This window comes from Leopardus geoffroyi, chromosome C1 (assembly GCF_018350155.1).
Source record: "Leopardus geoffroyi isolate Oge1 chromosome C1, O.geoffroyi_Oge1_pat1.0, whole genome shotgun sequence".
Lineage (NCBI taxonomy): Eukaryota > Metazoa > Chordata > Mammalia > Carnivora > Felidae > Leopardus > Leopardus geoffroyi.
Window position 1 is genome coordinate 39,945,320 of NC_059328.1, and position 288,358 is coordinate 40,233,677.

The 288,358-nt window shown below is 42.4% G+C and overlaps 1 protein-coding gene, 2 long non-coding RNA genes and 1 pseudogene across 10 annotated transcripts; 2 read left to right on the forward strand and 2 right to left on the reverse strand.

The window, feature by feature from the left end:
• The first annotated feature begins 942 nt into the window (after window positions 1–942).
• Window positions 943–149,293, forward strand: ELAVL4 (ELAV like RNA binding protein 4). Of its 7 annotated transcripts, none has more exons than XM_045477313.1 (7): window positions 943–1,060; window positions 96,441–96,681; window positions 123,258–123,361; window positions 139,390–139,543; window positions 141,221–141,446; window positions 143,071–143,109; window positions 146,300–149,293. In XM_045477313.1, the coding sequence occupies exons 1-7, from the start codon at window positions 1,043–1,045 to the stop codon at window positions 146,667–146,669; spliced, it is 1,152 nt and encodes a 383-aa protein (XP_045333269.1). In that variant the 5' UTR covers window positions 943–1,042; the 3' UTR covers window positions 146,670–149,293. The 7 variants fall into 7 exon arrangements, with proteins under 7 accessions (XP_045333269.1, XP_045333266.1, XP_045333264.1 ...); XM_045477310.1 differs by lacking the exon at window positions 943–1,060 and adding an exon at window positions 54,969–55,087; XM_045477308.1 differs by lacking the exon at window positions 943–1,060 and adding an exon at window positions 55,446–55,577.
• LOC123597860 lies at window positions 114,371–114,800 on the forward strand (annotated as a pseudogene).
• On the reverse strand, window positions 139,502–225,897 carry LOC123597861. Of its 2 annotated transcripts, XR_006712291.1 has the most exons (5): window positions 225,809–225,897; window positions 217,848–217,941; window positions 214,661–214,756; window positions 151,685–151,846; window positions 139,502–139,598 (listed from the first exon to the last, which is right to left on the reverse strand). It is a non-coding gene; the product is annotated as an uncharacterized LOC123597861 (long non-coding RNA). The 2 variants fall into 2 exon arrangements; XR_006712290.1 differs by lacking the exons at window positions 139,502–139,598; window positions 151,685–151,846 and adding an exon at window positions 213,835–213,944.
• A 6,825-nt stretch (window positions 225,898–232,722) lies between these two features.
• On the reverse strand, window positions 232,723–241,797 carry LOC123599976. The gene is made up of 4 exons (XR_006713393.1): window positions 241,659–241,797; window positions 234,186–234,352; window positions 232,877–233,049; window positions 232,723–232,774 (listed from the first exon to the last, which is right to left on the reverse strand). It is a non-coding gene; the product is annotated as an uncharacterized LOC123599976 (long non-coding RNA).
• Window positions 241,798–288,358: the final 46,561 nt, after the last annotated feature.

Genomic DNA, 288,358 nt, shown 5'->3' on the forward strand with positions numbered 1-288,358 from the left:
ACTTATGTTCGAGAGAGAGACAGAGTGTGAGTGGGGGAGGAGCAGAGAGCGAGGGAGACACAGAATCTGAAGCAGGCTCCAGGCTCTGAGTTGTCAGCACAGAGCCGGAAGAGGGGTTTGAATTCATGAACCATGAGATCATGACCTGAGCCCAGGTCGGAAGCTCAACCGACTAAGCCACCCAGGTGCCCCCCACCCACATTTTTAATTATCATCACATTACCCAGCATGGAACTAACTTTGTATATTATTCAAACCTCTGGCGTGGTTTAGCAGGCCAGGCAGTAAACTGAAGGGCTCTCCCAAATCAGGCCAGCAAACAGTTTAACCTTAAATTATCATTAACACATTTATTTTAAATTGTAGAGCATTAAAGTGTTGGCCATTTTGCTTGGGGTTTAGTGATGTCATTGTCTCCATTTCTCACTTCTCTTTGGACATAACTTGGACAGGAGTCAACTAGCTAAACATGGCTTGAGGGACCAACTTAAAGCGCCCACACTGCCTGCGGAGACAGGCCATTTTCCTAGTGTGCCTTCCCACAAAGGGTAAGATTTATCCTAAGGATTCCAAAGTGGGCAAGTTTGTAAACTCTCAAGGCTCAGCACAGCGTTTTGCCAATAACATTGGTCCAAATGGTGTTGGTAGACATGAACGGCAAAGCAGCTACCACGCTTAAAATTTAAGAACAGGCAGCAGTATTGGAGGAAAGGGAGTTTTATTCATTCACCTTTTCCAGCATAGATTCCAGGCCAAGCGCCAGGACCACAAAGGGAGCCTGCCTCACAGGGGCCAGTCCTCCGTCTCTCGCGCGGGGCGCCCCCTGGAGGCGACGGTGGGGTGGCGGCAGCGACGGCGGCGGGGGTGGCGAAGCGGCCGCGCAGCGCTGGGCGGGCGAGCGAGCGAGCTAGCGAGCGCTGTGCGACTCCGCGGACGTACCCCCGCGCGCTGCGCGCCGCGCCCCGCGCCCCGCGCCCCGCGCCCCGCTCGCCGTGTCGCGCCCAGCAGCTGCCGCCTCCTGCCGGACCGCACCGCCAGGAAGATGCGCCTCAAGAATCAGGTAGCCGCGCCTCTGATCGGCCCCGCGCCCCCGACGCCCCGCCCACCCGCTGTCACGGGAGCCGGCGGCCACGCGGCCACGTGGCCGGGACTCGGCTGCCCCCGGCGCCCAGTCCCGCCGCCCCGATTCCCACGGAGGGAGTGGGAGCCCTTGCAGTTGGGAATCGCGCCGCGTGCCTTTGGTCGGAGGACTCCTGGAGACCCCTCCCTCGCCCATCTGGCAGCTCTGTACCCGCTGGGCTCCAGGTCACTCCCCCGCTGGCCTCCCGAGACTCCCCTGGCCTCTGGGGAGATAACCGAAAGTTGGGTGGGCGCGCGCCTTCTCTCCCGCAACTGCGGGCAGTGCCCGCGCGGAGAAGCCGCCGCCCTGCGCCACTCCCCTCTGCGCCTTTCGAGAGCTGTCCTCGGAGTGGTTTTGCTGAACTAGCTGGTGGCGCCAAAAAGTCCGGGCGGCTTCGAGCGAGCAAGGCCCCAGGGTGCTGGGCGAGCGGGCATGGATCCTCCGGGGGCCTGTCTCTCTGTGTGACTCCCGTTAATTGTTGAGAAGCTGCACTCTCCAATGGTTTCCCCCCATTACTGGCAGCTGTGGACCAGGGCTTGGGATATTTCTGGATGAGATTGAGAGGGCGCTTCTGTTTCACTAAGCACTGCTCTCGTTTAGCGGAGGAAAAAGAAGGCTCAGGTGTTGGCTAGGGGCTATCAGTGTTTTCTGATTGTTGTTTTCTCTTTGGGCTGGGGGTTGTCAAACGTTGGGGATTCAGTAAACACACGTCCTGAGGTCTTTAATTTACGGGAGACGAATTCGTTTCTAAAAGGAAGAGAACCTCCCTTCCCCCAACATATCTTAAGGGATTTAGGTAGACTACAGGGAAACCAAGGGTAAGGACTTCTAGGAAACACCTCCAGGTTTGGGGAAAAGTGAGTCTTATTGATCCCCAAGGTGTTAGCTGGTATCGTTCAACGGTGGTAATTCTCATAAAATCTTCCTCTTGGGGATTCAAATACTGCCTCCATAACGCAGTTTGGCAGGAGCCTTGTGGGATCCTGAAAGCCTATCTGTGCCCTTTACCTAACTGCTTTATTTTATTTTATTTTTTAAAATGTGTATTTATTTTTCGAGAGAGAGAGAAGCTCAAGCAGGCTTAGCTCTGTCAGTGCAGAGCCTGGGGGGGGGGGGGGAGGGGCTCAGTCCCCTGAACCTCAAGATCATGACTTCAGCCAAAATCAAGAGTCTCATCAAGATGCTCATTGGACTGAGCCACCCAGGCACCCCTAGCTGCTTTATTTTAGTAGTACCCCTTAAAGAGGCTGCCTCCCTTTTTGTCTTGCATTTGTGTGCCTAGTTTTTTATATTTTATAACACTTGCAAATTGACACTGAATAAGTTTTAACCTCAGTCATTTCAGAATAAGTTTGATGTTTTAAAGTTTTGAATGGAACTTCATTCATGAGGGAAGTAGTCTGTGTGAAGTGTTTTGTAAATGTGAGTGGGTAGAATTTTAAACTGAATAAAATCAGTGTAATGAAGAATCAAAAGGTTCAATCCAGATGTTTGCCTCCACGAATCCATAAAAAAATGACAGTGCAGTGCTGCACGCTGCCTTTCCTTGTGGTCCTTGGGTAAAGTGGGCTGTGGCACTGTGGTTGACTAAGAGCAAGTGGATGGTTGAATTCCTTCCATTCATTTTCTAAAGCACTAACCATTCTTTGGGACTGATGGAGTTGTGACCCACCCACCTATATAGAGGATTTTCCCCCTCTCCCAACTACTTTAGAAATAGGTGAGGGATTTACAAGCAGGTTTTCAGTTAAAGAATTTGCAAGTAATCCTCTTTAGTTATCATTAGTATTAGACCCTGAAGCCTTTGCTTGCTTGTTAAGATGAGGTACTTGGATGTGGTGAGGCTGTGTTGTAGAGCTGGTGGCCTCACTAATTCCACTATGTAGTGTGTGTTTTGAATTAACAGAGAACACCTTAGCATTTGTGTAGAGGCAATATAGTTTAACATAAGGGATTCTAATTCAGATGTTCTTGGTTCAGGTCTCATCTCACCACTCAGTAGTTATCTGACCTTGCATAATTAATTTATTGGTCCTACCATCCCTCCCTTTTTATTCCCAGTAGATCAACGGGGATAATACCAACCTTCAACAGGGAATTAAATAGAATACTATATAAGTACTGTGCCTGGCATTAGGCACTCAGCAAATACTCCTATTGTTCACTATCATTAAGCAATAGCTATTACCATCACTATTACTATATCTACTTAAAAATACCTACCTACCTATGGTTGGATAGAGAGGTTGACTGCAAAGGGCAGGAGGGAACTGTCTGGGGTGATTAAAATATCCTATATTTTGATTGGGGTGTTGATTAGAAGGGTGTATCCATTTGTCAAAACTCATCAAAACTGAACCCTTAAGATCTGTGCATTTGGTTGTATGTGCATTACATCTCAATAAAGTTAATTAAGAAAATTAATCTCCCAATATGTTAAGTATATATCTTTATGGAGGTGGTAGCTGACATACCAACCTAATTCTGCTTAATCTAGTGATTCATTTCCAGAGGCCTCTCTGCATATGAGCATATGTTCTTCATAAGTTTATGTTGGGTCATAGAAGGCACTCTCATTTTTCAGGTTGTTGCCAGGACTGATGGTCTATGGAGAAGAATGATTGTGTGGTTTGTGCTGAGATGCTACTTAATTTGAAACTTACATATAGCATTAGTTTTTACTAAATAGCTTTTTAAAATCAGATTAAAATGTTTTATTTGATCCAGTAGTGCTTGTTTGCATAATATATCCATCAAGTAGACACAGTTCCTGAAAGGCCAGAGTCATTTTCTATCCCTTTTCTTGTTTTCAGTAAATTCTTTGTATTTTTCATACTTAAGTGAGATACCTAACATGTTTTTAGCACAGCACCAGGCATGTAGTAAATGCTAATATATGCTAGATGTTATTATTAAAACTGATAGATTCATATTCATCTTTTTTGGAGGTCAGAAATCAACATTATGTATATTTTAATGTCAATTCACTATAAAGATGTGAAAAACAGGTGTTTTCCTGAAGCCTCTCTCCTTGGCTAGAAGATGGTTGTCTTTTTATCTTCACATGGTCTTTTCTCTGTGTGTGTATGTGCCCTAATCACATCTTCTTATAAAAACACTACTCGTATTTGAATTAGGGCTCACTCGTATGACTTCATTTTACCTTAACTACTACCTCTTTAAAGGCTTTATCTCCAAATAATCATATTCTGAGGTGGTAGGTGTTTAGGACTTTAACATATGAATTCTGGGAGGTTATAGGTCAGCCCACAACACATGGTATCTAGTAAAAAGCTGTGTTGGTTCTTTCAAAATAGCTCAACAATAGAATATGAAACAAGTCAGATTTTGATTCTTGTTTTAGAACAGTTCAATTTTGATCTAAATGGTGTAGTTCCCTACTGCAGTGAGAAACCCAAACATATCCATCACATACACACACACCTTTTACATGTAAGGCCAATTACAACTGAGGCAGAGTTAGGGTCATTGTCTAAGCTGAGTATTCCATGCATGGGTCCACTAAAAATCATGTCCTTCATTGATTGGGAAAGATAGCTATACAGCAGCGTCCTAATCTTTCTGCCTTTTTAGCACTTTGGATAACGGAGGTAGAAGGTTTGGCTCTCTGGAAAGAAACCACTTACTCCTCTGATACCTTTATACTTAGTGCTGTCTTTTGAGCTCTTGTTTGACTTTCCAGGTATCTCTCCAACAAAATAATTATACTAATACCTTTATACATATTTTGTACATATTCAAACCATGAATTTATGGACCCAAATTTACTGCACAAACAACCTTTGTTCCTTAAATCAAAGCCTAGAGATAGTTTACTCAGAGGTACCTAAATTGCCCACTTCATGGTTTATTCCCCTTACCAGTTTGAGGTTCATCTTGGCTCTTCATGTTCACGCATCAGGATATGATATTTTATCTAAAGAAAAAAAAACTAAACTTATGTTGTGCAGAAATGGCTCTCAAATGCATTCTGTGTGTTACTATCAGTTTGTGCTAATTTGCACAGCCTCTGAACAAACTGGCAAAGTGGCTAGTGTTGATGTTGCAGCTGCTGCAGTGTTCCCAGTTGCTTTAAGAATTTTTACATTTTATTTGTATAATGATAGAGTTTACAGTTATCCACAGCGTGTTAATTACAAACACTTATTATCTTTTATAGTACCAGCTTTATTCTTGATCTTACATTTCTTTTAATAGAAATGTTGCAGCTTTTATATTTAATTATAATGGGGATTAATCATCACTTGTATCAGTTTTTACCTACAAGCAAAAACTTGGAACAAATCATAGTTGAGGTGAGGCTATTAGACTTAGAATGCAATGCCAACAAAACTTTCTTTTTTTGACTTTAAAAATTTCCATTAAGAAAAAAATTGCTAATATCACTGAGCCTCATTTCACATGACTGATCGGATAATTGACTGACTCATCCATTCGGTGAATGTTTGTTGAGTGTCCAGTGTGGGCAAGGCTCAGTTGTAGGTGCTTGGGATAATGCAGTGAACAAAATTCAAATATCCCTGTCAATAAGGGTGCAAGGAGAGATAGACATTAAAAGTAGCCATAATAAGCAAGTACATTATATAGCATGTTAGAAGGTTATAAGTGCTCTGGGCTTGGAGGAAGTACAGTAGGATAAAGGAGATGAGGAGCTTGGGTGGGGGATTGCAATCTTGAATAGAGCAGGCCTCATTGAGAAGGTGATATCTGAACAAACTTGATGGCAGTAAAGAAGTTAGCCATATGTCTCCCTGGAGAATAAGCAGAGGGAATAGCCAGAGGAGAGGCCCTAAGGCAGGAGTGTACCTAGAAGGCTTCAAGGAACAGCAAGAAAGTCACTCTAGGCTAGAGAGGAGTGAACAAGAAGGAAAAAAAAGATTATAAATTGAATTATAATGTTTGTATGCTGAATAAATTTTGTCATGGTTCATCATACACTGCTAAGTAGATAGATGTTTAACCTATATACTACGCACATTGTAGGGGCTCTGCAAATGCTTCCTGAATGTTTCTTTAACAAATGTATTGGTGCTTTTAAGAACTGGTTCTGAACCACAATAGAAAATGGAATCACTTCTAGAATTGTTGCTGATTCTGGCGCCAGCAAAAGTTAGAATTGGAGCTGGGAAAGGAGAAGGGCAGGAAACTGACATGGAGATGCTGATGTGCAGATGACTGAGTCTTGCCTTACTGTTGTCACACTGACCTCACTAGGGAATCAATTTTTCACTTCGACTTAAACATTTGGTACTGAAAAATTCCTTTTCAATTTGGTTTGTGTCCTCATGACTTAAAATTTTAAGCAGAAAGTAAAAATTCCAGTGTAGGGGATACTTTTGATTGGAAAGCTTGAGATGTGTCAACCTCAGGATTCCCACACCATAGCATTTTCTTGTTTACTTCTTATTGGATGGATCCCATAATTATCATATTTGTTTACTTTATTTACAGTTTATGAAGCATTTTTTTACATATTTGTCCCTCACAACAAATCTATGTGAAGGTGGAGTGAGTGTCTTCCATTTGCTCTCTAGATCTACTCTCTACCCTTTTCCCCATCCTTTCTGTGGCTTTGGAGGCTGCCTTTCATAGATTGCATCAGTGAGGTCCATTGTCCTTTTGCTTTGGGAAGGATTCAGCCAGTGGTGTACTAGCAGGATATCTGAGGGCAGAAAGAAATTGAGTTCCAGTGCTAGGCTATTGGTTAATAGTGATGTGTGAAGGCCACAACTCCTACCATCCTACAACTGTAGCTTTCTCTCTGGATTTTCTAAGGTCTAAGGGATGGCAAAGGGTCTCCACTTCTGCCAGCCTGGGGTGCTTCATCTCCCTTGATGAATTCTCTTCATTAAACCCTGCCTAATTTTACGCTTTGAGTGTGCCCTCCATTTCCTGTCTGGGACCCTGACTGAGGCACAGCTTTAAAGATGACAACCTAGAGAAGTTGGGTGACTTGTCAATGAGAGAAATCTGGTAAATGATGGAATAGGGACTTGAATCCTATTTTTGTGACTCAGAGGCACAATTAATTTTAAATATACCACAGAGGAATATATTCCAGCTGGTGGATACTATTGAAAAGCCTTTCTACTTTGGTCTCTGGTTAAAAGTATATTATATGGGATATTATTTATTGGTATTTCCTTAAATGTGGAAAGGCTTTTGTAAAGAATAGGGCTCTTTAGAAAGAAATATTATTCACTTTCTTGCCCCCAGACAAAATCCTTAACATATCATATCTTCGTAAGAAAAGCATGGAGACAACATCAGGAAGCAATTAGACTGTTTGCTTTTGGTTATTCAGGGTGATGAAAAATAAGGACAATGTGAATAATCTGTGATTTTCCTTTTTCATCTCTCTCCTGGTCTACCATGAAGTCCTCTTTACACATTGTCTTACCTTCCTGTCTCCTCCCCTCCAACTGTTCCCCAGCACCAAACATTGTCTCTAAGTTGTAGATCTCAACTTAGAGATCATTTCCCTGTCCCCCACTCTCCACAGGATAAAGCCCAAGCTGTTGGTTTGTCATTCTCCATCTATCCTTACCTTTATATTTAACCTCATGCCCCTTCATTTTCTCCAATTCAAATCCTCCACTTGCTACAATATTAAATCATTTGCAGTTGACCAAACAAAGATGCTTCATATTTGCTTTTGCTTATTTGTATTTCTTGTTCTCTCTGCCTACAAAATCAACTACCCTTGCCCTGAGCCCCAGTATCTGTCAGGAGAACCACTTACCCATCAGAGTTCTGTTGGAAATCATCACGTGAAACGTTGTGGCCCCTGCAGGCAGAATTGCCACACTTGAGGAAAGAAGCCAAACTCCTTGAGGACAGAAATGGATTAAAAAAATTTTTAATGTTTATTTTTCAAAGAGAGAGAGAGAGAAAGCACAAACTGGGGAGGGGCAGAGAGAGAGGGAGACACAGAGCTCGACACGGGCTTGAACCCACAAACTGTGAGATCATGACCTGAACTGAAGTCAGACGCTTAACTGACTGAGCCACCCAGGTACCCCAAGGACAGAAATGGATTTTATTCATCACTCTTATCTCCTGAGTTCTGGGGCCCTCTACTTAGTGGACCCTTTACTGAGTTCTGGGACCCTCTACTTAGTGGACAATCAACAAATATTTATTCAGCAAATGACTTAGTATAAGGCTCTTCAACCAAAACCTTTATAAGAAAAGTTTTGAAGTTGTTTTTACTGATTTGAATTAAAATGTTGGGGCACCTAGGTGGCTCAGTCAGTTGAGCGGCTGACTTCAGCTCGGGTCATGATCTCGCAGTCCGTGGGTTCGAGCCCCGCATCAGGCTCCGTGCTGACAGCTCGGAGCCTGGGCCTGTTTCGGATTCTGCATTTCCTTCTCTCTGACCCTCTCCCATTCATGCTTTGTTTCTGTCTCAAAAATGAATAAAAATTTTAAAAAAAATGTCAGAAAGATGGGGTGAGGGTGGTAGCAAGAAAAAGATAAAAAGCAAAAATTCGGGGTTGTCATCAACTAGAGTTTCTAATTAGGGAGTCCATGCCATGGAGTCATGTTTTTGCTGCTAGAAGGCTGAGTAGGACTCTGTACAACTCTGGCCTCTTACTCAATGTATAGACACCTGTGGTTGACCTGTATTAGCTTGCTCTGCTGCTATTATAGAAGGGATTTTTCTTTTATTTTTTCCCCCTGAAGATGAGTTGGCCATCTTTTCCCTACATCTCTGATATTAAAGATCTTTTAGTTCTCACAGCATGAATTTCTCAACAAAGGGTCATCTGGGAAGCAGCAGTTTTGAGGATCTTACTCAGGTCATTGGAGCTAGTGTTCCTGAAAGTGCCTGGTGCATAACTGTAATAATAGAAGTCAGATCCCAAGTTTGTATTACAAGTGAGTGTTTTGTACTACAAACTCTCCCTGTCCACTCATACTATCACTTGTTGAGGGGAAAATGATACTAACTGTAATACTATACTGTAATTTGAAGTCAAATTACTATGTTGTTTGGAGACATAGGGCAGAAGAAAAAATTTTAGTATACATGGGACACTTTTACTGTGTGTTGAAATAGTATTTCTCTCTCCTCTGAAGATGTGATCTATTCTTCTCAGGTGTATATTATGCAAGGTTATAATATTTTTATACTAAAATAATTTCAAAATACAAGTGGTATCAAACATTTTTACCAAATTAAAGTAAGTTTGAATTATTTTTTCTGATTTTTGAAATGGAAGAATCACACTCTACAAGGGAGAAGTGATCGAAGTAAACAAAAATTCAGTGATCTGTCCTCTAGTTACAAAATGTTGTCATATGGCATCACAATGGACCTGCTTTTCTGCTTTTCTAGATAAGTTCTAGATCAGTTTTTTGCTTATCTGCTTTTCTAGGTAAGTTCTGTTCAGTGGGACATTCTCTGATTCATAAGACAGAAGAGACGTAATAAAGTTGCCAAACCAAATTGGGATAACCTGTACTGTAAAGACTGTCATAATAGTCTTTTTTTTCCTATGGAAAATTGGACATATGTGGGATGGAGAGATATTCAGCATGGATGAGGACAGGATAGGACCTATAAGAAGAAAAAGCAAACCATAAAAAATTAAGGTGAGAAATGTTTGTGAGTAGCAGTGTTATTACCTTATGTTTGTAGAGAATTCTGTCACTTTTCTCTTACATTTTCTGCATAAAAAGAGTAGTATAACGGCTCCGGGGTGGCTCAGTTAGTTGAGCATCTGACTCTTGATTTCAGCTCAGGTTATATGATCTCTTGGTTCATGAGATGGAGCCCCTCATTGGGTTCTACACTGACAGAGTGGAGCCTGTGTGGGATTCCCTCTCTCCTTCTCCCTCTGCCCCTCCCCTGTGTGTGCACGTGCACACACACACACACACTCTCTCTCTCTCTCTCTCTCTCTCTCTCTCAAATAAACTTTAAAAAAGAGTGGTATAAAAGGAGCATTAAAACTGAAGAACAAAAGTAAAAATGGAACTCTGAACCAATGGTAAGACTTCTGAGATAATTTCTTTATTATAAGTGTTCTTGTTCTTGTGTTCATTATCCTAGTTTATGGCATCATCATTTACCCAGTGAACCTGAGCAGAAAAATGCTAAGGAGTTACTGTAGATGCATCCTTTTACTTTACTATCTACATTTAGTTACAGTCTCTGAGGCCAGATAGTCAATTTGATTTTTTTAATTAATTGAGTGCTTAGTATGTACCTTATTCAGAGAGAATGATATAGATAAAAATTACTGCACTTGTGGAACTTACATTTTCTTAGGCATCATATATTTCTGATTTAAAGATAAGATTTCTGAAATGGAAACCTATTTTTACAATCAATGTTTGAAAAGAAAACAACCAAACTAAAACTTAGTGAGTTGTGGTGTGGTTATCATGACCTGTACATGGACGAACTTAGTGAAGCTCACAGTAGGTATCTGTTCAATCATCACCTCAGTTGCATTATTTGCATTTGGGAGTCCCATATGCAATTGAATTATAACTTAAATTTGTATCCCTGATTGTCATGTAAGTTAAAAAATAGCCAAAAAACACATAAAAAATGTTTAACAATATTAGTCATTAGTGAAATACAGATCAAAACCATGAGATACCACTTCACATCCACTAGCATGGCCATAATAAAAATAAAAATTAATAATAATAATAATGTGTTGGTGAAGATGTGGAGAAATTAGAACCCTCATATATTGCCAGTGGGATTATAAAGTGATGCAGCAACTGTGGAAAAGTTTGTCAGTTCATCAAAATGTTAAATATAGAATTACCATATGACCTCCACAGTTCCACTCCTACATGGGTACCCATAAGAATTGAAAACAATTATTCAGGTACATGTACACACGTTTATAGCACACTCTTCATGATAGCCATCAGGTGGAAACAGTCAAATGTCCATCAATGGATGACTGGATAAACATTATGGTATATACATATAATGAAATATTCTTCAGCTATGAGAAGGAATGAAGTTCTGGTACAGGCTACCGCATGGATGAACCTCCAAAATACACTGAAAGAAGTGAAAGAAGCCAGATAAAAAAGGTGACACATGATTGTGCTTATATGAAATATCCAGAATAGAAAAGTCCAAAGAATTTGAAGGGAGATTGGTGGTTGCCAGGGACTAGTTATGGGGGTGGGAATGGAGAGAAACTGCTAAATGAGCAAGGGGGTTTTACTTTGGAGTGATTGAAATGTTTTAGAACTAGATAGAACTAGAGAGAACAACATTGTGAATGTACTAAATGCCACTGATTGTTCACTTTAAAATGGTTAATTTCATAATATATAAATTTCACCTTGATAAGTTATTTTTAAAAATATTATACTATGATGCAAAATTCAAATAAAGGTTATTTTGTGCCCTCAAGTTTGTCTATCATATACTATCAGTGCAGTTAAAAACAGAGTAAATGGTCAAATCTCTTTATATAGATCTTAGAATTCAGAGTTCAGAGAGATTGGTATGACTTTTTCATGTGTCATCAAGGATGGTTATACAGGCACCTGACATCTAAAGTCAAAAGCTTGACTTCCAGTAGAAGCTTTATTATACGTAATCAGGTATAACTGGGGTATCCATGTTCCTTTTGCCCTCAGCAGCTCAGAGTACATCAGTATGCCCCACTCAGGACTCATGAGTGGTATCGCCCTTTGCAGCTAAGTCATGAGTAAGCACTGATGGCAGAGTGGCAATTTGCCTGGGCCAGGTGGATCCAGAGCAATGACCAAGGACTTTGTGAAGCAGTCTCCTGCTATTACCATGTTGAGGAGAACCTCGGCAGGCAGTAGCTGAGGATATGCTAGACTGGGTCCTCTTCTAACTGTGACACTACTACCAGCATGACCCCATTTGTAGCAGCAGTATTCCCACTGTCATCTGCCAAGTCTCAGACAGCCCTCAGAACCCAGTGGCACTGTGAGCTTATGTTTCCATGCCCTCACAGGCCCAGAACTCTGGTCATGCCACACCTACTCTGTCTTTTGGAGTCTGGCTGGACGAAGCTGTCTGCTTACTTCTTAAGGGACAGATACCCTGAGTGCCTTGTAATACTCAAGCATGATTTATATTCCTCATTCAAGGTAATCTTTCTTTTTTTTCTCTTGTTGGAGAAAAATTTAAATAAACACATGTTTCAAATCCAGCAGAGCATCTCCATACATTAAAAAGTATCAAAACTTTGAATAACCAAATACAGAAGAAACCCCAATATTCCTTGATGCCTTCTGAGATTGTAATATCACTCCTAACATATCAAAGAGGCCAAGTTCACCAGCATGAATTGTGAAAAACAGAGTGCCTGTGATGCCCTGCTTAGCTGTCAATGACCACAAATGATTGACAAGATCTTTGCATAATAGCTTCTGTTTATTCATAAAATTATATACAAATTAAGTTTTCAAAGTTTGAATCTTAGCCAGGCTTTAATAGTTGCTATTTTCTTTGATATTGTTTTTAATCTTAATATCATTAAGTAGATTATGTACTCTCCAGGTAAACTACAGAGACCATGGGCCCTCTTTCTCCCTTTTATTTTACTCAGGCCAATTTACATATTTATGTTTCCTGCCTAGCCCCTACGGTGTTCTGAGTTTATAATTCCCAAAAAAGACTGAAATACTTTAATAGTACATACTAAGTTTCTGGGCACTGTTTTAAGTGTTTTATCTGTACTGACTAATGGAAGATCACAACCCTATTAGGTACTGTGGCCACCATGGAGGTCTGCTATTCAGACCTCCCTTCAAGAGACAACTCACTTTATCTGCAAGGAGCACAGATAACAGCCTCCAATTGCAGTGCCTTAAGAGCATGCTTTTCCTGGACAGTCCCAGCCAATGACTGAGAATGGTGGAGATACCAGAGCCTGACCATTTCTGCCCAATGTGGGACTCCTCTTATTGAAAACCTTTGTCCCAGAGCTCCCCTTTGGGTTGGCCAAGCCTTTATCTGATCTTTACTGTGGTGTGAGGCTCTGTCTCTCCAATTATACTTCCTCTCCCTGTATTCTCACAATAAATTGATAAATCTCTTGCATCCCTGACCCTATCTCAGTGTCTCCTTCTGGGAGGACACAACTGATACAGGTAGGTACTATTATTATCCTTAGTTTACAGATAAGGAAGACAAGGCATAGAGAGGTGGCTCAAGGTCTCATAGCTAAATTGGTTTCAGTGCCTTTAATCATGTTCTTAAACCATTAGGGTATGTTACCTCTCCATTCTAAAGTTCTTATCCAATTGGGGCACCTGAGTGGCTTAGTCGGTTGAGCAACTGACTTTGACTCATGTCATGATCTCACGGTTCGTGGGTTCGAGCCCTGCGTTGGGCTCTGTGCTGACAACTCAGAGCCTGGAGCCTGCTTCGGATTTTGTGTCTCCCTCTCTCTCTGTTCTTCCCCTGCTCATTCTCTATCTCTCTCTGTCTCTCAAAAATAAATAAACATTAAAAAATTTTTTAAGTTCTTATCCAATTAAGTATCCTTTGTATGGCAGAAACTCTGCTGGGTTCTAGAAATAAAGAAATGAATTATATAGCCCCTTATCTCTCTCAAGAAACCCATAATATAGTGGAGAAAACAAGGAAAATAAGCAGATGGTTTCAATCTTTGCTCTCAGTGCAATGATGAGATGAATGCAGGGGGCCTGAGAGTCTAAAGGGAAGGAATCTAATTTGTGTCATTTCTCACTTCCTCTACCCCTGGTATGGACATCCCCTTCCTCTTCTTATCCCCCTGCCCCATGCCATCTGGGATGCCTGTCATGTTCTCTGATCCCCCTAAAACTGAGTTGGGCATGATTGTTCTGTATTCTTTCAGGAACCATCTGTCTTACCATACCACAACCACCTTAGTTGATGTTTACTGCTTGTCTCCTGCTTGTCCATGTGCCCAGTGCCTAGTGGCATGCCTAGCTACAAAAGTGTTTGTTGAGTCAATGAATGAGGAGAATCATTTGTTTGCTTGCCTGTTAACTCCCAAACCTAGAACCTTTCAACTGTGAATAGAAAAGAGATGTTAGAAGAGAATGCACAGGACGGGAATGGTAAGGAGGCAAATGAATTATACCTTTCTCTTGAGAGAATCTCACTTTTTTTCTCACTGTCATCAGCAGGCCTGAATTCAGGGATGTTTTTGTCTTCTTTAAAACTTGGGTTCAAACATGGACAAATGCTTTCTATCTTGTTTATGATACAGATATGGTAAGCTGATATTTTTATCCATCCATCCATTCATCCATCCATCCATGCATCCATCCATCCATCCATCCATCCATCCATGCATTTGTTTATTAAGACTGTAAACACATATCTATGGAGTGTCCCTTGTGTGTTAGGCACAGTGCTAGGTACTGGTAATAGTGGTGAATGAGAAGCACAGTCTCTCACCTCAAGGAGTTTTCATTCTAGCAGGGCAATTGGGTTCTAAACAAATACAACCGGAATGTCCCCTAGACTCCTCCAGTTCATAGATCTTAGATGAGGTAATTTTAAATCTTTGTCACTGAGTCCAGTATGTCTGTATTCTTCCATGTACCAGATGGCATGCTATCAGTTCTGTCCCTCTCTTATGTCTATGGGCATACTCAGAGGCTATTTTTTCCCTACAAATGAAATAATGCCTATCATTGATATGTGCTTTATAGTTGAATAAACCTTTCACAAATTGAATATTTTTATCATTATTACGAATATAATCATATAATATGTCCTCCTCCTACTTACGTTTCTAGTTTTCTTCTTCTTTGATGCCTCCTTTTACCATATATCCTGGCCATTGTATGCTGTTCTGTTTGTTGCTATAAAGCTGCCTTTCCACTGTGCTACCACCACTATTGGAAACACCTACATGTGACCTGCTTGTTTTTCAGCTTCCTCTGTGGCCCCTGTCTCTAGATTTCTGTTCCTTTATCAGCATCTGGAATGATCTAGTACTAAGACTTGCTGCATTCATCTCATCAGCTGACCACTGCTCTCCCCACAAGACCTCTTGGAGCATCTGCTCTTTCTTCTGCCAGTTTGAGTTTGTTGCCATTTTTCATACCTCCAGATCTCAGATGCTCCCCTCTCTCCAGTCACTGGTCAAGCATTTTCCTTTATTTATTTATTTATTTATTTATTTATTTATTTATTATTTTTTAATTTGCATCCAAGTTAGTTAGCATATAGTGCAATCATGATTTCAGGAGTAGATTCCAGTGATTCATCCCCTATGTATAACACCCAGTGCTCATCTCAGCAAGTTTCTTCCTTAATGCCCCTTACCCATTTAGCCCATCCTCTCACCCACAACCCCTCTAGCAGCCCTCAGTTTGTTCTCTATATTTAAGAGTCTCATACGTTTTGTCCCCCTCCCAATTTTTATTTTTGCTTCCCTTCCCTTATGCTCATCTGTTTTGATTTTAAATTCTACATGAGTGAAGTCATAATGACATTTGTCTTTCTCTAACTAATTTTGCTTAGCATAATACCCTCTAGTTCCATCCACATTGTTGCAAATGGCAAGATTTCATTCTTTTTGATTACTGAGTAATACTCCATTGTATATGTATACCACATCTTCTTTATCTGTTCATCTGTCAATGGACATTTGGGCTCTTTCCATACTTTGGCTATTGTCAATAGCGCAAGCATTTTCCTCTTTTTTAACATTTATTTTTGAGACAGAGACAGAGCATGAATGGGGGGAGGGTCAGAGAGAGAGAGGGAGACACAGAATCTGAAATAGGCTCCAGGCTCTGAGCTGTCAGCACAGAGCCCGACGCGGGGCTTGAACTCACGAACCGCAAGATCATGACCTGAGCCAAAGTCAGACGCTTAACCGACTGAGCCACCCAGGTGCCCCAAGCATTTTCCTCTTTTTATGTCGACCTGGTTTTGTAGGGATCCCATGATATTGTGACATGGGCTCCTAGTGACAGAGTTATTTTATTATCACACATCTTTTCTTGCACTGTTAAATGTGGCTTTCAGTTAGAACCGCCCACTGTACCTGGAACCACTGATCCCATCGAGGTTTTAGGCCTACTGTACCAGCCTGTTTCCTCCTTTATGGTGGTTTTTTCCCCCACAGGATTTCTGTTTTTCTTCTGTTCAACCTGGAAAGTTTAAACCAAGGATGCATAGGGTGCATAAAGGAGATGAGAGATCCAGTGGAAGGAATGGCTCTATGCAAAGCCCCAGAGACCAGGAACAGCATGGGTGTGTGATAGAGCTAGGTATGCTGAGAAAATGCAAGCATTGCAATGTAGCCAGTGCATTGTAGCATGGAAGGGCTTAGATGGTAAGAGGTAATCCTGGGAAGCTAAATTGTGTCAGAACAAGAAGGGCCTCTCCTGGATTCTGAGAACAGAAAAAAATAATCTGGAAATGAAACAGGTTGAGTTTTCTCAAATGCAGGTGTTTTATTGGTAGCTAATTTTTCCCTGACTCTCAAAAGCTGAAACACAAGCTGCTGACATTTTGTATGCATTATGCATGCCTTGCATTTCTTCTTGGTCCTTCTCTCCATCTTTTTTACTACCTAATGGGACTGGTCTAGACAATGTCTAGACTTATTGTCTGTTTTCTGAATCTGTTGATTGTCATGACCTGGTAGTTGCTTCAAGCTTCCAGAATCCAGTTATTAACCCTTCCAAGTTTTGGATATGCTAGGACTCTCAGATGAGTCTTTTTTTTTAAGACTCTATTTTATTTTTAAGTAATCTCTACACCCAATGTGGAGCTTGAACTTACAACCCTAAGATAAAGAATCGCATGCTCTACTGACTAAGCCAGCCAGGCACCTCTCAGATGAGTCTTTTTTGCCCCCCTGCAAGGAATTACTCTTGTCCAAACCAACCAGATTTGAATAGTCACCATGTGGATATCTTGAAGAAGCAATCACCATGACAACCCTACGACAAAATCATATTCCTACAGCAATGGAAGACTGTGCTCCCACAGGAAACTCCCATCCTGTGCATCCGTCATGGTCCCTCCCATGTGAAGCCTTGTCAGTCCATGTGTCTCTCACTTTCCTTTGAACCCTGGAATCTGACTGCTTATTCCATTCATTTGACAGTTACTAATACTTCTTAAATTTCAGTCTTTTTGTGTATTTCAGTCTTGAATCCCCAACTGATTGTGAGTTCCTTGAAGGCAGAGAACATGGAATTAAATGCTTTGAAGCCTCCTCAGGAGCCATTTTTATGGCTGGTGCAGATAGGAAGTGTTTGGTATATATTTGCTAAATGAAACAATTGGGCCACAGGCGAATGAACTGCAGGAAAGATTGAACTGCTTGGAGAACCCAGAGGTGGTTCAGAAGAGCAGCCAGGCAGCATGGGCCTGCGCTCTGGAGTTATCAGACTTGGAGTTACAGCCCTATGAGGCTGCTCACAGCCTGTGTGACTTAGGGAGGTGGATTAGTTTCTCTGAGCTCCTCCCCCCTTCGTTTTTTTTCCTCTTCTTTTTAAAACAAAGTTGGTGATAGAAACTTCACAGGTTTGTTTAAGGATTAAATGAGATAATGTATCAGCAAATTAAATCACTGCTGTTAAGGTTATTCTTCATAGAAATAGCTCTTTGTGTTGGGAAAATCAGAAGGACAGGGAAAGGTTAGGGCAGATTATTTGTTGTAGAGAAGACTGGAAAAAAGTTACTTATTTATCTTGGATTAACTAGAAGATCCTTTTTTTGGGGCTTGAGTGCTGCTCTAGAGTTGTACTGTCTGATTTGAATTTTGGCCCCATTTTCTGCTAGCTATACAACATTGGGGAAGTCAACTTAAACTCTCTGGACCACAATTTTGTCATCTGTAAAATGGGGATAGTAATATTTACTGCATAAAGTTACTGTGAGAAAGAAATGAAACAACCCCTGTAAGATGCTTATGAGCATAGTGCTAGGCACATAGTAAGGCTCCTGATAGGTTGTTTTATTTATTGCTACTTGTATCAGTTACCTATTACTATATAATTAACCACTCTAAAATTTAGTAGTTTAAAACAGTGAGTGTTTATAATTGCTCATGGGTATACAGATCAGCTGGACAGTTCTTTTGATGTCAGTTGTGCTCATTCATACATTTGCAGTCAGGTCTAGGGCAGAAAGGTAGCTCTATGATCTTGGCTGGGCTCTCTCACATGTGTAAGGTCAGTGGGCTACAGGCTGTTCCAGGATGGTCTTCCCAGGGCTCACTGGGATGTTTTCCATAGTCTTCCTTTCTCTGGAAGGACAGTCAGGGCTTGTTCACATGACAGGTAGGCATGAATCCAAGAAAGAATGAAAGTAAGCAAGAACTGACACACTGGGATTTCTACTGCATCCTGTTGGCCAAAGCACATCACAAGACCAGCCCAGATACAGGCATGGGGAAAAAAGATTACATCTCTTGATAGTAAGATCTACAAAGTCACATTGCAAAGGGCATGGATACAAGGAGGGGTGAAGATGTGGCTAGTTTCACAGTTGCTCTACCATACTACCTTTACATTCCTTCTAGAAATATAAAAACAAATATTTGTACCATGGTTTGTAGATTACAAAGACCTTTTGCGTATAAATACTGAGTCTTATAATGAGACTGTGAGTTAGGTATTTTTGAGCCTTTACTAGGTGCTAGATACTATCTTAGGCATGTACTTCTATTGAAATCTTTTTCTTACCCTTTCAGCATACATTGGTTGCTAATGCTTAGGCAGTAAGCTTTCCTTCTCGGCCAACTGCTCTCCTGACTCTTCCAGGGTCATTTTATTTACTTTCATGGGATTTCACTTTCTCCCTTTATGTAGAGACATTGATACTCCAGCCTAAATCTTCTTGAATTTTGTTCTTCTTAGTGCTTGTTAACCAGTGTTTCATAGTTATCACATGACTGCCTCAAACTCATCTTGTCCAGATGTGTAACCAGATGTGTTATCATTTTAAAATCTAATTAGGCTGATACTTTCCAGAGTGAAAATACTATGAAAATACAAATACATACAGTAATATTTTGGCCTTTCTGTGACTTTTATGTATGACTTTTAACTCCTTAAAGTTTTAGAGACACTGCAAATGGCTTTCTGTAATTAACATTCTTAGGAAAAATATCTCCTGGATAAAGGCATTTCCTATTTGGCCTTAATCTTGGGTTGGAAGGTAGGGTCCTGGATGTACACTGGGTAGTTTTTATTTAGGGTTTTAGTGGTGCTACTAAATATAGCATGTCCCATTTTTCCTTTTCCCTCAAACTGTCTCATTGATGTAACATAAAACCAAATAGAACAGTGTCGAACAGCTTGAAAGAGTGAATATCATGTGTTGAAAAGGAATATCACAGTATCACCTGATAAAAATAGCTATACCCACAGCAAGCAGAGATTGGTGCACTCTAGAAGAGTGCATGCTTTTTAAAGGTTTGATTCACTTTTTACCCCCAAGAAATTGGTAGGTGTTTGCAAAAGCTGTACCAGGTAAGGGTTTGCTGGATGGGGAAAAAATAACCTTTAAACTTGGTAGTCAAGTATAGTTCTTAAAAATAAGCAGAAGAAATGTAGTTAAAAGGTCCTTAACTTTTCTATGTTACCACTCAAATTATGTTCATATTTCTGAGGATTGAGGCAGAGGTTTGACAAAGTCAAGATTAAGAAGTCTGATGAGAAGGGGATCATATTATTTATTTATTCTACAGGTCTTAAGCAAGAGACCACATTATTTATTCAATAGCATTAATCAAGGAAACACTTTATCATGGGTATTAGAGGATACAGAGGTGAAACAGACAAACCCTCAAGGAATTTACTACCATGTAGGGAAGACGTATTTATGCATATGAGTACACATATAATATTACCATGCCAAAAGGGACAGATATTGTCAGAAAGGTATCAAGTGATATAGAATTTGTATGTTCTGTGAGTACCAACTGCATCCAGGCACTGTGGTAGGTGCTGGGGACACAGCTTACATTCTAGCAGGGCAGGCATATAAATAACAAGCTAATAAACTATTAAATAAAATAATACAGGTTAGAGGGGAGAGACCTAGGGGTGTTGTTTTAGGTGGTCAGGATTATGGAGAGATGAGGGTGGGAAATGGAGGTCTTCCCCCCACCCCCTTTTTTTTTAAGTAGGCTCCATGCCCAGTGCAGAGCCCAATGTGGGGCTTGAGCTTATGACCCAGTGATTAAGACCTGAGCTGAGCTCAAGAGTTGGACGCCTAACTGGCTAAGCCACCCAGGTGACCCTGAAGGTGTTTCTGAGATAAAAAAGTAGACATGACTAGACATAGAATAAGAAATGTATTTGGGGAAGAGCATTCTAGTTGGACTGGTTTTGGGGTGGATGAGATGGGGTAATCAGGTTCAGGGGAGTTGGTGAACCTCCATCTTTTATTTTGAAAAGGCTTTTAAGGGGGAGCAGTTAAGACTAACCTGGAACCAATGACTGGAGGTTTTAGGGGTTAAAGTCTATGCTGTCTAGTAGTAGGTAGTAGAAGGAGTTCTGGCACCATGTTAGAACAGCATGGTTAACTGCCTGTGAACTCTGCAGGGGCACAAGAATGGTGTCTTTTTCATCAAAATATACCTGTTGCCTATCCCAGAATCTAATACATAGTAGGTGATCAAGAGTTGAGTTTTGAATTCCGTTTCTGAACGTCACACACGTGGTTGTATGAAACCCACGGATCTTCTTGCAAGTATTCAGTTGAGATGGCTATGGATTTACATGGAAGTCTACAGATAAGTTTTCCCAAAAAGGATGGCCTATTCTGTTTTGGCTCCCCTGGATGAAATGAATTAAAAGTAATCCCTTTCTCATTTCACAGACATTTTCTCTTCTAGGATCAGAGATTGGTTTTGCTGTCCATAGAGCTGTACCTGATTTAAACAGTGTATAATAATTTAACTTCTATTTATTTTGCTTATTCACAAACATTTATGTATTTCAGAAGGAATAATTTACCCAGGATTTCACAGACAATAATCACCGAGGCCTTGTGGCTCTAAGTCCATGCTCTTTCTACTACATCCTACAGTCTCATATGAAACAGATTTCATTTCATGCAAGTTCTGTTTATATACCTCTGTGTCATATTTCAATTTCTTTAACAGCAGCATCATTTTACCAGCTAAGAAGACTGCCTGCTCTGGATGGCAACCTAATCACTGTGCTAAGGAAGACACCTCACTCTCTGTCCCCTGTTTAATGAAACCCTCTTGGATCTCTCTGGCCCCCATTATTCTCTCTTGTCTCTGGTTTCTGTAACATTTATACCCTGCCCTCACACCTTCTCACGCTTAGCTTGTTTTCCTACTGTTTCTTCTGGTTGAACCTTATCTCCCTAGATGGGTTGTCTGTTCTAACCCCAGAGCTCAATGTTTATTTATTTTTGGGAGAGAGAGAGAGCACACACGAGCAGGGGAGGGGCAGAGAGAGAGGAGGACAGAGGATCCCAATAGGCTCCACGCTGACAGCAGAGAGCCTGATGTGGGGCTCAAACTCACGAACTGTGGAGATCATGACCCGAGCCGAAGTCGGACGCTTAACTGACTGAGCCACCAAGCATCCTCCAAAGAGCTATTTTTTAAAGCAGGAACTCCATTTATGTTTTGTGTGACACTAGACATGGATGCTTATGAACTACTTATTTGATTCAGAACCATCCATTAGTGAAAGGAAAGTTGTAGTGAATTTCTCCAGGGCATAAGTCATATTGTCTACTTCATTTATATTCCTAGCCACAAGTATTGAGCCCAGAGTAGGTGCTCAATAAATATGTTTTAGATATGTCGGCTTGGTTCCCCTGTACCCTTGTTCCTGGCATCTCTGTTTAGTAGTATTCTTCTTAGTGATGTTCTTCACCATCCTTCAGGAGGAGTCTGGGGTTTATTTATCTGTGCAATAATGGTAATAAGAATAACAGCTTGGTTTTTAGTTATTCCTATGTGCTGGGCATTACACTAAGTACTTTACATGAATTACAGTATTAAACCCTTACAACCACCCCCTCAACCCAGGTAGTCTTCAGAGCCCAACCTCCTAACCTTGGTACTATTTCCTTTGTAGCCCCTCTCTACACTCAGTAACTCACAGGGGATCAGTCATCAGGAATTTCTGGAGAAGGCCAATTGAAGGCATTGCCTAACCAGTTTAAACATTTCTAAGTCCTTTTTATTTTAGTGTCAGGGCTGTTATTAATATTTTCTATGAAATTCTGTAGTTTCTTTTTCCTCTTAGCTGAATTTGGTATAAGTACAGAATTATTACAGGGAATAGCTAGCCTAAGCTGGAATTGATGTATCTGCCGCCCCTGGCTTTGCCAAGCAACAAGATTTCTTGTTTTCTGAAGCTATCTTGGCATTGTTAATGTGGTTGGACATAGAAGTATATCTGTGATATAAATAATGGTCACTAGGATGGAGAGGATAGCAGTTTGGGAATGGTATTTCTAGTTCTGGGGAGTGCAAAAGAACTGCATTGGTCAGAGAGGATTGAACACTGCATTTATTTTCCTGAGTCTTCATTGAGATTTCTACTCATTTAGCACTATTGAAGACTGGTTCCTGGTGGAGGGTGGTGTGGGAGGATTGTGGGCTCTTCTATGGGCTCTTTTTCCCTATCATTTTCATTTTCCTCTTAACTAACCTGTGTTTTCATTTGATAGCAAGAATATAGAATATGAAACTTCCACAGCTGAATGGTGAGATTTCATAGGGGCAGGGAAAGTTGTATAATCATTTTAGAACTCAGTGTTTTCCTCTGTAAATACCATGTACTCCAAAGAATTGTTGGTAGAATAAATGAGATCCAAATTCCTAACCTTGGCCTGCAACATCCAGTATTGTATAATTTCAGCCTGCCTCTCACAACCTTCTCAGATCACCATTCCAGCCTCACTGACCCTCTTGTCTTGTTCCAGGATGCCCAACTGGCTCCTGCCTCACTGCCTTCCTGCTCTACCCACACCTCTAGACCCTCAAGCAGCTGGCTGGTTACCTCCTTAGCTTGACCCAGGCCTCTGCTCAAATTACTTCTCCTCAGAGAGCCTTCCTATTCATAGTCCAGAAGAACTTTCCTTCCTTCCCTGTTTTGTCTATCTCCCTTATCCAGCATTATTTCCCCTATACTACTCACTGCTATCTTAACCTATTTTATTTTTTATTACTTGTTTGTTCTCCCTTCACTTGAATGGAAGCTCCATGAGGGCAGGGTATTTGTCTGTCTTGTTTCCTTATCTCCTCAGCCCCTCCAGTGGTGCCTGGCACATGGTAAGTATTCAAACAGTATTTCCTGTCAGGGATAAATATGCCTGATACTATCCATTCCTCGTGGCATGGATAGACTTCTTAATTTCAACTTTGTAGCAACTTTTTTACTGGGTAATGCATTTTCTATTTTTACTAACGTAACCAATAAAAGTTTATTGAACAATTTGATTAAAGAGAGTCAGGGTCAAGTTGAGGTCCACTATGGATACAGCTTCCTAAGGATTAGGTGACTAGGAATTGTTAGGTTCAGGGTTATCACTGGCAGATGATTTTTAGAGAGGCAGCTGAGGTAGGTTGGAAAGAACTGGATTCGGGTATATGAATAGAACACCAAAGAGTTTTGTCTGAACATGATGGGGCTGGAACCAAACTGGACAGGCAAAGATTTCTAAAGGCCTTATACTTACTGATGGTGTGACTTTGTTCAAGTCCTTTGACCTCCTCTGCAGTTCAGATTCCTTGTCTGTAAAATGAGTCTCATAACTGGAGAAGGGAGATGAGGGAGGGACTGCTTACCCTAAAAGGGTTGTTGTAAAACTGTTGAGGGAATGTATGTGGTAATCGTTTATATCAAGTGGCACTCACATAAACTGACATAAATGCATATAAAGTGCTTGGCACCCAGTAAGTCCTCAACAAATGGCACCTATTATTTGTATTAAAATTATTAAAACACTTGGAAATTATTTGAAACACTTGTAATGATTTGGATATCTTAATGATTAGCTTTTTTTGAATTTCGACAAACTTTAAACAAACTGTTGGATTGTCTCCTACTCCCGGTTTGCATTTAGTGAGCATGAGAGGGCCCTTGAGCATCGCAAGAATGTGGACTTTGGAATCAGACAGAAATGAGTGCAAATCTTGAAATGAATGAATAAATGAGTAGGCAAATGGACTAGTGTCCAAGCCTAATCTTACTTAGCCCAGGCAAATTTCAATTTCCTTTCCCCCTCAAATTGCTGTCCATCGTATGAAGGGAGCACTGTGGGCAAAGTACCAGAATAAAGAGAAATAAACTGTAGCCTAGATAATTCACAGATGCCTTTTGTACCCCTGCGTGAATGTGCACCACCCTATATTTCTTCCCTCACAGACACTGGGGCATGCTTGTCCACACAGCCCTACTGGTTCTTCCTACTGTTTTATGAGACAGATGCCAAGACTCACTGGGTATCAGCCACTCACTGTCACCATCACTGGTGAATGACAAGAGTCCTGGAAAAAAAGTCATCTTTTCCTTTAACTTACCAAGGCAGGGTACATAGATCCTCCTCTTCCTGGTAATAGGATTCCAACTTAACTTTGAAGGTCCCTCAAATCTGTGGTCTTTTGCAACTTCCGGGAATAACATGAGTAATAATCTTGACACAAAGATTGATTACTTACTAATGTCAGACATTGTACTCAATCCTTTATCTGATTCCTTCCACAACTCTAGAAGGTATAGGTACTATTGTCTCATTTTTTTCAGGTGGGGAAACTGAAATTTCAAGCTAGGAAGTAACGTTTCCAAAGTCCCCCAGCTACAAAGAGGAGGAGTTGGGAGGTCAATCAAAGTTATCTGACTCTGGTGCCTGTGTTGGGTTGTCATTCACTAAAGTCTGTCATCTCTGCCAGACTATGAAGTCTTTGGGAGGAGAGATAGATCTTACTCACCTTAATCCCCATTCATCCCCAATGCCCAGCTCAGTCAATGGTTCTTAAGATGAAAAATTTAAATTCCCTCTGTGTGGATGGTGCCCTAGTCTACATACAGCTCAAGCTTCAAGATAGAAAGTGGCTACATCTGTGCATCCTGATGTAAAAATGTTGGCATTTGGAGCCGAGGGCGAAGAAAGAATTCTTGAGACATCTTTGGTGCAAGAAGGTGGTTTTATTAAAGCACAGGGAAGAACCTGAGGGCAGAAAGAACATCACTCTGCCTATTTTAAGGACATGTCAGTGGGCTGTAAGTTGTAAGGAAACTTACTTTTTTCTTTTGCCTTTGTTTCCCACATCACATTCTACTCAGCTCTTTGCTCAGGCAATCTCCTCAAACCTCATAGCACCTGGGGAAAGGGTGGGGTTATTACTCCATCTTTACACGGGAAGAAGTATTCTCCCAATACTTTTTTGTAGGCACCGAAGTTGGGATATAAACTCAGCGTCCTTAATTTCATATTTAGTCATTCCCCTTCCTCTGTATCTTTAAACTTTTAAGAGACTTAGAAATTTTCTGGGTGGGGGCAAGGACATTTGACACAGTCTCTTATATTGTTTTTAAAAAAGCCTACCTTAATTGTGTGGTAAAAGCTATTTTAATCTCTAATACAGGCACAAATGCTCTATTGATTTTTTTTAAAGCAAAGTCACAAAAACCCATGTCCCTCTTTTTGTGAAAAATCATTATTACTAGGTGTTGTGGTCTGCAAGATGCTAAATAAGGATTCTAGCTAAAATGCTTTTGCAAAACTATTTCAATACAAAATCAATGATATACCTGAAAAATTTATGAAAAGATGAATTAAGGATAAAACAACTCCTTACCTGTTAGTGAATACATACACATGTATGAACATTAACATGCAATGTTAACTTTTGGTTGTTTTCTGGGGTTTGAGATCTAGTGGCTTTGTAGATGAGGAACATACCAAGAGTCTTGCCTGAAATACAATGGTAGCCATAACTATACTGGGCAGGCCACAAGTACCAAAGGCCTTAAGCACTTAGAAAAGTAGAAATCTAACATGGGGCCAGACTCTGGACTTCCATGTAAGACTCCTGTGCTCCCATTGGCTTCTGGACATTTTCAGTGGACCATGTGAACAAGACTATGAGTTGGTTTTTGGCTAGTCATGGCTTTAAGGCATGGTATACAGTGTAGAGCCAGGAGGACTAGGAATAGAGAGGGATGGAGTGGACTTGAAAATTATTTACGGGTACAATGCCTGGCTCATAACAGTTGTTTGATGTTCCCTAAATGAATGAAAGTGCCATCAGCAGGACCCAGAGAGTTCCAGTGATGAAGGATAAAGAAATAAGCTATAAACCGTGCAAAGGAATTCAACCTCTAGCCTCATCTGTAAGAGGGGAAAGGTGAGAATACTTCCTGTATTGGTTACTTAGTCAAGAGTTTTCCAGAGGATGTATGTACATATAGAGAGATTTATTGGAAGGAGTTGACTCATGTGGTTATGAAGGCTCACAAGTCCCAAGAGCTGCAGTCAGCAAGTCAGAGACCCAGGAGAGTCAACAGTATCATTCCATTCCGAGTCCAGAGGCCTGAGAGCCAGGAGAACTGATGGTGCAGTTCCAGTCTGAATGCTTGCAAACTCAAGACCCAGACAGAGCTGATGTTTCAATTACAGTTGGGTGGCAGCAAAGAACTGATGCCCCAGCTCAGTGCAGTCAAGCAGGAGAAGTTGCCTTTTACTCACAGGAGGGCCAATCTTTTTGTTCTATTCTGGCCTTCAACTGATTAAATGAACCCACCCTCAGTGGGGAGAGCAATCTGCTTTACTCAGTACATTCATTCAAATGCTAATCTCATCCACAACACCTTCACAAACCCCCAGAATAATATTTGACCAAATAGCTGGGCACCCTGTGGCCCAGTCAAGTTGGCATATAAATTAACCATCCCAATTCCCATGCTTGTTGTAGAAATGTTATGAGAGTTAAAAAAAATACTGTACAAACATAAGAGTGTCACCATTTATTCAAGGGAAAAGGTATTTATTTATTCCTTAATGATAATACCATGCATTTACCTAGTGCTTCCCACATGCCAGTTAGTGCCCTGTTTTACTTGCCTTATCTCATCTAATTCTCACAATGACCTTCTCTCTCTCCTTTTACCCTCAGAGGGGTCCATGTCTATAATTGTTACTGCATACAAACTGTCTGTGACATGGTGAGGAGGACCTCAGGCTCTGGAGCCAGCCTGCCATGGTTTCAATGCCAGCTGTTTCACTGGCTACACAACCTTAGGGGCAAGTTATTAACTTCTCTATGCCTCAATTTCCTCTTCTATGAAATGAGATAATTGTAAAGTGCTTAGAACAGAGCTTGGCACCTAATGTGTAAATATATGCTATGTATGTATATATGTACAGGTAGCATGTATGTGTGTATGTATGTGTGTTGCAGTGGTGGGGGTGACAGTGATCACACACAGACAAACTTACTTGTCTTCATTGGCCAGTCAGGTAACATCAGTGTGTAGGAAGCAGCGGAGAATAAGTTAGTAAGGAGTGGTAGGGTGAATGGAGAACTAGAAAGTGTCCTCTTCACTTAAAGCCATTAAAATTGGGGAATTTACAAACCATGCAAGGAGTTGACCCCCCACACCCCAATGTGCCATATGCCAAGCTGCTGTAATGTGTGTTTTACAAAGAGTTCCCTTAGTGATCCTGCTAGCAGGATGGTCCATTTTATAGATGTCAAAAGCAAAGTTCACTCCCCAGGTAATAAGTACCAGAGGAAATAGAGACTGAACAAAGGGCGCTCCCTATGCAGATCCCACACCTTGATCACTGTCTCTATGCCATTCTCATGCCTAACACGGAGCCTCTGTTGGTGGCCTTGGGGGTTATGGCTATGTTTGTTTGTGTTACTCCTTTGTGAGCTTAGAAGGGTTGGGGCCTTATTCATTTTTCTATTTCCTGCCTCCCTACCACACTGGTGTCCATTGAGTAACATCTGATGGGTCTATGTTCTGGTCATTGGTCATCTCTAATCAGGTGGTGAACTTGGGCAATTAGTTTACTGTCTAAGATGTCCAGTTTCTCCATCTTCAAAATTGGGATAATAACTCCCACAGGTTGTATTCCTTGGGAAGCAGACTTTTGAGATGTGGACTAGCCTGCAGGAGATTTATTAGGGGGTACTTTGAGGATCATCACCATGGAAGGAAAGAGAAAGGGAGGGAAAGGGAGTGGAGGAGAGCAGAGGGAAGTTGGGGGGAAGGGAAGAAGCAGGATCAGACAGAGGGACCAGTGGGGCTGGGCAACAGTCTCAGTGAAGGCCTCAGCCAACCCTATAAAGGGATGGAAAGCTGAGATAGCCCTTCCAAGTGTACTTAGAGCAAGGGTTCCAGGTCTTCATACCCTATGTCAACCAGTCACTAGATGTGGGGTGCCCCAAGAAAGGGGCATGACTTTGGGAGAGACAGCTCTCTCCGGTCAGCTGAGCACTATCTAAGGGACTAAGTTCTTCAGTCGTGAAGGAGGATCTGGGCAGCTCACCCCAGCCTCTACTGGAGAAATCTGATACATGTAAAAGCATGCTGTGAAATGCTAGACAAATATAGCATTTTTGTTGTTAACATTAATAGTAATATATTCGGGGATCAGGAAAAAAATTTAAACCGAGTTGAGTCTATTTTTTTTAATAGGTTCTCAGTAAGAACCATGAAGTTGGTATATACCCTTGTTTTTATTCCTCTCACTTCCCCAAAGACACCCTTTCTCCTCTCTCTTTTGTTATTAATCTCATCTTAAAAGTGCTTATGCCATCCTATTTTAAAACCTCTAGGATTGGTTTGATTTGATTTCCTTTCCACTAAAATGACTGTTCTGACCTCTGACCTTAATCCGGGATGGTTAGAGCAGCTGGAAGCACTTTCTTGACTATCTATCTATCTTCACACTTTATATTCCATATAGGCTCAGAAAAATTCTAAGTCCTAGTGCAGTTTTTAAACATTGCTAACATTAACTATTCCTGTTATCAGTGAGGTTAATTAAACATAATTGAATGCCAGCCCTAGCATTCCCAACTCTGTACTGACCCTGGAGTCAGTTCTGTCACAGTTCTGTCAGTTTGTAGGGCTCAGACATGAGAACAACACAGCAAAAGCCATCAACATGAAAGATGAATGTTCCAGAGATCAAGAATATTGAGCAACTCTGAGTCAATTCCAGGGACCAGCTGCTTATAGAAAGAACTATGTATGTGAGTTCAAAGGTGTAATACATTGTTCATTTCACATACACGCGCACACACAAACTCACACTCACATGCACACAAACACAGCACTGATGTATTCAGGCAGTTACACTGTGAATTCCATCATATGATTTCTTTCAAACATACGTGTGTATATATTTCTAACTCACACATTTCATCATGTCACTTTTCTGCTGAAATGCAACATCTCCACCATAAAATCTAAAGTCTTAGCAAAGCTCTTTTAGTCCCTGAATATGTCAGAATCTTGTATGCTGCTGTGTCTTTGTGCATGCCCTTCCCTTCTCCCCAGAAAGCCTTCTCATTGCCTATGCATCCTTCAGGTCCCAGTTCAAATGTCGCCTCTACTAGGCAGCCTTCCCTGGCTTCCCCACAATGTCACATTGACACTTGGTGCTCTGTACTGGTTTTCCTCTCACTGAGCCACTGGATGGGAGGGAAATAAATTCATGAACCTGTTGAAGAGGTGATAGGGTCACGGTGGAGAGAGAATGGGAGAAGAAATATGCAAAAACCCTTTTACTTAAAACTTAAGTCCTGTAGAGGGGCACCTGGATGGCTCAGCCAGTTGAGCGTCTGACTCTTGCATGATCTCATGGTTCTTGAGTGCAAGCCCCAGGTTGGGCTCAGTGCAATGCAGAGCCTGCTTGGAATTCTCTGTCTCCCCTTCTCTCTGCCTTTCCCTGCCCCTCCTCCAACCCCCTGCTCGCACTTTTGCACGCTATCTCTCTCTCTCTCTCAAAATAAATAAAACATTAAAAAAACTTATGTCCTGTAGAGTCAATATTCAGTTATATCTCTAAAAGTGTAACTTAATGTATCTGATCCTTGATTTTGGTTTTGGTTTTAAGAAGAAACAAGAACCACCTTCTGACCCAAAGATTAGGAGAGCTTCTAAGGAGAGGCTTTCTGACAGAAGTAAAACTTTCCCCTGACTGCCCTCTTGTGGAGGTGCTGAAAGAGCCCAGAGATGATGGATAAAAACATAAACCTTGTTCCCTAGGTTGAGAGAGTAGTATATTCTGCATTGTCCATTGTTCTGTTTAATCAAGCTGCCGCTTGTAGATAATTACAGATTTTTAAAGAATTAGAGTATAGCAAGTCATACCCCAAAATGAATTCAGTTTGCCTCTAATGAATCAGATGGTCCATCAAGAACATTAGAATATCCAAAAAGAAGGCTATGAACAGCACATAGAGAAAGGCCACGTGTGGTTAAGAGAGGTCTCTGGCAGATGAAGTGCTAGATGCACATGACTTTTCACTTGCATGCCTTCACAGACTGAAGAAATCACAATTAAGAACACTTTCAGTTCTGTTTCCCTTAGATTAATGGCTCTTGTCATGCCCAAGAATCACCTGATGAGCTCTGTTAAAACACTGATTTTTGAGCCTCTCATCCAGATTCTGGTTCAGTGGGTCTGGGCTGGAGCCTAGGAATATACATTTTAATAAGCACCCTAGGGTTATTTTAATGGATATGACCCACACACATCTTGCAGTGGGGATGGGTTTTACAGAGTCATTTACACACTTTTCCATTACCAGGCAACTTTCTCTAGCAGTCATGATTTTAGATATTCTGAGCCATTGTCCCTTGATAGCACTCTTTTTAGACCTCATGCCCTGATTTTCAGCTTGCAAGACATGGTCTTCATTTCTGTACATGGGATTGCTAGTTAGAATTATTAGCATTTGATCTCTATGGAACAAAATTTCTCCTTTTCCGCCTCCCTCTCTTTCTTTGTAGCCACCCACCTGCCTGTCTGCCTGCCTACCTACATACCTTTGTACCTACCTACTCATATTTATGGAATAGCCTACATTTTATGCTTTGTGCTTGGTAAACCAACACGAACCACAGAAGGAGCCAACCTTTTGAGACAGGGGTTACCCTAGGATTCTGGCATTCTTGATGCGGAAAGGTGAGATGTGCTGGCCAGGAAGTAACCTCCCCTGAGAATAATACCAACTATCATTTCCTGAGTGCCTACAAGGTACCAGGTATTCTATAAGTCTTTTTAGGTACATCGTTACTAATCCAGAAAAGTAGCTCACAGGTGAGGAAGCCAGAAATTTAAAGAGATTATATAACTACTCAAGTCTTCCAGAGTCTTGGAGGTTGAACTATAACTTGAATCCAGGTGCGTCTGACCCCAAAGCTCCCTGCTCCCTTTCTCTGGATGAACATATATTTCTGGCTACCCACAGGTGGGCACAAGAGCTCATCAGACTTTTCTAGAGCCACCAGTTTTGTTCTCATTAAACATAGAATTTTAGGTGAAAAGTCCATTTTCAAGAAAGTTAGCAAATCAAAAATTTTTAGATCAGCTGGATTGAAGCAAAAAGAATGTTTTCTGTGATTTTTTTTTAAAGGTTTCTGAAGGTTGTTTTAGGACCAAACTGGGCATCCATCCATGTACCTTAATTTTGTATTTTGTAGAGAACCTGCGGCATTGTTGATACTCCTAAAAGGTCAATAACAACTTGTTTGATATTTCGAGTTAATTGTGAGTCTCTGCATGTTTGCATAGCTGAACCTTTATTGCTAAAGGTCCCTTATAAATGTTGCATTGCCCTCAATGTTTGGGGCTGCCTTAAATGCCTTGTATGCCAGTGAAAATGCATTTGTTGCAGTGGAAAGGCATTTGATTTAACACAGTGTAGTTCATACACAGTGATAGTTTAGCTATCAGAACCTTTTAAAAAACAAAGTTTGTATTTTTCTGATTATGAAACATGCTTGAATGTTAAAAATTAGGAAAGTCTAAAACAGTGTAAAGAAGATAAATCACCCATAATTTTCTTTTCCAAGAGCAGTGGCAGTAATAATAAAAAATGCTCTTTAAGTAAGGTATGCTTACTATGTGTCAGCTCACTGTTGTGAGAAGACCTAATTCTAATTTTATAGATTTGGTAACTAAGGCTTAGAAAGGTTAAATATCTATGCTCCTAAGTGGTAAGTTAGTGAAGCCTGGATATAACATGAATTTTTCTCGTTCCAAAGCCAATACGCTTTTTGTGCCTCTCCCACATAACCACTGTTAACATTCTAGTAGGTTTCTTCCAAGTCTTTTTTTATGCATATTTTTTCATGGCTGAGATCATACTGTGAACATAATTTGCGACCCTCCCGTTTTCACTTAACATAATGGCATAAGCATTTTTCTTATAGGATCTGGCTCTGCCTTTGCATCTGACTCCATGTCATACCACCTTCCACCTTGCATGTCACACTGCAGCCACACTGGCCTTCTGTCGGTTCCGGGAACCGGCCAAGAATGCTCTTGCCTTGGGACCTTTGCACTGGCCTGGCTCAACTTCTCTTGTCTCAGTTCTCAAATGATTAGTTTTTTTCTCATCACTCAGGCCCCAGCTTCAATGTGGAGGCTTTCCCTTAATGTCTGTCTCAAGTAGATCCTGTTCTCATTCTTAGCCCCGTGTGGATTTCTTTCGTAGCACTTATTGCATCTTACCATTAGTTTGTTTTATTTGCCTTTTTACTGTATCCTCATGTCTCCTTTTTATGTCTAGCCTAGCGTGGGCTTACACATGATTCTATACTGGACATTTTCATATGTAATATGCTTTCTTTATTATTTTGGTAGTTTCATGGTTGTTCACCTATGAGGTCAAACTGTAGGAACATTTTTAAGGCTCTTGCTTCATATTACTGCAAAAATTTCATCCCAGCAGCCCAAAATGTATATAACTACAAGCTCTGTGTGAGGGTGCTTCTTTCACTCTACCTTTGCCAGTGTGATCAGTTTTAAAAGTCTTAGCTAAGTATATATCTGTGAAACCATCACCTCCATAAAGTGGTTTAAAAATAAATAAATGAAGAAAAATAGACCACACACACACACACACACACACACACACACACACAGCCTTAGCTATTTTAATAGGTGGCTCAAATGATGCCTGCACATTGTAGGTGCCCAGGACATTTTTGTTGAAGGAATAGAGGAATAGAGGAATTTCACTTGATAAGGGGATGATATAAGGTTGCATTGGGCCAGAGTTCCAAGAACACTCAAATCCTTTTCTGGACTCCTTTTCCTGTGAGGTCACACAGAAATGTAAGTGAAGAAAACAAGCAAGAGATGCACAGATGAGCTCTGTCTTCAGTCCTTGTAATCTGGGCCGGAACTTGTGAAAAATTCCTTTTGCTGGGCCTAGACGTGGCCAGAGGCTAAAAATGGGGTTGCCCCTTGTCCCTTTTCCCCATCTGCATTGGATTGGTGAGGAAAGTCTTGTTCAGAGCAAAGGAAGAGCCCTATCGTTGCTGGTATAGACCTGTCCACATGCCATTCCAATATCATTTCCTTGACAGATGAGATACCATTTTTATTCAAATATACCAATTCAACAAAGCCTTTAAAAATTGATAATATGTCATGCATGGCATGATTAAAACTATCCCCTCTGAGATCGTGATCCAATAAAAAGCTCTTGAACCTGACTGGATTTACTCCTGCAAGCATCTTCCTTAGGTGGTCAGTGAAGGGGGAGATAGATACTGAGATCTCCCCTTATCAGTGTTGTTTTAATGTAAACATTTTTTTTTACAACTAGTTGTGAAGTTAAATATTTTCCATATTTATTAACCAGTTTTAAGTCCTCTTTTAAGTAACTGTTTGTGTGTTTTGTCTGAGTCTATACTGATAACTTCTGTGATTTATGTGAGTGCTTTCAAAAGCAGTAGTCCTTTTTTATACCTGTGGTAAATATTTTTTCAGCTCATCTTCTTTATAGTTTTTATTGTTTTAGACTTATGGATGTTTTGAATTTACATGTAATCAAGCCTATCAATATTTTTCCTTGTTAATTACTTTTAAGCTTAGAAAAGTCTAGGATTTGGATAAAGGGTTATTTTTTCTTATTTTACAGTTTGATAAGCATATCTTGTTTGAAGGTGCTTTTTAATTGTATAAAGGAACACCAAAGCTGTTTGGGTTGTAAATAACTGGTTCTGTAGTACCTTCCCAAAAATTGGCGTGAACTTTTTTCCAATTTGGCTTTGAAAAAATAGATTTCAAAATTAGGTGTAACTATATAAGCTTTAAAGATGTTTCTTTGTTTGCTTCCTTGGAATCATTCAGCTTTTTTTTTTTTTTTTTTCATGCTCTCCCTTCTATCTCCTAGAATAGTACGCAGAGGAACTCTTTAGCATACTAATATAATAAGGATGCTTTTTATGGCTTAAGAGATCTTGGGAATCCTTGGGAAATTGTTCGGTGACTCTCTGCAATGGAATTAATGTTTTCAAGCCAGAAGCCTGCATTCTATATAAGATATATTTTCAGAGCTCTTCTTGCAATGAGCTTTCCCAACCCCTCCCTCCTGCTGGCTGTCCTGGGAGTGGTGCATCTCCCCCCATAATTGGATTGTGGCCAGTGTTCCTTTGTTGTGTGCTGCTCAGGGAGGGGAGGTTGTGTATTATATTCCCAAAGGGATGGGGGCTGCTTAAGTGTGAGTGCATTGTCTCTGGGTCTCTGCAGATCCAAGGCCAGTGCTTCATTCTCGGTCCCTCAAGTCACTTCTCTAAAGGGAGACATTCCCAAATGCTACTGATTGTTCTAATCTTTTTTTCCAAAGGGAGAATGTTAGTATCAAGGAGGAGGGTGGGTATAAAGGGGCAATCAATTATCTTTTGGGCTTAAAAGTAAACAAAAGGAGAAAACTAAATGGATTAATGATATTTATTTTACCATCCACTATTTTCCTTATGTAGACCCCTTTGGAGCAGGAGATTCTTTTCCTAATCACTATACTGATTTGGATCCTCAAAACAACCACCCAGAAATGGCATTCTGAAACACAGTTTATTTTAAATTAATAATGTTTTCTTATTTATTTTAAAAAAAATTTAATGTTTATTTTTGAGAGGCTGAGAGAGACAGAGCATGAGTAGGGGAGGGGCAGAAAAAGAAGGAGACACAGAATCCAAAACAGGCTCCAGGCTCTGAGCTGTCAGCACAGAGCCCGACACAGGGCTCAAACTCATGAACTGTGAGATCATGACCTGAGCTGAAGTCGACGCTTAACTGAGCCACCCAGGTGCCCTAATGTGTTTTATTATTTAAACCAGCTTGGTATAATAAGGAAACAGAAGCACAGAGAGGGCTGGGGACTTAGCCACGGTGGCACAGCTAGTTAGTTACAGGATAAAGATGTTTGATGTTCATGCCTTCCACTCCAGTACTTTCCATTGTTTCTCTTCTTACAATCTCCAGAGAAACATATTTTACAACTTTGATTATGAATAGCAAACAATATACATCTTCTGGATTGTATTTTTTTTTTAATCTTAGCTATAATCCATCAAGGGAATATCTAGCTGGCTCAGTTGGTAGAACATGCCACTCTCGATCTTGGGGTTGTGAGTTCAAGCCTCATGTTGGTCATAGAGACTACTTAATTAAAAAAGAATTTTAAATAACCCATTGAGGATAAATATATTTTTATTTTTGTGAATTTCACCTTAGTGATACGACTTAAACTATAACCACCTGAAATAGACACTGAACTTTGCATGTGAAAGTTTCTATGGCCAGAATTATGTCCCTCTAAGATCTATATGTTGAAGCTCTATCCCTCCAATGTGACACTATTTGGAGATAGAACTTTTAGGAAGCAATTAAGGTTAAATGAGCTCATAAGAAAAAAAAATGAGCTCGTAGGAGTGGGGTCCTAATCCAATAGGATTGATGGCCTTATAAGAGAGAGATCTTTCTCTCTTCCATGTGAGCACACAGTCAACACGAGGCAGTCACATCTGCAAGCCAGGAAGAGCATCCTCTTCAGAACCTATGGCACCCTGGTCTTGGACTTACAGCCTCCAGAACTGTGAGAAAAAAATTTTCTGTTGTTTAAACCATGCAGTCCATGGTATTTTGTTGTGGCAATACAAGCTGACTAATAGAACAGTTTTATCGCCTTATTAAATTCTGGTTTCTAGACCCAATAGACCCAGGATACCCTGGATACCTTTTGTGTGTTTGGGTTGTAAGCACTTCAGAACACTTGCTTTACTTGTAAGAAATAGCTTTTTGTTGACTGGAAATATCCTCGCTCACAAATTGAACTGGTGGATGGAACTTGGCCTGTCTTCTGCTGAACCAGGAATAAAGTATGCATTAGCATTGTGATGTCACTGCAGCCAGAGGTCTTTGCTGGGCTGGGAACTCAGTTCTTGGCTCCTGAAATCACTTAATTAAAGGCAAACGCACATAATACCTAAACAGCACTACTGCACTGGTTTTGTTTTCCCTGCCATGCTGAGTTATTCGTTAACATTTGCGTAAAGCATCTGAATCATAGAATCTTTTTAGGAGGTCATCCAGCTCATCCTTTTCTCTGTAGACTAACTCTTCCACAAGCATCTGTAGCAAAATTCTGAGCCTCTGATCGTCCCCACTGCAGAGTTGGTGCCCTTTCCTTGATTCAGCTGATGTAAAAATTGAAAACAAATATTTAACAATGCAACCTTGGACAAAGTATGACATCTGAAAATGCATGGCCTTATGCCTCATAAAGTTCTTAAAATAAAAGAAAGCCACCTGCTGGTCTTTAGGTCTTAGCTGGGTAGTAATGCTACTTACACAATGTTAGCCACTGAATGTCCTCCACCTGTTGGGATGGTCAGGCTCCTTAGATCACTCAGGGCACTAGAAACCAGGAAACAATAAAGGGCACCCACCCACATAGCCAGCCAGTACCTCTTACTTCTTCCCACAGACCCTGTTCTCCAAATGTTAGAGGGTAGAATAATCAGTTAAACCTTGGTGAGCATCAGCGATACTTTAGATCCATTCAAATGATTGTGTTTGGTTCTGACTCAGGGTTGGCAGTTACTCTGTAGAGTAGGCTGGGTGCAGCGAGAGCCCCATTTCACAGCTGATGATGCTGATCCAGAGCAAGACTTGAGGGCTCCACAGCAAAGGAATTGAGCGGCATTGCTACTACGAACCACACTGAAAATTAACCAGCCCCACAAGGATTATCTGGCACACTGCCAGGCACTGGAATAAAGAGGAGTATCAGCTATGGTCCCTGCCTGGCCTTGCAAAACTCTTAAATGTAGTGGGAAAGAAAGATCCATAAACCGGTCATAACAGTGGGAAAAGTACTACAGTGTTGGAAAGGAAGCGGAGGAGGCTATGAGGCAGGGCAGAGGACACCTAATGCAGATTCTTAAAAGGTGGTCAACCTAAGTTAAAAAGATAAGGTATCGTTACTTTGGAAGGTTTTCCTTTTGATTCATAGCTTCTAATGCGATTAAAAAAAATTACGACTTTTGATATACATTGGCTTTCCAGTATTTTAAGAACTTTGGTAGACATAGGGGCATACATTTTTTAAATTTTTTTTCATGTTTACTTATGTATTTAGAGGTAAAGAGACAGAGCACAAGTAGGGGAGGGGCAGACAGAGAGGGAGAGAGAGAATAATCCCAAGCAGGCCTTGTCAGCACAGACCCCAACATGGAGCTCAAACCCACAAACTGTGAGATCATGACCTGAGCTGAAATCAAGAGTTGGTTGCTTGACTGACTGAGCCACCCATACATTTTTAGATCTTAGACTTTTTCCAGGGTTGGGCCGTTAAATATTTGTTTCCAATTTTGACATCAGCTTCATCTATCAGCACAAGGGCACCAGCTCTGCAGTAGGGAAGATGCGAGGCTGAGAATTTCAAACTTTTTGGAACTTTGATTCAATTTCAACATTCCCTCGGGTGTTTAGGTGTTGGCTTTTTTTTTTCTTCTTTTTTGGGGGGGAGAGCATGAGTGGGGAAGGGTAGAGGGAAGAGAGAGAATCTTAAGCAGGTTCCATGACCAGCATGGAGGCCGACACGGGGCTCAGTCTCACAACTGTGAGATCATGACCTGAGCCGAAATCAAGAGTCAGATGTTTAACCAACAGAGCCACCCAGGCTCCCTGATGGGTGTCAGCTTTTAAAAAACACCTTTCTTTTTCACCCTTCCTGTAGTCAGAATGGGCTGTGGGGGCACATTTTCTCAGCAGATGCCACCAGGTATGGGAAGGATGAGGCCAGGTGCAGGAGAACATAGCAGTTTGCTAAGGCCACCTGCAGAAGAACAGCCAGATGGGGAAACCCAGTGTCCAAAGGACTCAATTGTTTAAGAGTCATGAAAACACCTGGCATTTGGAGTCCTAACATGGCAAGCATAATAACAGGGATTCTGAGGTTGGTGTTTGAGGATCAGAGAGGCAGGTGGAGGTTGTGAGGTCTGTTCACAGAAGGCAGTTGGTAGGTTCAGGTGCTGAAATCAGTGGGAAATGGCTGAGCCCAAGCATAGTTGAGTTATATACATCAACTTGCGTGAGTATCTGTTTCTGCCTGTTTAAAATGGTGGTGATTCCATTTCATAGGGTTATTGTAAGAGATAAATGAAGTTTACATGCATAAGGAGACTGGTTCTTGAGAGAATGTGGCCTTCCCCACCTCTCCTTCCTTCCCATATCCTCTTCCCCTGCCTTCCTGCACTACTCCTTTTCACTTTTCAGGAGCTAATAGTACATAGCTTATAGTACATATGTTCTATACAAAGTATAGATCATACTAATATCACTAAGGCTTCTAAGAGATATGATGATACAGTAACTACTAAGACACTTAGTCTGGTGTTGCCACTTAAAAAAACCGGATGAAAGGTCTCTATGTCAGACTATGAATTATTGTAGCAAACAGCCTTCAAATCTCAGTGGCTTAATGCAGTTAAGGAACTTCTCACTCATATCTCATATCACAGTTCAGATGGGTCTGCAGGAGGCCGTGCTCTACATGGTCATTCATGGCCCTGGGGCCCCTCCGTCTAGTGGCTCTGCTCTCCTTTCAGCCTCAGAGTTCAGCATTGTACCCTCTGCATCTACTCTAGTAAAGGGAGGAAACAGAAGAAGCAGCACCATACAGAAGTTGTTGGGGGACCAGGCCTGGAAGGATGCACATCACTTCCACCCACATTCCAATGGTCAGATCTCAGTTACTCAGCCACACTGTAGTCTAGCTGGGTGGCCAGGCAGAAAAGGAAACAGGATGGATACATGGTGGTCCCTGCCCTATAGTCAGAGCTAACCCCAAGTTGGGCAAATGATTAGAACAGTAGTGAGCTCCCTTTCACTGAAGCTATGTAAGCAGAGTTTGGTGAACCCTTTTTTGGAGTGTCCTGCGGGGTGGGGTGGGACATGTTCAAACTAGAAGAATACAGAGGACATTTCTCTGTTCTGAGATCCTGTAATTCAGTAAAGCAGCAGAGAATTAAAGCCGAATTACCCAGCCGAATTTCCGGTGCCTTAAACTGAGTTCTTGGATTAGAAATAGAACATTGAATTTCATTTCATAAATTGTTCTTCCAGCTTGACGTATTGGAGATTTTTAGCACGCACACTCACACCTGGCTACCCGCCACCTTCTGCCATTGCAGATACGCTTACAGGAAACCGTAAGTGGATCTGCTTTTGATGCTGGCAGCATCTTACTAAAATGCTTTTGCTGGCATCATGGAACAGGAGCAGAATTCAGCTGGGACCAATAATGAGGCTATTTAGAAAGTTCTTTCCTCCACCCCCTGACAAGGCAGATGTGGTGGGGATTTTTCCACTCCCATTCTGTCGATGGTGGCCGAAATTAGTTCAAGGCCATCAAAAATGTTTAGACCTGGAGAGTTGAAGCCCCAGACCCACAAAAAGGACAAATTCTTATTCTCCTGTCTAGCAAGAGAATAAGAAACTCATCCCAGAGACTCCTAGCACAGAGGTTTGTCACCTATTTGTTCTGTTAGCAGACCTAGAAAAAGCACAGCCATGTGTCAGATTAGAAGGAAGGACGTATTGGCTTAAATTAAAAATATCTCCAGATAATATGATGTGGCTGATGCTCCCCCCCCCCCCCCCCGCCCACCAAAATTGAAGCAACATTTTATTGTAAGCATTTTCACTTCTTTCATCTCATTTAAAACTCCCGGTCATTTTTGCGTGAGGTAGGGATTTCATGCTTTATCCCAATTTAACAGATAAAACTAATTGAGGTCCAGAGAGATTAAGTGACTTCATTTAAGATTAAGGGACTTCAGGATTGGTACCCAAATCTCTACACTTACAAATTCTTTCACTAGACCACATGAGGTTATATAAGCTGATGCTCTTTTGCGGGGAGGGGGGCAACACACAAACTCATAACTGAGTCCATCTGTATGTTGATCCATTCATCCATCTGTCCATCCACAAACTCCATGCCAGGCATTGTGATTGAGATACAAAGATGAATGAAGGTCTTTGCTTTCAACAGATTCATAACTTAGTAAGGGAGATGGACCTATAGATAAATAAATGATGGATACAATTAAGTGTATAGACAGAGTACAATGGGTATATATGTGGGGAAGGAGCAGGGTTAGACACACAGTGAAAGCATGGTCAGTTTTTCCTAGGGAGTTCAGGGATGGTATCACAAAGGGGGCCACATTTGAGCTGAATCTTAATGACCATTACACATACAAGGGGTATAGAGGCATCCCAGTTAGGGCACAAGCTTGTGCAAAAGCATAGAAGCTTAAGAGAATGTGTGTGATCCATGTAAGGATATCCTGGCATATTTGGGGATGGTTTTGGAAAGTGGTAAACCCCAGGGGGCAGCCTGGCAACATTGCTGGGCTAAAGTGAAGGTTGATGTTCTCTAATACTTGTGTTTACCCTAGTTTCTGGGGCCCTTGTTGACATCTCAATTCTCAGAACTTAGGGAATGTTTTGAGTCTGATCCACACAATCGAGTCCTTGATTATGTACTGTCTTGTTCTTTTTTTTTTTTTTTTTTTTTTCAACGTTTATTTATTTTTGGGACAGAGAGAGACAGAGCATGAACGGGGGAGGGGCAGAGAGAGAGGGAGACACAGAATCGGAAACAGGCTCCAGGCTCTGAGCCATCAGCCCAGAGCCTGACGCGGGGCTCGAACTCACGGACCGCGAGATCGTGACCTGGCTGAAGTCGGACGCTTAACCGACTGCGCCACCCAGGCGCCCCTGTACTGTCTTGTTCTTGATTATGTACCGTCTTGTCTTGTTCTGTCCCTGTTGTCATCAATAAACCTGGCCTCCCAAGTCTGATTATAAATGCTCAAAGATCCTGAACCATATCACATTCTTGCCACATTGCTATCCCAGTGCTAAGAACAGTATTTTGTGGATGCCAAGAGATTGCTTGGTGTTTTTAAAATGTTCAGCAATCAAGCAGTGAGCTCAAGGGAATGTTAGTAGCTATGGCATCATGAGAAGGAAAGCATGTGGACTTCAGTTCAGTTGGGTAACCCAGCACTGTGTCAGTCCTGGGGCACATAGACAAAGACGGGTTGTTTCTCAAAGAGCTCACAGTCTTTTTTTTCTTTGATTTTTTTTAACATTTATGCATTTTTGAGTGAGAGAGAGAGAGAGCACGAGCGGGAGAGGAGAAGAGAGAGAGGGAGAACCAGGATCTGAAGCAGGCTCCAGGTTCTGAGCTGTCAGCATAGAGCCCAACGTGGGACTCAAACCCACCAACTGCAAGATCATGACCTGAGTTGGACGAAGTCGGTTACAAAATTGGACACTTAGTAACCGACGGAGCCACCTAGAGGCCCCAAGAGCTCACAGTCTTGAATGGAAGGCAGCCATTGCAATTCCATGAGGAATGGAGTAATCTGGAGAACAAGTTCTATGAGAAGTCAAAAAAGAAACTACTAATTCTTTCTGAGGAAATTTGGGAAGCTTTATTGTCTGCCCTCAGTTCGGTGTAAACTCTCAAGGCAGGGGGTTTGTGTGCCTTCTTTAATGTTAATTCTTTAGTGTCTGGCACATAGTAGGTGCTTAGTAAATATTTGCTGAATGAATTAGTGGGAATTAATACTTTAACTTTATTTTGCAGGATGAGTAGGGGTTCACTAAGCAGAAGAAGAAGGGAGGTATTGTGTTCCAGACAGAGAATAGCTCATACAAAGATACATACATAAGTGTGCATCTTTATTTACCTAAATTATTTCCCTAAATATAATTCCAGAAGGGATTCTTGAAGAGTATGGATATCAATGGGATTTCTTGTCCTTGGACAGTGCTGGTTTATGCCTGTTGTCTTGGTGTAATTATTAATAGAGCCTCCTTGCACTCTAAAAAGTGTCTGAATTTAACCAAAAGAAGGAGAGGTCCTTTGTCTTAAGCATCAGTCAAGAAAAGTAGTTGATGTAGAAGGGCCCACTACTAGATTTCAGAGGCACTAATTCAGTTCTTATTCAGCAGATATTTATTGAATGTGATTCTCTTCTGGGTACTCTAGGGACCCCTAAGGATGAACAAGGCATGGTTTTGCCTTTATTTTAAAGTGATGATTGTACATATTCTTTCCTGCTAATAGATGATTGTGAAAATAGCACAGTAAACACTCTGAATGTTTGTTGAATGGTTATAATGAGTCAATGTATATTATTTAACCTCTCTCTGTCCTCATTAGTTGTCTTTATCTGTCAATGTAGGGTTAACAATCACAGTACCTACTTTATAGGATTATTGTGATATTAAGTGAGTTAATACATGTAAAGAGCTAATACTAATTCCTGACATAGTAAGTGCTCAGTAGATAGTAGTTGTTATGTAAAGCCACTTTGCAAATGGAGGAAAGCTACCTATAGCTCTCTGCAGCTTAAAACGGAGAAAAGCAACTATTTGGAAGCTTTGTTTAGGGAAAGTTTCATTTGTTAATCTATTCATCCATCATTTATTATGAATCATATATGTTCCCCACCCTTTAAGGAGTTCAAGCTTAGTAGGAGAAACAGACATGCAAGAGAAGACTTTGAACTTATATACATTTGTGTTATGAAACAATGTCCTATCAACATGTACAGTTAGAGGTCTGCTGACACACCTTCACTGGAAATCTCAGCAGAAGAGGGATGGACTTTGATTAATATTAATCAAGGAAGCAATGTGGTTAAAATGGAATTTTAGAAAGGTCAGTGTGTCTGGCTAATGGGGTTCAGTCAAAATTGGAGGTAAGGATATGTTGATAAAAATCTAGGAGAGAGATACAGAGATTTGAATCAAGCAAATAGCAGTGGGTATAAGAAAAGTTAAGGAGATGGATCTACACAACTAAGTGGTTCTCAGGACTCTTGAGAAGCTTACAGATAACTTTTCTTGACTAGAGAGAGATATCTTGAAGGACAAGAGCAAGACACCAGGTCTATTTTCTAAGCCCGCTCTGGGTACTTGTGAAACCTGTGTTGTTAACCTTGTGTGTCCTCACTGTCACCATTGTTACACCATTGTTGGACTTTGTGTAGTTGAAGAATGATTGGGAAACAGATTAATTGGGGAGATTTAAGGTAGGTAGAAAGTAGGAGAGGAGTAAGCACTTTTATCCTGTGTGCTTGAGAAACCCCAGAAACTGAGGCATTATGCTTGTAATCTTGGATAGCAATTACCAAATGCTTTGAATTAGATGTACTAGAGGAGGAGGCTTGGGCCTAAGGGTGGTCTCATTGGTGCTAGAACCCAGGTCTTTTGATTCCCAATTAACTTTTTTCCTACTGCACTATAGACTGGACAAGACTAGATTTAGACTAGACTATATTGGTTTAGTGGGACCCACTCTTTTCCCAACCAGGAGAGCAGTACTGTTTTATTTGTTTATATATTAAGAATTCTAATAAGCTTTTACTTAGATAAAAAGCACTTATTGGGAAAAAAACCTTGAAAGTAAATCCTCTGGAGTTACAAACCAGCTAAATAGCCTGCTACTCCTATAGTGCAGAAGTGTTGACTCTTGACTCTCCTTTTAAACTAATTATACATATATATTATATATATAAATTATATATATATATACATACATATATACAAATGTATATACATACACATATCCATAATGATGTAATTTCATACATGCATACATATACATACACACATTAAATATTAACTGTTATTATTCATATAGGCAGTAACATTAAAGAATATTTAGAATACGTTATTAATTCTCTCAAGCACTTGCACATCCTAGCGTTATTCCAGAGTCCTGATTGTGTAGAGCATGGTAATGTGGGCAAATGATGAATTCACACTCTAGGCTGCAGCAGTATCCTCCTCTTTTCCATGCCTTCCACATCATCCAAGACTTATTGGAGTTCTCTGCAACTGGTACTTCTCCAGCTATGGAAGCACAGATTCAGTGTGCAAACTCTCATATTATAGCCATTAAATGAGGTTGCAGACAGAGCAGTGCCATCTCTAGTAGTAAGACAGTGGTCTTTGTTGAAAGCTCATGGCTTCAGCTCGATGGATTTGTCCTGAAGAATAACTTCCACTTTAGAGTTTCTGATTTTAGTCATTTGAGGATTTCCAGAGGGATAAAGACCTTACTTTGGTAGAGATTTCTCACATAAAAAAAAAAACGGTTCTCTGGAGGGGTGGGTTCCAAAAGTTAAGGTTTTTTTGGAGTCCTCTTTGGTACTCATCTATTTTTTTTTCATGTTTTTAATTTTATTTAAATTCAGGTTAGATAACATATAGTGTAATAATGATTTCAGGAATAGAATTTGGTGGTTCATCACTTACATATAACACCCAGTGCTCATCCCAACAAGTGCCCTCCTTAATGCCCATCACCCACTCAGCCCTACCCCCCACCCAGCACCCCTTCAGCAACCCTGTTTGTTCTCTGTATTTAAGAGTCTCTTTAATGGTTTGCCTCCCTCTCTGTTTTTATCTTACTTTTCCTTCCCTTCCCCTATGTTCATCTATTTTGTTTCTTAAATTCCACATACGAGTGAAATCATATGATATTTATCATTCTCTGACTGACTTATTTCTAAGACAAGCCATTTCTTTTTTAATGTTTATTTTTGAGAGAGAGAATGCAAGCAGGGGAGGCGCAGAGAGAGAGGGGGACAGAGGATCTGAAGCAGGCTCTGCTGATAGCAGAAAGTCCTGTGCAAGGCTCAAACTCACAAACTCGTGAGATCATGACCCGAGCCAAAGTCCAACCCTTAACCAACTGAGCCACCCAGGCGCCCCTAAGAGAAACTCTATTTTAACCTGCCATGTGATTATGTTCATTTTACTTTAGCACATATTTACTGAGCACAAACTACAAGACAGCCAATGCGCTCAACTGGAGGGAAACAAAGACACATAAGAACAGCCCTTGCCCTGGAGTATCTTTTTGTTTCTTTTTTTAGTTTATTTATTTTGAGAGAGTGTGCATGTACCTGTGTGTGAGCAGGAGAGGGGCAGAGAGAAAGGGAGAGAGAATCCCAAACAAGCTCCACATTAACAGCGCAGAGCCCTATGCAGGGCTCAATTCCAGGAACTGTGAGGTCATGACCTGAGCTGAAATCAAGAGTCAGAGCCTTAGCTAACTGAGCCACCCAGGTGCCCCACCCTGGAGTATCTTGAAAGCAGCTCAGGGAAACAGACCCGTAAACAACTGTGATGGTGGAGGCAGGAAGAATAAGCTGCTGTAAAAGCTCAAATAATGAATCAGCTCATTTTGCTTTGTGAGGTTGAAGCCTTGAAGGATGAATGTGATTTTCCAGGGAGAGAATGCATTTCACATGGAAGAAATAGCAGGAACAAAGGCATGAGGTAGAAGGGCCAAGCAACATGGGAGAATAGACTGGCATGTCTAGAGCTGTATATATGGGAGGGAATGTCCCAAAGGACTCAGGAAGCTTAAATGAAGACCAGATTGCAAAGAGCCTTGAATTCCATACTGAATAATTGGACTTGATATAAGCAGTGAGGATCATGGAAGGTGTTTTAGGCAGGAGAAGAAAAACATAGCTTGAGCGAAATAGAAGTGACAGTATTTGATTCTGTTTAATCTATAAAAACAATTTCATGTGTTTCTACCTAATACTAAAAATATTTAGCATCTTTGAGTATGTAACAGCATTTCCTATACCCTATAATAATACATGCTTTATGTGTATTTTTTCACTTAAGCCTCACACCTTAGGCATTATTATTGTCCCATTTTGAACATGATGACACTAAAACTCAAAGAGAATCTTTAAACTTGATCAAGGTCCTGGTCAAAGCTTGCAAGTTTAATGATTTTAACCAACTGTCTCTAGTTCTGTATTTTATTAAAATAACTTTGGTCACCAGACTGGATATCGGAGGACCATAATACCAACCTGGCTCTTCATTTGAGATAGATTTTAAAATCCTCAAAAGCTTCACTTCCCTTTAGCCAGCATTCTTACACTTTAATGTCAGTTGAAAATCTGAGTTAACCTTACCAAAAATTTTTTTTGCTAATTAAAAACTATTTATTTATAGACTCTGACATATTAGAGCTGGCAGGACTTCAGAAATCGCCTAGTTTCAGTTCTTATTTAATCAAGAAGATTCTGGTCCAAAGAGGAGAGTGATTTGCCCAAGGTCATAGAATTATTAGTGGTAGAGATGTAACTGGCCTTGAGGTCTTCTGGCTCCTTCTTGTATATTCCCTAGTGATTTAAAATGGATCTTACTTTCAGGAACACACGTCAAGCACCTACTGTGTATAAAGGTCATTGCTCTAGGCACGTCCTTCAGTAACACCCTGACACGTGGAAACATATAAAACTTCATGTCAGGTGAATGGTACAGTTTTGTTATCTACTGATACCAAGTAAAAATATGTCTTTTCTCTGTCCACATCATGGAATTGGCACACATAGATCAATAGTGAAGATGTTCATTGCTCTAAGCCCTTGTGCATTTTGTGCCCCGAGGGACCCATGTGCTAATAGACAATAAACAAATTTCAAGCAGAAGTTTATATATTATTTGAATTATGAAAACTTAAAAAAATTTTTTTTAATGTTTATTTATTTTTGAGACAGAGAGAGACAGAGCATGAACAGGGGAGGGTCAGAGAGAGAGGGAGACACAGAATCCGAAACAGGCTCTGGGCTCTAAGCTGTCAGCACAGAGCCTGATGCGGGGCTCGAACCCATGGACCGCGAGATCATGACCTGGGCTGAAGTCAGACGCTTAACTGACTGAGCCACCCAGGCGCCCCTGAATTATGAAAACTTTAAGATGACAAAAGAGCTTCAAAATTTTTGAACAAGATAAAAGTTTTAATGATAGGCATAACATATATGACATGAACATTTTATTTATTTTTTTCTCAACGTTTATTTATTTTTGGGACAGAGAGAGACAGAGCATGAACGGGGGAGGGGCAGAGAGAGAGGGAGACACAGAATCAGAAACAGGCTCCAGGCTCTGAGCCATCAGCCCAGAGCCCGACGCGGGGCTCGAACTCACGGACCACGAGATCATGACCTGGCTGAAGTCGGACGCTTAACCGACTGTGCCACCCAGGCACCCCGAACATTTTATATCCCTAAGGGTTCTTGATGGTTAGCAAAACCTTTTGCAAGCCTTCTCATTTCACTGACAATGTAAAAACAATTAAATGTGATATTATTCGATATCCCATCATCCAGTTTATAGACAATGAAGTAAACAAAGTAAGTATTGAATAATAAAATCAGTAAGTACCTATTTGGGGTAAAGTTGAAATTTTCTTTTTATATTTTTCTTTAAACTGTCCATAGCATCTTAGGTTACATATAATAAATATAGTTTGTAAAACCCTGATGTAGGTTTTAAAAACTGTGATTTAAGTTGTTCACTCTTCTCAGTAGGGAGCAAACTGAATAGTGAGGTCAATATCAGTAACCCTTTTTAAAGAACTTAAGTATAATTTCTGTAATAACCTAGGATTAATGGTGACTTGATAAAATAAAAGTTATGTATTTGTGAATAATTTCAGAGTAAGACCAGGGCTTTTCCAGAGACTGAAATTTCACAGGAGCCCAGCATCATTATGGTTACCACATAATATCATAAAGAAAAGTTAGCATGAAATAGATATTTGTAGCCTACAAGGCTTTGGGGGCTGTAATGTTAAAACATCTGTTCAAAAACCTTACATTAAAAAAAAATACTCATCTTCATTAAAGATGTGATCCTTTTCAAGGAGGTATTTTGAACTTGAAGCTGCTGTTGCTAAGGGGTTGCTAAGGGAAATGAGCTACTCAGCACTAATGTGCAACTTTACTCTTCTGCTTAAAAGTAGTTAAATCATTCCCCCAGCTTCAGAGTCAGAGAAGAGAACTAAAAAGGGTCAAGTGGAGAGTTGCCTCTTTCTGACAGGTATATAGCATGCCTCTCTTGTTTTTCATGGTTTTTCTTCATCTCCCACAGGGAATGGAAGCAACTTTCTTGGGCATAAAAAGGGTGAAAAGGTAAACAAGACTGCTGTGCAGGGCAGGGCTTATAATGAATGTAGACTGTTCCTAAGGCAGAAGGAAGTACCTGACCACTGAGAGAAATGCAGCTGCTGATGAGCAACCTCAGGAAAGGGCTTTTTATAATAACCCTGCATTAAGGGTGACTTGAAAGAGAAAGTTGTTTGTTAATGAATAAAGTACCAAACAATTGTGTCCTAAGCATTTGGTTTTAAAGTTTTTCTAAAATATTTGGAACCTAGGGGCGCCTGGGTGGCGCAGTCGGTTAAGCGTCCGACTTCAGCCAGGTCACGATCTCGCGGTCCGTGAGTTCGAGCCCCGCGTCAGGCTCTGGGCTGATGGCTCAGAGCCTGGAGCCTGTTTCCGATTCTGTGTCTCCCTCTCTCTCTGCCCCTCCCCTGTTCATGCTCTGTCTCTCTCTGTCCCAAAAATAAATAAACGTTGAAAAAAAAAATTAAAATATTTGGAACCTATTATTTCTGTTCTTTTACCGAGTGCCCACTATGTTCTAGGTACTGACGTTCTTCGTGCTGGGATGATAAGGCAAACAACATGCAATTTCTACCCTGCAAGCTCACAGTAGAGTGTGAAAATAAAAAAGAACTATAATTCATTGAATACAATCTGTAATAAAATTGTTTGAAAATTGATGACATTTAGAATTATGCTCAGAGTTGAATTTTTGATAAAATTTGGAAAATATTTGGAAAGATTAATGTCTTGGGGCTTTAGTAGACAAGTCCATCTGAGGATCAGGCACTCTTTCCTCCACTACCAGAGATGGAGGAAGGACTAGCACACACACAAAATTATAGCAGGCAAAAACATGACCTTGGTAATTCTCATAGGACCAGGATTCTATCATCACCTGGTGGCAGAATACTGAAATTGCCAGCATAGGTTAGGTTTTTTGTTCTTGGGTTTGGTTTGGTTTTTTACTGTTATTGTTATAGTGTCAGCAGATATCAATGACATTACTTTGAATGTTAGTTTCTGAATATATAATAACATAGAGAATAAGACTTAAATTTCTCTAGATCTGCACTCTTCTATATAAGGTAGTATTTATAGTGAAGAGTGTGGATTGAGATTGGATATGTATAAATATGCCTCTTACTAGCCGTGTGATCTTGAGCAAATCATTTAAATTCCCTAATGTTTAGTTTCCCTATTGGAAATCTCAGAGTTATGAGATTAAATGAGATGTATAGGCAAAGTGTCTAGTGCAATGTTGGACACAGAGTAGATGTGCCGTAACTATTAATTCCTATTCTTTTTATGAAAGTACTTACTGAATAAAAGGCCTGCTCTCCCACAGTCATATCATAATGTTCCTCTTTTTATAACTTTAAAAATATGGAAGAGATTGGAATAGATTTAGAGGAAACCTCAGAGGGGGTCTAGCTACAATGAGCTGGCTGTCAATATCCCCTTCCTTCCATACTCCCCCACCTTTGTTATTATATAAAATATCTGGAATTTTCCTAGACAAATCCTATCATTCTTTAAGCCTAGTATTAGTTCCAGCTTCTCCCCTGAAGGCTTTCCTCATCAATGCAGAAGGCATCCTCACCATCAACTATCCTTCGGTATTTTATTTTGATACTATTCTTTTTATATTCCTCACACTATCAAGATTCATGCATAAATATGAATGTTTCTTTCCCAACCAAACTGTAAGCTTCTTGAAGGTGGGAATTATGACTTGTATTTCTTTTTATTCTTCACACTCAGAATTTAGCACTGAACTTTACCTATTGGACTAAGTCCTAATCTGCAGCAGACATTTTGGTTAGAACTGGGAACAGCCCATTCAGCCTTTCTTAGTTATTATTGTCTTATTATTCTCTAAATGTTTTTGAGAGTCTTTGAATTGTATCTTCCTCAGCAAGATTGAATTATCTTATAGCTAGGTACTAATTCATACAGTTTTCCTAATTTTCCATATTAATAACAAGTACCATATAGAGTGCTGCCTCTACCAAGCCTATCTGTTTTAGTCTTGGCAACAAACCTTAAGGGAAGTATTACTGTGCCCATTTTACAGGTGAGGAAACTAAGGCTTAGGCAGCCTAGCATATCTTTTTCCCTAAGATGGTGTTTAGTGCCTCCTAGTTGAATCACATGAAATAGGCCTTGGGATAGTTTTTGAGATGATGTTGAATGGAATCGTTGATCTTTATTCCTTCCTCATAATTGAGTGTTGCCTGGAGCCTGGCTCTGTCCTGTAAGGGGCTCAGGGCATCAGAGTTCATCCAACCGATGTTTGCCGAGCAGCTACTGTATGTAAGGAATTTTGCCAGATTTGGAAGAAGTAAAGAATTAGGTCTGAATCAGGTACTCATCCTACCTGCTAAAATTTTTTGCTTTCCAGCTTTAGCTCTGTCCTGTAAGGGGCTCAGGACATCAGAGTTCATCCAACCGATGTTTGCTAAGCAGCTACTGTATGTAAGGAATTTTGCCAGATTTGGAAGAAGTAGAGAATTAGGTCTGAATCAGGTACTCATCCTACCTGCTAAAATTTTTTGCTTTCCAGCTTTAATCCTTTGTCTCACTCGCTTCAGATTTATAGCCTGGTCATAATGACAGGCTAAATGAGATACATTTTGAGGACATGTTTAGTTAGAAGCACTTCACAAAGAAATCTCTTGGTCACTTTTAGATGAGAAAAAATTACATCTTTTTCTTTCTCTTCTAGTCTGTATCCTCATTCATTCAACAGATATTTATTAAGCATATTCTTCTATGAAGTGATGGAGAGGAAGTCTTACTTTTAGATAAGGAAAACACCTTTCTAGAAGAATGCTTAGATATAACCGTTGTGATTCCTATGATGTTGTGTGAAATTGTGCATATCAAGTGCCTAGTGTAGTGTTCAGTATACAATAGACTGCTGGTAAAAAACAGTTTTTATTTGTACTTTATAAGTCCTATTATTTTATTTCTTCTTCTCCTCCCTCTCCTCATCTTCCCTTCCTTCTCCTTCTCCTCCTCCTCCTTCTTCTACAATACTTTTTTACGATACTGTACATTTTTTCTTTATTTGTAGTTGCAGAATTATGAGTCCAGAATTTTTTTTGAAAAAACCCTTGTGTTGAATTATTTTCTAAACTGTATTAATCTGGTTAAACACTGAATCCTTTGATGGTATGGCTATTCCATATTTATCTGTTCAGTGGCCTTTGATTTGTAAAGATTTATATTTACATGAGGGTATTTTGTTTGTTTCTTTTTTTATTATTTTTAGTGAAGCTCATCTGAGCTGAAATGGAAAGGCCCCAAATCCTTTAATGCAGGGATCTTCAGAAATCTCTGTGTGTTTGCACATTGACCCTGTTGAGTTTTCTTAGGCTGTGATGGAGAATATAACAGTGAAAAGTCCAGACAGGGACTCCACCTAAATTAGATTTTTTTTGATAAATGTGTATTTACCTTTTTCAGAATTTTGTAAGTAAGGCAGTTTTCCTGTCCTTTAAATTTTCTTTCCCAGAAAGACATCCTAGTGCTTTAAGGGAATGGTCAAAGGCACTTTTGAAAAAGCGTACCTTAATTCTGAAAAGAAATCTTCTGCTTTCAGCTGCTTTTCTAGCATAAGGCATAGGAATGGAAAGAAAATGGGAAGATCAAGTGTGAATCAACCCAGAGGTTGGTTTACCTGCACAGGTGAACTCTAGGCAATTTAAGTGGACTAGACATCCATTTGTCACATTTTCCTACACAGGAGCATTCTTGTAGCTCTTTCCTGCAATCCATAGTAGACAAAACTACTTAGGAAAGAGAAAAGCATCATACGGTCAGGTCATATATCTCTAAGAGAACATCGACAGTGAATTAATTCCAAGACTCCATGTCAGTCTGGTGCATTTTTCTTGCCTCTATGGTATGTTTCCATTTTCCTATAAAATTTGATTTAATGTTTTTAACAGGAAAAAGAAAGACAAAACCAGTGCCACAGTTCATCAAAGAAAAATTAGGCTTTAAATTTTATCCAAAGCCCTTAAATAGAGTATACCATTGTCTGGGCATACTGATTGTATTTTCTCTAAAGGAAGAAATGCCAACAGTTTTGGGTCTATTTTTCAAGGGAAGAGGGAGAAGATAACAAGAAATAGCAAGCACTACAGGAAAATGTCAGGTCATAGTCACTGATGATGCTATTTAAATGGTGTGCCATAATCATATTAGGACAGAGCACGTGGAATTCCTGATTTCTGCATGACAGTGAAGAAGGGCCAGCAATTATGTGTGTGTGTGTGTGTGTGTGTGTGTGTGTGTGTGTGTGTCTGTTTGTTCTACCTTCCCACCCTATTTTGCTAATTCAATTGAGGTGCAAGAAGAGATAATCCAGATACCCAGAACAGGAGGAAAAAAGTCTGCAGCTGTGCTGGTAGGGACTGGTGTGAAGAGAGAGGCTCAGTTAGACTTGGAGTTTTGTGCTATTGCACGTGAATGCTCTGGAACTGCCCTAATCGACTGAAAATGAACCGGCTACGGTCATATGGAACAGGTCTGTTTAGCCACATCGCTGGGTAGCATGGCAGATGGTAGACCGTCAATGGGTGGTATTGATTGGCTGGATTTGCCTTAGGGTAACAAGACTATGGTCCTTAAAACCCCGCTTCATCTTATTTTCCTTTGTGTAACTACGTACAGTTGTGGTTTACTCTTCTCACTCCCCAAGCCCCCAATATCTCCCTTTTTCTTTTTTCAAATCAAAAGCCTTTCCTGGTAATCAAAATAGAGAGGTTACCTTGAGATAAACACTCTTTAAATTATCACCAAGGCAAGAAAACTTGGGAATATTTTATTTACTAGGCTGATTACATTTTAATGTTTGAAGAAAGTGACATTTTTTAATTAGTGTTTAAGACATATGGTGAGTGTACAAATTAGCTTATTTCATACAACCAGAATTTGATGAGAGCAACTCCTTCTCATTCCCCAGTTAAAAATTGTCACTTGAAACTTAATATATGCGAGGAGGTTAAATGGTATTAAGCGAGGCAGCCTAGACTTAAACATGAAGGAGACAGTCACTATTGTATGTGGCTAAATATTGCCTGGATGGGCTGGAAAAATACTAGTATCGACATTTGTGTTTGTAAGAGGATGTGTAAGTTCTAGGGCATTAATTTTGTCCAGCCAAGAAAACAAAATTCCAGGTATCTGTGTGTGTTGGTTTCTTTTTTAGATACGAGAGAACGTAAAATAGTGCATGCATGCTCTTTAATAATATCCTCCTTTAAATCAGGCCATATAACAATATAAGGGATGAGATTTATTTATGTCCAGGTGATTCTTTATCTTTGAACATCCACCCTCCATCACTTGGGGCTTTCAGCTTGGGACATTCTATTTATTCCTGGCAGAGGAGCAAATTAATTGGAATAGAATTGTACAAAGGAGACACCAAGTTAGCTATACATCCAAAATAACACAGGACAGAAATGTTCCACGTTGAGGTGGATCTTAGGAAAAAAGAATAGGACTGAGGAGAGATATGATTCATTTGCTCTTGTGGTCATTTATAGCTATTGGTATAATTGTATTTTTAAAAGAGATGCTTAAGATTTTGTTTCTGTTTTTTTTTTCCAGTGTCTTTATGTTTAAGCTTTTGGTTATTTCCTATCATAAAAGACCCTATCAAATAACCTCATGCTTTACTCAGAAGAAAAGTTGTACCCTTAAACTCTTTCCTCCATCTTTTATGTGATTCATCCATATGCTCACTTTTGATGGGTTTTTATCACGTGAGTCAATATTCTTCTCTTTTTGCTAAAGGAAAATATTTCCAGGGAGTTTTTGGTCCCTCCCCCACGGCCCTGCTCTGTGTTGATTGCATTTTCCTTGTTCATCCTTTGCTGAATGAAACAAAGCGTGTTTGTGTTTCATTCTTCACAGTTCTTATTAGAATTGGTGATGGTGTTTTGTTTCCCCCCTATAAGTCAGGAGAAGGAATTTTATTTGTTTATTTTGACAAGATACAGAGAGATGCGAGACACGATGCCTATCATGTCACACTGTACACCTAAAAGGCGGGGGCGGGGGTGGGGGGGAACACCACGATCCTTTAAGATGGTTCATTTGAATCTGTGCACTCTACCCACCTGGTGGTTATATAGTGAACTGTTACTTTAAAGAGTAGTTTAAACACCAGCCATGTTTGGGGCAGGCTGTTCTTGCAAAGAGAGCAGTACATATAACAGGAGTCTACTGTGTGTGAGATAAGGGGAAAATTCAGCTCACTGACTAGAGGTTTTAATGTGCGAACTCTAGGGAAATAATATATTGACTGTTCCGTGGCGCGCAAGAAAATTGAAGAACCCTTTGCAGACGGAGTGCTTTGCAAAGGATTCTATCTGTTTCTCTTAAAACAAAATCTGTGGCAAGATGTTTGAAATCAGCAGGACGCTTAATGCTGCTTTGTTAAATAATGAGGTAATATTTTGTCACTTTTTTTCTGGGCAGCATCTGTTTCCCTCCCCCCCCCCCCTTCATTTTTTTCCCCCTATGTTTATGAAGGATTCTTTTTTTCTTTTTTTTTTTTCCTCTTTTTTCTTTTTCTCTTTTTTTTTCTTCTCATGGAAGTCAAGGAATACAATTCACGCTTCCCTTTCTGTTCCTTCCTTTTGGTGCTTTTGGAGAATTTGGTTTGTCTTTTTTATTTGCAGTTTCAGCCGGCTGCTGTTTCCTAGCCCATTGTGCCACGTAAGGCTTCTCCACTGCGCGGAGTAGGTAGTTATTAACGCTGAATTGGCTTCTGGTACAGTCCATCTGGACTCTGTGTGGGAAAGCTGGCTGCCGGCGACTGATGCTGACATATCTGCAACCTTTGGGATGTGTGCATGGTGGCAAGGGGCTGACTGATATGAGATTACTTCTTTTAAGGGAAATTGTTATTAATGAGTCAAGAAACTGCTCATTTATGGTAAGAGGGATACAGCGGCACTGGCAGCCCCACAGCTCTGGGATATCATTTTTAGGTTGCCTTAGCTGCCTGAGTGAGACAAGTTTCTTTCTGTGGTGGTGGAGGATCGTGGCAGAAAAAAAAAAAAATCATGCATGACTGGGAGACTCGCCTGCCTGATTCTTGAGATAATATATTGAGAATCTGTTGCTTTACAAATGTCACACCACTGATGGAGCGGTCAGCCCCTCACTCTGAAAGATGAATGGTACTATTGGAAATGCAATAATAAGGTTGACTTTTCCCAACAATAGGATTCTGCCTTTGTCTTTAGAGAAAAGGCCTCTGAGGACATTTGTGCATTTGTTTGAGGATTCCGTTGAAAGACTTTAGAGTGGAGGTTTTTTGGAGAAGTAATCAATATACAAAGTGCATGGATTTTTTTAGCCTAGCACAACCAGCTAATTATTTATACTGTAATATACAGTTCCTGTTTCAGAAAAGTGGCCAGTACATCTTTTGATATACCTACTGTTGATTGATACCTAAGTGTGCTGAGATTAGTAAGGAAGGGAGAGAATGCTTTTAAGACATTCTGACTCTTATAACCTCCAGAGAGATACAAAGTAAAGATTTTGTTCTGGAGCGGAGCTGTTTTCATTTGTGTTTTTCAGCATTGTGTTCATGGTTTTCTTTTCACAATATTTTGATATTGATAGGATTGCATTCAGAGTTTCTGTTGTTGATTTGGGGCACCTGTACCTTCCCTGTGTCTGTATGTTGAGCTCTTTAGAACACTTAACCTATGAATTCGTCCCTAGAACACAGTTCAACAGATACTATAGTACTGTTGTGACTTGTAGGACTCTGTATATTTGCTGGAGAAATTATTTTAAAAGTTTACTTAGACCAGTATTGTTTCACCATAACTATTGTTACCATTTTAACATTTCTACTTTTCTCTTTCATGTATTTTTATTTTGAACAGCTGAATGTATCATAGAGTGTACCCAGCACATACCGTTTTGTGGTGTATCTGTATTTTTAAAAGTGTGAATATGTACATTTGTGTGTGTGTGTGTGTGTGTGTGTGTGTGTGTGTTCATGAAATAGTAGCTGGGAAAAAAACAGTTTTAATTTTTTTTTAATATAAAGGTCATTTTCTTTTCTAACAATTTTTCATGGGCCCGTCTTTTCTTGGACTTTGAAGCCCAGAGTGTAGCATGATTTTCGGCCTCTATTTCTATTCTGCCCAGTCCCATCTTGCTGTCAACTACAGCCAAAGATTTAAAATAGTGTTGAATTATTTCCTTAGTAATACTTGTTACCTCTGTGTATTCATTGAGGAACAAATTGACTAAATTGTGAATTAAATAAATAGCAGTAATTTAGCCTTTTGGATAGAAGTAAAGCAGAAACTCTTCAGGTAATCCACTTTAAAACCCAAACCAGAACAAATTACTATCCTATTGGAAGACTGGTGTCGCAGAGGTTATGACATGTGTAACATGGGCAGACAAACTGTATACATCACCACACACTTGCTAAATAGCTCTTTGCAAGTCTTTCAAGGGGCCAAAGATAAAAGACATCTTTTGAAGGAGAGAAGCAAAATCACGTGTTCAGTTAAGCAAGATGAGCCCTCTGCACCGGTTATGAAATGATGCTGTTGTCAAAAGCATGCTTTACCATTCTCTATAGCAGTAGTGAAAGCAGAGAAGATGTGTTTTAGTGGATTTTTAAAAATTCAGATCATGCCTCTATCCAAGTTGAGAAATATATTCATTTAAATAAATCATTCATCATTCTCTGTTTTGAAAAGCTCAGACAGAAGGCAGAAAGGTAGAGGCTGACAGCTTTCCCCCTCCCCCCCCCCCAGCTTTTTTTCTTTTTTTTTATTAGGAAGTAGTTTTCTGAAGCATACTTGTATGAACCCAGTTCACAGAACAAGCACAGTCTCAAACTTGCCTTCTCTTGAAACCCTGGCCATGTTAGCTGCACAAGGAGCATTACTTACTGAAAATCAGCAATATTAGGAAATAATAAAGTTAAAACGTGGATGTATTAGCACATTAAAGTGCTTTTGTTGTATCTTTAAGCCTAGAGGCAGATCATTAAATATGCATTTCGCTAGAAAGCAACTGTCCAGAAAGATAAGGTGGTTGAAAATATTCCATACTGGAAAAGCCCTCTGTCAAAGGGGTTTGATGGTGCAGCCCTCAGGACAGGGGAAAGGGAGGACACTCCCACTATTAAGGTTTGCAAGCTGCGGGTGACCTGCAGTTGTTACAGTACTTTTGAGCTGGGAGGAGAGAAAAGGTAAAAATACAAGTATGGCTGTTGTTGCTTCTGCCTGGCCTTAATTACCAGACACAAGAAGCAGTTCAGAAATCTGGTCTCTGTTGTTGTAGAGGTCACCAAATCATTAACATCGTCAATCTGGCAGTAGCTAATTTAAATAGCACCTGATGTTGCAACGCCTCCCTTCCTTTCCCCAGCCAATCAGATCCTGGCTTCGGCTGACAGATGGTCCCATAAATGGATGTAAAAAGGGGAAGCTTCGAGCCAATTTCAGCAAGGCTCTGTTCAGTTGTTCTTATCTACATCCTAGAATCGGGGGTTTCAGCTCACTGCTCCTTTTCTTTCTTTTTTTTTTCTTTCTCTCCCCCCATCCCCTCCCCCCAAATAATTGATTTACTTTACAATCATCCACACTGTGTTTTGTGGATCTTTAAATATATATAACAATAGTAGTCATTTAAAAAATACATTCTGAAACCTTTGCAAATTTTAAGAGAAGAGTCGAAGCTCTGCGAGACCCAATATTTGCCAATAAGAATGGTTATGGTAGGTATGACTAGATTTATAATCTGTTGTTTGTGTTGCTGGAGGGAAGAAAAACATCTACACCTTGACCAGTCTTATGCTTGCACAAGAGTTTAGTTCTCTGCTGCTGTTTGGTTCCTACATTTACTATCTCTTTTGTGTAGAGAGTGCCGGTAGGTCCTTTTATTGAAAAGCAGTGGGGAAATAGATTGTCATTTTTAACAGGTCATTGTCAATTTTCCCTTCAACATAAAGGAGGGGGGTGATGTAGAGGGGAGGTGGGCCGAAATAATTGCTGATTTTTTGAAAGAGATTATATTACATGAGACCATATTGGCAAAAAAAAAAAAAAAAAAAAGGGTTTTGTTCTGTGTTTTTTTGTGAGGGAGAGGGGGTTTGTCTATGTGCCTGGGTTTTGTGGGGCTGGAGGGGATGTAGCGGGGTTAGGAATCTCCATTTCCGTGCTGGAAATTTAAAGCTCGAGAGGCAGTTCCTGGATACTGAACGTTGAGATGGGCAGTTGTGTTTCGGGGGACTGCGCAGTCAAAACGGCAAAGAGAGTGATTTATTTGGGCTTCAGTAAATGCTGCATCTTGTATTTCAAAGAGTTTCCTGTCATGACCTCATAAAAAAGAGGAGGCGGCTTGTATGTGTAGCGGTGCCTGGCGTGTTGAGTTGTTGCTTCCTTCTCTGGGCAGCAGCTCTGTAAGAAGGAATGTCAGCTTTTACATAACGTTCCTTTCCGCTTTTGACACACTGTGTGAGGGTCCATCTTCTTCTGATCACAGATGGAGTGGAATGGCTTGAAGATGGTAAGTGAAAATTCAGAGGAAGGCAGCTTGGAGATTCCAGCCTTGTGTGTGTGTGTGCGTGTGTGTGTGTGTGTGTGTGTGTGTAAGGATGATGGACTGTGCATCGTAAATCACTGTGCAGATCGTGTGTGTGTCTGTGTGTGTGTTTATTAGTATTTCTCTTTTCTGAAACCCAGCATCCATCTCCAAGTGTAATGGCACTGCATGCACACAAGGCACACACACTGCCTCTTCCATCGAACACACATTTAGCCAAGCGAGGCTGGTGTCTTTTTTGACAATCACAATGTCACCGTAGCTGTTGGCTGGCGTGTCCACCGCCTCTGTGAGCTTTCAACAGAATTACATGACTGTTAAAGTTAAAGGCACATTTCTTTTTCAGTCTCCTGCTAGGAGTGATGGGGAAGGCTGGGTACGAGGGGTGGAGGAGGTGAGGTTCAGTACCAGCAGATGCAATTGTGAAGCAGGACTTTTGGATGTGGAAAGGGAAGTGGAAAACCATTCTGCCAAAGTAGTAAATCTATTTTTAGCATCATCTTTTTCGGGAAAAAAAGAAGCAGGGAAACTCCTTGAGTGCCGCTCCTGTCGCCTGATGTTGACCCTGAAGATATGGCACAAAATGGCACAATCAAATGCCACGAGTGCCCACTTTGACTTTGAATTTCACCAGCAATAGCTTTCACAGGGTTTCAAAGCCGGGTATGTGGGGAGGCTGTAAATTCATATCTATCTCACTTATTTTTTGCTAGAAAAGCCTGGGGAGGACTTTTCGCTCTGCATAGATGTTATAACAAAGCTGTGGTCTTTTTCCCATTCTTAGAGGATTGCCTTTGTCTGGCTGCTTGTTTTGATGGGTGTAAAACAAATAAGATTAGACCGAGCAGCCCAACTGAAAGCGATAGCTGGGAGGAAAACCCAATGAAAGGTTGCCGGGGAAACGAACAGAGGAAAAGCCGAGTAGGGAGCAGGTGGCTATCATGAGAACACACTGCAAACAGTGTAAAAAAGGGGGGGAGGACAGGACCTCGATTATCTTTGCTGTTCTTTGTGGCCGGCCCAACTTTAATTATTCTTTATAAATAGGTGTTAATTACATTTCTAACTCTGGTTTACAGTGATTTTTAGAAATCTATTTTTAAGCATCTGTTCTGTCTCTCCTGTTTTTTTTTTTTTTTTTTTTTTTTTTTGGTTTAAAAAATAGAGAGGGAGAGAGAAGAAGAAGAAGAGGGGGGAAGGGAGGGAAGGGAATCTTGCTTTTTTTTTCCCTCTCTCTCTCTTTACCCCTTTCCCCTGCTGTGAAATTGTACGTGCGAAAAATCGCAAGGAATCCTGTGAGGCCATTTGAAAAAAATGTAAATTATATTGAATGAAGTTGACGGAAGCATAATAGTGAACTCCCACAGCTGATAGGTTCTGCAAATGATTTCTTAGAAATTTCCAGCAAATATCCATTGGAGAAATATAGGTAGTATAGATCTACCCTAAAGCAATGATTTTGTGCTAGCTGATATCGGTGTTTTTACTAAATCAGATGTTGATACTACAATTCCAGGGAGTTCATTGTATCTTTCATTTTATATCCCGAGTAGAAATTACTTTTAAAAATAATCAATGAAAAGCTGCATTCTAGCCTCTTGCTTCGTTTACCTCTCCATACCTCCAACCACAAGGTCCATCAGGTGTACCCTTGCAACCACTGCAGTGCATTTGGTCCTGGGTCTAGTCCTGGCATAAACTGAGCGAAAAGCTGATTTTTTTTTTAGAGTCTCTGAACGTCTAGGACCCGTGCGTGCCCTGGGTGACAGGCATCTCTCCCTTTTCCTCTGAGTGTGCTTTACTAGTAGTCTCTTTTTCTCATGATGGTGGGTACCAGAAGGACTGAAAGGTATAGTGCTTAGGCAAACAGGAGGTTGCATAAAAACCATGATCTGTTCTGGTTTCTTCCAAATTAGATACACGATCAGGTAGCTAATATTAAGCCCAAAAATGAGAGATTAAAAAATACTGAAATACGTTAAAAGGTTTGGAAATGTAATTGGCTTTACTGAAAGTGCTCTTAATTTTTACTCTCTCCACTGCAAATCTCTGCACTCACCCCCACCCTCACCCCCCGCCCATTCTTTTTACCTTGCAAGACGCTTCTTTTTGTTTTGTCTTCTTATTGGGGGATTTTTTTTAATTTGTTTTGACTCTTGAAGTAAAAATAAATAAACTTATTTTTGTCATATGTCATATACTTGAACCTTTGCTCTCTGTCTTGAGCATATGTCTCTCTTAAAAATTAGAATAGGTTTTTTTTTATTATCTCTAACATATTTTTTTCTGAGGAATTTCTAGCATATTTTCCTTAGGGCAAAACCATTTCCATAGAACTAGCACTTTGTCTTGGGTTGTAAAAAAGACACGTGGTTCCACTGCTGACCTTTCTTGCTTCTTTGTCTTAAAAACATTAATGCCTACTACCTGCACAAGGAGGTGTGCCTTTATGGAAGCACTAGGCTAAGAGTGCATTTATTGAGAAATGAAAATCTGATCGGATATATTTCTGCAAAAAATACCTGACTACATCCCAGGTTTAATGGTCAGAATTTCTGTATACCTCATTGTAACATATTGGCTAAATCGTTTAATATTCAAATTTTTAAAAGGATAGAATGAAGATAGATAGGGAAGTAGCTGAGAAACTGCTTTGAGAATCATTGACTTATAAGATAATTTTGATATCCCAGAAAAAAAGCCTAACAGACAACTTGAGCACTCATTTTTGTAATCTCAGTTCCGCTCATTTCTGCCATTCATTCAAGTCGTCCTCCTGGCCAGATATAGATGAGCTTGCTTCTGTTTGATAGTTTTCCAAAGCCTTCAAACTTTTTTCTCTCCTGATAGCTCTTCCTTGGTCCTTTGAACACTCAAGGATTTTGTTGTGAGGGGAAGGCCAGATTGTTATGAGCTAGTAACGATCGAATATTTTTTTAAAGAAAGAGAAAGAAAATGAGCTACGTGTTTGCATTTTAGTTCTTAACTCAGTCTTGAAAAAGGGTCTGAGACGTGATAGACTTCAGGTATTCTAAACTTAGCATTTCTGTTGGGGATAATCTATTTGACATTTCAAATCTAGAAATCATTGCCTGAATAGTGTTTTGTGTGTGTATTCAGGGTCTCTAGAAGAATTTGTGGGTAAATCAAGGTGTTTTTCTCAAGAATTACCATGAACAATGAAAGGGTTTCCCTCAGGGCAAGTCCTTTCTTTGGTTTGATTTCTTCCCTTTGCACTTATTTCCTTATTGTGGGTGGAATCTTTTCCTATATGTAGACCAAATACTATTCCTTCCATGAGGATATACGCTGCTTCAATTAGCCCTTGGCATCTTAATGCCTTATTTTAATTTAAAAAAGAAAAAAGAAAACTGAAACAAATTGTGTGTACCACAAATAAGGAATGGCGGTCTTGATAGAGGTCATTGTATGTGAACAGAAGTACTTTGGCCTTGACAAATTTCTTCATCAGTTCCAATGATCTGTGGCCACCAGGCACTTAATTTATGTGTCTGGACACTTAATATGTACATTTGTTGGTGAGCTGGCCAGCGGATGCTAGACACATGAGTGTGCGCTGGCAAATGCTGCAATGCAGTATTTTTTCCCAATGTCATTGGGAATTTGGGGGGTATGAAGGGACATAAACATTCTCAAGCTTTTATCTTACCATCTTCCAGTAGATGGACCATGTTGCACAGAATTGGCCAATTCTCCTTTTGAAAGTGAAGTCAACCTTTTATTGCCCACTGTTCGTTCTTCCATGCGTTTGATAGATATGTGGAAATTATGTGTATGTGACAGAGGGAGACTCTGTGTGTGTATGTGTGTGTGTGTGTATCTGTGTAAGCATGTGTGTGTGTTTCTGGAATCCTGCACCTGTCTTAGGTTTTCCTTATTTGGTATTACCAAATGTGTATACATACTTGCAAGTATATGTGCATCTAAAAATGGAAAGAAAACCAAACTGGGCTGGCTTCCCATAGGAAGTGGCTTCTCCTCCTCACAGACTCCAAGAGTTTTCTTATTAGAAGAAATATAAAACTCAATCAAAAAAGATATATCCGGACCCTGCAGACTTCCATTCGTAACCAAACACCTTTCTTTAGTTGCCACTTGAGAAACTATAAATGTGCAAATCCCTAACAGTGTTTGTGAGCTAGAAGCTGCTCTTTCAATCAAGGGGTTGGGTTCAAATTAAAATGTATATGTTTGTGGAAGGAGAGTTGTTTTTTCTTTGGGAACGTTTGAACCTAATCTTTAACCATTGGTAAAAACAAGTAGGAAGTAGGGTGGCTGTGTTAGCAGTTTGTGCATTGTTTTGTGAGTTTGTGTGTATGTGTGTGCTTTAGAAACATCCTTTTATTTTTAAAATCTCAGTGTATTTTAAGGATAGAGGGCCATTATAGGTCAGTGGCTTTTTACAGGTAAAAAGAAAGGTGATCTGGGGGTGGGTGGGAATTGTCACAAGCAGTAATTGTCATAAATTACTCATCTAGAAATGGAAAGGAAAAAAAAAAGGCCGGAGGACAAGAGTGGAGAGAGGTACCAACATGTGGATCCACACTTGCCGATATAAGAGATAATGAGTGATAAATTTGAACTGGTGCAGTGCGGGATGCCCGATAATTTCTCAGAACCTTGACTTTGCAGGTTCATTACTTCCTTGCTTGCTTGTTCACACCTTTAATTATATCCAGTTTGGGATGCTAGCTAGGGGCACCAAAGATGAGCCATTTTGTTTGTTGTTTACTTCATTAAGTATTCAGGCAGTGTGCTCACAATAGCTATGGAGCATCAGTGTTAGGAATCAAGCTCTTTGGAAATGGAATTGTTACAAAAGAATAAAAAATAAGAAAGCAATCAGCCAGCTAGCTTGCTTTGGCTGTTCACTCCGCTTAATGGTAATATTTATGCTGTTCCTTGTACATTCATTAAGAAATAAATTATGCAGTGTTAGAGTCCTAATTTGCTAGTGGCTCCCCTAAACCCTGTCACTCTCTCTACCTCTTTTCTCTCTCTCCCCACGCTCCACCGCCAAGCTTTTGCCTTTTACTTGACCATTTTAGGACTGACCATTTTGCTTTGGGGAAGATTGTTATTCAGTTCCTCATTGTATTTAATACCAGAGATATTTTCCCCTCAATATGGATCTTTCTGTATAAGGATCATGAAATGCTGAACACCATAAAGGAATCTTTAAATAATTTTTTTTGAGGAAGCAGTGAAAATGTTGAAGAAATAAGGTTAATGTAATTGTTGTGCTTGGGTTTTGTTTTTTGTTTTGTTTTGTTTTTGGAAAGCCTTATTTTTAACCAAAAAAAGTAAAGTGCAAAACTAGCATATGTTATTTTTTTAAAATGGAAAAAGATTACAAGTCATAGGTATCTCTTAAATAACTTACCTTGGACTCTGGTTTGAAAAATAACATTTAAACTCAAGTTTAATTTTTAAATTGTTCATGTTAAAGCTATAAAATGTTATTCATAAACATTTTTTCTATAAGAAGTTTAGTTCTATTTTCAGGATACGAGGAAGCAGAGAAACCATCCTAGCCAAGATGGCGAATTCTGAAAAACACACTACAGGGTGGAGGTTTCCCCCTCTCTGCACTTTGTGGCATCGAATCCACTCCTGCTTGTTGTATGAATCAGTTACCTGCTGTCATCTACTGTCTTGTAGCAACTAGCCCTTGAAGTTGTTTTCCCAACTGTGTTCATAGTAGAGGTTAGCTATCATTTGTTGTTGGATGAAGATGTGTTTGTTGAGGACTTGCTATGTGTATTTCTTTGGAAGGTGGAATTCAGCTTCACCGTTTTCTTTTTCTTCTGACACTGATCAAAAAACTTCTAAGAGGCTAAGTCCCTGTGATTGGGGCTAACGTTGTGGTGAGGGATTTTAAAGTTGGATGTTACATAATGAGGTTTGTGTCAAGTTATGAGAAGAGATCTGTTTGAACATTCAAGTACACAAATGTTTTTCTTTTTGTATTTGTAAGAGCCTAGGCATGACTCCAAAAGATAGATATAAAAGGCGGGGGGGGGGGGTGGTGCCTGGGTGGCTCAGTTGCTTGAGTGGCTGACTTCTGCTCAGGTCATGATCTCGTGGTCCGTGAGTTCGAGCCCCGTGTCAGGCTCTGTGCTGGCAGCTCGGAGCCTGGAGCCTGTTTGGGATTCTTTGTCTCCCCCTCTCTCTGCTCCTCCCCTGCTTGTGCTGTGTCTCTCTCTGTCTCTCAAAAATAAATAAATGTTAAAAAAAATTTAAAAAGAAATAAAAGGTCTTCTGGACATTTTTGTCTATAAGGTTCCATATATGCAGATGTTTGCTTTCAGGAAAAGTAAAGTTTAGGCATTTGGGAGGAACTCGTCTCTCTGTCAGCTACTGTGGAGCTTGGCTAGAGCCTGTTAATTTTACAGAAATACGAATGCCTTTCTTCCAACAGAGATGACTCTTTGAGTACCTTTCCCCATGTCACCCTCCGGGGAGGACCTGAGAAGATAGTGGCCCTCTTGGCATGTACCTGTGCAAACTGTAAGTCTGCACATAGAGCAGAAATCATAGAGTAACTTTGTGACACACACTAAATACTGCATGGTGTGTGTGTGTGTGTGTGTGTGTGTGTGTGTGTGTGTGTGTGTGTGGTGGGGTATGTATAGATAGACAGCCATGACCCCCAGTGTGCTCTGGATGTGCCAATAATGGCTTCTGAAGTAGCCTGTGTTTTCCTAAGCTGCCAGTCTAAACCTTCAGAGTTTTCCTTTCTAATTTGTACATGAAAAATAATAGGCTGAATTGAACTTTTTTTTCAAGTGCCCCCTTTGAAGATGCAGCAGTAGTAAATACAGCTTTAATGATAAACTTTAGCTCTAAGTGCTATTTAAAAGTTTGTCATGGAAAGCCTGAGAACTTGCAATCTTTACTAATGAAAGTTTTATTAGGAGAGTGCTCACTTAAAATGGAGTAAACGACTAAGTCCCTGTAATGTGTGATTTTGACCAGATTTGACTCATCCTTTCTTATGTTACTTTTTGTAATGCAGCCAACCACACATCTAAAATTCTGGATATTGTACTTGTCTTCAATATTAATTATCTCTGTTGATGCACTGGGTACAGACAGTACAATTCCCACAAGTCCAGATTCTTACTGTAACACCAAAACAAAAGTGATATTTATGAATAATATTGGGAAAGTTGTCCTCATAGTAACCATTCCCCAAAGGAAGCTTTACATAAATGTGCATTTATTATTCAGGATATTAAAAGGGAATCCTTAGCTTTTACATTTTAATTTGGGCTAAAATATGTAAATTGGTTTTATTTTGGAGTTGTTCTGTTTTAGGTGGCTTTGGGGGAGGATAACTTTCTAGCTTGATTATATTTTAATCGCCTCTGTAGTAGAAAAGGTTCCAATCCTGAAATCAACCTGGTTATTGTGATTAGGACCCAGAGGGCCAGTGTGCAGATGAGGCTAAATACATATCACATCGATTTGTACACATGTAGAAAAATTAGATTTGTTTCTACTAGATACCACTGTCTCCATGTCTTTATTGGCAGGGCCAGCTCAGAAGCCACGGAGCCACAAGTCTGCCTGTGGATTTACAGGACTTTCATGGTGTGCCTGTACAAGCAACCATCTGGAAATATTGCCCTTTGTCTTAAGAAACCGGGAAGGGCAAAGGACTTTAAAGTCAGGTGGATTTGGATTAGAATCCTGACTTTCCCTATTAGTAAAAGGGTGATCTTGGATGAAGTCCTTCAGCCTCTGAGCTTCAGTTTCCTCATCTTTAAGATGCAGATGATAATGCCTGACTCACAGGGTTTTTGTGAGGATCAAATGAGACACGGTATGTGAAGGCATCAGTCATACACCTGAATACTAAAGGTGCTTAGAGGATGTTAGGTCTCCTTCAGTCTGCCCGTGCCCGATGTCCTGGGGAGAAGTGACATTGAATGATGCCCTCATAGTCTCTATCCTCTCCCCAGAACTCAAGGAAGGGGGCAGGGGTGGTGGCACAGTAATTTTTGAACACAGATAGTCCCTCAGTTCTTCCCTGGAATTAGTGTGGCTTTATTAAGTTTCTCCTAGGGTTTTGTAAGGTACATTCACGGTCTCCTTTGGAATTAGAATTAACTTGGGATTTAGTTGTTAAAAGAGAAAAAAGGTGAACATAAAATTAATTTTAGTTGGTGCTGTTCTTTTTATTATTACTATTTCATGAGTCTGTTAGGAAATTCAGAAGTCAACTGATAAAAACCAAAAAAGAAAAAGTGAAGCTCATTAGTGCAATATCATCTCTGCTGTCTAAAATATGTTATTATAACCTGTGACTTATTTGAATTTGGCCCAAACCAACTTATTTTGGAGCTATGTTTTCCCTCTTCACCACATCACCTTTTTCTTTCTGTCCTTTTTGTTTCCCCAAAAGACTGAATTTTGAAGTTCTGATTTTCAAGGAGTGGTGAAGAGGTTGAGGCAAAAAGTGGCTTAATGAGATTTTTCTAACTCGCCATCAGTTTTCTTTCTCCTGCTTGGTGAGGCAGGATGATGGATGGCTTTGGCAGTGCAAACAGTTCTAGAAGCGATTGCATTGACTGAAGAGGTGTGGGAGATGTGAGCAGAATGCTGGCCCTCAATTTATTACCTTCCCATTTGTAGGAAAGAAAGAGAAAAGAGGAAGGCCTTGATGTAACTGTTGGTCACACACACTTGGGAAAGGTAGTGGTGTCAGGACTCGTGTTAAGCTGAGCCTAACTTTGTGCCTTTTTCCCAAGGCTCTGAAAGGGGGAATAAACAGGCACATTTAATAAAATTGACAACTTGCTTTAAATTGGGACCTGTTGCTGTCACAAGTGAGGACAAAGAAATAATACAAGTAGTACCTGAAGGTGCTTGAGACTTAAACTGAAAACATAACCTTTAGAACACTATTTTAATGTCATGGATTTTGGATTCCACTTTATATGGTCATGGGAAGGATGTGAAAGGGAGTAATTTTCTTTCCTTCAATTTAATCCTTAAAATCAGGGGAAGGATTATAAATTGATCTGATCCCCCAAGCACTATTTTCCAGGACTTATGCTTTTATAAAAAAAAGACCCTTTACTGTGAAACAGACAATAGAATTTTTCTCTTTCCATGTGTATCTATTTCAAGGCTTCACCAAGTTCTTCTAAGGATTTTGTAAGCAGCCTCATATATGGTATGCAAGCTCTCTGGAAGAATTTAGTCGATTTTTACATTGTGTGTGTTCGGGCAGAAATACGCCAGTGGAAGAAAGGGGCTTGAATATGGAGAAGGGTAGAAGATGTTTCTGTACAGTTTAGCCTAGAAAAATCTCACACCTATTAATGAAGGACCAAAAAGAGATGATCAGGTGAATGATTTGAGCAGGTGACTAGACAGGGGAGGGGCAGGTGGGTATTCTTAGGATCTCTTGGCTAGCTAAATGTTTGTATTATTTAAAAATTGACCCCTATTTAAGCCAGTACTTGAGTCTCAATTCCTTCTTGCTTTACACCACTGGCTTAAGGTTATCTGCAAGAAGAAAAGACTTTTAGCTTAGAGGAGCTTTAATAAAAACTCTTAAACAGGTCTCTAGTTGGTGTATTTTGGAGACAGGGCTTGCAGTTGCTATAATCATAACAGCACTCTTCCCGAACTACCGTTGTGTCAATTTTCTAAGAACAGAGGAGCAAGTTTGTATTTCTAGAACTTGAGCTATTCCCAGCACAGTTCTGCTGTAATGGATCTGTGACTAGGGAGATCATTTCTCATATTCACTTAACATTGTATAATTTTTGCTCTATGGTGTCAGGTTGATCTCCTTAATGTAGTTGGGGCATGTGTTATTAACCCCTTTTTATAGAAAATAAAGCTTAGCTGCCTGCCTTAGGATACATGCTTAAGAATATCAGAAGTCTTAGCTCCAAAGTATTTAGGAATACATCCAGCTTAGCCAAAGTTTACTTCTCTAGGGGAAATCAAAAACAAAAACAAAACAAGTGAAGCAATTCCTTTTCTAGATCAAGTTTTTCAGTGTGGAATTAGCAAATACAATGGCATGTCTGTGCATATAAATCACATTCTAGGTGCCTTCTGGAATGTCATAGTATTTAAAACGTATTCTAATCTAGTGGGTAAGGACAGTGACAGGCAGAATGTGAAGAATGTCTCAGCAGAGAAGGTAAAATATACAGAAGAGGAGACATTCGTTGTTGTTGGAGGAAGGAGGCAGGCTTCACGGAGGAAATGTCATTTAGGTGGAACCAGGAAAGATGGATAGGCAGAGAAATTAGGGAAAGGGAGAATTCTGTGTGTAAAGAAGAATGTAAGTAAAGGCACGGAGATGGGCACTTGCTTAAGGAATAAGTAGTCTGGTGTAAATGCAGCATAGGATGTGTAAAGTTAAAGAAATAGTTAAAAGCTATCATTTAGGAAGGTTAAGGTGTTTTGACTTGGTTTTAACTTTATTTGAATCAGTAGCTCTGGAATGTGTTAGTTCAAAGGATTGTTAGTTTCCTGATTGTTTTGCAGGGAAGACTTGCCTTTATTGGGTCATGATTTCTCAGAAGTTGAAGTCACCCTAAAGATGCTTCTTAGGGGCGCCTGGGTGGCGCAGTCGGTTGAGCGTCCGACTTCAGCCAGGTCACGATCTCGCGGTCCGTGAGTTCGAGCCCCGCGTCAGGCTCTGGGCTGATGGCTCAGAGCCTGGAGCCTGTTTCCGATTCTTTGTCTCCCTCTCTCTCTGCCCCTCCCCCGTTCATGCTCTGTCTCTCTCTGTCCCAAAAATAAATAAGAAAACGTTGAAAAAAAATTTAAAAAAAAAAAGATGCTTCTTAATTAGATATTGGTCGTTCAGAGAGAATTGACATTAAAGCACTCTTCTGGTCAGAGTGTGATGTGATGATGATGATGATGATGATGATGCTCACTGGTGAAGTCACGTTGAGGCTTGCTTTTAGGCTTACAGTGCCAAAAAGCACTAGGAGGAAAAATACCAACTTTATTTCAGATTGTAAAGAAATGTGCCGTTAGAGGAGCACGCTGCATTCTCTCACCAGCAGGTACCAGTGCTCATGTCATGGGAAAATGTGTGGCCAGAGATAGGATAGTGGTAGTTTGGGAAAAAAACTTATTTCCCCCAGAATAGAATATACCCGCTTCAGACTTCCAAGTGCATGTACCAAGGCATGCTTGTCTTCCCTGGTAGTCTGTGAGCCCTAGAGGGCAGAGATCATATCAAATGCTCTCTTATTTCGATGTTGGGCACACAGTAACTACTCAATTTAAATGTTTACTGAATTGAGTTATCCTTTTTTAAAGAGCCTGAACTACAGAGTTGGAAGACTTGTGAGTCTTGGGTCTGCCATTTAGTCTACCTTAGTCCAAGTCACCTCATCTTGCTGAGAGCTTCAGTTTCTTAATATGTAAAATAGAATCCATATCTTGATGGGAGGATCAGTTAAACCATATCCTTGATACACCCTCACAGACAGAATAGCAGTATTAGTAAATTACTAGGTTTAGTTTTGCCTCCAGTTATTTTACTGGGTCTTTTGACCAGAATTTTTTAAGTAAAATAATAAATGAAATAGAAAAGAAAACATCAGTAGCTAGTGCTTAGGAAGGGTAAGTATTATCTCATGAATCTTTTGTTTCAGTTGCCTATGTTTTGAGTTGTGATGTGAAGTTGATGTGTGTTCAGTATGTTTCTTACTTTTTTTGCTTTGTTGGATTACGGTCGGTAAATTTTGAAAAACACTGTTCTGTGTTTTTTTTATTTTTTTTATTTTTTTTAATGTTTATTTATTTTTAAGAGAGACAGAGACAGAGACAGAGCGTGAGTAGGGGAGGGGCAGAGAGAGAGGGAGACACAGAATTCAAAGCAGGCTCCAGGCTCTGAGCTGTCACTACAGAGCCTGACGCAGAGCTCTAATTCATGGACCGCGAGATTGTGACCTGAGCCAAAGTCAGATACTTAACTGACTGAACCACCCAGGCCCTTGAAAATCACTGTTCTAGATGATCACGAGCTCCGCATTCTCCAAACAAACAAAATCCATCGTTTTTTTTTTTTTTTTCAGAGCTATGCAATGCAAGATCTCTAGTATCTTCCAAATTATTAAAGGAAGGATGGCATCTGATTATTTTACATTTAATGTGAAACTGTATCTTTAGTCTTCAAAAATTCATGCTATCTGCATGGTATATGCTACAGCTCTCTATTAATCAAAGTATTTATTAACTAGGAAATCTTATTCCTTGGTCATGCCACCTAGCTGAACCTTCAAAGTAATAATACTAATGATAGTAGTAAGTAGTGGAGGTGATCTAAAGGTGAGACTAGAAATAATGAGATTAGCTTTCATTTCTTGAGCTCTTACTATGAGTCAGGCACTGTGCCTTACACACCATCCCTTTTAATCCTTAGAACAACCTTAAAAGGTAAATGTTAATTTTCCTATTTTATGGATGAACTAACAGAGATTTTGAAAGGTAAATTAAGGTTACACAGGCAGTAATTGATTGGGCCAGATTTGATTTGAACTCAGGTGTGTCTGATTCTAGAGTGAAATTTAAACGTTTTATTCAGTTCCATGAAAATGTATTAAGATGCCTACTCTGTGGTAGCACTGTACTTCTTTACAAATATTGGTGGGTCAGTTGGTCCCCGCTCTTTTTTTTTTATGTTTATTTGTTTTTGAGAAAGAGAGAGAAACAGAGTGCAAGTGGGGGAGGGGCAGAGAGAGAGGGAGACACGGAATCTGAAGCAGGCTCCAGGCGCCGAACTCCTAGCTGTCAGCACAGAGTCCTACGCAGGGCTCAAACCCACAAACCACCAGATCGTGACCTGAGCCAAAGTCGGATGCGTAACTGACTGAGCCAGCCAGGAGCCCGAGTTGTTCTCTGCTCTTCAGGCTTTACTGTGCGTGAAAGTGTGTTAGATGTGATTTAATCACAGGAGGGCAGCCACAGAAACTTCTGTACCAAGTATTTAATTTTGGAAGTACTGAGAAAGGTGCTTGCCACATGGTAATTATTCCAGATTTATTGAATTGAATTGAAATTGGATTAATAGCTGGTGATTGGGAAGGGAGTGGGAGAGTATTGGAGAACCTTTGTACTCAAGAATGTCCTTGCCTGGAAAGTGGCAGATCCACCTGCCCTAAAACCAACCTATGCCCTTTGAAACTCCTAAAACTTGCAACAGGGAAAAGCCAACCGGAGTTCAAGAATTCAAATTGTGGGGGCACCTGGGTGGCTCAGGCAGTTAAGCATCTGACTATTGATTTTAGCTCAGGTCATGATCTCATGGTTGTGGGATTGAGCCCCGTGTCAAGCTCTATGTGGACAATGCTGAGCCTGCTTGGGATTCTCTCTCTCTCTCTCTCTCTCTCTCTGTCCCTTTCTCTCTCTCAAAAAGTAAATAAATGTTTTTAGAAAAAATTCAAATTATGAACTTCAAGTTTCATTCAGGCAGAGAGAACCTTCTCTATCTTAGTATGAAAAGAGAAACCATTGGCAGAAACATTTAGAGAATGAAAATAGAAGGCGGGCTTCCTTAGAATGAAAAACAATAATTATTATTGTCGTTATTGTTATTCTTTCTATACTAACCTTATATCTTGAGCAAGTCACATTACCTCTGTGAGCCTCAGTTTCCACATTTGTAAAATAATCTATACTTCTTGGGGTTGTTGTGAGGATTAAATAGATCCATTTAATAAAACCTTGCTAAGTACTTACTGTTTAGTGGTCTCTGAGGATTTAGCATAGAGACATAGCCCCTGAGTATCTGGCAAAAGTGCAATGAGAGTGGGATTCAGCCCCACCACCTGCAAAGCCCACTGCTGAAAGAATGCACCCTTGCATTCTGCTTTGGGGTGTGTATATTATTGTCATATGTGCCTCTTCTGCATCATTGGAGGTTCACGTTCATTGAGGGTAAGGTTGTCATGATATTCATCTTTTTATCTTCTACTACCCATGGGCCCCTGCTTACCCATTGGTGCAAGGTTACCTTATACAGTTGTCACTCAATGAATCTAACCCAGGTCAGCAAATATTTACCAAGTTGCTCAAGGTGCTGTGCTGGGAAAGGAGAGTAACATTTGCTGAACAGAGTTGAGTTTAAAGTGACTTCAACGTATAAAAGGGGAACAGTATCATGAGGTGGTGATAAATTCCCCTACTGCTAAAAATGCCCATGATCTATTCAGGAAGAAAATATGGCAGTGAACCTAAAAAAATAGTGTTTTCTTTCTTTTTCTTAGTGCTGTTTTGTTTGTATTTTTAAATTTTTTTTTAACATTTTTATTTATTTTTGAGAGACAGAGAGAGACAGAACATGAGCAGGGGAGGGGCAGAGAGAGAGGGAGACACAGAATCCTAAGCAGGTTCCAGGCTCCATACTGTCAGCACAGAGTCGATGCAGGGTTCGAACCCAACAACTGTGAGATCATGATCTGAGCCGAAGTCGGATGCTCAACCGACTGAGCTGCCCAGGTGCCCCCGTTTTGTTTGTATTTTGTGGGGAACGAGTGTATTTGCTACAGGCACACAGTTGAGATGTGATCTCAAAGATGGCTACATTAGAGATTTGTAGCTCAGGATCAAGCCCAGCTGCCTTCACAACACCCATGAGACCCTCTGTGGCCTGTCCCCACCCTCCTTTCCAGACTCCCATCCTGCAGCTCTCAGCCTTCCATTCATTCTCCACTGTGGAACTTCACCATGCTCTTCTGTACCTATGCTCAAACAGATCCCTTGGTGTCAGACATCCTTCTACTTTTCTTCACCTGGCTTCAAGAGACAAATAGGTGACTTCTCACCTAGGAAAGGTGACTCATGCTGGGACTCATGAGCACTGCCAGCATCCTTCTGTCATTGGTCTTCCCCAGTGCATTATCAGTTGTTGACTTTCCTGTTTCACTGCCACCTCAACAATCAGGACTGAGTTTATCTCTGTGCCTGTTTCCTAGTAAGTGCTCGGTAATGAATTGTTAACTGAATGATAGAGTTGGATGTTGGTTATATGTTCATAAAGGGGTTGCCATCAGGTGCGCCGTTATCCTCTAGCCTGTGAGAGGGAAGTTGGACCCAAAGCCCTCTGCCATGAAGACTGATTTTGACACTGCTGTTGCTCACCAACCGTAGTTCTGTAACTTTGGGTTGAAGATCTTGAGGATGCCTTATTTACGTGAAACTCCCTGACTACCATGACTCACCTTGTACTTCCTCATTAATTCTTCTTTCTTTCAGACTTTTTTATGTCCCTTGGTCTCTACCACATGGTTAACAATGATACATCACAATAATAGTGACCTTTTATAGTGTATGTGTCAGGCTTTACAAACAGAACAAACTTAGGTTATGTCATTGAACCTTATAACTCTAGGAAGCAGGTATTTTTTTTCTTTTAAAAAATTTTTTATTATTTTATTTTAGAGAGAGAGCATGCATGCTAGAGAGAGGGGCAGAGAGAGACAGAGAGAGAGAGAGAAAATCTCAAACAGGGCTCATCCCACAAGCCTGGGATCATGACCTGAGCTGAAATCAAGAGTCCATCACTTAACTGACTAAGCCATCCAGGTGCTCCTGAAGCAGGTATTTTTATTCCCATTTTTAAGAAAGCGTACCACATAGTTTATGTAACTTCTACAAGGTTACATGTCTAAGAAGTATCAGACTGGGAATTACAAGCCTAGTCTGTTTGATTCCAGAGCCCATGTTCTATCTCCTATTTTATATTATTCACTTCTTAAAAGGAAGGGACTGATGATAGACATTTAGCCTAGTGGTTATTAATAGAGACTTTCAGTGAAGATTGCCAGAGTTCATATCCTGGCTTTACCAATTATGACTTTGAGCAAATCACTAATCCCGCCCCCCACCCCCCAATGCTTTAGTTTCTTCATCTGTAAACTAGGGTTATTTTGAGGATTTGATGGACCAATGTACTTTAAGAACTTAAAACAATAAAAATAAAGAATGTAAAACAGTGCTTAGCATATAAAGTGCTAATGATAAGCATCATTATTATTGTCATGTGAAATTAATTTGGGTCCTATTCAAATATTTGTTGGATGCCTGCTATATGCCAGACACTGTTCAAGGTACTAGAGATACATCAGTAACTAAGACAAGTCCTTGCCCTCATGGGGCTTTCATTTTAGAGGGGGAAGACAGGCAACAGAATAAATAAGTAAGTAGAATTAGTAGATAGATTGTGTGATGTTTTATAATTCCATGTGATGAAATGCTATTTAAAACATACAATGAGGGGCGCCTGGGTGACTCAGTCTTGAGCATCTGACTCTTTTTTTTTTTTTCAACGTTTATTTTTGGGACAGAGAGAGACAGAGCATGAACGGGGGAGGGGCAGAGAGAGAGGGAGACACAGAATCGGAAACAGGCTCCAGGCTCTGAGCCATCAGCCCAGAGCCCGACGCGGGGCTTGAACTCACGGACCGCGAGATCGTGACCTGGCTGAAGTCGGACACTTAACCGACTGCGCCACCCAGGCGCCCCGAGCATCTGACTCTTGAATTCGTCTCAGGTCATGATCCCAGGACCATGGGATTGAGCCCCACATCAGGCTCTGTCATAAGCATAGAGCCTGCTTAAAATTCTCTCTCTCTCTCTCTCTCTCTCTGTCTCTCTCTCTCTCTCTCTCTCACTCTCTTTCTCACTCTCTGCCCCTCTCCTCTGCTGTGCACACATGTTGTCTCTAATATAATAAGTTAAAAAATACAGTCAGATAATGGGTTGGAGAGTGGCACTAATGAGTATTTGTTTGTGAACATGTAATGAGGCCACAACAGTTCATCCAGTGTCTTGCTTCTGCTTGGTAAGCTGGAGCAGTCATTGTCCTGTTCTGACTAGCTGCTGACTCTTGGGGTGACAGGCATACCCTACCTGCATTCAGTTTGGGGTGGTCATCCCTGGAGTAGCAGGAAATTAAAAGATTGGTTTGAGGTTTCTGGGCCTCAGGAAAACCCAACATAGAGAACTCATAAAAAGACCAGAGGTCTTCAGTCTGTGAAGGAGAAGCTCCACTCTATTTCCCTATAGTTGAGACTATGAAATGGGATAAAAATCCCAAGAAGGTCAGAAAGAAGGTTAGGTCAATCATTCAAAAAGTTCAATAATCATTGTCATTATCATAAGATTCTTCATTTCCATAAAAGTAATCTAGTGGTTAAGAGGATAGGCTTTGGAGTCAGAGAAATTGAGGATTTTTTTTTCCTTTCCCACTTAACTGTGGGGGGGTCTTGGTAAGGCCACTAATTTGTTCTAGCCTCAGTTTCATTGTCTATAAAATACAGTTAATAATACCTACTTCAAAGACTGGTTTATTTTTTTATTTTTAAAGTTTAATTACTTATTTTGAGAGAGAGAGAGAGTGAGTGCATGCAAGTGGACGAGGGGCAGAGAGAGAGGAAGAGAGAAAATCCCAGGCAGACTCTGCCCTGTCAGTGCAGAACCTGACTTGGTGCTCGATCTCACAATCTGTGAGGTTATGACCTGAGCCGAAATCAAGATTCAGACACTCAACCAACTGAGCCACCCAGGCACCCCTCAAAGATTTGTTCAAAGGATTATTAGCATATGTAAAGAGCCTGGTTCAGGTCCTGGCACACAGTAGGCATTTAATAAAGGAACATTTTAAAAAATAGTTCAATCCACCTAGGGTGCTATGGTGTGTATTTTAGATATTAGTCACTTTTTGCAGGGCTCATAGGGAGAGATTTAGACTAAAATATGCAAGCTACTTCCCATTGCATAACCTTCAAAGAGGAGAACAGATAACCTCAAAACTGAGGATATATCATCCAAGAAAGGCTCGTGGATGCCAGCAGAAGATAAAAAGAGCTTGGTAAAAGAGCTCTGGAGCGTGAGATCCTGAGTTCAGTTCTTGAGTCTGCTGTCAAGTTTTTAAGTTGAAATGCTTACTTTTGAATATGTATTTTCATAGGTCAAAAGTATTCAGGCCAAGACTGCTGCATTAACTGGAATTGTAAATAAACCTACATGATGAAAGCAACCAGAAAGTATTAGTTTTAAAATATAGATATGTATATTTTATGTATTTTTATCTCCTCTCTCCATTGTGTATACTATTGCATAAAATTAGATTAAAATCTTAAGATTAAAAAAGGAGAGATACCGTTTATTCTGTTGCCAAAGCTCTTTTGTTTTCATTTGCAATGTGTAGATTTAAATTACTTAAAAAAAAAAAAAGCAAAATTCTGCATCAAACACCCTTAAGAGTAGAAGAATAACTGAACATTTGGCAGTGCACCTTTTGTGCAGAGCTCTGGGTGAAGCCCTAAATATTTTCCTCTTCTTGTGTTTAGTGGCATGTTACGATTGTGAGTCTCCCAAAAATGTATTTGCCCCCCCTTAGCCACTAGTTCACATTTGTTTTGATCTTCATGCCTGTACTCATCTAAAATAAACAGCGCAGGAAGAGTGAAGAAAAGGCTTAAGGAAAGGATTTAAAAATATAGAACCACAAGTTTCTCTTATGGTTTTCTCAGCACACTGCAGAGCCTGGTGGGTTGGGAAAAAAGGAAGTCTCGTGCAATGTTCCCGTGTTCTCTCCCTCTAAACCCTCCTGGCACCCTGCACCTGCCGCTGATCACTGATTCATTCAGCAGGCTTTGGTCAGATTCTTCCTGTGTACTCCATGCCTGGAGCAAGAAGTCAACTAAAATGCAGGCCCTGTTCTCCAGGAGCTCCCAGTCAGTGGGGAGACAGGCAGGTAGACTGTGACCGAATGTGGAGTGTGAATGCCACAGCAAAGCAAAGAGAGGAGGTGCCAAGGCCATCTGGGTCAGGAAGTCAGACTTCAACTGAACTTTGCAACATGGCCCAGTTATTTAGATGGTGGTAGGAGAAGAATTTTAGTGGGAGGAGAGGAAGCACACGTGTAAAGACATGGAAAAGACATACATACCACAGAAGGCAGACTATGGTACCTGCCTTGTTGCATTTTGGAATTTTGTCTGTTCACAGATCTGTCCATTAACCACTGCCATCCCCCACCCCTTACAAGACTAAATTCCTCAATGGCAGGGATCAAATGCCATGGAACTCAGTCATCTAATCGTAATAATACATTTAATCTTTGCCACATTCCTATAAACACTGTCAACACTGAGAAAACTTAAGACACAGAATTGTTAAGTAACATGCCCAAAATCACACAGCTGAACTTAGGCATTCAGGCTCTGGTGCCTGTGTTCCTAACCATTAGATAGATAGATATTGGATAAGTGTTTAAATTGATTTGAATTGAATGGAAGTAGAAGTAATTATATGATGGTTTATTCAATCGTTTGTTTTTTTTAAAAAATAACACGCAAGTCATTAGCTTTGATAGTTGTTACAGCAAAGTATTGACTCTATTGGCTTTGGCTTCTGCCTGTGTGACTTGTAGCAACTCTCCTAGGTGCAAGTGTTTTGTGGGACTCTTAACCTGTAGCCCTTAGCCAGATTTAGACCCAAAGTGAAAATAAAATATGAGTTTAGGCCTGAAACAGAGGCAGTCTGAGTTGGAATGAATGAATGGTAAAGGAAAAGAGGCTATGAAGATGGCCTTCCCCAGAAAATAGCCTTAAAAATATAGTCTTTGGGGACAGTTTGAAAGAAGTCGAGGAAGACAAGTGTGATTAGTGCAATATAGATTTAAAAGATAAAGGTGCTCTTATTTTTTTAAATGTTTTTAGTTATTTTTTCGAGTTAGCACAAGAGAGGGAGGGGCAGAGAGAGGGGGACAGAGGATCTGAAGTGGGCTGTGGGCTGACAGCAGCAAGCCCGATGTGGGGCTTGAACTCACGAACCATGAGATCATGACCTGAGCCAAAGTCAGATGCTCAACCCACTAAGCCACTCAGGTGCCCCAAAAGTGCTGTTATTTTTAAATTGATTTTGAAGAGCTGAGAAAGATACAAGAGAGGTTTATGATGAGAGAGGAATGGTGGGGAACAGAGCAAGGAAAGCAGATTTAGCTATGGAGAGCAGGTGAGCACCTGGAGAGCCGCCTGTTTATTCATTTATTCTGCCAACAAAACCTGGAGCTCTGCACTGGTCCCTGGGGTTACAAATGAATCAAACACAGCCCCTGTCCTCAAGGAGCTCGCAGTCCAGCGATAAAGACAGGAAGATGGAGAGTCTCGAGGCTGTGTGGTAAATGTCCATGACGGAAGCATGTGCAAAGGATAGAGGTGGGAGCTGGGGAAAGATGGGGTGTTGGGGAAGGTCTGTTAGGCCTGGTGGTGGGAGAGGACAGCTTTCCAGCAGGAGTGCCTGCGCAGAGTGTGGCACGGGAGAGACCACAGCATGTTCTAGTTTGTCCTTGCAGGCTGGAGAAAATGTTGCTGGGAGGGTGATTTCCAGGGTTTATGGAGGTTGTGGTGGGAAAGGAGGAAGATGAGAGTCAGTGACAGGAATACCCGGGGTCAGATCCCAGCTCTGTACCTTGGGAACCAGGGCTAGTCACTCTGCTTTCTGTTTGCTGCTTAGCCCCTGGTTTGCTCACCTGTAAAATACAAATGATAGGGGAGGGGGGCAAAGCCCACTCATCTCTCAGGGTCTTCATGAAGATGAAATGGGGTGCTGGGTGTGAATGTGCTTATAAAATCCCCTGAGTCTAACATGTGGTTTAAAGAATTCTTTCCAGTGACTTTGTAAGGCTTCATTCCATTTCTGCAGGAAGATAACACTTTCTGTGTTATCTCTGCACTTCCCACCACACCTTTCCAACAGTGCCCTGTAAAATTCTCCTGAAGTGCATGTGGTCAACGTAGCTGCTCCTTGGGGTCCACAGGAAGGAAGGAGCAGTCCAAGTGGAGGGTGCACCAAGGACAGACAACCTCTATGCTTCCACCCTGAGCAGGTCCATGTGGAAAGTCAGAAGTGCCCTCTGCTATCCTTCCACAGAGAGCACTGTGGCAATTTCCTGAAATTTCCCATGAAAACAAGAGGGTTTTCCTCTTGGGAAATCAGAAACCTGAGTGACTGCACTTACTACATTTGCAGTATCTAACTTTAAGCCACTCACAGTAGAGGGTGTTTTAAAAAGGCAAAGTGTACCAGAAATTATGTTTGTAAGTGTTAAAAATGGTGATTTCATTACTCACTTTTTAAAGTTCACTTAATCCCTTTCCCTTTGCTCTGTATGTTCCTGACTGGTATTATTGTGAGAATTTATTAGTTAATGTTTGTGAAACATTTTGAAGATGAAGGAAATAGCTATTGACATAGGTGATGAGTACTAACATTTTTAAGTATTTTTTTCCATTTCAGAAATTAAATTCCAAGGATAAATGTTACCAGCTCTAGTCAACTTTACTGCCTCATTTTAATGGGGATATGTTTTTAGAATGTTACAATTTTGACAAGGGGAATGAACATGTATTGTGTCCTTACTGTGTGCCAAGTTCTGAGCCAGATGCCTTAAATTTGTTATTTTTCATCTTCACAACCACCCTTCAAGGCAGATAGAATTATGTGTATTTTTCAGATGAGTAAATTTAAATTGCAATTCAGAGTCTTAAGTGTCTAAACCACGGTCAAGGCTGGAGCCAGTTTTCAAATACAAACTCCAAACTTCATGCTCTTGCCTGTACACCATGTGGAATTTTGAACTAAGATTTTCCTCTAGCATCCATTTATTTGACAGTTTTAATGACTAATGGTAGATATATAGCCCAGTAGGTTTTTAATTGGATTCGATCATTTACTTTCTCCCAAGACCATTGGGGTTGCATTTTATGGTGATAGGAGCTCTTTCCTCTGACTTAGAGGTTTCAGAAGGGGCAGAGTTTGGTTTCACACTTGAGTTCAAGTTGTGGTTCTGGCAGAGTGAGAGCAGATACTGCCTCAGGCCTCACTTCTCCTTCATCCTATGTAGAGTGACTTCACTTCTTCAAGCCTTGGTTTCCCCAACTGTAAGTAGGGGGAACGACAGTTACCTACTTTGCACAGTTGTGGGAGAATTAAGTGAAGTAACCTACCTGACTACATCTATCACTGTTTATTATGCGCTGTTGGTAGTATTAGAAGTTCATGGTAATTGCTTGCCTAAACATTTTCCTGTGTAACCCAAAGCACTTTTTAATCAGTGTTATCACAGGATCTCCATTTATTGGGCCTTTGCTATATTCCAGGCAGGGACTTTGCTGGGCACTTTGTATATACTTCTCCATTACCACATTTATGACATTATAGAGTAATTACTTATTTACTGATTTATTTATTTCCTTGCAGGCAGGAAACCCCTTTCTCTCCTGTATCTCAGGCATTTATCATAATGGCTTCTGGCCCATTGAAGGAACTCATTGACGTTAAAGAAGTTAGCTTGACTTTTGTTCCTTTGTGCTGCCTTTCCTCTTCTTTTAAGAACTAACTTCAGTTGTGGGGAAGAGCTGTTCAAATGAAGTTCAATATTGTCATTATTAAATTGTGACTTGCTGGGGCGCCTGGGTGGCTCAGTTGGTTAAGCGTCCCAGCTTCGGCTAAGGTCATCTCACTGTTCGTGAGTTCCAGCCGCACATCGGGCTCTGTGCTGACAACTCAGAACCTGGAGCCTGCTTCGGATTCTGTGTCCCTCTCTCTTTGCCCTCCTCGACTTGCACTCTGTCTCTCTCTCTCTCTCAAAAATAAGTAAACATTAAAAAAAATTTTTTAAACTTTTGACTTGCTTTAAAGTATGCCTATAATTAAAAAAAATTTAGTTTGCCCTAAAATTTGTTAACTTGACAACAGCTGACTCTGAATATTGTTAGCCTTTCATTGTTTTTTTTTTTTAAGATAAATTTCTGGGATAAAAAGAATATATCAAGAATTGGAGCAGTTTGCCAAGCAAATTTACTTTGTGATTTCAAAAGACATGGTTACCTGACTCAAAGATGTAAACTCTTCAATACCTTAGTGTATATACATGTATCCAAATTATTCTTAGGGACTTATTAAATTAGTTCTACAAGGGTCTTATCTGAGAATTATATATAATGCAGTTTAAATTTTAGTATAAAGGTAACAATTTTGAAACTTTATCCTGTGTTTTAAAAAGTCTTACCATTTCTGAATTTTTAAAATGCCAGTTTGACTTTTGTCCAATTATATGAATTAGTGAGATTTCAGAAGCATATTTTGAAAGACAAAAGATGATTTGTGAAGATAAAAATATTAACTTGTTCGTTATTCAAATCCAAAATTCTCTGTTGTTATAAGGCAACATCATAAAAATATGTAAAAATACATCTATTTTTCTTTTTTAAAAAAATAGAACAATGAGGAAATTGAGGTGAAGGAAAATTAAGAGAATAAAAAAAAAAAAAACAAGATAAATTCAGAGGTTAAGTTTGTGTTGAAAAAGAATCAAGGGGCCCCTGAGTGGCTCAGTCAGTTAAGCAGCCGACTTCAACTCAGGTCATGATCTCATGGTTCATGAGTTCAAGCCAGGCGTCAGGGTCTCTGCTGTCAGCACAGAGCCCGCTTTAGATCCTCTGTCTCTCTCTCTTTCTGCCCCTTGCTCTCTCTCTCAAAAATAAAACAAACATTAAAAACAAGAATCAAAAGTTTGCAGGGAGATTCTGTGTTCTTTCCTTAAACACAGAGGGCTACAAATTTGCCCCTCATTTTTCTAGCAGTATTACAAAGAGGAGACACAATGAATTACAAGATGCAGAGTCCATAAAACTAAAGGAAACCAATCATACAGAGGACAAAGAGTGTTAGTGGTTCATTGTCATAATAAAGTATTTGTCTTAAAGTAGACAAACATTCTGATAACGTGGTATTTGTGATTTTTTTTTCCTCTCCACTTTGCTTTTTGTTCGTGAGATTTTTAATACATATGTATTAGGAAGATCTCTGTATGCAGGAAAGAGAGAGAGAGAAGCTTAAAAAGCATGGCATGGAATGCTGCTTGACAGTGTCATACATTCACAAGATGTCCTTGAAGATGGAGCACAGAACAGAGATCAGGGAAATTTTGGCAGCTGCAGTTGGGAAAATAAATGGCTGTTTTGTGATTGGGCAGATCCTAAAAGCAGGCTCCTGCTCAGACCATGTAATTAAGAAAAGTGGGAGCTTTTTGTCCAAGTGCAGAATGTTCATAATATCAGAGTTTGTCAGCAGGAGCTTTTAGAACGGATCAGTACTTTTCACTCCCCGATCCAGGGAATGGTTTTCTTATAAATCATCTTCTCTCCTTGCTGTCCTCCTGAAGGTTGCTGCCAGGCGATAAGGCAGACTTAGATTGTAACCTTGCTAATACACAGTGATTTAGGTGAAGGAGAGACTGAATCACAGGCCGTTTCAAGAAATGCGATTTTTATTCATTTGGGCTTCTATGTGTCCTCTAATGTAGGAGCAGAGTGTGGCCAAGGAGAGATCCCGCAGGACAGCTCTGGGAAGGAGATGGAATAATTTTTAATACTGTGACTCCAAACTGGTTTGAAGGATTTGACATTTTCTTTCATTTTTAAAAATAACTTCCTTTCAGATTATAAAAGTGCTGTATTTTCATTGTAAGACAAAAACTTGGAAAATAAAGATAGAGACGAGTGTAACAGTCACCTATAATCCCACCCTTTATTGTTAGTATTTTTACTTTTCCCTCCTACATTGTACATGTTTATGTAATCAAGATAATCAATTTTTATTTCACTTTTTTCTACATTTATCATACATGTTTTCTTCTGTTATAAAACCCATTATAAACATAATTTTAACAGCTGCAGAATACTGTGTCATAAAACTATACAGTAACTTACTTAGTCATTCTCTCTTGTTGGGCCCTTAGGTTGTTTCTATTTTTTCACTCTTCTAAGATACACTTTTCATAATATACTTTATCTTGCATACTTTTGGTCTTTAGAATTTTACAATGCTTTTCTGAGCTTCAGAATGGATCCTTGGGTCCAAGAATATGAACATAAGGTTCAGAAAGATTGTGCCAGTTTACATTTCCACCAATGTGAATGAGACTATTTCACTGCACCTTAAAGCTTGACAGTTGCAAACCTTGAATTTCTATGTTCTATGTGAACAAGCTGTCCACAAATAATTCAGAGATACACTTCTCCCAGCCTAGGTCTGCATTCTTAGGAACGCTGTTAGGCTAGAGTCCCATTTTACTCACACCCATCTGCCTTCCCAGGGGGTGCCCAGGATGAATGGTAGTCCCAAATAACTCTCTGAGGTAGTGTGAGGAAAAAAGTTCCCCTATCAGGTCAAAAAGTCTTTTTTTCTAATGAATCCTTCTTACTAAAAAAAAGAAGAAAAAAAGGAGAGAGAAGGAAGGGAAGAAAGAAAGAAATTCAGAAGAGGAAGAAATTAAAAATAAAATTTCAAATGTGATAAAGTAATTTTCAAATTTAAAACTGCCCTATCAGGATGACGTTCAAGATTTTTTCAGTAATGAACATGTAGATATAACATGAGGCTGTGTGAATTGTCCACAGGTCTAATTTACCATGGCCACTTACACATACACTGAGGTGCTGAGAACTGTTTATTTCACTTAGTATCTTTAACTTCAGTATGCCCCCAAATAATCTTTTCTCCTTTGAATTGCACAATTGGAAGAACCATTGGCATTATTACAATTCTTAACAAAGAGAAGGCTGCCCTGTATAGAATTTTGTAGATACTGACTCCCTCTACTTCCCTTCACTATCCTCCCCATTCCCACCCAGGTTTGTTAAGAAAACAAATACAAATTTTCACAATAAAAAAAAAAAAACATTTTATTGGTATTTCTGAAGAATTTAATCTGAGTGTGCATTAACACAAATGCGGAGGAGTGACCCCATGCTGCAGATCATGATACAGATGCAGAATAACACATTGCTTCGTTCAGCTGAATCCCGGTGAGTTTGCTTACACTCTGAGCCACCAGCCAGGCACTTTATAAGTATACAATATTTATGCCACTGGCTATTGATTATGCATTTAATCAGAAGATAAGCTTAACTTGGGGTGCCTGGGTGGTCCAGTCAGTTAAGAGTCTGACTCTTGGTGGGCTCAGGTCATGATCTCATGGTTGGTTTATGAGTTCAAGCCCCAAATAGGGCTCCAGTGGACAGTGTGGAGCCTGCTTGGGATTCTGCCTCTCTTCCTCCCTGCCCCTCCCCCACTCGCGCAGGCACACGAGCACATGCACAGTCAGGCTCTCTTTGTTTCTCTCAAAATAAATAAATAAACTTAAAAAAAAGAAGCTCAACTTGATAATTCTGGAAGCAATTTTACAAATTTATCCATTGATGTTCTTTGTATGAAGATGACGTGTCTACCATCACAACTGGTTCCTGCCCCAACAGGTACCCATAGCTAATTATGAGGCATTTTGGTTATTTTGTCCACATTAAATATTCAGAGTTTAGAAGCTTAAGGGGTAGAATGGGAAAGGGATTGTTTTCCAATTGATTTTTTTAAGTTTTTTTTGAAGTTTTTTTTTAGTGTTTGTTTATTTTTAAGAGAGGGAGAGAGAGAAAATGAGAAGGGGGGAGGGGCAGAGAGAGAAGGAGACACAGAATCTGAAGCAGGCTCCAGGCTCTGAGCTGTCAGCACAGAGCCTGACCCGGGGCTTGAGCTCACAAACTGTGAGATCATAACCTGAGCTGACATCAGACGCTTAACCGACTGAGCCACCCAGGTGCCCCTCCTGTTGATTTTTTTATTAGATCTAATATTTTTGCAGAAAGCCTGAGAGCTTGGCCATGAAATTGTATTTATATTGAAATGAAAACATTTGTGCTTTTCAAATATGTCTTTAACAAAGAAGGCTTATTGAAAGTTTGAGATGATCTTTATTTTGGAAAAGAGCACTGAATTGGGGGTTCAAGGAGTGGTGACAGAAAGGTTTCCTCATCTTTATAATGAACTGGATGGCCGGGTCATCCCTTGGCTCTGGAAGGTTTGCTGTAACAGTCTGCTAAAACCAAGTACCCCGGGGTTTTACTAGGACTGCCCCAGGACAGGCATACCAGGAAATCATTTTAGGCCCAAACTAAAGCCCTAAAGAAACACTGTAAGATATAAAGGAGGCCAGTATTTATTTAGGAGGAGAAATGTGTGTGCTGTATCTGGGGAGGAAGATTAAAAACTTGGATTTCTGTGAATTTGAGAATAATGCCTAAGAGAAATTAAATTTTGATTATGCTTTTCATATCCACGCTGGCCCTGCTATTTTAAGTATTAATGCCTCTTGTTCTCTCCAGCGACTGCTGAGTTTTTAAAAACCCTGACTACCCCCACTGAGAATACTTTTGGCATGCCTAGTATTCCTCTCCAGTGAAGAAGATGCTGTTTCAAAGGAGTAATGCCTTAAGCTTACCTCCTTGTTACAAATAGTCATTTGTTTAGGACGTAAGCATTTAGACTGGAAACAGGACTGTCAGTACAGTATCAGAACTTGTCCGTGTATATCTCATGTATGTGCTTTTTTGGGAAGGAGGGAGAGTCATTAGAGAAACTCTGGAGGCAATTGCTTAAAGAAAGGGGTATATACAACTGGTTTTAGTTAATTATTTGTTTATCTGCCCTCCCTTTCCATCCTCCTAACTTGAACACTCTAAAGGCAGGGACCAAATTAGTTTTGTTTTCTGTATTCCTAGAACAATGCCTTGGTCTATAATAGCATTCAATAAACTTGTGTTGACTTGAACACACTTGTTTTAAGGATATGCTGAGAATTTATTACCACATAACTTCCTAGAGTAAATAGGTCTTTCAGGTTATTTGTGCATCTACCCAAAGGTACTATTAAACTGTCAGCATGTTTTCCCCAGTTGGAATTAAATATTTTTTCTAGAGTTTTCTAGTTACCTTCCAGCAGAATTAGGGAAACTTGGTACAAATGTTTTTGAGGGACATGAGTGCAGTCTTCAGCCAGATTCTTCTGCTCCACGGGTCTTTTGTGAGTCATCGCTTGTAATTTGGTGGGGGGCGCGGGGGTGCGGGGTGAGTATATTCCCAAGTTCCCTTTTCTTAGAGTGATCAGATCATCAATCTCAGCCCCTGCTCTTGGAACCCATTAATAACATGTGTCTCCCTCCCAGTTGAATCATAACCAGGAAAGCATTGCATTTAGAAAAAAATATTAATCTGAAGGGACTTGAGTGAATTAAAGCCTCTTGAAGAGAAGGAGGGGAGAGTGTGGATTTTATGAGCTGATGGATAAAACTTTTAAAAAATATGAAATTGGGGGTTGTAAGGACATTTTTAGTATCTTTAAAGGAGCAAGAAGAGAAGTGAGGAATTATTCCTAAAAATAATATCTGTCTTCAGGAACACAGAGCCTGCTGTGTAATTTTCTAACTTTGGGGATTTGTTTTTCAGGCTTTTGAAAGGCGGGTGAGATGCAGTAGTCTGGGCTGCACCACCAGAGTCTAACATACTGCGTGTCAGGATTTTATAAGGGTTAAGTGGGAAATGCCTACAAAGAGAATTAGGACTTTTATTTTTGCTCTCATGAATAATTTAAATCTATTTCTTTAATGGTTCGATTCAGTGACTGCCCTTGGTAAACATTATTCCTCATGCTCTCGGGAGCGCTTGTTCTATTACATAAGGGTTAGCCTTTATACATAAATTTTCAAAAGTCCTTCCAACATGGTAAAAGAAAACACCTTTCAATACTCATTAAAATATTGAATAAAATACGTGTGTGCGTGTGTCTCAGATGTACACACCTGAGACATGTTTGCAATCAGTACACTCCATCTTTCTAGTTTCTGGGAATGCTGACATTTAGAGGGCATTAAAAGTAAAGGGGAGAGTATTTGGAAAAGAAGCACCGTATTCCTGTGACCTTCTTAGTTTCTTTTCTCTTGGTCTTTTTGCCCAGATTGAGCCTTGAGGCCACCCCTCCTCCGGAAAACCAGAAGTTGAGAACTGCCGTGATAGGAGTACAAGGGCCCTGCACTGGGCTCTTGGATGACGAATGTCAGTCTTGCGTTTTACCATAGCACAGGTTCCTGTAACATAAAGTCGTAACCCTTTATGTGTCTCATGAAGTAAATCCTGAGAGTGTAAAGTGGGTTAAGATATGTAAATGCAAGACCAAGCAGTTTATTGTGGGACTGCATTTTTATGGAAAATATTGGAGTAAGGCCACAGTATGGCAGACAGGATTGGTGAGGGGGCTGCGGTAGGGCCTCCAAGGTGGCTCTCTGGTGCCCGGGACAATAACTGTCCTTAGTTGTGAAGAGGAGGACCAGCCCTATAACTCTAGTCTTTCCCCAGATTTGAGCAGATGAAAGCCTTGTGAAGAGTGAAGGACAGAAGGAACTGTGAGGAGTCCATGAGCTGATGGAAGAAATATTAAAGGAGACTTTAAGTACATTTTTAGAATTTTACAATAGTCCGGTTTAATATACTTAAAGGACCTTCTGGCCGTAAGACATGCTTGCTCTCTCCTCTGACATGTAGACCCTTTGGCAATAAATATTTGTTTGGTTAATGAATTCATGAATTCTGAGAACAAGAAATTACATGAAAAGAAAGATTTGGGAAGGAAGGGAAGTTTTTGCACTTTGATTGTATTGCTATTCTTAGAATCAGCTGGAGGATTTCAATCTGGAGACAAAGGATTGCCTTTAGTGTACGTAAAATGGTGTGTGTGTGTGTGTGTGTGTACATTTTTCTGGGGAGAATGGAAAAAGGCATTCAACAGGCTCTCAAGGGGGCTCATGTCAGCCAAAGATTCAGCCCTCCTGCTTGAACAAATGCCTCTTACAATCTGTATATGACATAATATCTAAATGTATGCCTGGCATATAGTGGGTACTCAGTAAGTGTTCTGCCCTCTTTTGTTATATTTAAGAATGAGATGACATTAATACCTTTTTGGCTTGTACTTTACAGTGTTGTTTGAGGGATCTAGTGAACTACTGAATGTGCAAGGACTTTCGTTCATTCAATAGTCCTTTATCCAGAACTTAGAATCATCAGGCGCTGTTCTACATGCAGGAGATGCTACAATAAACAAAACAGATGTGTCCTCTGAGCTATGGAGCTCAGGTCACCATTCTTTGTAAACTGTAAAGTGCTATACTCAATAAAGTATGGAGGTAGACATGTCTCTACACCTCTGTTCAAGGGCATTTTTATGATATGGCCACCTTACTCCCTCTTCCCAGAAAAGGAGAAATAAACCCTCATCTAAATGTCCATGTCTGCATTGTCACAAGAGTACACAAGTGAGGTAGTCTGTAGACCTGGGCTTAAGTCCCATTTCCTGCTCTAACTAGCAGTATCACCCAGGGCAAGAAATTTCCCCTTTCTGGTCCTAGGTTTCCTCATTGTTAACATTATGGGGTTGGGTTTTGTGGTCCTTAGTGTTCTCTGGTATCTGTCATGCATCTCCATCAGGAACTCAATGAGGGCTATCTCTTTGTCTTTGTTGTCTCTGTATCCTCAGGGCCCAGCACAGTGCCTGGCACTCCAGGGCTCCATCTCTGTTCATCTAGCATTCTAAGATCTAGCCATAATGGAAATAAACCCCATTTTTTATGTGCATCTGACCTGACAAGTCCAGGAAACAGTGAAGCAGATACCTTTGGGGGGACAAAATAAAAGATGGGATTGAGCAGGTAATTAAGGCTATGGGGCCTAAGGACCCAGGATTGTGGCGATGGAGACGCTACGATGGGCTGTTTTTTTCAGGAGCACCTTAAGAATGAGGCTGAGCCTGGTCTCTGCTTCTTACCTCCCTCCACAGAGATAAATGTCCCTGAGTGCTGATCCAGCAGCTGCATGTCTGAGGCTTTCCCTCTTGCTTTTGTTGTATATTTTTCTGAAAAAAAGTGGTGGGAGGGGTGAGGTTAATGCGTTGAGTGTGAATAATTAGTCATTCAAATCATTGACATTTACAATGACAGGATTTGAGTGCCTATGTTATTGTGCACTGCTCTAATAGTTTATCCCTGAAATTTTCTGCCTGTATAATGTTTCTTAAAATATATCACAGGAACATAAAAGATTTAATGCAGTGCTTTGTACAACCATTAGAGTTGAAGTCAACTGAACCTCCTCAATGCTCTATCCTGGATGCTCACTGTAATTCTGTTCTTAATTGCCATTCGTAAGAGGGAAGGGGGGCAAAAACGGTTTGGAACCTGGTCAGCTGCAAAGTTGGCCATGAGACCCACACAGACTGTTTCATGAAAATACATAGTCACACTTGAGTAACTGATATATTTATTTGCAATGAAAATTGTGCTGTTAGAATATCAAAGGCTTTAGCCTGGGGAAGGAAGTCTTCTGATCTTGTGAAGCCAGCCTCTGCACTTATTGGGGGATATACTTCCTGCTAACATACGTTTACCTCTGGTCTGTTCCCCAAGTTGAGATTACAGGTGTCCTCTCGTTAAAGACATCATATAACCTTAAAATATTACAGTTTAATATTCTTGGGTTCCATATCTTTAGACCTTGGCAATTTCTCTTATTTTCCAAGTAATGTTTTAAAATCCTCTTGGTTCACTTGTGTGTTGGATTTGATTCTGACATTTTACATTTGTGATTCCTTTTTTTAAGCTTGTCTTGTATCCTGGGATGCATCATTAAGATGAGTGAGGGGCTTACTACGTGATGTGTGTTAAACATTTGCAAGTGTTTCTCAGCTTTAGCATTGTACTTTTTTATTGAGCAAACTCTGTGTGATTGTGTGTATTTTCATCAGTTCTTTCTGTATACACAAAAGGATAATTGTAGTGTGTGTGCAGAGCAAAGAGAGCTCCATCTCCATAAGCCAAGAATGACTTGACCTAATTTATAGGTTTGGTCGGTTAAAGTAGCTCAGTACCAAATATTGCATCTCATCGATCCTTTTCAAAAGTTTGAGCCCAGTTAAGGTTGTCTGATCTACAGATGGGGCCCCAGTCCAGGAGTCAGCATAATTTAGGAAATGCACATAAGATGTAGGGGAAGATGGTTGGGGAACTGAAATGACTTTACTGCAGACTCGATGCTTCCTAGGCTTCTCTGGAGCAAGGAAACCTGTGAGATGTTTACATGGACAAGTGCTGGCTTTCACCACACATGTCTGTGAGGCGAGCATCCAGTGAACAAAAGATGAACCTGGCTGTCAGGTGACCTTTAACAGTCTTGATCCCATAGAATCTCAGCATGCTTAGGTATGATTTACATTCTTCTTCATACTCCATCATTCATGCCGAAAAGGCTGCCTCGGTGCAGGATATTTTCTAGGTGTTTGTGGGAGAGCCATAAGAAGAGTAACCTGACAGGGGCACCTGGGTGACTCAGTCAGTTAAGCGTCTGACGTCGGCTCAGTTCATGATCTCACAGTTCATGAATTCGAACCCCGTGTCGGGGCTCTGTGCTGACAGCTAGGAGCCTGGAGCCTGCTTCAGATTCTGTCTCCCTCTCTTTCTGCCCCTCCCCCAATCGCACTCTGTCTCTCTCTGTCTCAAAAATAAATACACATTAAAAAAAATAAAAAGAAATAAAAAGAAGGGTAGCTTGACAAATATGGAGAGCAGGGAAGGTGTTCTATAGATCATGGGACTAACACTTTTGCCATTAAGTCAAAATGTAGCAGCTGGGTAGCTCTGTGGTTCTGCCAACCCAGCCTTCTGAACCAGATAAATTCTGCTTTTAAGTTCCTTATCAAGTTGGCAGTGCTCCTTGTGTCTGTTGCCTGGACACTTAGTGAGGCAGTGAGACAACACAGCAAATGGAGACACGGCTCAGGCCCAGGAGGCCCAACAGTTTGGCAGAGCAGAAACCTGCCTCCCAGCCAGGAGTTGTGATGATGCTCTACGACATCATCTCCATTAGCATGTACATCCCTTGGGCGCATCTCCCTCATTGTTTCCTGGACAGAGCAGCTGACGAGGCTGTGTTGGTACAGTTTCTATCAGTGCTGAGAAGAGTTTGATTTAAGATTCTTCAGATGGGGCACCTGGGTGGCTTGGTGGATTAAGTATTCCAACTCTTGATTGCGACTCAGGTCATGATCTCGTGGTTTGTGAGTTCAAGCCCTGCATCAGGCTCTCTGCTGCTTGGAGCCTGCTTTGGGTCCTCTATGCCCCCCTCTGTCTGCCCCTCCTCCATTCTTTCTCTTTCTCTCTCAAATAAATAAACATTTAAAATAATAAGATTCTTCTCAGAAACTCTTTGTTTTCTCCTTGCTGTCTCAACCAGCCTTCCAGAATCCCACAGTTGACCTGAATCCAAGAAAAAAGTTCTGATGATGTGATAAGGGGAGCCACTTAAGTTACTTATAATGATAAAGAATCTTAGAAGCTCCTCACCTTCCTCCATCTGCCTTATTTCTCTGACTCCTCTTGAGACTTTTTTTTTTTCTTTTGGTTTCATTTCCGATTTATGATCATTCAGAAGAGGAAAGAATTAAAGTAACACCTATATAGGGCATGATGCAGAATATTAGTCATTATGCCTCCAGGCATTCTTTCTGAAGATAAACCTACACGAGAGGCTTTATTCCAATTTACAAAGAGGAAACTGAGGCTCAGAGTATTGATGTAACCTGCCTGAGAGCACATAGCTAACAGGTGGTGGAACTACAATTTAAATCAGCTGTTGCCTTGACTAAAAACATATTCCTTTTTTACTTTATCACTCTGCTTCAATGAGAAAATAAGCAAAAATAAAACCAAACCAAGAAAGTCTCAACGAGTATTGATAAGGGTGTGAGCAACTGGAAATTTCATACTCTGCTGGTGGGAGTGTAAATTGGTGCAGCCATTTAAAAAAGATACTGACAGTGGCTACTACAGCAGAACATAAGTATACTCTATGACCCAAAAATAGACTCCCAGGAATATTCCCAACAGAAATGTGTGTGTGTGTGTAAACCACAAGACAAGTACATAATGCTCATAACAGCATTATCAAAATAGTTAAAAACTAGAAACAACCAAATGTTTATCAACAGTAGAAGAGATAAATAAAATGTGATTTAAAAAAATTTTTTTTAATGTTTATTTATTTTTGAGAGACAGAGTGTGAGTGGGGGAGGGGCAGAGAGAGAAGGAGACACAGTATCCAAAGCAGGCTCCAGGCTCTGAGCTGTCAGCACAGAGCCCGATACGGAGTTCAAAACTACAAACCATGAGGTCATGACCTGAGACAAAACCTGACACTTAACCAGCTAAGCCACCAAGGCACCCCAAAATGTGATTTAAAAAAAATTTTTTTAATGTTTATTTTTGAGGCGGGGGAGGGACAGAGAGAGACAGACACAGAATCTGAAGTAGGTTCCAGGCTCTGAGCTGTCATCACAGAGCCTGACGTGGGGCTCAAACTCACAAACTGTGAGATCATGACCTGAGCCAAAGTCAGACGCTTAACTGACTGAGCCACCCAGGTGCCCCTAATTTTTTAAATGTTTATTTATTTTAGAGACAGAGAGAGGCAGAGAGAGAGGGAGACAGTGGATCCCAAGCAGGCTCTGCACTGACAGAGCCTTTGTAGGGCTCGAACCCACAAACCGTGAGATCATGACCTGAACCAGAGTGGGATGTTTAACTGACTGAGCCACCCAGTTGCCCCCAATATTTTTATACAGTGGAATTCTCTACAGCAGTGGAGAAGAAGAACCTACCACTATATCTAACGACATGGATGACACCCAGACATGATGTATGAAAGGGTACATATTGTGTGATTCCATGTATTTAAAGTTCAAAAACAGATAAAACAAATCTCTGGATTAGAAGTCAGTTACCTTCGGGAGGTGTGAATGATGGAGGTGGGGACACAGGAAAGACTTCTGGAATGCTAGTCATGTTCTATATCATGATCTGAAAGGTGACTACTCAGGTACGAATTGTGTTCTCTTTGTAAACATTCTTTGAGTTGTACCCTTAAGGTTTGCACACTTTACTACATGTGTATGATATAAAAGTGCTTATCCCCCAGAAGTTCTCTCAATAGCCAAATGGTGATGATAATGGAAGCTGCTAGTTATCAGATATCTGCTAAGCCTTGCTTTCCTTGTCTACAAGATGTGGAGAATATGAGAATATGCCTCATTTCCTTCTTGTGAGAAGTGAGACAAGTGATGTCAGACAATTGGTAGAGTGACTTTAATAAATATCAATGATGGGAGCATCTGGCTAGCTCAGTCAATAGAGCATGCAACTCTTGATTTCGGGGTTGTAAGTTCGAGCCCAATATTGGGTATGAAGATTACTTAAAAATATAATCTTTTTAAAAAATAAAAACAAATAAATATCAATGAATGTGAGTTACATTCCCACTACTATTCAGGTGGTTTCTGTACATCATGTCACCACCTCACAAGGCAGGTGTTCCCATTTTCTTTTTTTTTTTTAATTTTTTTTTTCAATGTTTATTTATTTTTGGGACAGAGAGAGACAGAGCATGAATGGGGGAGGGGCAGAGAGAGAGGGAGACACAGAATCGGAAACAGGCTCCAGGCTCTGAGCCATCAGCCCAGAGCCTGACGCGGGGCTCGAACTCACGGACCGCGAGATCGTGACCTGGCTGAAGTCGGTCGCTTAACCGACTGCGCCACCCAGGCGCCCCAAGGTGTTCCCATTTTCAAATGAGGAAAACAAGGGGTGCCTGGGTGGCTCAGTCACTTGGGCGTCTGACTTCAGCTCAGGTCATAATCTCACGGTTTGTGGGTTTGAGCCCCGCATCGGATTCTGTGTCTCCTTCTCTCTCTGCCCCTCCCCCACTTGTGCTCTGTCTCTGTCTCTCAAAAATAAATAAATGTAAAAAAAATTTTTTTAATTAAAACAAAAACAACAACAACAACAACAAAAAACAAATGAGGAAAACTAAGGCTCCTAGAATCGAAGTCCCTTACTCAAAGTCACACAGCTAGTGAAAGGCAGAGCATGATTCCATTTCCAAAGAATTGATCAATTTTGGAGGCAATGGAAGTCTTATCATGAAGGACTAGTAAGGGATGGTGATAGGATAGAATTGAAAAGGGGGATTGCTGGGCTGCATTCGGGGCCAGGAAAACTGTAGGCCCAGGCTCTGCCCCAGTTTGCGATGACACAGTTCACTGGATGTCTCTGGAATTCATCTCAAACATGAGAGTTCTGAACTAGATTTTACTAGATTTTATTTCCTTAAGTGACTTCTGGCTCTGCAGTTTTATGATTCTCCGTGTTAGTCATGCCTTATAGGGCCTCTTTACAACCAGGCTCCATGAGCTTAAATTCATTTTTCCCGTAGAACTTTATTCCTGCTTCATCTTCTCAGTACTTTTCCTCAATCACATCCTATAAAGCAGGGCTAATTGTTCCCCTACTACACGCCCATTGTCCTACTGTGAGCCATTTGCTGGTCTGTGTCCTCCATAGACTGTAATCTCCTTGAGGCTAGAGACTAAGATTTATTTGTCTTTTTTCCCATACATGCTGCCTGGAACAGTTCACACATTTGTGGAAATTTTTGTTTAATTAAGTATTTAAATCCACAGAAAGTCCTTTTTGAATAAAGTGTGAGAGGATAGCCTCAGGCTGTGCTGGACCTAAGGTGGAGACCCAGAGAGACCTTTTCCTTTATGTTCTTTATTTTATTAGAGGTCCAGAAGAAACAGTAATGGAGTGGCTAGGGAGAAGAATCATCAGATGACTTAGCAGCTCCTTGGTGTGTGTTGATGAAATCTGAAGTTTGATCAGTGCTTAAACATCAGTGACAATCCAAACCCTTCCGATATGGAACGGCCCCCACTTAATTTAATGTCATTTTACTTTATAAGATAGTTAATAAACAGGTACTGTGTTTGATCTTGTGAGCATAGACCTCTATATTTAGTTTTTCAGCTTTAATGGAACTATAATTTTAATCATGATTATTACTTTACATTTTAATTATAATTTGGTGTGGCTTAAGTATACATTTCTGAGAGTGATTGTGTAATGAAAACAGGAATTAGCTTTTCATTAACAAAATAATGGGAGCGTTCCCATTGCATTCTAGTCTGTGTTCAAAATCTATGGGCTGGCCTAAAAATAGCAAAGGGAGTTTAACATTTTGGTTAAAAACATGCTTCTAAATTGGATGTGTTCACAACCCAGTCTCTTTTGCTCCATCTTGCTTTATCTTGTTCCCTTTCTTTTCAAAGTACAAAATAAAATAAAATAAAATCTTGAAAGAGACTTTGTGTCTTTGAGATTTCAGGAGGTTTATTTTTATTATTTTTATTTTTATTTAGATAATTAGCACCATGGAGCCACAGGTGTCAAATGGCCCGACATCCAATACAAGCAATGGACCCTCCAGCAACAATAGAAACTGTCCTTCTCCCATGCAGACAGGGGCAGCCACAGATGACAGCAAAACCAACCTCATAGTCAACTATTTACCCCAGAACATGACCCAGGAGGAATTCAGGAGTCTCTTTGGGAGCATTGGTGAAATAGAATCCTGCAAACTCGTGAGAGACAAAATTACAGGTATGGTCTTCTTCAATATTCTAAGCTTAGGATCAGCAGCTATCTGTTCCATTGAATGTGCAGACCTTAGCAGGAATGCCCACACACACACACACACACACACACACACACACACACACACACGGTGAATGGTTAATGCATCTGAGTGTCTGCATCGTGTATCCTGCCTTCAGGGATGGCGTGGGAACACAGTTGTAAGCTCCTGCAAGTGTGTACACTACATAAAACCATTCTGCAGATTGGTAGGACTTGGAAGCAGATGAGATTTTGGAGCTTCCTCAAGCTTTACTTTCTGTGAAATAACCCTTTGGTTTGATCCCCTTTTATTCTCAATCAGCCACCCTTTCCCTTTGTTCTATAGTTCTCAGTTCTGCCCTCCACCCTCCCTGTACTCCATGCTAGTTTTTATCTATTCCTTTCCTCTCAAGCATTTGGCTTGTGTGTGTCCAGTGTCTGAGACAGTGTTTTAATGGGGCGGGGGAGCCATTGTGGATGGAGATCACAACTGCCCATTGTCTCTGGGAGAAATAGGCTGTAAGGATAGCAGATTATTCTGGAATAAAACTACTCTGCAGTAGGAGGGAGAAGCTTAATGAAGATCTGTATTTGAGGTATTTTGTTTGTTTTGTTTTGTTTTGAGGATACTCTTTGAGAAATCGGAGACTTTTTACTTAATAGTAACACAATACCCTTACAATTTCAATACTTGAACATTTTAGCTTCCGATGTTTTTCTAATCAACAGCCATTTGCTGAAGACCTAATGTTTGCCAGACACTGATACTGTAATTCTTTGGAGTGAAGTGTCCCTGTAATCTTTTTGGAAGTGAGAATATTTTCTTAGAAATCTACTGGCTACATCATGACAGAGTGCAGCTGCTCATCTCTGATGCTCCATTCCTAAAATCATTACGCCCACCTGAGCATTTGTCATTTTTGAGTGTTGACTTTTGTTTCCTTTTCTCTGGACAGTTTAATTGACAAGCAACTGGCCTATTAAGAAAAAGGAAAGTCTGTCATTAAAATAGGAAGATACATCATCTTGGTTTTAAGTCTGAGAATCCAGTGTATACGTGTGCACATAGCTGTATGTGTTCTCCAATTCTTCTAATTCACTTGTAAATTTGTCTCCTATATAAATTAAGTACCTTGCAAGATCATAAAACTAAAATAACTGTTGAAAATAAAAGTCACATAACCCTCCAAAATTAATTTCCTCATCTATAAAATTGGAAAATAATATTTATCTCAAAGGGCTTATTTTGAGAATTAAGTGAGAGACTGGATAGTGTAACGCCTATTGTATAGTGGTCTCTTAGTAAATGGGAGATGTTGTTATTACAGAGGCATGTAGTATGTTACAAGGAAAGTGGCTGAACAGAGAAATTTTATCAAGGTCTCCAAATAGGACCGGAGCTTTGATGATCTTATCTGAGAACACCGTATCATCCATCCTTTAACAGAATTGCCTGTCCTCTCAGACAGCCAATGTTTAGATTCCTGAATAATCTTTATATAATAGGATGATAATTCACACAGAATTAAAACCAGTTAAGCATATGATTCTTCCTCCCACTCCTGTATAGAAAATGTATTTTTGGTGTAGCCTTACCTTCTAAATAGGGACTCTGCCAGCTATATTAGTGAATATTATTAATCACCTTTTCAAAAGATTTCCCTTAGAACTGTAGTGAGATTTTTTAAAAGTACTGATTCATGGTGTTGTTCCTTGTTTTCTAAAGACACATGTTTAAACAAGCAGATTCCTTTACTGAAAGAATGCTAATTTGGTAGTTCACCGAGTAGATTTGAATAGGAGTGACAGCTTCGAAGACAGCCTTTAATTTGGTATACAAAACCAAAATTGTCAACTTTGGTTTGTTTAGCACCCTCTCCAGCACAAGCAGAGACAGTAGCATCTGAGCTTAAAGAAGAAGCTTATGGGTTGAAAGCAGAAATATAATTCAGGCATAAATTTATAATTATGCACTTTTTAAATTTCAGGCAAAAAAATTTTTTTTTATTTGCAGGGAACTTCTGGGAATGAGGCAAGGAAATATATAAGAGAACAGAGATATTTGCCCTCATTTGGTAGCAGTGTTTAATAAAAGTAGAACTTGTGGTTGTAAAGAGTGCTTATTAAATTCTTCATTTACACTACCTAATTAATTCTAGCATTTTAAATTAACAGTGAAACTGGTCCCTGCTGTACCATTTCATAGATGCAGCATATTTCCTCCATCCACCAGTTGTTCAGGTTTAATTGACTACACTAAAAGTCAGAGAAGGAGGGAGAGAGGGCTGTGGGGAGTTGGGGAGGGAGTGAGAATCGCTCTAATGGAAGACCCTCTGAGGCCTACATTTGGTGGGAGGTGATAACACAGGCTGGGAGAGGCGAGGTGGAACATCAGGCAAGTTGAAAGGCTGCTGCCGGTGGTTCAGAAGTCAGGGTAAATGACATCATAAGTATTTTTGTTGCCCTGATTTTTAACATCCCAGTCCCCCCTTTTCCTCCAACACCTCCTACAGATCTCAATACATCTCGATCCTGTGAAGTTTACAAGGAGTTTAAATATCTAGTGGGAGGATTGGGGGGTGGGAAGTGGCGAAGAGATAAGAATTCAAGATTAAGATTTTCCAGCCCAAACCACTCCCTAAGCGAATGGATTCCCTTAGAAGGGGTCAGTTTATCAAATTAAGAGAAGGAGAGGGGCGCCTGGGTGGCTCAGTCGGTTAAGCGGCCGACTTCAGCTCAGGTCATGATCTCATGTGAGTTCGAGCCCCGTATCGGGCTCTGTGCTGACAGCTTGGAGCCTGGAGTCTGTTTCGGATTCTGTGTCTCCCTCTCTCTGACCCTCCCCTGCTCATGCTCTGTCTCTCCCTGTCTCAAAAATAAATAAAACGTAAAAAAAAAAAAAATTAAAAAAAAAAAAAAGAGAAAGAGAGACACTCAGAGGAAGAGAAAGAGAGTGAGACTTGTTGTTGAAAGCATTGTAGGTAGGCTGGGTTGGCTCCTGACTGTGGGTTGTGAATGAATTCTCCGTTTGAAAACACATAGAGGAAATTTGGGCATGGGCTTAAGTGTTTGGTGCTGAGGACATAATTGCTATCATTTATCAGATACTTTATGCTAGGCACTTGCTAAGCACTAGACATACCTTATTTGATTTAACCCTGAGAATAACATCCATTTTCTTAGATGAGGACACTGAAACCTTGTGAGGTCAAGTAATTTCCCCCTGCAAAACAATTATCGCCAGGTGGTGGAGCTGGGGTTCACCCCCAGATTCCAAAAGCATGATTTTATGGGGAAGTATGTGCAGGATGCCCCTGCCTGTGTTAAGCAAAGATCCCCGCCTAACCCTGGCCCCATAACCCAATGAAACATTTTGATCTTCTGAGCAGTAGTTGCTGGCCACCCTCTGGAGATTCTACCTAATGCACCATGGCTTTAAACTAGACTCCTGTGTATAACAGGAGGCAAAGATAACAATATTTATCATCCTCTGGGGATACAACTCAGCCTTCAGAGTAGAACCAAATTTACTGAAAGTGCCAGGTTTAAGATTCTGTTATAGTGCTTTTGGACATCTCTGTTACTTATCTTCTCAGTGATATTAGATTTTCTTTTTCCAATTTTAAAAGGACACTTATCAGGATAATCTAGGTACCAGAGAGAGAAAACATGTCTCCCAACTTGCTTTTGTGTGCAGCCGTGGACACGTGATGGCACAGGAAGCCATGTTCTTCATTTTTCTCTTTCATCCATCTGCAGACTCTGCTGCTGGAGAGAAAGGGACATGGTGTGTGGCCCACGAGCTTTTGTGCAACCTCAAAACTCAGGCAAAAAAACATCAAACTCCTGGTAGAAATTATATTATTCCCGTGAACTGCAAAGAATTGAATTAGTTTCTCATTTTTAATTTTGTTGCCCTTTTGTTTTTTCAAGCTTTGAGACTGCATTAGAGATGCTCAGTATTTTAGGGGAGGAAACATGGCTTAGGCAGGATGCAGTTAGATGGCTCAGGGTATGTCTTAAAGCCAGCAGAACTGGGATGCTAAATTACATTTTAATAGTTGTCCACCTCGTTATCACTGCTCTCCAAAAGGAAGACAGAAAGGAGAAAAAAAGTAACAAAGAAAAATCGCCAGAAATGAATCCATGTAAAACAAACAGTTTTGATCTACTTGTCTAGCTCGTGTGATTTTTTGCATTCTAGCGATCAAAAAGAATATTTACTTGATATTACTCTTCATGTGCCCATACAGTGTAGTTTGTTTTTTTGTTTTTTTTAAATCCCAGTTCAGGCAGGTAAGAGCTCTGAAGGGAGGGTTTTGAGGACGGAGTGGTCCAAACTGAACATTATCTGTTATAAAGCTGAATATATAGAGTGTCCAGGGCATGGAACAGACTGTAAGGACTATAGATGGTTGAGAAAGGGTGAGGTTTTTGTTAGCTGGAGCTGCTGGGAGAGGTTTGAAAGATGAGGTTAGGATTTAGGTAGAGGGAAGAAAAGCAAAGGTATAGAGCTAAAATTCCAGTCTAAGAACAAAAGCCTTTTTTATTCCTTTGTGTTTTGGACACAGGAAGTAGAGCTAGAGTATGCCTCTTAGGACACAGTAGTCTATTATGAAGCAGCATCACCAGATGAAGTTAAGCATACCAAAAAACGAAGCTGGTTAGAAGTGCACCCTGACAAAGACAGCATTTCCTAAACCTCACCTGTAGCCCATTTTTTTTCATTTTTTTCTTTATAACACTTGGCTTTGGCTTAATTATTGTTATTCAGTGGAAAAGGCAGAACAAGGCAAAAAAAGACCCTTCACTGCTGTGGACATCAGGATGAATGCTTTGCCACCACCTTTGTATCTGGAATCACATCTCCAGTTAAAGGAACCAACTCAGTTTTGATTTCGTGCCACTGGGTAACTTCTATTCTTTCTCAGATTTGTGAAAATGCTATTAATCCTGTGTGTCCCTCTCAGTAGGTGACATGTGGGTACAGCAGCGGGGGTGGGGGGATTGTTAGGGCCCTCTAAGGTCAGGAGGCATTGCATGGAGTATGGTCTCTTGGGTTAAAAAGAGAAAGGACAGTGAGGGCTGTGGACTGCTTTATGTTACCTCATATACTTTCAAGAAACTGTACTTCTAGGGCACTATGGAAATTTGAGTGAGTTTTACTTCTGAGATAACTTTATAAACAATAAAAGGCCCTGAAAAATCCTAAAATATTAAAGTGCTTTTAATTCATTCCTAAAATGTGAATTCAGCCCTAAGGTGAGTTTATTGGCATACTTTCTTACAACACCCAGCCAAATAAATATAATAGCAGAAGTTTTTGTATGTTTCTGTGTGCCTTCTGTGTGTTTTGGGCATGGTATTCAATGCTTTAAATAGAGTAGCTCATTTAAATAGTAAATTGGGATTTCTTGGAGACTCACAATAATAGCCAGTGTTTATTGTGCACTATGTGCTAAGCATTGTGCTGAGATGAATTGATGGAATTTCATGTAATCCTCAAGATAGTTATTTTATAGATGAAGAAACTTGGACTTAGGAACAACTGAGTAATTAGCCCAAGGTGTCTTGGCTTCCAAGTGGAGGAGCTGGGACTTGAACCCAGGACTGTCTGACTAATTGTGAGTTGTCCAATTTATAGTTTATCTTTGGCAGTTTCTCTAAAAATACTCAACTGACTTCTCCCCTTAACAAATGAACTCAGCTTATATTACCCAGGGAATGAAAACTTTCAGTTCAGGGAAAACACAATTAGAGTTCAAAATCTTTTGTTTTGGAAAAGAGCATACTACACATTAAAAAAATAACAATAAGGACCAGTGGTTTTTTAATTAAGCAGGTCACCAGTTACCTGAACAAGGAAGAACAGAGTGGTTTTTTAACTTCAGGTTTTGTCTCTTCACAAAATACTCTTCACTGTGTTTTCTTTTTCTTGATTTTGCAAGCACTGTATTAAAATGGATGCTGCCTTAAATGTAAGCATAGTTAAAACCCAGTCTCAATTATGTATAATCCAAGAAAATCCCAAGATATTGATTAGCTAAATGAACTTTTCTACATGCACATCAGAGGGCTAGTGATGAGAAGGGTACAGGAAATAGTAGCATTTATCAGCACATTTTGCTGCTGACTTTGAAAATGTGTTTGGTACAGTGCAACGTGTTTCTTGAATTCAAAGGAAAATCAGGCAGATTTGCATCTGTCATTTTATTTCTCATCCCCCTGCAGTCATCTTACTTGTATTCCACAAAGAAGAACGAAAGAATTTTGACTTGTGGACTTGGGGAGGGAAAGTGATTATTGTTGGGGGTGAATGGAAAATATTCAGTTATGGGGAAGATTTGGCAGCCTAGTAGGGTTACAAAATGGAAGAATAGGGGTCTCCCTTATTAAGGGGAACTGAAAGATGTCAGAATGTTAAGTGCAAACAGTAAACCATGTAATTATTGTGCCTCTTACACACCCATGGGGCAGAGACCTCCCATACTTTCTAATTAGGATGGGTTGGCAACTGAATGGATCAGTGAGGATTAGAACTTACACAGGTACATTCTGCTCCTTTGGATATAATTCTTTTCCCAGGGTGGCAGGAGTCAGGATTATAGAGCAGGTATGGTTTCCTTTTGCCCCCTGGCTATCTTCCCCTTCATCTTCCCTTCCATATTAGATGGTTCTGCCCCGCTTCCAAACTCAGATAACCGTAGGAAAGTATTCTCATGTCCCAAGAGAAATGTCTCAAAGGATTTTTACCTGGGATGTGAATCAGGCCTGGGTATTTTAAGGATTTTCTATTTCTGTGCTTTAGCTGACTGTTTGGTTCATAGGACCAATTCCCTGTTCACCCAGCCTCCCCTCCTTCCCCCAGTACATACACACACACCCCCACACACACTCCTTCCCTCACTCCCTCCCCCTTCTCTGTAGAATGACCTGGTTGATTGAGACTAGGAACTAAGCAGGAAGGTAATGTCAAACTGAAATTTCCACACATTATCTAAAAATGTAATTCATCAGCTTCAGGGTAGGAGGAAAGTGCTTTCTGAAATGTGTTAATGGGAAATTCATTTTTTTTCTTGTCTTCTGGGAGGTGTGGCAGGGTGATTTCTCTTTTCAGTCTGCCTCCCCCACCCCACAACAGCCCCATTCCACATCTCCCTTACTGCTCTTAACTGATGAACTCTGTATCTGTCTTCATTCCTTGTAAGAACTAAAGATCTTTAAGTTGCCTTTTTATTTTTTCTACAGTCCCCAAATTGAGCTTTGATGGGAGAAGATATTTCTAGTTTGGAGAGAAGATAAAATTCAGATAGAGACCATATATTTGGATAAGGCTTTTACATTTGTAAAACATTTTCATTCAACCAACAGTATTTATTTAGTGTCTGCTCTCTCAGACCAAATAAATGTTATTCCCTTTCCTTCTCTTCTCTTAAATTCTGTATCAGGGTCTGTGAAGAAGCCAGAGAGGATAAGACATAGTTCGTGCCCACACGTTGCTGCCAAAAGGGCAGTGATGGGGGAAGCCAGGACAAAGTATGGGGTCCTACGGCAGCCTGCAGGTCTGGAAGGGGCTGGAACGCATGTCTGTCCACCTTTACTGTTTTGTGTGTGATGGTAGTGGGGGTGAGGGTAGGGGGTGTTTGTTTTGTTTTTCACCAAGGTCCAAACTGACCCTTCCTGACCCTGGCTAGTAGTTTCATTAGCACAGAAGGACGCATCACAGAAGGACGGAGTTTTGATGGAATGCCTGCTATGTGTCAGCTACGTATTATATATATTATCTCATTGAAGCTTTATGTCAGTTATGTATGATCAGTGGTATTATCCCCATTTTATAGATAAGGAAGCCAAGACTTAGAACAGTTAGCTGGAGAGTGGGGTTAGATCTGTCTGACTGCAAAGTCTGTGATCTGTTACCTTGTCACTCTGGCTGTGCTAAATGAATATGAACACATCAGCTATGGGTGTTCAAAAGAGAGAAAGACGACAGTAGGCTGGGGTTCTCAGAACAAGTGTCAAATGAGCCTTGATCTTGGTAGAGAGCAGGTTGTGGGAGACTAGTCCATGAAGAGGGAAGCAGTTGAGCAAGGCTTCAGAGACATCTTCAAGGGATAGTGAATGGAACAGTCAGGACTATTCCGTGGGAAAGTGTTATTAGTGGCCCCTTTGTGTTGATGAAATAACTGAAGCTCAGAAAGGTTAAGTAATTTATCCAAGGTCATAGCTAATAAGCGGTAGGGCTAAGATTTGAACCCAAGTTTGTCAGACTCCAAAGTCTGTGTTTTTTTCTACTTTCCTAATAAATAACCCAACCTAACACAGAAGGAGGTGGACAATTTGCAGACTCCCCATGGCGTCTGTGATTTGAGGATCATTGTTTATCTTGCTGAGGTCAGGCACAAGTTCTCTCAGTGACTCTCCTTGCACCGACTTCAGTTTCTTGCTGACTTACAAATTTGGTTTTCTGTTTGGCCCTTGTTTTGTAGTTGGATGTCTGGTGATATGTGAGGTCCCATTACCATTAAGTGGATACAGATAGTTCGGGTAATTACTCTAATTCCTATGGCTGATAATGGAATTTCTCACCACAAACATCTTGACTCAGATTTAATCATTTTATTGGTGGTATGAGCATAAAGCGTATACTTAATAATCCCCCAAATTTCCCTTTGTGTCTGTTTTCAAAGGCTTTGACATTCAGTACTTCCTCTGACCCTATCAAAATAGCCAACATATTGAGGCCAGTGCCCCCCAAAGAAGACTTGAGTCAAGAGCACTTGGCTTCTTGTTTTCTTTGCTCTTTCTTCTTTTTTTTCTTTTCTTTGCTTGCTGCCTGTCCTGCCTCCTCTTTTTCCCTTTTTATGTACTCACGTGCCATTTGATTAAAAGAGGATTTGAATTGGCTTTGTAAGATAATATGAAACAGAGCTAGAATTAAAATAGCTATGGGTTTTTTAAAAAGCAAGGTAGAGCAAAATAGGCATAGAATGAATGGTAAAAGGAGAACCAGAAGGAAAATTAAATTACATGTGGCTAGGTGACTTGTCTGAGAAGTAACCAACCACCTAGCCTAAGTTTTCTTTACATGAAGGAAAAACGGATGGTGACAACCTTGATCCCATTCTCAAGTGGTAAGCAGGATCCCAGCCCGCCCCCACCTTCCCCCCAACACTCACATTAGCCCACAGACTTCTGTGGAGACACTTGCCAGCTATAATACAGGATGGGATATGAAGCCTGAAATCACATACATAGAGTTTTTCTTCCTTCATCTTTCTTGCTTGAGCCCATGTTGGATTGATTGACATGTTTTTTTCTGGCCAAGGAAGTCAGTGACAGAGAGAGGCTGCCTGACTAGAGTCCCTGTTTTCATTGTTTTTGTAAACAATGTGCCAAAGGAAGTGTTCTGTCTGAAGTGAGCTTCCTTGCCTGCTGCCATGAACTGAGGTATTAACTGGTCTCCAGGTCTCTTCAGTCTTCCCCTCTCCCCTCAAACCCTGAGGCTGGGCACACAGGCACTTCAGTACTCTGCTACCAGCTTCCTGGTAAGGGTCCCTGCAATGAGTTCTGGCAGGTTCTGCATTGCCCAGGACTCTGAGCTGGACAGCAAACAGGAAAATCAAATGTTACTCTCACCTTCTGGCCCTGACCCTGGAAACTGGAACTAGTTCTCAGCCACCTTTTCTCTTCCCCAGTGCCCCTTGCCAGTAAGTGGAGCTTTTTCAATGAGACGGACCACTCTCTAAGTACAAAAGAAATACAGCACTACCCCAGAGTGCTCCATCCTCCCCAACATACACACACATACCGAATGCTTCCTTCTCAGAAATACCAGACACAGTGCAGTGAACTCTAACCAGAAGTGAGACAGATATCAGTGAAATCTTGCACTACTCCCCAGCCCCTCACACACACACACATAATAAGTATGTCCCTGGCCTTGCATAAGTCACTTTTTCCTTGTGGACCTCCCATTTTCTTGACATACAATACAAAGATAGATCCTTACCCTACCTTCTTTACATGGGACTTGGAATTCAAACAGCTGACACTTGTGGAGGCACTTGTAAACTAAAGCAGCCTGTAAATGGGAGGGGCCCCTTCTGTCTCTTGACTGCTTCCCTCTTCTCACCAAGTGTCCTACCCCTGGGCCAATAGATGGATAAAGACAGAGGAAAGAAAAAGTAGGTATCTATTTGTTCTTGGTTCAGTCCTCAGTTATATAATTCCAAATAGGAAATAGGAAATGCCATATGAGAAGGCAGGAGAGTGGAATGGGACCTTACATTTATTAAGAACTGCTGGATGCCAGTTGCTTTATATTTGTTATCTCATTTAATCCTGACCACAACCCCAAGAGGTAATAGCAGCCCCATTCTTTAGATGAGGAAACCAAAGCTCACGTTGTTTGAAGTGACTGACCGAGCTGTCTGTGTACCCATGTCTGTCTGACCACATGCTGCTGCCAGTTGGAACAAGAGACTTTCACAGAGAAGGTTCCTCGCATTCTTGCTGTTTCATCCTGAATCTTGAATGTGGCTGTGTAGGATGTATTCCAGTAAACCTCAGAAATAGCTACGGTAATAATGAATAGCAGTTTTAGTGGTTCTGGAAGATTGTAAATGAAAGCCTTCAGTTCAGTATTTGAAAATGCCAGGATGATTTCTGAGATTGTTTTTAAAACCAGGCCACCTCTATGAGTGGCAACATGATAAAATGGAAGGTTCCACCAAGTTCTCATTATAGCTATGGGACTTTCAGTGGATCAAACTGTTCTGTGCCTCAGATTGTTGTACATAAAATGGGGAAAACGACACTGGTACTTTCCACCTTACTGTGTGTTGACGGGAGATGAGCTACTAATGTGTTGGTAAGTCGTTAAAGTGCTATACCAATTCAGGATATTACTGTGGTCACCTAGAAGATAGAACATTGTGAGGAGGGGATTTGTAAGGATAAAGCAAATACTAAACCCCTTGTGATAAGCTAGTTTTACTTTCTCGTCTGTCTTCCAGATGTTTTGTTCAGTTATCTATGTACATCTCAACAAAAGCTGATTAACTGCCTCAGACATCAGTGTCTAACTGTTATTAATGCTCAAGCTGATCAAATTACAATGCCACAGATCCTACTTGTGCTGTTAATATTAGATTTCGGATTCCGGTCTATAATGAATGATTTTTCCTCCATGCATTGGAAAAATTGGTTAGCAAGGTTCATAAGAAAGTTTAATTAGCAGGCTGTTTGTGAAAATAGTGGTCGTGAGTCATCATTTATAATGTTGAATTGTTCTTCTGTTCCTTGAAGAGCCACGTAGGATCCTTGTGTTTGGGAAGCTGGTGTCTGCATGCTGCCCACTTGAACTGCCCGTGTAACAAACTAATGACAAAAACAGCACATTTTAAATCCGAGAGAGGAAGAGGAGGTGTAGGGTATTTGTATATTTGTGTATGTGTGTCTGTGTCTTCCCGGGGAATATCATAGACCTACTATAATCTGGAACTGTGCTAGGCAGGATAGCTTTGTGATTAAGACATAGACTGCTTGTGTTAGCATCCCAGCCTCATTAGTTACTAGCTGTGTAACAGGCAAGTTTTTCCCCTCTCTGTGCCTCGGTTTTCTCATTTGTAACATAGGGATATTGATAGGATTATTGTGAGCATCAACATATAAAACACGCAGAACAGCATCTGGTGAATAGTATATAATTCTTACAGCAGTTCTGTGAGGTGTAGGTATTATTAGCCCTATTTTACAGGTAAGGAAACTGGCTCAGAAAAGTTAACTAACTTGTTCAAGGTCACACAACTTCTAAGTGTCAGAACAAAATTGAACCCATGTTTGTTTAACTTTATTTTTTAAAAATTTACTTTAGAGAGAGAGCGCGTGAGCAGGGGAAAGGGGTAGAGGGAGAAAGAAAGAGAGAGAGAGAGAGAGAGAGAGAGCGTCCCAAGCAGGGGCCACATCCAGCGTGGAGCCCGACATGGGGCTCAATCCCACAACCCAAGGATCATGACCCGAGCGGAAATCAGGAGTCAGACCTCAACCGACTGAGCCACCCAGGCACTCCTGTTTGACTCTGTTTTTATCTGCAATACTAAAGTGGCTCCCAGGGTATTGTGCCTAGTTAGTTAAGTATAGATAATGTGCAAGTGTATGGCTGTATCTGTGCACCTCTACATGTGTACTTCTGCTTTGGTGTCCATACAGCCACACACAATTATGTTTTGTTTCTCCCTTGGGTCTTTGGTTCTCTGAGTGAAACTCCTTGAGCTATTGTATGCTGATACATAGTGAGCTAGACCCAGATTTGTACAAGATGAAAATATGTCTTCAGACGTCTGACCCCCTCCCCACTATGCATCTCTGTCCTGTGTCTAGATTATCCCAGAGCAAGTCTATGTGATGTCCTCTGAGAAACAGAATCATAGACTGTTACAGTAAAAAGAGACCTTAGAACTGTTCTCTGGCTTCATTTCCTTTTTCCTGTGGGCCCCTCTGGTATCTCAGGAACTATAGCTCAGAGCTGGGGCCCACACCCCCAGGCTAGGGTAATTATATCCTGAGGCAGTATTCTGTCCTGTTTCAAAGAGTAGTGCTCATTTGGGAATCTCATCTAAAAGTCTTTCCCAAAGGTGTTTAATAGGTTATATGTTTTTTTAAAAGAGGTTCTGTGACCAAATGAGTTTGGGAAACTGAAGTGAACCAAATTAAAAAGGGTTGTTTTTTTTTAATCACTGCTTCTTTGAGTCTGTGCTAATGGCGTGTTACAAATCTTAAAAGGAATGGTATAATACATAACATTGCCCTAGGAACTTTTTTTTCCTCCAGCATTTTATGGACTGTCATTCTAAGCCAGGAGGAGCTCTATTAGGGATAAGTTTGTAGTAGAAGGGAAGGAGGCAGTTTGGGATAGTTCCTACCTGATGACCTCCTGTTTTCTGTTAAGAAAGAGGTGGGGTTCTCTACTACACATGAGTGGGTAAGCAGAGGCCTTGGTGTCCTAGGAAAGTCTTAAAGGCTCTCAGGAGAAACCGAATATGGTGCCAGATGGATCCATCCCTTCTGCACCAACACAGCCCCATCAAACATTAGGCATTTTTGTTAAAAATTACTGAGTACTAAGCATGTTCTGGGCATGATTTAAATCATGAGTTCCTTTGGTTTTCTGATTGTCAGGGTAACATTTCATTTTCCATTGCCCAAAAGAGGTGAGCCATAGAAGGTATTTATGTTTTGCAATTCTCACACACATTCCTGGGCATTCCTTCATTTTCACCTCTCCCAGGTACTTGACTCAGTGTAATGATGCTGGTCACACTTGCACAGAATAGCCATTCCCCAAGAAACCCTTAGCTTTAAAAAAAAAAAAATCAAAGAAGATGGCTTCCCTCCTTGCTTCTTACACTACAGACCCATTTCTGCATGAGTCCTTTTGTTCTTGGGTTTTTATTTCTTGATTTTGTCTTATTTCTTATCTGCAAGCTGACTGGTGATGAAAAGGGAAAATGTGCTTTGATTCTTGTTTCTTTTTTTTTTTTTTTTTTTTTTTTTTCATGGATCTGGGAAATATCTATTCTAGCATTTGTCAGATCCTAACATGATCATGAGATTCCTGTCTGGTACTTCACTATCTGTGAACTCCTTGATGATAGGGATGGGGTACTCATCTCTGCATTTCACACCGCTGTTAGTGGTGAATCCAAGGCCAGAGATCCCCAAGCCCTGATTTCAGAAATGACACACTGACAAAGATTCTCCGACAAAGTCCTTCTCCAGCTCTGCACAGACAAGTTATTTTTCTCACCTCCTTCATCGAGAGCCATGAATTTTCTTTTACTTTGGATAAAGACAGTTTTAATAGATTTATACTCAGTTAATATTTATAAAGCATCTACCTTGTGCCAGGCCCTCTCACATAAGTTATCTCATTTAATCTAAATCCCAATATGATATCGAAGCCTCCACACACGCCTTCTCCACAGTGTCTGATGGGAGTTTTGGAAGCCGTTGTCTTAGTGTTACACACAGCACTTCCTTTCACCCACAGACATTTCACCCACAGAATCTCATTTTGCCCAAAGGCTAATTACAGTGTATACAATTACTACTAACCTGATGACTTTTTCTACCCCTTCCTCCTTTGTTGTTGTTAGACCATCGTTTAACATCAGCTGCATTTCTGGAATCACCTGTTGGTTTTGCATCCATTCTGGGTGGAAAGTCTTGTCTGTCTGACATCCAGACCTTTTGTTGTATGTGAGAGTAAGCCAACCAAGAATTAAGAATTCTGGTTCATTTCTCTGACTAGCTGGGAGTTTGCCAAAATCCTCCTCTTTTTGTTTCAACCCTTGTTAAAAATATGTTTAAATGTTTGACTATTCTTTCCTGTCTGTAAGAATATTCTGAACATAATTTAATTGAGTGTTGTTTCGATTAAGAATCTTTCATTGCCCCAGGGTCATCAGTCTGAACACTTGTTTTTGTGTGATAAATGCTGAAGGGTGAGGTGGTTGTTGCTGAGGTTTCTATTATCCCTCGTACATTACCTATTTTTTCTCTTTCAGCTTTTTTTTTTTAAACTAAGTACTTGATACTAGCTTTTTATCTCATGAATCGCCTTCCTTCCCTGAACAGACGGAAGAAAAATAGGGTTCAGGTTAGTTTCATTTTGTCATTTGTTGAGGTATATTATTGAAATACATATTTGAAGATCTGTCATTGGAGCAACTTATTTTATAGGACAAACCAAAAGAGGTTAAAAAAAAAAAAAACCTCCTTTGGGAATTTGTCGGTTGGCTTTCTTTGTGGAATATTGTAGTTTTGTAACCAGTCCTTCCTGCTCTGGGGACTGCTGGAAATTATTTTGTATACTCTGCATTTCCATGAACCTTACCCCAGTAATACAGGCTTTGTTTCACATTTACTTGAACAGTTTGGGTGATACTGCCTCTGAAATCAGGAAACTCTGTTAAAAGCCTGTTTGGACTTTGGAGCCAGATGGACTTGGGTCTTGGGATCTGAGATCTCTGGACATCAGTCTTCTTGATTGTAAATGGCAGTGATAATGCCTACCTTGTAGGATTGTTTCAGGGAGCATATGAGATGAGAGAAATAACGTACTCAGCTAGAACTTAAATGTTCTCACCAAAAATATGAATAAGTAAATAAATAAATGTGTTTTATCATTGCACATCATATCAAATTGTATCATATCATCATGATGTGCACTTTAAATATCTTACAGTCATATTTGTTGACTATATCTCAGTAAAGCTAGAAAAAAATAAAGCACTCAGTACAATAACTGGCACATGGTAAGCACTCAAAAAATAACTATTTTTGTTCCTATTTATTCATTGAGTTCATTCACTTATTGAGTTCATTCACTCATTCGTTGATTCAACATAGATTTATTGGAAGCCTACTATGTGCCAGACATTGGTCATACCAAGATTAATAAGATCCATGTCCCTGCCCTTAAGGGATTTAGGGTCCATTAGGAAATACATTTAGTTCAGCAAGCTCATATTGAATGCCTACTGTGGGACAAGTGTTTTGCTCATTGCCATCTTGATGCTACATGATGAGTTCTCAGTTTCTAAGGAAACTACGTCTACTTAGGAAGCCAGAATGTAGCCTCTGGAAATAACCTAGTACTGGTTCAATGTAATTGTAAATACTTCAAGAATTTGAGGGGCGCCTGGGTGGCGCAGTCGGTTAAGCGTCCGACTTCAGCCAGGTCACGATCTCGCGGTCCGTGAGTTCGAGCCCCGCGTCGGGCTCTGGGCTGATGGCTCAGAGCCTGGAGCCTGTTTCTGATTCTGTGTCTCCCTCTCTCTCTGCCCCTCCCCCGTTCATGCTCTGTCTCTCTCTGTCCCAAAAATAAATAAACGTTGAAAAAAAAAAAATTTAAAAAAAAAAAAAAAAAAAAAAAAAAAAAGAATTTGAAATAAGGGAGACCAGGTCCTGTCTTTTTCAATAGTGTTTGTTGTTGGCAGAGAGCAGACACACTCAGAATTTCGGATGCCTAAATGATTCTTGAATCTGTGCCAGAGGTATGGGGAGATGTCACATATACATCTGAGCCCAGATTCAACTTGGAAACAGTATTGACATTTCAGGTTGATACCAACAATCAGCGGCCTCCTGGAAGTAGTGGCTGTGAACCGAATGGCAGGTCTGTCTCCTCAAGGGATAGATGCTCATGCTTCCTCCTCCTGCTGGAATGCCCTTCTCCGTCTATTGTGTGGCTGTCTCCTATCAATCTTTTTGAATTAGTCTCAGAAATCCCTCTCTCCTACTGTCATAACACTGAACCATACTCTACTATCATTATTATTCATAGGTCTGACTTTCTAGTAGACCATGAACTCCTTGCTTCTTCCTCAGTCCTCAGTTTCAGAATCTGGAGAACAGACTTGAAGATGATTGATACTAAAGTCCTTTCCAAGACTGTCATTCTGTGATATACTAGATCCAGTTTGGCAGGCACAACCACGTTAGAAAGTGGGAATGGGATACTTGGGTGGTATATATTGAAATTAAATGAGAAGAATGAGGACTTAGAGATAGTACTAGAAAACTCAGGCTCTGTCAAAGTCTCAGACACACTGTGCCATGTCCAGCAGGTGTTTAGCATACAAATGAGCACATATTCAAGAAACCAGGGCACAGCAAAAAAAAAATGCACAGGCTCTGGAATCAGAGGAGCCTGGCTACTATTCTGCAGCCAAATAACCTTGGATATGTTACATCTACTTCCTGGGCCTCAGATTCCCCTACTGTAAAACGGGGATAGAAATGCCTGCCTCAAAGTGATGAATCACTGGACTCTACTCCTGAAACCAGTACTACACTATACGTTAACTAACTTGAATTTAAGGGGCACCTGGGCGGCTCAGTTGGTTAAGCCTCTAACTTTAGCTCAGGTCATGATCTCACAGTTGGTGAGTTTAAGCCCCACGTTGGGCTCGCTGCTGTCAGCACAGAGACTGCTTCAGATCCTCTGTTCCCCCCTTCTGTCTGCCCCTCCCCTACTCTCAGATCCTCTGTCCCCTTCTCTCTCTGCCCCTCCCCCACTAGCGCCCTGTCAGAGTCTCTCTCTCTCTCTCTCTCTCTCTCTCAAAGATAAATAAACATTTAAAAAAAACTAACTTGGGGCACTTGGGTGGCTCAGTCGGTTTAGGGACCAACTCTTGGTTTTGGCTCAGGTCATGATCTCATGGGTTCATGGATTTGAGCCTCATATAGGGCTCTGCATTAACAGCGCAGGGCCTACTTAGGATTCTCTCTCTCCCTCTCTCTGCACCCACCCCCCACCAATCACACTCTCTCTCAAACTTAACAAAAATTTTTTTAAGCTAACTTGAATTTAAATAAAAAAAATAGTACTTACATAAAAAAATGTCTGCTTCAGAAGTTGTGAAGATTTAAATAATGATATATGTAACATGTTTTGCTTGTAGGTGCTTAGTAATTATTCTCTATCCTTTTTATTTCCTCAGTTAGAAATCAGGATAAACTGAAACACGTTGGGAGTGTTGGGTCTAAAATAAATACGATTTAGCTCTTTCCCTGCTGCCGCCCAGTAGCGCAGAGGGGGAGGCTAGGGTACACTCAAGATTTGACTCCAAATGGCCAGGGTACACTCGAGATTTTGGCCACCACCATGGCCAGGGAAGGCATTGTAGCTGGAGGTATAATGGACATTAATACTGCTTTACAAAAAGTGTTGAAAGACTCATTCCACGATGACCTAGCACATGGAATTCACGAAGCTGCCAAAGCCTTAGACAAGCAAGCACCAAGCCCATCTTTGTGTGCTTGCGTCCAACTGAATGAACCTATGTATGTCAAGCTGGCAGAGGCCCTTTGTGCTGAACACCAAATCAACCAAATTAAGGTTGATGACAACAAGAAACTAGGGGGATGGGTAGGCCTCTGTAAAACTGACAGAGAAGGAAAATCCCATGAAGTGGTTGGTTGCAGTTTTGTGGTGGTTCAGGACTGTGGCAAAGAGCCTCAGGCCATGGATGTCACCAAGGAATACTGGAAACGCAAGAAATGAACAATAAAAAACTTAGCTCTTGTTCCTCAAATTAATAAATAAAATACAATGTAGAACCTTTCATCTTAGCGTTACAAGGGATCAGTCCGTCTTGCTGACTGCTGCCCCTTCCCTGATAACAAACATTGGTCTCTGCATACTTCTAGTCATGGCACCCTTACCACCTCACAAGGCAGCCACACTCTCATCAATCATTATTAGAAAGTTCTTCCTTTTATCAAGGCAGAAATCTGCTCCCTAACTTTCTTCTCCCAGATCTTTATTCTCTCCCTTATGACAAGCCTACCCCTGCTTTCCCATGACAGCCTTTCAAATATTAGAATTGGCTCTGAGCACCTCTAGAGTCTTCTCTCCTTCAGACTAAAGACTACAGGTCTTTCAGATGTGTCTCATGGTACTGATTCTTCTGGACATGGGTAAGGCCCTGGTAAAAAAGTTTGCAGCTCTTCCTGGTCCCTTTCTGTTTGGTATATGGGAAATTGAGTGGGTTAAGAGGATGTAAGTATGTATGTGAATAGATCATATTCATCTGTTCACCCAACAGGTATTTACTGACTATCCAACAATGTTATGGATCCTTTGGTAAGTCCTGGGGATACAGAGATGAATAAAATAGCATCTTGGCCCCAAGTTGCTCCCCACCTAGTGAGGAACAGGGATACATTAACAGATGGTTTTGAAAGGATATGTCAATGAGATCGTTCCCCTGATCTGCAGGGCTGAGGGGAGTGGGCTGGCATGGTTTTCATATATATCTTATTCCGCAGCATTATAGAGTCAGTTTGAAGAAACCAGGGGTGCCCCTTTCCTCTGTTTAGTCACTTAGCAAGTGCAGTGGGGGGCTACCCTCACGTTCACTTGTGTCATTGCTCTGACATTCCAGGCATGCTCCTGCCTCAGGAGCATGTTATGGTTTGTGGGATTAGGCCCCACATCAGGCTCTGTGCTGACAGTACAGAGCCTGCTTGGGATTCTTTGTCTCCCTCTCTCTGCCCCTCTTGCTTACTCCCTCTCTTTCTCTGTCTTTCTCTCTCAAAATAAATAAATAAACCTTTAAAAAAAAAGATTTCTTCTGTTTGGGATGCCCTGCCCTCAGAGAGAAGGGACTGGCTGCCTCCTTTCCCTCAGGTCTCTGCTCTCATGTCACCTTAGCAGCGAGGCCTCACTTGACCATTCTATTAAAATATTGCAACCCCATCCCCTATACTTTTCCCTCCTCTGCTTTATTTCCTCCCCAGTACTCACCATCATCTGACAACTTTTATATTTTATTTATGTTTCTTGTCTGCTCCATCACCCTCAATCAGAATATAGATTCAGTGATGGCGGAAACCAAGTATTTTTGTTCTCTTCTGGTCTCAGTAAATGGAACTATGTCTCGCACATGACAAGTGTTCAGTAAATACCTGTGGGGTAAATTCATGCGGTGCTTGGATTCAGCCCTCAGGTTGGAAGGTCATCCCTTGGTAGGAAAATCCTATCAAAATTTTACTGTTTCTTCAAAGCTGAGCTCATGTGCCTCTGCCTCCAGGAAGCCTTCTGTACTCTGCTTAGTCAGAATCAGTCTTCATCTCCTCTGTTATGTGTATACTTTTGTTATTGTTCTTGTTCTTGTATATGGTTTTAAAGTAAATATCTCTGGTGTATTTATTATTTTTGCTGAGCTATAATTAATTCTTATATCTATTTTTCCCTTCTACATATTAAGTCTCCTGAAGTCAGGAACAATATCTTGGTCATTTTGGGGCCCACTCATGGTATCTGGCATGTTGTAGATGCCTGTTATACATGGAGTCTGTGTGCCTATAGCATATTCTGTGCTCTAATATAAAAGAAAAGCATCAAAAACATTCTTTCCCTTTAAGAAGGTTGGGACCTCAATGAGAAGATAACAGTCTCATAGACAATAGTAGAAAGCAATATTTAATGGGGCATGAGAGAAGAAAGACAAGGAACCAGCCTCCACTGAGCATCCGTTATATGCCAGGCACTTTGCATGCATTATCACTTTTAATCTCCCTAATAATTCCATGAAAAAGTAATCTTAAGTTCATTTTACAGGTACAATTACTGCAGCAGAAAGGAACAAAGTGGGAATGCAGAATTGGGGGATGAAAAGAAATAATGTATACAAAGAAATTCTGAGGACTTTCCCATCTGTGCTTCCCTTCCCTGCTACTAAGGATTAGATGTATAGTTTTCTCAGAAACCAATGTGTAGGGACATTACTTGAACTTGGTTAGCTAAGGCCACACAGCAATGAGCTGAAGCTGCATTTCTTACATCATTACATTTCTGTATCAAGTCTCCAGATGATGCCAACAATACTGGTACAGGGACCACACTTAGAGTACAAAAACTTTAAACCATACTTAGTTTGAAGCAACTGTGTGAACTACCAAAAGAAAAGAAATTCTCTGACTAGTTGGTTCTACTAACCCTGAGCCTGCAGAAGAAAAGTGAAGACCCAGAATTCCCAACACCATGTAAAACCCACAGAGGTGGGGTGGGTGGGAACAGAGCCATGGATGCTCCAGAATCTCAAAGCATCCCCAGTCAGTGTGAAGAAGGGGAAGAGACCCCAGCACAGAGTGTTGCATGTCCTTGATTGCTTACTTGATGCTGGACACTCTGCTGTGCCTTTTCACAGAAGCCAGGCCCTGTGGAGAGAAAAGCTTGAGCCCAAAAGTCATACAGATCTGGGCTTATTCAGATCCTAACCGTGGACCCTACTTACCGGTTACCTTTGGACAGGTTACTTAACATGTCTTAGTCTATTGTTCTTATCAGCACAATGGGCCTGATGGTACCCATTTCACACAGGATTAAATTGGGTAACAGTAGGCCACTTAGCACAGTGCCTGGCACAAGGCAGACCCTGAGTAAATGGTAGCTGCTGTTAGTCTATGTGTTAACCTAGTTAACCCTCACAGTGATTCTCTGATTGTGAGGATAAGGGATTATCCCTGTTTTCCCAGATAAAGGAATATGCTGATGAAGCTTAAATGGCTTAACCAAAGTTATACAGCAAATAAGTTTTGAAACACACACACACACACACACACACACACACACACACACTGTGTGTGTGTGTGTAATAACAGCTTCAGGTCTCTCTGACCCTCTTTAGGGTGTGTTCAGGTAGATTTTGAGCCATCTGACGTCTCAGGACTGGCAGGGAGGGAGTCTTGGGATTCAGAGTTGGCTGCAGTTAACCCAGCATGCGGATTACTGCCATGCAGGTGATCTTAAGGTGACTGGGGATTTTTATCATGTGCTTGGAGAACAGAATTTCATCCTGAGCTTGACGTTCTAACATTCACAAGAATCCTTACTCAACTCAGAAGTTTTTATCAACAGCAGCTACCCATCTGGCTGCCCCCTCAGGGACTTTGCAGATGAGGGGAGTAGCAGTTAGGTTTCTGGAGAATGACGATTTTTGGAGAAAGAAAGAGCAAAGTGTGCAGGTTGGCAGTGCAAAATGCTGAGGCCCTTTCCAGCCAGCCTTGCAAAGGGATGGCTTCTCTGTTGCTGCCGTCAGCCATGAGGATGTCACATTTGGGGTCCTGCTGTCATAACCCCCAGGACCCCAAAGGCAAGGGAAAACAACTTCTATCCAGAATGACCAAGAAAATGGTACTATAATCAGCTATAAGGGTGATTCCTAGAGTCTGAATGCAATAAAAATGCTTAGCACAACTATTGAAGATAATTTTGTTTTTCTTAGATGATTCAAAAAAGCCTCAGAGGTATTTCAGGGCTTTGGAATAGTTGTCAGGGACATTTTAGTTCAAATGGAGTTAACTGTGAGTATGGCAAAGGGTACTGGATTTGGAGTCAAAAGATCTAAACCAGGGGTCAGCAAACTATGGCCAAAAGGCCAAATTGAGCCCACTGCCTGTTTTCCTAAATGTGTTTTATTGGAACACATATTGTCTACGGCTGCTTTCATGCCACAATGGCAAGGTTGTCATGACAGAGACCAGAGGACCCACCAATCCTAAGCTTACTATCTCACCCTGTATAACAAAAGTTTGCCAATCCCTGATCTAGACTAAGATCCAGCACTATTTTCTCTGATCTTCAGTTTCCACATCTATAAAATGATGATTATCTCTCCCATGGGGTTGTTGTGAGAGTCAAGTGTGACAGAATGGGTGGCAAAGCTCTTTGGAAATGCAGAAGACAGGCAGCACCTGATCTGTGCTGGAGGAGAGCTTACCCAGACATCCTTTGTGCTTTCTTTTCCAATCTTTGGTGTCTACTTGTCATGTTCCCCCTTTCTCACAAATGGAAAAAGAATTCCCCAGGTATCCCACCTTCCCCCCAAACATAAAGCATTCTTCTAGAAATGGAGGATTGGTACAAACATATGTATCCACTCTTTCGTCCCTCAAATATTTGTTGGGCACCTACTGTGTTCAAGGAAGCAAACTTTTATAAGCTAGTTCTTGTAGGGAGAAATGTTTGGTTTCCAAGGGGAGAAGTTGGTATACAAATTATTACAACAGAATAGAGATGTTGCCATGTCAGAGTAGGAGGACCCATCATGTGTTTGTGTGTGTGCATGTACATATGTGCAGTTTATAAAAACAGAAATATTCAGGTTCAGATTTAAGAAAAGCCTGTGAACCTCTTTAATCTAAAATACACTGAAGTGCCTTAAAGTGTAGCCATTATGTATAACTGTTTCCCCTTGGAAACTACATTCTAATTTTAAGTTTCCATCCCAAACTACCAAGGAAGCATTTCCTGCCCATGGTCACTGGGGATCCCTCATCTATGCCTGCTGGACAGGACTATTAAGGAGTGGTAACACATGTCAGGGTGGTTGATCACCTGAACATCAAGGAGTCAGGTGCTCACTACAGTTTACAAATTTTGGAGGCAGTCTTCATTTTATAATATCATCTGTTCTTTATTGATTTTTTTATTGATGATTCAATAAACATAACTTCAATGATTTAATTGTTTTATTTGACCAACTTGCTATCAAAATAAACTCCTAAATTGAGAACAAAAGTAAAGTTAAAAAACTTTCTGTTCTAAAAATACTGTTGCTATACCTATCTGGTGAAATCTTACTATTGCTGATAAAGAAAAATGTAGTTATTTGGGAAAAAATAATAAGAGGACCTTATCTATTTCTGGGATGCAGATACGCACACACTTGGCTCTAGGCTCCAGACTGGGTCCCCTGGGCCTTCCCAGCATGATGGCTCTCTTAGTCCCCATGGAAATAGTGTTGGTATTTTTTGTGAATGTGTTTCATCCACATTTTTCCATGTGCATTTAAGTATAGGACTGCAAACCCAAAACTCATCAAAAATGTATGTCCATCATACATACAAGTTAAAACAGAATTCTTCCTCATTTTACTCTCCCCCCTACTAATAATTTTTTAAAGAAATGAGGCTTGGGTTTTTATATTTTCTACCTTGGGATTTAATCCTCTCTAGAGTGTTTTAAAAGAGACTGCTTAGTCTGCTTAGGGGGTGCCTGAGTGGCTCAGTCAGTTAAGAGTCCAACTCTTGATTTCGGCTCAGGTCATGATCTCAGGGCTTGGATCTCAGGGTTCGTGAGATCAAGCCCCATTTCAGGCTCTGTGCTGTCAGCGGGGAACCTGCTTGGGATTCTGTCTCTTCTCTCCCTCTGCCCCTCCCCCCATTTGTGCTCGATTGTGCTCTCTCTCTCTCTCTCAAAATAAATAAATAAGCATTTTTAAAAAGAGACTACTTAGTTCCATCAAGTATTTTTTATTGGACTTAGCTGGACTCCTCCTACGTTGGCAAGAAGCACGTGAGGAAGCCATTTGTGAACAAGGTAGCACAGGTAGTTTCATTGTGATGCCAGTTTATCTCATGTCTTTCATTTCCCAGGCAATGTTCTTCACCTCCATTCCCCTCTGCTTGAATGCAGTGTTCTGTTTCAGAGTTTGTACCTTGTTATTTCAGATCAAGGAGAATCTCTAGTCTTTCCCCCCTCTTCCTTTCTGAAACAATGTTCATCTGGTTTTTAGTTTTTCCCAAAAGTACCTTCATTCCTGATGTTAAGTGCAGTTTCTCTCTAAACCTAGAGCAGGTGATGACAGCACAGTTGTGCTAATTGCAGTCAACCTGAGGTGATGGTGGGTTTGGGACTGATACAAGCAGGTGGGGAGGTATGACACAGCTTGCTGGGCAGGAGTCCTTTCCTTCACTTGACCTTCAGAACCTTCCTAGGACCTGAAGCAAGGGTCTAAACCAAAGATAAAATATAGAATGTAAAAACATAGCCGCTGTATTTATTTTAGATTACCATAACTATATGATAATTAGAAAGAAAGATCTAGTGTATCAGGGAATGTGCACCACTGGTAGGCATGATAAATTTCTCCACATACATTCCATCAGCATGACGAATTATGAACTATTTGGGTTTAGGTTCAGTGTTTGCAGTTAAGTGGTGAGTGTTTTGTCTGTATTTTTTCATATTTCATTTTAATTTTATAAAAATTCAATTTAGCTGAATAGATTGACTGTCTGACTTGTTTCCTAGAACTAGCTAAGGTTTATCATTGAGATTATTGCTTTAAAAATGTCCTTCAAAACATCTCAACTTGGTGCACAACTGTTTAAAATAAATAATTGTAAGAATATTTTAGTGCTGCAATTTTTAAGGCTTCTCTTATTTACAAGGAAAATAGAACTGATAAATTTGAATGATGAAAATGGATTTAATTAGGTGAATTTAGTTGGGCTTGATGAGGTGGAGCCAAATTTAGGATAATGATATTTTTAAACTAATGCCTTTTGTATTTTAGGATTTGCAAAAGTTTCTCAGAACATGTGGCACGGTCGTGTAATTCACACACACCTCTCTCTCACACACACTTTTACTCTTCTGCACACACACATACACACACATGTAGAAGGGCCCCAGCAGCTAGAGTGTGTTTAGCATTCGCTCTTCCTCCTTCAGTTACTAATTCTGCCTATAAAGGGTATATCTGGCCAAGTTTGCTCCTGTCTTTCCTGTTATTCCAAAACACAGAGGAGTTTTCTAATGGAAAGTATTGTCATTTTGGGTTTTCCATTTTAGGGACAAAAGTGGGCACTGAGCCATTACTCATGATCCTCTTTGCTTGCGTCCTATAAAGGATAACAAAGTCACCCGTTTTCTGATCCAGAACCCAACTTGTTTTCCCAGGTTCCCTCCTACAACCAACACAAACACAGACATTTACCAGCAAAACAGAAGCTGTTGGAAAGATTTTTTGGCTGCTGAAATGGGCTCCTGTCACCAGGACATGGCAGGCTTTTTGCTGTATTGTCTCCCAGCCCTGGCCCGGGTACTCCAGAAAGAGCTTTATGTAATCAGTCTTCCCTGACATGTGACGTCCTGTCATTTTCCTCCCTTTCGGCTCCACTGCCGCCCACAAATCAATAACATTGCTTGGGAAGTTCAAGCTGGTTTTTCAGCCACCCTAAGCTCTGTATTTCTTAAAGGGTATGTCAAAAAATGTAAAGTTTCCTAATGATATTTCTGGCTGATGACACATGGCAGAGCTGATGGACTATTTATAATCAGTGGCACGATCGCAAGCACATTATTTTTATTTCACTTGGGGGGAGCCCTGTCACTTGCTACCTCTCTTTGCAGACAAGTTGATGCCATCGCCACCTAAAGGAGATAAATCCTCTTTGCAGAATGTGTTTGCACTCTCCCCTTTGTGTTAGGAGCTCCCCAGTTCTTTCTAATAGAACCTCCTCTTTTTTTTAAATTGTTCTCGGGCTGGGAGGGGAGGATGATGAGGGCAACCAATGATTTGTAGCAACTGCTTTAAATTCTGGTCATGCCTTCACTATAAATGTCTCAGTCTTCGCTGCTCAGATCCTGCTACATTCCTCTGAGTGTGGGCGTGGCTGGCATGACTGAGGCAGCAGACACAGCTACCGCATTCAGCGCTCGCCCCAGTTTTACAGGACTGAGCATAGCATAGCTGTCTTTCGTTGAGCAGCTACTATATTCTAGGCAATGTACCTGGTAGGCATTTTATACACAGTGTCTCATTAACCCTTTCAAACTTGTCTCTGGCAAGTGCTGTTATCTCCAGAGAAGACACATGGGGGGAAAAAATTGGGACATCCAGTGACTTCTCTCCACAGTCACACTGCCCATAGGAAAAGCCCCATGACTCCAGATCTAAAAAAGCACACCTGCTCTCGTTCAACTACCTTTTCACCTCCGTCCAATTAAGTGGACACTTGTGTATGTATGTGGATGTGCAGGGGCACTTACCCATTCCCAACCTGGGCAGCTGCTGGGAGTTCATAGGCTGACCAAAGTGAGAGATGGAAGAATTGGAAACTTCACCTGGTGTAAACCCTGGTGTAAAAGAAACCATATACTAGAGGAGGATTTTGACTCACTGCAATGAGAAGTATTACTGCTGTAAAGATACTGAGCTCTCTCTTTCTCTCTTTCTCTTTTTAAAATGTTTCCACAGGACAGAGTTTAGGGTATGGATTCGTTAACTATATTGATCCAAAGGATGCAGAGAAAGCCATCAATACTTTAAATGGACTCAGACTCCAGACCAAAACCATAAAGGTAAGAAGTGATATGCTGTCCTGATTGGGAGGCACTGGTTAAATTTTGTTCCTTTGATCTCATAAATTCAGGCTATCAGGGAGCTGGAAGTGGTGTTCTTTATTTATGCAAAGGACATTTATCATCCACAGTGCTAAGTGGAGGACACAGATCATTACAAAGAATGAGATGTAGGCTGAGTAGAGGGAAGGGACTGGAGGGCAGATGGGGTGTCAGGGCCCACCAAGAAGGCCTATGAGCCCAAACCTGCAAAGATGGCCAGAACTAAGCCATGGGAAGAAGCTGAGCCAGAGAAGCTGTTCCACACAGAGGGAACAGCACATGGGAAGCTGTGAAAATGAACATAAACATTATGAGTGGGGAACAGCATATAGGATAGCATGGTCTGATTTGGGATGGGAGGTGGGCAGGAGCCTCATGTGGCAGGCTGAAACAGTTTGGCTTTACCTAAAGGGGACAAGGACCCTCCTAACTGTGACTAGAAAAGAAAAAAAATCTGTTATAAATAAACACTAATATAATAGGGATGGGGACTATCAAATTGTTAGGAACACAGTAAAGGAATGACAGAAAAAGTAACGTTCGAGCAACTGGAAAATAGTTAGAGCTGTAGATAATATCTCAGGTGGGGTTGTTTTAAGTCGAAAAAGAGAAACAGTTACCCAGAGCCTGTTTCTCCAGAGGTTTCTATGACTATGCCGTCACTCTCTCGGTTCAGATTTCCCCTTGTGGAGATCCTTCAGGAGGTGGTGCTGTTTGCTTTGAGGGCCCCCTCTGATAGCTAGTGGTGGTCCCCTGGATGGAGCCTTCTCCTCCTCCTCAGTCTCCCTTCCCCTTCTTCCCCCACCTCCAGGCAGCATCCTGCTTGGGGGCAGCTGCCAGCCCATTAATGAGTCCCATCCTTCATAGCCTATTAAACCACAGGGAGGTGTCTCCTGGGCGCTCTTATCCTCACGACAGCAGGTCTGACGCAAAGTAGGACAAAAGAGAACCTCTCCCAGAATGGAAATCTATAGATGGCACCAGCTCTCAGCGTATGAAAACACAAAAGCAGAACTTTTTAGTTCAACAGAGCCACTTTTCCAACATCAGGACTGACAGAGAGAGACTGTTGGTATAAGATAATTTCAGCTAGGAGGTAATCAAAGCAAAACCAAAACAAAAATCTTCTTTTTTTGGAATATTATTATCCGATTGTCTTCCTTCCTTCTTTCCTTCCTTCCTTCCTTCCTTCCTTCCCTCCTTCCTTCCTTCCTTCCTTTATTTTAAGCAGCTTAACTTTTGCAATTGAGTTTAGCTTATTTCCAAAAGTGATTGCTTTCATGATCTCATACAGTCTGTAGTACACAAAGACCCCCAAATCAGCCTGATTCAGGCTGCCTCAGTCTCATCTTACAATCAATCCCTTTGAGCTATCTAATGGAGAAATAATTAAGAGTTGTTTAATTATGGGGTAGTCCTCTGAGAGGCAGGAGGATTAATTTCTTTCAAAGGAAAAACATACCTATTTTTACGCTTTACGTGAAGATGGGATGCTCACGTCCCTGATTGTTTGATGAGGCCACACCAGGTTGAGAGCTGTATTTGTGGGTTTGATTGATTTTTCTGTGCTATCCAGTTCAGCATTAGAATGTCAGACATTTACTCTTCCCTTGATGGACACCCTGACCTTGAACTGAGAAAGGTACTTTTTTTTTTTCCCTCTACAGTTTTCTTGAAACTCAAACCTTCCCAAGAGTTTAGGATCAAATCATCAGCCATCCATTTTACCTTTTTTTTTTTTTTTTTAATATTCCATGAAGCTGTTGGGTTTCCTGAAAGACTGATTGGACCTGGCTTTTCTGCCCTCAGAATGCACCCCCTGATCCATCATGCCATCAGAAGTAGTGCTTTGTCTAAGTAGATCTTACAGACAAGGAACGTCCATTATTTTCTTTCTGTGGGAAGGCTGTCTGCCTTCTCTTCTCTACATCCGTTGCCCCACCCCCTCACCCACCCTGTGCTCACCCTGCATCAAAATGCTGCCAACACATTTGCACCCAGCAGTAACATGGGCTTCCGAGGCATTGTAGGATTCAAAATGCATGATGCCATGGCTGAATCAATAATTTCCATCCTCTACTACGAATGAAAATTTAATGTGCAAACCTGGGGATTTCAGCCCTTTCATTAAAGCAGTTTATTTGCCATACTAAAAATTAAGTTTGAGTGATAGGTTCTTTTATTAACTTTTCTTCCCTTTCCTAAAGGGACACAATGTTTAAGGTAAAAATCATATTAAAGGGGAGGAAAAAAGCAAACCCTTTTCATGTGCTGTTAATAGTCTCATCATTTATTAATTTTTTAAAATTGCTTTTCCGCCTTTCAGGCCACTGTTTACTTCTGCTTCAGTCTGCTTTGATAAGTGACATGAGATTTATCTCTTTGCTCTGACTCCCAAGAAGGAATAGATAACTTTCATATCTGGAAAAAACAAATATCTTCCTGGAAGCATGCTTTACAGAGATCTGCCCAGAACTATCTAGTATATGTTTGCAAGATATGGTCAAGTTTGTCCCTCCTTCTCACATTTCTGGAGCATTTTTGAAGTGCTTTGTGCAAAACACAATACTTTTTAAAAAATTTTTGGGGCGCCTGGGTGGCGCAGTCAGTTAAGCGTCCGACTTCAGCCAGGTCACGATCTCGCGGTCCGTGAGTTCGAGCCCCACGTCGGGCTCTGGGCTGATGGCTCAGAGCCTGGAGCCTGTTTCCGATTCTGTGTCTCCCTCTCTCTCTGCCCCTCCCCTGTTCATGCTCTGTCTCTCTCTGTCCCAAAAATAAATAAACGTTGAAAAAAAAAATTTAAAAAAAATTTTTTTGTTTAAGTTTATTTATTTATTTTGAGAGAGAGAGAGAGAGAGAGAGAGAGAGCAGGGGAGAGGCAGAAAGAGAAGGAGAGAAAGAACCCCAAGTGGGCTCTGCTGTGTCAGCACAGAGCCTGATGCAGGGCTCGAACTCACAAACTGTGAGATCGTGACCTGTGCCAAAACCAAGAGTCAGATGCTTAACTGACTGAGCCACCCAGGTGCCCCAAAACACCCTATTTCAAATGTAATGTACAACATAGCTGCAGGAAAGCCAAGAGTTAATTGTTGTTGTTATATTTTAATTCCTAGGTTTTAATGATTAACTACTAGATTCAGGGATAGTTCTAGAAAGCCCTAAGGGAAGGGTGGAGACTATAGTGAGGTGGAGAGCAATAAAAATGGCAGGTACTGGTCAGCTACTACAGATTGTTTAAGCCCAGATTGTTGCCAGGTCTTCCAATTATTCAGTAAAAACTGAAATCTAGATATTTTTAATGCCAAATCTGTCAATTTCTAAAGGTTGGAAACCAACTTAAAAATTTTAAAGCATAGGTAGTCAGGTCAAACAAAACTTAATTGTTGACCTGTGGGCAAGCAGTGTGTGGCCCCTGAAGTCAAATTTAAGTACAAAAGCACTGTTTTGCTTATTGGACGTGAATGATTCATTCACCTCCTAGTGGAAGGTGCCCCCAAATGATGGTTCCCTGTTAACAACTATTCATTGTCGCTTTGGTAAGGTGGATGTAATGTGACTATGTGCCAATATCAAAGGCATATAGAGGACAAGGCCAGGCCTCTGTCCTCAAAGAGAATACAGTCTTGGCATAGACACAGCATCAAAGCAGAGAAAGAACGTGATTCATTAATTAAGCCCCTATGAGTAGTGTGGATGACTGCAGATAACGTGCCTATCTGGATCAAACAAATATATTTTTTGGAAACATGCGTTACAGTGATCTCCTAGGAACATCTAGTACATGTTTGCAGACGTGACTACAGAGGAATTATTCTTTGGATTATAACTTGTTTAGTGGGAGAAAGTGGCCAGGCTCAGAGATGGAATGACCTGTCCAATGGCACACAAGTGACCAGCAGCTGAGCTGAGCTAGCATCTGAAGGGCCTGTGAAGGACTCTGCCACAAGAGGAGATGCTTAATATGTGAGCATATGCTTGAAATAATAATAATTATTTATTATAATTATACTACTAATAATAGTAATGCTACCTTATATTGAATATTTACTGTGTACCAACAGTATGCTAACCTCTTTACATGCTTGAGAGGATTGAATTCTTGAAACATCCCTAGGGCTAGATGGTTTACACACATGAACTCTACTTCTTAAGATAGCCCTGTAAGAAGGTGCTATTCTCTCCTTTGTACAGTTGAGGAAACTGAGGCCCAAAGAGGGTAGGAGACTTACCCAGGATCACATGGTTGGTATGTGAGATTTGGAGTAAAGAAAGGTGTTTTAAAAATAACTCTAGCAGTAGGCTGTAAGTATTGGAAGGTCACACTGTGTGTTTGCTCAGCAGCACGTGCGTTCTGTGAGATTGTTTGGGTCTGTATTTGGCTCTGCACACACAGATAATACTCCCTGGCATGGGAAGGAGATATAAAAAGCAAACAAAGTGTGTGGTTCTTCCAGGTTCTTCATTAAACAGACTTGTGGTTTGGGACTTCTGCCATCAACCTGAGTACAGACCTAAGTTCAGGTCTTTTCTTCTTGAACCCCTGCTTTGCAGGCTCTGTGCTAGGTCCTGGGATTTAGGTGACCCAGAGATGGCAGTGCCCTAGACTTTCTCCCATCTACATGTGTTAGAGAGGCACAGAGCATGGACCGTGGGCTTACATGTCTAGCCTGCCAGACCAGCCTGGCACTCCACTTGGGAAAGTGGGTCTTTTCTTAGGATTTCAACTCTGAACACAGTGGAGATGATTTGCCCCATTTAGAGTTTTGAGAGTGCTCTTTGTTGAGCTTTTTTCCTCACTTGTCTCCAACAGAGATCACGTTAGACTTTGGGACGTAGTGGGTGAAATGACTGTGGGTTCTGGAAAATGATTCCCGGTACTCCTTGACCCCACAGTGGATGCCTGTCCCAGTCCTGGGCCCTCTCCTCTCTCCATGCATTCTAAAACAGCAGCTTCTGAATTCACACTGTAATTTCAGCTGCTTACTAGGAAGCACTTCATTGAATCCAGCTGTAGTGGTCCAGCTCTTTGTCGCATTAATTAGTAACAAAGAAAGTTAGATGTCTATAGTACCTTCAAAAGAGATATCTTTACAAAATTTGGATTGATATTCAAGTTACACTGAGAACCTTCAGTAAAAAGTGATCCAGAGTGTAATTTGAGGGTTTGGAATCATGCCCAGTAAATCTTTCAGAATAGTGGGACACCAGTTTGGATTTTTAACCTGAGTTCAAGGAGCAGAGGAGTAAAGAAGTGTTCACTGCTCTGCCTCCAGAAGCTCCTGTCTCATGGGGGGCACAAACATACAGAGAATCTTCTCTAATGCAGTGGGATGGGCCGCGGATGGGGCGCTTACGGGGCTGCAGGGCTGCCCGTTGGTTTGGGGTGGAGGAGTGGGAACCCGGAAGCTGTGCAAGGTTTGAGCAGGAAAGGGACTTGGTCAAAGCAAAGTTCCAAGAAGGCTCATCTGGCGACGGTGTGTCACCTGCAGTGTTGGACGGATGAAACCAGTGGCTTGCAAGCTGTAGTGGTAGGTTTTTGTCAGCCTAGACACTGGTTTTCATTAGCTCTTTAGGAGCTGGTTTTACTCATTTTAAAAGCAAGGCATGCTTATTTATAAATAATTTGGAAAACACATTATCATATAATGTGGCAGTATCAGCCATTCCCAACTCAATACTGTTAACGTTTTTATGTATTTCCTTCCTTTTCTCATTGCATTACAGGTTTACAAATGATTTTGTGTCTTGTCTTTTTCAAATAATTACATTAAGCTATTACTCATATTAAAAAAATACGACTTTAAAGAAAACATTCCCAGAGCACAGCTCTTGTGCAAACTGGAGGTGTGAGTGCTTTCAGGACTGGAGCAGGAAAGAGGGGACAAAAGGCTGCTTCTGCCACTCAGAGTGAACCCAGGAGGGTTGGCACTCAGTCAGGAGAGGGGCTGTGAGAGTTAAGAAGGAAGCTTTATCACGAGGCAGCAGCCCAGCTCCAGAGGGAGCAGGACTGAGAAGGAGAAGGTGCATTGAGTAAGGGCTTTTCAGAAGGAAGAAACTTCCCATCGCTGGGAAGGAAAACAAACTGAGCTCCTGTCTTCAGGCCTCTCTGTACCATGATGCTGCTTAGCCATTTCTCTGTTCTCGCTTTATTCTTCTAATAGCACTAACGGTGCCTCCAGGGGATCTTTCCACACTTGAGTTTTGCAGGTTCCAGTATGCCCCTCCCACTTCTTCCTCTTGCCAGGGGTCATTGGGGCGCTAGGCCTCCCTCCCTCCCTCGCCCTGCAATCCACCTGCCTTGCTAGAGGCCTCCGTTCCGCTGAAGCATCTTTTCTTTGCACTCGGCATAAGCAATTATTTCTCCTATCACTGCTCTTAATGCTTCCCAGAGAGTTGGCAGATCATTTTTTGCTGACGGGTATCACCCCACCCAGAAATGATAGACTGCCTCCCTCAGTCTTATTAATAATAAAAAAGGCGTTTTTCTCTCCTCCCCCATTACAGCTATAGTCAGAGCAGTGTGGGAGCACTTCCCCCACCAAGGTCAGCAGGGGAGGCTGGATCACTGAATCCCCAAGGACCCAAGAGAGGGCACATAGCCACAGCAGTGGAAACTGGAGACTCGTTTACCCCAGTTGTACCAGGCTGCTCTTTCTCTCCGGTGAGAGCTTCCGTTTGCCTGCTCTGCTTCCCGGTGCCCTGCTAACTTCCTCTGAGTGAATGATTTCAGATACAGGTGTAGGAGTTTGAGAGAGAGAACTAGAGCTTCCCTGCTCTCTCTGCCCAGTGAGGCTGTTACAATTCCAGTATCTCTTGAAGGTTGTCCACAGTGTCCTGGGTCTGGATTGCAAAAGAAAATCAGACAGGTACAGGTTAAGATGACACCTTATATTGCTACCTTATATTGGTTTCAGAAGTGTGTGGAATGGGACTTGGGGGCTTTAGTTGTCTACAAGTGTGAAAGAAGCCAACAGTAGGATGTGAGCTGCTTTAAAAAAAGCCAGTGCAGGGGCGCCTGGGTGGCGCAGTCGGTTAAGCGTCCGACTTCAGCCAGGTCACGATCTCGCGGTCCGTGAGTTCGAGCCCCGCGTCGGGCTCTGGGCTGATGGCTCAGAGCCTGGAGCCTGTTTCCGATTCTGTGTCTCCCTCTCTCTCTGCCCTTCCCCCGTTCATGCTCTGTCTCTCTCTGTCCCAAAAAAAAATAAATAAACGTTGAAAAAATAAAATAAAAAAATAAAAAAAGCCAGTGCACCTTGGCTGTGGTAGGAGAATTGTAGATTCCAGATCACAGGAAGTAATGCTGCTTTCTTGTGCACTCTGGTCAACCTGTCCTTGGTGTCTGTGTCCCATTCTCAGCCCCACATTTTAAAGAGACCTGACATTCTAAGGGTTGTCCAGAGGCAAATGAGGAAGATGGCAAAGATGATGCCATACTCAGATTCACCCACAGTGGTTGGTTTTTGTGCTCTAAGGGAAAAGAAGTCTGCAGTGATTCTGAAACTCAATCCTATATTTCAAGAATCTAGGAAGAGACCCTGTGCAGCTATCAGGGTAGAACATTTGTCTTGGATAGTAGTGACTCTCTGTTAGAGACATTCAAATGGGGTCATCAGGGATGATGTAGAAGAGATTCCTATACCAAACTAGAGTCTGATCTAAAGGTCCCTTTGAGCTCTGAGATTCTGAATTTTTGTATGGTTCCTGGACTTCAACTCTTCTATCCAGTATAGTAGCCACACGTGGCTATTTAAATTTGAGTTTAAATTAATTAAAATTAAGTCAAATGAAAAGTTCAGTTCCTCAGTCATACCAGGTACATTTGAAGTGCTCTGTAGTCACATGTAGTTAGTGGCCACCATATCAAGCAACACATTTTCATGATCCTAGGTTTGATTAGACAGCGCTGGCCTAGAACATCAGTGGCCGTGGGGAATAAGGAATCTCTTCTCTATGGCTATCATGAAGCCCCAGAGAAAATCAGCTGGTCTGTCAGAGATCATAGAGCCAATCCCTCTTCCCTTCCCTTTTGTTGTCCACTCAAAAGAGCTCTGAGTTAAGATGAAGAGTCGGTCAAGTCCCAGCTCTGTCAAAAACTCCCAGAATGACCTTGGGCAACTTACTTTACTTCTCTGGATGCATTTCCTCATCTGCAGAATGGTTCCTTCCAGCTGCAACAGTCTAATAAAATATTATAGTGTGATCTTGTCAGCTTGATAACTTTCCAGAGAAAGTAGCAGTTTGTGCCAAGCACACAGCTTTTATTTCACTGTCCACGTTAGCCTGGTATAGTGGAAAGATCCCAGAACTTGGAGTCATATCCAGCTTTGTCTTAGTTTGGCTATGTGACCTTGGACAAGTATTTGATCTCACTGAACCAGAATTAGTCATCTAGAAAATGGAACGAATAATATCTCATGGGTAATCATGGCTTATAGTGGGGTACTCAAGTAATGCTTCCCAGAATGATGACAAAAGTGAATAGGGTTATCCCTAAGGTGAAAATTACATGACAGGAGAAGACTTTTTCCCATCTGCATGTTTCAGAGATGTACATGCTTCAAAGATGCATAAAAAAATAAAGAGTCTGAGCCTTACTAAGCCTCAGGCAGCACATATAGAGGCTTTGTATCGTAGGAAGTATTATGGAGCTCCCAGGTGGCTACAGTAATCTTATCAATCTTTCATATAGCAAGAATCAGGATTTGCAGTTCAGTGAGAAGACTGACTGTCTTCAGCTCTGGGTCTGAGACCAGCTCTTCCACTAACCAGGCCATGAAACCGTTAGCATATCTCTACCTTCTGGAGGCCACTAGATGGACAGAAATATCCTTGTACTAAGTAAGCTTCTTTGGAATTTAATGGACTTTGTTAAAGTTGTAGGCATATGAATATATCACCACACCATAGAAATATTTATCCTGCCTACTGTATGCCAGACACTCTCTTGATATTCTTGGATACTCTTAAACTCCACAATGGGAGACACAGTGATAGCTGCTGCTGTTGAAATGTATATCATTTATAGAGTTTAAGGAGATAGCAGTCATTTGTGCCTGGGCCTCAGAGAAGAGATAGCATTCAGACCAGGTCTGTAGGGATGAGCAGGAGTTCATTTTGACATCATGATGAACAGATAGCAAGAACAAAGATAAGGAAGTGGAAACTTTAAGCGCATATTCTGAAAACTGGCCTTTTTTAAATTTGAACTGAGGCATAGAGTACATGGAGAGTTAGCAGGAATTGAGAAGTTGGTCCAGATCGCAGAGGGCATTGAATGCTCAAATGAGGGATTTGAACATCCATCACAAGGTGTTGGAGAACCATTGAAGGCTTTGGGCAGGGAGAAGTGGCACAATCAGAGCTCATTAGAAACATTACCATCAGGTCTTGCCCTGATAAAAGAATATCATATATCAGGTGACAGGTGGGGGAAGTATGAGGAGTGGGGCCACATAAGCAGACACCTGTTCTGCCTGTGGGCAGGGCTGCAGCCACAGATACAAGGAAAGCTGATCCTCACAATCAAAGCTGTTGTTTCTAGGAGCCAGCTGGCTTCTTTCTTCTCTCCCTGCTCCTGGAGGTGGGAATCAGAGGTACCTGCAAGGGTTTGCTCCTAGAAGGCCCTGGCAGCACCAGAGACTGTTCTCAGCTGCCATTCTCCTGGTCTCTTTGGAATGAATATCCCCCAGGGATCTATGTGCTCTGGGGAGTTTATGCTCACTCAGAGAGTAGGGTGTTACAACAGATTGGGGAAAATCTGCAGCTTGATCTTTTGAAATGATTGGTCTCTGTGTGTGTCTCCTCTGCTAGACTAATAGTCCTACATGTCAAGGATGGCTGTTTTCATCTCTGTACCAACCAGTGTTTCACATAAGGCCATAGCAATTATATCAGAGCTGTTTATTGAGCAGTTCCTATGTGCCAGGCATAGTGCCTAGAAATCTTATATGTATTAGTTTGTTTAATGCTCCAAGAACTCTGTTAGAAAGCTTCTAAGCTATGTTATTCAAGTGATATAACTCAGAAAGTTAAGTGACTTGCCCCAAGCTTACACAACTAGGAAGTGGTCAGGATTTAAATTCATATCTTTCTAGCCCCAAAGCCCCTTGCTCTTAACCGTTTTCTCTTTTCCATTCCAGAATAGATGCTCAGTGTCAGTTAAAGTAACATAAACAAGAACTTCCTTGGAACAAAGGCCTGTCTCAAAATAAAGTTTCCTGATGCTCTAACTTGCACCTATCAGTGAGAGAAACCCACAGGATAAGAGGCAATGAGAACAGGAAGGATGTTCCTAGTGTGTGGAGCTAGAATAGAAATAGGAGAAGGATGGAAACTATAGAAGAGACAGGTTTGAACACAGTTGAAGGATGAACTTACCAATAGTCAGTGATGGCCAGTGATGGGGCAGAGCACCTCATGAAATAGTGAGCTTCCTATGTAATGTATAAGGTGGGTGGCCAGCTGTCTGAGATCTCAGCCAGAACTTTTCAGGCCACTTCCAGCACCAAGTTTCTGTGAAGCAGATTTCAAGGATAGTGCTTGCTGCTGGTATCACCAATGGCACCTGTCACCTTTATTTCCACTTACCATGAACCACAGTTGTAGAGATTAGCAGTTTTGTGAATAGAATGCCTAGCTCATGGAGACATCCAGTCAATGATAGAGATCCTTATTATGATTTGAAGGGACCTAACAAGTGATGCTCTTGTTTTCCATATCCTGTAAAACCACTGTAAATCAGGTGAGAGATAACACAAAAGAGAAAAGCATATTGAATCCTAAAGTCACCTTTAATACAGATTATGTCCTGGATGGATTTCCTGAACACAGTGGACTTCCTAACACATAACCCCACACTTTGACAGACTGACATACCATGTTACAGGGACTTTGGACCCCACAGGCCTCCTGCTCTCATCGGACAGATCCTGGAACAGAAAGTGTGCTTCCAGCTGGTATCTGGCTGCCAGAAGGGAAGAAGTACACAGTGGCTGAGGCTCCTGCGCCTATTGCCAGTATTGAAGCTTGTTCAGAATGGTCACTGTACTTCCCCTGGAGAAGAGAGGTGAGGGGGTACCAAGAAGCCTAGACTGCTACCCCAGGGGGCTCCCTCCACATGGAAGCTAACACTGGAAGTGGGAGATGAGTAACCCCTTGCCAGGAACAGCCCTCTGAACTGCACTTTTCATTTATCTGCTCCCTTCCTCACTGGACCTCGGAGTGCTTGAAGCACCAGGCACCCAGCACAGCTTGGCAGACAGGAAGTGTTCAGAAATGAGAGGAACGAATGAACTCACATCTTCTAATGTTGGTATTTATTAAAGGAGCACCTTTCGAAAGCAGAGAAGGATGCCTTTTCTTACCTTACCAGACTCCCAGCACCCTAAACCAAGCCTTTATCACGTTTTCCAAGTCCTCTCCCTTTTCTCTACCACGGCAGGTTAGACAAGGGGCAAGGTATTGCCAGAGGATTCAGGAAACGTTTTACCCAAGGCCATGCTGTTCCCCCATCCCTGCCCAGGCCAACCCCCATGGCTGTGAACAGGTGAAGGAACCTGCGAGGAGAGTGCTGTGTGGGAGGGGCAGCCCCCAGCCGGGGTCCTGCTGCCCCATCTGTGATGAATGATAATGCTGCTGCACCACCTTGATGAGAATCACTGACAGCAGACTTGTGAAGTCACATTGGAAATTGGGAAGTACTTTACTTTGTGGATATGGAAAGTACAGTGGAATCTGTAGAAATGTGCTAGAGGAAATTCATGGCAGTGAAGTGGTAACAGATCACCCAGACCCCACCAGGCTGACAGGAGGAAAGTGGTGCCTCTATAGGTGCTCACTGTTGGTATCCCAGATGTTTGCTTGTGTGGTAAAATTGAAAGGTGTGTCCCAGTGGGTGCTAGAGTCCCACACTGCCCACAAAAGCCTGTAGTACTCACTGCATAGTAATAATATAATAACATTTACCAAATATCTACTAAATTCTAGGAATGTGCTACCCCTGTTAAATCTATTATCTCACTTCTTTATAATAACCCATCAAAGGAAAATTGTCCCCCTTTATACCAGTAGAGAAACTGAGATTTATCAAGATCAAATTACTTGCCCAAGGTCACATAGCTAGTGAGTGTGGGAGCCAGCTCATAGTCAGGGCTGTAAACTCCACACTGTACTGTTACTCTTGCAGTGGGTCAGAGTTACTGTAAGCCTGCAGGGATGGGGAGTTTGGAGGCACTGCAAATCTTTTATCAAGGTCATTTGTAAAGTCACCTGCCTCTGGGCCATCCTAACCCAGAGCTAGAGGAGTGGCCTCTGTATTCCCAGCTCTTTCTGAGCTCCAGAGCAAGATCAGTGCCAGCCTAGAAATGCCACTCTTGTCTTCAAAGGTTCTGGATGAATGGAGTGAGCAGGATCCTGAGGGACTGAGGCATGGGATTCTCTAGGGCACTGCCTTTAGCATTGGAAGCCCTGGGCTCTAGGCCACTAGTTTAGTGGGGTTAACACACCAGCAATGGCTGGCTGTCTGCAGGGGCTAAAAGTGGATAATTTTTGAGAAATGTTTCAGCCTAACAAAGGACCTGACCCCTATAGTCACTCAGTTAGGATTTCATAAATGTATGAGGACACTTGAAAAGTACAAATACCAGGGATCAGCATTTGGATATTAAATGTAGGGAGATACTTTTTCTGTCATTTTTGTCCATACCTACTTCTACAGATTTCCTGGATGGAAGACTAAGATAACAAGAGACTTAAGTTTTTCGAACAGAGGAGAAAAAGTAAACAAGAGTTAGGTTTGGTGAGTTATCAAGGTGCTGCTGTTCACCTTTGGCACTTGTTACTGCTCTGTGGCAGGAATTCTGCCTGGGTAAGATTCTGCCTCCATCAGAATCATCCTTTGAGGAAATGGTTTTGGTTTTGTCATTTACTTTCCAATGCCCATCCCTTTTCCCCAGCAGGTATGTCCTAAGCCTGCTCCCCTCTCTACCCCAGCTCTGGCTGCCCAGACCATTGGGTATCAAGGTCATTATTATCCATTGTGCATTTATTGAGTGTCAAACAGGCATTGCACTAAGCCATTGACCTTCATCGTCTTATTTGTCCTCACACCAGAGGAGGGCTATCATTAGGCCGCCATGCCCTGACCCCACCACACACCCATCTCAGCTCTGTCTTCTTTCTGGCCCGTATAACCCTTAACTAAACCCTCCCCTTCACTGTGTTCTAGTCCCAGCTATACAACCCTAGAATAGCACACATCTTACAGCATTGTGATAATTGGTCCATATTGTGTACCATTCTTCCATTCAACTCATGTTTATTGGGTACCTTCTGTATGTTGTATATTGTCCCCATTGGACTTGGAAATCCTTTAGGGCAAGAGACCACTCCGTGTTCTTTCTTGTTGTGCATCCCCAGCACACAGCACTGTGTCTGGTTCATAGTAGGTCCTCGGGAAGTGTTTGCCAAGAGAAAGCCTCTACGTGGCATCTACTTCTAGAACAGTCTTCTTTCAGTCCTTCCAACCTCAGACACTGGGAAATGGGAAACCTTCCCCTTAGCTCTTAGCTTAGTAGGGAAACACAGCTATGCTTCTGGACGCTTAACTCTTGGTGATCCCCCTAAGTAGAGGAATCCAAGCTGCAGTTAACTCCAGAGTCATTAATTCCTACATCATTCATTTTGTTCTGTGGATATATTCATTTATTCTTTCACTAGATGCTTAGCATTCTGCAGGTATAAGGCTCTGTGCTGGGAGCTAGAGCCACTAAGGTGAATAAGATACACCACCCCTACACACACACACACACACACACACACACACACACACACAACCATGACCTCAAGGAGATCAGCAGTCTAGACAGAGGGATGGTAAATCAAGGTCAGAATGGGTTAAGTATCATGGGTATGGTTCACTGAAGAACACTGCTAGGGGGCTTTTTAGGAGGAGGTAAGATCCGGGAAAGCTGTCTAGAGAAGATGGCATTGGATCTGGGCCTTAAAGAAAAATAGGATCAGGGCCTGAAAAAGTAGGTGGGAAATGTTTCCTTGTAAGACATAGAAGTAGGAGGGTATGTTTTGGGGGAGCACAAATGTCATACAGGTTATTAATTTGTCAATAATTGGCAGGGGTTAGACAGGGGTAACTCTCATTACCATGAACATATCACTACTTGTTTTTCTTTCCTTGTCCCCACCACTCCCTCCTCATGTCTGAAACATAGTTCTGCTAGATTATAATCCGAAGGACTTTGTTCTGTAAAGAATGGGGGTAGGAGAGCCTTGTGTGGAGTGATGCTCTGTCCAGTCACACGAGATTCTTGGTCCTTCAGCTCCCACTCCCCAGGGACTCCATGTAAAGGTCCCTTTGCCTGTCAGCCCTGTGCTGGAAAAGAGCCTACAGAGGCCACCCCCTCAGTTTCTAGAAGAGGTAGATACTGCAGACAGTCTGCCTTGCTCCATCAGCAGGAGGAGACCAACGAGGCAGATTAGTCACTCACATCATTTTATCTGTTGAGTCAACATCTATTTTTAGGTGTGGAACCCATAAAGGGACTCGGCATCTCTGTCATGGAAAGGGAGAGAGTGCCAAGGGTGAGGGGGTCTGCTCATCCTTCATTCCTCTTTGCTATGTACACTGCCAGACCCTTTCTCAGAAGCAAGTTCTCCTCCACTGCTGGAGCTTTAGTTCTTGATGCCAAGGGTCCAGTTTAACATGTACAATTTCTTTTGTACGCATGCTTTTGTGTGTGTACCACACACACACGCACACATCCATGCACATGCACACTCACTCACCCCCAGAGTCTTAGCAGATCTTGTAAATTGGATATATGGATTAAATAAGACGCCCAACTGAAAAATGCTAAGGCATATAGGTCCCTTCCTGTCCAACATTGTCAGATGTGCTCTGAAATGACTGTTTTCATCATCTATTCTGAGCCATAACCGCCCCAGAAATAGCTTTAGCAGGAAAGTGCTTTTGTTAGACTAGCTGTAAATTATATTTCAAATGTCTGATGTTGTTTTCTTAAAAAATAAATAAATAAGTAAATGAAAGTCTAAAATTAATGACTGCTGGGGTTTGCTTTGCTTATGTGTACTGCTACAGATTTGGCTTCTTGCAGATGGAATTTCAGATCTGTTTACACTTCTGTGTTAGCTTTTTGGGGGAAAAAAAGCAGTTGAGAGATCTGGGAGGACAAATTTACAAAGTCGAACTTATTATAACCATCCGTGAGGCTCGCTTCCTTCTTCCACTGCCCTCTCCCTCCCTCCTTTCCCCTCTGCTCTCCTTTCCTTGATTGTAGTTTTGTCTGCTCTTCCTCCACGTTAGAAGGTACCCGGTTCTTGCAGATGTTATGACAAGGTCATGTATCCAGTATCACAAGCAGATGTTCATGAATCCCCATTTCATTGCACTTTGTCATTCAGCGAGAGCAGACCTTGTGGGAGCAGATTGGAACAACACAGAGGATGGGACATAAAAAATCTTGCAGAGAACCTGATCGCTTTAATGTGTTGAAGACGAAGGGCTTGGGGGTGGGGAGGGTGGCAAGGAGAGAAATCTGCAGAGCAGAATTTCATGGAGGTTTTTTTTTTTTTGGTTTATTCAAAGATTATTATGTGTTAGATACAGTAAATCATCTATACACCCACATCCAGGAGGTAAATCTTCAGAGCTCCATGCGTGGGTCGTTCTGCATTTAACAGCTGCCATACAGTAGCTATTTTGTTCTGCACTTAGAGACCCTTATCTGTGCATTTGTTTTAAGTTATCGTCACCTCTCCTTTTGTTCCTCTGTTGCCGTTCTCGGGATTCGTATTACGATTACAAGAGTAGCTAAGAATCTGAACTACTGAGATATTTAAACGACACCATGAGTTCGAATGATAGACAAGGGGCTGTCATCTCAGTTGTTGACTCAGTCTCTACTCAGAGGGTGTTGCCTGTAATGGATTTAGCTCCTCTTGCCTTTTCCTAGGTCTCATATGCCCGTCCGAGCTCTGCCTCAATCAGGGATGCTAACCTCTACGTTAGCGGCCTTCCCAAAACCATGACCCAGAAGGAACTGGAGCAGCTTTTCTCGCAATATGGCCGTATCATCACCTCTCGAATCCTGGTTGATCAAGTCACAGGTTAAGTGTTTCTTTGTCATTTCTTTCCTTGTGTCTCAATGCCACAGCCAGTGCCCTGTGACCCATAGGAGCAGAGAGATAATGGTTACTTAGGGTAAAGGGTATGGATCATGCACAGACAGATTTTTGACATAAGAGAAAGATTTCTTATCAATCAAATGCCCACATTTAAAATGGGCCATCTTAGGAGGTAGATCTCCCATCATGGGAACTGTTCCAGCAGCAGCTAAACTACTTGGCAGGGCTATAAAGAGGATTCGGGCATCAGGTTGTGAGTGGGACTGAATGACCTTCAAAGTCTCTTTCAACCTTTAACCAAGTAACATTACTTTTGTATGTGAAAAGAACCTGTGTTAGAGCTCCGGCTCCAATGATATCATTATAGAGCTAGAGGGAACTGCATGCTGCCTCATTTCACACGTGAAAAAAGAGAGGTCTTAAGTGGGGGATCTGACTTCTGCCCAGCTAGTTAGTGGCAGTGCAGGGACATGAACCCAGGACCTGGTACTGTGGTACTTTGTCCATAATAAAGAAAGGCATCCACCACCTCTCAGTAAGAAATGTAAGGTACCCTGGGTTGCATTTTTATTGACAAAATGTTTTTACCTACTCTCCATTTGACCCCATTTTAAAACACCCCCTGAGAGCAGTTCAGCGTGTGTTTCTCATTCGACTCCTGCAATAGACCCTTACTGAAGTCAGTTCTGCCCCCAGACACTGTACAGAGGGACACTGGGGGCCTGAGATGAAGGAGGCACAGTTCTGTCCTTGCAGGACTCCATTATGATGAGCACTTGCTGGGGGCTGTCCAGTGTACCACGGGGGCTCGGGAGAAGGTGTGCTGTGCCTGGGTGGGGGCAGATTGCTGTGAAGGCTACATCAAGGAGGTGACATTTGAGCAGGGTTTTGGAGGATGGATTGAGGTTATCTGGCACAAAGAGGGACAGAAAATTCTAGGTGGACATGATGTGTCCTGTAGAATAGGTGGATAGGACATGTCATAAGGCATGGAGTCAAGGAAGAACACAGCCTGTTCAAGGAATATGTGGTGGTTCAGTATGGCTGGCAGAGACTCAACAGGGGATTTGGGACCACATCATCAGGAGCACTAAATGCCATGCTAAGAAAGTCTAACTTCATCTGTATGCAACATAGAGCCATGGGAGGATTTTTTGTGGGTTTTGTTTGTTATTCTGTATGTGGAGTGGGAGGCAGTGAGGAACAGGTACCACGCACAAAGTAAAGAATTGAAAAGTTACAAAAAATGTGTAAAAGATGCTTTGAAGGGGTGTAATGTGGTCAGAGTTTGCTTGTCAAATAGATTACATGGTTGCTAGGTGCAGAGGGCACATTGCAGGACTAGAAACTGGACTGTGGGTGATGGGTTAGAGCAACTAGAAGGAGACGAGAACTGAGCAATCTGGTGTAGAGCTGGAATGGACAGATGTGAGAGGTGCCTGTGTTCTGTGGGTGGGAAGCACCTGCCCGGAGCCATGATGGCAGAAATGCAGGCAGATGCATTTTGATGGGTGAGAGAGATTCTGGGATACTCAGCCCTGGCCCCACAAGTGGGGCCACTCCCCACCGGAGGTCCATGGGGCCCAGCCCATCTCTTCTCAGAGATATTTACCAGTGTGCTTTGTTCACTCTTTATGAAGGCTCTTTCTCTTTCCCTAGGAGTGTCCAGAGGGGTGGGATTCATTCGGTTTGATAAGAGAATCGAGGCAGAAGAAGCCATCAAAGGGCTGAATGGCCAGAAGCCCAGCGGTGCTACAGAACCGATTACTGTGAAGTTTGCCAACAACCCCAGCCAGAAGTCCAGCCAGGCCCTGCTCTCCCAGCTCTACCAGTCTCCCAATCGGCGCTACCCTGGCCCGCTTCACCACCAGGCCCAGAGATTCAGGTAGGCACACCCATGGGGGAAAGAACGCTGCTCCACATGTACAGAGCTGGGTGGGGGCCAGGGAAACCCACATCCCAGAAAGATGGGACAAGCATAAGAACCTCTGTCCCCAGGAATCACTGTGTGGAGCTCCCTACTGAACCTCAGTTTCCACTACTGTTAAATGGGATGGTCCGACCAGATGCTTTTCCAAGCCCCCTTTCAACTTACGACTGTGGCTGTGGTTAAACTTCAGATTCTTGGATTAAAACAAAATGTCTACATTTCATCAAACAAGAAGGTGTTCTGTTTCAACAAGTTAAATCACAAATAAGTGACCACATTCAGTAGCTTAGACTTAAGGCAGAGGGAGTGTCTTTTAACAAAGTCAAAGAAAAGTGTAGGCCAGGAGACAGATGATGGGTTGTTTGGCCTGTCCCCCTCTTTCTTCTACAGGTAACTCTGTTGGGTTGGGGAAGGGACAGGTACTCTCTTTTGTGTTAACTTCACTCTGACTGTTAAGTCAGTAGATTCTGGGACAAGAAGGAAGATTTTGTCTAAGACTTATTAGTGTTTCCTTCAGGTACCAAACCCTCCCGGTGCAATGGGGGCACTTCCCTTCTCCTGGGACATTTCTGAAAGGCAGGTTTCACTCCATGAAGGCAGTCTTACCTTGACTGCCTTTATTGTGCAAGAGTTAAGAATATTCTTGACCTACTCGTAATAATTCTAAATAATGATTTTATTCCACCCATGCCCCAACTTCCTTTTAATGAAAGGGTTTTTCTCCTTTTCACACATCACATGGGAAGATAGTAGGCCCTTCCATCTGGCCATGATGAGGAGAAAATCAGCCTTAGCAGTGTCCTCCCATGCCCTGGGAATTTGAAATGGTTAATGATTTCATGAGGAGTCCAAGTCATCTAATTTTTATTTTGTGTGAGAGCACATGCAGTATTTATGTAAAAAGCCTTTCCAGCAGGCTTCTAATGGTGGAAACTATGCTTACTACTGCCCCATGGTGTGAATAGCTTGTCCCCAAGTAAAATACTGACCATGACGGAGATTATAACATAATGGCAGTTTGCTGGGAGGAGCTTTCAGGTTGCAAACAGTCAGCTCATTGTAAAAAATCTTAACCCCAAACTCCTCCTTCCCCCTCAAAAAAATGTGTGTGGTAAGAAGATTTAGTTAATGTAGCTAGATTAAGAGAAAAGATCTATTCTGATAATGCCTTGTGCATGCACGTGTATTCCTTTTATTCACAAGTTTAATTGCAGTAAAAGGTGAATTGTAATAAAAGGTGAACAACTTAAGAAGCTGCCCCCTTTTAACGGTCTCACACACAATATAAAATGAAATCCACACAAATGTTCTGAGAGGAGGGGTGAGTGGGATTAATTCAGACCTTGAAAGAAAGGGAGCTTCATTAGACACTTGCTTTAAACTCCAGCATTGACCTGAACGTGGATTACTCATAGTTGGAGGCAGAAAAGGGGGAAACGACCAGTGGATAGACTTCTAAGCATTGGGGAAAGTTGTCGAGCTTTTCTTCTTTGAAAATGGAGCATTCTTATTAATAGTTCCATTGAGCGATCTTGCCATCTGTGAGGCATTAACCCAGAGACCCTCCTTCTCTTTGCAGGCTGGACAATTTGCTTAATATGGCCTATGGCGTAAAGAGGTAATTAAAACTCCACAGATTGCCAGATGTCCGTGTTGGCACAGACTGGGGCTAGAAATTTTTTTTTTTTAATTCACTAACTTTACTTTTTTTTTTTTTAATTCTTCCTTTTTCCTCCACCAGCATGTCAAATTCTTAATTTTAATTTCAGACTTCAGTTGGTTTTGTTTCTTTTAGGGCACACAAAGCGTGTTTGTGTGTTTCACTTTTTCTTTTATTTGCAGGTGGGCTTCTCCTATGGTTCAGGTGCCACAGCTACCAAGCCCTTGATAATCTGGTTCTCTAGACGGCTCCCCCAAGGGAGAAGGCTCCTAGTCTTTGCCAGCTGACTTTGCAAACTTGCAGAGCAACTGTTTTGCATTAGCAATGCCAAGATTCAGTTAAGAGGGCAGATTCCAGCAAATCAAAATTAGAACACTTTGCTAATCACGGTTGACAATCTTATGATTGTCAGTGAAAAAATTAGATTTTGGACTACCAGCCCTGGCCCAAGCATGAATAAACTTGTGGAGGACCTGCTGACTCCCACCCCCAGCTCAGTGTGCATTTCAGGGTACAGCCTGAGAATGAAGTGTATCTGTGTGCACCTCAACCAGGAGTTTCTTTTGTTACAGGTTTTAACAGTTATTATAAATCCTCCCTTGGTTTTATACATGTATATATGTTTTTACACTTGCAGTTCCTTTCATTTAAAGCCTTTCTGTGGGGTTGGGGGTTCAAGTAGAATCGAGGTTTGTGGGGGCTCTCTGAATGCAGTCACAAGAGTGATCCAGACCTAGTCTGAAAGCTGAACCTCAGGAAGTTGAGTGCGTTATGTCACTGTGTCCATGAGATTCCCATATGTGCTTTTGATAAGCTCCACTGAGCTGCTAGGGACATAGCATCTCCATCATCCTGCTCAGTAGAGCTGCACACTTTAATTCCCCTTCCCACAGTCAGGGAAAGCAATGTGGTCTTTAGTAGTCCCAGTCACATCCCCCATATGAGGCAGCTCTTTCACCACTTGGCCATGCGTGGTAAGTACCCTGACTCTGGAAACTGCACACAGTAAAGGGAATAGCTTGACTGCAGACTTCACTTCGAGAGCGCCAGCCTCTTGAATCTCAGTCCTGGCACTAGTGAGGATAACTGAATTACTTCCACGTGTCTAGCACACTGCTTGCCTGTTCCCACTCTCACTTTTGCATTTTTCCCACTCTGCCCTTTGCTCCCCTCTGACTTGAGTGAGGCGGCACCAGTTACAGAAAGAGGAATGCTCATGCACGGTCGAGGCCAGGGAAGGCACACAGTTGCAGCGTGCATGCCGCCACCCCCTCTGCTTCCCCACTCAGAGCACACGTCACTAGTGGATAAGAGCACTCTCCTTTCCTATTAAGCCCAGGTTTGGATCCAGGCTCCTCCCTACCAAAATGCTCCAGGTAGCCATTCCCAACTAGAATTGAGACTCTCCTTGAAACCTCTTTGCTGGCTCCTGACTTTGGCCTTAAAATAATTACTTATAGCTGTTCTCTACCTTTAAACTGAGAGGAGTCAATCACTCAGTTGGAGGAGAGAAGGTTGAGAAGACAGTCTTCAGAAATAATGCAAATAATAGTTAGACATGCATTTGCCCTTCTAAGAATTCTTACCGTGATGATTTTTGGTTTTGTCTCGTTACTTGTGTTTTTTTTAATGTCTATTTATTTATTTTGAGAGAGAGAGCAGGGGAGGGGAAGAGATAGAGGGAGACAGAGAATCCCAAGCAGGCTGCACGCTGCCAGCACAGCACCTATGTAGGGCTCAAACTCACAAACCATGAGTTCATGACCTGAACTAAATCAAGAGTCAGAGTCTTTACTGACTGAGCCACCCAGGTGCCCCTTATTTGTTTTTTAGCAAGAGGGAAGATTGACTTAGTGGATAATGCCAAAATTAATACCTATTGAGTTATGTTTAGCATATCTACAGCAGCCACTTGATTACCTAAATTCTAGTTACATGCAGAACTATTCTTCCATAGGACTTTCCAATCTCCAAGAACATTTGCTTATTTTTAAAACATCCTAAGTAACACTTTACCCCATTCTTGTCCCCAGTTTTTGCTTCCTTTCCTCCTCCTATCCTCCTTTTCAGAAAACAAAAACAAAACCAAAAAAACCCAACCACATGAAAACGAAGACACTAGTCAGTGGATATGGACAAAATCCCTGTATATGTTTGGTATAAAACAAAAAGTTAGCAAATATTTTTCTGCTGTAGGCACTGGTAACATAATCTGATGCATCCATTATGAATCACACGGGATATATTTTATCAGACGGTGAATAAAATCTGAAGGGTTGTTTTTCTTTTCATGATAGCATGAAAACTGAGATTTCAAAGGCTAATACAAAAGAAGTTATAATAGGCAAGTAACAGTTTCCTGCTTTTCTAATTCAAGTTATATAAATGCACAAACCACTTGAAATCTTACTCCTGTGATGCTTAGAAATTAATTCCAGATAATACAGCATCAAGGAGTGATCTGTTGTTAATATTGGTTGGGCTTTTTTTTTAACTCTTTTAAATAAATGCTAAATGAAACATGAGCCACCCATGTGGTTAATAACAAGGCATGTCTGTTCATTGTCACATATCTCTGTCCACAAAATATCAAGAGATCTTTGACAACCATAAGTCAGGGGACTGCAAAGATGGTAGACTTGAAAACTCCTCGGGCCATCCCCTAAGCTGCCTTAAAAATTAAAAAAAAAATTTCCCAAGCTTTGATACCCACCAGTGTTATTCACTTATGCAGTCAATAAGTATTTATTATTTTCTGTGTGTCACTATGTCTGTGATAGTCCCACATGTGCCTCAGTGAATAAATAAGTAGAGCAACAGAATGAATGAAATAGAGCCCCTCCCCCAAGAGCTGTCTATTGTGGGGAGGGAGGATAAGGGTCAGAGTGGGATACCCTATGACCATATACTGTGGTAGAAGTACAGTAGAGCCTTGCTCTAGGAGTTTCTTATGGTTATTAGGAATTGACCTAGCTTTTCTCTTGGCATTTATGTCCCTTAGCCAGTTTAGCCATTCCATTCAGAAGAAATGCCACAGACATTAGTTGTTGCATTTTGGTTTTTAAACCTTGAAGACTCTCCTGCAAACACTCACTCAGCCCTCTGCCCCATGTCTGTGTCTGTGCATCTGTGTGTTATCCGTGGTCAGACTGATGTCTGGACCAGTCCCCCCTTCTGCCTGTCCCCCCAGGTTCTCCCCAATCACCATTGACGGAATGACAAGCCTTGTGGGAATGAACATCCCTGGTCACACAGGAACAGGCTGGTGCATCTTTGTCTACAACCTGTCCCCTGATTCCGACGAGAGTGTCCTCTGGCAGCTCTTCGGCCCCTTTGGCGCAGTGAACAACGTTAAGGTCATCCGCGACTTCAACACCAATAAATGCAAGGGATTTGGCTTTGTCACCATGACCAACTATGATGAGGCAGCCATGGCCATTGCCAGCCTCAACGGGTACCGCCTAGGAGACCGAGTGTTGCAAGTTTCCTTTAAAACCAACAAAGCCCACAAGTCCTGAATTTCCCATCCTTACTTATTAAAATATATATATAAATATATACGAACAACACACACACACACATACACACACACACACACACACACACACACACACACAAAAGAGAGAGAAACAAACTTTTCGAGGCTTATATTCAACCATGGACTTTATAAGCCAGTGTTGCCTAAGTATTAAAACATTGGATTATCCTGAGGTGTACCAGGAAAGGATTTTATAATGCTTAGAAAAAAAAAGAAAAAAAACAAAAAAATACCTTTGATGCATTGAATGTTCTTTCATAGCTGTCGTTGTTGAATATAATATACATAGATAGCGATGTGCAGGGATTTTAACCCAGCCAGCTAACTTTACTACCTTCCTTGAAGGTGGGTCTTTTTAAGATGACCATTCGCTCATTTGAAGAAGAAAAACAAAAAACAAAAAAAAAAATAAAAATAAAACAATTTTTACAAAGTAATGGGATTCAAAGAAAGAAAAAAAAGATTTTTTTTTGTCAAAAAGTTGATCCAATCAGATTGGTAAAAACCCCCCACACAAATTAAAGAGGAATAATAAAAATTGCAAAAATCAAAAAAAAACTTTTGCAAATTTTTTTATTTTTCCTTTTTTCTTTTATATCATGTGAACTAAAAACAGTCTTCTGTTAGGGGATGGGGGCAAGGGGGATACCTGATGACATTAACAATTTAATAACATTAACATTGTTGCCAAAGAGGTGGTCTCTTTGCTGAAAATGGGTTTCAAGAAAAATCTATTTTTATAAAATATAAAGAATTTTTACAAGAGAATCTGGATTTGAGAAAAAAATATTTTGACTGGCTAATTTAGGGGAAATTGACAACTTTGTCGCGTTCATACTGCACTGGTAACTTTTTAGAGATCAAGATGTGTGTTTTAAACTGGATTCGTAGACTGTTTTTTGAAGGATGGGCTATAAACAGATGATCTTCATATCTTTTCATAGCATGTAATAATAATAAAAAAACAATTATTAATTACTAGGGGAAAGGAGTGTTCGTTCTACCCAGGGTACCACAGTTCCCCACAGTCAAAACCCAAAAGCAAGGAGATGAGTTGAAAGACAGTTTTTCTTTAAGTCATCAGTATGGGATGTCAGCAGAACAAAAATTAAAAAGATTAATTTTCCTTTTGATCTAAAACTTCCTTAGTTTGAGCAGTAGGTGCTACGAAATTATTTACATATCTTAGTATCATAGTTAAATGTAATGTGTTTAGGAGAGGAAAACAAAAGATACATTTGCTTTAAATTCATTAAGGAATTTTCAAATTCACTTTGTAGCCCATGCTGGTAGAATTGGGCTGTGTTGGTACATTTGAAACACTGTTTATGTTGCTTGAAACACTTATTTATTTAATCGCCGATGTGATGATGCCTATGGCCGAGATCAAATATAGCTAGATTGGCTAGACTACTTATTTGTTTACTTAAACTATGGGAAGAAGCATATTATTGTGTCATTCTGTTGTGTGTGTATGTGTATATACAATATAAATATATATATATAAAGTTATTTTTTCTTTGGGTTAATTTATTATAAGTTGTAACACTTGGCTAGTTTTGTTTGTATATGTCTTAAAATGTTTTCTTATGATATTTAAGTGACAGTTAAAGAGGTATCAAGGTAACTTGTGTAGAACTATTGTTTGATATATTGTCATGTTTGTTGTGAATATTTTTTCTTACTGCACAGTAGAAAAATAAAAACAACTGGGTCTTTATTTTAATGTAATTCAGATTGGGGAAAAAAAAACAGAGCTAAGGGAACAAAATGACTGAGGGAGCATTCTCCCACGTCCAGTGCACTGATCATTTTAGTATGTTTGTGCTTTGTACGGTTATATATTTAAAACAAAAACAAAACAAAAAAATACAAGGGTTCATGCTCTTCCCTGGGTAATAGAAACAGTTACTCGCTATGCATAATCTAGTTGATAGTTAAATTTGCTATTGCTTTTCTTGTCTTGTTATATAAAATCTTTTCAATACAAGTTTAGTCTTAATGGTAATAAAACGTTATGGTTATTTATAACTTGTGCTTATTTTGTGCGTTTTTTCCCATGCTGAACCCACTAAGTGCATGTAGACAGAACTGTTGTTTTCACACTGAAGAGGCAAACTGTAGTAGTAGTCGTAGTGGTAGACAGATAACGAAAACCAAGGCTGCATCATAGACTCCTCCTTTAAATTTTTTTTCTGTTTTTTTTTCCTCGTTTCGGTTTTGAAAAAAAAAAAAAAAAACACCAGATTTCAGTTCAGAGAACACTCGTTCAACATTCAGGGAAAACTTTTTACATCACCTGCTATGAATGAACGCAGTTTGCTGGCAAAGTTTTGATGCATTTGCTAAGCATTAGTGGGAAAGGCGTGCCAAAATCTCTTCTCTATAATGTGTTCACTCTTGGGGGAAAAAAAAAGGAAAAAAAATCTTAGGACCAGGCAGTTGTATACTTTAGTTATAATGAATGACTTCATGTTAATCTTGCTAGTTTAGATGATTTCTGAGGGAAAGTATTGTAAATGTTTTTTTTTTTCATAATCTTGTTGTGTTTGAATTATTTGTACTTTATCTGTCCAGACAATAAATGAAAGTGTGTAGAATGGATTTGAGCTTCCCAGATTTTTAAATGTGTTCATTCAAACTTTTTTTGTAGCATCTTCAAATTTCCCCAGTAATTTTATCATTAAACAAACGCAAAAAAAAAAAAAAAAAAAAAAAAAAGGTAGAGTAAAATTGTGTTTTGCAACTTAGCCCAGTCTCTCAAAGTCAATTCGGTATTCAAAAGTCATTGCCCTAGTTCCATACGAGTAAAAGTGTGGGCTCCTGCCGGCAGTATCCACATCATCTGGGAGCTTGTTAAAATGCAGAATCTCGGGCTGAATGCAAATCTATATTTGACCAGATCCCCAGGTGAATCACTGGTACTTTAAAGTGAGGAACACTGCACTGATTGATAACAAGCTGGTACATTTGGCATTATGTTTGGCATTGTGATACATTTAGTGTCGGTTATTCATTTATAAGCATATTTGTGACTTGTTCAGAAGAAAGGAAGTCACTGCTTGCAGAGCATCTCCTGTCAGGCTGTGTGCTGTCCTCTACATTCTCTCACTTTGTCCTCCAGCAATCTGGGAGAGGTGGATAGCACTGTCCTCATTTCACTGATGGTAAGACTGAGGCTCAATGAGATTAAGTAACTTGAAACAGCTGGCAAGTCTCCAGCTGGGGCTTGACTCCAAGTCTGAGTCGACTGCACAGCACCTCAGCGTTGAGACTGCAGAGCTGGAGCAGTCTTTAGGAAACAGACCATTTACATTGGAAGTGGTAGCAAAACAAGAAAGGTTACCTTGTTATGTTAGCATTCATTTTTGCTTAGAAGTAGCAAATATTTGACTTTCTTACTTCCAATAGAAACCTAAACAAGGACTTATACAGTGTATAAAAAACATGGATTTTAAACTCAACCTCAAGGGGGGGACTAAATGTCTAAGGTATCATGAAGTCATATTAAAATGTTCCCTTAAATTTACAGATGAGCTTTTTAGTGATTTCCCGATACGTCCACTCATTGATGATCTATTGTCTTTCGTTTTCATTTTCTCACTAATTGAAAATTCATAATACCTCATAAAACATCACCATCCATAAACTGACACTAGCAGAAGAAATGCCTCTAAGTGAGCCAGATGAAGAAATAGTCAGATTCTCTTCCATTTCTCATTACCCTTCCCCTTTTTTATTATTATATTAAATTACCACAGTAGTTGGGATAATTAAATTCAGGGCAAAGAATGGGATTTAATTAACCAAGCTAAATATTAAAACGAAGTCAGCCTGAACTTTACATAGATGAACTTGAGGGTTCTTATTTCAGTTTTATTTAAAGACAAGTCCCTAAGTTTCTTTTCTGAAGAAAAATGCACAAATAGCTGCCCCCAGGGAAAATGGCTTCACAAACGTGTGTATAGGGTCTAAAAATGTTACTGCTAAACCTAAGATAGTTATTACCAATCATCACCATCTCTGATCCTTAAAAGTGTCATTTTAGTGTACTTTAAATGAATGGATACATTATTTTGGAATATTGGAAGTTGGTGGAATCTTACCAGTTCATGTAGTTCACTCCCCAGCCTGCAACAGACCTATCTTGACAGTTTCACAAAGAGCTGTACGTGTTTAAATAGGTCTTTAAAATATCCATGGAAGGCCATTCTATATACACTCTCTTGGTAGCACTTCCCAACATCAGCATAACATGTCTGCCTAACAACTAATAAAAAATTCATTTTGCTGTGAGTGTAAGCCTGTACCTTAAATCTCCAGACAAACGTTATATAGTTTCTTGTAGGTGTTTGTGGGAAAGTTTTAGCAAATCACAAGAAAGCAGAGGTTATTACATTTTTTTTAGGTCCTAGGTACGTTATGTTTTACTTGGATGAAAAATTGCATGTCAGGGAAGGCTGAAGGCATTTACTTAGTGTTATTTTTCTCAGACTGATAGGAAGAGTGCAAAAAACATGTGCTTGTGTCTGTAACCATCCTACATCATCACCACCAGCATCAAAACTACTTACATCTGACCAAAAGGATCAAAGAGTGACCAAATGTTACAGTCAGAACAGTTTATCAACTTGGGTCCTGTTTAAATTTCTTTCATCGAGATCAGTCATTATTTGTTCACTTATAAATGAAACATTTAAATCCCAAAGAACAACACTTAAAAGTACATTTGAAACTCACAATGTCTCATAGGGCTCCTGTGCAGTCAGTATTTGTGTCTGACTACCTTAACCTTGTCAAAATTTGGCACTTAATCACCTTTCACCATAGGCAATTCAGGAAAGTCAGTTCCAATTGTTTTGCCCTTACTTTCTGTAAGCACTATGCATTTGTTCTTCAACAGACATATACATGCAAATACACAGAGGCAAGCATTTGTACAACTGAATAGGAAATGGGGTGTTTTACTTTCACTTGCAAATTCAAAAATCATACCTGACAAGGCAGCATTAATGGAAAGAATGTGTCTTCTAAATGGAAGAGTCATTAAAATCTTAATTTGAGGTCATCCTGCCAGGATCCATTCCACAGCCTTAACACATGCTCATGGAGCACAGCTGTATAATATCCCTACACCCTTCACTGCCTTTGTTCTACCTGGAAAAGAGAATAATAAAAGGAAATTACATTTTATTTCCATGAGCTACAATCAAGTTTTAATATTGTCCAAAAATGACTCGTAGCATTCCTTTATCTTATTAGCTTTTTGGCATATTAAGTAATAAGATAATTTCTCATGGTACAGTATTTATGTAAGAATCATATTTCTCTCTGTGCAGATCACTTACAGAAGTGTCTGTTAACAGGAGAGAATGATGCGTAATCGGCACTTAAGATTAAAATAGACCTGAGAACATAAAAGTGTTCCTTCAATTAAAGGAATAGCATTTCTTCAGTCTCCTCTTTTTTTTTTCTTTTCTTTTTTTTTTTTTTTTTTTTTTTGTTTCTGCAGCAGAATGAAAACTGGCTTAAAATCACCCAACCCCAGGTTAATTACAGGAAGGTTTCCCTATGCAAGTCCAGCTTAATCTACTAGTGGTTCAAATGGAAAGTAGACTCACATGCCACTCCAGGATACCATGTAATTATTTTAAACAGTTTCCACCAAAGTCCTTGAGGTTTAAGAGATTATTTCTAGAAAGAGCACAAGCATTTATTATCTTTCCAATATGCCAGGCACTATACATTTAGCATTTGGTCCTTCTGCCAACTCAGGAGTATCATCCTCCTTTTACATAGAGCAAAAAGAGATTCGGAAGTGATTTGTTATCTCTGCCTGACCTCAAAGCCCCCAGTTATACCACCCTGGCTATGAGCCAATTCTGTCATAATCAGAGCCAAAACAATTACCAAATGGTCCTTACTTCAATTAAAGGTGGAGATGAGTCCTGTTATGTAAGGAACAAGGGAAATAACATTAATGCATTGTGCCTGGGGTAATCCCCAACTCTTTAATGGAAAAACAGATCCAATAACGTTGATTTACAAGCAAATTGACAAGGAAAAACTAAAAATGAGAGTTTTTAAATACTGATGAGCAACAGTGTTTAAAAATGAAAATTTCATTGACAAGTCTATTTAAACCACCAAAAGTCAATGAGGTGGAAAGGGGTTGAGGATAGGACCGACCATAGGATAAAAAATGTTTACAAACTAAGTCAGCCACACTTGGAGCTGACCCTTCAAGTCTCCCTCAGAGAGAAAGTCATCATGTGAACAATATCACCATGATGAGAGCTCCTTTTGCTATCTGTATTGCCTCCAAATCCTCAGAACATTCATAGGAGGCACTATAATCCTTATTTTACACCTGACAAAAGAGGCTCAGGGATGTTGTGCATCTTGCCCAAGGTTTCACAGCATGTCACAGAATTGGAATTTACACCCATTGTCTGGCTCCAAGGCAAGGTCTTTCCACTAAACCACACTGAGGGCCTTTCAGTGTGATACCACACTTGTTGCACCCCCACCTACCTGTGATGTAAGGTAGGCTGGGGGTGGGAGAATCAACCTAAGCCTTGTCTACATTAGAACCTCTGCTCTGGACATCTGCCACAGGCCAGGCACTGAGGTAGGGCACACAGCAATAAACAAACATATTCAGCATTTTTTTTCTCCCACCTATTTTGTACATGGCACTGTGCAATGGGTTATGACAGGAAACAAGAAAAGAAAGGAAATTTAGAGTTTTGTTATAAAGAAAAGCCATATGAAACAATTATTTAGCCATGCCAGGTAGCTTCTGTGCTGGAAGGAGAATTACAAGAAATTCTGAAAAATCTGTGGGGAGTGAAACAGTATTTTGGTACCCAGAGAGGAAAGAGAGTATGGCCTGGTAGAAGGAGCACAAGCACTATTGAAAGAAAGTTCTAAGTTTGGATCCCAGGGCAAATTGTTTAATGTCTCTGAGAGTCCTGATCAGAGACGGACAGATTAGAAATAAAATATGTCAATTTCCTGGCACTTGATGAAGAGTACAGTTGACTATTAAACAACACTGGACCTAGGGACACTGACCTCCACATAGTCAAAAATCCATATATAACTTTGACTCCCCCAAAACTTAAGTACTAATAGCCTGCTGTTACCAACAACACACAGTTGATTAACACATATTTTGTATGTTACATGTGTTATATATGCTATTCTTACAATAAAATAAGCTTGAGAAAAGAAAATATTATTCTTTTAATTTTTTAATGTTTATTTTTGAGAGAGAGAGAGACAGAATATGAGTGGAGGAGGGGCAGAAAGAGGGAGACACAGAATCTGAAGCAGGCTCCAGGCTCTGAGCTGTCAGCCCAGAGCCCAACACGAGGCTTAAACTCACAAACCATGAGATCATGACCTGAACCAAAGTCAGATGCTTAACTGACTGAGCTACCCAGGTGCCCTGAGAAAAGAAAATATTATTAAGAAAAACATAAGGAAGAGAAAATACATCTACAGTGCCGTAAAAATAAATCCATACGTAAGTGGATTTTCACAGTTCAAACTTGTGTTGTTCAAGGGTCAACAGTGGTAGGGATTAAACAGTAGCCAGAAAGATCCCCAGAGGCAAGGAGCTTGGGCCGGACCATTTGGCAGGGGAAGGGGGTTTCGTGGGTGCCTGTGGATGTAAAGAACAAGGAAAAAGCCTCAAGGAGGGAGGAAATAGTAGGATGCATATGAGAACAAGCACTTGGAAATTTCACTCAGCCTTGTAGAATTTGAGCTGCTTTTGAAATACAACAATACAACAGGGACCACAGACCCTGTCGGTCCCTCCTCTGGTGCCTGGCCACTACAGTGATTCTGCCATTCCACCTCCTCCCTGGGACTCTTCAGTGATGCTCCCTTTACCAGCAGTCCAATTCTCTCTAAATAAACTGTTCAAATTCTAGAGAGAGGAACCTGAATGCCTTGGTTCATTGGCATTCACAGGCTGCTGGCACAATTAATTCCCTTTCTCATAGACCAACCTGGTCCTGAAGCCAGAGCTGAAGTCACATGCTACACAACATGGCCTGCTGGCAAAGAATGGCTTGGGGGAGTTGCCCTAAGCAGGGGCTTGGGGCAGGACAGGCAGCTTGGACAGCCTGTGCAGTACAGTGGGAAGCAGCTGGGCAAGATGGAGTGGAGACAGGCCTTCCAGGGATTGGTGAGGGGATGGCGATAGGTGCTAAGGAACATAGGTAGACAGCAGTGGGAGGATAGCAGAGGAATACTGATATCCCCAAGCCCTGCTTGTCTTTGCTGTAGGCACAAGAAAGACTCATATGTTCTGTCTCAAGATGACAAACAGATCCAATTAGACTATTTGTAAAGGGCAGCCCTCCCCCACTTGTCACACAGTCAGCCTGGTCTTTGCCTACTTAGTTAGCTATGGAAAGCCCTTGGAAGTCAGTTCAATCTCCTCATTTGAATCCTTGGGAGAAAAAAGGGCTTTGGGTTGCCCAATCCTACCCTAGGTGACTAGCTCCTTATCCCATCCTACAAACATTAGGATTCCTCTCCTTAGAATGCCCTTTCTGAACCACTGCTCCACCCCCAACCAAGCCCCATTTCACTCAACACACACACACACACACACACACACACACACACACACACAATCATCCACATGACTAATCCTACATGTTCAGCTCACAATTCAGTCCCTCCTGAGAACCTTTCATACCCCTCAGGCTGGGTTAGGGATTCCTGGACAATCCCATATCCCTCTCCTTTCCTGTCTCACAGCACACTTTGACACCCCACATTTGTACCACTGTATGCATGCCTCCTTGGGGATGGAGGAATCAAATGCAGTGTCTACCTTGGAAGAGCTCAAACGCAGGCAGAGCACTGAAGAACAAGAACAAAACCAGAGGTTGTTTGGGGAGCACAGAGAAAAAAAAACAGTCAAGTGTAACTTTGGTAGGGAAGGGTGAGACTGAAGTGTAATAAGAAAGGCATCCTTAGACATGTGTAGGAATCAGCTTTACCTTGAAGGATGAATCAGACTTGGACAGGCAGGCATTGGGGCAAGGTCAGGAGCATCACAGTGGGAACCATGGAAGTGACCCAGGACGAGGAGTCAGAATCCTCAGCCCCCTGACTTACTGTGTGATATCACTGTACCTCACTGGGCCTTAGTTTCCCAGAAGTTAAGGGAAGGTGTTAGGGACTGGATGGTCTCTGATGGTCTTGCTCCTGCTTTCTCCTAGATTTTCATTTTCCCTTATGTTTTTCATTGATTCAGCAAATATTTATTAATTACTTACTGTATGGTACTGAGGATACAATGAGGGGACAAAAGAGATGTTTGTATACAGTTAGGGACGAATGCTGTTAAAGTCAAGTACAGGCTGCTCTGAAAGTAACAAGGACACCTGCCCATCGGAGGACAAGGAATGCCCTGCTACTGTGGCATTTGAGCTGAGGTCTGAAGGACGAGATGGGCATCCCTCATCCTAGGCAGAGGGGAAGAGCATGGACAAAGAGCCAGAGGTGGAGAGGAGGCTCAGTGGGAAGGAGCATAGTGACTCAGCAGTGGAGGTGGGGCTGGGGCTGGGCTGGGAGTGGTAGCAGGGACCTGATAACCCCTGCAAGCCACAGAGAGACTTTGACCTTTACCTTAAAAGTAGTGGGAAGGACCCACATTCCAGCCAATGGATCATCTTCTCTCAGCCTCAATTAACTCATATATAAAATAGGGATGATAAAGCACCCACTTTATATGGTACTGGAAGAATCAAATGAATTAATATGTGTTAAGTGCTTAAAACACAACCTGGAAAACAGCAATAACAATAAAAATGTTTGCTATCACCATCATCATCATTAGCAACATCATCACCATCATCTCATCATTATTCATCTGGCTAATTCTCACACATTCCTCAAAATTCAGCATGGATGCCATCTCTTCTTTTTTTTTTTTTTTTCAACGTTTATTTATTTTTGGGACAGAGAGAGACAGAGCATGAACGGGGGAGGGGCAGAGAGAGAGGGAGACACAGAATCGGAAACAGGCTCCAGGCTCTGAGCCATCAGCCCAGAGCCCGACGCGGGGCTCGAACTCACAGACCGCGAGATCGTGACCTGGCTGAAGTCGGACGCTTAACCGACTGCGCCACCCAGGCGCCCCGGATGCCATCTCTTCTGGAGCTCCTTCCCTGACTTCCCAGTCAGATTATGTACCACTCCCCTGGGCTCCCAAAGTCCCTGTGCTTCCGTCTCTCAGTCTGCAGAGTAATTTGCTGTTTACATCTCTGCCTTCACCACTAAACTGTAAGCTCATCAAGGGGAAAGGACAGTGACCTACTTGACAGCACAAGATTGGGCACAAAAAGAATGTCAGTGAAGGTGCTCAATTGTGGTAGGCTGAATAACGCCCCCCAAGATGTTCACACCCTAACCCTTGAACCTTGAGAATATGTTACCTTATGTGATAAATGTGACTTTGCAAATGTGTGCAAAAGTTAAGGATCCTGAGATGGGGAGATTATCCTGAATTATCTAGGTGAGCCCAACATGATCATAAGGGCAGCAAGAAGGCAGCAGGGAGATCAATCAGTAGTAGGAGATGTGATGACAGAAGGAAAAGATTGGGCCCATGAGCCAAGGAATGCAGGTGGTTCTTACAAGCTGAAAAAGGTAAGGACCTCCAGAACTGTAAGAGAATAAACTGATGTTTTAAGGTTTCTCTGTTTGTGGTAATTTATTACAGCAGCAAAAGGAAATTAATGTGCCAGCCAAACATGAAGCAGGGATTAGAGAAAGAATAATTGTGGGAGAAGCGAATGCTCAGACCAAGCACTCTCTGACCCCATCACATCAGTGAGAGCTGGGGTGATGTTTATGGTGGCCCCTCTGCCCACTCTGTCAGAATACCCTCATCAAACTGGACCCCCCAGAAGCAGATGCCACCGCCATTTTAACTTCATCCCTGGTCTTTCAACTTGGTAGACGGAGAAAGGGGGAAAAGAATCAGTGTGTCCAAAGAGATGAGTGCACTGTTTCTCCAGGCTCCAGAGGCTATAGGCTAGAGTATCAAGTGCAGTAATGGAAGGAACACTGGCTCAGGAGACCTGGGTTCAATTTCCAGCCCTACCACCAATTTCTTGTGCGATTTTGAACAAATATTATATTCCAGACAAGCTCTTTCTCTTCTGTTCCACATCCCAATCAATGGTGGGAAACCCAGGAATATTTTTAAACTCTACCCCTTTCCCTCAACCATCCAATCAATTACCAAATCCTGTGAATTTTACCTCCTGAAAATTTCCCAAATTCATCCCCTCCTCCCCCTCTTCATGGCTGCTATCCTAGTTTAAGTCTCATCTGCTCATCAGAGACAACTGGACATCTTCTATGTACATGGATTCTGGAGCACTAACCTCACAGGAGACCTCCCTTCCTTAACATCTGTACCCCTCCTATCCCCTCAGTCAGAATGAGCCGCCTAAAATATCCACCTGACCAAATGCCTTCCCTGCCTAAATCCCCTGAGGAGAGTCCCAAACAGGTGACAATCCAGATGTCTGAGCATGACTTCAAGGCCCTGCATTATCTAGGCTCTGACTGCTTAACTAGCCTCATCCTCTCCTCTTCCTGCCTCATGGTTTATATTAAACCATGCAAAACTGCCTATATTAATTCTCTTCTTCCTTTCTAACAGAACCTAATTTTATTAAGGCAACAAAACGCCTAGCTTCAAAACATTTTTCAGTTTTTCTTACAGTTAGAGGTGGCCACATCACACAGCTACGGCCAATGAAATGTAACAAGTCCCTGGTGAGGTTTCCAGGAAAGATCTAAAAGACAGCAAACTTAGCTGACATTCTACTTTCCCTTTGTCATTGTCCTCCCCACCTCTTCTTTCTTCCCCCCTGGAATGCTGATGTGATATCTGGAGCTGCAGGTGCCATGTTGCAACTATGAAGGCAACAGCCAATAACCATGAATGACAGAATTGAAACACATGAGGCACCATGGTCCTCAGTAGCATCTCTTAGCTGCTACAGCATCCTGGATTGTCTTCCCTGTGCTTCTCATTACATGAGAAAAAAATACATTCTTTACTGCAGAGTTTCCCAGCCAGTGAACACATTCTTATTGATGTTCTCATTCTATTTCCTTGACATTCTGAGCAGCTGGGTGATGCTCTGGGCTGTGAAAGTCCCCAGGCCATTTATTTCTGACCCCAAACAGCCTGTCCCTCTACCCTATTGGGACAAAAAAAATATTATTGTATGTATGACACTATGTGAAAAAGGTTAGACAACTTTGCCTCACTGATTAAAGTTTGATTATTACCCTGTCCCACTTGGCCATTACCTATGCCTCCCAGTCTGACCACATTGAAGAGACTCACATTGGTCTTCAGACCCACCCAGATGTCCAATGCCCCTACAAATGCCTGCTATTCCCACCTCTAGGAGTTCCATCCCCACCTGCCTCCATATCTCCATTGCCTTATTGCTGCCTGCATCAGTCTTCCATGCATCTAAGGACTCCCCATTCAGCAGCACTGACCTATTTCTGACCTCTGATGCTCCTTAGGGATTCAATTCCTGCCATCCCACTGACTGGAAGATCTCAGTGTCTTTGCTTACCTCCAGATCTACAGGGCTCATTTTTCTCTCTCTTGCTCATTCTCTCACTCTTGCTCATCATTAGGGATGCACCCTCCCTTTCTCTTATCCCACTTGGCTAGGGAAGGAACAGTCCTACCATTGAGTTGCTTAGACCCCTGGTGACTTAGTAAAATCATTTTTTGGATATGCAGGGGTGGAGGTAGGTCAGAGTGGGCTAAGAAGTGCCTTTCGTCTAGTCCCTTTCATCCTCAAGCCTGTTTGCTAGTCTGGACCTCTGTGCCAGATGCTTTCCTCACTTACAGTGATGTTTTCTCTTGGGACCCTGTTGTTCCTATTGTAATCTGGCTGCTAACGCCCCTATCCCCATGACCTCAGTGCCCATCAGTTACGCTTATATATGTCTGAGCCTTAAATACGAACCATCCAAGTTCTCATTCATGAAGTCTATGTCAACCCGGGGATGTAGCTAGACACTGGAAGGGCATGGGATATATGTAGAGTCCTGAGCCTCCTGCTACAGAATAAATGATTAAATTCTCTAGGCCTCAGTGTCCCTATCTGTAAATGCAGAACCAGGTCTATGTGAATTCAGCTACACCATGCTGACACTAGAAGGAACCCCAGGGGAAGTCTCGAGGCCCAAGAATACATAGAACCAGTCTAGGAAGAAGGGGAGGGGGAGAAATGAGGGGGAGAGGAAGTTTTCATCAGGTGCTGAGCTTTCACTGCCAAAAAATTTCTCACAAACAAACCCACCCCAGCAAAGGAAGCTACTGTCGGCTAGCACACTGCAGAAAAGAAGGCGGGCACGAGGCCTCATTAATCCAGCAACTGTGGGATCAGTTGCAGATACCCCCAGCCCACCCACTTCTCACCATCTGCTGCTGCTGCCGCGGAGCCGGAGGCGTGCAGCTCTGGTGGGCGTCCAGCCGGCAGCCGGCAGAGGGCCTGGACCCTAAACTGTGGGGCAGCCTCAGCATGGGGACCCGCGCATTCCCTTGAGCCAGCTTGGGCCCCAAGGGTGTCTCCTACCCTCCGTCCCCACCCACCAAGCCACGCCACGACCCTCCATGAAGTTCTGCTTTGAAAGCAGCTGAGGGAGAAGCCTCAGTGCCCCGAACAAATACTAAGCAAATAAAAGACTAAATGACATTGATTGAGAACACACTGTGTGCTGGGCACATACCTCATCTCCCACACTCCCCCCAAACCACACTAAGACTCCGAAACTAGTTCATCATAAGCCTTAATGATTTCAACACGCATATGGATGATGCCTCCAATATCCTGGCTTCTCAATTCCTCAGCCTTTGCTTCCCCTTCCACCTCATTACTCCCTTCCTGCTCAGACCTCAGATCTGAACACCCTAATGTTAGTTTCAAGTGTCTCTGTCAGTGCCTACGTCCTCTCCCACTTCCTCTGGGAAACTGACTCAATCCCACTGGGACTTTCAATTTGCCTTGTACTGTCCCTTTCCCCCTCCCCCACCCCCACTGTCCTCATTCCCTTCCTAGCCAGTGTAAATTCCAAGATCAAACATCTAACCCTGCCTTGCATGCATTCTCGATGTCCTGGCCAGCCCTCATTCCACGGCACCTGCTAGCTCTCCAGCTACTCCTCTCCTGCACCTTCACAGCTGCACATGACAAGAGGAAAATACATGCTAATGCCCCTCAGTCTCCCTTTAAATTAGGGACCACTAGCCTCACAGGGCCCTGAGACTACTTGCAGTAGCACTGTTTCTCTAATTCATTTTCTCTCCCTCCCTCTTGGATGGCGCTTTCCTGCTTTCTCCTCACTTTTCAAATTTCCAATTCCCCCTCCCCCATCTTCATTCTCAAGCAAAGACCTATCCTACTTTTCTGCTTCCTATCCTACTTTTCTGACCATCTCTCAGTTTCTTCTTCATTTCTTTGACCTCTAAATGTTGAAGGCTGGTTTCTTGGGCCTTTTCTCTAACTACATTCACTCCCCAGGATCACTCATCCAGGGTCATGGCTTTTAGTATAATTAATGTTCAGATGATTCTCATGTGTATTTCCAGCCCAGATCTCTGCCCTGAACTCTGGAGCCAAATACACAATTGCCAGGTTGACATCTCCACCTGACTGTCTTAAGGACATATTATACTTAACAAAAAAAGAATAGCTTTTTACCCTCCTGTCCACCCAACCTGCTCTCTTCACCGTTTCAGCAAATGGCAGCACCATCCTACCAGTCGCTCAAGCCAAAACACTTGGGGTGACACTAACTCCATTTGCTTTTCTTCTATCCTTTAGAAAATTTCCCCTTCATGTAGAGATTGGTACCTATTTTGTTCACTATTATGACCTCAGCTCCTGAAAGAATGGCACTTAGTAGGTGCTCAATAAATATTTGCTAAATAAATGAATAATTAAATTAATAGCGATGAATGTCTTGGGCACCAAGTTATTCATCCATATGCTCATTAATAAATAATTACAGATTGGATAAAGGCTGAGAAGGAAGGTGCTGTGGGAGAAAATAACAGAGGGGTTCTACTTAGGGTAGAGGTCTTCTCCCTCAGAAAACGACTTTGAAATGGAACCTGAAGGATGAGAAGGAGTCATTGTGGAAGAGCCAAGCAAAGAACATCAGTGCAAAGGCCTGGAGGTGGGGAGAGTTTGAGGGGATCTAGGAAAGAAACGAATGGACAAAAGGGGCAGAAGAACAGTGAGGGAAGAAACAGAGGTGCCAGCAGACTTTGGATTGCTAAGCAGGGCCAGATCATGCAGGCTTTTGCAGACCTTAGTTAGGAATGTGGATTTTACTCTTATGTGGATCCTGAGAAACTTAACAGAAGACCATGGGGGAGGGGAAGGGAAAAAAAAAGTTAGAGAGGGAGGGAGCCAAACCATAAGAGACTCTTAAAAACTAAGAATAAACTGAGGGTTGATGGGGGGTGGGAAGGTGGGGAGGGTGGGTGATGGGCATTGAGGAGGGCACCTGTTGGGATGAGCACTGAGTGTTGTATGGAAACCAATTTGACAATAAATTTCATATTAAATAAATAAAGTCCTCAAAAAAAAAAAAAAAAAGAATGTGGATTTTATTCCAAGGTCACTGAGTTCATTTGTCTTGTCAACTTTCGAAATAAAAAATGTGGAGTAATGTTAAGACCTGAGGATCTGGCTCCCTGTTCTGCTAGGCTTACACTATGTGACCTCTAGCAACTATCTCTCCCTCTCTGAACTCCACATCTATAATCTAGGGATAACCACTTCTGATCTGCTTACCTTGTACCATTGTCTTTAGATTCACATGAGGTTAGCCAGGGACCTTCAGAGGTGTCACTGCCAGAGCTTAGGGAGCATTTTAACCAGATTGTTAAAGCCTCGGACTAAGCAAAAGGGAAAGCTAGGAATGGTTTGCACTTAAAGAGGATAAATATGGTTAAAATCAGCACAGGCTGTTTTGCTATGGTATAAATTAAAAAGTATCTCCTAGCGTTGCCTGAGGCTTTCCAGCCAAGATTCCAGCCAAGTTCCTGGCATTCGAGAAGACCCGTTGAGAAGTGACCTGCTGACAGAAGAGTACCTGGAGATGGAAATTCTGTCCTGTCAAGGCCCTCAAGTGAGGGCTCACTTTGCGTATCCCCACTCCTGCCTGGCCATTAACTCTCTCCCTCCTTCTCCCTCTGCTAAGCCTTGCCACACCCCATCTCTCTGCTCAGGGAGAGCTAAATATAAAATGAAAGCAACTGTAGCCACTGCTGTCTTGAGGTCAGGACACCCCCAAGAAGAATTACAAAAGGAGTAAGACATCTGAATCAGGCTGACCGGTCCCATGTGCCTTGGTGACTTAAGAGAGCCAGGCTGGCGTTCCAGGTCATCACCAGCTGGGCAGGGTGGTGGCTACAGGCAGCACCTCCTCCTCCACTTTCAGACAGTTGCCTAGGGCTGCTCAAGGGAAGCTGAAGCAGGTCAGGGCAAAGAATAGACTCCACATGCTAATATGGCCAGGCCTGGCCCAGGGATGGGGTCTGGGAGCTCAGAGCAGAGATAATAAAAATGGCTGGTTTTTTTGTGAGTACAGACCAGGAGCCAGAGGCTTGAATACATTCTCTGTAATCCTCCTAACACCTCTTTGAAGCACACAGTATTTTCCCATTTTACAGGTAAGAAATCAGAGGTGCGGAGTTGTCAGATGCAATTTTCCAGCATCGTCAGCTTGGCCGCAGGGAAGGTGGGATTCTAGTCCAGTCTGTCTGACTCCAAAACTTATAAACTCTTTCCGCTAAGTCTCACTACCTCCTCCAGGGATATTTGCCTCATCTGACACAGCCAGAGGGAGGGGACCTCTAAGGCACATTTGCCCCTGCAGGTAGAAATTTAAGAATAGTTACCTTATCAGACTGTTGAAAGGATTCAATGATTTAGCACTTGGGGGAGCACACAGTGAGTGTCTAGTACATGTTGGTCCTGGTCACGATTATGGAATTTGAGCCAGCTTCCATTTGTACCTTCATCATTCCTAATGATTTCTGATGTGCCGTGTGACTGCCCTTCTCCTGCTCTACTCCCTATACGCACACCAGATCTCTAAAGCAAGACACAGCCACTGTGGAAAGAGCATGGATTTGGGGTCAGACCGAAGTTCAAATTCCCACTGTACCACTTACTGATCTAACAACAGTTAGTTTCCTTTTCCAATAAAATGTAAATAAAAGTATCAACTTCAATGGGTTTCTGTGAGGGTTAAATGCAAAAATATATGTAAATCACACCTGATAAATAAAGAAAACTCTTTGTGATGATCGTAAGGCCTGTGTCAAATCTTTCCTACTAGATGAAAAGGTCCTTGTGGCAAATATTTGGCTTCTTATGAACACAGATTCCCTGGTCCCAGCATCTAGGACAATGTCTGGAACTTAGTAAATGCTTAAGAAATGTTTGTCAATGAATATAGAGTTTTGTCAATAATAATTTTTTTAAGACCCTGAGATACAAGGCAGGTAGCACAGACATACCAAAGCAGATTTGACCCTTCCTCTCTGAAGCCGACATCCAGTTGTCATCATCCTCAGACACATTAAGAATTGGACACATTATTAAAATCTCTCAAAGTGACTTCCCTCTCAACTATCCTTCAGGCTGCAATGAGATGACAGAGATCTGACATCTTCATCACACAATTACTAAAACACCCTTTTTTGAGTTACCATTTTAAAATATTTGCCTAGGGACTCCTGGGTGGCTCAGTCGGTTAGGCATCCGACTTCAGCTCAGGTCATGATCTCACGGTTTGTGAGCTTGAGTCCCCGTCGGGCTCTGTGCTGACAGCTTGGAGCCTGGAGCCTGCTTTCGATTCTGTGTCTCCCTGTCTCTCTGCCCCTCCCATGCTCATGCTCTATCTCTCTCTGTCTCTCAATAACAAATAAACATTAAAAATTTTTTTAAATAAATAAATTAAAATAAAATAAAATATTTGCCTAATTTAGCTGGAGTTTGGGTTTAATTACAGGAAGAATGTGGGCTTGGGTTAGGTTGAGTTGAATTTAGGGAAGGGGGAGCAGATAATGGGATTTCTTTCACGTGCTGAAGGACTTCTGCTGGTTACAGAACTCCCAAATAACTCTGGGCCAGTCCAAATAAAGCAAGTGACACCAAAGAAACTTGGAAAGCTCTTTGGAAAGAAAGAGAAGGTCATGGAGCAGGAGACTGAGAAGGCCTCAATCCAGTTAAAAATATTTCTGTGTCTCTCTAGGGCCTTAGAACACAGGTCAAGATGCTTGGCCTGACTGGCATTCAAGACTTCTATGATCTGGCCACACCTCTGATCTCTGCAACCTTGTCCCATACGCACAGCTCTCAATGACCATGGACCCCATTGACTTTAAGGACCTCAGGGCTCTTTCAACTTCTTTCCCTTGACCAAGGCCCAGTTTTATATCTTTTTCCTATACAGTGGCCTAAACTGGGCTGGTCTAGTTTATCAACCAATAAATACACATCAGGGTCTTATTATGCACCTAAATTGGCTCTAGAAGCTGGGGAGAAAGCAGTTAACAGAACAAGTAAAATTCCCTGCCTTCAAGGATGGAACAGACAATAAATGACCGCATAAATAAACAATATAGTCTTTTAAATGCTATGATAATTGCTTACCATATTAGTTCCTTTTCTCTTTTTGCTAGAACTGGTAAGGGAAGGGACAAAACAAAATCTGTGCTTGATTCAAGGTGTAGTTTTTGGGGGTGCCTAGGTGGCTCAGTCGGTTAAGTGTCCGACTGGGTTTTGACTCAGGTCATGATCTCTAGGGTCATGGTATCGAGACCTGTATCAGGCTCCACACCGACAGTGCAGAGCCTGCTTAAGATTCTCTCTCTCCCCCTCTCTCTGCCCCTCATCTCTCTCTCTCTCTCTCAAAAAAATAAAAATGTAGTTTTGAAAACACCTTTGATGTTCTTTTTTTTTTAATTTTTTAAAAAGTTATTTTAGTTTTGAGACACTGAGAGAGAAACAGAGCACGACGGGCAGAGGGGAAGAGCAGAGAGAGAGGGAGACACAGAATCCCAAGCAGGCTCCAGGCTCTGAGCTGTCAGCACAGAGCCCGATGCGGGGCTTGAACCCACAAGCTATGAGATCATGACCTGAGCTGAAGTTGGACACTTAACCGACTGAGCCAGCCAGGTACCCCAACACCTTTGATGTTCTAAATACTCATGGAAACACCCTGTACCTTCCCCTACCATTGCACTGAGACCCATTAACTGATGTTAACAGCGCATTATATTGTCCTTTGGACTAGATGAGGAGCTGCTTGAGGGCAGGGATGGAGTTCTGTTCTCACAAAGGCACTAGAGACTATCTGCTGAATGAGTGAGAGGAAGATTGTGCCAGCACTGAACTGTCTGTCTTCTGACCCCTAGTCATAAACCTTCAATTCATTTATACAAACATTCTGCCACTCTTGCAGTGAATTGCCCTAAGCTCTAAAGTGGTCTACTGAGGACCTTTGAGCTGGGATCCCTGATGACATTATAGCATCCAGGAAATAAGCATTTTCCAGCCCAACTCCATGAAAATAATGATTGAAAACATCATTATCTAGTGAGCACCTTCTATTGCCAGGTGCCATGCTAGTTCCTTGACATAGAACATCTTTTTAATAACTAAAAAGTTCTCCTTGATAATCCTCCCAGTGCCAGTAACTGTGAGAAATACATGGAAATTACTAGCTGCTATCAATATTACTGTGTCTAAAACTACCGTTTTCCCCTGCATTAGAACAATCTGAACATTGTTAGGCAAAGACATCTAAGCAATTTTAAAATTATTTGAGTCATGACAGAGAGACTCACAACTGAAATATTTACCTTTCAATTTCAGGTGAGGATGTTCCCAGAGATGGAAGATGTGACAAGTTCCCACATCATGTGAGCATCAGAGAAAAGTTCCCCTGACAAGTCACGTGCAGAGGTGGGAACCGCTGATTAAGGAGAGGATTAATTTTATCTTCCAAGTATTTCTGCCAGGGAAATACTCTTAAATTTGTAGAATGGTGAGGCTGGAAGGGTCCTTTGAGGTCTCCTGCTCTAACCCAGTGTCTTATGAATGGGGAAACAGAAGTGCATCCTAATTGTTCAGACTGCTTCCTTACATTTCCTGCTTCAATCCCTCCACTGCATGAGAATTTATTGAATGAACAAATGAATACAAATGAGGGAGTATTTGGATCTTGTTTCATCCATTCATTTACTCAACAAATACTGAGTATTTACCGTTTTCCAGACACTGTTCTAGGGACTGGGGATACAGCAGTAGACAAAGCAGAAAAGAAATTTCTGCCCTCATGGAGTTTACATTCTAGACAAAGGAGGTGAACACTAAAACTATATGCATACATACATGTTAAATGGTCATAAAAGCTAGAGAGAAGAATACAGCAACAAAGAGATAAGGAGTGGGGGAGGAGAGTGGAAACTTAATTAGGATGGTCAGAGAAGGCCCCTCTTAGAAAGAGATAGAAGCAAGGAAGGGAGCCATGTGGATATCTAGTGGTTAAAATCCAGATGGAAGGAATAGCAAATGTAGAGGGCTGGAGTATCCAAAGAATCCTGAGGAGGCCAATGTGGCTAGAGTAGAGTGAGCAAAGTGTGAGCTTTCCAACATGATTCCAGAGACCAGAGACATGATAGGAGACTGAGGAGGGGTGCACCATATTGTAAAGGTCCTGTGCCATCAATGGCTGGTTGCCTCTCATATCATTCTTCTCTGTACTTTTCCCTTGCCCTCTGGCTTCTGGTTACATTTGGCCAATGGGAGGCACTAGCAGATTAGAGAGGGAGGGAATAAAAGCTAAGTATATCTCTCACTCTCTCTATTTCAAGTGGTATATCTAGCAGGGGCTACTGCCCCCCATGGCTCCATCTCCCACCAGACAAGCCTACCAAGGTTCAGGCTCTGGTGGAACAGCTCCAGTCCTTGGGCCCCTCCCTTTATTCCTGCATCCCTAGGGAAAGTAGCAGCCCCTTCATTTGCCAATCTCACAGTTGCCTCACCTCCTTGGTTGCTCTTTTAGCTCTTCTAATACCTCTGTAACTAACTCCCTGCATTAAATGATCTCTACTAGATTACCTGGTGTGAGTTGTGTTTTGCCAGCTGGACCCTGACTAATCCAGGCTCCATAGGCCCTTGTTAAGACTTGAGCTTTTACTCTAAGTGAAATGGGAAGCCATTGGAGGGTTCAAGCAGAGGTGGATGAAGGACCTTGAAAGCCTGAATGAGGCATTTGTTTTTCCATAAGCAACTTCTTGAATTGAAAACACTTAACCAAAGTCACACAAAATATGTGATGAACAGACCTCTGGTGTCTGCTCTTCTGCTCTCCACTCAGTGCTCAATAAATGGCATTGAGAATCCAGAAATTTCAAAGACAAGAAAAATAATTTGCATATTCTTAAGCAGTTTTGCTCAGGACTCTAACTCTTTGAAGACCTTTGTGGGTCAGGAGGGGAGATGACACTGTGCAGAGGAAGACTTTTATCTGTTTGATTTCCCAGGAGTGCCAGCAGAGATGGAGAAGAAAGGCTAACCCTTAGGAAGCCCTTGCAACATCCTAGGCACCCTGCCAGGCAATTTCATATCTAATGGCTCATTTAATCCTACAAGGACACTACTCAGTGGATATTATTATCTTTATTTTGCAAACAGAGCTTCTGAGTTTCAGAGTGGTTAGGTAACTAGTCTAAGGTCACACATCCTCCTTTTCCATTGACAAGTGGACGAAGGATCAGTACAACCCTCCAAGGTGGCCATCAAAGCCGTTGAATGAGGAGTCTTTGGGCAAAGTCATTGGACAAGAGACCAGGTCTTCGAACTAAAATTCATTTTCCCTCTCTGAATCTCAATTTCCTCATCTATAAAGTAGCAATAGTATCAATGAAATCCATTTCAAAGGATGGCTTTGAGGGTTAAAAGAAGCTACTGCATGATAAGAGCCTTGCACATTTTAAAGCTCTACATCAAAAGTTCTTAACTTGAGGTTCATGCCTGAGCTTTGAGGTCCATGAACCCCTTAAAGATGATGCTAAAATTTGTATGCAAAGGCACAAATATGCTGGTCCTGCAAAAAATGTGACTTTCTTCATGCCTCTTTTATAGGTAAGCATCTTGCTGTGTGGATGGTGATTACATTTTATAAAGAAAAGCTTTTCTATACTACATGGCTTCCAAATGTAAACCAACTAACTGCTGGGTAGACTATGTGCTCTGGACTTTAGGGGAAATTCAAAGGATTTTCAAGAATAATTTCCATTACATGTGATTTTTGCCTCACAGACCATCTTTAGAATTTAACCTCTGCATAAGATGTGACTCTTCTGTGCTTTTGTGGCAGGAGGGTCTGTGACTCCCAGCAACAGATTCTCAAAGGAAGTGACCCAAAGTTGGTTGGAAGCACCATTCTAGACAAATTTTGCAAGTGTTACCATGTTTTTTTTTTAAATTTTTTAAATGTTTATTTACTTCTGAGACAGAGAGAGACAAAGCATGAATGGGGGAGGGTCAGAGAGAGGGAGACACAGAATCTGAAGCAGACTCTAGGCTCCAAGCTGTCAGCACAGAGCCCGATGCGGGGCTTGAACTCACAAACCATGAGATCATGACCTGAGCCGAAGTCAGTCGCTCAACCGACTGAGCCACCCAGGAGCCCAAGTGTTACCATGTTAATAGTGAACATTCTACGGTTATTGTCATTACATATACATTTATTGAGCACTTATTATGTGTCAGATATAGTTCAAGAAATCCACGTCCACAAGGCTCATAGTGCTGTGGGGATAACATACCATATGCAGCTGGCAGGTTTCTTGGAGGAGATGAGATATGAGCTGGATCCTAAAGGATGCTAGGAACCTTAACAGGTGAAGATGATAGAAGAGCATGCCAAGTGGGAGGGACGTCTCGAGCAAAGACATGGGTGGAGAAGGTGGCAGGGTCAGCTTAGAGAACTCCTAGTTGTGACTGGAGTACAGGTCAAGATGTGGGATGTGGGGCGCCTGGGTGGCTCAGTCGGTTAAGCGGCCGACTTCAGCTCAGGTCATGATCTCACGGTCCGTGAGTTCAAGCCCCGCGTCGGGCACTGTGCTGACAGCTCAGAGCCTGGAGCCTGTTTCAGATTCTGTGTCTCCCTCTCTCTCTGACCTTCCCCTGTTCATGCTCTGTCTCTCTCTGTCTCAAAAATAAACATTAAAAAAAAAAGAAAGAAAGAAAAAGAAAAAGATGTGGGATGTGCAGGGAGGAGGCAGAAATACTTTTGGAGACAGAAGTAGGGCTTGGCTATGGAGACCTTCAGTGTCTCAGCCCTTTAACTCCCCCAGCACCCATTCCAGGGCTCAATACCTATGGATGCTATGGGAGAAGGAGACCCTTAACCTAGGTAAGAGCAAGACAGACCTGGAGTCTAGTCATGATTCATCCACCATCCAGTTGTGTGACCTTAGACAAGACTCTTCCCTTCTTTGAACCTCAGCCTCTTCATCTATAAAATAGGATGTGTACTATCTCTCCTGCCAATAGTACCCAGTAGGGTATTTGAAACTTTGTGGGAGCTCACCTCATGTTAGTTGAACTGGGCTCTTGGAGGCCATCTAATGAGACAGTGAATAGTCAAGTGATTAGGAAGAAAGACCAAAGACAGCCTTAAAATCCTGTGTTATTGTGGTCACTGACCTTGAGAAGCTCTCCATCCAGAGGCAGCAGACTCAGCCCTCTCTCCTCATGCCAAGCTCCCTCTACAACAAAGGAGACAGGAGGGAAAGTCATCCGTTGCCTAGGCTGACCCAGACGTTGGAAATCTCCCAATGCATGCTAATGCCATCGACCCTCACCGAGCTGTGCTAGGTTTTCAAACAAGCTTATTTGACTCTGATTCACCTCTGGAGAAAAGAAAGGTTACATTATTGATATGAAAAAATACCAGGAACAAAGTCACCCAAACAACAACAATTCTCCCCAGCCTTCAACTTTCACAACTTCTACTTAAGTTTAGGTGACAGGCCCTTCTTAGAGAGGCCATCATGCCATCATCTCCTCACTTGATTACCTAACAGATACTCACTTTGAGCCAGACCCTGGGAGCACCAAGAGAACACAAAGCAGACCCTGTGTTAAAGAAGCTCTCGATCCAGGGGCAAGAAAGGAGCAAAACTATGGACCCAGAAAGCTGCAAACATTAAGATGTGATTGATCACAGGGCAGGATAGTCCAGAGTTCTGTGGGAGCCAGAGTAGGGAGCACTCACTAGCTTGGGATAGGCAAGGCCATAGAGATTTTGAAGACACCCAGCCCTATACAGGCTAGGGCCAGCTGCAACCCCAGCACTCCCTTTCACCACACCTGCTCACATCAACTGCATCACCATGCCAATAACTCGCAGCTTTTCATCTGTACCAGGCCATTTCATGCATTCACACCAGTGATAAGGTACATAAAAATAAGACTTGGGAAGCAATAATGAGGCCCCTTCATGGAAGACAGTTCAGACAAGATCTCACAGGGAGATGCTAGAATGAGTAGGAATTCACTCGAGATGTCCAGGGACTCTGTGTGCCATGTGGGTAGAAAGGAAAGCATATGCAAGGGATGGTATGGAGTTACTATAGCATAAAGTGAGTGTGGGGGAATTTGTGAGTTGATGCTGGGGGCAGGGGCAAGTAGCCAAGGGCCTAGGATGCCAGTCTAAGGAGTTAGGACTTTATCCTATAGGTTGATGGGGAGCCCTTCACGGGTTGTAAGCAGGGCAGTGACTTGGTCAACCACCATGACTCTGGGGTGCTTGAAGTAAGTTCAGAGGAGGCTGGGCTTCTATAAATTGGTGGAAAGCTGAAATCTAACCCAAAAGCAAGAAAGTGCATCCCAGGTCCCAACAGAGCCTCAGCCAGTGAGCAATCCCTCCCCCTCCTAGCGCACAAGGACCCAAGGACTTCCCAAGGTCACCCTAATGGCCTTTGATGTCTAGCATTTCTCTACCACCATCCTAAACCATCTCCTTTCGGCAGGTTCTGCACCAAGGACAGATTTGATGGTGAGCAAATGGCTCACTGGAGAAATAAAATGCTTGTGTTTCTTCAGCAGGGAAAGCTGTTGGGGTTTTTTGTTATCATTATTATTATTTTTCTCTGAGCCAAACAAGTGACAGAACATAATAATATCATTTATTCTAACTTGCTCTTGCAAATCAGAACTTTTTAATATTTTCCTTTCAAATGAAAATGCCATTTATCATTATAAAATGAAGTGCTAATGAAAACAACATGTCTAAGAAACACATTCACACAGCAGAGCATGATGGAGCACCTTGTCAGCGGTCCATAGTCTTGCCGTTAATTTGATTTCTGCCAAAAATCACTTAAGTGAGACTTGGGTTTTTTTTTCCCCTCAATGCTCCAGGCCCTTCTACTGAGGTCTGTTTATTCCCCTCTCCTGAGAAGGCTCTGAAATCTCAAGCCAGTTTTAATCTGCCTTTTAATGGAATTCCCGTTGATTGCATGAGGGATGTGTGTGCACGTCAGGGAGCATGGGGGGCTATGCTTGCCTGCCTGCGTGTTACTGCTCATTTCTTCCACCCAAGACATATGTGGCTGTGATGTGTCCTTGTTTAGGTATGTGTGTGTGTTTTTGTACTTCAGTTTGGGTGTGCCTCTGTAGATGATTATGTGTTCGTGTCCTTAAGCCATGGGGACAGTAATTATGTCTATTTGTTCCCCACTGTAGGCCCAGCATCTGGCCTATTGCCTGACACGTGGTAAGCACTCAATAAATATTTGCTAAGTGAATGTTAAGTGAATATGTCTGTATGTCTTCATGAGGCATGTATTTTTGTCTGCATGGGTTCATATCTGTGTTTCTATTTACATGTATGGGTCCTTCAGGGCAGGAATTATCCCTGAATCTCTAGTGCTTTGTACAGTGCCTGGCACATGGGAGGCATTCAGTAAATGTTTGTGGAATGAATATGTCTATGGGTTTCCATACATTTTTTAAAAATTGAGGTAAAATTGACATAACATAAAATTAACCATTGTAACTGTACAGTTCAGTGGCACTTAGTATATTCACAGTGTTGTGCAACTATCACATCCATCTAGTTTCAAAACATCTTCATCGCCCCAAAGGGAAACCTTGTACCCATTAAGCAGTCACTCCACACTCCCTCTCCCTCCAGTCCCTGGCAACCGCTAATCTACTTTCTGTTTCTATGGATTTACTTCTTTTGGATATTTCATGTAAATGGGAATCATACAATGTGTGACCTTGTGTGCTTGCTCCTTTCACTTAGGATAATATTTTTAAGGCTTTCAATATGTTTTGACATTTGTGTGTATTTAAGTCTATAGGTGTGTATTTATGTGTGGGGTAGTTGGCACCAGTGCTGTGTCCTTAGGACATGGGAAAAGGCCTGACAGCTGAGCAATGAGGAAAACTTCTTTTGCTGTGATTCCACCCCCCTTCCCTGCCTGCCACCTCTGAGCCTCTGCGTAGGCTGTTCCTCAGCCCAGATCACCTTTCCTCATCCCGACCTTTGCCCTTGCTGGGAGAGCTCTGAATGATTCGTTGGTGATTTTTCCAAGGGCTACCTATTCCAGCCTTTGCCTACCCCAGTCTGGGTTATGAAACCCTTCTCTGAACTCCCACTGCCCTGTGCTTTCTTTCATCACTGCCTTGCTCCACTATGTGGTCAGTGTTTGTCAACTTATCTCTCTCCCTATGATCATGGGCTCCTAAGGGCAGGGGCTGTATTGTCTTCACCTTTGCAGTGCCAGTGCTTAGCATGATATTTAGCTTATAGTGAGTGTCCCAGAAGTATTGCTTCAAAGAATGAATGAATTTCTATTAAAAGACATTCCATGTAGAGAGAACAAAGTGTGCAAAAGCCCTGAGGCATGAAAGAGTACATTCATTTTTAAAAACTATACCAATTTGGTATGAAGTGGAGCCTAATGTGTGTGAATGAGTAGGAAAGTGAGAGTTTAAATAGAAAGCAAGAAGTAGAAATGGGCCCATCACAAACCACCCCAAAGAAAATGGGAAGCCCCAGCAGAGTTTACAAGGGTGTGTCATGGCCCAATTTATGGGCTGCAATGCTTCCTCTAGCTACTTGGTGCAGAATGATTGGAGACAACCAGGATATGATAAAGGTGAACCATCTAGAAGACTACTGCAGAAGTCTAGGCAAGTGGTAAGCGGCTTAGTCTAGAGTGGTGGCAGTGGAATTGGAGTCAGAGACTTGAGCAGTGCTCAACAAAGCATGGGTTGTGAACGGGGGCTAATCCATGAACTATTACCAGTCCACAATGAGAGAAGTACATCAAGAAAAGGTGAGAGCAAGGACTTAGAAACGTTTAGAGCAATTTGACATTGCTGAGACATTTTTATTGTATTTTACAAAAGTATTGGTCCAGAACATATTGGAAATGGAAAAATAAAAGGTCCTTCACAAGGTAGTTTAGAGGACATACTAATGAATGGCGTATGCTGGGGACAGGGAGAGATTGGAAGCAGGAGTGCCCCCGGCAAGACTGTCAATGACAGGGACCATGTCTGAAGTATCTCTGTATCCTCAGGACCCCTTTAGGAGGAAAGGCTTAGAAATCCCAGGGTTCATCAGGAGCTGAGGGTCCTGAACAATGTCAAGACTCCCACAGGATTCCAGGAAGGGTATCTTAGTCCACTCGGGCTGCTATAACAAAATACCATCCACTGCATGGCTTAAACAATTGAACAAAAGTTATTTCTCATAGTTCTGGAGGCTGTAAGCCCAAGATCCAGGCACCAGCAGATTTGGTGTCTGGCAAAGACCTGCTTCCTGGTGCATAGACAGCCGTCTCTTTGCTGTGTCCTCGCAGGGAGGAAAGGGATGGAGACATCTCTGTGCTCTCTTTAAAAAGGGCGCTAATCCCCATCATGAGGGCAGAACCCTCCCAAAGGCCCCACCACCAAATACCATCACACTGTCATTAGTTTTTAACATATGAGGATATAAACATTCAATCTATAGTAAAAAGTGAGGACAAAAAGTTGGGTCCAAAAAGAAGGGATCTGGTCACAAGCCACAGAGGATTCAGGCTATGCTTTCTGTGCTTTCCTCCAGCTCTGCCTTGCGCTGCTGAGTGTGAGCTTCGGTGAAAACTGAGAGTCTTCCCTGCCCTTCACACCCTATGCTTAATCAGCCACTGAGCACAGGAACCTCAAGAGCAGTATAATGTGGGATTGAGAGCTTGAACTCTGGAGCCAGACTGCCCAAGACTGAATCCTGTCTCCACTACTTACTAGGTATATAATCTCTAATCCTTGAATATGATACATACCTTTTCAGTTATGTTTCTTTGGGTTATTGTGAAAACTAAATCAGTTACATGTCAAGCATTTACACTGGTGCTTGGCACATGGCGACAGTTCTATGTGTTTGCTTATTATGGTTACTGTTATTATGTTGGTTGTTTCTGTTTCCTAAGTATCTCCTGAACAAATCTGCCCCTCTCTCCATTCCTTGTACCACTGCCCAGTCTAGGCCACAGACACAGCAACAACCTCCTCCTCAGTGGCCTGTCATGCTTTGGGTCATTCCTCACTGCACTCTGGCCACAGAATGCTATTTCTGAACCATGAATCTGGCCATGTCACTTCCTGCTTAAAACCCAGCAGTGGCTGTCCATTGTCCCCAGGATGAGGTTCATGCTCACAGACATAATTCACAAGGCCCTCTGTGATTCAACTCTTTCTGGCCTCTCATAGACTCAGCCTTTGCCACCAGGGCCTTCGCCCTCCATGTGTCAGCCACATGAGCCTCTCTCAGCTCCCCAGATGGCCTTTGCATTTTCTGCTCCCTCTGCCTGGGCCAGCACCCCCAACTCCTTCATCAAACCAGCTCCTCTGCCTCCTTCAAGGCTCAGCTCAATAGCCACTCTTTCTGAGATGCCATCCCTTATTCCCCAGGCAGAACTAGGAACCCATGTTCTCTGTTCCCATAAGCCCTGTGCTTCGTTGACATAGCACTGACCACACAGTGTTGCCTTTACTGTTACATATCTACCTCCCCCAACCATAAGCTTCCCTAGGTCAGAACCTGGGCATGACCCATCTGTGTAGATGCTCAATAAACCCATATGAGATGGGATTGAATTGGAACGAGCCCAATATTGCATTTTAAGTGCCAGAAAGCAGAATAAAGTGGCTGGATCCAACTTCTCTAGGAGAGGCTCATGCGTGGGCAAAGGGAGCATGAGATGTTCTTTTCTCACACCGTCCTCTTCCTGCTGCCAACCCCCTCCTAGCCGCGTGAGTCTCGTGAGTTGACTCCAGATGGGATGGGCTTGGCAGTGGCTGCCTGGCTGTGTGCCCACCACTCGTGGGCGCCCAGGAAACACTTGCTCAAAGGAGCTGAGCATCACCAAGCAGTCCAGCCTTGCAATTCCTACGTGGGGCCTCGGAGAGAGGAGTAGGTGGGAAGCAGGAGGTGCAGTACCTGAATCTATAATATCTCTGGGCCTCAGTCTTCCCCTCTGTGAAATAGAGTCAAAAATCCCTATCTTAATGGTTGTCATGGGAATCAAGGAGATCAAAGATGCAGGCATATAGTGAAACTTTCTACTCCTGCTTGATTCCTGTTAAGTTTCTTGACATTACCAGGGAAATTGGGGTGAAGAGAGTGAGGAAAAGCACAGTTTTGGGTAGGGTACCACTTTTGTACAGCATAGACAGGAAGGTTCTCTGCAAATGTACAATATCTTCCAAGGATCTGGCTCATTTTTAAAAGCACTCATGGATGGTGAACGTGGATACTGATTTGTAATGGTAAGGAAGTAGAGATAAGGAGTTCAAGAAACACAGGATTGTGTGTATATGAAAGAGAAGTAAACTGAAATACCCTACTGCCAACAACAACTAACATTTATAGAGAGTACTTAGTATGGACAGAGACTGTATTAAGTGCTGTATATGTGTAAATCTTATTTAAGCCTCACAATAACCCTATGAGGAAGGTATAATTACTATTATTCCCACTTTACAGATGAGGAAACTAAGTCAGGGGAAGTTAGGTAAATTGCCCAAGAACCCATTAACACAGAGCCAGGATATGAACCCAAAACCATCTGATTCCCAAACCCTTGCTCTTTCCATCCTGTCCTGCATATTGTCATTGGTCTTCAGCTCTATACCTGCTGTTCTAAACTCTTCTGGGCACCTGTAGAGCGGGAAACCTATAACTACACTTCTAAGATTCCTGTGCCCACTAGGTTCCAGTCTGATTCTACAACTGGAAGGCACACGTGTGTGATAAGAAGGCCAGAAGAGGGGCGCCTGGGTGGCGCAGTCGGTTAAGCGTCCAACTTCAGCCAGGTCACGATCTCGCGGTCCGTGAGTTCGAGCCCCGCGTCGGGCTCTGGGCTGATGGCTCAGAGCCTGGAGCCTGTTTCCGATTCTGTGTCTCCCTCTCTCTCTGCCCCTCCCCCGTTCATGCTCTGTCTCTCTCTGTCCCAAAAATAAATACACGTTGAAAAAAAAAAAAAAAAAAAAAGAAGGCCAGAAGAAATTGATGTCATTTTCAGCTTCTGTTATCCACAAGAGTGTGAACTCTTGGGTTGTAGGAGCTGTGCCGATACCAGTTCCAGGAATGTCATGGGGGTGAAGCCTCCACTCCTCCCCCTTTTCCTTTTCTAGACCAAGAGCAGTGATGGTTTCCTTTTGGTACTGATTTCTGGGGAGCGTCCCCTTTATTTCCTCTTTTGTTTTCCAACCCCTCCAATAGCTTTATAACAAATTCTTTTTGCTTGAAATACTTAGAGGGGTTTACTTCTCAACCAGACACTGGCTGACACAGTATTGCTTTCTACTCCTTCAATCAAAGGGAATAGCCAGTTATAGGATCAGTGTGTCTGCCAAACAGACTGAGGGCAAGGCTGAGGACTCTGTTGGATAGTGGAGGTCTATCAAGGAAACTGAGGCAAGCATCCACTGGGCCAACACCAACAAAGGAAGATGTGGGAGAGTGCTGCCAGCTGGTATCCAACATACCAGGCTTGGGCTTTGGGCCTAATTCCAGAATCCACCCACTCTTGAGGTTGAGCCCCAAAGCCATCCCACCAACATCAAGATTGCTCAGGACTTGGGTAATGCAAGAGAACCTTGGGGCTGGCAGGTGAACAGGCCAGGAGATGCAGGGGTAACAGGATATCTTCTGCCTGCTTCCCCTACCCCTAGTAACCTATCTACTTTGTGTTGTCTGTTCTCTTCATTTGGGAGCCTGACTGAGAATAAACTTTGGAAATTTGACAAACCTGGGTCCCCATTCTTTACCAGGTAGTTCTGTTAGTCACTTAGCCCAACCTGTGATCTCCTTGTTTATAAAAGGGAGGGGGGTTGTCATGCCCACTGAACAAGTGTGAGGATTGAGTGAAATAATGTGTGTAAAGTACCTAGCCCAGCTCCTGGCCCATTGCAGATGCTTATGTGCATCCCTGCTCTCTTCCCCCTTCTGAATCATAAGCTACCTTATTTAGTTATTTAATAGATCCTGTATGTGTGTCTCTCAAGCTCCATTATAAGGTCTGGGATAGTAAAGATCATGTCATAGCTTTCTTTGCCTTACTCAGAGCACCTAGTTCATTTAAAAATAATAATATGCTTTTAATAATAAATAAACCTTCACATTCATAAAAAATAAAAAGAAGAAGATGGGAAAATAGAAATGAGGCCTCTCCATTCGGCATGAATATGGGGCATTGAGACAGGCTGCAACTTTAGAATCTGCATAATTTATTTTAGTATAATTCATTCCTTTTCTCCCTACCTTTCTCCTTCCTTCCCTCCCTTCCCTTTTTTCCCTTAAAGATTTATTTTCCAACCCTGGAAATGAATATAAATAGGTATAGCCCTTACCCTAAGAAGTCCAGATTCTAAGGTGGGAAACATCATGTAAACAGGTGCATATATGGGGCATCAACACATCCGCACAGCAGAGAACAGTGCCATGATGAAGGGAAACACACTGGTGTAGAGACCACAGTGGATGCTCCCTGGAAGAATACTGTTCTGTGCTAGTCATAATGGCAAAGTGGAAAGTATGACATGCAAGGGAAGGATGGGAAGACACAACAAAGGAGTCAGGCCAACTGCAGTTGAGAGCCCTCTCAGCTGTGTGGTCCAGGATAGCTCGTGCTTCCTGTATGAAACTCAGTTTCCTCTTCTGTAAGAGGAGTAATAATATTTGCTGGGCAAGGTTGTCGTGGGTTTGATGGTGATACAGAAAGGATTTGGCATGAATTACGTGTCAGTGGATATCAGGTCCCTTCCACCATTACTGTGACAATGGCTTTTCCTGAAGGAGAAAGGAGATTAAAGTTGGAAGTGTGTGGGGCCAAGATACCTCTTAAAGACACTTTGCTGGCTTCTGCATGTGGAATGCTTCCCCACATTCCCCAGTGGGTCTCCCTTCTGAGGAGGGTTTATTGTTAATTATAAAACATAAGACCCTGGGCTGGGGTGCCTGAGTGGCTCAGTCAGTTAAGCATCTGACTCTTGACTTTGGCTCAGGTCATGATCTCATGGTTTGTGAGTTCGAGCCCTGCATTAGGCTCTGTGTTGACAGTGTCGAGCCTGCTTGGGTGTTCTCTCTCTCTCTCTCTCTCTCTCTCTCTCTCTCTCTCTCCCCCTTCCTCTCTCTGCCCCTCCCCTGCCGCCTCTCTCTCTCTCTCTCTCTCAAAATAAATAAATAAACTTAAAAAAATAAAACATAAAACACTGAATAATGAAGAATCCAATCCCTGCCCCCACTCCAACACACACATCTCTAAGGTTACAACAATCCAGAACATAGTCAGGCCAAGCGACTTACTGGATTTCAGCAAGCCCCTCTCAGCTCATACCTCCACTGCTTTTTAAGATTTTGGACATCACAACACAAGAAGAAACCAACCCTGACTTTTTCTCTCCCTTTTCAAACTAAACAAGTTCCTGAACTTGTCAAACATAAATGCAAAATTATGAAAAACAATCATAAGTGAAAATTCCAGTTATTAAAATGTATGGGGACTAATTATTGATCTGATGATATTCTGAATAAAAAGAAAAAGACACGCTTGGATAAACGGAAATCTTTTAAAGTCATTAATATACATGTGTTTATTTTTCCTCGTCCACACTGGAAGCTGCAGCAGGGCTGTATTGTCTAACAAATTAGAGGGGGTGACAATGCCATGTTCAGCCTGATGTGTGATGTCTCTCCACTCAGACTTATTAGTTTCTGCCAAATTAAAACAAGGGATCCCTCCCCACAGCAGGCCACAGGAATGTGTAATGCAAATATGAATGCTATTAGGAAGACTTTAACCAGGGAACCTGCACAATGTTGTTTTTGTACCAACAGAACACTGCTGGCCTGAAACTGGGCCCTGTCAGCAGGGAAGCTCTGCCAGGAGGGGGGCACTTGGTTCTGTTCCTGGAAGGCTGCCCCCCCAACGTGCCACTCCCTTGTTTTCCCCAGCACCTGTCCTTGCATCCTCCACGTGGCACCACTGCCCTGCAACTCCCTTCCAAAATGATCGCTGCTCCTCTGATCCTTGGTTTTCCCATCTGCAAACTGGATCTCCTGGTGCCAGAGAGCAGAATGATGATGAAGAGCTGACAATCCAAAGTCAGGCAGATGCAATGTTCTAACTGTGGTCCCGAGTTGTGTAACTTCTCTGAGCCTCTGTTTTGTCAGTTAAACAAGGAAACAACTCTCATATAAACCCCAGTGGACTGTCTGAGGATCAAATCAGATAATACACGAAAAGCACTTAGTCAGAGCTTGGCTACATAGTAGATCGTCAATAATTTGTCAGCTATTGTTATTACTATCTTTCTCACAGTTAAATAAAATCACATAAAGTATGCAAAAACAATAGACACAATGTCTCCTCAAAATATTTTCTCAACTAAAAAGAAACTGGCTCTGAAGTCACTCCCAGCATTTTTGGCTGAGCCAGGTGCTCTCTGATGGTTCTTTCTCTCTGTCTCTGTCTGTCTCTCTCTCTTCAGACTCCTGCAGGAAACTTGGGTTCAGGCCCTTCACATCAGGGTGTGTTTGCAACAGGCTTAAGTATCTCTGTTCATCTATGCAGTTCTCACCATGTGAGGCCACATGGCAAATCCTGCCCGTCTCCAGGTGTGGATCTCTCTAGGAAGCCTTCGGAGAGGCCCCTACAGTATCCCCTCTGGTACCCTGAGTTCTGGCTGTTCCTGCAGGTGTCCATCTCCCCCACTGGAAAGTGAAGGCCTGAAGGACAGCGCCTGAGTCTTTCCCAGCTCTGGGCTCCAGGGACGGCCAAGCACAAGGGCTAGTCTGGGAAAATGAACAGAGTAACTAACATCTATCAGGCATTTGCTCTGGGCCTGGCTCTGGGCTAACCAATTCACAAACACAATCTCACTGAACAGCACAGTACTTTATAAAGTAAAAAGAAGCATCACACAATTTTACATAGGCTCAGGGAAGTCAAGTCCCTTGCCCAAAGTCACACCTCCTGTGAGTGGGGCATCCCGATCACACTGTGCATCTGTCTCCTCCAGGGCTTTAACCACTCCAGAGCCACTCTGCTGAGAGGGGAGGCAGGAGAAAAGAGGAGGAATTGCTTCACCTCCCTCTCTCAGCTTTAACGGGGGTAGGGACATTGGTTGGGAAGCCAGTCGTAGCATATGCAAATGAAAGGTGACAAGAGTCTCAACAGGGTGTGCTGAGAATGGAGAGATGCTTAGGGAAGGGCGGGTCAGGATCCCTTCACTTGCTGAGTGAGAGAGTGCTGAGGGAGATAGCGATAGATAGATAGTGGTGCTGTGGTCAGAAATGTGGACTGTGAGCCATCACGTTCATCATCGACATCACCATAGGTGGATGTAATTTCATGCCAGGCATTGTACTAAGAGCTCCACATACATGATCCCACTCGGGCCTCACAGAAACCTTGTGAGAAGGTATTATTGTCCCCGTTTTATAGATGAGAATATGGAGGCTTTCAAGCAATAACTTATCGGGACAATTTACATTGAAAATGACTCAAATCTCATAAAATAAACATTTTACAATCCATTTAAGCCATGAAGTATGTGCCCTGGCTACTCAGTCCTTCCCCCTGACATATAGAGGTTGGGGTGTCTTGTGTCCCCACTTTTGCCTCTAAGTCACAATCTCAGCATCCTGCGACTCTCAGTCTAAAGCATTCCCCCAGCACCTCTCCCAGCAAGTTTACCAACTAGAAGTTGGAGGCATCCAAGAGTTCTCAAAGGGGGCAGACAAATCAGCACCCCCCCTCACTCATGTACCCAAATTTCTGATGTCCTCCTGAGGTCCACAGTCCAGTGCTCCTGAATCCCTGGCTTTTCTGCTGCACCGGCTGCAGGACTCACTCCGGCAGCCCGGGTGTCAGGCTCACAGCTACTTGGTGCCCCAGCCCCTGGAGTGCTATCAGAATTGGGTAAATGCAGCTGTTCTTTTGAAGGAGTAAGTTGAGGGCACTTATCAAATCAACTTCCTAATGAATCTTTTCAGGTCTGGATGGAAGCTGTTCTGTTACTATGGAACTTGGCTTGATTTGGAAATTAATGTGGTAATTTACAGCCACTCTGCCAGGCAAGAAGATTAAAAGAGAGTGAGAGAGAGAGAGTGAGGGGAGGGAGACCTGCAGGGGCAGAGCCTTAAGAAGCACCAGCCTGGGGTGTGTCTAGAGAGCTGGACCACACGCACTGGTAGAGCCGGCATTTGGGACTCAGGTAGAGAAAGGCACTCCTCAAAGCAGACCTAAAAGTCAACACTCCACACCCTCTTCTCTTTAGGGATGATAGAAAGATGATAGATTAGATAGATAAATGATGACGACGATGATGATGATGATGATGATGATGATGATATGAGAGAGACATATATATGATATATATATCAGAGAGAGAGAGAGAGAGAGAGAGAGAGAGAGAGATCATAGACAGACATTTACAGCTTCTAAGATTTTCTTAGTATTCCAGGATTTACTTCCCATTATTATTACTTTTGCCATGTCCACATGTCACCAATACCATTATACATTTTCTATTTTTCTTTACATTTATTCACTTTTATCTTAAATAAATTTTATACCACTATCATAAGTGGAAAACCAATATTACATACCAGGAAGGGAAAATAAATGTAAAATTAATTACATTGAAAACAAAAGTTTAAGTATTAAATTCTGGAGAGGTCTTTGCCTGCCCAAGGTTCTCAGTCTGAAGCCTCACCCCATTTGGGAAAAAGTAAGTTTTAGAAAGATGCTCAAGACATATTAGTATAAAGTCAAGGTGTACACACCTCTTGGAATCCACTTTCTCACTGTATGAACCAGTGCTATTTAATGCGATGACCTTTGCAGTTTATTTAACAAACATTTACATAGCATATCTTATGAGTCAGAGCCCATTCTAAAAGTTCTTTTAAAAATTAACTCCTGGGGGCCTGGGTGGCTCAGTCAGTTAAGCATCTGACTTCTGCTCAGGTCATGATTTCACAGTTTGTGGGTTCGAGCCCCACATCAGGCTCTGTGCTGACAGCTCAGAGCCTGGAGCCCACTTTGAATTCTGTGTCTCCCTTTCTCTCTGCTCCTCTCCTGCTCACACTCTGTCTCTCTCTCTCCTTCAAAAATAATAAACATTCCAAAAAAAATTGAAAATTAACTCCTTCTCTATTTAATTTGTATAATAACCTTGTGTGGTACAGCACTATTCCCATTTTAGAGAGAGGAAACTGAGGCACAGAAGAGGTTCAGTAACTTGCTAATGGTCACCTCAAAACATCTTACTATCAGGGTGCCTGGGTGGCTCAGTCGGTTAAGCGGCCGACTTTGGCTCAGGTCATGATCTCGCGCTCCGTGAGTTCGAGCCCCGCGTCGGGCTCTGTGCTGACAGCTCAGAGCCTGGAGCCTGTTTCAGATTCTGTGTCTCCCTCTCTCTGACCCTCCCCTGTTCATGCTCTGTCTCTCCCTGTCTCAAAAATAAATAAACGTTAAAAAAAAAAAAAAAAAAAACAAACCTCTTACTATCATCTGAAGTCATGTGCACTTTGGTGAGTCAGAGCATCGTAGAGCTTCTCCAGCCACTGTCCTGGCCAGAGCTGCAGGAATGCGGCAAGAGATGCTGTTCAAACACAAGTTTTAGGTAGCTGCAGACCAATTCCTCACGGCTCAGCCCCGCCAGTAGTGACATCTATAAGTGGCCCCCATCGGGCCTCCGTGCCCTCCATCTGACTTTGAGTCTGGGTTCTATGGCTGGTGGGTGACAGAGAGTTGGATGTTGATCCAGAGAAGCTTCTCCAGAAGGAAAGAAGAGAGTGGGGTATTTTTTATTTTTATTTTTATTTTTTGTATTTAATAAAGAATTTTTTTTCCAGCGCCACTGGAGCTGCTGCTTTTCTTTTGAAAGAAATCTCTGAACAGAACAATGCTCTGAGAACCAGACCAGGGCTGCAGTTGGAGATCAGGTGGCTGGATCTGAGCGGGCAGCAGGTTCCCTTGGCACAGGGAGCAGCGGTGGGTGCAGATGGGGCCTGTGTAGAGATGAGGGGCCGTCTGGTGAGGGCTTCTGTGACCAGCTGCTTCTGCAACTGCAGCCAGGTGCCCTCAAGGGGCCCACTGCAGTCGTTCCACCCTGGACAGCCCATGCCTTGTTTGGCCTGGGGGTGTAAGATCGGCTGCAATCCTAACCACAGCCTGGAGTGGATGACAGGAGCCCTACATCATTCATATAATAATAAAAGGGTAGCAGAGGCAATATTTTGGAAATTGTTAATGCATTATACACTTTTGCTTCTCCAAGTACATGAGCCTTGCCCAGTCTGACTAATGTGAAGTTGAGAATCTTCCAGAAGGAATTCCAAGAGAAAGATGAGGTAATATGTAGATACTGACACTTAAAAAAAACACACACACACAGAATTTTATCCTGGCTAGAACTAAAAATTATATTTTCCCCCTTAGCAGTGGGGAGAGAGATGGGAGGCTCAAAAGTGAGGTTAGATCATCAATTGAAAACATGACGCAATCTTACTGCAGATTTGAGTTAGACTATGAGTTAAATCTGAGACCCTACTATGATAATTAACATTGCTGAGCATTTCCTTTGTGTCAGTTCATTCGTTTGCTAAGTGTTATACATGCACAGCCTCATGTAATCTTCTGAATAATCACGAGGTTGATGCTGTTATTAACCCTATTTTATGGAGGAGGAAAAGGAGGAAAGTTAAATAACTCGGCAAAGCTCAGATATCCAGGAGACAGAGTAGAGATTTGAAGCCTTGGTGCATTTCTCTAGACTGCAACATTTGTCCCTAAGGAGCTACCAGTCCCTTTAGCCACCACTACTCACCCCCCCCCCCCCAGGAGCAAGCAGAACACGCCATAAGAGAGTCTATCACCAAGACCAACATTCTTGGGCTCATCTCAGTCAAGGACTCACCATGGGACACTCCAGGTAAGAATCTCTGTCCAGCTCCTCACAGATACCAGAGCCTATAAAGATTATAAAGGCAATTGGAAATGCATAGCCCCCACACAGGGGATTGTGGATTTAGAAGCATCTGCCTCCTCTGGTAACTCCTCAGATCTTTAACAGACCAGGTGCCTGCTCCCACCTCCAGATTCCAGATCTGTAAGTAATACAGATCACACATCCTCATGAGGAGCCAATGCTTGGCTCATTTACTTGGCAGTTCAGTGAGCCCCTCAACTGTCAGAGGCTCCAAGCACATGAGAGCCACCACTCCCCTCTCCCCACGGTGCAGCTCAAAGGTCAAGCAGGACCTGGCTTTCCCTCTAACTCCTTAGATATTGGAGAAGGCCCACCTCACCTCTCCACTTTTACCCTGCCTTGTGCCCTCCAGAAACAGCCCCAGCAGAGAAGGCTGAGGCCATTTTCTTCGGCAGGCCCTATGCCTGGCATACCTAGAGCTTTCCCCGCCCCTCAGCCTTGGGCCTGGAAGCCAGCCACACTCTGCTACTGCTTGCTGCATAGCCCTCAACAGAGAAGTTACTCTCTTTGCAGCTCCGTGTCTTCATCTGCTAAACAGAGAGCTAGATACAGCCTCTGCGGTTTACCACCTACTCTTCCCTCTGTCTGAAAATCCTTCCTCTTCTTGATCTTACTCCTAGACTTGATCTAACTTTCTAGACTCAACTCATGTTATTAGATCCCTCTGGAGGTCTTCCCCCCACCTTCCATCTTCTGACTCTTTTCCCAAGCTGGATTGCCTTCCTTCATAATAATAATAATTATAATTATATATTTATAATAATATAAATATAAGAATTATATATTATATATTTATAATAATTATAATTATTTATTATTATTATCGTTATTTTACCAAGCACTTACCACATGCCAGGTACTGTGTTAAGCATGTCACATATATTTATTTAGTCCTTCACAACAATTCCATTAGGTAGATGCTATTATTGTCCTTATTTTACAGAGAAGAAAACTGAGAAATAGAGGCAAAATGAATTATCCCAGGTCACTTGGCAAATAAGTGTCAGAGCTGGGATTTGAACCCCTGGCTGGTTCTCATGAGTGATGAAAAAGTGTGATGAGGCATGAGAAGAGCTGCCTTGCCCAGCTTCCATTTTGATACATGATCCCGTTCAGGGAGGCCCATGCAAAGTTTTTAGCCAAATTACAGCTTTTTTCCCAAGCAATTTTATTCCTCAGTGATGACCCCAAATCCATCCTTCTGGACTGAATTCCTGACATTGTAATTCTATCTGTTGCCATTGTTGCAATTACCCACAATTCACCCCAGAGGGAAAGTCCTATGTGTGGAGGCCCGAGGGCATGGTGGAGCTGTCAGAAAACTTGGGGTCAACATCTGACACTATGTATGACTTTGGACAAGTTCTTGCTACAATCTGAGCAAATTCCTCACCTGAAAAATAGAGATACAATACCTATATCAGAGATTTAGGGAGGGTCAAATAAAATAGTGGGCTTTAAAGCCCTGGACAAGCAAGAAGAACTCGTCAACAATTGCTCAGCAAGTACTTACCTGTGCCTGGCACTGTTACTGTCAAGCAGGACAAAAAAAGGACCTGTTCTCTCAGAGTTTATATTTGGAGGTGACATTTTTGCCCTGGAGTTATTTTCCAGACCAGCTCTTCCTGAAGGAGTCTCCTGTTTATGAAACCACCACATTCCCTATCATGTCAGAACCTCCGGATCCTCACTGACAGGTACCCACCTACTCACTGCTGTCCCGTCTCCTCTCTCCTCTGCCCCACCTAGGTCAAGGGTGTCCCCTGTCATTTCACTCCTTCTTTGGCCCTGACTCCTCCTCTCTAATTTAAGGAGCTGAGGTCACATGGATTTCCAGGCCCTTCCAGGTGGCCATCAATGATTGTATGGTTTGTTACTCCTTCATTGAGTAGAACTCTCCCCTGTATGGTGAAGTCAGAGGTGGGCAGGAAGATGAGCCCACAAGTCCAGTATGACCTTTGGAGTTTACCAGGCATGTCTTCACTGGGACTGAAACACCAAGTTTCACTCCCTGGCCACATCAAACACCTCAAAGTTCCCTTCATCTCCAGCTGAAATTACACCTTCCTTTGGCTGGGAGCTCCCCTCCATTCCTTGCTTTCCTGGCCAGTCCCTATATTACCTTTAAAACTCAGAGTAGAAGCCGCCTCCTCCCTAACGCTGTCTATTTTTGCAGTCAATGCACTAGGATATAATTTATTGATTTGAACATCTGTTCTCTCACCACACTGAGAGCTCCTCAAGGGCAGGGACTTTATTTTATAATACTGTTTCTCTAGGCCTTAGGTCAGCATGAGGCTCATAGCAAGTGCTCAGTTGCTATTGGATAGATTGAATTGAGTGTGATTTAAAGTCACCTGCTGAGGTTTCCAGTATCAGGAAATAACAGGGCTAGGACTGGAACCCAGACCTGAGTATGCAGAGTCCAGCACACCCCACCTCCCTGCAGTGACCAGAAGTGGCACAGAGGAGAGCTGCTGAGAGAAGACGGGTGTCCAGATAGCTGTTTTCACCATCCTTCCACCTGAGCAGGGGAAGGCCTGGGGTAGAGATGGTCTCCAGGAGCCTGTCTGAGAAGGATCCATAGGATGTCCTGAGCCTCTATAACTACCCATCTTTTTTCCCTCCCTTTTCCCCTCTCAGCCCCCACCTGCCCAGCCCCTGGTTTTCTGGGAGCTGAAGTCAAGCCACCTTTTTCCCCTTACGCTCCCTTTCCCCAGACCTCTGTAAATATGTTGGGAACCTGGCTTTTTAAATGAGGTGGGAGGAGACAGAGAGAGCCACCCACCCCCCAATGCCTGTCGAGTGCCCAGTTCATATTCCTGCTGTGACTGTATCTAAATTTGCAAATCGTCACCCCGCGCCCCACCATCATGTGTCATCTTTTATGCATGGCCACCTCTGCCGTACTGCTCGGCCAGTTGCTACGCAACCGACAACGGCGCCGCAGGGGCCTGACATTAGTGAAAGCAAATTGACCAGAGGAGCCCTCATCCTGCATGCAAAGCAGCCAGAGCCTTCCCAAGCCACCCTCTTTCTATCTGGGGCCAGACCCTTGGACCACAGCCCCCCAGCCTAAGCTGCAGACACTGGCGCTCCTACTCCTCCAGAAAAAGCTGAACCCTGGCCAGTGACAAGAGCCACCTCCAAAGGGAAAGCAGGGGCCAATGAACCTCCAGTGGAATGGTCATTTGTTGCTGCAGGAAGGGAAAAGAGGATTCCTACTCATTGAGCACTTACTATTTGGTAGGCACTGTGAAAACAGTACAATACAAAAAGCTCTAACTTCCTAGATTCCAGCCCAGCTCCACCGTTTCTCATCTGTGTGTTGTGCATATAAATCAATTAGGACTGAGACCCAACCACTGAAGGAGGCTATCTTCAGACATCTTAGAGGGCAATAAAAGGCTAGATAACTGGCTGGAGCAGGAAGGCCAGCAGAACATCAGGTGTGAGTAGATGAGGGAAAGGAAGGAGAATAGCAGACTGCCTTGCACACCTAGTATGGAAGGCCTCTGAGCCTCCTGTTGGGAGGAACAGAGGAAATTAGAAGCTGGATGTTGTGGTCTCCCCTTCTGCTCAGTCTCTCATGGCTCCCACCCCCAGGAACTTGACCTCACAATTTGCCATTTGAATATATATATATATATATATATATATATATATATATATATATATAATTTTGCACTGGCAGGGGTGGGAGGGGTGCAGCAAGTTGTGCTGGAAAGAGTAAGGGTGTTAGAATTGATTAGAACTGACCTTAAATTCTCAAATCCTGGCTCTCACCTTTCCAAACTATGCAACTGCAGCAAGTTATTTCTGAAGTTTAATTTTTTAATCTATAAAATGCACATGTTGATACCTACCTCACAAGGTTAAATGGCTGACATATGTACAGCTCCTAACAGAAAATCAATAAATGCCACTCTTCTCCCCCAAACTCTTCTATGGCTCTGAATTGTCAGAGGAGTTGGCTTCCTTAGGACCACCTGGCCCCCACCCCCCTCCCTGGTTGTCACCTCCCTGCACCTCTGCACATTTGCTCAGAATGCTGATTCTTCCTAGCAAACCCTTCCTTTGGCTGTTTTCTTTTGGAAATCTGGTCTACCTCTCAGGACCCAGAAAAAAATACAATAAAATTCCAATTTTAAAAGCTCCAACAGGCAAGGCTGCCCCATCAGACCATCCCCAAATCCATTGAAATTTCCTAGTGGAAGAAAGAGCAGGAAACCAAGGAGTGATCTTCCCTTCTTCAGTGGAGTATCTGAGAAGCTTTCTCAAACTTCATGACAAGATGTCTCAAAGCTCACTTATCTGTTGAGGAATGCTGTTCTGTGTCTCCTGAAAGCTCACTGCTACATCTCACCCCAAGAATGGGCATGGGAACACCTCAGAAGGCATAGCTCAGCGACTTACAGGGTGCCAAGAATGGTTCTAGGTGTTGTAACAACATCTTGGTCTTGACCAGTGTTTAAAACTTCACAGTCATTAATTAAAATAATTCACAACTTCTTATTAACATACTAATATACTAACAACATCCTTCATTTTCATACAAATCAGTGAGGTAGATATTACCCCCACTTGCTGAAGAGGAAACAGAGTCTCGAAAAGACGAGTGACAAGCACAAGATCACACAGTGGACTGACGATGGTAAAACTGGAGCAGGTATGCAATTCTAAATGAAAATGGGCTATGAGGCTGTAATGTAGACTTTGTCTATATCATCAATCAACTTAATACTTCAGAGTGATTTTCCCATTAAAAAAAACCTCACAAGTTACTGGGGAAAGCCACTTATCTGTTCCTTGTAAGGGCAGAGCCTTTACCACATTCAGAAAGAGGCAGCATGGAGGTTGCAGAGAGCACAAGCTCAGCTGCGTGGCCCTGGGCAAATTAGTTCATTCCTTCAAGCCTGAATTTCCTCTCTCTGAAATGGAAGGTGAGGTTACCTGTCCCTCTCCTGCTTCTATTCCAAAGGGTAAAATGATACAGACACCAAAGTGCTAAACTAAGAGGTCTTGGTAGGTGTTAGTATCCCCCTTAGGAGTGGCATTTCTCAGAACCAGGGGTATACAACCTATGTCTGACGTATGCATTTCTCTAATTATTCAATGTTGAGAACTGTGTTGTCATTGTTGTTTAAAAGGAGACGTGTCAATTGTATTGCCTTTGTGTTGTATTGAAAAGCATTTCTTTATCATTTGGACTAATTTCCAAACAAATTAAAAACTATTGTAGCAGTCAAGCTCTGACTGCTTCATCTATTAGATTCAGAAGATGGCAAATTTCTTAAAACACAGATATAAACAATTCTGGTAACACGATCTGATTTATAATTAATTTTCTGCCTGGGAAGGCAAAAGTTCTCCTTCTCACTTCCTTTGCCCTCAAGTTCCTGACTGTTCTCCCACTTCTGGCAGACTCTTGATTAAGGAAAAGCAGATTCTGTTACCTGGGACTGTGCTGCATGTAAAAAAAGATACCTTTTCTCAAATGTCCTTTGATCACAGAGATGGCCAGGGTACAAGAAGTAGAGTTCCTTTATGATCTGACTATATTGGTTCCTGTTCCTCCCATGGTGCAGCCACAGTGCATCTTTATCAAGGCATGGTCACTCAGTGAACCCATTCTCATTAGCAGCCTTTAGAGGCCTCCCCTGTGCCAGCCTGTGGGACAGACATGCCCTAGAGGTGCTCAAGATCTAATAGAGTTACAAGGCTGAGATATAGGTGAAATAGGATGGACAAACATGTATGCAAGGAGGGTTTTTTAAGTTTCTATTTATTTGAGAGAGAGAGAGAGAGAGAGAGAGAGAGAGAGAAAGAAAATCCCAAGCAGGCTCCACACTGACAGCATGGAGTCTGATATGGGGCTTAAACTCACAAACCACAAGATCATGACCTGAGCTGAAATCCAGAGTGAGACGTTTAACCAACTAAGCCACCAGGTAGCCTGCAAGGAGTCATTTAAACAGCAAGAGGGTTTGCTGGGCTGAGCCCCTTGTGAAATGACAGGTATATTAGATGGAGCCAGGGTCTAGTTGAGGACCAAGATCAGGACTCAGTCTGGAGCCAGGTTTATGGTTCAATATACGGCCAAGATCCAAGCTCAGGCTGGGACCAACATCAGGGCTCAGGTTGTGACCAAGATCAAGGTTCAGACTATAACTAGGATAGGGCTCAGTCTGTGGCCAAGATTAGGGCTCAATTGGGACCTGAGTTCCAGGACTAGTCTCTGGCCAGGGCCAGGCTAAATTGTGGTCAGGATCATGGCTCAGTGTGTAACATGGCAATGGGATTCATAAGTGATTAGGCCCAGTTTCTGCTCATGGATTTCATAGTCTAGTTTGGGAGACGAAGTAAACTGAAATTCCTCTACCAACTATTAAAAGTTGTATCAGAGGGTAACATGAAACAATATGAACACAAGAAAGGACCAGATTGTCCCATCTGGGGCCCAGGGAACACTTTCTAGAGAAGGTGATGCTTGAACTGTGTCCAGGAGAACCTGAGCAGCTTCATTTCAATGTATTTTTTTAATATTGTTTTCAACATGTGGCCTCATTTGCTTTGCCATTCCCCAATTTCCCCCAGCATTCTGTGCTGTATGCAATGTTTGTTTTGAGGGATACTTTTACTCTTCCTTTGGCCATCAAGGTCCTGAAGAACACATAGTTTTCTTCAACTTCAGTACTTTCCATTATTTCCTGTTCACCGTTCAGGTGCTCTATCTGACCCTGGCACTAACTCCCAGACACCTTTGCTTCTCTGGTTTGGTTTGATGCACTGGATTACTGTGCAGGAATCCATTTACTCCCTTGTACTATGCATCTCCATCTTGTAGCACAAAGGTGTGAAACTTTTCCCTAGGTCTAGATCCAGTAGCCCCAGAGGAACAGAATGGTGAAGACAGGCAGTGAAATCTAGGAAACCAGATGAGCTCGGTGGCCTCAGGCAAATCACCCAGTCACTCTGAGCTTCCTTGTCTGTTAAATGAGGCTGAAGCATGCTTTGCCCATATTGCAAGACATTTTGGATGCCCAGTAAAATAACAGCTCTAAAAGTATTCTGGAAATGGTAAATATTACAATAAATCTCTCATGAATGAAGGAAACAGAAGTTCATTTCAGCTTCATGGGATTGGTTGATCCTCACTAGGGTCCTAAAAGGTAGGATCCGTGGTTTCTTGTATCTGTTGATCACCCAGGTATGTGAGGAGGGGATAATATGTGTTTCTGAGCTATTGCTTTGGGGTATGAGCACAATTTGTATGCCCATTTTATATTAATGTATGTACCCATGTATGTGTCTTAGATTGGCTTCTTCAGAGCAGACTCTGTGATGGGCATTTATATACAAGTGATTAAGGAAATGCTTCCTGAAGAAACCAGTAATGGAGTAGGAAAAGCAGGAGGATAAGGAAAGAAGATAAACAAGGTAAAAGTCCTGCAGAGAGTAGATTTTAGCCTGATCCTGCAGGGAAACTCCTAAGTGTAAGTCGTCCCAACTCAAGAGTGGGGCTGGGCTTTCATTCTCTCCCTGCCAATAACCCAACAGTCATTGGTCAACTCCCAGACACATCTAGCTGTCTGTGATAGTAGGCTAGTTCTAGTCTAATAGCCTGAGGCCAGTCCCACTGAAGAAAAGCTACAGGTGCTATTAAAAGCACATGAAGTGAGGGGTGAGGATCGAAGGAGACTGGGGTAGAATACCATTATATACTAGAAGGTTTCCATTTGTGTTGGTTTCCCCAGGCCTGTGTATTGGTTTCCCAGCCTCTCTGGCTATCTCTTCTCATTTTCCTATAAGAGCTCCACTTTCTTAATTCCTTAAGTGATAACATTTCATTTGCTTAACCCATCCCTGGCTCTTGACTGCTTGCAGGATAAAGTCCAAGTCTCCAAATGACTAAGAAGCTCCTTCGTGATCTGTCCTCTGCTGACCATCCCTAAGGCTTATTACTCACATGGCCTTGTTACTCTACCCCACCCAAGAACTGTCTGGGTATGGGGATCATAATTGGGTTCTGGGAAGCCCTTACTCTCCTTGTAGCCCAAAGGGAAGACAGTGATATGACAAGAAAATTAAGGAATTTGTGGAACAGAAATAAATACATAACTCAGCCTGTGTTCAATGAAGACTTCCCAGGGGGATGAATGTGAAGGATATAGGTGAGAAAGTGGAGAAAAGTGAGCTTGATAGGAATTGCAGCATAAGTAGAAGGTGGGAAGATGTGCAGGAGATTTGGCAGAGAGTGATCACAAATTAAATATTTGTGGAATAAATAAATGATTAAATGATAATACAGGCATTACACAGTCTGGGCTTTAGAATTCAACAGCCTCTCCTCTGCTTACTCACTGAGAAATCTCCAACAAGTCATTTAACCACACTAAGCCTCAGTTTCTTCATTTAGAAAATGGGGCTCTGGCACCTGGGTGGCTCAGTTGGTTAAGCACCTGACTCTTGATTTCGTCTCAGGTCATGATCTCATGGTTCCTGGGACCAACCCTGCATCAGCCTCTGTGCTGGCAGAGCTGAGCCTGCTTGGGATTCTCTCTCTGCCCCTCCCCCATTCATGTACATACACATGCACATGCACTCACACTCTCACACACAATAAATAAATAAACTTTAAAAGAAAAAGAAAATGGGGCTAATGAGAGTATCTGGGACAATGGTTTCTCTGCAAGCTGGAAAACCCTGTTCAAATATTAGTGTTCATTCATTCAAAGAATATTTTTTAGTTGCTACACTAGAAATCAACCTACACAAATAGGAATTAGATGGGGACTCTACTTGGCAGGTAAGGAGGAAACAAGTTTAGGGGAAGAGATGAGGAGACAAAGAAAGAAAAGTTTAGCTCATAATGAGACAAGGTGCTATAATTAAGATCTGGGGGCTCAGAGACAGCTTGACCAATTGTCATCTAATGAGGAAGTTTTCCCCCAAAAGGTAAATTTGTATAATTTTGCCCTGAAGGATAAGTGGGGTTTTGCCAGATGAAGAAGAGGTCATGGTAGAGGGAACATATATGAAGACATAAGCATGAAAGAGAAGTGTGTTTAGACCATCAGGGCTGGTCTGGATGGCATAGTGTATGTGGTATGGTGTTGAGACATGAAAAGGAAAGGAGACATCCTTAAAGGTCAAGTAATATAGGGAGAATTTGAATACTTCCCTGACAAGAGAGTTGTGGTGGCATTAAGATGAGAGGAATAAGTGAGCAAAGCCTATCTGGGTCCCAGGAAGAATAATTGTGGGAACCCATAACTTAAGAAATTGAGAAACTTCTGGATTTTTATAATCATTACCACCAACTCCCAACCACTCCACCACCACCACCACCACCACCACCACCACCAAGCTCCAGCAATCTCTCCCTTAGACAGGTATCCATTACAGAAATATCTGCTTAGTATGGTTCTTCTTGAAAATGTTGCTCCTGGGGCGCCTGTATGGCTCAGTCAGTTAAGCGTCCGATTTCAGCTCAGGTCATGATCTCACGGTTTGTGAGTTTGAGCCCCACATCGGGCTCTGTGCTGACAGCTCGGAACCTGGAGCCTGCTTCAGATTCCGTGTCTCCTTCTATCTCTGCCCCTCCCCAACTTGTGCTCTGTCTCTGTCTCTCAAAAATAAATAAATGGAAAAAAAATTAAAAAAAAATGTTGCTCCTACATCATGAGAGTCATTACATACTATCTATCTCCTGATGAGATTTGTTTGGTTATTTTAATTGTGTTTCTATTGGCAGGGTATAGGATGAAACACCTTCTAATTAGTCTTCAATATCCCCCTGAAGAGGTCTTTACCGGTTATCTATTGCTACATAACAAACCATCCAAAACCTAGTGTCTTAACACAACCATTTATTTAGTTCATGATCCTGTAGGTTGGCAATTTAGGCTATCCTCAGGTGGGCGATTCTCCTGCTGGTCTTGACTGGGCTCATTCATTTTTCTGTGTATAGCCGTGGAAGAGCTAGGAAGGTCTGTTTCTGGGGGTTAGATGGCTGTCAGCTGAGGGTTAATGGGGTCAACTGAACCACATGTTTTTCATCATCTAGCAGGTTTGCCTGGGTTTGGTCACATTGGTGGTAGTCTCAGTGTTTTAAGAATACCAAGAGAGGAAGCTGCCAAGGCCTCCTGAAGCCTAGACTTATAACTTACCCAATATTACTTATTCTACTGACCAAAGCAAGATGCAAGCCAGCCTGAAATGCTCTCCACGTCTGGATGGGAGAATTTACAAAGTATTGTGGCTATTTTTGCAATCTGCCCTAAGGTTTATGGACTTACTTTTTTTCTATAATCCTGGCATATGCAAGAAAGAAAGAATGAGCATTCCAAGGTTTTTGGGTTTTTTTGTTAATTAAATTATTCCCTGTAACCATAACATATACTAAACACATGGTGAACTCCCAGTTATTTATTATTATGTATTATTATTATAGATCTCCCCCACATCCGAAAGTAGACCTGTCCTATGAAAACTTTTATAAGCCAAAATGATACAAGGTGAAGCAGCAATTACCATTAATTTATATGGAAAAATTTTATCATTCTCAGACCCCCCAAAAAATAACCTCTCTTTGGCCTGACACCTTAATATATCTTGCTCAAGGATGCAGAAAATAAATTGAGATACAGCACAGATGCTCACAAAGTTCAAAGCTATGGCAGCGAGTTGCTGAGTATAGTTCCCAGGGAGGAACTGACTGCATTGCCACTCTGACTGCTCCATGCATGCTGCCTCTATAATGGCTCACTGCAAAACAAGTGCTGAAAACTATTTTTGCTTTTATTTATGAAAGCAAAAATCCTCTCCAGATATTTTCTGGTTACCCAAAACAGGTACTAATGTAAGTCTTTCATAAAAGCAAAGTGGCCTAATGCAAACTCTTGAAAAGTTGGGGGATACCTGCATTATTTGAGTACCTGCTATGCACCAGAGACTAGTCAAAAAAACAGTGGAAAAGGTATACACAGCACTTGATCCCATGGAGTTCACAGTCCATTATGGAAAATACCTTAAGCAAGTAATTATAATAGTTACATAATATTATGTCTAAAAGTTTTATAGCTTTATTAATCTTTTTCTTTATGATTTTTGTTCTTGGAGTCTTGACTTTTAAAGCCTTCCATGATCCACAAATTAACATTCACCTGTCCAAATGGGTTTTTGAAAGAAGGAAGTTGTACCCCTGCCTGGAGGCCCTTTTAACTTGGGTCTCCAATGAGCAAACCTGGGCCCAGTCAAAAGGCCAAGACCAAAATGGGGAGAAACCCCCGTTCATCTCCAGACCCAGGTCTTGGCCCATCCTGGAAGAGGCTGGTGCTCTCCTCCCTTAGCATTGTGTTACCTCCCCAGGTGGAAACCATTCGAGGGAGATTAGAGGCCCTACTTCAGTCAGCCTAGAGTTGATGTCCACTGAGCTCCCTATTACCAGATCGCCTGTTGGGCCCCTCTCAGAGGTGTTTTAATGCACACTCTGACTGATAACTGGATCCCTCAGAAGCATTTTACTGGATTTCATTCAAGTGTATATATACATACCTACATACCTACACTAACTACAGATGATAGTTTCGTATCTCTTTTCCTTTTGTTTTTCACTTAACAATGTTTCAAGTTTTCATTAAAAAAATTTTTAGTTAAGATATAGCATAATATTGGTTTCAGGAGTAGAATTTAGTAATCCATCACTTACATATATCACCCAGTGCTTATCACAAGTGCCCTCCTTAATACTCATAACCCATTTAGCCCATCCCCCACCCACCTCCTCTCCAACAATGCTCAGTTTATTCTCTATAGTTAATAATTTCTTATGATTTGCCTCCCTCTCTCCTTTTTCCCCTTCCCCCATGTTCATCTGTTTTGTTTCTTAAATTCCACCTATGAATGGAATCATATGGTATTTGTCTTTCCCTGACTGACTTGTTTCACTTAGCATAATACATTCTAGCTCCATTCGTGTCATTGCAAATGGCAAGATTTCATCATTTTTATGGCTGAATAATATTCCTTTGTATACAGAAAACACATCTTCTTTATCCATTTATCAGTTGAGGGACATGTGGGCTCTTTCCATAATTCGGCTATTGTTGATAGCGCTGCTATAAACATCAGGGTGCAGATGCCCCATTGAATCAGTATTTTTGTATCCTTTGGGTAAACACCTAGTAGTGCAATTGTTGAATCATAGGATAATCCTATTTTTAACTTTTTGAGGAAACTCCATACAGTTTTCCAGAGTGACTGCATCAGTTTGCATTCCCACCAACAGTGCAAGAGGGTTCCCCTTTCTCCTCATCCTTGTCAACATCTGTTGTTTCCTGTGTTGTTAAGTTTAGCCATTCTGACAGGTGTGAGGTGGTAGCTCATCGTGGTTTTCATTTGTATTTCCCAGATGATGAGTGATGTTGAGCAATTTTTCATGTGTCTATTAGCCATCTGGATGTCTTCTTTAGCAAAATATCTACTCAGGTCTTCTGTCCATTTCTTCACTGGATTATTTGTTTTTTGGAGTTCAATAAGTTCTTCATAGATTTTGGATACTAACCCAAAATCTAACCCATAGATTTTGGATACATACCCTATTAGATATGTCATTTGCAAATATTTTCTCCCATTCTGTTGGTTGCCTTTTAGTTTTGTTGATTGTTTCCTTTGCTGTGCAGAAGCTTTTTATCTTGATGAAGCCCCAATAGTTCATGTTTGCTTTTGTTTCCCTTGTCTCCGGAAACGTGTCTAGTAAGAAGCTGCTACAGCTGATGTCAAAGAGGTTGCTGCCTGTTTTCTCCTGTAGGATTTTGATGGTTTTGTGTCTCACATTTAGGTCTTTCATCCATTTTGAATTTATTTTTGTGTATGGTATAAGAAAGTGGTCCAGTCTGATTCTTCTGAATGTTGCTGTCCAGTTTCCCCAACACCATTTGTTGAAGAGACTGTCTTTTTTCTGTTGCATATTCTTTCCTGTTTTTTGAAGATTAGTCGACCATATAGTTACTTTTCTATTTAATTTTTTTTAATCTTTATTTTTGAGAGAGAGACAGAGTGTGAGTGGGGGAGGGGCAGAGAGAGAGGAAGACACAGAATCAGAAGCAGGCTCCAGGCTCCAAGCTGTCTGCACAGAGTCTGACGCGGGGCTCGAACTCACAAACTGCAAGATCATGACCTGAGCCAAAGTCAGACACTTAACCGACTGAGCCACCCAGGCACCCTGTTACTTTTCCATTTAATAATGTATTAAGAAAACTGTCTTACACTGTTAAAAAAAAAAAAACAAACAACTCTACCCTGAGAGATATAGAATGAATAAATAAATATGTTCATGAAACTTCATAGCATTTCATGGAATGCTATAAGGAGGCCCACTTCATCCATCTATCTGTTCAATAAATATTGTCTCCTATGTGCTAGGCCCTCTTCTAGATGACCATTTCTGTATCCTAGGGTATGTGGCCATCTGGCCACCTTACAATGGACTTTCTTTTCTTTACAGATGAAGGATTTGTTGATGTTTTTCCCATTATTTCCCACCTACAAAATCTTTCTAAACATTTTTTTCTCTTAATTACGACCCCCATAAATTTTAATACCAGTTATATTATGTATTTGCTTTTATACTGTTTATTTCTGTGTTTTATACGTTTTTTAAAAAGTAAGCTTTTTTCCAACCCCCAAGAACCACTTTTCACCCTCTTGTGGGTGATATCACCCTCTTTGAGAAACCTTTTCATTTCACAGTTGAAGAAACTGATGCCAGAGAAGGGAAAGGATTGCCTCAAGGTCATTTAGTTCAGACCCCTGGAGTCCAAAGCAGATCTCAGGGCTGCTGGTCCTTCACTCTACACTGCCTCAAACATATCCATGGAGGCCACTGTTACCCCCTCCCTCACCATCACTCCTGCCTTTGCTTCCCCAACTCAGGGCTCCCTCCAAACTCAGGCCCTCAACTTTCTAAGAGTGAGATTATCTATACCTAAGTATCCAAGTGCCTCCTAGACTCAGCCATGGACCAGTCCATTAGGAAACCCAAAGGCCCAGTTGGGGCTTCCCTCACAGAGGCCAGCATTAAGGGACAAGCACTGCTCAGCTCAGGTCTTCGCTATGGGCCAGCAGATCACACCGCAGCTTCCTGGGAGGTTCAGCTCCATCACCTTTTCCAAATGCAAGACAAGCATAAAACTACTGCAGCAATGAACAACAAAAAAAATCAACTTGGAAATAATTAAACAGTGAGGCAGCCACCCATAATGATATTCTGCAGCACACTTTGGGGACAGTTTGCTGCAAAAGCGCCCGAGCACTCCGGTTGTTTAATTAACATTGAAACGGCAGTTCCACAAGAACTAAAAACCCTGTTAATTTATGTGTCTCTTAATGATGCTCATTTAAATACTGTCAACTTTCCCTCGGTTTAATATTCATGATTTTGAGTCATTAAAACACCATGATCAGCTGGGGAGGGGGGATGTCTCTCTCATCTACCCAGAAACACAAACTGTCTGAATCAGACAACAATTTCCAAATTCCTACCTTTTAACCCCTCCCCCCAAATGTTCAGCCTCTTAGAGAAGCTACAAACCAGTTGGAGCATTTTCAGAGCTGCAGGCAGTACAGGGGGCTGAGTGTAGTTTATCATTTACTGCCCATCTCCCTTCAGAACCAACAGGCCCTCTCACATTTTCAGCAGTCACATAGCTGGGGAGCTCAGCTGGCAAATACAGGCTCTTGATATGCACCAAGAGGCCAGTCTCCAAACCCCAGAGTGCTGAACTATTTCAAACAAGACTAGGAGACACGAGTTACCCTGAAATGTATTTCTAGAAGAAAGGGACATTTGGGTCAGAATACGATGCTGATGAGGTGAGAAGGCATACATAGGGTTTAGAAAGGGCTGTGGACACCCTTGTAGGAAACACACAGAGTCAATGCAAGGCCCCACTTGGGAGCTACACACACATAATGGAAGCTATGGGTTAGCCATTACAAAAACCCAGGCTCAACATGCACAAATACTCACTGAGACACATGCAAATTCTAAGAAAGCATGTGGAAATCAATAAGGAAAATTCAAATCAATCCAATTCAGGATTACCAAACTCTGATAATAGCCCACATGCTATACCTAAACTGATTTTCTAAACTTTTTCTAAACTTTTCTAAACTGATTGAGTAAGGAAGACAGAGATAGAAAAATGAATGCGTAGTGACCAAGAGTCATTCACCATGATAAGAAGAGCCAATGTAGATGTGGATGGGAGGGTTTTAGGAGCCCAGAGAAAGGGGCACATGGGTAGAAAGTGGGTCTGGCACCAGAACACTAGGCTGACACTCAGGAAGTACTTCCTAAGTGCTAGTTCCCATCTTTTCACAAGATTTCTGTCTGTAAGACCCCTTCACAACACTGGATTCTACTTTCAATAAACTAAAAACAAGGTATTGGAGTAAGTCAAATCTACCAGCATTTCTTTTTTTTATATATCCTCAAGACAGATAAGTGGTAAGTGTCATGGGAGCTGACTGGAGCAGGAGACAAAACACTGACTTCAATGCCACCCAGAACAGGGTTCCTTTTAGGAACCTGGGTAAAGTCAGTTAATAAATAAAGTCTAGTTCCTCATCTGCAAAGCAAAGACAATAGTCCCCAATATCATTTTCTTTAAGTATCTGTTAATAGGTGTGTCTTCCCACTAGAATGTGAGCTATCTGATGGCAGGAACAATGTCTGATTTCTCTCTGTATTTTTAGAGTATGGCACATAGTAAGGACTAGATGTTGAACTGAACTGAACTATTAACTTCACAGGGATGTTGTAATGAATAAATGAAATAAATATGTAAAGAGAAATCAGTCATGCTCAATAAATTACTTGAGACCGACCACAGGATCAAGGAAGACTTCAAGAGTTTGAATTTAAAATGGACCTCAAAGGGTGGTGTAAAGTGGACCAAAAAGAAAAGTGTCTTCAGTTGAAAGAGCAGAGTGCATAAAGAGCCAGGCCACAAAAGCCCAGCCCTGCCTGTCTCCTTCTCCCCTAGTTCCACCCACAGACCTCCCTGCACATATCATGCTCTTTCACAACCCCTTTCCATCCTCATAATAATCTGTTCTCTTTCAATCAGCCAGCTAACTCCTACCTAGGCTTCAAGAACTGGTTCTGCAGTCTCCTTTTCCAGGAAGCCTCCCCTGATTGCCAACTTCCTTCTGGTGCCCTCTCTGGAGTCCTGCAACCCCTCTAATCCAGCTGCATTACACCGTATGGTCATCACTATTTATATGCCTGTCTTCTCACTTGGAGGGAAAGGACTGCTTCTGAGTGGTCACTACATACCCAGTGCCCAGCCCCAAGGCTGACACAAAAAAGTTTTTGCCTAGTGGATGGGATGGCAAGCAGCCTGAGTAGGAATGGTGATTAGAGAATAAGGCCCTCAAATCCACTGTGCACAAACAAGTGTCAATAGTGGCCACCAGGGCCAAGCCACCAAGGCCTGGGCCAAGCCAGCTTTTTCCTCTCCCTCCCCCCACCCACCATCCAATAATCATCCATAAAGAAGCCCTATTGTCTAATAGGAAGGATTATGTTCCATCCCTCTACCCTCTCTGCCACCTCTATCCCCATCCCACTGCCCTGCCTCAGGCCCCACCAACTCTCCCTGCCTCAGGCTGCTGCTCCCAGCAATCCTTGTAGTCCATTCTCTATGCATAGCCAGAGAAAGTGAGCTAACAACCAGACTTCTGCAAAAGGAAATCTGACTCCTCTGCCTGACCCAAAGACCCTGTGGGATATGAGCACTGCCAGCCCCTGCTCTTCCCCTCATCATTTCTCAAATCTGCTGGCTCCACCCATTCTCTCCCTCCCCTCCAGGCCTTTCACCCACTGCTTTCTCTGCCCAGAAAATGCCTTCTCCTCCTCACCTCCCCTTTTCCCAGATAACATCTCTTCACCTGTCAATTCTTAGCTTCCATGTCACCTCCTCTAGGAAGCCTTTTCTGGTCCCCCTCAGTCTGGGCCAGGCCTTCTCCTGTCTTCCCTGGATGTCTCTCCTAGGACTCTCAGTGTGTGTCAGTTGAAAGGGAAGGTACTCAGGTGGTCACATTATGGGAATGGAAAGAGTCCTCTGTGGATCCTGCTCTTTTTCAGTTTATTTCACTCCCAGGGCCACCTCTGAGTAGACCCCCACCCCAGTACTGAGTGGGCTTTGCCAGGGGGAGGGGAGCTGCCCGAGCAACAACGCCTTCCTCCTGACCTTCTGCCTCTGCAGGTTCCCGTGACTCACTGATAGAAAACATCCACCCCTTCTGGGCCTCTTCCTTATTTCATCACTTTAATAAATTAAGAACAGATTGAAAAGCAGGAAACATTGTCTCCTGGGCCCCAGCACCCACATTCCAACTCAATTACAGGATTTGTTTTTCGGGTCTGGCCAGAGGCAGCTGGGATGCGGCAGAAAGAGGGAGAGAAAGAGTTTGAACCAAGAGGCCAGAGATGGCAATTCAGATCCCGTCTCAGTTGCTGACCAAGGGCCTCAGGCCCATCCATTCACCCCTCTGAGGTTCCTCATTCATGTCTGGAAAATGGGAGATAACAATGACACATCCCCCACAGGGTGGGGGCAGCATGTCAAATGAGATTGGGAGTGTAAAAATGCTTTGTAAACAGTCAAGTCCTAGACCATGTGAGAAATAGATGACTGCCAATTCTCTTGGTTAAAGCTAATGTGGCATCAGACCCCCTCCTGCCTAATAACTTGGCTCTAGGACTTTGAACTGAAACTCCTGAATTCCTTGAGCAAGGGTCTCCTTCATTCTCCCACTCCTTGAAATCAGCACCAGGAAGAGGGACTCAGTGGATCTTTAGTCATATATTCAACTGTTGTTCTTGCTGTTTTCAGTTGACATCCAGAGTGCTGTGTTGGAAAATAAAATGGGAGTGGGGGGGGGGGGGTCCTCAGTGGAAACTAGGAGACATAGCTTTTCTCCTGACTGCACTACTTGATTTCTTGCCAATTGCGTCAGTTTTGTGGCTTGCAGTTTCGGTTTCTCCATGTATAAAATGAGGGCGAGGGGGAATGAGTTAATAATCCTTGTCTTGATAACCTCACAGGGTGGCGATTAAGATCAAATTAGACCTTTTACAAGCTGTAAAGCTCTATACAAATGTAAACTGCTGTTAAAAGGATATTAATAATTCAATTATTATAATAGTGACTAAGTAGTGATGAAGAAGGAGAATATTCCAGCTAGATGATAATATCTCTTTCAGCAAAGAGAATTGCATGGCTTTTCTTGATCACCTCTCCTGAGTTTCTTACAGGAAACTCTCCTGAGTTTCTATGATAGTGAAGTTCTTCCTTCTCTAATCCAATTATCTCATGCTTTAGGTTAAGCCATTCTCATTTTCTGCTCTCACTTGGAAAGGAGAATAAGGTCACCACAACCTTTCCAAAAACTTCTACCCAGTTTAAGACCATTCATAAGACACACTTCTTCCTTCTAACATGTCATCTGAAAAGAGCACATTGGAGGAAAGTGGTAAATTCTGTTTTGGAAAGGTGGGTCAGAGGTGCATGTAGATCTTTCAACTGAGATGCACAATAGGCTAGCTGGAAATAAAGTCTGGAGGTTCAACAGAGTGCTCTGTGCTGAAAATAGTGGTTTAGGAGACCTCAGAATAAAAGTGGCAGCCATATAGCTTCAATCTTATTAAACTACTCTCCATTTCCTGGGCCAGCCATCCACTCTCATGCCTCTCTACCTTTGCTCTTGCTGTTTTTTCTGTCTAAAATGACATATTCCCTTTATCTGCCTGTGAGATACTATGCCTCACCTCCAGAGAAGCCCTAACATTGCTAGAGATTTCACTTACCCTTCAACAAAGTGTTGCAATCTAGCTTTTTATGTTGCAGGCACTGCACAAGATGCTTTGCTAACTCCATCCTATTTAGTTCTCACAACATCGCTATAAGTTCATTATCTTCACTTTACATATGAAAAACTAACCTGTCCAAACCTGTGCAGATGGCTTCTGGTATAACTATGATTCAAACCCAGATCTTTGGATAACAGTTCTAGAGATATTGCCACCAGATTCTGCCAACAACTACGATAGCAAGAGATGTAAGGTAGGGGTGCACTAGCTTCCAATTCTGAGACTGACACTCAGATTCAGACAGCAGCCTGGCCTGAATTTAACAGTTACTCTGTTTGAGGGTTGAATTGGCCAGGCAAAATCAGCTGGTCATATGCCAGGGCTCTCTTATGCTTCAAGAGGTCTTTCCAGAAGTTGGCCTCCCTTGTAGCTCTCCATGGTACTGACATGACTTACATCTGCCAGCCCTAAAAGCCTGACACATTCTCCTCATAGGCACTATTTCCCCAAGTGTGTCCCCCATCTCCAACTTCGAATTTTGTTTTTCCCTATGCCAGATACTCCTCTCTCACATACCTAGTGAGTTTCTCATCATTCTTCAATACTTGGCTCCCATTGGCTTTCCAAGGTGAAGATGCCACATTAGCTTTTTAGAAAGAGTTCTTGGATACCTTCTATGTATCAGGCACTGTGGTGATGACTTTCAGAGGCAATACCTCTTATTACATACTGACATACTCTATGGCTTACTTACATATTATACTTATTATTTATTGTCTGTCTTCCACCACAAGGCTCACAAGGGCAAGGATTGTCTGTCCACTGATTTATTCTTAATAACTAGAAAAGTGCCTGGCACATAGTAGTTGGGCAATCAATAACTGCTGAATGATTAAATAATTACTAAGGTATAGACAAACAACAAAAAATATTAAAAAAGCATTATGATTGCATTTCATATATAAGGGCTTGGGCAAAATGTCTTCCCCTTGGTGTTTCTTGTTCCCTTCCAGGTCCAAACTCACAGTGGGCACTGAGAGAACTGAAACGTCAGAGCCAACCTGGATAGAGATCAGAGCTTTTTACAAGGGATTGGTAGAATGAGGAGCCATTGTTCACCTACACAAGTAAATCTCAGAAGAATATATAGTCTTCAGTTGATGCCATTGAGATGCTCAACTTCTATTTATTTTTTAAATGTGTATTTATTTTTGAGAAACAGAGAGAGTACAAGCAGGGGGGTAGAGGTAGGGCAAAGAGAGAGGGAGACACAGAATCGGAGGCAGGTTCCAGGCTCCAAGCTATCAGCACAGAGTCCAATGCAGGGCCCAAACCATGAACCACAAGACCATGACCTGAGCAGAAGTTGGTCATAAGCCACCCAGATGCCCCAAGACTCTCAGCTTTTAAAAAGGAGAACTGAGACCAAGAGAAAGTTGTTAGTCACAAAATCTTTAAAGGAGTTTACTATGGTGGAAATAGGATGTATTGAATGAGCTCTACTCTTATTTATGTGACCCAGTGCATCCTGGCATCAGAGTTTAACCTGAAATCACAGTTAGAGCTCAGTATCTGCACAGAAACATCTCAGTCTGATAACAGGGTTCAGGTTTGTGTATGGGATCAGAGTTTAGTGAGTGGGTCCAAATCAATTAAGCCATTAAATCAAATAATATACACAAAATACTTGTACCAAAACTCGATCCCATTTGGTGAAATCCTTAATAAATCAGTCCCTCTTCCCCCAAATTAAATGGAATTCTACACAATTTTAAATGTTCCCTTATTAACCTTCTTCTTTCCTGGGCTCCTTTCTCTTCTTTAAGGAGCCCTTCTGGAGGTGCCTACATTAGGAAGGATCTGGAACATTATGATAGTAATTTTGGATTTTGTTTTAAAGATTATGAGAGTTAAAAGAGCCAGGGATAGATTTCAGGAATCCTGACCTCTTCATCACTGTCCCCCACTCTGTCTACCAACCCTGCAAATTCCATACCCTAAGGCCTGGAGCTAGACACACATTTTCTTAAAAATGTCCCTATTTACTGCCTCCCTGGGAACTTCCACTTGTAGGCAAGATGGAGTAATAGGGATAGGGTTTATCTTATTACCTGAAACAACAACAACAACATCCAGACAAAGATATGAAACAATGGTTTTCAAGACAGTTCATGACAAGCAACAAAAGACAAAGACCCCCTGAGAACAGACACAAGCAAGGCAGACCTTACAACTTCCCCAGCTTACTGCACTGAGAGAGATTCTAGGCTTCAGAACAGGGAGGGAGAACCCAAGGAGAATCTGATGGACTCCCTGATTTGGGAAGTCAGAGCTGACAATCCAAGGATAGCAAGACAGTGAGAGTTCATAAGACAGAGCATTCGAGAGAGAGAGCACTGCACAGAGAGAAATACAGAGATCTATAGAGGTTTCACCTCAAGTATTGAGTGCATATGTGTGAGGAAACTACACGAGGCACAGGAAAGATCCATTAGTTCCCACCATTCACACAGCATCAAAAATAGTACCTGTTCTCCCCAAGAAACTTGAAGAAAAAAACGATTATAATTCACAGAGCATGGGTAGAACATTCAGAAGGGTCTTACCTCAATAATGGGTATTAATTAGCTCTAGACTAGAAGATGCTCTGGTCCTGCCTTAAAAACCTTCAAATCAAAACCCAAAAGGATCAACTGTTTACAAGTATCTTAACTGCATCCCAGAACAAAGCTCAAGAATATTTTACAAAACGCAAAAAATATCCAGCCCCCAACAAGGTAAAATTCAGTGTCTAGAACCCAGTCAAAGATCACCAGGCATGCAAAGAAGCAAGAGAATATGACCCACACTGAGGAGAAACATCAATCAGAACTGACACAGATATTAGAATTAGGAAACAAAGACATAAAACAGACACACAATTATAGTCCTTATGTTTAAAAAGTTTAAATAAAGTCATGGAAGATCCAAACAAAAGGCTCAAATTTTAAACTTCTAAAGGTGAAAACTGTGAGGTCTGAGATAAAAAATACATTGGATTGAAGGCAGATTAAACCCTACAGAAAAATCTGTTAGTGAAGTTGAAGAACTAGAAATAGAAGCTATTTAAGGTGAAACACAGAAAAAATAACAGGCAATCTTAAAATGAGAAGATCATCAATAACCTGTGGGGCAACTTCGTTCAACCTAATATACGTACAATTAGAGCCCATAAAGGAGGGGAGAAGACAGAAAAATTATTTGAAGAAATAATGCCTGAAACTTTTTCCAAATTTGATGAAGACTATAAACTCACAGATCAACGAAGCCCAATGAACCCCAAACACAAGAAAAATGAAGAAAACTATATCAAGACACATCATAATCAAATTTTTCAAAACTAGTAATAAAAGAAAATATTAAAAGCAATCATAGGCAAAGGAAACATCATATACAGAGGAACAAAGATGAAGTGAAAACAGATTTCTCATCAGAAACAATGCAAACCAAAAGACTCATCTTTAAAGTATAGAAAGCAAGCTGTCAACCTATAAGAATACGTAGTGAAAATATCTTTCAAAGGAGAAAGTAAAAGAAAATTTTTTTCAGACACACAGAATCTGAAAGAATTCATCACCAACAAAACAGGACTATAAGAAATGTTGTAGGAAATACTTAATCGGAAAGAAAATGAAACTAGATAGAAACAGAAATCTCCAAAATGGAATGAAAAATATGAGAAATGGCCACTACATGGGTAAATGTACAAGATTTCTAAATTATTGTTTAAATCCCTTTAAAAAAATAATTGACTTTAGGGGGTATAGAGTTTTAGCTTTATAAAATGAAATGAGTTATGGAGAAGGATGGTGATGGTTGCACAGCATTATGAATGTGTTTAATGCCACTAAAATATACACTTATAATGGTTAAGATGGCTAATTTTAGGTTATGTGTATTTTACTACAATAAGAACTAAAAATTACTACAATAAGAATTAAAAAATCATTGTTTAAACAAAAATAATAACAATGTATTGTGGTATTTATAAGTAAAATGTATGACAAAGTCAGCCTAAATGTCAGGAGAGAAGAAATGGAACTATATACTATTTTAAGAGTCCCATACTCTATCTAAAGTGCTACAATCTCACTTGAAGGTAATGCAATGTTGAAGATATATACTATAAACCCTAAAGCAGCCACTACAATACATACCAAAGTGTTAATAAGCCAACAAAAGAGATGAAATGGAGCCATGAAAAAATGCTGTCCATCCAAAAGATGATAGGTGTAAACCTACCCAACTCTGCATCAATAATTACATGAAATGTAAATGGCTCCCTGCCTCCCTGGGCCTGTTGAAATGACCATATGAAGAGCACTCATCTCTCATAGCTGGATTCAATCCTCAAAGCCATCTCTGAAATAGATCACAGTTATTGTCTCCTACCACAGATTAGGAAACTGAGACCTCCTCTGGGAAAGTAACTTGCTCAGGTCAACAGCAAGTTAGCAAATGAATCACCACCCTCCTTCTTCCCAAATCAAAGCTGCTTCAACCCAACCCTAAAACAGACTCCTCCCTTCAGAAACTCATTTATTCCTATCTACCCCCACCTCTTCTCTCTCTCTCTCTCCCTCAAAAGAAGAAATACAATTTGACATGAATTAATGATGAGCCTGCCTGGCCAATTACCAGGGCTAAGTGCCCTCCTGCTGGGAGCGGCTCCCACAAAGCACTAAGTGATGTGGGCCAAGCTGAGCCCCACCCCCCTCCCCCAGCCAGTCCCAGCGCCCTCCTGGGTCCAGGCTTAGAGGAAGCAGCTTTCCAATTAGCTCTTGCCAGACAGACTGGCTTCTCTACACAGCAAATTGGGTTACAGAGCTCTCCTCCAGCTGGCCTCGTTGTCTGGTCCCACTCGCCCCAGCAGAGAGGAAGCTAATCAACTGTGAGGCCAAGCCTGCAGGTTTCGGGCATCCATGAAGGGAGGTCCATGCAGACCTCAGCCCTGTCCCACTAAGGTAGCATTCCATAGCCGAGTAGATTTCCCCTATAATGGACAGATAATGGCCTCAGAGCCCTGGAATCCAGGCTTCTGAGCTAAACAGAGCAAACAGTGCTCAAGGGAAAGAACCCTGGTGTCCTATACTTTCACCCATCTCATAGCCACTTCCAGGAATAATGTAGGAGGTTGCTGGGCTTTTTTCTTTCTTACTTTTCTAGCACGTCAACGATAGCCCAGATGTCACTTGAATTTGAAGGGAAACGTGAGGAAAGGGGAGCCTGGGACTTCATGGCGATGTCTTAGACTCCGTGTTCCCTCTTTCTGGACCAGCCACGGGGCTCTGAGGAGGGCCTGTCCTGCTGCTCAGCTGCTCCCTCTAGTGGGCATTGCCACATCACAGTGCTAAGCACCACTTCCCTCCACCGCCCCCCACCACCCCCCACCACCCCCCCTAGCCAGAGCGAAAATACAGGCTCAGCACTTAACAGTTTAAGCAGTAATTTCAGAGACACTGTCACACAAGTCCTCACAATCACTCTGTAAAGTAGCTGAGCAAGGGTTGTGGTTCCCATTTTAGAGATCAGGAAGCACGTTTGGACAGATGAGGAGAAAGCTCAGAGTCAGTGTGAAGCAGGGCTGGTCCTAAAGCCCAGGTCTCTCTCCAAACCAGGGCTGTACTGGGAATGCTCTCAGCTGCCTTTCACTGACAGTGTGTTTTACTTACCCTGCAGGCCTGAGGGTTGGGTGTGCCCTCTTATAGACTGTAACCCTCACCCTTACACAATATGCACATTGCAGTTAGACTGAGCAACAGGGAAGGGTCCTAGCACCACATACCCCCTAACCATCATACCAGCTAGCCAGCCAACACATACTTGTGAGCATCTAGCATGATCCAGGTGCTAGGGACTCCAAAGTGAATTAGACCAACTCCCTGTCCTCAGGGACCCCACAGGCCTATTGAGAAAATAAACAGGTAATGGCAATGTTGTATGAACAGTGCAACGATGGGGGTGACACAGAGCCTGGGAGGTACACAGGACAGGCTCTTGGCCCAGAGGAGAGGTGACACCTGACCTAACCAGAAGAGCCAGTAGGAATCCACTGGCAAAGATGGAGGGCTGAGCAGGTAGAGAATATTCCAGGCAGAAGAAATCCTTTTTAAAAAGAGAAGTCACAGGATGTCTTCAGAAAACTTTTCAGTCTGGCTGTAGCCTAGAGCATGAGGGTGCAGAGAGGCATGGCATGGGACTGAGATGCAGCCGGGTCAGACCATGAGACTCCCTGCATGTCCAGCTGCACAGGTCAAGGCTTTGTCAGAGTCAGCTCCCTATGAAGTGGTGGCTGCAATCCCATAGCTAGGTAGGTTTATGGCCAAATGTTCTTATACCCATCAGGGAGCTGAGCAGAGACAGGGCCTCTGGGGAGTGAGCAGCTGGTGATGCTGAAAAGCGTCTGCCAGGAGAATTCAGCTGCGAACACTTCCCATTCCCAAGAGGTCAAGAGGCCCTGTTGTTCCTCCCTAGTGGAGGCCCTGAGATCACACTGTCATCCATAATTCAGTCAACAAACACTCACTGGGCCTCCTGTCTGTGCCAGGCTCTGAGCTAAGCTCCAGGGGCACAGAAATAAAGACATGGTTCTTGCCCTTGAGAGAGATGTACAGTCCTGGGGGAAAGGGAGCCAGAGGGGAACAGACTGGGAATTTATCACAGTGTAGTGGGATGGAAGATGGGTACAGAGGAGGAACAGCAAATCTTATATGGGAGCCAAAGGGGTGAGGGGATTTGAGCTAGGCTTTAGAGTATAGGTAGGCATTTGCCATGCAGGAAAAGGAATTGTAGGAACCAGGAATGGTACATAAAGCATAAAGTCATGAAGGGACATTGAGGAACAGGGAGAAGCAGACGGTGGCTGTGTGATGAGCTGCCTGGTCAGACCATGGGAAACTAGACTTGCCAAGCCAAAAAGCTGAGATGCTCGCCTAGTCAGGTTTCAGTTTTATAAAGGTGACTCTGGCAGAGACCAAGTGGCTGAAGAAGAGGGCTAGAGTGGAAGGATTGGATCCAAAAGGCAGTACTGAAGCAGAATTGACAGGGCCAGGGGCCAGACGGACTGACTGTCTATAGGAGGAAACATTCATTTGTATATTGCTCTTTTAATTGCCAAGCTCTGCTAAGCAAACCTCTTCTGCAGCGCACATGTGAATGTTCAATAAGCTAGGGTAAGTGAAAATCCCTAGTACGCACACCCCCACCCCCACCCCCAGTAAACATGAAGTCAACACTCAGTGAGGATCTACTGTAGCTGACTCCCTCTACATGATTCAAGGAGTGAGTAGATGAATGAGTAATAAGCAAACAAATGGATGAAGGAATTGGTGACCTGTGGACCCCCAGCAGGCAGCATCAGAGCCACACAAGTCTCTATGCCAAAAGTCCTGGGGAGATGCTATCCAGGAAACTAGCTTGGTAGTATGTGTTGCTTAGGGAGGCTGGGGGTGGGGGTGGGGGGTGTGGTGGTGGTAGAAGCACGGGGAGTAAATTTCAGAGTTTGCCTTGGGGCTTGGGGTCCGGTTGACCCTCTCTAGCCTTCATTCTTTTGGCTTGTATCAGGCAATGGAGGGTTGACGGGTCTATACCTGACCTAAGGAGACTCCATCTCTGGAATACAGGTTTGGATGTGGCTGTCCCACCCTCACTGTGGCAAACCTCAATAAGTCAGAAGATAACCCGTGAGAAATGGAAGAAACCTCAGGGGAGTAATTGACATCACTTAGTCCTATGATGCATAGGCACTGTGCAAGGTACATTATACCTACTATCTCATTAAATATAGCAGTCCTGAAAAGAAGGGAGTCTTATTGACATTTTACTGATTAGGAAACTGAGGCATGGAAAGGCCTAACCTTTCTTAGGCCATCAAATAATATCCTGGACCAAGTCCACCAACTTATCCATAATTAAAGCATTAGGGCATCTGGGTGGCTCAGTCTGTTAAGAGTCCAACTTTGGCTCAGGTCATGATCTCACAGTTCATGGGTTTGAGCCCCGCATCGGGCCCTCTGCTTACGGCACAGAGCCCGCTTTGAATCCTCTGTCCCCCTCCGCCACTCGTGTGCATGCTCTCTCTCTCAAAAATAAACATTTAAAAAAACAATATAAGATTAAATAGCATTATAGAAAGTTGGAAAAACAGAGAAAAAGTGCTTACAATTTTATCACCCTAACATAGCAGCTTTTCTTTCACATAGCTCCGATATACTTGGTACATACTTCAGGTTTTATTATTCGTGAAATTTTGTCTTACTTTTTTCCTTATTTAACACTGTAACATAAATATTTTTCCAGACTACTATGTCACCTTCAGAACCACTATTTTTGATGGCTTCAGACTGTCAAATCAGGTGTAAACACCAGATTTTATTTAACCATTTCCCATAGTTGGGTACTTAGATTGCTTCCAATCATTTGATATTATAATCAATCTTTTCTTTTATTAGAATTGCCTTTTTGTAGCAGTATTATTTCCTTAGGGCAGATTCCCAGAAACAGAAATACCAAGTCAGAGGGTTTGAACATTTTTAAGGCTTTTGATACCTGCCGCAGATAACTTTCTCATGGGATCTTTCTACTTCATTCCCCATATCTGGATGCCTTCTTTAACTCTCTTTCAAGCCCCCTTTCCCTAACACAGCACCTCCCTCACCCTCAGTCCCTCCTTATCTGTGAGGTGGAGCTAATGACCCTCCCCTACTAACCTCATGAGCTGTAGATAAAATGATTTGGAGACTCTCGTAAAGAATAGCAGGTTATACAGCATAGTGATTATATAGCACAACTTTTGGCACCAGACTACACAGCTCTAAAGCCCGTATCTGCCACTCCAAAGCTGTGTGACCTTGGGCAAGTTAATTAACCTCTCTGTACTTCAGTGTCCTCATCTGCAAAGCAAGAGTGATGAAAATAATAGCAACCCCTTTGGGTTGTAGATGAAGCTTTAAGGAGTTATTTTGTGCAGAAAGCACAGTGAAAGCCATGGTTGTAATAAGGTGATGTATGATGTGGGAGGCAGCCATAGCAGAAAAGGCTTCAGCATTCCTTGCTATAGGGGCTGCCCAGAGGGCAGGGGCCAGTAGCCAGGTGTCTGACAAAAGTACATTCTGTGGTAACAACTCATCTAACTCCATGGCAGTGACCATTACTCCCTCCCTGAAGCCTGCATAGTGCAAGTCTGGGTCTCTCTTACTCCCCCCTCCACTCCACCCTCTGGCTGCTGTGGCCTGATCTTATCCCTTTTTCATCAGGCTGCCTAACTGACCGGAAAATGCAAACGCATCCCTAAACGCGTGCAACTGCCCCCTCCCTCAGCCCTCTCCCCCTTCCGGGAAACCAGCCCCAGCGCCAGCCTGACGAGCAGCACTTAATTCTTTATTGAAAACCATTAACTGGAGTTCAGTTCTCTGAGCCCCAGTTTCAAATTACCCACAGGAAATGCCAGGCCGAGAGTGTGGCTTTCAAGGGCAGAGCCATCTCCTCTAAGAGACTGGCTCCAAGACCCTGACGGTGGGACTCTTTTGAGAGACAATGACAACAACCACAACAGCAACAACAGCCATCAGTTTAATTCCTAGAAGCACAAGAACTGATGAAGCACCCTGCTCTTCTTCCTCTTCCTCTCCCTCTTCAGTAATAGCCCAGCGCAGTAGGCCTGGAAAGAAATATTATTGCCCCATGATGGATGAGAAAGCTGACAGCCATGGGATTGCAGGCAAGCAGGGTTGAACTGAGAACTTCAGATCTCCCCAGCTGAGCCCTATCACCCTCCAGTCAACACCTCATGGGCTACCCACAGTAGGGAGACAGGTGAAGAAGATGGGACTGAGCCCTTGATGAGCTAAAGTCCTGATTGGGAGGGGAGACATGAAAAGTGCCTAAACTAGAGCCTCAGAGACCCTAGTGCTACCTCTGGGCCTGCCACTAACTACCTGGCACATTGTGCGGTTAGTTATTATTCTGGGAATATGGACAGGAGTGAGGAAACTGAAGATTTGAAAATGTGTCTTCAGTCTTCTTTATCAAGATTTCTAACCAACCAGAAACTTCATTCATTCATTCATTCATTCATTCTGAATTGTTTACTGTCACCTATGTGCCTAGGCACTGAGCAAAGTAATTTGCAAATAGTACTCCCTGACTCCTCCAAACAGTCTTTGGAGGTAGGTCATATCACCATCCTCACTGCCCAATGAGGAAAGTGAGGCTCGTGGAGGAAAATGAGACTCATTCATGATTGTACATCAGTGGTAAGATCTGAACCCAAGTCAACCTGACTCCCTGATTCTTGCTGCTTTTTTGTTACTATTACAGTTACAGTTCTACAAAAAGTACACTATGGCCCCACAAGAGCACAGAGAGAATAAAGACCTGTGTGGGTCTCCAGGAAGGTTTTCCAGAAGTGGTGGCATCTGAGTTGAAGGATCAGTAAGACTTGGCCAAATGGGAAAGGCAGGGAAGAAGGTTCTGCAAAGGCACAAGAGAACAGGCCAGGGCTAGTAACCATCCAAGGATATGGCACATTAAGACAAGTCAGGAATTGCTAAGCCATTGGAACTGAGCACAGAGGGTACAAAGGAACAATGCCCTCTGGGAATGCACAGTCCAGGAAAGAGACAGAAATGTATAAAATGACTTGGTATTTGAGGCAAACTGGGTAATTTTTATCTAAGAACAAAGAGCTATCTGCTTCTGTGTCTCACCTCCTGCTCACAGTAGCCCAAGAAGCCACTGAACAAGAGGGCCTGGGGCTGGGGGGCAGGTAAGAAGTTTTGACTTCAGAGACCAGGAGCCTGCTTCCCAGAGGTTGTGCAACTTACCACCTCTCTGAACCTCAGAAGGGGAACTTCTCTACAAAGCAGTCACCAATACCTGCTTCCCAGCACTGCACGTTACTATACCTGATCCTAGTTAGAAAATAATAAAAAGATTGGATTTTATTCTAACTTACCTAATTATACAAATGTAGATGCTGAGGCTCAGAGGCATTAATAACTTGCTTATGGACACACCAGAAAATGCTTGATCTGAAATTTGATCTCATATCTGGTAGATTCCTCTGCCTACTGTCACTTCCACCCACAGATCCTAGTTTAGCCCTCTGGTGCCCAATGTAATAAGCCTGCTCCTCTGCCCACAATGCCCCTTTGGATGGATGAAGACAACAGCTGTGTCCCAAAATCTCTACTTCCCAGCCAAAAACTCCCAGATTTTCACAATATGATTTCAGCCCTCAACAGGGTTTAGCTGTCCTTGAGAAAGAAACAGGGAAGAATAAACAATAGAAGGAGCTCCTTAGTGCCCTGACCAGATGTGAAACATCCCCTGCCTCAGGACCAGCAGCCAGAATCGCACAAACTCCTCATGGAAAACAACAGTAACAGCCTGTTTGCTTTCCCCAGTCCATAAACTGTCACAGCCAAGCTGGACACCAGCTTTGAAACCCAAGGGACCTGTCTCCACCTAAACCTTGTCTCTTCTCTGCCCCAGATGGTCCTTATTTGAGCTGGATCCATTTTCTTGGCCACCTTGCTGAATGCGGTATACACTCATTCCAGAAAATGCTGACCTCTGCTCCAGGCCGCCTTGTCGGCAGTTTCCCAGACATGGCTCGACTGTTTATTTATTTATTTTTGTGTTAGCAAAGAGGAGAAAATCACATCGGCCTAAAATGAATACTAATGAAATGCCTTCGTTAGCTTCCTTTGTGATGAGAATGAAAAATCGGATTTCCGCAGAATTGCAAGCCATATATTTCTTTCCCCCAACCTTTTTTTTTTTTTTTTTTTTTTTTTTTTTTTGCCCTTTCCTCTGATAGGAAGATTACGGACAGCCAAGAAAGAGAGTAAAGTCATTTCATAAAAAATATCTGCATTTTTAAGGGCGCCTTTGTTGCAGAGGGACGTGGCAGTGCAATTTCTCCAAACCCACTTTTCCCAGCCTGTAAAGCAAATGTACCTATTTGTCCTCTGCTGCAACAATGCCAGCTGCATTCAATCAACTGAGAAGCTGCAAGCCATAAACCTTCTTCCCCAGCTAGGGGGGTGAGGTGGGGGGAGGGAGCAAGCAAGAGAGGAGGCATGCCATAAAAATTCATCAGAATAATGTAGGGATGAGACGCGCTCCGATCGCCGGCAAGCAATCAACCAATCACTCATTCTGTGGCATTTACAGCACGTCTCATTCCCCTGTTCCTTAAGGACAATTGATTTTTCCTGATTCCATTAGCATAACGGCGTGGAAAATGTCTGCAGTGCAATATTTCTGGAAAGTTCCAACAAGTAGGCTGGGCACTGGAGTGTGACCATCTCCATAAAGCTTCCTCAGGCTCTGCGGCAGACATCACCACAGCCGCAGCAAAGTGCCCAGAGAGAATGATACAGCCTCCAAAACTTGGGGGCCAAGGGCACCTGAGGGGTGTCAGAGCAGGTAATTGGCACCAATATGAAACCCCTCAATTTCTCATTCCTGGACAAAGAAGCACTCTTTTCTGCAAGATAGGGTACTATGGGATGGTAAGGAACAAGCAAAATGCACCCAGCCCAGGAGGGGCTGAGTCACAGATCCTATGTCTACTTGCGGCCTTCCAAGTCTTCTGGATTTAGGAACTGAGAAAACAATACTTAATATAATTATTCCTTTGTATGTGAACAGGAGGCTGCAGTAGTGGGTGCCCAGAAGCCGTTATTCTACCCCTCTGTCAGCTGGGTCCCCACCAAAACAGCATGTGCATGAAGAGGGAATGTGAGGAGTTTGGGGACATGCAGATCTGAATTCAAATTCTGGCTCTCCCTTTTATTTTGTGTGTGGCCATAGGCCACAGTTAATTGGCATCTCTGATCCTCTTCCATAAAGTTTCTTTTTATGGAAACTGGGGACCTCATTACTTCACAAGTTGTTGGGAGAATTAAATGAGAATATGTGAAAAGCACCTAGCATGGTGCTGATGCATAGTGACTGTTCAGCAAATCAAATTCTCCTTCCTCTCTCTATCCCCAAATTTCAATTCCCTCCTTTCCACCAGCAACACAGTTCTCTCACAGTGTCAGCTTCAGCTGGCAAGGTGGTAAATCTTTCAGTGCCAAAAGGAAACATGTAAAACCCAGGATATTTCCATCTACTGTTGCAAGTGAGATGAAAACCTGGCTGTGCCTTTTAGAATGAGCTTGGGGGGACTCCTTCCTCTTGCTCAGTCTCCTGAGTCAGCCCCTGCCTCTCTCTCACCCCCTCCTTTATTCTCACAATGCACCAGAGGGACCTTTCTAAAACACACATGTGACGTTTTCAAGCCCCTGCTTAAAACGACCCAGTAACTCCTCACTGCCATCTGGTCTCTCCAAGATTCAGCTCAGGCTGGGCCTCCTCCAGGAACCCTTCTTTGATCCCACAACCTTTGTGCATATCTCACACTCTGTTGTGATTATCTGTGTCCACGTTTTCTCCATCCTAGATGGTAGGTTCCCTAAGGTCAGTTTTCCAGTTCTGAGTCTCTGGCACCTCTCACAGCACCTGATACTTAATAGATGTTTGGTTTATGTTGTTGAGAAAACCAACTTACAAAGGCAGTGCTGATCTCTTTGGCTAAGACTCTAAGCTTATTTCAGAATTTGTAGGCTGCTTCGGTGCTGGCCATGGTCCTGAATCCTTCAGTACTGAGGAGAGAAGGAAGAAGTAATAAAGAAACCCTGAGTATGGTGAAAACAATACACATTCATTCAGATAACCTCTAAACAAACACTGTTTGCAGAGCATAAGGAAGGCAGGGATTCTGGGGGAATTAAGTTCCAGTCCTGGCTGTGCTGTGAATACTCTGCTCAAGACACAAAACCTTGCTGGGTCTCCATTTTTCTCACCTGTCAAATGTGAATTTGACCTTCCCGTGTCACAAGATTGTTCTAAGGATTACAAAGATGATGTCTGTGAATCTATTTGTAACCTTTCTCTTGTTAAAAAATGTTTATTTATTTTTATTTTGAGATAAAGAGAGACAGAAAGAGTATGAGTGAGGGAGGAGCAGAGAGAGAGGGGAGAGAGAGAATCCCAAGCAGGCTCCATGCTGTCAGCACAGAGTCCAATGCAGGGCTTGATCTCACAAACCTGAGATGATGACCTGAGCTGAAATCAAGAGTCAGATGCTCAACGGACTGAGCAACTCAGGAGCCTCACTTTGTGACCTTTCTTAAAGTGCCTTCCATGAAAGAACTCTGAAGTTCCTTCCAGCTCATTCAGTGCTCACTGATTGAGAGTTACCTACATTGACCATCTCCACTTCTTTACCTCCAATTTAAATTTAGCCCACTCCTGTGTGGCTTTTGGACCTATGACTCTGACAAAACAGCCCTCAGTAATGACCTTACGCTGCTAAATCTATTGATATTTTTCAGTCCTTACTATACCTGCTCTCCTAGAACCATGCCTCTTGTTTTTGAGCACTTATCTTAGGCTGTAATTATACATTCATTTGTTGACCATTTTATTAAGGCTCACTCCCCAACTAGACTGTAAACTCCATGAGGATAGAAACTGCATCTATTTTTGCTTAACACTGCATCCCCGGGTCCTGACATGATGTTTACAGGGAGCAGCCTCCCCAGTGAAATAGGAGGAAGGCAGGCAATGCTCAGAGCAGACATGGCCATTCCAGCACTGACAGACACCAATAGATGACCTGAAACCTCTCTGTAAGTCCCTGAGTCAACAACCTAATACCAGAGCTTCTCTGCCTGATGAGACCTGGAGCTCTGAGGAGGCCCCTCTTGAGAAACATTGAGGGTATTATGATGACTGGCATTGTGCCCAGCAGCATGAGTACAGAGGCATCAATACTTACTTACAGAGTTAAATATTGTGGGATAAGATCTGGGGGGGTCATTGACCCCAGATACCTTGCTGTACAGAGAATGAAAATCAAGGTCAGAGAATAAATGTGATATGTCTAAGATCTCACAATGAGTCAATGTACTCCACAGTCCAGAAAGAGCAAGAGGCAGAAAGTGTGATCACTCAGATCCCCTGGGCCCTCTGGCTCTGGGCCACCACAACACCTAGGTTTTCCTCTACCATAACATATATCTCCATAGGCTTTCATTATCTGTTCACATATCTGCCTCCCCCTAGAGGATAAAGATGGTGTCTGGTTAATCTTTGTATTTTCAGGACCTAGTTCAATGCAAGATATATAGGAGTCACACTGGATGGTGAAAAGATTGGAAGAGTGGATGTTGAGGTATAAGAAGGGTGACTGGGAACCAGTACAGATCCCCACACAGCCTCAGAATCCCACCCAGCTGAAGATCCCAGGAACAAAGGATGGTCAGTCTCAGGCCTGGATGTCCACCAAATCCAGACTTGGGCTCCATGGTGAAATCTCTGACATAGATCTGCAACTGAGTTCCTGCTGAATTTCCCACCTGGCCATCCAAGAAAGCCAGAGTCATCCCATAATCTCCTAAGAATGACAGAACTTCAGAGTTTACGATTCATCTTTACAGGTAACACAAAGTACAAAATACTATCAGCATTTGAAATTGAAGTTATTTTATCCATTCCATAGGATACAGAAGCAGGGGCTTTGCAGTCAGAACCCCCAAGTATAAATTCCAACTTCTCCACTTACATCTGTACACCCAAGTCTATAATGTGGATTTATAACTATATAGAAAATATTGACTTTGCCTTCAAGGAGCTTATAATCTAGTAATAGGAAAAAGACATGTCTACAAGAATTCTAATGCCAGGTAGGATGTTACTAAAAATCTCTCAAAGAGATGATAGGGGGGGCTCATAGCCAGCTGAGAAGAAAGCTTTATGGAGAAAATAGCCTCTCATCCGAGTCTTGAAAGATACATGGGATTTTTTTTTTAATTTTTAAAGTTTATTTATTTTGAGAGAGAGAGAGCACAAGCTGGAGAGGGGCAGAGAGAAGGAGAGACAGAGTCCCAAGCAGTCTCCACACCATTAGCACAAAGCCAGATGCAGTGCTCAAACTCACATACTATGAGATCATGACCTGAGCTGAGATCAAGAGTCAGATGCTTAACCAACTGCACCATGCAGATGCCCCATTTTGCATGGGATTTTAAGGCAAAGAAAGAGCATTCCTAGTGAATGAGGAAGGAGGAAAGAATGGAGCATGATCCTGGAATGGGAAGTAAGCATGTTTGACTGAAGGGTTTAGGTAATCTATGGAATATAAGCAGAAGCTGGAGCTATAAAAGGAAGTTAAGCCAAAGTAGAGACTTGAATGACATTCAAGAAGTTTAAAAAATTTGTGCAAGGACACATAAAGTCAGTGGGGGAATCTATGATTGGACTTCAATTCTCTTCTCCTTAACCACTTTGCCTTCATCCTCAACATGAGTAATGGCACAGCAATTGGCATGGGCAGAGGACTGTCCCATTATAAAAGTACATGAAAAATAAATAATCAGAATTAGTGTGACTGGCTGTGGGGCAGAGGCTTAGAGTGAATTACAGGATGAAAGCAAGGAAATATGTTCTTCCCCCACATCTCTACAAGTGGCATATTCTACTGCCCATCAAAACCATGCTTAGAATAGCTAACTCTTATGAATGAATATAAATCTTTGCCATGGGCACATAATGTTGATACATTTAGTGTCAATTAAACATCCAAATAGCAGGGCTTTTTTCTTCAAAAATATGTACCTCTGCTGAGACTTTTCATGGCAAAGGCAAAGGTAAATTTCAGGCCAGCTCACAAATTCTGAATTATCACAAATTGAAAATTTGTTAGTAGAAAGAAGGTAAGATTGAAGCCAGGTTGATTGTTGAGATATTCAGCGACTTTAGAATCTTCTAACCAAATGTTTTAGCATCTCCAAGGCTTTAACAAATTGATTTATTAGAATGGCACCACGGGCTCAGCCAGTCCCAGGTCCAAGGATCTGCTCAAACATTACCTGACTGTGTGACCCTGAGACCTTTGCTCCACCTATCCAATATTGTGGGCCTATCTAATATTGTGAGGACAAAATAAATCAGATAATAAAATACAAGAGTTTTACTGGGAGAAACTAAAGAATACCCAGAGTTCATATAGTTGGGACAGGAGCTCCAGCTCAGGAATTCAAAAGCAAAGTGGGGATGGGGGTGGGGCAGTGCCGGTCCCAGGCTCTCAGCTACTTTCTCTTCCCACCAGAATGGGGTGAGACTCAAGGTGTGGCTGAGGATGGGGATAGAGCCTGAGCATATCTAGCTTTGGAGGAGTCTGAATTAGGGGAAGAAGTTGAAAGTGTGGCAGAGTCTGATGCTCATTCTCTATGAAGGCACACACCTAGTCAAGGAAGAGCAGTACCCAACTTTTCTGCATCCTTCAAAACCCTGTTTAGATTACATTGGCTCTGAGATGCTTTCCATGACCTGTTCCCTAGATTTGATTAATCCCTCCCTCTGCCTTTCTGTTGTGACATCTTCCTCACCATATAAATCACTGTCAGTTTACACGCCCATCTCTTCTTCCAGAGTGAGAGTTTTCCCTGGAGGCACAGACTCACATCTGAGGCATCCTTGGGTCTCCAGGGCCTGCTCAAGAGTTCCACTCAAGTACAACTCAGGAACTGTTTGCTGAACTGAAAGAGAGTACACATCCAAAAGGAACTTCAGGGACTTGAGAAGAGCAGTGATTTATATGTAGAAGAGATGCTTCTTGGAGGAGGAACATGAGGAAAAGAAAGCCTTGTTCAGGGGTTCAGAGAGAGGAAGAGGACAGACCCTGTCCCTGCTCTTTGAGGGAGGCAGTGGTCATTTCTAGGACTGGGCTGAGCCTCTTGCCTGTACCAAAGAATGTTCAAAGAATGTTCAGATGCCCTCACAGTCTCTAGGCTGAGCCTTTCATAATGAGATCCATCAGCAATTATAGTGTTTTTCTAATGAAATTCAACTATTTAAAACCAACCTTAAGCTGATGAACACCTTTGGAACCTTACAGGAAAAATGCAGATGAACACCCCACTTTTTGCAGACGGTCCTCAAATATTAAATTTAGACTACTGTCTGGGCAGAGTGTTCCTTATGGCCATCTGAGGGATCTTTCCTAAACCTGTCCATATCACAGCCAAAGTAAAAGTCAAACTAGCCCAGCAATACTCCTCTCCTCACACTTCACCAAACACAATTCATATCTCTGTGCCTTTGCAGATGCTGTTCCCTCTGCCAGGAATTCTCTCCTCATTTTCCCAACTCTACTTCACCTGCCTACTCAGCCCCAAACATAAGATCTGATACACATTAGAAACTACCTGAGTTTGGGTTTCCTCAGAAACAGATTCTAAAACAAGGATTAAACTGCAGGTAGTGTATTTGGGAAGTGGTTTCAGGAAACTCTAGAAGGGATATTGGGAAGTGAGCTAAGGAAAGGAAGGCACCAATAGAGGGTGTATTTTTAAGCAAGTTACTTCTACGAGTTGGTGGAACGTAACTGCAGGAACCAGTGTAGAACTTCTGTCTCAGGATATCCCACCTGAGGGGTGAGAGAGCTGGGGTATGTATCCACCAGCTGCCATTACTTATTGGCTGAAAGCTGCTCTGTATGCTAACACCCTGGTACTTCTGGCCTGCCCGTTATGCTCAGAAATGGTAAATTCTGGGGGCATATGTGTGGGCACTGACAGCATCTGCTTCAGACACCTATAAATTTTGCTGAATGAATAACACACAAACAACTCAATAATGATAATAATAATTAACTAATATTTGTAATAAATAATAATTACTAATATTTTTGCTATATGTCAGACAGAGTATAAGTACTTTATACATACTTTTTCAATCTCCCAACAACCCTGCAAGGTAAGTTACTAGTATGTCTATTTTACAGATAAGAAAATAGAGGCACAAAGAGCTAAGTAACTTGCCCAAGGTCATGCAGCTAATAAATGACAGAACCAGGAGTGAATCTTGACAGCCTGGCATGTAGGTGACCCATTCACTCTACCTACACACTCTGGAGATGCTCCACTTTGGAACCCTGGGGCTGCCATTTCATGGCAATGTAAACTTGGACAAGTTGCTAGTCTTCTAAGTCTTAATTTCCTGATCTGTGAAGTGGGGATCATGTCACATGATTCCTGCACACACAGCAGAAGTTAACATATCAGGGCTGGGCTAGACCTTGGTCTCCATTTGTACAAGGAACTATAAAGCCTCTCCCAGCTCTAATGCTCTGTAGTTTTAAAACTCAAACAACATCTGCCATCCTCCTGTGACAACCTCATTCAGGCACACAGTCCTTTAAGAACCTCATTTGTCTGTTCCATGAAAGTAGAAGTGAGCCCAGAGTAATAAGGTGGAGAGGAGCCCGTCTTTGTGCCTACCACTCCTCCCACTGAGCTAAGGATCTTGACATACTGGCTACAGGAAATTCCAACCCAGAGCCTGGGCTAGGGATCAGGTTCAAATCTCAGCCTTCACTGTATGGCCTTTAGCAAGTCACTTCACTCATTCAAGTGTCAATTTCCTCATCTGTAATGTGGTGATCACAATTCCTACCCCAGAGGATTGTGATGAGTGTGATGGAAAGCCCCAGAACACAGTAGGTGCTCAAGGACAGGCAGCTACACATTCTTTGTTATGAAGAAGTATGCTATATATTTCCATTAGGGTAGGAAAAAAATCTCAATGTTCACTTTAATTCTAAGCCCCGGAGGCCTTTAGCAGGGCTGACAACTTCGTCTGGAGTATGGTAAATATTTGTCTATTTCAGAGGCAGCATTTATCTTCTAAGGCGCTCGTGCCAGTCCCTGTGCTGACAAGCAACTTGTTTATTTATTACCCTAATAACAAATAGATTGTCAGGCCTGGAGGCTCCACATGCACATGGAGTTCGGGCCTGCTTCAAGCCCCAGCCACCCAGGCCCTGGCCAGCTCTGTGGGGTCTGGGGAGCTGGGGGCGGGGGGGGGCCACCAGAGACCTGGCTCCTTCCATGTCCTGCCTTTTGTTTTTCTATTTGTTCTATCCAAAAACTCCCTTATAGAGCCTACGCTATGAAGCCTTGCCCTGGGCTGGCTCTGGGCTGCAGGGAAGAACCACATACAGCCATTGTCCTCAAAGGGCTTGAAGTCTAGAGAGAAGGAGATGATGATTATAAAAATATTAATAGCGATACTAGTAGTAGCAGCAAATACTCTGTACCAGGTGCTATGCAAAGTACTTTACATATACTAACTCATCTGATCTAACCAACAAGTGGATACTATTATTATCCCCATTTTACTGATGAGGAAACTGAGGTACAGAGAGGTTAAGGGACTTGCCCAAGATCACCTCTACAAAAATCATTGCAGTACAGAGCAGGGGTAGATACTAAAAATTTATATAATAACTATATAACAATAATACTTATACAATATTGGTGATAACTGCATGGCCTCCCAGCTATTCCTCCCACGTGCCATGCACAGCCTACTTCAGGACCGCTTGCTGTTTCCTCTTCCTAGAACAGTCTTCCCCCAGATATCCACCTCACTCACCTCCTTCAAATCTTTGTTCAAATATAACCTCAATGAGGCCCCCACATTTACAATTGCAGCTCTCCACTTCAACCCTCCCTAGCCACCCCCCATCCTTTGCTTAATTAGCCTCCAGAACACTTAACCACCACCTGTCCTGCTACATATTTTACTTTGGTTTATGTCCACCTCTCTCCACTAGAATGTACCTCCATGGTCAGAGGTTTTCTCACTTCCTGCTGCATTCATAGCATAAAGAACAGAGCCTGGCAGATAGGAAGTGATCAGTCTGTTGAATGAATGACTCATACCTGACAGTTTGAAGATATCATCCATGTGGCCTGCCCCTGAACTGCTAGCCTCCCTCAGGGTCCACTCTCTGGTTCTCCTTCATGGTGTCATTAGCACCTTCTCTTTAGGGAATTTTACCCCCTCCCATGGCTTCACATTCTTCCCTCCTCTGAGGACTCTAGGATCTTTATTTCTAGACCAAAGCCCACTCTTGAGCTCACCTGTGTATGTGTAGGTAACAATCCAGGGCACATTGGCACCTGGGCCCCACCTGAGTCACCATCCAAAATAGATAGATCTCACTACTTTATACCCAAATGTATCCCTTCTCCTGGCACCAGCCCCAAGTCATCCAAGCCAGGAGCCTGAGCCAGGGGCCAACTCCTCCTGCCTTCACCCCACAATCAGCAGTCTCAAGTCCTTAGAAGCATTTCTTGGCTGCCCCCTTCTCTTTCCCCATGTTAATTTAAGCTATTATTGTATAAGAACTATGGCACAGCCTCCCTCCTGGCTGCCCCACCGCCAGTCCATTCCTAGGAAACCATGCTCTATGGTATGTCTAAAACACCAATACGTCCATGCAATTCCACTATTCCATATTCTTCAGTGACTCCCCATTGCCCAATGACTGAAGGCAAAGGTCATATCCTCTATTTACCTTCCCAGCCTCATCATTGACCCTGACTCTCCTCATTCCCCAAACACATCATACTATTTCACACTCCCCGTGCTAGTCTGTGCTTGGGAAGCTCTCTCTACCTGAAAGGTTTGTGCTCCTCTCCTCTGCATGAAAAACTCCTCACCCTTCACAATCCAACTTAGATGTCACCTCCTCCATGCAGGCTCCTGTGAAAGAAGAGGAGGGAGCATTGTGAGGACACAGATGCAAGAAAGGGTGAGGCCAGCTTGGGCAATAATGACTCTTGCAGGTTTGGGAATCCTCTGTTAGACCTGGGCTCCTGGAGCTCTTGTAGGTTGTGATGTTATGCTGGCTTCAAGGGGGGGGGTGCGATTGCCCATGGCTAAACCCTCACTGTGAGCTCCAACAGATACATGTAGCACCTGGGATCTCAAGGAGCTTGTGTCAAAAGGTGCCTGAGACTGTGGGGACTACAAACCACATGATACATTCCAGAGGAAAAGACCACCTCGTGTTCTCACCACAGAGATGAGGACCCCAGCTGTGATATTTGGAGATGGTTTGAGGTAGAATGGTATGGTGGCTAAAATACCTCTATGCTAGAACTAGGCTGCCTAGCTGCACTGCCACATTCTCCCTCCACAACTTCGGACAAATTACAAAAATATTCTTTGCCTCAGTTTCCCCATCTATAAAACAGGAACATTTATTGCAGCTGCCTCATAGGATCACTGTGAGGATTAAATGGGTTATTATATATAAAGCACTTATACATGGTAAGCACAATTTAAGCTTTTTTAATGTTTATTTATTTTGAGAGAGAGAAGAAGAGAGGAACAGGGAGGGAGAGAGGAGAGAGAGAATGCTAAGCAGTCTCTGCACTGTCAGCACAGAGCCCAATGCAGGGCTCCATATCACAACCATGAGATCATGACCTGAGCTGAGATCAAGAGTCAGACACTTAACCAACTGAGCCACTCAGGCACCCCTAAGTTTTATTGTTGTTTTACACTGTGGTTTGACAGGAGAAGACCAGCAATGACAGAGACAGAGCAATGACTGGGCATTGCTGCTCTAGGAGGGTAGTGGTCTGGAATGGGTGACCCTGGGCTCAGGGAAAGACTCCTCTGTGCAGTCCTTCAGAACTCAGGTCCAGCTGGCCTTCTCTATTCTCCAAGTGGCCCTCCCTGACTCTGGGCCTCTCAAGGCCCCATCGTACACCCACCTCTATCATGACCCCATGCTGTCATTGTTTGTTTACATGCCTGTCTCCCCATCCAGGCTGTGAACTCCAAAAGGTCTACCCTGATGTAGCTCTAGAGGCCCAGTGCCTCACTTGGTGCCAGGCATGCAGTATGGGTTCCATAACTGAGTGGAACTATCAAGCCCTCCACAACCTTTGGTCCTGAAATCTCAAGCTGTTAATACCTGCCTCCATGTTAGGCCACCAGAGAAGGGCCACACTTTCCCATGCTCTCAGACCTGGGCATCTTGAAGGGAAGGCTTCTGTTACTTTCCAGAGAGCAGGGGCTCCCAAGCCACTGCTCAAGACTCTTCATAAAGTCAAGACCTTGGAGGAACCTGGGGTGTTCATCTGGTAGAGAAGAACGAAATGGGTCCCATTCCTCGTGAAAGGTTTTTAATAGTGAAATTAGAAATGTAACAGCCAGGTTGACCAAGTGGGAGCCCTCAGCTATGCCCAGTATTAAGTCTTTACTTGCTGGACCACAGGAAGGCTAAGGGTCCTGGGGGAAAGGCCAGGATAGCTATTGTCAAATAGTACAAAAATATTTCCATATTTTGGCAATCAGCTGGGCTCAGTTTGACAAACAACCCAGCCGTTACACCTAGACACACCATGCCTTGTCTTCCAGGAATCTAGTGCCCAGTGGGGAACTAAGAAGCCAAGCAAAGAGGTCAACATCAGTTACCACCCAATGAGACAAGAGCAAAGCATTCTAAGAGTCCCATGCAGAAGGATCTGAGCAGTTACAGGAAGGGAAAGTATTTTTTTTAGGGCTTGGAGTTTGGACCAGGCAGCTGAAGGGAGCCAGTAGTGCAGGCAGTGAGAACAAGGACCTGAAAATGTGTGGGGCCTGTTGAGGGATTGGGGCCAGCACGAATGTGGGAAATGATGCAGGAGGGACCAGGAGGCTTCGTTTTATTAATGTTTATTTATTTTGAGAGAGAGAGAGAGAGAGAGAGAGAGCATGAGCATGGGAGGGGTAGAGAAAGAGGGGCACAGAGGATCCAAAGTGGGCTCTGACAGCAGCCAGCCCAATACAGGGCTCAGACTCATGAACAATGAGATCATGACCTGGGTTGAAGTTGGATGATCAACCAACTGAGCCACCCAGGCAGTCCCTTAAAGTGTTTCTTAAACAGGCAAGTGATGGCAAGAAATCTAATTCTGGCTTCAGTGTAGATAGTGGGCTAAAGAGCCAATGGGGGAGGCAGTGAGGCCAAGTAGAGGCAGTAGCAGGCTGCAGGTCAGGGAAGATGATGGCTGGTCAGGGAGGTGAATGACCAGTGAGATGGAGTATGGAAGCCAGGGGATGTGAGCGGGCAGCACTATCTCAGAAGAACATCAGCCACATAAGGCCAGACTTGGCCAACAGGAATATTTCAGCTTCTAGAACAAGACAACCTTTAACCTTGAAGACATCTAAGAGTCAAGGGGAATGTGATAGGTGAGGAGTTTTATCTTCATGCATTTAGCCAACAAATAAGAAAATTACTGATGGGTCCTCACAGTACAGCTCCCAGACTGTTGCTATTTATTGGAGTCACCCATTGTGACCCCCCAGACCTTGCAAAAGAAAGGGAAAAGTAGTTCCAACTCACTGCAGAAGGTTCACTCACTATTTATCTTTCAACAAAGGATGTGGGCCAGAGTAATTCTTAGGGGCCCCTGGATCATCATTCAACCCATCAGAGAAGAGCTGAAAAGTGTAGAATCCAAAGGCTGTTATTTGAGGCTGAGCTGTGGAAAGATCTCTGGGCCAGGAGTCCTGCTGCCACCACTAACTGGCCGTGTGACCTTGGGAAAGTAAATCGCCTGCCCCCTAGACTGTTTCCTCACCTTTAAAGGAGGACTGTTCTGCACCTCACCTGAGGATAGCTCTCCTGTTCTCAACCCACCTTCTGTTCTGTGGTATTAAGCCAGCTATCCAACCCCTCAGCTGTCACACAAGAGCAACCATTTATTACGTACCTACTGTGTTCCAGACTCTCTAAAGGACAACACACACACACGCATGCACACACACACACCTACCTAAAATGCAGACAGACTGTAGTATCACCACTTTAGAAATAAGAAAATAAGACTCAGTCTCATTCAAGATCAAGGGCAAATCTGGGATTTACACATGAGTATTTCAAATGCTAACATGCACAAGTTTTCTGCAAGGTGATATAGGCTCCTGAGTGCAAGAATGCAAGTGGGACTCAGAAGGATGCAATATTCCTTGTCACAGTCAGCAAAGTGGAGGGCCTTCCATTTCCTCAGTGCTTGCTCTCCCTCTCTAAAATATACACAAACCACCTGAAAAGACACACTAACCATATGCCTTCCCATTCTTTAAAATGAGTCCTTCCTTCATCACATCAATAAAAGAAAGGACAAGAACCATATGATCCTCTCAATAGTTGCAGAGAAAGCATTTGACAAAATACAGCATCCTTTCTTGATAAAAAAAAAAACCCTCAAGAAAGTAGGGATAGAAGGAGCATACCTCGAGATCATAAAAGCCATATATGAATGAGCCAACACTAATATCATCCTCAATGGGGAAAAACTGAGAGTGTTCCCCCTAAGGTTAGGAAGAAGACAAGGATGTCCACTCTCACCACTGTTATTCAACATAATATTGGAGGGCTTAGCCTCTGCAATCAGACAACATAAAGAAATAAAAGGCATCCCAATCAGCCAGGAGGAGGTCAACTTTTCACTCTTCCCAGATATGATCCTCTATATGGAAAACCCAAAGATTCCACCAAAAAACTGCTAGAACTGATCCATGAATTCAGCAAAGTTGCAGGATATAAAATCAATGCACAGAAATTGGTTGCATTCCTATACACCAACAATGAAGTAACAGAAAGAGAAATCAAGGAATCGATCCCATTTATAATTGCACCAAAACCCATAAAATACCTAGGAATAAATCTAACCAAAGAGGTGAAAAATCTATACACTGAAAACTATAGGAATCTTATGAAAGACATTAAAGATGACACACAAAAAAAATGGAAGAATATTTTATGTTCCTGGATAGGAAGAACAAATATTGTTAAAATGTTAATACTACCCAAAGCAATCTACATATTCAATGCAATCCCTATCAAAATAACACCAGCATTCTTCACAGAGCTAAAACAAATAATCCTAAAGTTTGTATGGAACCAGAAAAGACCCCGAATAGCCAAAGCAATCTTGAAAAAGAAAACCAAAGCAGGAGGCATCACAATCCCAGACTTCAAGCTCTACTACAAAGCTGTAATCATCAAGACAGTGTGGTACTGGCACAAGAATAGACACTCAGATCAATGGAACAGATAGAGAACCCAGAAATGGACCCACAAACGTATGGCCAACTAATCTTTGACAAAGCAGGAAAGAATATCCAATGGAATAAAGACAGTTTCTTCAGCAAGTGGTGCTGGGAAAACTAGACAACAACATGCAGAAAAATGAACCTGGACCACTTTCTTATACTTTACACAAAAATAAACTCAAAATGGATGAAAGACCTAAATGTAAGACAGGAAGCCATTAAAATCCTTGAGGAGAAAGCAGGCAAAAACCTCTTTGATCTTGCCCACAGAAACTTCTTACTCAACACATCTCTGGAGGCAAGGGAAACAAAAGCAAAAATGAACTACTGGGACCTCTAAAAAGCTTCTGCACAGCGAAGGAAACAATCAGCAAAACTAAAAGGCAACCGAGAGAATGGGAGAAGATATTTGCAAACGACATATCAGATAAAGGGTTAGTATCCAAAATCTATAAAGAACTTATCAAACTCAACACCCAAAAAAACAAATAATTCAGTGAAGAAATGGGTAAAAGACATGAATAGACACTTCTCCAAGGTAGACATCCAGATGGCCAACCGACACATGAAAAAATGCTCAACATCACTCATCATCAGGGAAATACACATCAAAACCACAATGAGATACCACCTTCACCTGTCTGAATGGCTAAGATTAACAACTCGGGCAACAACAGATGTTGGCGATGATGCGGAGAAAGAGGATCTCTTTTGCATTGTTGGTGACAATGCAAGCTGGTGCAGCCACTTTGGGAAAAAGTATGGAGGTTCTTCGAAAAACTAAAAATAGAACTACCCTATGACCCAGCAATTGCACTACTAGGCATTTATCCACGGGATACAGTTGTGCTGTTTTGAAGGGACACATGCACCCCCATGTTTATAGCAGCACTGTCAACAATAGCCAAAGTATGGAAAGAGCCCAAATGTCCATCGATGGATGAATGGATAAAGAAGATGTGGTATATATATACACAATGGAGTATTATTTGGCAATCAAAAAGAATGAAATCTTGCCATTTGCAACTACATGGATGGAACTAGAGGGTATTATGCTAAGTGAAATTAGTCAGAGAAAGACGAAAATCATATGACTTCACTCATATGAGGACTTTATGAGACAAAACAGATGAAATAACAGAAGGGAAACAAAAATAATATAAAAACAGGGAGGGGGACAAAACAGAAGAGACTCATAAATATGGAGAACAAACTGAGGGTTACTGGAGGGGTTGTGGGAGGCGGGATGAGCTAAATGGGTAAGGGGCACTAAGGAATCTACCCCTGAAATCATTGTTGCACTATATACTAACTAATTTGGATGTAAATTTTAAAAAATTTAAAAAAATAAATTAAAAAAAAAACATTTAAAAAAATAAATAAATAATAAAAAAAATAAAATGAATCCTTCTTCTTCCCTGTGGGAATGAAAATACAATCTCACTGTTCTTAGAGTTTAGACTTTGGTCTCATTCAGACCTGTCACTTAATAGCTGTGTGACCTTGGACAGGTTGTTTAACACCTCTGAGCCTGGAGCACCTTATATGTAAAGTAAGGACAATGACAATTATCTACTCCTCATAGGTTTGTAGTTAATCCATATGGAGCATTTAGCTCTGAGTCCGACACACAATACTACTCAATAATAATATAGTCCACAGCAGAGATTTCTGGAGCCAGACTGACTGGATTCCAGTTCTGGCTACACCATTGAGTGGCCTTGGACAAGTTACTTAACCTTTCTGTAGTTCAGTTTTCTTATCTGTAAAATCGGATTCTTATAGAACTTACCTCATAAATGGTTGTGAAGATTAAATGAGTTAATATGTATAGAATGCTTGGAAAAACACATTATCAGCACTCAGTAAGTTTTGCCTATTGTTATAGATAACTCTCACCATCTACTGTAAGATAAAGAACAGAAAACCCTTTACAAGATGCATTGAATATTATACAAATATCTGGCACCCTATAGGAAATAATTAGAACAAGGGAAATTGGTGGAGAAAGGAAAGAAGAAAAGGGGTTCCACTGAGATCATCAGGGTTAAAGGGCCAGGCAGATATTGGAAGATTGAAAAGGAATTCATGGCAAAGTGCTGGCTAAGACAGAAGGAGCAATCTCTCTTCTCTCTCTCCCTCTCTCTCTCTCTCTCCCTCCTTCCCTCCCTCAATTGTTGTAAGAATAAAACAGAATGATGACACATGACAGAGACTTCCTAGCTCTTTACCAAACCCATGTCTTCTTCTCCTGGGCACATCACTAGACTAAACTTCCCAGTCTTCTGTCATTAGGAGAAACCACATGACTGAATTCCAGCAAATGGAACATGAGTAGAAGTGATGTGTGCCACTTCCTGACCTGGTACACAAAAACCTCCATCCTCTGTGCTCTTTCCTCCTTCTGCCAATGGGCGTAGATGAGATGAACCTGACAGACCCACAATATGTAAGGAGCCGGGGTCTCTGACTCACCAGCTGGAGGAGAGCTTCTTATCAATCAGGAACACCCATCCTGGACTTGACCTGAGAATGAAATAAATTTTCATAGTGTTTGAACCATATGCTTTCATGGGTTTTTTGTTACAGCAGCTAGTGCTAATGTTTGAGAAGAGTTTAATGCAGTACCTGGAACATGGCGAGCACTCAGTTTATGGTAGCCAAGAATGCAGGAGACCAGAAAGCCCAACAGTGTTGCAGAACATAAAATATCAAGGCTTATATGGGTTCCAGAAAGCAATTCTTTTGTTCTCTGTCTTTTCTAAATCCTCAAAGGCACAGAGGGGCACATTTCTGGATCCCTGTAAAATAAGATAGATAATCCCCATCTGCCATGGTGACCCTGAAGAATAAAGGAAATAATTATAACTACCATTTTGTCAAGATACTGTGCATCAGTCATTTAACTAATGGCTTTATTTACCTACATTATCTTATTTTTTTCTCTCAAGTATACTAAGAATTCTTATTTTACAGATGAAGAAACTGAGGCTAGGAAGTTAATAGCATGTCTGAGCCACACAGATAGTAAATAAGCAACCAAGCCAGGTCTGACTGACTGCAGAGAATCCTTAACCACTGGCCTTCCCTAAGTGAAGTGATGCCCTCCAAGGCTCATCTCAGGCCAATTGGCTCCACACAAGGAATTCAGCCAACAAGGGAGGACAGTTAGGTCTGGGGTCACAAGGGCTGATAAATTGAGTCTCAGTGTGGGATGTGTAGGATTTGGGGTCTTGCTGGCTCAATCCATCTCTCCAGGTCAGCCCCATCCTTAGCTCCTGAGACCTGGCCAGCTGATGCCAGACCAGCATTGGTGCAACATGTAAAATGCTGAAAAGAAAATGGAGGAAAATAGCTCAGCAGTAGGGAGGGGGGAACTTGTCACCCCATTTCCTTCCATCCCATGCTCAGGCTCCCAGGAGGCAGCTAGAGGTTGGACCCTGGCTCTCTCCCAAGGTCACCTTCACAACAGTTCCACCAGGGCTCTGGCTGGCAGCACCCGCCAACGCCAGGCCGTGATGGATTACTGCTCGCTCTGGCTACTGTTCACTGCACAATCCAATCTAGGAGACACACATATTTCTCAATTCAGGGACTTCTTTTATTTTATGAAAAATCAGCCAGCTGCTCAGGCATGAGTGGCCGGGCTTGGCAAGCGCTTGGATTTTGTTAGACTTCTCCAGCCCTATTGCCTTCCTAAATTCTCTTCCCTCTACCCTAGTCTACCCATTACCCACTCTTGGCCCTATGGAGGGTGGAAGAAAGAGCACAGATTTGGGAGTCAGTCCTGGGTTAATGCCCCACTTCTGCCACTCGTTCTTTGTGAACCTCAGCTTCCTTGTGCATAAGGTGATGACGATACAACCCACACTTCAGAGTTATTATGCAGAATAAATTAGTCATCAGTTTGGAGTTCCTGGCACAATAAATACCTCACCTGTACCTCCTATGCACAGGAACTTATTCAGTTTCCTCTTCTCCATCTCCATTCTTACTCACTTGCTTCTCATTCTCTCCGTCCTTTGCTGTCTGTCCCTCCTTCTCCCTTCTTCTCTCTTCTCTGTTCAGGTCAACCTTTATACTTTCAGAGGATGTCCCAGACTGCTGTTTTAAAAGGCAGAGCAATTACTACCACAGGCCTCACTGAACTATACTTGTTCTTTATTTTCCACCTTTACCTGGACAACCATGGTCTGTCTTGTGTTGTCATTAGGACATAATTCTTATGACTCAGACAACAGTGATTCTGAGTCCGACTTCTGAAGAGGCTGATTCCAATGCACGCTTAAGATCTCTTGTCATTATCCTGGGGTGACTGGGTGGTTCAGTCAGTTAAGTGTCTGACTCTTGGTTTCAGCTTAGGTCATGACCTTGCAGCTTTGTGAATTTGAGCCCTGCATTGGGCTCTGCTCTGGTAGTGTGGAGTCCGCTTGGGATTCTCTCTCTTTGCCCACTCACACTGTCTCTGTCTCTCTCAAAATAAATAAACTTAAAAAAATATCCTTTGTCATTATCCTTTTAAATTCTAGTGAATCATTATTCCCAGTTCTTTACCTCCTCTTTATACTTAACCTTTCTGATTTGAATAGGATACCCCCACTGGCTCAAAGAGGGGGGAAAGTGTTCTCTTGTTGGAAGTGACCAGAAGATTACATTCATGGAACTGGGTAAAAGCAAAATAGCAGCCCAATCTATGCCATGAGTTCAAGTTCCTCACCACTTCATGCATCATTTGAGTCATCTCAATGATGACCTTCTAAACGGGCAGAAAATCAAGAAGGGTTAAATTTAAAAATCAAAGCTGAATTGGTGCTCTAAGAGAAGATAAAAATTGAGCACATCCTTATAAGGGTCTCCTTGTGACGATGCCAGCTTAAAGGTTGGAAGACATTGGTCTTTCAACCTAAGGGAGACCAGAGACCCTGGTCCAGAGCAGTCACACTCCAAGCACTGGCACCAGCAGCTAGAATGGAGTCAGTGGATTTGGGTGCCTGACTCGTCTGTCATACATGTCAACACCAGAACACAGCATCTTCCCAAACATCCTTGACTTCTCTAGTGGACCTTCCTCACTCAGAAACCCAGCTATTCTTCAAGCACTACTGAATCCATGTTCCTTTCTTCATCCACAATGCTTCTGCCTTAATCCGGGGCATAATCTTTCACCTGAGTCCTGCACCAGCCTTCTTCCTGCACCTTCAGACACCTCCCAACCCCCATCCTTACTACACTGCAATGGTGATCTTTTCAAAATGCAAATCTGACCCATGTCCCTCTACTCCTTGAAACTCTCCAATGCCTGCCACTGTTCTCAGGCTGGTATTACTAGTTAGAACAGCAAACATTTTCTATAAAGGGCCAGGTAGTAAATATTTTAGGCTTTGTGGGGTATCTATACTCTGTTGCGACCACTCAGCTGGACCATTGTAGCAAAAGCAACCATTGACAATAAGTAAGCAAATGAGTGTGGAATGTTTCAATAAAATTCTGTTTATAAAAATAGGCAGGGAGCCAGATTTGGCCAGCAAGCCATAGGGTGCCAACCCCTGAGATTTAGACCAATACCTGAGTGACTTGGCCACTGCCTCAGAGAGGTTAGCCCCCATCACTCACCATGCAATTTTTGCTTTATAGTTCAGCCACACAGTACAATTCATTTTCTCCAAGCAGGCTGTGTTCTATCAAGCCGTCATGCCTCTACTCATGCTGCTCATTATGCTCAGGCCCTTACCTTACTAGTTCCTACTTATATTAGAAGGCTTAGCTCAGTCTTTGAAGGGAAATTTGGTCATGTGCATCAAACTTTGAAACACATGTTTCTGTTTGACTCACCAATTCAACTTCTGGGAATTTATCCCACAGACAACTAACTCACCAAAAGCTTTCAAAGATATACCTATAAAGGTGTTTGTGGCAGTACTGTTTAGTGTTAAGATAAATTGGAAACAACCTAAATGTTCATCAATGGGGGAGTAATTAAATTATGGTACACACATATAATATGAATAGTGTGCTAGTATTGAAAATCATGAAGTAGATCCCCAGATGTTCTGATATAAAGTTATTTTCAAGATATATTAAGAAAACAAGATGCAAAAGATTGTGTATAACATAATCCGATGTGTGTAAAGAAAGGATACACACTCACAAATGCTTGGTATGTGTAAAGCATCTAAAATGATACACAAGAAAGGTAACAGTGCTACCTCTGGGGAATGGAACTTCAGCTGAGGGATTGGAGCAGGACTGCCAGATATGGTTGTAAAGCCTATGCACTATACAAGCCCAGGTGGAGCCACGTGTCTAGACCACAGTGGCAATGGCCTGCCTGGAGTTGTGCAGTATAGCAGCAGCTCTGGTTTTGGAGAATATAAACCTTTTGTTAGCTACCCTTTTATACTATTTGAATTTTTATGACACCAAAGCCTGAAGCTTGAGAGTCAACCCTGGATTTGAAGACTGTGCTGTAGCTGTTTGCTTGCTTGCTAAGCTGTAAGTCTTTTGAGAGGAAAATGCCTGCCTTATTCACAGCACAGTGTGAATGATAACATCAAAGACAGGAGCTCAAGATACAGAGAGAGCACAGATTAACCTGATGTGGAGCTGGATCTTGCCAGAGAAAAAAGCAAGGAAGGGTACTTAAGCCAAGGGAAGAGCAAATGCAAAAGCATCGATGGGTGAAAAAAGTTGCTCATTCATGTGTTCAGAGTGATATAGAGAAATAGACTGCATGTGTACAGATGGGTATTAGATTTAACACAGTTCCTCAGACCTACTGTGTGCTAGAAAGTCAAGGCCAGCTGTCCAGAACTGGACATATCATGGTCTCCTGTGATTCCAGTGCTCTTGAACAGGAAAAGGAGAACAAGTTCAAATTCCCTTAATATAAGGTAAGATGTTGTTAGCATCCTGTAGGTCAGAGGCAAAAGACAACTGCTGATAGAGACTATAAGAAAAACTTCATGAAGAAGCTAGTATATGACATGAGGAGGATTTTAACAGGCAGAGATGGAACACAGTAGGGCAGAAGGGAGCAGCATTTTAAGCAAAGGAAAGGAAATAAGAGAGCCCAGGACATGCTCAGGTTGCTGGAGCATAGAGCCACATGAGAGAAGGTTATAGATGAAGCGAGTAGGATTGGTTGGCTAAATGGAGAGGGCTTTGAACATGAGGCCAAGGATGCTGGCCTGTTTCCACACTGTTGGTAGAGTCTGGATTTCCAGCTGACATTCTCAGAAGCCGAGGGTTATTATCCAGGACATTAAGTGGCTAATGGGCCCATCCCAGTGCCCTGCGCAGCCTGGAGCACAAATGTTTTCCAAATGCTGTTTTTATCTCTTGGCAACAGTGAGGCCAAGCCCTCTGAGCTAAAAGCCCTGTATTTGCTGTGGTCCATTCTCCTTTCTACTGCCCATGGCCTAAAGCCGTGAGAATTGTCTCTTCATCATCACCACCCCACCCCAGCCACAGCCCAGCCTAGCCCTTCCCCGGAAACAAAGCCAAGCCCACACCTGCTCTCTCTGACCTCATTTCTTCCCCACTAATTGATCAGAGCACAATAATAGCAGGCAGCAGGAGGACTAGTCCCTGATGGACGCAAAGCTCAGGAGAGAGCCTCAATTATTAATCCTGCACCAGCTGCTGGAGGCAACAGGCCTCCTGAGTGCCCAGAAGAGTAGCCTGGTCCCAGGTGGGGACGGGGTCAGAGGTGGGGAGGGTGGCTGAGTAATACCCGGCAGCTTCTAGGCCACATCTGGAGCCCCTGGGGCAACAGGATCCGATGCCTGGCCTGAATGGATAGATCTGCTAGCCATCTTGGCGACGCTTAGGGGTGGGCCATTTGGAAGGTCCTGAAGACAGGGTCACTTCCCTTCTGCTCATCTGTGGCTAATGCCCTTCCTGCTGCCTCCCCTTCCCAAAGAGTTCCTCTGGACAGAATCAGAGGGAGAACAGCAGCGAGTTTTTCCAGCCATCCTAGCCAGGTCCAAGCCTGGCTTGGACAAGTGTTGGAGAACAAGTGTTCTCTCCATGGTTCAAGTCTTCTTCCCATAGTTCAGATCATAGTCTTCCTAGGGAGCTGGGAGTGGAGACACAAATATAACTCCCCCACCTCTGCCTATCCCAACTGTACCCAACTTCTGTGTCTAACCTACCCAGCCTCACCTCCTCCAGGAAATCTTTCCTGACTGCTTCTGCCATTCCTGGCTCAGTTCTCCTCTGAATTCCTTTTATTCTGAGCCACCTCTTGGAGTCTACATGACTATAAGCTGTTTTTCAGTGTTCTTTTTTTTTAAGTTTATTTATTTATTTTGAGAGAGAGAGAGAAAGAGACAGAGAGAGAGAGAGAGAACGATTGGGGAAGGGGCAGAGAGGAGAGACAATTCCAAGCAGGGTCCTCGCTATCAGCCCAGAGCCCAATGTAGGGCTCAAACTCACGAACCATGAGATCATGACCTGAGCCGAGATCAAGAGTTGGACACCTAACTGACTACACCACCCAAGCACCCCTTCAGTGCTCTTTTAAGGCTATGAGCCATTTGCTGTATCCCTGTAAACTTTTCAAGGGTGGGACTCTGTCCTCTCTTTGCTTGTGGGAAAAAGGAAAAGACATGGCATTGAGAGCCAGAAGAACAGAGTTCAAGTTTGATCTCTACCCACTAACAAGTTGTGTGCCCTCAAGGAGGCTGCCCAACTCCTATAAACCTCAGGTTCTTAATCTGCAAAATGGAGAAGATAGTAATCCCAGCCTCCCAGGTAAATTGTGACAGGCCATTGGGGTTATTCTTTCCATATCTCAGTACAGAGCCTGCTTTGGATCTTCTGTCCCTCTCTCTCTCTCTCTCTCTCTCTCTCTCTCTCTCTGCCCCTCCCCCACTCATGCTCACTCGCTCTCACTAGGCTACAAGAAAGGACTGAGGGATTTGAGAATCAATGCAGCCATCCAGAAGTAGCCCAAGTCCTGGAGTCATCAGACATGGATTCAAACCCTACCTCTTATTTGAAAGCTGTCATTTCCTCTCTGAATTTAGCCTTCCCCATGTGGGGATAATTCTAACTTGAAGGAGTAGTAAAAAGAAGGGGTGCAATCTCTGTAAAATGCCTGGCAAATTGTGAAGACTCAATGAACAGTATCTATGGGGTTTGGTTTTTGAGAGGTTCCTTTGGTCAGCTTTCTTCAGGTATAATTTACACAGCATAAATGTCACCAATTTTACATGTATAATTCAATGATTTTTTGACAAATGTATCCACTCACATATCACCACCACAATCATGGCACAGAAAATTTCCATCACCCTTTCCATAATACTTTGCTCAAGCCCCCTTTCAATAAATACTCCCTCCCACTCATAGCCCCTAGCAACCACTGATCTGATTTCTGTCCTTATAGTTTTTCTTTTCTATAATTTCATATCAATAGCATAACATATTATGCCATCTTTTGCGTCTTTTTTCATTTAGCATAATACATTTGAGATTCATCTAATGTATTTGATAAATTTATCAAATATATCGATAGTTCAGTCCTTTTTATTAATGAGTAGTTTTCCATGATATGAGTATACCACAATTTGCTCATCCTTTCACTAGTTTGATGGATGTTTGGGTTGTCTCTATACTTTGGCTATTAAGGATAAAGATGGAGAGTGCCTGGGTGGTTCAGTCAGTTAAGCATCTGACTCTTGGATTCGGCTCAGGTCATGATCTCACAGTTTGTGAGTTCAAACCCCGCATCAGGCTCTGTGCTAACACCATGGAGCCTGCTTGGGATTCTCTCTCCCTCCTTCTCTCTCTGCCCCTCCCCTGCTTGCTCTCTCTTAAAATAAATAAATAAACTTTTTAAAAAAAGAATAAATATGCTATAAACATCAGCTACAAAAGCCATCATTATCATTTATTATGGAATCACAGAAAATCAGAGCTGGACAGGTCCTCAGAGGTCACCAAATCTAGCATCTTTATCCTGAAGATAAAGAAGATGAGGCGCAGAGGGGAAGTTTATAGTTTAGCTCCTTGCTGCTCCAAGTGTGGTCCATGAATCAACAGCATTACTGTCACCTGAGAGTTCATTCAAAATGCAGAATCCCAGGCCCCACCCCAGGCTTTCTTTTTTTTTTTTTTTAATGTTTATTTATTTTTGAGAGAGAGAAAGCATGCGCACAAGTAGGGGAGGGGCAGAGAGAGAGGGAAACAGAGAATCTGAAGCAAGCTCCAGGCTCTGAGCTCTCAGCACAGAGCCCAATGTGGGTCTCAAACCTATGAACCGTGAGATCATGACCTGAGCCAAAGTCGGACACTTAACTAACTGAGCCACCCAGGCACCCCACCCCCACCCCAGACTTTATGAGACAGAATCTGCTTATTAGCAACACCCCCAAGTGCTTCATAGGCACATTCAGGTTTGGGGAGCACTGTTCTAATAGGCAAGAGATGAGTATGGAACTACTACCAAGTCATCTGACTCCCAGGCCAGAGGGGCATTCTCCAAGTCACACGGATTGGCAGTGGAGGTGGTGGGCAATAAGGGTCCAAGGCTTCAGTCTCTGGAGAGCCCTTTGACACTGGGATGGGTCTGACTGGTCTAGCTAAGGACAGACTGCAGCTGCCTCTGTAGCCTTTTGCGGCTGTGGGGCCTCTTGGTATCTGGGTCAGCTTGGACAAATTGCATAAGGTCCTGGTCTCCTTAATTGAAAAGCATAATAATATATTTAGGTAACAAAGCTGTTAGCATGCAGAATTAATGACAGCTATATGGCTTAGGTTGGGGGAGGCAGAAGAAGAGGGCAAAGGAGTCCTGGGTGATTTCAGAGTCCAGAAGTACTCAATAGACTCATCTCCTGCAGACACACCTTAACAGTGTAATTATGTCTATTAAACAGATACGCATGAGCATAATAAGCACACTTTCCCTTAAATAGCTAAGGGAAATAATAATCACTATAATTATTGAATTATATTCAATAATTGAATTATATTATAATAATAATATTTTATAATATTATTAAATAACAACTACAAATTGTTTATAGTTTTTACAAATTTTAAAAGTCTTTTGTTCTCATTAATGGGTGATAATTTCAGGATAGGTTTAGAAGTGAAAATAATATTGCTAGTCATGAAATTTTCTTTTATTTTGTAATTGGCTATTACAGTGTATTTTCCAGCTAGGACAGAAACAATAAACTTGATTCACCCCAAGATGGACAACCAATTAGCAAGTCTAGGACCCAATACTCTAAAGGAGGTCTGATCATATCAGATCATATCTTCAGATATTTTTTGAATGTCTACGGTGTTCTGCTAACTGAAAGCAGGGGGTGGGCAAACTTGAATGAATCATTTCCTTCCAGGAACATATAGTCTAATGGGGGGAGCAGGATAAAGCTAAGACACAAATAAATAACCATACCTGGCAGTCTGTCCATGATGAGTGAGTGGTACCAAGTGTCAGTGCTTCTGTAGCTCAGAGGAAAACAGAATCTCTGGCTGAAGTAATTATGCAATACTTCCAGGAAGAAGTAAGACTGAGAAAGAGAATAACGGAAAGAAAAGGGGAGAAAGTTCTCCATCAGAAAAGGAGGATGGCTGCAATAGAAGAGTGGAGGTTGGGGATGCCTGGGTGGCTCTGTCGGTTGAACATCCAGCTTCAGCTCAGGTCATGATCTCATGGTTTGTGAGTTCGAGCCCCACATAAGGCTCTGTGCTGACAGCTAAGAGCCTGGAGCCTGCTTCAGACTCTGTGTTTTCTTCTCTCTCTCTGTCCCTCCCCTGCCTCTCTCTTTCAAAAATAAATAACATTTAAAAAAAAATAAAAAGAAAAAGAGTGGAGGTGGGAAAGATATGCTGCAAACAGTTCTTGTATGACTGGAGAATGTAGTGGAAGAGAACAATGGTGTGAGATGAGTGCAGTGCAAAGTTAGGGCCAGCACTCAAGCCAGGCTGGGAAAGCAGGACTTAATCCTAAAAACAACGGGAGTCAGTGAAGAGTTTTAAACAAGGGCCTGATATGGTCAGATTTGTAACTTAACCTTGAGAAAATTACAGGCCCATAACATATTAAATCCAGGAAGACTTTGTTCACATGGTCACAATCACATGGTTGTTTTGGAAGCACAGGTTCCTAGGCCCCATTCCTGGCCCAAGTAATTAAAGTCTCTGAAGTGGAAATCTGCTTTAGTTTAAGAATGCTGATTTTAGTTTTATTTAAGAACATTGATTTTAAGCCTCTCACTTTTCCAGAAGAGGAAGCTGAGGTTTAAACGTTTATTTATTTTTGGGACAGAGAGAGACAGTGCATGAACGGGGGAGGGGCAGAGAGAGAGGGAGACACAGAATCGGAAACAGGCTCCAGGCTCTGAGCCATCGTGAGCCATCAGCCCAGAGCCTGACGCGGGGCTCGAACTCACGGACAGCGAGATCGTGACCTGGCTGAAGTCGGACGCTTAACCGACTGCGCCACCCAGGCGCCCCGGAAGCTGAGGTTTAAATACCAAATGAATTTCCCAAAGATCATAGAACCAGTAACTGGCAGAGCCAAGACTTCCAGACTCTAAAGTCTGTTCTAGGACTCCTCCATTGGAGATGTATTGTGTTGTGTTGTGTTGTGTTGTGTTATTTTACTCTATTTTACAAAGACCTATGTAGTTCCAGATTCTCTGTCTTTTAGACATATACAGTAGGACTATCCTACCCAAAGCCTCCCCAAGAGGAAGCATTCTTGTACTTTCTGCTTCCCTTCTCCACTGGCTGCCCTCCAACCTCCCCTCCCACCCAGGTCACCCAACACAGACCAGCAAAGGCCAGTTTGGATCAGTCTTCAGAAGGCCTTCCTGTTGCTATACAGAACACTAATGATTTTCAGCATCTTCTGGACCCAAGTGATGGGTATCACTTGAGCAGATTAAGTGTAAAGAAAGGAGGAGTCAGTTTAATTGCATTTCATGTCACAGAAGACAGGGGCTTCGTTAGGGGTCAAATTTTGCAAAAACAGCAATAACTTCTCTTGTGCAATCTTCCTCAGCCTACCCTGCCTTCCAGCCCCAGTCACTTGGAACTCATTCCCACAGCTAAACTGGTGGCAAGCAGAGTGGGGGTGGGGGACAGGGCATGGAATCATACTTCCTAATAAGAAGAGATCCAAAATGCAGAATCAAGATTTAAGTAATAATATCCAACCCTTATACAGTACTTACTCTATGCTAGACACTATTTAAAATGCTTTATATTTTTAACCCTTATAACAACTCTCTGAGGTATTTACCATTATTATTCCCACTTCATAGTTGAGGAAATAAAGACCCAAAGAACTTAAATGACTGGCCCTGGGTCTTCACGCTAATGAGGGGTGAAGCTGGGAATGAAATACAGGCAGTCTGGCTCCAGAGCCCATGCTCCTAACTATAATGCTAAACCCACTGTGTGCCTAGCCTTGTGTTAGGAACTGAATAAAAAGATGTGTTACAGCCAGCATTAGGGAAGCTCCCAATCTAGTGGTGGGAGGTAATTACTAACACAGACAATAATAGCACAGTGTGATAAAGGCTGAGACAGAGAGCCCAGGGATCTGGAAGCCCAGAGAAGAGCCCTTCCCTCCCACCCCCCGCAACCCAGCCTGGAGATCAGGGAAGCATCCTGAATAAGGGGTGCCTGAGCTGCCCAAGGAAGATAATCATCTGCCAATAATTGTTCCCCAGGAGGCTGGCATTAGCATGTCCTGTGCCTGGACCAACTCTGCTCCTGATAATCCCTTCCCCTCCTAATTGGATCTGTATGCTTTACACCCAGATTCTGCCCCAGATGAGAGAAGATTCAGCCAAGCTCTACTTCCTAGATTCTGTATAGTCAGCTCCCACTGGAAGGCTCCAGTTTAACAGTCTCCCAAACTTCCATGGCCACAGTGTGGAAGAGATTCTTTGCAGTAAATTTTCTAACAAAACACAATTCAATTATGTCCTCAAACCCCAAAATAGAGTGATTTTCTTATTCTCTCTTCTTTAGTATCTTTATGGGGAAGGGAACACGCATGGGGACTGGTGTAATCCAGCCACTGGAGGGTTTCAGCAAAGGAGGGACATGAGCAGAGTAGACAATAACTCCTAAGGTCCTGCCTGCATAATGGGGAAGACAGTCCTCAACTGAGATCAGGAACAAAGGAGAGCATGTCTTGGCTGAGACAGCTTGAGCAACTGAAGGCATCCTAAGGAGTGTTCCAGCTGTTCCAGTGTTGCATCTGGCATCCTTTGAACAAAGAAAAATTTACAGATGGCTCTGTTTATTAGTTTGCAGGGGCATCCCATGCAGGTGAGGCCTCCAACACATTTCCGGGAAAAAGATGTTACAAGCACTCCCAGGGATAAGTACTGAATGAACAGGGGGGAAAGACCAGTACTGCTCCTCAAGGCAAGAGGGAAGTCCAAGAGAGTATGACTTTGGCCTGTCTTCCAAACTGACTTGCATGAAGACAGAGTTCTGAGCACTAGGAAACTAGGCGATGGCTGGAAAGGAAGAAGGGGAGATGACCCTGAGGCCATACTGAGATTTAGCCTCTGAGCTCATCACTTTCTGGAGTCTCAGTTTTCTCATCTGTGAGATGTGGCTAATCATCTGTGATAGGCTCATCCCTATAGGCTCATCTCACAGAGCTGTTGAGGGAATTGGATGGGATAATAGCTGTGAATGTGCTTTGTAAATGGATTCAAGGTACAAATGTGAGTTTACAGTAACAATACCCAGTTTGCCTTCTACTCAATCACTGATTCCCCTCCAGGAATACAGTCACACTTTTTGTTTGTTTATACCTATCATTTTATTATTATGGGTATTATTCACTTTATGCCATTTCCATTTTTTAAGTTTATTTATTTAAATTCAAGCTAGTTAATATACAGTTCGTGTATTTGTTTCAGGAGAAGAATCCAAGGATTCATTGCTTACATATAACACCCAGTGCTCATCCCAAGTGCCCTTCTTAATGCCCATCACCCATTTAGCCCATCCCCCCACCCAACACCCCTCCAGCAACCCTCAATTTGTTCTCGGTATTTAAGAGTCTCTTATTGTTTGCCTTCCTCTCTGTTTTTATCTTATTTTTCCTTCCCTTCCCCTATGTTCATCTGTTGTTGTGTTTCTTAAATTCCACATATGAGTGGAATTATACATTTGTCTTTCTTTGATGGACTTATTTCACTTAGCATAACATACTCTAGTTCCATCCGTGTTGTTGCAAGTGGCAAGAATTCATTCTTTTTGATCACCAAGTAGTATTCCACTGTGTGTGTGTGTGTGTGTGTGTGTGTGTGTGCGCGCGCGCGCGTGCGTGTGTGTGTGTGTGTACTGCATCTTCTTTATCCCTTCATCATTTGATGGACATGTGGACTCTTTCCACAAGAGGAGGGCTATTGTTGATACGCTACTATAAACATTGAGGTGCATGTTTATAGAATTTTTGTATGCTTTGGATAAATACCTAGTAGTGCAATTGCTGGGTCGTAGGGTAGTTCTATTTTTAATTTTTTAAAGAACTTCTATACCATTTTCCAGAGTGACTACACCAGTTTGCATTCCCACCAACAGTGCAAAAGAGTTCCCCTTTCTCCACATCATCACCAATATCTGTTGTTTCCTGAGTTGTTAATTTTAGCCATTCTGACAGGCGTGAGGTGGTACCTCTGTGGTTTTGATTTGTATTTCTCTGATGATGAGTGATGTTTGAGCATCACTGATGATTGAGCATCTTTTCATGTGTCTGCTAGCCATCTGGATGTCTTCTTTGGAAAAATGTCCATTCATGTCTTCTGCCCATTTCTTCACTGGATTATTTCATTTTTGGGTGTTGAATTTGATAAGTTCTTTATAGGTTTTGGATACCAACCCTTTATCTGATATGTCATTTGCAAATATCTTCTCCCATTCCAAAGGCTGCCTTTTAGTTTTGTTGATTGTTTCCTTCACTGTGCAGAAGCTTTTTACCTTGGTGAGGTCCAATTGTTCATTTTTGCTTTTATTTCCCTTGCCTCTGAAGTTGTCTAGTAAGACATTGCTGTGGCAAAGGTCAAAGAGGTTGCTGCCTCTTTTCTCCTGTAGGATTTTGATGGTTTCCTGTCTCACATTAGGTCTTTCATCCATTTTGAATTTATTTTTAATGGTGTAAGAAAGTGGTCCAGTTTCATTCTTCTGCATGTCGCTGTCCAGTTTTCCCAGAACCATTTGCTAAAGAAACTGTCTTTTTTCCATTGGATACTCTTTCCTGCTTTGTCAAAGATTAGATGGACACACATCTGTGGGTCCATTTCTAGGTTCTCTACTCTGTTCCATTGATTTATGTGTCTGTTTTGTTACTTTAAACCATTTCTGTAAGACAGATGAGACCAGTATCATCTCATTCCATAAAGAAGAAAGCAGGGTCCCAGAGAGGTGACTCAACTATAATCCCGGACTTTTTCTTCTATACTAGAGGAATAATAACAATTAAAATATATACTGCTTTATCACTTTATAATTAATTAAGCATTTATACTTAGATGTTTCTTCTAATCACCCCCACAACCTTAAAAAAGGGCAAAGTAGCCCCTCCCTCCTTTTTATAATGAAACTGATGCTCCTTGCACTGAGAATAGCAAGTCAATGCCACATAGCCAGAAAGAGACAGAACCAGAGCTGGAACCCAGCCTTTCAGATTCCAGAGTCCATGCCTGCTTCTCTCTATTGTTACAGCTCCTTCCTTCTAGTCATTGGTTTCAGAGTTAGAGAAAAGAATTTTGACATATGGTGCCTGACCTTGATTGATCTTGACCACTTCAAATGCAGTCTTTTGAACTTTGAATATGTTACTGTATAAAATGAGTGCACCTCCTTTGCAACTACATGAGGCCCCACATAAATTCTATCACTGTGACACTTGAATGCACCTACTCATTTCCATGTTCCTCCTTCTACTAGCTTGGGAAATTTCTGAGGGCAGGGACCCTGTCCTACCTGCCCTGTGTCCCCAGTGACTACATATAAGTCTGCCACAAGTGGCTTTATAATATTGAACAAATCCCTCATTTCTCTTCATTTCAGTTTTACTATCCATAAAATGAAGGAGTGGGCCACCTGGGTGGCTCAGTCAGTTAAGCGTCTGACTGCAGCTCATGTCATGATTTCATGGCTGGTGAGTTTAAGCCCGGTGTCAGGCTCTGTGCTGACAGCTCAGAGCCTGAAGCCTGCTTCAGATTCTGTGTCTCCATCTCTCTCTGCCCCTCCCCTGCTCATATTCTCTCTCAAAAATAAATACATATTTTTAAAAATTTATAAAATGAAGGAGGAGATGTTCACTTCTAAGTTTCTTCCAGCATTAAAATGCTTTGATTTCATAAGAATGCTGTTTTCTCTACCTATCAAAATCACACCTTCCAGTGCCAGTTTGGCTACCAGGACTTCTCTAATCTCCCACAAGCCTTTGGGACTCCTTTCTCTCCTGAAATGCTAGAGTAGTCACTATCTGTGCCACCCACCTGTCCTTAGTCCATGCTATCTCATCCATTACATGTTTCTAAGTACCTGTACCTTGTTTCCACACATTAGGATTGCAGTTTGTGAGCAAGGGCAACTTAATACCCTTGTGTTTTTGTCCCCTCATGTGCTAAGTGCAGCCATGGGCTCATGGCTAGGCATCAGGAGAGCTGGATCTTATTCCCAGCTTCTTCACTGACTCTCCTTGTGACCTTGGACAAACCACTAGACCCCTGAGCCTCAGTTTCCTATGATAGAATATGGTACTAACATTAATGCTTCCAGAATTATTTTGATACTCAAGTTAGATAACAGACAAAAAGCATTCTGTTAACTATAAAATCCTATAAATGCAAAAGATTACATTAGTGTAATTGGCATTATGATATGATTACTATTGAATATATTTGACTATGGAGGAATATAAAGATTATGCATGTATTCATTTGTTCAAAAAATTTTCTAGACAATAAGATGGATTCCAGAAGAAAATGAAGGTAAACAAGACCAGTCCCTGCCCTCAAAGGCTTCTCTGACTACAAGAACATCTTAGCAAAAAGAGCACTGAATTTAGAGTCAGAGACTTGGGCTTGAAAAGTCTGATTTCTGTTCTTGTGTAGCCTTGGGCCAAGCCATTTGAATACTTTGAAGATCAATTTCCTTTATTTATATTAAGAAGCCATACTAGGCCATGTTTCCCAGCCATGAGAGTTTAGGATTCCATAAATATAAGAAAATTCATGGCATCTTTTCAAACTCTAGTGGATCTGTGGGGATGGGGAGAATACATGGTTAACTTCTAAGTGGCTGCTGTCAAGCATAGGAATAGAAAGGTGCACCCTGCCTAGAACGGAAGATGCTGTCCTCAAATAGCGTATTTCCTAAGCACCACTGGGCCCTGGCCTGCCTGTGTCCTTTATTGAGGCCGTGAGGCAGAGGCTGTTTCAGCACCATGGATAGCTCCACCGTGGTGCTGCCTCCATGGCCTGGAGCCTAAACAGGCCTTTCCACCACCAACCAGATGTTCCTGCTTTCTCAGCCAGCTTAAGGCTAAAACAAACCTTTTCAACCAGGGTTTATCAGAGTTTCTAAATTACATACTGGGAAGAAATTTAATTGGTTTAATTAAGAAAGTTTATTTCATGGTAATTCAGTTTTGTTATGCTGCAAGACTTAATGTGTCCTCTGGTGGGAGCGTCTGTTATAAATATTCATTGCCTCACTCAAATACCCTCTCCTGGCCCTAATCTCCCTCCCTTACCCCATAGAGTTTGAAAATGTGTCTGAAGAATATTGAGGAAAGTGAGGCCTTCCTGAGCAAGGACACCAGGCCAGGACAAGGTCAACTGAATTTAGCGAGGAAGGCACAGAAGATCAGAACTAAAAGAGACCTTTATAAATATAGTGTGCCACTCCTCCTGCGTTTTACAAATAGGGAAGATTGAGTTCTGGAGGAGAAAGGGCAGGTCATACACCTAGCTAGTGGTAGAGATGGAACTAGGGACCAAGTCTCCTGATTTCCAATCCACTGCTCTTATCTCCCAAATTCTAAATTCAGGCTATCTCCAAGCTAACTCTGGACATCATCTGGTCAACTTTCTTACTACAGAGGAGGAAACTAAGGTCCAGACAGGGGCCTATTGCCCTAAGCCATATACTGACCCATCTGCCTCCCTCCCACTTCAGGATTCCCCAAAAGAATCATGCAACTTCTGCTGGATCCTCTCTAGTTAAAAGCAGCTCAGTATTATATTTTTACAATTATGCTAGTTGTAGGGAGGGGACAAAATGGATATTTGACATTGCCCTTCCTTGAAGAAGTGTGCAATCCAGTTGGGCAAAGGAGATAAAACGAAAGCAGGAGACAAAATGGCAGTAACGAGTACCCCTCATGCATTGTTCAAACACACTCCTCACAGTTACCCTAATGTGTCCCAGTATTTCATGCTTTTGTGCCTTTGTAGTTAGATATCCTTCACCAATGCAACTACCTAGTCAACTCCCACTCATTCTTCAAGACCCCCCAAATCATTCCAATCCATCCCCTGACACACAGAACCATAACTGAGTTCCTCTCTCCTCCATGCCCCAATGTACTCTACCATCTTATCACATAAATCCTATCTCACAGCATTTACTTGTCTGTTTCCTCACCAGGGTAAACTCCTTGGACTCACTGTTGCCAAGAGCATTGTCTGGCAAAGACTAGAAGCTCAGAAAATAGTAGCTAAATGGATGAATAGGAAACTGATTTACTGTGGGGTTTCAGTTCATTGGGGTATAAACCTGGAATAGTTTTATTTTTCCAATAACTGCTACCAACTGTGCTCTGTTGAACCCTCTCTTTTCCTGCTGGGTAGCAGGCTGCCCTACAAACTCTCAGTCTGAAGCCATAACTTTTGAGTCACTTTTAGTTATTAGAACAGTCTCATTTGAGTTCTTTAGGATTCAATCCTATTTACTTATTTTTTCCTTATTCTTATATTTTATTCAAATCTCTTGCTACCCCACCACTGTCATTCCCTGCCTTATACCCCACCACCTCTAACCCAGTTAAAGCATCTGGCTCTTGTTATGAGAGGTGGAGTATGCTCTCACTACATCCTCCTCCCTCTTCCACTGCTCTGGTATGGGGGTGCAAGGAGGGAAGCAGGAGGTAGTGGATTCCTAATGTGACAGCTCATGGTGAGGTAGTCCTCTCCTAATTGTGCCTTAGCTGTAGCCACTGACCTGGATTATTGTCTGTGCAATCCTTATGGTGATGCGGAGTCTCCCCTAAACTCTGCAGAGGAAGGCCCTCCCCAAGAAGCTCTTCTATGCACTGTTCCCCCCTGAGATTTGCCTCATCATTGGCTGACACACCCTATCATGGTCTCACAACTCAATCCCCTGTTGCCTCTCAATGATGAGGTCCCTAATCTCATCTAATCTCTGTGGACCTCCACTCAGAGGCCTGTGAACACATTCGAGAACTGAAAGGTGTAGGGGGCTTGTCCTTGCCTTTTATGCCTGGCCAAACGACCACCTAGCTCTTCTCTGCTCTTCTACTGCTACACCAGAGCCAGGCCAGTTAGTTAAGTGGAGAAGCAAAATGTCAGTCTATTCTTTCCTTGGGGTCTTGTCTCAGGGAGGGGAAATCCTTTGTCTCCTCCAGGGCAATGGGGTGGGAGTTAACAGCTTTTCCCTTTCCTATTCCTCCTTTTCTAGTGAGGAAGAGGTCAGAGTGGGGCTTGTTTTCTAAACCAGGAGTCTCAGCCAGCAGTGGCCCTGACACCCCATCAGTCTCTGTAAAACGTGGGGACTTAGGGGCACCTGGGTGGCTCAGTCAATTAAGTGTCTGACTCTTGATTTCAGCTCAGGTCATGATCTCATGGTTTGTGGGATCAAGCCCCTCATCAGGTGCAGAACCTGCTTGGGATTCTCTCTCTCTCTCTCTCTCTCTGCCCCTCCCCTTCTCTCTCTCTCTCTCTCTCTCTCTCTCTCTCTCTCTCTCTCTCAAAATAAATAAATAAACATTTAAAAATAAAATAGGGGCACCTGGATGGCTCAGTCAGTTAGGCAGCCAGATTCAGCTCAGGTCATGATCCTGTGGTTCATGAGTTTGAGCCTCACATCAGGCTCTGTGCTGACAGCTCAGAGCCTGGAGACCGCTTCAGATTCTGTGTCTCCCTCTCTCTCTGGCCCTCCACCACTTACATTCTGTCTCTCTCTCTCTCTCTCAAAAAAAAGTAAACATTAAAAAATGTTTAATAAAATAAAATGCGGGGACTTGGTATTTTTTTTCTAAGTCATGAATTTCAGTTGTCAATTCCTGGACCAAAAAAAGGATCCACTCTGCACCTTACGCTCTCCTGCACATAATTTCCTGGAATTGAAGCTAGCGCAAGAGAGGTTCAGAAAAGAGTGACTTCCAGGGGTAATCAGGGGAAACTTCCTGAAGGGAACAGTCTGAAGCTGAACTTTAAGGACCAGAGAGAATTAGAATTTCTGTGGAAATAAAGGTAGTCTAGGCATGCAGAAGAGGAAAAGGAATGGTTATGACATTTTACAGGAGATAGTACAGTGCTCAGCATTTAATGGACCCTCAATAAATAACATGAGTTAAACTGATCCATTCATAGCTAGGAGTTTTCTCTGGAAAAAAATTAAATTTCAGGAACTTTGCAGCTATACTGACTGAATTCAGATCACTACCCTCCCTTTAATCTGGCATCTTTATCTTGTAAGTCCTCCGACCTCTCTGAGTCTCTATTTCTTCATCTAGAAAAAAAGTGGGGGATGATAAAACAATTTAGAGGACTGTTATGAGGATTAACAAGGTGCATGGTACCCTGTAGCTGAGAAAATGCCATGTATCCACCAAATAGGTTTATTTCCTCCTGTGCTCAGAGCTTGACTTCATTTCCCAGTTCCCATGAGGAACCATGAGACCGAACTCTGACCAATGGAATGTGGATAAAAGAGAAGAATATACCTTCAGCCTTGGCCCTAAATCCACCATGCATCTTCCAGGTTTCTCTCACCCCTATCAGTGAGGCCCAAAGGGAACACTCCAAGAAAATAAATTTAGGAAAGAGCTCCTCTTGAGAGCCACCTGGCCAACCTCTGATTATGGCAGGTAAGAATAAACTTTTGTTGCTTAATCCACTGAGATTTGAAGGTCATGTGTTTCAGCAGCAAGCATTAATACCTCAACTAGCACACACATAGAAAGTGCTTGATAAATGCTGGCCATTATTACTAATAATATGTTTATATCACTCTTCAGATTACAAGCACTTTTTATTTCTTCATGTAATTTGTCCACAGTGCCTTTGTGAATGGGGTATGGAGAAAAAAAAGTATTGCTCCATTTTATAAGTGAGGAATCAAACCAAGACCTACTGGTGAATGGAGGTACCCACAAATCACACACAAGCAAGGAAGTCACATGACCAAGACCAAAACAATTATACTTGACTCAAGCCCCTCTTAACCTGCTTGACCCTGAACACTTGCTCTGCTGGGTCCCATAACCAGCATCAGCCCCCCTGGGATCTGTCCAGACCAGAGGGTAACAGTAATCTTAGAGTCACTAGCAGGACACAAAAAGTTAGTAATTCCTGACAAGACTTGTGTGTGCATGCGCAGGCAGGCCAGATACCAGATACTAAAGTGAGATGTGGTGACATCATCATTGGTTCAGAAAACCACATGCCACCATAGAAAGAACTAGAAGATGTAGATTCTAGCTCTGGTGCATCTCAGGACCATAGTTGTGCATCAAAATCTACAAGGTAGCATCAGAACTTAGGGGTTAGCCTTATCCGAGAGGTCAAGGACCCCATGATTGCAGGGTAGGCTGAGTGTCCCCCACCTCCAGGAGACTTTGGGAATCTCCTCAGAGGCCAGCTGAGAATGGGCCAGCTTCATCTCCCACCTCCACCCCAAGCAGCTGCACATGCTTCAAAACCCCAGTCAAAAGGCATCTGTCACCAAAACAAGTGGGCCGCCATTCCAGCAGGGAGCAAAAGCTGGGAACAAATGGTGTTTTGTCTAAACAATTGTTTCCAATAGCAATTCCCTTTCCAGAGTGGCTTTATTATTATTATTATGTTTGTTCACTAATTAGGTTGAGACACATAAATATTTCCAATGTACAGATAACAAATACCTCTATATGAGGGAATCAACTGCCATCCCCGGTGAATCACCATCTGCCAGGGCTGGGGGGACCTTAGAACCAGAAACTGCAACATGAAATCCCAAGAGGGGAGGCACTTGAAAAAGATCACATGTAGATCAGAGGCAGCGCCAAGATGATTCAAGTTATCTTGTTCCTGAGAGCAGTGTCTAACTAGTTACTAATATGAATATTGTCATATTGTCATTACCATTGTTATTTTAGAATATATCTAGGTTTGAACCCTGACTCTCCATTCATTAGCTGTGTAATCCTCTTCAAGTCTCAATTTTCTCTGCAAAATGGGTAAATAATTGCCATCATCTCAGGAAGATCAAATGAAAAAATATATATGTTAAGTGCCTGGCATTTAGTAAGCAACTGACCCTTCTTAATCAACATTTAAAAATAAGTGGGGATGGGGTGCCTGGGGGGCACAGTTGGTTAAGCGTCTAACTCTTGATCTCAGCTCAGGTCATCATCTCACAGTTCGTGAGTTCGAGCCCCGCATTCAGCTCTGCACTGATGGTGCAGAACCTGTTTGGGATTCTGTCTTTCCTTCTCTCTGCCCTTCTCTTGCTTGTTCTCTCTCTCTCTCTCTCTCTCTCTCTCTCTCTCTCTCTCTCTCTCTCTCAAAAACAAATAAAGAAAATTTTACAAATATAAGTGGGAAACGTTCCAGAAGAAAAAACAGCCTTGTAGTTAAGAGAACAGATATACAGGGGAATTGTGAGGGTTTGAACTTGGCTCTATTTATTAGCTTCATGCCCTTAGGCAAGCTTCTAAGTGCTAGCAACTCTTCTTTCCAATTTTGCCTCACTCCTGTTCAGCTTTTAAAGAATTTTCACATCAACTCTCATTGTGGACTGGATGGTGTTTGGGGGTTGGGAGCAAAAATTATTTTACCCATTTCACAGAGGAGACTGAGAGAGGCCTAGATGCTTGCTCAGGTCACCCAGTCAGGAGGTGGCAGAGCTAGGATTTGAACTCAGGGTTCAGCTATGAGTCCTAAGCCCTTCCCTGTCTTCTAACAACAGCTGGCCCAAGCCATAGAACAGAGCAAAGACTGAGGCTCAGCCCCACCCCAGTTCTGTAATTCTGTGCCAATCACCCCCATCGGTGACAGTGGGTTGAGGGGAGCATGATCCGAGGAGATGAATGAGAACAGATAATGCCGCACCGCTAGCTTCTAAAGTGAGCAGGTGAAGGAGAGGGCAGTAATTTTAACTGGATTGATTTCACCTGTAGGGCCATTAACTTAATGTCTCCCACTTGGTTAGGAGCAAAGCCAAGACTGGTTTCGGGTTCTTGCAGCCTGCTGCCTCTGCTGCTGGGGAGGGTAAAGAGAAGAGAGGAGTCACCCTCAGATGTGGTCAGACTGGCTGGGGCAAGGGTGAGACAAGAAAGGAGGCACTCATGCTCAGGATTGTGAGCATGCCTCTCTCAACTTTGTACCCTAGGCACCTCACTGCTGAGAAAAGTCCACAGACTGAGGATCAGGAGCCTTGAGTTCAAGTCCTGACTCTGCCACTTACCAGACAATTAAATTAAGCAACTGGTTTTACCACTCCCCAGAACTAGGGGTGTGCATCCCTATGTGGGAGGTTGAAGGGTGACTGAAAGGTGCTGAGCTGAATGGATGGCAGCCCTTAGTGACCACCTACTCTGCAAACAGGGAGACCTGCTCTCCACTCCAAGGTCAAGGCAGGCTGAGCTCACCATCCTCCCCTTTACCCACCCCCCTCCATAGCCCAGCCTGTGTTTTACACTTAGTGCAGCCTCCAAAAAAAAGGGAGGTTCCACCTGCTTAGCCTTCACTGTAGGTCACTAAAACCCTCCCCTTCTCACCCTTGACTATTCCCATCTTCTGCCTCTACTTCTCTAACCACCAAGCTCCTCCTTGCACCTCCACAGGACACACATGGCACCATCTTGCCACTAAACAATTTTCTGCCTGTTAGCCTTGGATCTCCAGCAATAAGAGTATTATAGATGGAATTATGTTCCTCTACAATGTATATGCTGAAGCCCCAGGCCCTAGTGTGACTGTATTTGGAGACAGGACCTTTGAGGAGGTAATTGGGTTAAATGAGATCCTAAGGGTGGGACCTTAATCTAAAAGGACGGGTGTCCTTACAGAAGAAGAGATACCAGGAGTGTTCAAGCACACAGAAAAGGTCACATGAGGACACAGCAAGAAGCAGGCCATCTGCAAGCCAGGAAACAAGGCCTCACCAGAAACCAACACTGCTGGCACCTTGGCCTTGGACTTGCAGCCTCCAGAACTGTGAGAAAATAAATGTCTGTTGTTTAAGTCATCCACTCTTTGTATTTTGTGGCAGCTCCTACAGACTAATATAGAGGGTCTGTGTCACATTTCATTTGTGACCTTGGGTGGTCACTTCCTTTCTCCAAGACTATTTCTACAGCTGATAAAAGGAGTCAGGTCTGCTGAGAGAAACTCAGGAATGTCCTTGTAGAGAAGGTGATGGCCAAAATTGAGTAGATGCTGGCAGGAGACACGAAATCCAGCATAGGGAGGGTGCCCAGCAATGTCAAAGAGGCTTGAAACAGCCCATCCTGAACTGCCAGTATCTGAAGGAGTCATGTGTGATGAAGCTGAAGTGGGCAGAGCAGGACATGGAGTCTCTGCTAAGCCACACAAAGGGCTGTGTCCTTTCTGCTGAGGGCAGAAGGAAGCCACTGAAGAGTCTTGAGTAGGACAGTGGCATGATTTGCATCTTAGAAGGATTGCTCAGATGGTATGTGGAACCTGCTTTGGAAATGTAGGAAGGAGACTGATGTCAACTCCCTGACAGAGGGTGATGGTCTCAAACAGTACAGCAGGAGGAGGGTCAGTGTGGGTGATAGCAGGAGAACAGATGGACCAGATGTGGTGCTTGTCTGGATGCAGGGGGAGGGAGAAGAATGCTGCACCCATTCTCCACTTGGCAGCTACTGCACGGGGCTGGCCAAGGGTGGAGAGGAGCCTGTGGATATGTAGGTGCTTTTCCACATTATAGGAGGGGCTGTTGTCCACCCCAGTAACCAGCAAAATGCTAGGTACATGACGTGTGTTCAGTAAATACTAAATAAATAAATGTAAAGAAACAAAATGGTTATCGTTTTGGCCACACCCTTGGTCTAAAATGGCAATCATAACTCCCCGTCGTGAAACTGGCAATCCCCCAAATTGCCTCTTTGACCCCCCCTGGACAGCCACATCCTATCAGGACCAGAACCAGAACTCAGATTTTCCTAGTTAGGGATCATGAACTATGAGACAGCTATGCTGTCACACTCCAAATTTCACTTAATCCCTGCAATGACCATTGTAGGTGGAAAGATCAGCCCCATTTTAGAGATGAAGAAACTGGGGCTCAGTGGGATTCAGCAAATGGCCCAAAACCACCTGAGCCAGACTCCCTCAGTCCATCCTACAGCTTCTTGTTTCCCTGAAGGCTCTGAACTCTTCACCTTTGATCGAGAACAAGAACAAATTCCTGGAAATCATCTGCTACATCGTTTGGCTGGAAAATATTTCTTTGAAAAAATATCCTGTCATCTTCTCCTTTTTTCTTCATATTTCAGAGTCTTGGGCCACAGCTTTTAACTTAATCTGCTGGAAAATATGCCCTGGCCATGTACCCTGTCACTCTGATCTGAGGTACAGATCCCAACCACAAATGATTTCCGCTTCTCGTTAAGAACATTCATTCATCACATCCCATCCAGGGCCTAGTTGCTCCTCCCTGAGACATGTAATTAGAATAAAATTAGAAATTCAGAGTATCAGAATTTCCCATGGACTGCTTCCAAAGCCAAGGCCCAGAGAGGGGAAAGGACTGGCCCAGAATCACACAGCCACATAGTGGCAGAGCTGGATCTCAAACCTCCGTCTCCCAGCTCTGCATTCAGTTTTCTTCCCTCAGCTCTTGCACACGCTAAATGAAGTCAGAAACTAGCAGGTCCCTGTGGGTCAATTAGCTGTCTCCTTTGAGACGAATTTTTGTGGTGTGATTACTGAGGTTCTGAGCTGCCCACTGAATTCCCCTTCTACTCACTTGCTTTTGAAAACAAGAACTATGTAGCAGAGCCACATGCTGATACCATCATATAAAAAGCTTGAAGAACAAGAAAAGGTGAGCTTAAAGAGAGTTGGGACAGTTGAAAAAAAAAAAAAAAAGAAGAGACAAAGATTAAAGAAGCAAATGAACCCACGTTTTGAAACATCTATCCTTGCCGGGCACTGTGCTAGATGAGATGCATTCATTTCCTCATTTAATCCCCACATCAGCCCTAATGGGGTAGAGACAATTAATATTCCCATTTTTTAAATAAGCAAATTGAGGCTGAGGGAGGCTAAAGTAACTTGCCCAAGGTCATGGTGCTGCCAATGGTAGAAGGGATCACAGTCTGACCTCAAGTACAGCACTAGATCTATTATGCCTGGCTCTCCTCATGCACAGGCTGTGTGCCCTTGAGTGGGTCTTATCTCTCTGTGGGCCTCAGTGGCCCCCTGTGTAAAATGAAACAAGTGTAGCTCCACCATTGGAGAGATCTATGGAAAAATAGGACAATAAGAGGAACAACCAGAAGAAGGCAAGGGAGCACAGAGCCACTCTGCCCACTGAGGCCATCAACAGAAAACTCTGTTAATCAGAGCAGAGGCAGGATTTGCACATTGTCATTACCATTCCCCATTCCATCTTCCACTTTAATCTGACTCTGATCTTCGTATATCGCTCTTTGGCTCCTTGGAATGTCCCCCCCCCACTGTGGGTGGGGCTTCTGATGGGCTTTGGAGGCCCTCATTGCCAGCCCAACAATGGATTCACACCCTCCTTTTCTGCCAGGGAGGCCAGGAAGGAGAAGGGAAGGGGCTGGGAAGCCTGAGTCTCTCCCACATGCCCTGTGAACAGGGCCAAGTCACCACCATGCCACATAATACAATTTTAGTCATTCAAGTGTCTGTCCTGTGAGGCCCTGTACAGGGACAGAGAAATACAAAGGTACAAAGAACATTAACCTAATTGAGCCTCAGTTTCCTTATCTGGAAAGTAGGGACAAACCTCTTCATTTAATCCACATACAACCCTATGAAATAAATATAATTGTTTATCCTATGGAAGTTCTGCTCAGTTCATAAAAAATGCTCAGTAGACATAACTATTATATTACACAAAAGCATAGTCCTGCCCTCAGAGATCTCCCAGCGCAGTGGGGAAGGCAGGTCTACATACCCAAGTAATGATATGTGCTACCATTCATTGAACAACTTCTCTTTTCCAAGCATTGCATTTATAGTATTTCTAACCTTCACAAAATCCTACAAGTCCTAGCATCCTTGCCTTTGGCACCCAAGGAGACTGAGGCTCCCAAAAAGGACAGGCAATTTGCTTCAGACCACCTCCTTAGGAATTTTACCCCAAGATTCCAACTGTCTCTTCTTGGCTCACTCTGTTTCAAGCAGGCTTCAGTAAGCTCTGGAGTTGAGGTCTAGGCCAGGATCTGTATCATCCAGCACTAGCCCTTTTGGAGGACAGATATTAACAGCTGGAAGAAACCAAGCCAGAAGGAATCCCCAGGCCGCCCACTGGCAACTGACCCAGAATGCCCGGGCAACAGAGTACAAAGGTACAACATGCCAGGTACAAAGAGGGGGTGGGGGCGCCCAGAGAGAGTGCCCATGGAACCTTGTGGAGTTTTGAGAAGGAGCCATTTTAAGGGCCAGTCTTCCTCCCTGCATGACCTATGAGAGGAACTGGCAAGACCCAGAAGGAGGCTGGGGCTACAGCCCAGGTGGCAGAGGATGAAGCCTCACCTGATGGCTGTGGAGATGGAGAGGAGGGGATGCCCCATCAGCAGACATCCACAGGACACCATCTGCATCCCCAACCCTGTGGGGAATACAAAAAATCCCTGCCCTCCTGGGGGCTTCACTTCCTCCGTGGGAGGAAGCCTAACCATGGGAGACAAAATTGAATTCTTCTTCATAAGAACTCCATGAGGCAGAAGTTATCATCAACCCTGATTGTCAGATGAGGAAACAAGGCTCAGAGAGGGGATGCAATTTTCCCAGGTCAGTCTGTCCCTGCCCTGAGGCCTTCTAGTTCTTACTACTCTGAGTCATGTCCCTTGGCCCTTCCTTGTCCAGCTCCTCTAGCTTTCAGAGGAGGAGAGGGACACAGGGGCCTCCCTCACAGAGGCCTAGAGACAGGCTGTATGACATACACTTCTGAAGCTTTTTAAAAATACTGATCCCCATATCCTGTCCCTAAAGATTCTTATTTGGATGGTTTGGGCAGGGCCCAGGAATCTGAGTTTTAAAATAAATGCCAGACTGCTTCCAATTTGCAGTGGTGGCTAAAAATGAGAGGACTTCCTTGAAATGTTCTTTGATCTCTATCCCAAGGCCCAGTGAGGAGTGTGGAAAAGTCACCACCACAGTATGAGCTGAGAGGGCTTCATATCTGTCACACAGGGTTTTTGCTAAAGTTGGTGAGAATTCAGATTTAATCATCATCTGGGTCACTAACTCCAAGAGATCGAGATTCTATGATACTGAGATTTTGCCCTGAGGCCTGGCAAAGCAAGGGATGGTGGTGGACTCTGCAGTTTCCTGCTAAGGAGTGAAGACGAGGCAGGCAGGACAGGCCTGGGGTAGTGAAAACAGCCTTTGCAATCTGTTACAACATTTGGCTAGCATCTAGCTCAGTGGCTAGCACAGCATAGATGTTCAATAAATACTTGTTAAATGATAATGTATTTGTCAAGGTTACAGGTGTAAGAAACCCAGTTGAAACTTGCCCAGGTAAGGACCCTAGGGTATCTCTCATGTCTGAGGCACAGCTGGGCCTTGGGAACCACAGGAGCCTTGGGCTCAAATGCCACTGACCTCTCTCTGCATATCAGCATCATTCCATCCAACAAAGACCTGGCTTTCCCCCATATGGCATGAAATGTGATGACCTCCTCCTCCCAAACCTCACATCCCATAACTCCCAGTATCAGACAGGATCTAGGATTTTCCTTTGAAAAATCCCCAGGGAGCCCTCTGACTGGCCCAGCTGAGTTAGGGGTACACCTCTGGTCAGGCGGGTGGAGTGACATAGCACTGACACTATTCCTTGAGCAGAAGGAATTATTATGAGTCCGGTACTTACTCCTACTGGTGTCTATTGCCAAAAAAATTATATGAGTGCTTTCCACTGTACAGCATAGTTTAGTCAATTGTTCATCTTCACATTATGTTGTTTGGTCCTCAGAATAACCATGATTGGGGGCAATAGGAGAGAGACCTCAAACAGGTGAAGAGGGGGCCCAAGGACACACAGCTAGGTTCCAGGGTGAGGGACTAGACCCCATGTATTCTGACTCCTATGTCACATATTTTTTGAAATAAAATAACAACCAAGGCGCCTGAGTGGCTCAGTAAGTTAAGCGTCAGACTCTTGAATTCAGCTCAGGTCATGATCTCATAGTTTGTGAGCTTGAGCCCCACATTGGGCTCTGCACTGACAATGTAGAGCCTTTTTGGGATTCTCTCTACCACCCCCTCTTCCCCTCACCTGCTCACACACACTCTCTCTCTCTCAAAATAAATAAATTAACATTTAAAAAACAATAACAGGGGTGCGTGGGTGGCTCAGTCGATTAAGGGTCCAACTTTGGCTCAGGTCATGATCTCACAGTTACTGAGTTTGAGCCCTGCATCGGGCTCTGTGCTGACAGCTCGGAGCCTGGAGCCTGCTTCAGATTCTGTGTCTCCCTCTCTCTCTGTCCCTCCCCTGTTTTTTCTCTCTCTCAAAAATAAACATTTAAAAAAATTTTTTAAAAATGCCACCACCACCAATAATAGCTGTCATGTATTAAGTGCCAGTTCCTTTACATAAATTATTACATTTAACTCCAACTACCCTGCAGGTATTATTTTCACTCTCATTTTATGGATGAGGAACTTGAAACCCAGAGTTTTTATGTGGTTTGCTCAAAATTGGCTTAGAAAGGACAAAGCCAGGATTGGATTCATGATGCCTCCAATGTGAAAATCTGAGCCCTTCTTCTTCCACATGCTGCTGAAAAGCCATAATACCAGCACCATGTAATTTGGGAAATGCCAAAAAGTTCCTCAGCTCTACTCCTCCCCCACTTGCCAGTTATAAGTGAATGGCATTCCCTTCAATTGACACTATAATTCTTGGAGCACAAGTCTGCTTCTGTTCAAGTGCATCCATACCAGGGAGAGAGATAACCACTCTAAGCCAGTGGTTTTCTAAGTGTGGTTGGTCCCTGAACAAGCATCACCTGAGAACTTATTAAAAAATGCACATTCTAAGGCTCCACCCCAGACCTACAGTTATGGGTTGAATTGTGTCCCCCTCAAATTCATATGTTGAAGTCCTAACTCCCAGTATTCAAAATGTGACTATATTCAGAAACAGGGTCTTTAAAGAGGTAATTAAGCTTAACTGAGGTCATTGAAGTAGGCCCTAATCTAATATGACTAGTGTCCTTAGAAGAAGAAAAGATTAGGATACAGACACACACAGAGCAAAGACCATGTTAAGCCACCAGAAGATAGTCATCTATAATCCAAGGAGAGAGGCCCTTAGAAGAAACCTACCAACCCTACCAATACCTTGATCTCAGACTTCTGGTCTCTAGAAGTGTAAGAAAATAAATTTCTGTGTCTAAGCCACCCCAGTCTGTAGTACTTTGTTATGCAGCCCTTGCAAGCTAATACACCTACTAAATCAGAAAGTTGGGGACCCAGCAGTCATGTTCTAACAAGCCCACAAGGTGATTCTGAGTACACTAAAGTGTGACAACCACTGCTCTAAGCCATTGTCAGACATTGATACCTCTTTGTTGCTGGAATGTGTGAATATAAGCCTGACCTGGCTTCACCTATAATTCTAGCCTAGTGGGGCCAACCTGCCTGAGAGACTGCAGTCAAATACAGTGGGAAGCAAAGATGAAACATGGCGTGGAAGAACAGACTGAGAGTGACAGCGAGCAGAGATGGGATGACATAGATGACAGTGTTCAAGTCCATAGAAGGCTACCCTAGGATAACCCAGGCCAGCTCACTCCCAAGTTTTGACAATTGAAAGTTACCTTTGTCAGTCTCGTGTCTGTAAATACAGTATATACTCCCAACAGATTAGACATGGTTCATTTCCTGTACATGCTCCACAGCACTGGGCACCAGGATCATGGAATACAGGTGTCTTCTCATGGGGAAGCCACCCCTCCTCCCCATCCTCATGACCGTGGCTAAGTGCTGGCCTCATCAACTCTTGTCTAGATCCCTGCAATAGCCCTAACTGGTCTTCTACACCTAACCTCTCCTCCTCTCCCTCCTACATCCCTCCACCTGACTTGTTTGGGGGCATCAAAAGAGCCTCTGACTCATCCTCCTGTCCAATCCCATTCACCCTTCAGTCCAGCTTCAGTTTCCCCTCCTCCCCAGTGACTTTCTTTGTTCCCCATGTCCCACACCCCAGACTCAGTGGACCTCTCCTCCCTCTGCACTGTTAGAGAGCTAACATTTACTGAGTATTCACTATGTGCCAGGCTCTGTGTAAGACTTTACAATCACTACCTCTTTGAAACTTACAACCATGGATGCTACCATGGATGCAACACAGAAGGCTAAGTGACTTGCCCAAGGCCACAAAAAGTGGCAAAGTTAGAATTTCAACCCACAAAGACTGGCTCCAGAGTCATCTCTGTGCCACAACACTGCCTCCACATGCTCTCATTTCTGTCCTTATACCAGGTAAGAATTTCTCCTATGGCAAGCTTTTTAAGTGTAAATTCAATATGATGTGATCTTTTAATTAGAGAGTGCAATTTGCACTGGGCAGATCAGATTGGAGAGAAAGAGTCTGCTACAGGGGAACTAGTGAAGGGGATGGTGGGGACTGGAGTTGGCAGTGTCCAATGTCTTTAGGATGCTTTAGCAGGGCTTGGCCCTTGGTTCTCCAGCAGTGTATGGTCAAGATGAATGGAAGGTGAGAGAAGTCTGCCCTAGTGACAGTGCTAGGGGGACAGAAAAAGAAAAGATGTTCCTTTTGAGCAAAAGCGTGGGGATGTCTAAGGCTGGATTTGCTCTGTGATGTTCAGGTTTTACAGCCATACACTTAGAGCTATAAAAGCACCTTTATTATTGCCATTCCTGAAGGAAAAATAACTTTGTTATGGCTAGTCTGAAACTATCCAGCCCTTAACCTCTTTTGCCCCGTTGAAGCAATTGTCTCCATAATTCCATTTCTTATAACACAAGATTTTTTTAGGAATGCAACTTCTGCATCCTAATAGAACATAGCACACGACTGGTGTCTGGTAGGATGTCTGTGCCCCTTGATTGAGCACCCTGAGGGTGAGATCAGGTCAGCTCCATTGCCAGACTTCAGAGCACAGAGCAGGTGCCCAATAGCTGTCTGCTGTGTGCTGCCTCTGCCAATACCCACCATCCCACCACCCTGTATTTCTCTTCTCTGTCACTTCTTTTGGCAAATGTAATATCACCAGCTGGTCTGACCCACCCTGCCCTGTCTCCTTGCAAATGGCTTGGCTCATTTGCAAACCAGCATTGCCCAGAGCCCATATTCACATGAAACCACAATACACACCATCACACACTGCCATCATTACCATTACAAAATTCTTAGCAGCCCAAAAAGACCTGGGTTCAAACTCCAGCTCTACTGCTCCCCAGCTCAGAGATCTTGGGCAAGTCACACAGCTTCTCCAAGCTTCAGTTTTCTCATCTGCAAAATGGAGATAATAAAATACCTCATGCAGATGGCTGTCGTGAATATTAAATGAGATAAGGTATAAAGACTGGTGTAGGACCTGACATATAGGCATTAAATGGATGAAGGTTGTTGTTTAGCACTGTTTCTTCCTCACAGAAGTTCTGGGAAAGCAGCAGAGACGGTCCTGGTATTAGTTTACAGAAGAAGAAACTGAGGCATAGGAAGCCTAGGTGTCACCTAAGCCTGTGAACTCTGGACCACACAGACCCCTCCAGCTCCCTTCCTGCTTCCATACCCAGTGGGCTCCAAAAGCCTACTAGAGGAAGCAAACAGTTCCCTGAGGGGAGGGCAAGTGGCTTTTGTGGTGGCCTAGAGTTTAGATGAGCCAGCTAAGTCTGAAGACTTTAGCCCTGGGAACTGAATCTATACTTGACCTCAACTTCTCTCACAACGCCCAAGACCACATTAGCCATGGGATGCTGACCCCCTGCTCTGGCTACTCACAGTCCTGCACCAAGATGTGTGAGCACTGGGCTCTCTCTTCCACTCCACAGATCAGCAGGTATGTGACTTTGGGAAAGTCACTTTCCCTCTCTGAGCCTCCATTTCCTCACTCGTCTGTCTCCACAGATAATAACACCTGATCTGTAAAGTCATTCAAGGATCCAATAAACTATTGCATATGAAGTACCTAACCCAGGACACAAGACCTGGTCCACATGGTATGCTCAGTAAACAGAAGCTGTTTGACGATGATGATAATGGTGATGCTGGTGGTGATGATATAAAATCTCTCCTCAGCAGAAAGGGACCAAGAACCCAGTGAGATTAAAGGCCCACTTGGATAAGCACTGGGCATGTTTATCCTGATGGGTCAGGGGACACTACTGATATTAGGGTGAATCCAAGCGCCACTGAATATTATTGTGCCCAAACCCTGTCCTGCCCTTACCTCTCTTCTTCAAGTCCCTGAGAGAAGAAAGAATGCAAACAATAATTAAAAAGAATGACTCAGTGGGGTGCCTGGGTGGCTCAGTCAGTTAAGCATCCGACTTCGGCTCAGGTCATGATCTCACAGTTTGTGGGTTCAAGCCCTTTGTCGGGCTCTGTGCTGACAGCTCAGAGCCTGGAGCCTGCTTCGGATTCTGTGTCTCCTTCTCTCTACCCCTCCCCTACTTGTGCTCTGTCTCTCTCTTTCAAAAATAAAAAAAAAATAAAATAAAATAAAAAAGAATGACTCAGTTACACTGATTTTTAAATGCGGCTAAGGCCCCAAACCCAATGCTGAGAACTAGGCTGGGCCATGGGGAGCGGTCCTTCAGCTGCATGAGCTGGAACCCCCTAGTCAGAACTGAAGCAGGCCACTGATTATTTCAGACTATGACCAAACCCAAGTCTCAGTGTGTAGTCCAGGGACCCTGAGACTTTCACGGAATCCATGAGGTCAAAACTATTTTTGTAATATATTTGAAAGGCTTTATATGATTTTTCACTCTCATCTCACAAGTACGCAGTGGAGTTTTTCAGAGCACATGATGTGAGATATCGTAACAGACTGAACCCAGAAGCAGGTATGAGAACTTAGCTGCCTTCTTTGAGGCCAGACATTAAAGAGATTTGCAAAAATGTAAACCATATCATTCTGGGGCGCCTGAGGGGCTCAGTAGTTGAGTATCCGACTTTGGCTCAGGTCAGGATCTCACAGTTCGTGGGTTTAAGCCCTGCATCAGGCTCTGTGCTAACAGCTCAGAGCCTGGAGCCTGCTTCAGATTCTGTGGTTCCCTCTCTCTCTGCCCCTCCCCTGTTTCCTCTTTGTCTATCTCTGTCTCTGTCTCTCTCTCAAAAATAAATCGACATTTAAAAAAAAGTTTTTTAAATAAACGATATCATTCTTCTCACTTAATTTGTCCCAGAAAATACAGTTATTTTTCATTTAAACGATATGATTTATGTTAAGATATAATGAGTTTGTTATGGCATTTGAAAATGAATTAATATATAAAATGGTTATTTTAAAAAAATTTTAATATAGTAAATATCTATAGCTATAACTCACATAAACAAAAGTTCTTCGGAATCTTGAAACTAAAATGTTTGATAACCACTGCCCTAGACAAACTTTTGCACACATGCACCAGGGACATGATTATCTTAGCAGAATATCTGTAATAGCAAAAACTGGAGGAACTCAAATGTCCACAAACAGGAGAATGGGTACAATAAATTATGATATAGTCACACAATGCAATATTACATATCATTGGAAATAAATGAATTATAACCTTAAAAAACAGAGGATAAAGGGACGCCTGAGTGGCTTAGTCGGTTAAACATCCAACTTCGGCTCAGGTCACGATCTGACGGTTTGTGAGTTCGAGCCCCACGTCAGGCTAACAGCTCAGAGCCTGGAGCCTGCTTTGGATTCTGTGTCTCCCTCTCTCTCTGCCCCTCCCCTGCTCATGCTCTGTCTCTCTTTCTCTCTCAAAAATAAATAAACATTTAAAAAAATTTTTTTAAAGAATATTTCTAAGATTTATTTTTATTTATATTTAGTAAAATCAAGGCAAGTCACAGAACAACATACTTTATGATATCACTCTTATAAAGCTCAAAAACAAACTATAAACACATATTTAAGGACACATGCATATGTGATAAAACTTCTTTTTAAGCAAGAGAATGATAAATACACAATCCACCCCCTTAGACAGAGGCTGAGGGCTGAGATAAAGGAGGGACACATACAAGATGAACTGTTGTTGATTATATTCTAATTCTTAAGTTGGGTGGTGGCTGATGGGTAGCCATTTTGTTATAGTACTTCATAAATATATATATGGTACACACTCTTTATATGTATCAAATGTAACATTAAAGACAGTGTAACCCCTAGTACTCAGACTGTCCCTCCAAATACCATTTTCCATTAGAAAGAAAGGGAGGCAATAGACAAGTTGTATTTTAAAATTTTTGTTTTCAACGTTTTTATTTATTTTGGACAGAGAGAGACAGAGCATGAACGGGGGAGGGGCAGAGAGAGAGGGAGACACAGAATCGGAAACAGGCTCCAGGCTCTGAGCCGTCAGCCCAGAGCCCGACGCGGGGCTCGAACTCACGGACCGCGAGATCGTGACCTGGCTGAAGTCGGACGCTTGACCGACTGCGCCACCCAGGCACCCCGACAAGTTGTATTTTAAACTAGGAACCTACTGAAACCCCCTTTCACTCCAAGCTCTTGAAGAAATGGCTGATTAGGGGCGCCTGGGTGGCGCAGTAGGTCAAGCGTCCGACTTCAGCCAGGTCACGATCTCGCGGTCCGTGAGTTCGAGCCCCGCGTCGGGCTCTGGGCTGACGGCTCAGAGCCTGGAGCCTGTTTCCGATTCTGTGTCTCCCTCTCTCTCTGCCCCTCCCCCGTTCATGCTCTGTCTCTCTCTGTCCAAAATAAATAAAAACGTTGAAAACAAAAAAATTAAAAAAAAAAAAAAAAAAAGAAATGGCTGATTGTAGGTCTGGGACAGGAAACGTAAGAAATGGAACACCTTGTTATCTGAGAAAGCAAGGAAGCTGGCAGAAACTACTGAGGTCACAATCAAAAGGACTCAGGAGCCAAGTTGAAGGGGTTCCCATTAACCAAAGATGGGATGGGATCATTTGAGCATCAGTAAAGATAAAAACTGAAATGGGTTGAAACAGGTCACACTTATTTAGACTCATGAGTTCATAATGATACAAAATCATCTCGCTGGTCACCTTTGGGTAATGCTGAGGAACTAACTCATTATTTAAAAAGCTAAATATAAACAGAAAGAATCAAGTTCTTAGCCTGCTTTTGCTGTATGAATTGTATCTTGGCATATCCAAAGAGTTAATGAGAGGATGTTATGCTATACAGAAGTTCAGCTAAAGAGCAAATAAAACGTGATGGAACTAGAATACCACTATTGTGCAAACTCTGAAGAAGTAGTTGATCTAGGCAATGATGCTGAATGGCTGCTAACAACAAAAAGAGACATGATGATTAGACACTTTTGTGCCTCATGGTAAAAGTTCATCCCACCACCTCTGAGGTGTTCTCGCTCACAAATAAAAGCTGATGAGGGCTCTAGATTTAACTACTGATATCCAGGAAACACAAGAGCCAGACGAACATATCAAATATCACTAGGATACAAGCAGCAAAGTCCAGATGTGGGTTACAGGATGAACAACCACTTTCTTCAACAAATATACAGCTGGGGAAAAATAAGAGGAGGGGCTATCCTACAGATCAAAAGAGATTTAAAAGACACTATCAGCTGATTGCAGCATATGGAATTTGTTTAGATTTGGGGTCAAAGTGTAAAAGAAATTACATTATGAATAACCTAGGAAATTTAAACACTATGTATTTGGTGATATTAAGGAATGTTTGTTGTATTTTTAGGTATGGTAATGACATTGTAGTTACGTATTTTCTTCCAATTTTTTATCGTTGTGATATACACATGACATAAAATTTACCATCTTAACCTTTTTTTTTTTTATGTTAGAGCATGAGCAGGGGAGAGGGGTGGAAGGAAACAGAGACAGAATCTTAAGTAGGCTCCACACTCAGCACAGATCCCAACGTGGGGCTTGATCCCACGACCCTGGGATCATGACCTGAGCTGAAATCAAGAGTCAGATGCTCAACTGACTGAATCACCTAGGTGCCCCCTATCTTATTTTTAACATAGTGGTATTAAATACACTCATAATGGGGTGCCTGGGTGGCTCCGTTGGTTGGCCATCCGACTCTTGATTTTGGCTCAGGTCATGATCTCATAGTTTCATGAGTTCAAGCCCCCAACTGGGCTCTGCACTTGCAGCACAGAGTCTGCTTAAGATTTTGCCTTTCTCTCGGTCCCTACCCCACTCATGTGCAGTCTCTCTCAAAATAAATAAACAAATTTTAAATAAATAAATAATGTTGAGCAACCATCACCACCATCCATCTCCATAACTCCTTCTATCTTGTAATACTGAAACTCCCTACCTATTAAACAATTAATTCCCCATTCTCCTCTCCCTCCAGCCCCTGGAAACCCACCATTCTACTTTCTGTCTCTATGATTTTGACTAAGTATCTCATAGCAATGGAATCATACAGTAGTTTTTGTGACTGGCTTATTTCTATAGTTATGTATTTTAATGCATTCTTAAATTTATACACATGGTGACATGCTGTCTAGGCTTTGCTTTAAAACAATACGGGGGCATGATAGGGTGGAGAGAGTGGGCAGGAGTAGATGAAACAAGATAGGCCATGGGTTGACAACCTTTGAAGCTGGGTGATAGGTACATGGGAGTTCATTATTCTCACATATATTATTCTACTTTTCTGTGAGTTTGAATTTACTATAATAAAACTTCTTGCAAAGAGCAAAGGCAAAATAAAGATCTTTCCAAGCAGCAGCAACAAGAGAAAGATAATGAAGAAGCAGGAGGTGGTCACAATCATTCAGGTGCAGGATAGGGATACCATTAAGAGAATATGAGAAACAGTTTGGGAGGAACAGTGTTGAGTCGAATTTTGCACACTTGACTTTGAGATGCCGTACTTCCTCATTTAAACATCCATCCAAAATCAGTGCATCTTGGAAAAAACATCACTGGATCACTTAGGAAAAACCTCAAAACTAAGCAAACAAGTTCCAGCACTGCCATGGAGAGCTCCATCCTTTGTTCTTCCTATCCAGGAAAGCATGTTTTCCCTGTGCTTTCTGGCTGTAAGTCAGTTCCATATCTGTGACAGCTTCCCTAGTCTCATCGTGACTCAAACGTGACACAGCATTTGGTAACTCGAACACCATCAGAGAACGGAGGAGACCTTGGCAGGGACACCAGGAGGGCTTCTCAGAGTACACAATTCCCCTCACCTGACAGGGAAAACTGAGTTCAGAGAGCCGACATAGCCCACCATGCACAGAGCTCATTCACGGTATAGCCACCAGCAGAGCTCGGGGCTGAAGGTTCTCAGCTGAGAGGGACTGGGCCAAGGAATCAAAAGATAAGTAGCATTTTAAACTAGGAACCCACTGAAGCCCTCTTCCACCACAAACCCTCTGGTCACTCTATGGAAAATCTGTAGCTCCTAGCAATACTGAATAATACAAGTCTATGGGGATTCAGACCTGCTGGAGATCAGCACTTGCAACTCTCTACCTTCCATCCCTGCCCCTCAGCACCTACAAAATGGAGCCCCTCCTCCTGACCTCATATCAGGAAGCCCCTACCATCTTTCCAAGCACCTAACCTGATGCCATGTCCCAATCCTCTACACCTCAAAAGGATCCATCCATTATTTACTGAGCACCTGCCATGTGCCAGGCACTCTTCTATTGTTGAAAACATGTCGGTGAACAAAACAGACGAAAACCCCTGCCCCCTTGTGGAGCTTACATTGCAGTGGAAGGAGACCAACAATAACCATCACAAGTAAGTTAATGATGTGGCACATTAGGAAGTACAGAGAAAGAGCAGGTAGTAGGATTTGGGGTGCTGGGTGGGAAGCGGTCAGTCACTAAGTACCATCTCTGCATCCTCACTGTCCTGGTCCAGGCCTTTATCTTCTCTCTCCTGGATCACTATAGCAGCCTCCTCACTGCCCTCCGTGCCCTCACCCCGCCCCCTCCTATCCATCCTGGAGTCAAGTTCATCTTACTCAGTCCCAGATCTGGCCATCACTCCTTGTGTAAAACCCTCTTATGACTCCCCACTGACTGCAAATCCCTCCAGGACCTGCTCAGTCTCCTCACCCACCACACACCCCTCTGCCCTCCAACCACATCAGGGGACGCACCATTCCTGCCCTTCCTGTAGGAACATCAGCCCCCCTGGTTCCTGAGTTCTGCAACAACCATCCTCAGCCCTGTTTTCCATGTGCTGATGAATCATGCCCCAAGATAGCCTGGGAGCTCTGGGTCTCCCACTACCTAGAAGATCAAGAACCACAGCATCTGCCTTACATCGGGCTTCCAGAAATAGGCTCTGAAGTGAGAAGTTGTGTGCAGAAGGCTTACTGGGGAGTGCTCCCTGGTGCCACACCTGTAACAGGGCAGAGGGACAAGCTGACCCACAATGAATTGCAACTGATCCCACAGACAGCTTTGAAGCTGGGATGGCCCCTCAGAATTTTCCAAACTGAGGAAAGTAGGTTGAACTTTTATATCCCTCCATCAGCAGTCATTGGCCAGAGCAATCACCACGATGAAGCATACACTAGAATGAGGCAGTTTCTACAGCCAAGGGCAATTTCTAGTGAGCCACTAGCAACCAATATTCCCAGCAGCAAGGGGATTGTGTGTCAGCCAAAGAGATGGGATCTGTGCACAGCACCACAGTATCCACTACAGCCTCTAACAGACCTGAGTTTGAAACTTGCTTCTGTCAGTTGCTTCTGTCAGTTGTAACCTTTGTGGAGATAATAATAGGCTCTGCTGCTCCCTGGAGGTTGAGATTCTTAAATAAGAGAACTGTCTGGATAAAAATGGCAGTTTGAACTTTAATGCTTATCTTTTCTCCCTCTCTATACCTTCTCCCCTGAAAATGACAGTAAGGAAAAGAGAAGATATAAACACAGAGAACAGGAAGAAAGGAAGAAGAGTCATTAATGGATGAGAAGTTTCAACAAATCTCTTTAAGATGGAAAGGGGAAGGAGGAGTGAGTGGTACTTATTTGGAAGAATGCTAGAGCCCACAACACAACCTAAGCTCTTGTGCTCCACCACCACCCAGTGAGGACACTCAGAACAGCCACACTCGGGGCGCCTGGGTGGCTCAGTCAGTTAAGCGTCCGACTTCGGCTCAGGTCATGATCTCGCGGTCCGTGGGTTCGAGCCCCGCGTCGGGCCCTGTGCTGACAGCTCAGGGCCTGGAGCCTGTTTCAGATTCTGTGTCTCCCTCTTTCTCTGACCCTCCCCTGTTCATGCTCTCTGTCTCAAAAATAAATAAATGTTTAAAAATTTTTTAAAAAAATAGAACAGCCACACTCACCATTCTCTGTACAAGCTTTATGGGCTGGATACCCGTGTCTGGTAGGATGTTCCCGCAAATGCCCATGTATATCCCCTCTAGTTAATCTGTCTGCTTTCCCAGAAACAATTGCTTACTCCCAAACCTGTTTATGCCAGTTATACTTGCTTTTATAATTATGTGATTCAATTTAATATTAATAAACCAATAAAATATGATTGCAAAAAGGGAGCTGTTTTATGAAAACTAAGTTGAATGCCTTCAAATACTCAGTGAAGGCAGACTGCTATTAAAAAAATGTTCAGATGAGTTACAGACAAGCAGTTGTAACAGATTGGGAGGAAATGATATAAATCTAGAAGGAATTTGTATTCAGATCATTCCATAAGTTCCTTTAAGTGCTAGCTGCATTATAAAGAAGCTGAACCAGGAAACGATAGACAATGCTTTATGCACTGAGGTTTATGCAACAAAGACCTTACAGAATTCCAGTTAACAGACCCACACTCAAAGAAAAGGGAGTAGGCATCTATAGATTTTAAGTTAAAATAAAATGTTTACAACAGGTTTCATTTTTTAATTATTTCTGGCTTGAAATAATTTTTCCAACAAACTAAAGTTGCACTATTTTCTATTGACCTAGATAAGACCTGCAGAAGGTGTACCAATGACATGGGAAGATGGGGTAGGGGTGGTAGGAGGTGAGATTTTGAGGCTGGAAAAGGCTGAAAATCTGCCCTCACTAATCTGCCCTGAAAATCTGCCTAGGGAACAGGTAGACTCCACAGATCTCTTCCCTACTCCATAGAGAATGTGGCTTTAGATAGTGACCCCAGACCCATCACTATGTTCCAGGCTAAGAGCTTTAGCTATATGAACTCAACAACACATAGGGTAATATTCTTATAGGTCTAATTTACATATAGGAAACTGAGGCACAGAGAGATTAAGTGACTTGTCCAAGGTCATACAGTTACTAAGGGCAGAGCTGGGATTCAAACCCAAGTAGTATTCAAATCCAGGTAGGATTCAAAGCCAGGTAGTATGGCTCCAAAATCCACCCTCTTAACCATATCCACCCTCCTAACCACATCCTTCCTATCTTACTGCAGAAACAGGGCAGTGCCAGAGAACTCCCCTTGTTAATAATTATGTGTCCCCCAACCAAAAGACCAGGTCCTGCCTAGCCCACCTAAAAAGAAACTGGCCCACCTGCCTCCACAGAACACCCAATGCCAGTCAACTTCTTGGATCCTTGTTCTTAACTATGGACAAAGCCTAGGACCTCAATATCAGAGAAACCTTGGCAGTGAGAAAGGATACAGAGCCAAAGACAGACCACAAAAAACTAGCCAAACAGAGAAACTAGAGGAGACAGAGATAAGTGAGGACACAGGAGGGAAAAATCACTAAGTAATATCCTCAGAGAGATAAAGAGGCTGTATCTATGTTGGGGTGGGGTGAGGGGGAAACAGAGAACAAATAAGAACTCTTAGAAATTAAAAAATATGATATCTGGGGGCACCTGGGTGGCGCAGTCGGTTAAGCGTCCGACTTCAGCCAGGTCACGATCTTGCGGTCCGTGAGTTCGAGCCCCGCGTCAGGCTCTGGGCTGATGGCTCAGAGCCTGGAGCCTGTTTCCGATTCTGTGTCTCCCTCTCTCTCTGCCCCTCCCCCGTTCATGCTCTGTCTCTCTCTGTCCCAAAAATAAATAAACGTTGAAAAAAAAATTTAAAAAAAAAATATGATATCTGAAATAAAAAATTTCATAGGAGAATTGAGACATAAATTCAAGGAAATAATCTAGAGAGTAGAATAGAAAGACAAAGAACAAGGGAAAAGAGAAAAGAGATCTGGAAGATCAATCCTGGAGGTTGGGGATCCAAATCATAGGAGTTCCAGAGAGGACACAGAGAGAAACAGATTATTAAAGAAAAAAATTTTTAATTTCATGGCACTGAAGGACACAAGTCTCCACTTTGAAGGGCCCAGCACAATGAATGACAAAAGTCACCAACAGGTCACATGGATCGTGAAATTCCCGAATTCCAAGGATAAAGAGAAAATCCTAAAATACCAAAAAAGAGAGAGAGAGCAGTTACATATAAACAGAAATCACAAGGCATGAAGCTTCTGAACAGTAACTGTAGTTGGGCAGAGCATGGACATTCTAAAGGAAAATGATTTCCAACCCATAACTCTATGCCTAGCTGAATTATTGACCAAATACAAGGGTGGAATATAGATTAAGTCCACATATATGAAAATTTCTCACCTCTGCCCAATTTCTTAGGAAGCAACTGGAGTTTCCAAAGGCAGAGAGTAAGCTAACAGAGAACCAAAAAACAGGGACATGGGAGAAAACCCTGGAGAAGAGTTCCTGCAAACAACTGAGCAATACAGTATGGGAGGGAACACCCCTGGGAAAAGGAAGCCCAAAACAGACTACAGAACGTGACAGAACTTTAGTGGGGAAGAGAGGTGGATGGCAGTTCTGATAGAGCTTTTGGGGAAATAAAGAGTCACATTTTCTTAATAGGAATGCTGATTACTGAGTTACCTAAAAATAGTGCTCCAGATATGCTGGGCAGGAGGATGGGACCAGAACACAGCTAATTCCTTTATTCCAACAGGAAGACAATAGATGTCTGAAGTTGGTAAATTAAGAAATAGCAGTATAAGCATATAACTTTTAATTATGCAGATAAACAGCAGAAAACACAAGTTAAAAAAGCTAAACTGGTTGCTACCAGGGTGCAGAGCTGGGAGATGAATTAAGTAAGCATGGTATGGCTATTTTTCAATAAAAGCTTTCAATTTGAGGCTAGCCTGGGCCTCAGATTTTATAAAGCATTTTCGGCTTCTTCGAGAAACTCCCTTGCAGAGACAGGAAACCGAGGCCCAGACATGGGCAGTGACCTCTCAAGGTCGCACAGCGAGGCCTGACCTCCCAACGCTCCTCACTGAAACGCCACCCCCCCCCCCCCCAGCCCAGTCCCCATTCACACACGGTGCACCAGAAACTCGCTAAAGGCCAGCAGGGTACCAATGACTCGCACCCACCCCCGCAGCCGAAGATCATGTCTCTGAACACGGCCACGCAACGGTAATGTGGGCGCTGGCGGACTCAGCCAGCCACAGCCTCTGTACCACCCGTCGCCGTGTCCACACTGTCCTTGGGAGGACACGCGCGGAAACCGCGCGCGGTGCAGCAGCGCCCCCTGCTGGACACTGGGTGCTATGCTTCGGCCTGCCCCCCCACCCCCGCGCCGTCCTCTGGGAAGGGTTGGGACCTCGCCTGCGTGGCTCTCAGGACCTATTCAGACCCCGGGGCTGGCCGGCTCTGTACAGCCTATGGCCGGGCAGCATTGTAATAACAGAAGGACCCTCTCTAAAATCACAGGACGCGCCGGTCTCCGGGGCCTCCTCCTTGGACGGACATTAGGGCTAGAGAAGGTGAAGACTTACCCAAGGTCACACAGCACGTCTGGTACAATCGGGACAGGCACCCAGACCTCCTGTGGAACCTTCTAGGGCCCAAACCTGGTTTTTAGAGCCCCTCAAACTGGCCTCTTGAACTTTGGGAAAGAGCCAGGGACAAAGAGAATTCGGGTCCCGCCCCGCTAGCACGGACCCCTGGGCAACCTTGGGCGGGACCTCCTCCCCACCCCGGGGCCTGGGTCGGGCCTCAGGGCGTATGACCTCCAAGGGTCCTTCGGGCGCCAAATCTAGGGCTGCGTTCCGCGCTTCTCAGCGGCTCACTGGAGGCGCCAACAGCGGCTGCGGCTGACCCCTGCTGGCCGAAGGAAGAGTCGCTGCGCCGGGACCGACCGCAACCCCACACTGGCCGCGCCCGTTGGGCCTGGGTGAGCCCCTCCTGCCCAGCGTGCAGTATCAGCCCCAGCGTGCAGTATCAGCCCCAAGGAACGCCTTGCGCTGCGCTCACAGCTCACACCGTGAAAACAGGCTCAGACGGGGGCCGGATCCGCATAAGAGGCCTAAATACCCTTCGCAGTTTCGGGTTTCTTTTTTTTTTTTTTTTTTAATTTTTTTTTTTTTTTTCCCAACGTTTATTTATTTTTGGGACAGAGAGAGAGAGAGACAGAGCATGAACGGGGGAGGGGCAGAGAGAGAGGGAGACACAGAATCGGAAACAGGCTCCAGGCTTCGAGCCATCAGCCCACAGCCCTACGGCCCGACGCGGGGCTCGAACTCACGGACCGCGAGATCGTGACCTGGCTGAAGTCGGACGCTTAACCGACTGCGCCACCCAGGCGCCCCTCGCAGTTTCGGGTTTCAGATAAGGAGAGACCTCTACTGTGCTTCCAGAGGGAGCCAGGACTCCAGAGTTTGGTTTAAGTCATACCTTTGTCTCTTCTCAGCTGTGTGACCTTGGATATGTTACCAAAACTCTGTGTTTCAATTTTTGCCACCAAAATGGGGATCATACCTAATATATAGACACTTTATGTACGTGAACTCATATTGGAACCCTATTATGAGATAGGTACAGTTATCCCCATTTCACAATGAAGCACAGAAAGGTTAAGTAAGTTAACCAAGATCATACAGAAAATAAGTGATGGAGTTAGGACAAAAATCCAGGTAATCTAGCTTTAGAATCATTGCTCTTAATTGCCATACTACACTGGGATGATAACAGTGCCCACATTATAGTATCATTGTGAAAATTTTATGAGCTGATATATGTAAAGTACTCAGAATGGTGCCTGGCACATAGTAAGCCCAGGTCATTGTTAACATGATTGTTCACTGAGCACCTACTATGTGCCAGGCACAGTACTAGATATGTTGGCTACAGCAGTGAGTAGGCTCACCCAGCCACTGCCCTCGTAAAGCTGCCAGAATGGGGGCAAAGACATTGAACAAGCCTGTTCAATGGAATAGGAGGGTACTGAGAGTCAGGATCCCAGGCCAGAGGGTGGCCCAAACCCAAACACAGCCACTCACCTGGAGCTGACAGAGAAAAGTGCTAAACGGCAGGCAAGAGTCCAGTACACAGAGATCCCAGAACAGGAAACAAATACCTCAAGCTGAGGAAGGCAGTTGGGCTGAGCCTGAGAGGCGAGTTATTTGCCAGGCACAGGTGAGATGGGGTAAGGGTTCCCCTATGGCAGCTGGGGCCTGCATACCTGCCTGCAAGTCCTCAAGTCTCCTATCTAAGTCCAGGAATCACCTGAAGGTTGGTTTTGATTCACAAGACATCTTGGTTTAAAGTACACTCCCACAGCCCAGAGGAAATATTTGCTCTGTGAGAACTGGGGTTCTGGTGTGAGGCCTCAGGGAGGTGAATTCTAAGTGGGCTACCTCAGGAGGCAGAGGACCGAACCGCTTCAGAGGTTGCAGGGAGCTCGGCCAGCGTTCCCCGTGCAGGGAGAGTGGTGGGACAGGCCATCTTTTCTGCTTCCTCCCACTGAGCAGATTGCTCTTTCAGAATGTCCTTGTTGATGCCTCGTGGAGAGCTAAATGGATACCACTTTCCCCTGTTGCCAACCAGTTTAGTCAGAATGCTTTCTTACTGGCTCCTGATTGCAGCCAGAGCTTGTGGAAGGGGAATTTTAATCAGGTTAGGAGTGATTCTAGGACTTCGGGGCCCTTTTAGGGAGAACAGGCGGGAGAACTTTCAAGGGAAGGAAAAGGAGCAACATTTGTTGAGCCCCTCGTTTGTGTCAGACCTTAGCAGGTGCTTTACCTCTAGGGTTGTTCTACTTTTAATCCTCAGAGCTTTGCCAGGTAAAGGTAGTATTTGTTATTCCCCATTTCATATGTGATGGAACCAAGACTCCATCAGAGATGGCATAACATACCCATGGTCACAGGGCTGACCAACAGCAGAGGTGAGTTTTGAAGCTAAGTCAGGGTGACATTGGAAGGGGAATCTTGCCTACCACATTCCAGTGCTTCCTTAGAGAGACCCAAGTGGGAGGGAGGGTGTGGCAATAAGGATGGCAGGGCACCGGAAGGGAAGAAAGGCTGGAGAAAGGATTTTTGCCAGGCCAGAAAAGGCAGAGAAATGCAGGTGAGCAGTCAATGTCTTCAGCAAGGTCTTCGTTTTCTCCACAGGCCACACAAAATCAGCATGGCTGGAGCATCCCGCCTCTGCAGGGTATTTTTAAAACCACCCACCTCTAAACTCCTCTGTTCCTGTGCTTTAAAGTTCTTCTGAAAAGTTAGAATAAATTTGCCTGTCTTTTCTCCGAGACAAATGCAGAGGAGGAAAACAAAAAGAACACGTATTTTATGAGCACAAATTTGGGACAGTGACACCTCCAATCATCATTTTATGGCACGATGATATACAGTAATTAGGTGTCAGGAGTAATCTATGGCCATGAGAATAGAGTCATCTCTGGGGGGAAAAAAAAAGTGCTTTCTTCCCAGAAGGAAATCTGAGTAACTGGGAGAGAGAGAAGCAGGAAACTTGGCCTGCAGAAAGCACTGCCTACAAGGCCCTGGGCTGAGTCAGGCCAGGGCACCTCGGGTGCCCATAAGGGAGAGACCAGAGGGTTACAAGGAAGACTGGATTGGAATCTCTACTTAGCACTTTTCTCTGTCAGCCCCAGGTTAATGGCGGCATTTGGGTCTGGGCCACTCTCTGGCCTGGGATCCTGATGTCAGAGCACACTGCATGCTCCTCAGGCTTGTTCACTGTCTGTCCTTCTGGTTCTGACACTCCTTAGCGGCTGAGTGACCTGGACAAAGCTCTTTCACTCTCTGGAAGGCATGTCCTGGCCATGCCAGGGCTTGGAGTCCTCCTGGCAGGTTTCATGAGGAGTGGAGCTGGACCTAGGCCCTGAGGGACGGGAGGGTATGGATGAGCACAGAGAAGCAAGAAAGACATTCCAGACTGAGAAGCTGGCCCAGGCAAAAGTGTGGAAGGGGGAAATCTGCCTTAAAGACCTTCTTAGGGGAGAATTGTTTTTGAGGCTGCATCATTCAGAAGCATTGCCAATTGAATCCTTTATTTCTATAAGCTAAAATGCCAGGCTTTTACTTTTATTTTCCTCATGAAAACACTACCCAGAGGGCACTTTGTGTCTGATGACCAGGGTTCAATTTGTCTCTACTACTTACTCAAGCAAGTGACCTCTTAGTGTCAACTATGCTCATCTACGGAAGGGGATAATTATATCTGAGGCTATTGTGAGGATTACATGAAATAATATAACCAAGTCCTAAGCCAAGGGCCTGGCATGATCTTCCCCCAGACCTTCACAGGGCTGTCTTCTCCTGATTACCCTTCATATCTCAGATGCAACCTCCTCAGAGTGGCCTTCCCTGACCACCCAACCTAGGGATGGTGTTCCCGTCCCTTCCAAGGTGAAACCACAGTCTGAAATCACCCTACTTATCTGTTCACTTGCCTGTTGTCTGTCTTTCCCATAAGAATATAAACTCCTAAGGACCTTCTTCTGTCTTATTTGCAATTAGACTGCCTCCTAGCACGATAGGTACTCAGTTAAATTCCTGTTGAGTAAATGAATGAATACTAAACACAGCAGATCTTAATAAATGTTAGCTTTTTCCTTCCCCTCTTCACCCTGCTTTTCTTGCCTCTCTCCTTTGGCCAGTGATGATACAAATAGTGAAGCAGAGAAGCCCAGTCCACAGGGGAGAGCTTGCACATCCTAAGGCTTGACCTCCCCAGCCATTTCAGGTTAACCTGAGGCATCCAGAGAGAGTCAATATCTTGCCCAATGTTACAGTTATAAATGACAAAGCCAGGACTGACCCCAGGAACTCCAGCTATGGACATTAAGCTTTCAACCACTACACGGTATGCTTCTTTTAACTAATGTTTTTGAGCCAAGAACAGTTCTGGGTAATTCACATGTACTATATATTTTTTCTCAATCTTTTGAAGGTTTTTTTTAGCATTAAGGTATAGTTGAAAAATAAAATTGTAATATATTTAATGTGTACAATGTGATGATTTGATATGCATGTACATTATGAAAGGATTAACTCTAAGTTAATTAACTCATACTCATATGTTTACCTTTTGGTGGTGGGATGGTAGTGAAAACACACAATGAGATATCACTTTACACCCATCAGGATGGTTATCATCAAAAAGACAAGAGATGGGGGCACCTGGGTGCCTCAGTCAGTTGAGCCTCTGACTCCTAATTTTGGCTCAGGTCATGATCTCACCATTTAGGGGTTCAAACCCCACGGGCTCTGTGCTGACAGCAAGAAGCCTGCTTGGGATTCTCTCTCCCTCTCTCTGTCCTTCCCCTGATTGTGCTCTCACTCTCTCTCTCTCTCTCTCAAAAATAAATAAATATATTTTTTTAAAAAAGACAAGAGATAAATGCTGGTGAAGATGAGAAAGGGGAACCCTTGTACACTCTTGGTGGGAATATAAACTGGTACAGCCACTATGGAAAACAAAAAAACAAGATTCCTCAAGAAATTAATAACAGAACTTCCATATGATCCAGCAATTCTACTTCTGGGTATATATCCATAAAGGATGAAAGTTCATTATCTCTAAGAGATATTCTGTTCCATTGATTTATGTGTCTGTTTCCATGCTGATACCATATTGTTTTGATTACTATAGCCTTGTAATTTAGTTTGAAATCAGGAAGTGGGATGCCTTCAGCTTTGTTCTTTCTCAAGATGGCTTTGGCTATTTAGGGTTTTTTTTTTTTTGTGGTTGCATATGAATTTTAGCATTATTTTCTATTTCTGGGGAAAAATGGCATTGGGATTTTGATAGGGATTGCATTAAATCTATAGATCACTTTGAGTAGTGTGGACATTTTAAAAATATTAATTCTTCCTATTCATGAACAAAAATATCTTTCCCTTTATTGTGTCTTCTTCAATTTCTTTGATCAATGTTTTATATTTTTCAGTATATACATCTTTCACTTCCTTGGTTAAATTTATTCCTAAGTTTTTAATTCTTTTTTATGCTATTGTAAATTGGGTTGTTTTCTTAATTGCTCTTTCTGAAGGTTCATTTTTAGTGTGTAGAAACACAACCAATTTTTTGATATTAATTTTGTATCCTGGAACTTTACTGAATTTATTAGTTTTAACAGTTTTTTGATGCAGTTTCGGTATATAGTGTCATGTCATCTGTAAACAGAGATAATGTTTCTTCCTTTCTGATTTGGATGTTTTGTTTTTTTTTTTCCTAACTAAATGTTCTGGCCAGGACTTCTAGTATTATGTTGAATAAAAGTGTCAAGGGAGCACATCCTTGTCTTGTTCCTGACCTTAGAGAAAAAGCCTTCAGCTTTTCACCATTGAGTATGTTATTAGCTGTGGGTTTGCCAAATATGGTTTTTATTATGTTAAGGTACATTCCACCTATATCTAATTTGTTGAGAGTTTTTATCAGATGACCATATGATTTTATCTTTCATTTTGTTAATGTGGTATATCACATTTATTGATTTCCATATGTCAACCCATCCTTGAATCCCTGGAATATATCCCACTTGATTATGGTGTATGATCCTTTTAATGTACTGTCAAATTCAGTTCATTAACATTTTGTTGGAGATTTTTGCCTCTGTGTTAATCAAAGATATTGGCCTGTAATTTTCTTTTCTGGCAGTGTCCTCTCTTTGGAATCAGGGTAATTCTGGTCCCACAAAATGAGTTTGGACATGTTCTCTCCTGTTCTTTCTTTTGGAAAATTTGAAAAGGATTGGTACATATTCTTCTTTCTTGCTAGATATCACCAGTGAAGCTATCTGGTTCTGAATTTTTCTTTTTTGGGCTATTTTTGATTACTCATTCAGTCTTCTTACTTGATCTGTTCAGATTTTCCATTTATTCATAATTGAGTCTTGGTAGGTTGAATGTTTCTAGGAATTTATCCACTTCTCCTAGGTGACCTAATTTGTTAGTGTATAGTTTCTTATAATCTTTAGTATTTCTGTGTTATCAGTTGTATTATAATTTGTGATTCTCTAATAATATATGAGATTTAGCATCTTTTCATATATTTATTTGGCATCTGTATATCTTCTTCAGTGAGGTATTTGTTCATGTCTTTTGCCCATTTTTAAATTGGGTTGTTCATTTTTCCTATTGTTAAGAGTCCTTTGTATATTTTGGGTAACAGTCCTTTATCAGCTGTGACTTTTGCAAATATTTTCTCTCAGTCTGTGACTTGTCTTCTCATTCTCTTGAAGGTGTCATTACTGACAGAAGCTTTTAATTTTAACGAAGTCCAGTTTATCAATTATTTATTTCATGGATTGTGCCTTTGGGGTTTTATCTAAAAAGTCATCACCATACCCAAAATCAACTAGATTTTCTCCTTTGGTTCCTTCTAAGGGTTTTATAGCTTTGTATTTCACATTTAGGTCTATTATCCATTTTGAGTTAATTTTTGTGAAAGATTTAAGGTCTGTGTCTAGATCATTTTTTTAATGTGGATATCAAGTTGTTCCAGCACGATTTATTGAAGAGATGATCTTTTCTCCACTATACTGCCTTTGCTCTTTTGTGAAAGACCAATTGACCATATTTAAGTGGATCTATTTCTTGGCTTTATATTCTGTTCCATTGATCTATTCATTTGTCAGTACATCATTAGATACTGTAGCTTTATAGTAAGTGTTGAATTTGGGTAGTGTCAGTCACCCGACTTGGTACTTCTCCTTCAATATTTTGTTGGATATTCTGGATCTTCTGCCTTTCCATATAAAAGTTACAATCAGTTTGTTGACATATGCAAAATAACTTGTATTTTGGGGGGGGTTGTGTTGAATCTATAGATCAAGTTAGGAATAATTGAAATATTGAGTCTTCCTATTCATAAGCATGGACTATCTCTCCATTTATTTAGTTCTTCTTTGATCTCTTTCATCAGAGGTTTAGAGTTTTCCTCATCTAGATCTTATACATATTTTTAGATTTATATGTAAGTATTTCATGAGGGGGTTGCTAATGTAAATGATAATGTGTTTTTTATTTCAAACGTCACTTGTTGGCTACTGGTATATAGGAAAGTGATTGACTTTTGTATATTTAACCTTGTATCCTGCAACCTTGCTATAATTTCTTATTAGTTCCAGGAGCTTTTTGTAGATTCTTTCAGATTTTCTACATAGATGATCATGTCATCTGTTTTTATGTCTTCCTTGTAAGTATGTATACTTTTATTTCCTTTCTTGTCTTATTGCATTAGCTGAGACTTCCACTGTGATGTTGAAAAGGAGTGGTAAGAGGGGATATCGTTGCCTTTTTCCTGATCTTACCAGAAAAGCTTCTAGTCTCACCATTAAGTGTGATGTTAGCTGTAGGCTTTTGTAGATATCCTTTACTGAGTTGAAGAAGTTTCCATCTAGTCCTAGTTTGCTGAGAGTTTTTGTCATGAATGAGTGTTGAATCTTGTCACATTCTTTTTCTACATCTGTTGATATGATCATTTGATTTTTATACTTTGATGTGTTATTATGGATTCATTAATTGATTTTTTGAATGTTGAACCAGCCTTGCATACCTGGAATAAATCCCACCTGGTCATGGTGTATACAAAATTCTCAATATATTTAAAACATTTTTATTATGAAAAAAATGTAAATATACAAAAGTAAGGAGTATAGTGAAACTGCATGTACCTGTCTCCCAGCTTCATCAGTTATTAACCTCTGGACAGTCTAGATTCATCTACATTCCTACGCATTCACCCTCTCCCCAAACCTTGGTGTTTTTTAATAAAATTCTTTTCATTTCATCCCTAAATATTTCAACATGTAGCTAAAAAATAAGAATTCTTTCTCTATTTTAAACAAATGCCCTTAACCTATCTTACAGTTTTAACAATTTATTAGTATCATTAAAAATGTAATCAGCGCACACAAATATTTTTAACTAAACTTTTTTACTGATGTATAACAGACATATAGAAAGTGCACTAATCGTAAGTGTACACCTTGATGAATTTTCGCAAAGCCTCTGTGTAACCAGCTCTGAGATCAAAGTGTAGAACATGAAAACACCCAAAAGCCTCCCTTACCACAGAGAAATTCCCCTGTTCTTCAAATACTTAGGTTTTCAGGGACACAGTCAAGCAAGAGTAGATGATTCTATGATTCTATAAACTGAGCACTCAGAACAATGATTTCAGATGGAAGCAACACAACTAATACCTCAACTACTTCTCCCATTAGTTCAGTTCTTTAAATACTCCTTGTGTCATTTAGTCTTCACCTTGACCTTGTGTGGTAGGCACAAGAGGCAGTTCTCCCATTTTATCAAGAAACTGAAGTTTGGAGAAATGGTATGATATGCCCAGAGTCACACAAGTAGTTAATACTCAGTAGAGAAAAAGAAAGGAACTTGTACTTTGCCAGGTACTTTGTACAATTTATATCATGCAAACCTCACAACAGCTCTTCTAAGGGAAGCTGAGGCCTGGAGATACTTGTAATTTGTCCAGGTAACACCGCTAATGAGTGGCAGAAGCTGGGATCTGAATACAGGTCAGCTGGAGTCTAAAATCAGGCACCACCCACCCCTCCCTGGAGCCATGCCTTCTCTAGAGTCTTGGGGCTGAGCCTCACCCACAGTCACTGACCACACCCCAGCCCCTTCCAATGAGTGTCCATTCAGTTCACTTCAATGCAGTGACAACTGCATTGTTGTTACTGCTCAGACCCACATGAGTTGATTCCTAGTGTCCATCCCCAGGCCTTTTCCTGGCACTTTTGTGGACCTGAAGGAAAATCCCTATCTACTAAACTCCCAGAGGCATACAGAGAGGCATGGAGAAGAGAGTCTCCAGAGCACCATCCATCTGACACCCTCATTCCACCTCCAAGTTCCTCCTCCTCCTTTCCCCTCCCTTCTTCTTCCCCTCTCCCCACTCACATTCCATCCTTACCTCTCCCCTCCCCTCCCTTCCAGCTCCCCTCTCCCTCCCATCCATCCCACAGCCACCCCAACCCACCACCTCTATTGACAAACTTCCTGATCTGCAGGGTCTTCAACAAGTTGGGGTGGGGGGAGGGATGTAATTTTTTTTTTCTTGAAGAGATATTTATTTTTTTTAATTTTTTTTTCAATATATGAAGTTTATTGTCAAATTGGTTTCCATACAACACCCAGTGCTCATCCCAAAAGGTGCCCTCCTCAATACCCATCACCCACCCTCCCCTCCCTCCCACCCCCCATCAACCGGGAGGGATGTAATTTAAAGTTGAGGCTCAGAAGAGAAAAACAAAGGAGGAAGGCAGAAATTAAAGTAACTCCTACACCAGGGAGTTGGTGCTGTCTTCCAGATCAGTGCCGGTAGGCAAGCCACTCTGGATACTGTCATTCCCTTATCACCAGCGACCTGTGACGAGCCCTAAAAACCAGCAGGGAGGAAAAAGGAAGAAACAGGAAGAAAAACAGGTGTGGGAGTGGGCCCGAGTGTGTGAGTAACAGTACTTAGTAACAGTACTTAGTTTTAGCCACCTCTAATTTTTCATCTTGTCATCACATGCAATTTCTTCTTCCCTCCCCTCCTCATCCCCAGCTGAACAATGATTTCCACACTAGTGGCTCATTCTGGCCTTTTCATGTAATAGATCTGTGGTCTGTACACTTCTCTCATGGGAGACCCCAAATAAGGCAGTGCACTGAAATGAAGCAAAGGGAAATACAGGGTACTTGTTCTAAAGTTGTTAGCTATGTGACCCTCAGTAAGTTATTAAGCCTCTGTGGGCATCAGTTTCCTCATCTCTAAAGTGGGGTTAGATAGATAGCTGCTACCTCATAAGCTTGACAGAGATTAAAGAAGTTAATATGTGTAGAACACCTATAGTGCCTGGCAAACATGAAGTGCTTAATAAATGCTAATATTACGATGAGCACCATCCCCCACTGCCACTCGGTGGCGGCAGGACTCTGTCTTACCTGCAGCATCAGCTGCCCCTGGGATTGCAGAGCTGCTGGGTTTCACTTGGGTTATAATTTCAACTCACCTTGCACACCTCTGGGCTTTACAGGTGCTACTTTCCCACCTCACTCTTTTCTATCTCCTTTGGGAGAACTCTTTTGCATCTTCAAGACCAGTTCAAATGTCACTTCCTCTGTAAAGGCTTCCTGACTCCTCAGACCATTCGGTCCTCTTGGCTCAGTGTAGCCCCAGCATGTGGTGCTTGAAGAAACGGAAGGACTGTGTCCAACAGGTTTTCAACAACTGCTCAGCCCCTTTCAGGGGCAGGTGGTCCCTACGTGTTTCCTGTGTGGAGCTTAAATAGGAGGGCTCTGGAGGACAGGCACTGGTTGATGATTCATCAGCTAACATTCCAGCACAGATGATTACTAAGAGCCTACTGTGAGCCAAGGATCAAGGACTGAGTCTTTTACATCTTAATCTATAGCTGAAGTATTCCTTATGTCAGGGAACAGTCTGTACCACAACATTCCAAACCTAAAGTCAGATGTTCAGTAGGAAACAGGACTCACAATATCCTTGCCCCCAGAGTCTTCGTTCTACTTAGCCCAACTTCTAAGTCAATGGGCACAGAGAGACAGAAAGAAAATACAGAAATACGGTACACCTAAGATTAAACCCAGCTGTCACCAGAGGGGGTAAAACCAGCATTTATGGAGCACTCATTGGTTGTTGGAACTTTACATTCCTTATTTCATATCATTCCTTTAAGGCAGGAACTATTATTTACTCCCCAATAAAAAATCTGATGCTCAGAGCAGTGAAATGACTTTCCCAGTCTCACAGTCACCAGTGGCAAATCTGACATGGAAGCCCAGTTGTGTCTCAGGGAACAACGTGTGCCTTTCTCTCCACAGGGATGCCTCCATTCAGGTGATCAGAGGCCATCCCATAATCTCCCATCACTTGGGTTGACTCAGAGGCTCCCTGACTTTCCTTCCCTGTTCTCAGGACACATTCCTGTCCCAAGCTTATTCATGAGCTCACCATTAATCAGAGATCAGCTGCCCACATATCTTCTGACTTTGCAGCATCCACAAGAAAAAAACAAAAGCTCTATTCAAAGCTTTGTGTCACTTAGACTGCCTCTAATACACAGGCGTTGGAGCAAATTGCCACAGACATGCTCATCAGGGACCCAGTGAGACTCCAGGTACAGCCATAAGGTTGACAACATATAGTGGAAAATAGATGCTAAATTTCATCCCTATAAAATTCAGGTTAAAAAGGTGACATCAATATATAAGCTTTTTATCTTGGGCTCTGCCATTAAAGAATCACCCTCTTTCAACCTCTTTCCATTTTTTGAGATTGTATCAACCTAAAAAAAAACCTCTCTATAACATCCACATCCACTCAGATCTCTAGGGCCTTCCTTCATGTTCTAAAAATAACAGCACATAAAGCCCCCCCTCCGCCCAGCTCGCAGCACCTCCCGGGCCACCCACCTGAAACAGGAAAGATTTTATGCAGCTGCAAAGATGTTTGCTGTTTAGATGACAACTCAGGTAGAATCCATTAGTACCTAAACATCTTTCAGTGGGAAGCCTCCTGCTCCAAAGGACAGCAGAACTGCATGGTGGCAGAGCTTGCCTTTTTATTTTGTTATTTACATAAAGCAAGTGTGCAGCGTACATGGCCCTTGCAAACAAGCACTTATCCGCAGGGAGCAGGTATCCGTGTGATGTTGCTGGCTTCCCTTTCATGCCAGCTGGAGGAGAAGGCTGTCCCAGGGACAGGGAATGATGAATCCAAAAGACCCCAGCCTCTTCTCTTGGCCCCTAGGGAGGCTCATGATTTCTGTTCAGTGGCATTCAGAGCTTTCCAGCTGCCCACACCAGCTGTGCTAACTGCGAGGCTGCTCTGGGGCCCTCCATCCATACAGCTGCTGCCCTCACTCATGTGGGCCCTGGACCAGACCAAGGAAAAGACCTGGAGACTGCAATTCCAATCCTGGCTCTGCCAGTTGATGGCTGTGTGACCTTGGAGAAGTAACTTACACTCCCTGAACTTGAATTTCTTTAGGTGTAAACTGGCCTCCAAATTGCCCTAGTTCTCATTTATGGGTTTCTACCAAGCACAAGTGCCATTCTCTTTAGGAACCCAGGATGAGTGTTTGCTGGAGGGCTAGGTCAGAAGACTAGAAGACTATTTCAGGTCCCTGCTCAGAAGTACTTCCCTCCACTGAAGACAGATGACTGAGCCCAGGTACTGCCCCTCATGGACACCCTTCCCAGAGTCCAGCAGCAGCATTTGTCCCC

What these genes read in the sequence shown, in the direction of transcription:
- ELAVL4 (XM_045477308.1), top strand. Translation starts at nt 55,461, where the DNA reads ATGCTGACATATCTGCAACCTTTGGGATGTGTGCATGGTGGCAAGGGG. An exon ending in CCTGGTTGATCAAGTCACAG is followed by an intron (nt 139,544 to 141,220) that starts GTTAAGTGTTTC and finishes CTCTTTCCCTAG; the next exon opens with GAGTGTCCAGAGGGGTGGGA. An exon ending in CACCAGGCCCAGAGATTCAG is followed by an intron (nt 141,447 to 143,070) that starts GTAGGCACACCC and finishes TTCTCTTTGCAG; the next exon opens with GCTGGACAATTTGCTTAATA.